Consider the following 228,754-nt stretch of genomic DNA (forward strand, 5'->3'; position numbering starts at 1 on the left):
GTTGCTTCCTGTGGGGAGCTTCTTTGTAACGACACGGCGTTCACAGGGCTGAGTCATGCTTTTTTTGTATGCCTGGTGGAACGGCAGCCTGTCAGTCAGTCTAGCACTTTGGTGTGAAATATTTACACAACTACAGGATGGATTAGTATTATTAACATGGTGAAAAATGTTATACAGTTCCCAGATGATCCTTGGCTGTCACAATATAATACACAATAACACAATAGGGTTGCAGTATTGTCACCTTTGATTTGTTTTGTCCTGATATGAGAGTCATTTGTTCTTATGTGTGTCTTAAACATTCAGAACAAGTAGGCTAATTAGTTTCTCATCTGTTTAAGTGGTGGTCAGCAGTGCATCCACAAAGGTCAGTGCATCTAAAGTCAAAGGTCAGCATTTCAACAAATTTGAACTTTCAGTGCACCCATGCTGCAACTGCTGCAGTGCACCACATAATTACTGTGCTATTCCTTCTCATCCACAGAAATAAAGGTCTTTAATTACACCTGGAGTTTTTGTTTTTATCCCCATTTGTATGATCTGATTTTTTTTGTGCTGTATTGCAGCAGCTACTCGTTTTGTCTCAGCAGAGACACAATCATCTCCGAGGCTTAAAGGTGGTTAATGTTTTATGAATGAACAGGAGGCTTGGGGCAGAATTGTAACATCTTCCTAGAGGCTGTTTCTGTAACTGGGGGATTGTGCTGCAGTTCCAGCTACTGTTAAAATGATGAAAGTCAGTTAATTCTTCTAGATGTCACATGATAAGATCAGAAACACTTCCTCCACCATTTTTCCACTTAACTGTCACAGATATAAATGCCCCCTTTTCCCACCGGCATGGAAAGGCCTCCAAGTCTGGGAATAGCAAGTGAAAACCTGTTCACTGGGTGGTTGTGAGGGTCTGCAGACATTGGAGTGTGACGGCAAAGGTCCTTGTGGACCGTAGAGCCAGATGTCATCTGTCTGGACCCATCACTGTCTAAAGGGAAAGTCCCTGTCTTCACAAAACCATCAAATTATCATGTTGTCATGTGGTATTCTTCCCTGATCACTTTCCTTTCCTCTAACCCTGCTCGCCCTCTCATCATTTTGGCCCCTCCTCTGTCTCTCTGTCTGTCCTCACAGATAAGTAGGCATCCCTCACCTTTCACATAACATCACATGGTAGCAATCAGAGTGGGCTTCGGCAGACAAATTAGGGCAGTTAATGTAGACCGGAGATCAGTGCAGAGGCGGGGAAGTTGGTGCTAAATGCCAACAGATGCCGGTCTGAAGTGGATGGGCCCGGCTGAACGCAGTGTGTTACAGTATAGCCTGGGGTATAAGAAAGAAAGAGGGCCTGAGCCTTGAGGAAAGAGAAGCATTCTTACTGAATTTTGCTCTTTGAGTAAGAAAAGAAGGAAAAGCCGAGAGAAATGTCAACAGCTTTTAAGCTAGAATTGTTATGTGAGACATCTGTGTTCAGTCCTGTGCAATTATATAAGAATTGTTTATGTGTTCCAAAAGAAATGAGTCATATAGATTTTAAATGCTGCTTGCCCCCATGGTTCACCACTGAATTATACATGTTTCATCTAATGTTTGGCTGGGATGTAACTCTGAGTCAATTCGGCATGGATATTCTTCTAATGTTACATTTTCACCAATCGTTCTGTCATCGCTTCCAAAACATGAATGAATGATGATCTGAAATGTATTCAGAATACAGTTTTCGTACAAAAAATGTAAAATGTAAAGTACATTTGGGTTTACTTACATTTAAGATAAAGAGGTGGAGCATCGGTAGAGATGAAGTTCAACGATTTTAGAAGAAAACTATTAATAGAAATCAACTGGGGATTGGGAGACGGCCCCTAGAGGCCACGGAGGGAACTGCAGTACCGAATAGTACCGAATACCTCTGAAAGCCAATGTCCTCCACAACACTAAATGGTTGATCATCCAAAGCCATGTACTTCATTATCTTCTTCGTGATTTGCGTTTGCTTTGGCACTGTCCTTTGCAAACTTTTTCTTTTCAAACACGTCGGCCACGGACAGAGTGGGCGTCTTGTGATCAGCTTTCTTTTTAGCTGCTGCAGCCGTCTCTCTCTCACACTCAGCATGCTGTTGATGGGGTGTTTTGACTTTTAGGTGACAAGTGTAATGTAGTAGTGCTAAGTTGTGGAGGAACCCCCTCTAGATAATTTGACTGAACTTCCATTGCAAACTGCAATTCTGTTATTGCTCTCCTGCACTTTGAAATATCTCCACACCACGGCACCAGGTCACAGCATCACTGTATATTGCGTGATTGTGTCACACGCCACTATTCGGCCTTGCTTTTAATCCACAAAACCGAAGGCCGAATGTTGTTTTTTTTTTGCAATATTCGGCCGAACATATTCGGTTACCAAATATTCGGTGCATCCTTAGCAGATTTGCATTAGATTAATCAGTCAGCCTCACCAGTTGTGAGGTATGGTCCACTTCATTAGATATCTCGGCAACACACGGTCTGTGACTTCATCTGCCCGTCTTAAGTACCCATTAAATATATTTCCTGCAAAAAGGACTTGATCATCAGTGAGATCAGACAATATTTTTGCTGACAAGACTTAAAGGAGGATCAAATTTTACAGACTTGAGACACTCTCTGATTTCTGTATCCTTTTGTTATCCTAAACCAAAGTGCCTGCTCCAGGCCTGATCCGTAAGTATCCTTCTATTAAAACAGAGGACTCTAAGCCAAGCACAACACTACAACACAGTCAGTGTTTTCTTGTGCTTGCGTGGAAGTGAAAGTTCAATAACTTCTCCTTCCCTGAGCCAGGATTGTAATTCTTAAAGCAAGGCTATTAAAATGTGCCGTAATAAGTGAGACAACTCACAAAGAGCTTATGCAAAATTTACCAGTGTAATTTCTATTTGTCCATCTGCACACAATCCGCTTTTTTGTGATCACCTTAATACACAAGCAGCACACACACACACATTCCTCTTATGTTACAGGCTTTGAAGAGGCAGACTCATCCCTATTTTCAACAGTACCCAATCAAACACAAAGCTGAGGGGCGGATTAGGAGCAGGCTTGTGCTGCACAATGTGCCTATCAGGGACCACACTGGTTTTAAATTACCCCCCTGTTCCTCACTCATTTTCAATCACTCACTAGCCCAATAAAGTTTGTTTCTCCAATAAAAAAGACAAAATAAAGAGAACACTGAAGTGCAGTTTTGTGCAACAGCAATTTCCAACAATCCTTGACACTGTCTTGTCTGTTTTAGTAAAATTTTAACGGATGTGATGCGGGCAAAAAAAAACTGAACCGGTTAAAAGTGAGAAGAGGGCATTTACTTTGGAAGGATGACATGTTCCTTTTTTTAAATGAATGGAAAAATAGAAAGATGAAGAGATTGAAGGATGACAGATGTGCGAGCAGAGGTGTGGTCATTGTCACGCATGTTGTCAGTTCCAGAGGGAGCGCGGTGTCTCTTCAGACGACAGCTGGTTTCACTCAGAGAAAAAAAAGAGACATGCTGCAGAGAAAGAGATCAGACCTTCACCACTGAATATTTATGATCTTGGTCCACACAGATTTCTCGCCACATTTTTTGCGGTTTTCAGGGGGGTTAGTACTTGGTGACCCTCGCACACTCACACAGACGAGCATTACATGAGTGTTCAGATACATGCACACACATACACACACACACACACACACGCGCTCCGTGTCTGAGAGGGGGGGAAAATGAAATAAAAAGAGAAATAAGTCACAGAGATCATTAGAATGGAAAGTCGTGAATGTGGTGAAAAGTAAAAGAAGTACATTAGAGAAAGGAGAAGATTAAGGAAACAGACCTACACACACACACACACACGCACAGCGACCCCATGCTGGAAAATACCGTTGTTGAGCTTTGAAGCACAGTGGTAATGAGGCTCCATTTAAAGCCAATGAAGCCGCTTTGGCAGCTTATGAAAGCACGATTGGTAAGCCCCCCTCGCCTGCCGCTGTGTGTGTGTGTTGCTGTGGATGTGTGTCTCAGTCGGATAAGGAGAGGGAGGAAGAATGGACAGTATTTGGCCTGATCTGTAATGCTCTTTTTTTTTTCCTCCAAGCACCCAACCTCTACCAAAACCCTGTAACTTTTCAGAACTCAGTTTATTCTGCAAACACCAGAGCGGTTTCCTCTAAAATAACTTAAAATGTACATTTTGGCAAATTATAGGTAATATTTAATGTAATAAAATCCGTATCTCAACAGTCATTGAGTATGAATCCTAAAAAGACCCTGACCATTTCTACAACAGGATCCATTGTGGAGTACTAAAGGTAGATCAGCACTTTTAGCGGCGTTCCATTGTTCTTTTTCTAGTAGGCAATCAGAAAATGAGTCTTATGCCTGCAGCATTACACAAAGCCTGCAGTCTGTCACTCAATCTCTCAGAGGACCATAAATCTGGATTTTCATTTGGCAATTGAAACTGTTTTGGTGTCATGGGAACTGGACACAAATGGCAGGAGGCCAGGATGTCCAGGATGGATGTGCTTGATGCTGACACACGTGTGTGTGTGTGTCAAGATGTTCTCTGCAACCTCTTTTTTCAAAGCCTTGATAGCAATGCCTGGGGAGAGTGATGATAAATGGTTGCTTTCCTGTAATTTACCTAGAGGAGAATGGATGGAGGAGGCCTGTTTGGTTAAAGGGTGGGGAGATGAGGAGAGAGAGGAGACTGTAGGTGAGCGAGGAGGGAAAAAAGAGAAAGGGAGTAAGGAGTTTCCTGCTTCGGGTCTGACTTGGGATTTGGATTTCCTCTGAGGTGAGGCACACATTGAAGTGTGTGTGTGTGTGTGTGTGTGTGTGCGCACTGCACATTGTTTATTTACAGAGCCGTAGCTCTTGCTGTGTTCATAGTGGAGGTGAGCTGCTCTACCCCAATACTCTCCCCTTCAAACCCCCATCTGTCCCTTGTAAGTGGAAACATACCAGAGCAGTGCCCACTCGATGTGAGCATACTTTCCAATGGGAAACACACACATATCAATTTTATATCATTTCCGTTGTTCGGGCTAATGGCTGCTATTAAAGAGACAGATGATCAACACAACAAATAGTTTATTAACTAATAATTTATTTTTGTACCATTTAGATTAAAAATCAGTGGTTCATTGCCTCAGAGGAAAATGTACAAGGAAGACTTTGATAATATCAGAGGTGAAAAGCAGTTCTGGTCTGAGGGAAGAATCCCTTTGTTCCCCCCAAAGAAAGGTAGGCGGACAATCTTTGTGTGAATGAACCATTATTCCCGGGACATTAATGTAACAGGACATGGTGGGCTGTTGTGTCCATCTTTGGGAAAAGCAAGGGGTCCAACCAGTCACACGTTTTTACTCGATTCACCTCAAAGTCATTTACAACAGGGCAGTTGTTGTCTGGAAATGACATAAAACAAAAAGGAATACGTTCTGTGTATATCTGAACCACATCTTCTGGTCGTGATCACAAAAGCATATGTTCCTGGTTTCTACATCCATATAACATCCATAATCATCTGGTTTGTACATCCATAACTGTTGAGAGTCATCCAGGGCTGAGTGACGCTTTACAAAAGACAACATAAATGCCAGAGGCAGTTCAGTACATATTTACAAAATGCAAATCGAGACTTATGAAGCAAGCAAAATGCGGATGAAGGTAAAACAGGAGGAAATGTGAACGATAGTTGTTTAGATGTTTGCCAAAAAGTCGACCCTCCCTAATGGGAGTTCTCTGCACTTTTCACTTTGTTTGGGAAGGTTAATTAAACACACAAACTTGCACGCATACACCTGTGAATGCTAAATGCTGCAAAAGTCAGGGGGAACAAAGTAAAGGAGTTATATGGCCTCAGTTCCACTGCCAAGCTGCTGGGCTTGTTAATGTAAAACAACGGGGCAGCTCTCCCTATGAGGCTCACTGAATAGCTTTCACAAGAGCTAAAAAAAAAATCAGATTTTTAACCTCTTATACCTCTTACCTCAACATTCAGGGTGAGCACTTAAGAAAAGGAAAATGCAGAGTGTGTAGAGGCAAAGTCTAACCTCTACCTGGTTAACCACGTGATCCTATTTTGGAAAATGAAGGTGTACAGTGGTCTGTTCTGAGTTGTGCAACATACTACGAATTATTGTAATGTCTCAAAGATGGCCATAACCTGTATGCTTTATGCTGAATTCTTGAAGAAAAAAGTATCAATTGCAGACACAACAGCTTTTGTGATGTATATATTGTGGAACTGAACTCCCAAAATGATTCTCCAAAACTCAGCATTCTTTGTTGCCAAATCACATGATTCATTTGGATATATATATATATATATATATAACCTGAAAATATTTATAGTTAACATTTAAAAAAAAAAAAAAAATTTGACCACCATACAAATGTTTTCCAAACTAAGTTCCCACCTGATCCACATGCAGGGCTTGAACTTTGCCTCTATAGAGGTGCAATTTCCCCTCAGTAGTTCATGCTGTTCTTCCATTAGTGTGTTGGGCACTCAAGTAGCCAGACTGGCCTCACAGGCACGTAGTTTGACCGTTCATCATAAATGTGTCATGCCATTCTCATGTTACCAGGCGGTATGGAGGCTAGTGCTGCTGTAACACCACCTGTCTGACAGGCCACTGTGGACAGCCCAACACACAAATAATGGACTGTCTGGTTCTGCATTTTTTGTGAAATTCCATCAGTGGAAATTTTGTCTTGGGCTATCCGTTTTGTTCTTCTCATCATTTTGGTTACAAGTTTGTTTTTGGAATATGATACACAAGCATAAAGATCCACAGTTATTTGAATAACGTCCAATCCACGGCATCGTATTGTGTAAGAGTCCGACTTACAATCTCAGTTCAGTACAGTGCAGTACTAGACATCACAGAGGACCATGGCACCATATTTTTGTGTTGTCATTTGTCTAACACGCTAAACACACAACATGCAGAATGGGTTAGAAAGAGAGTTCAGGGAGGGCGGTGGCTGACACAGACACGAGAGCAGAGGAGAGACACTTTTGGAGGGATGACAAACCAAACATAGCGCTGCAGCCAAAGGAGCGTAACCACCAGCTAGCATGACATGTCTGTAGGCACACTAGCCGCCATGCTAGGATGATGTGCCCCTCAAAACTCTGTGTTTATCTTGTTCTCTATTTAAATAAATTGTAATGTCCTTCACAAAATGAAATAACAGCAAAAGGCAGATAGAAAGCCTTAAAGCAACCAGACTGGTCTCTCTGTTTTTTTTGGTTGTTGTTGTCAATCCTGACTTTCGTGGTCTCTGACTTTCGTGGTCTCTTAATTAAATTTAAAACTGACTGCTCTTATGTGGCGGAGGATGACAGGGTTGTGCGTTTGGGTGGGCAAGTGGTGGAAGATGACAAGGGAAGTTTTTCTTCGGATTTTGATGCTCATATTAGTTTTGTTCTCCCTCTGCTCACTGTATGGGTTTGATGGACCAGCAAAAACCACAAACATGCAAACATAACAACGCACACGAGGAATGAAATATGATCCTCTCATGTCATAATAATACAATCAGTGAAACTTTCCAGCCTCATTCATTTTGTCAAAATATACCGGAGAAAAACACATCTATGTTGTTTGTCCCGCTTGTTTTTTTATCTTTTTCTTTCTTTTTTTTTTTTACTGCATGAAAAAGAACTCAATCTCTTATTTTGGCAAACAAAAGTATGCCGGTCTTCACACACATCTGAAAATGTCCAGACATTTAATGACAAAAAAATTAAACATCTGGAAGGCCAGTACCCAGTAGAAGACATTATCCATAAGCGTGACAAAAAAAGTCTCCTTGCAAATATTGGTATTGTTCTGAAATTCCAGCCATTTGTCCATACTGCTTAATCTTCCTTCCACAAAAAGTGACAAGCAATGAGTCACAATGGTGATGCATGACTTGAGAAACCACTCATGAGAGGGACTAGTGGTGAAGAGGCACAGCCCTGGAGGCCTGTAATGTGACTCATACATGCCAATAGAATTTCTTCCTGCTTAACATGAAACAAAACGATACACCTCAAAAATGGATATGGATGGATGTGAGAACAATCGGCCACAAAAGGAATACAAACTCTGGTATGAGCAGTGGCTTCACGTATGTGTAGATATTCAAGCTTACATGTGCAGTTTGTTCTGTGAGGGCTGTTTGGTGGTGGTGGCAGCAGCAGTGGTGGTGTGACTGAGGTTCGCTGTGGAAAAAAAGTCCCTGCAAAGGGAGCCCTTGTTTCCTCATGGGATTTTTTTTTAAGTTACTCCAAAGACCTGCAGCAAGTAGGCCCATTTCATCAGAGGTTGTCAGGTGGTCCAGCTTGCTGATCAAAGTTGTTTCAATAATGAAACGTGAGGCAGCTTGTCTTGTTGCTGAAATCAGTCAGTTTCTGAAGTGACAAACGCTGTGGAATAAAATCCTCTGAAGTGTGCAGTCTTTTATGGGAGGACTGAAACACAGTGGCAGTGGACGGGGTTGTAGATTACGAGTGGACATTTCCGCTGTCGTCGTCAGGTGAGGGAAGGCGCCTGCTTTTGTCTACACTTCAAACCCTTTTTAATGGTCCCTTTTTAAGGCAAACCAATTGGACAAAAAGACAAAAAGTGGCATTACAAAGACAAAACTTGGAAAATAAAAATAATTATACAATATACACAAAATGTGGTAGGGTACATGCAGTCTTTGTAATTTGCAGTGTTCCCACGATGGAGGAGGAGGCGGATGATTCAGGGGGAGAAGAAGTCAACAGTTCATGAAGGTGTGTGATGGAGGGAGAGGTAGGGACGGACGCTGCTTTCCCATCATGCTTTGCTACACTTCCCCTTCTTCTCTTTGCGCTGGAACTTCCTCAGGCGCCTCGTCCAAACGTCCCTCCACTGGATCACCAGGCTGTTCTTATCAGCCACCAAACCAATGCGCTCCGCTGCCGTACCCGTGGCTCCGCCTCCAGGCCCGACTGCTGGGCCTGTCCCCGTGCCCGTCCCTCCTTCGCTGCCGCCCATCACCAGGAATCGTTTGCTCATCTGGATCTTGGGACATTTGCAGGCAAGGTCCTTCATGTGCACCCACAGGATGTTGTCCCCTCGCTTCAAGGGTTCGCCACGGCTTTTGTACACTGACACCACGCTAACAGAGAACTTGGCCCAATCTCCCACCGTCTCCATGTCCAGGACATTCACCTGGACAGCTGAGAACACATTCACGAGAGAGTCAGTACTTCTAAAACATTTAACAATTCCCACAATCACTGCTTTTCTCTTACCATAATCCTTCTTGCAATATTTCTTCATGTTGATCTTCAAGTTGCCTTTCACTGGTTTACAATAGGACTCACAATCTGCAAAAACAAGGACAACTCCATCACTTCACTTGCACACTCTTGGCACACTGTAGTGCAAAGTTGGTGTGACAAAACACTGTGAACTGTTATGTACTGTGAAACCACCAATAAACACACTGAACAGCCTCAGCATAAATCACCATGTGCTTTTTTTCTGCACATGCAGACACATGGACATGTTACATTGTTTTATATGTGCTCACAAAGATGCATATATAGCCTAAGACTCCAAGAAAAATTGAAGCAGGTTGGATAATGTTGAGCTTGGTTTGATTTTTGTGTGTTAAAATACAACTTCTGATGAATCACACATCAGGCCACTGCAACAGCCAGTACTGAGAGGCAAGTGAAACATACCAGAGGAGTAAAAGTGTTCAGTTTGACATGTTTTCTGGGATCTTGAGAAAAGACAGAGCGCGGTGGAAGCAGGTCATGGTTGGATGGATGTGAACAGGCCTTGGCTGCCAGTGTGACAACTTAGACCACACATTGGACAGATGACCTCCGCTGACCATTCGTAGGTGGGGTTGCCAGTGATGAGGTGTTACTTTTATGATTGTGACAGTTAAAATTGATTTCTTGGCTGACTGACCGATCTCAGATCTCTTCTTCTTGACCGACTCTAAAACGAGCCGTTGTTTGGTTTTTGTGGTCACGTATCCACGAGAGCTGGCTTTTCTGTGCACAGCTTTTGACTAACAGGCTTGTAAAGTTGCCCCTGGATTTCACCGCTCCTTCCTCTGTTCTATGACCCAAAGCATACCTGAAACAACAGTTGAAAATTATTGAATTTATTTGTAGTTTGACAATCTTCACAATGACAGGAAGGTTGGAGATAGGTCCATTCAGATTAAAAAAAGAAGAAAAAAACTCTTCAAAGGCTTAGGAGCACATGCTTGTAATTACTTTCTGTGGTTTGTTTTGTTGAGATGCTGAAATATTGATTTTGTCATTTCAACTTTTAAAGTTTTGTAGGAAAAATCCGTTTTCCATCAGCTGTAAGAGAGAGAGAGCGGAGACGATAAGCAAAATTAGAAGAACTTTCAAGAACAGATGAAAGCGCTCATGTTCGAAAACAATGTCAAGAATCCTGTGTTTTTCAAATAGTGCTCATGGTAACGGCTGCTACTGGAAGCAGACAGAAAAAGACACTGTTGATCATTAGTGCGGCTCTTGTGTACTTGACTGGATGCCACTGGATTTACTGAACTGTCGAATTTTTTTTTTGGATCCACTTATTTCAATTACAAAACTATGAGAAGGACACAAAGTTAAGAAAAACATATGATGGGGTAAAATTGCAGGGAATGCCGTGAAGGTCTTTTTCCAACAGTTGGTTTCGGTGAGGAGGAGAGAGAGGGGGACATGAAAAGCTGACCGTGCTGCTCACTAGGAATGTCAGGGCATGAAACTGAAAAACCACATGCTGGTAACTGGACTGGTATCTGCGGTCAGGCTTCTCATTGCCTTCAAAAGAAAAACCATTCAAGTCATGTTACGTTCCAAGGCAAACTGAATAAAATTGCTGGACATGAAATACCCCAATTAGACACAAAAAGGAGCAAGAAAAAAAGAGAGATTTCAGGGTGTTGCATTGTTCATTTTTTGGGGGAATGATTTGAGGAGGAGGAAGAAACGGGGGACCAAAGAGCCCATAAAAGTGTCTAGTAGGTTTGGCTGTATATCAGAGCGCGGGAGATTTTATTAGCCAGAGAGTGGGCAGAAAAGTAAGGAGAGAGAGAGAGAGAGAGAGAGAGTGCAGATAATAATCCTGAGACAATGATGTTAAAAAAAAAAAAAGATGAGGAACAGACATGTGCAGGTGTGCGCGTTGAAATTTAAATCAGTGATGTTAAATATTGTTGTGTATGGCTTTCATTAGAATGCTCTGTGTGTGTGTGCAGTATACAGTGGTTGTCCTGGCGTTATCAGTGATGAAACACTGGCTGGAGGACAGTGTGTGTGTGGTTTCCTGTGAAAAATCTTACTGCTGGCTGTTCACCTGGAAAAACTCTTGGTGAATCGCCCAATGACCCAGAAGACCAGCCCCCACTAAAAAAAAAAAAAACATGCACAGTTGGCTCCAGGGCTGCCGATGCCCTTTTTCCCTTGAGCCTCTTTCACTGTGCCATGACAAGGACAAATTGCATCCACCGCCCCCTTACACAAAAAGATTTTTTGCGGGCCTCAGGTTTGTGACAGTGGAGCTCGTTCTATGGTAGTTTAGGAAGGAGAAGGATGGGGTGGGGTGGGAGTGGGGGAGTGTTTGGTGGAAGCTGAATCGGAAATCAATGACTGTTGTGTTCTTGGAGCCTGTAGCATTTTCCCAGGGGAAGCAGTAAACAAGCAATGGAAGGCAGGCAGAATGAACAAAGTTGTTCATCAGATGTAATGTCACTGCTTGCATTATGAGTAGAGAATCATGTTTCTGTTATATTTGCAGCACATGCATTGACACATCTCTTTTTATATATATTTTATTTAACTGTACTTTTCTGTGTACTTAGACTGTATGACCTCTGTGTGAATCTTAAGTTTAGCTGGAGCATCAGCCATTATAAACATCTCAAACCCCCTCATCTGTACAGTATTTAACCTTTGAAATGTAAGTCAAGTTACAAATTCATAGTGAGGTTTCTAGAAAAAAATGTTTTTTACAGGAGAAAGGAAATGAAAACAATAAAACTATTACAGTGAAGTATTCATAGCGAGGTGGGGGGGCGTGAGTTTAAGTCATGAGTGATGATATATGTTATAAACCTACTAATGAATCAATGTTTCCAAATCAACACCATCATTCAAATCAAACAGTCGCAGAATGAAAAATAAGGACGAGGTAAATGACCGGAGCCTAAATTGGAGCTTTTGACTGAACAAATTTCCCCCCAGTCACTTGCCAACTCTCCTTTCACGCCTCAGAACTCTCCCTTCCACTATATCTCCCAGCTAAACTGTAACTAATCACCTTTGCTGCCTATCTGCTGGCCTTAGCTTTAAGCTGCTGCTGCTGCTATGCTTTGCACAGCGAGGCTCCACTAACTTCAGGCTAATGGTTGAGGGGGAAAACTGTGCCAAGGACACAGGTTTTTAAGACAATGGAAAAAATCCTACCGTCCCCACTGCGCACGTTCTCTTTGCAGGACCCGCCCTCTATTAATATTTATTCCACACCTTAAAACTCCTGTCCAGAAATATTTAAAAAATATGTTTTTGTTCCTCTCATAAAGCAGTGGTGCTCATGGGCGAGGTGCAGAGAGTGTACACTAACCTGCTGGTTCCTCTGTGCTGCTCACCACAGCTGTGGGGTTGACCACGGGGATTTCTGTAACACACACACAAGAAAGAGAAGTTATTTCACTGGTTAAACGTAAATTCATACCTTTCAAGTCAGTCTGAAGTGACCAAGCTTGTGGGTAGGATGTGTCGGAATTCATTAGAAGGATTGGATGGATTTTGTTAATATTCCCTCAACAACATATTGAGAAAAAGTAGAAAATGTTCTTGCTCATGAAGGTCAATCAGAGAAAACAGCAGAGTTGTCTTACAGTAGATTTGGATTTGGATGTCAACTATGCACATAGAAACATGCAGGGATTCACTGGCAGGAATTCTAGATAAAAACTGACAGACTGACAGACTGACAGCCGTACTTATTGGTGGTGAGAGGGAAGACAGGCTCAAACAAACCATGCATGCCATCGACTAATGTCCTGGTTTCGCCACCATTTTCAAAGAATACACTGAAAGATCCTTCTTGAGCTGGTATAAGTGGAAGGAATAATGGAGGGTCAGAGCAGATGCAATGAAGAGTTCAGTGCATTCAAAGTCAAAACATCTGAGAGGGAAGTTGATTAAAATGGAAAGGTGGCTATGCTAGATTGGTCTCGTCCTCCCCCAAACAGATGCCGGGTTAACACTGTTGTGTAAGCTTCATGCAAGCATGTACAGACAGATGGACAGATGGCAAGGGGGCAATTTTGGTTGGATCATCTTGAGACAGATGCAGCCCTCCCTTGCTGTGCCCGCTGGCTACACTAAAAAGTGCCTTGTGGAATTCCTCCAGGACTTCTCCTTTAATCATATGCAACTTTCCAATACAAATGCTAATGCTAACAACAGGCCCTCCTGCTTTTACCGTAAACAGAATTACTGGAACACCGACTTAGCATCCACCCAGAGGATCTGCTTTTGATTGGATTTGGAGGTTGAGGGTCTGAACCAAGTAAGTAGGAGTGTGTTGGGGGGAAAGGGGAGGGTGTTCTTGGATGGCTGTTTTGCGGCAAAAGAGCAGTTGTCTCTCTAAAATTATGGACACCCTGCCAACAAAAACAAACAAGGGCACAGAGCTTTGTGAAGGCAGGCGCAGCTGCTAGAAGCCACTCTAAGTCGGTGTGCCCCCACGGCCTCATCTTATGAAGATAGACAGATGATGAAAGGATCATTCAGATGTGGGCTGCTGCCATCATACTAATTGGCAGCTTAATGGGCTTGTCTTCTGTCTTGGGTTACACGAGCCTCAGGAGGAGGTAAGATTCTCACCAGGAGGCCATACTGGCAAACGCAGTTGTCATTAACACGATTCGTAATGGATCCAAATGCGCAATGCTTGAACATGCCCACTATTGTTTAAGTAGACGGTTCAGTGGCACTCAAACGAGCGTGTGGTCCGCCATCCATGACCACAGTGGTCTTCTCCTTGTCGCCTATCCGCCATCTGCTCCGGAGCTGCATGTGACAGAAACAACATGGCACCATGTGGTACAGTGTGGCACGATATGCTATTTGAGAGTGTGTGCATGTGTTGTGAGAGTTGCCCCATATTACACATGCCTGCATGTGCCGCACCACTGGCGAAACTCATAACCGACACGGACGCACACACGCACACTTGTCACAGGAAATTAAAAACCTGATGTAGTCGACATCCAAAATACAGCCTACTACACACACTGACAGAAAGTGGAATAACAGAAACCGAGTTCTATCGTCTCTCCACTGAGTCGCACCAAAATCAACACTATACTTCAACTTCTTACCATAGATCGTGTTTCAGTTGAGCCTGACTTTACATCTGGGATCTTGTTTGGCACATGGCTGTTCTCTATGAAATTATCATTGCATTTTCAGTGGCCATGCAAACCCACAGAACACATGTACCATATATATTCATTGCAGGGACTGGGTGTATCTGTCAGACTGCCAGAAAGTCTTGAGGCTACAGAGTAGTGTGCTTTCAATTATGTTCTGTAATCTCCACGCTTTGGCTATGTGCTATGCCTTTTGTCTTATTATATTCTTCACAATGGAGCTTCAGTTTTGTATCTAGTGAGTCACCTTGAAGCTGATAAAATTACCAGAGACGCAATCTGGGTTATTAGTGCCGTATGTTGTAACTGATAGCTGTATGTGTGGGTGTGATTCACTTACTGATGCAGGGGGCCACGGGTGAGCGGCTTTGCTGGTAGCCCTTAGCACAGCGGTTGCAGGTGATGCCGGTGACACCGTCCTTGCAGGGACACTGTCCTGTGGTCTGGTTGCACGTCTTGCCCGCTGCTCCCACAGGGTGGCAGTCACAGGCTGGTGTGGGGGGGGTGGTGTATAGGTGTAAAAGGGTGACACAACAAAGAGGAGACAGAACATAGATTAGAAGCCAATACTTTAAAGTTGTTGCCAAAAATGGCACAGACTAGACATCGACCTATCCTCGGATATGACAAAGTCTCTGCAGGGCACTGGGTTAAATCTTGTAATCTTCTCTCTTTTTTTGCCAGCAGGCAGTGTTTGTGCATCAGGACATTAAGGTCCTCCTCTCTGCTTGTTTCCTCTCTAACTGCTGTGTGCCTGTCTGGTAACACACGCTCTGCTGTTTCATCACTTCCCGAAAGTTCAGTTGATGCCCTGCGAATGCCAACAGCAACAAGCAATGCTACGGTCACCTCACTTTGGCAAGACTTTTATGAGTTTTTTCTGCTTCTAGGTGATTTATTTATTATTCTAAGTCACTCTAACCAACATCGGGTATTTTACTGAAGCCATTTGGCAAAGTTTTACACGAATGTCGGGCAACATCTCTTAAGAGGAGGAGTAGGAAGCGAGTAGGCCCAAAAACAGTCTCTTAACAGCATAAACAGCAGTGATTCTAACCAAACTGTGCACTTAAAAAACAAACAAATCTGTGTCATATAGAAACAATTATGAGACTTTTCATCTATTTGAATAATCCTCTTGTGTGTGACTGATTGTTTTCTGCTGGCCAGAATAAAACAAGTCCATCTAATCTATGAACATGCTGCCAAAAATGAAACAAACCATTAAATCAAGGTGATATTTCAGCTTTTCCCCCTTATTTTTAACACAATGCAAAATGACTCAGGCACACTTACAAGACTGTAACACAATAGCTGTAATTGTCCACGATTATCAAGAAAAGACAAGAAAAAGGACAAAATTACACTTTGGGGGAAAAACCCTGTAACCCAACAGTTTACTACAGAGCTTGCCAGAAAAAGGCAGCTGCTAACATGCCATTGTTTCTTCCCGTCACCTGACAGGACTGTGAATGTGTTTATTTGCGCCTGGGATGTTTTAGCTGCTACAACAAAGGAGAGGACCTTACCACCTGTTGACTGGGCAAAGGGAGCGTTTCAGTGTCTGAAATTGACCCAAGAGTGTTTTTGCGTGTGTGTGTGTCGGGTGGTGGGGTGAGGAGAGATTAACTGCAGCTCAGATCTTACAGAAACACTTTTCTTTCTTTTTCCGACAGGGCGAGCAGTCTACAGGTGTCAGAGTGGCTGCGTTGTGTTTGAAGCTGTGCGCATAAATCTGATGCTTCAGTTTCTGCAAAAATTCCCAGGAAATTCTAAATGAAACTGAAGCTTAAATGACACTTTTTTGAGTTTTGTGATTCTATAAGAATGCAGAGATGCATGTGGCAGGGTTGGGTGCCAGGGGTCAAACCAGTAATGGCAATCAGAGTTTGTTAAATAGTCTTAGATCTGGTATAGTTTGTCACTTTAAACTGATGATCTATAAGGTGTAATTGCTTTCAGATAAATTTGGGGGTTATTTAGCCAGTGAAATGATGCGTCCAAAGCCAATGTGGGACAAACCCATGTCATCTGATCCGTTGGATACGAGTTGTGTGTTGGCCTGTGCTTGCCGAGACATGTAGCGAAGCAAGGCCACTGACAAACCATTGTTTTTCCTCACTGATCACTGAACAGCACAGGCTATCAACCCACTCAGTATAAACAAGATGTGAATAATGTTTGACATTCTCACTTCCCTTCTAAACAGTCATAGACCGTTAAGACTCCAGAGTTTACTGCCGGTGTCCACACAGTTCAGTAAACAACCAGCAATTGCCAGGCCTGAATGGGGCTGTGAGGGGCTAGGATGGAGATGTGGATGTTGGTGGGGAATGGGGGGGGAGGGGGGGGCTCTCCTCCTCAAACAGCTTTTCTGAAGTTTTATGTGCAGGGGCTAGAGCCAGTTAAGAAGCCGTAAAAACGTCCTCAGATGTTGATGACTTTTCAAGCCTGTGTGACTGCAGACGTTACAGTCCCTGCGTTGGGATTTGTAGTCTTTTGACAGGCGTTTGCTCAGTTTAACTAATTTGTGTTACTCAGTGCATGTGGCTGCGAGTGTGTGTGTGCATATGGACCTAAGTGCCGGTGAGGACTGCTTTTTGTCTGCCGGTATTGGCAGCCGCCACATTTGGATAAAATGGTGTTATTTGTACCCTTAACTGGAAATGTGTTATGTGTCTTCTGGCTTGTTCTCTGTGAGAATAAATAAAAAAATAAAAAAAATACAATGTGATTATTTTCCTAGTTAAGATGAACTTTTGAGAGTAATGTTCACAATTTAATAGCATTTAAAATAATAATAATTAGAAGCAGCAAAAGTGGTTTATTAGCCAATATTGCTTTGTAGCCTCATTTTCGATGCTGTTTATCATTGGTCAGCCTGAAAGTCAAAGTTAGACCCACTTTGAACTGTGATGTTAGTACACAAAGAAGAATGTGTGTTTACTTTTCTTCATATGGAGTTTGTACAGACACCTACTCAAAGCCAGTTTGATTAGAAACAGACACGGCCCCTTCCTCCTCCACCCTCATGTCTCCCCTTCGTAAAACACCTGTATTTTATTGTCCATTTCAGACATGACACTTGCCTCCTTCAGCCTTTATCCCACCTCTGACCTCTAACATAACTAGGGCATGTGTAGATCAAAACCATGGATAACACAGAGAGAGATAGACAAAGGTTTTAAATGTGTAGTGAAAAGTCTTGGCACCATTGAGGATGAAAAAAGAGAGCAAATGCTCAGGCAAAGGAAATGACATCTCCTAGAGGGCTGTGGAATTGCTCTGATCAATCATGGAGGCGGCCGGCTCAGGAGAGCCTTTCTGGACGTTAATTCCTGTCACATCTGGAGTCTTTATGAAGGAGAGCGATAAACTGTTTATCACCTCATCACTAGGCTTTGATAGGAACAAATTGTGGTGTCAGGGGGTCTTGCATGTGTGCGAGAGTATTATGCTTCTAGGTACCGCAGGAAATAGAAGATGAGGAAACTATTTGTACAGAGGGACAAACACCTCAGAACTGATCTCTTGTCAGGACTGCAGCAGATCTCTTTCTGTTATTGTTTCGGTGCAGTAACAGGTCAAATGACTTCAGTTTTATGGTATGTGACCAAGTTGCTGTGGAGTTTTTGCCATTACATGATGAATGGCTCGACATCAGTGCAGCTAACATGGGTGAATGTGGCCTGATATCATGCCATTTCTAACCTCCCGGTGTTGGGTTTCAGTTTGGGTCGGCCACAGAGGGAAAACTGAGCAGAAGCCAGTGAGAGATTCTCGCCGTGAAATTTCGACCAAAAGATTTTCACGGCTGTGAGTGCTGGCGGCTAATACTGTTTTTCTATGTTCTGGAAGTGATTCTTTACCTTCATCAGAATCAGCCGGGGTAAAAACGCTGAGATATTTATTTGAATATTTTCCTCAACAACTAGTTCAGGAAACTTGTGTTATTTTTGCAATATATCCAGGATGAAAAATATTCACTGCAAATGTGAAATAATAAAATATATTTTTTTCCCCATGAGAAATGCCTTGGTCAAATGATAATACTATGTGTGGGGAAACATTTGGTGGGATGGCCAGAAAAGCTTCGGGCATAGTATCAACTGGCTTCTCTCTCTCTATGGTATGGCAAATCAGACATGCTGATATTTTTATTTTTTTTTATTGAAATTTACCATGACTGCATATGTTTCCAATCATTGCATGTTACTCCTTTTACACTTCTCAGAAAGGACAGGATTACACAAGTATTAGTAGGGTTAGAATATCTCAATCAGCCTTTGTTTGAACATTTTGTAAACACTGTGCACCGCCTGCTGCCAAAAGAAATGTCAAACTGAGCTTAAAGTAATAAACTCTTAGGTTTTCATATGATTAAATATTCATAAAAGTATTCGAAACGCTATTAATGATTGATGTGACACAAAATTAATGCTCATGAATACTTGTGGCTGGTAATTCCTTCCCAGAAAAAATGGGTTTTATACTCTTATTCTTACAGCAGACCAAAAAAAAAAAGTGGGGATATGGGAGTGGTGGCCTAGAAAAGATGTAGTCAGTCTATGTTCCGTTCAACATTTTTATTTTTGGTTATTCTTTCACCTCTCTTTAGGAGAGGAAGACCCAGGTGGCACCCTTGGCTACAATTTTCTGGATAAATCTCTCACAATCCACCTGGAAAATGGCTGATTGTCCCTTGACTTGTCAATTCTTGTTCTCATCAGTGTCCAAGGAGATTTGAACTCCTTGGTCATTTGTGGTCTTTATTTTTGTGCATGTCATTCGTCAATCTGGGTCTTGTCATATTTTGCATATTGACTCAGCTTGGGGTCGTCTTCTAGTTCAGCAGCTCACTTCATGCTGTAAAAAGAAGCACCACCCTCTAGTGTTGCTCCTCCTTAGACCCTGAGACTGAGGTGCTGTACAAAGGCCGATGTTGTTCAGTTTCTCGAACAGACAGACACGCTTACAATTTTCAGTTACCCAACACAGACAATTGATGCACATACATGCACACTGGAAAAAACTGTATAAGCACTTCTTTCAGCTTCTTGGACTCTTACCTTTGCAGGCCCGCCTGTGAGTGATTGGTCTGGCCATGTCCCTGTAAAAGCCCTCCTTGCAGTAGTGGCAGTGACGTCCTGCAGTGTTGTGACGGCAGTTCATGCAGACGCCTCCACTTCTCCTCCCTGACAGCTTGTACAGCTCCATGTTGAATCGGCAACGGCGGGCGTGCAGGTTGCAGTTACATGCTGCAGAGGGAAAAGGGAACAGTGCTTGTGTTATTGCATAGGCCAGTTGGATACAATGACATTCAAGCATTTCTCCAAGAGTCTTAAGTTCACCAAGGTGAAATGTGCATTGCAGTAAAAAACGTAGTTCTATATCACAGGCAAGCTGAGATAGTTTTTCCAGTAAGGCAGTGTAGTAGTGAGTGTTTTATAATCTACTCTGTGGCTGTGTGCTTGGCTGCTATTCCAGAACTCATCAATCAAAAGTAATATTTGCAGAGCTCATTTTCTCCATTTCATAATTAATGAATTCAGTTTCTCTCAGCCCATTAGTTATTAATCACTGGAAAGAGAGACATTAATTTCATGAATCACTGATGAGCAAAGACTTCTAAGATCTAATAAAAGAAAGGCCAGTACAGATAAAGGAATGGGCTCGAGTTGGCTGTCTTCTAAATGAGGCGAGCAGGATATATGGGAATGTGAAGTGAGGTTATAGCTCTTCGCAGCCCCTCCCAGTTCCACATGAAATCCAACGAGTTCCTTGATGTCTCCTTGGCTCACGATTCTTTCCATTGATTCCCCCACATAAGACCACATCCACCAGCTCTGACATTATTGATAAACTCTGTTCCCTGTCTACATGTGAGGTTTGCATTTGAGTGTTCTAATGAGAAACCTGCCCTTCTTGTTTGGCTAAGAGAGTTTGATCCAGACCCTCTGCTAGTTAAATCAGAGTCAGACCTGGGACCTGAAGACTTGGCCATGTCTTCAAAGTTGACTGTTACGGAGCTCGGTTTCAGTTCAAAGTTATCCGCAGATAAATTGGAAACCGGGTAAACAAGAGCAGAGCTGTTTGACCAAAAATGTCAACAGTTATAGCGAAGGAGGATTATTAGAGGATCACAACAGAAGGTGATATTAATTAAGGTTAGTCAGATGGGAGTATGTTCGAGAAAATAGATTTCACAAACAGTGAATGTTTAGAATAGAATGAGACACAACAATGGGGGGAATAAGTAAAGACAGACAGGCTGCGGGACTGGGGAGCTTTTATGTGTGTGGCTTTTCTGTTCAATGTGGTGTCTGGTGAGGAGGCAGCACAGAAAACTGAAATTGACAACACTGATGGAAATAGTTAGATACATGTCGTGTATTTTCTTATGCATCCGCTCAGATAACATGCAACTGGGATTGGAGTGACCTGTAGTGCCTGAAGAGTAAATATGAAGCTACAGCAAGCAGCAGTGGCTTCAGGCTTCAACTATTCCCACACACACAAGGCTGCAGATACCGTACATGTGTAGTCGTGTTATTATACTGCTTTCTAGTATACTTGTGTGATGAATGAGCAATGTTTCTTTTATGCACAGCGACTCATTTTAAATAAAATTGATACCACAGGTTTTATGTAAGCAGTGTGCAACATGCCTAATATGCATCTCTATCCACACTCACAGGGAAGCCTGGCACCTGATTGGGAAAGAGGCCCAGTTTTCCCTAGTTGCAGACCCTGGAAAAAGGGGGGTGGGGGCACATTCCCAGACTGTTTCCCAGTTCCATCTGGTTATTATGTGGCTCAATTTGTATGGAATCTTGCAGTTAATGAAATACTGTTTTATGTATAAATTCATATCGAGGCAGCACTGTTTGTGTAGACACACTGCCGGATTTCTTTGCAGTGAATTTGTGGAGTGGGGGAGCCAAGGATGAAAATTGACCTTTGACCTAAGAGAATTGTCAAAAGTGGATTTGTAGGCAGTGTTAAGTGCCTAAACTGAAGATTTACTTTTCTTACACTTTGTTCATGTTTTACTTGGAAAAACAATAGACAGCAAATCAATGACACGTTGGCTGTGTAAGTGGTTCAGTCACTCTGCACAAATGTGTGTGTGTGCATCTGAGCGACAAAACAGCCTGTCCAACTTCTTTTAGGGGAAAAGTGACAAAGAACACGCCAGCTTCAGTGAGTGCAGTTGGGGAGGGGAGGGGGATCAAGGTGGGGTGCTGTGATTGTGATCAAGCATCTCAAACATACGCACAGCTGCGAGCACTTGTGTCCATTAACACCTTGTAGCAGAACATGAAAGCGATGGATCACATTTTCTCCCCAGCTGAAGCACCGATGGCCCTCTCATGGCATCCACTCGATTTACTGCTTTTGCAACAAGATCAGCCAACAAAGTCCAGAGTAAGAGAGGATATGTTCAAGTGTGGAGAATTTAAAGAAAGCTCCAGAATTTAACCTTTTAAATGATTTAGCATGTGGAGCTGTGATGGCTGGAAATGGCTTTAACAACAGCCAGACATTTCGTGACGGACGAAGAATGGGAGAATTAGGGTTCTGGCAGAAGGGGCAGTTTTGTATCTGACAGAAAAACATGAATGGAAATTGCTGTGAGGAATGCAAGAAAAATAAAAAAATCAGCCAGCTGAGGTGAAAGAAAAAGTGTGTGCATGATACCTGTGTGTTTCTACGGTGTAGTTAACTTCAGCTCAAAGCTACAACTGCCCAAAGATCCTGGAATGTTTATGGGTTTGTTTTGAAGTGCTTGAGTGCGCACTCACACACATGTTGACACCCCACCTCCGCCTCTGCAAACCCCCCCACCCAAATTAGGCTCAGCGGGGATAACTGAACACTGTTGAAGGCCATTTTTCAATTCATTAATATATCAAAGACTTACTTGTGCTTTGCAGAAACACTAATTCTGATCTGAACAAAATATAGAGAGGAGTTCTGTGGGAGACAAAGGATCTGTGATCCTCAAGTGACTGTAGTTCCTTCGTGGGTGAGCGTCCGATTTCAAGGATGTGTAAAGCTTGTGTTGTCGTGGAAATCACAACAAACACTGCAACATGAGGGGTGCTAAGACACACAAAAATAAGTGAGAGAAGAGGAACAACCTCTTGGAAAATATTAGAGCAGAGGATTGTTTCACCAACTTGTCATCAAACAGAACAGTGCCATCATTTTTGGTGAAATAACTGCTTGAGTCGGCCTCGTCACACTTTGGACAGGAAATGTTTAGTCCCCTCACTCTTCTGTTTCAGCGATCATAACAGGTGCTTCAGCAAATCAATGTGCTTTGAACAGGCTTACAGGCGTATCTGCCATTTGTGCTTTGACAAATTGGTCCTTAAAGACTGCACTCAACAAATAAAATGTAAAATGGTTTGTGTTTGTAGAGTGCACCCCCCCCCTCTCTCTTCTCCTCCATATGTCAGGGATAAATCTAACCTCATTTTTCCTTCAGCTTGCACAAAGCCAAGCCAGTGAGCACAGCCAATTGATTTTGGATGCCTGTGCAAAACCCAAATCCCATGGCTAAAATTGGTCCTTGAAAACTGAAGGGCTCACACCACTACCACCTTTCCCCTCTTGGCCCAGGCCACAGTCCAGACCTGCTGCAGCCCACCCCTCCTTAGGGTGCTCTCTCTCCGCCTGGCCAAACAGGCTCTGCTATATGGGCTCATGCCATCGTGTGTGTGTGTGTTTGGGCTGAGTTCCACCTGGCTGCTCCATCCACCTGCTCAGGGCACAGAGGGGAACACCCGGTTAATTAGCTCCTCATTATAGCCAAGGCGGTGTGTACAGTGTGGGTAAACACGTGCACACCAGAGGCAGCTTAAGGTAGTGACCGCTCACAAATCGATAAAGACCGTGCTAACAGTGGTGAGTCTTAAACTCTGCTTGCTCTGTAGACTCTAATAAAATGTGAACAAGCAGACACAAAGAATTAAAACTCTGAGCAGAGGACTAACAGGAAACTATAACACTGTAGCCCTGCTGTGTGCATTGCATGGACTGTGCTCTACACACAAAAGCTTCTACCTGTTTAGCCACTTTAGTTCTTCCCTTCCCTGCTTCTTCCATACAGACATAACTTTCACATCTAGCTTTGACACCATGCCTCAGCCTTCCCCTCCCTCTGCTGGTTTCTGTGGTTAGCCTCACGCCGTGGGCTTAAGAGCAGGCTCTTGGGAGCCCTTTTGAACTCAGAGTCCCCTTAAAATCCTCTCCCACCCCTCCTGTAAGCTGTCTTCTTTCCCTCTCCCTCCCCTCTCTTACTCTTTTAAGACCATCTCAAATACTTTAAAGCTAAATGTTTTTTTTGCTAGCTTCTTCCTTATAACTCTCCCTCTTCCATACTTTCCTGCATCTCCTCTTTCTGGATGGCATCAGGCAGGGAAAGATTTTAACAAGATTAGGCTGGAGGGTTGCCAGGTTGGGGGGGCCTGGTGTCAGTCGGAGAGCTGAGTCCTTCGCTCCGTTCCCTCTCAATGGTCCACTTCACTTCCCCACATCTAAACATTGTTATCTCTGCCTTTGCCTTCACTTTCTGTCTGTCTCACTTTTTTTCCATATTACCCAGCAGTTAGGGGAAGAAATGGAGGATGTTGTGCAATCAAATTATCATGGAGAATCAGAAAAAAAGGTAGACTGTAACAGATTTACTTTTGCCTTGACTCTTGGCACAAACAGACATGAGGTCCACTCGGGGCAATGCATGAAATGCCTCTGCTGGTTTGGAAATAGAAAGTGACAGATGGAACATACTGTGTAAATTCACCACCTTGGCCAGCGATGGCAGTACAAATGGTGGCTCAAAACCTATTAAAACTCTGTTTAAGAGCATCAATCAGATCCTATGGCAACTTTTATCTGTATATGGTGTCATAATATGTGGTCCTGTGATGTAACATATTTTATTATATTGCATCTTTTTTCTTGAACCATACTTCATATTGAAACATTTGGTTATAATACTTACACTATCTCCGTCTGTCTATTCACAGTCAGTAACAGGCAACAAATCACTTTTATTTCTTATGTAGTGACACATGCATGCACACGATTTCATACACAATGACAGACAAAACCACTGTTTGTTGGAGTGACTGTCACGCACACAGACTGAGTTTTTTAGCTTCAGACTCTCGCTGCCACCAGCAGCCAAAAACCACATATTTTTCTCAGGCAATAGAGCACAAGGGTTTGCAACAGTATAAAAAAGAGGCAAACCGTTCCCAAAACACAAATAACTAAATAACAAGAAATAAGAGACGGATTTCAGCAAAAACAAAAATGAAAAAATAATAAGTTACGGGTAGACAAAGAGTTAATTTTTTTGACAAGAGTCAGTTACACAAGGACAGGAGAGGAAGAGAGCGCCGGCGGGGATGGGCACCTCAGGAGGTGATTGCTACCATCTGTGGAAGAGAGTCCATGTGGGCCTGGGAGAGCAGGGTGGGCACACACTGCATCTCCACCAGTTTGCTTTGGCACTGGGATGAAACGCGACATTGCACTACTAGATTACATGTGGCTCTCACACAGGCACACATGCAGAGAGATGCACACACACATACAAACTTGGCCACAGGCAGATTCAGCCCTTTAACCCAGCTGACTGTTATTTGACACTTCGCTGTCCTTAACATTTGTTTCACCGTGTTCCAGAAAGCCTTTATGGGTGGCTTCATAGAAATTGAAAAGCATCAGTCCCTTGTGGGTTGGCCAAGGACCAAAGTTGCAATTTTGTCAAAAGAAATGAAGGCAAAGGGCAAAGCTGCAGTACAAACCAATCAAACCGACCAAACCCTGCTGTCTTCCTATTCTTGCTTCAGAAATGAGGCTTGTAGGCCTCATGTTTGTTAGCATCCCCAGATCATATAATACTAAAAGCTGTATACGTTTTTGAAAATCACTTAAAACACATCTCAACTCACCATTTTCCACAGTTTTAGGATTTGCACAGCTAAGTTCTCCTGGCTCTAACAATCCTTGGTGAGGCTGGCTTTGTTTTACTCCTACCAAACAAACAAGAACAAAAGCACACAAATCCTGCTCCTTTTCACGCTATGATTTAAAATCTGGTGCCCAAATCTTGCACCCTTACAAACTGTGGTTTCATGTGTGGTGTGTGTGTGTGAGAATGAGGTCATTTTTCAATCATCAGACCTACAAAGTGTCTTCACAAATCTGCTCCACGACTTGAACATGGGCCTGACCTTTGCTTGCCCTTGCTAGGAAACGTGGAAGGGAGGGGGGGATGCTGTGAAAGGATGGAGGCCTGTTTTGAAATTCTAATCAGCATCGAATAACCATCTGCCCCTTGTCAGTGAAGAAAATGAAGAGAGAGAAAAATGAGAGTTTTAGCTTCTGTGGTCTTCAGTTTTTCCAGCTTTGTGCAGATCTGAAAGCTTCATCTGAGCTATGGTCCTGAGCGTGTGTTTCTGGCTGGCCTTATCCTCTGACACATGCATTCACACACATGCTGGATCACATTGCTCTTGCTGAAAAAAACTATCTGTCAATTCTAGCTGTTAGTTTCCAAAAAACAGAGGTCTGAGCCCACCAGCAGCCACAAGCCTCCAGAGAAGGTTCGAGCAGACCTGCGACGAGGCTCAAACTCTGTTTTGCTTCTCCTTCTTCCGTTATAAAGTCACATTTTAATAGCAGACATGATCTAATAGCATCTATTATATAACAGGCAATAACTTTTTCAAAGGCAATAACTAATTTGTGGGATTTCCTTAAGGTGATGACATGGACTGATGTTTAATAAGGGTCCTCGGTGGATACTTATTTGCTCGATTGATTTAATTTCAAAGGAAACTCCCCTTCTTGTACAAAAACAGAGGACCATATCACTCGCTCCCCCTGTGGACTCAGTATGTCAAATTTCCTATTCAAAATATTCGACACCCCACCCAAACGCTGCAGCAGAGCCGGAACACCCAGCTCTGCTACCAACCGCAGCTCACCTGCATTTCTGGCAATTCAGCCCCCTGACCTCTGTAGCTGATGCTATGAATGCATACCACTGTGCCTGGAGCACCGCTGAGGAGCAGACCTGGCTTGGCAGGTCCATTAGGGATGGATGGTGTCTGGCTCTGCGCTAGTAGTGTCCCAGAGCAGTACTCTGGACTTCCTGCAGGTTTAGTACAAATGAGGGAAAGGAAGGGCTGGAGAATAGAACAGCTTGGTGCCGCAGCCAAACAAGGGCCAAGATGGCTGCAGACACAGCCAGGAGCAGGGAGCTACTACAGCACCATAAATTATCATCTACTCGGGATGTCACACTGTCATTGACTCCATAAGAGGCCTCTTCATCTTATACAGTGACTCTGGCAGACTCTATTATGGCATGATATAGTGTCTCACATTTTTAAGTCAACATATAGTATTTACATTAAGGAATCAGCCATGCCAGCAGAAAAGCCAATACTTCATCCCGAACGGTAACCAAATAGCTCTTCTCCATCTGTTTCCTCATTCTGTCCCGTGGCTCAAACACTGGGCAGATAAATCAAAGCTTTTTCCATCATGTCTCCCACAACACAAACAGACGTGCTCCTTTACGAGGCTGCCCTCTCTGACTACTACAGCAAGATTTGTAAACCAATGTCTTGAGGCAGGATTCATAGAGAGGCAGGCGGCAGATGGGCGTGTGTGTGCATGGCTTGTGTCTGGAGACAGTACGCGAGTGCTGCCAAGAGACAGTAATCTTGGTGCGGGGCATGTCAAACATTTAGCGAAACCCACGAACAATCAAACATGCCTGTTAGCGACAGTGTTCTTGTCATGCAGGTTAAGTCAAGACTGAGGGCCAAAATCTTGCAGAATCTAAACAAAGATGCTTAAAGTGGTGAAATCGGCTAACGGGGCAGAGTTTGAAACATTGAACTATTGATGTGGCTCTGCATCTACCCACTCTGAATTCCTCATTACCCACAAACCATCTCCCAGTCAACTTAACTCTGTCAACACTGCACAAAGGATCATGACCTCTCAAACGCTCCCTCCAACCCAAACACTCCTCAGGACCTCATGACGGCTCTCGTGACACCTAAGGGACCCCTCGTCTCTGTAACATGCCACTCTAACATGCTTTCCCAGTCTAAATACTTACACCTCACTGCCACAGTGGCATGCCCTGGGGGCTTGCACCACAGCATCCCCTCCCCTCCCTCCCCCTCCCATGTGTATGCCGTGTCAGAAAGAAAAGCAATCAGAGAAATCAACGAGGGGCGGATGCATTTTAAACAGCCTTTAACAGGCGCTGGAGAGGCTTTTTAAAGGCTCTCCTGCTACTTTACAGATATTTTGGAAGCATTTCTTCCGGAATAAGCTGTAAAGAGACTTTTGGAACATGAAGTTAGGGATAACTGGGACTGACTTTTTTTGGCAAGTCTGGATGTGTGATCAGGTATAGCGTGCAACTAGCAAAGGGCTTTAACTGCCCTGTATCAACACAGGGATTAGATCATGAGAGTTGGCCAGTGCAGCCGGGCTGTTTAGTCCAAAAACTGCATCGAAGTGACATATCAATTCCACAGAGGAGCGGTCTACGGGAAGTGGACGTAACACTTCAGAAACGGCTACAGGACATTTGAAAGAGGGCGTGTGCGAAAAAATATGGGGGCAGAAAACACTGAGGGATTGACAGGATATTGTTACAGAGGGGTTTATATGTGTGTTTGCCTGAGTAAGTGAGGGTGTCAAGGACACTCGAGAAGCCAAAGTAAGGTAGAGTTGGCATTCAGAGCACAGGCCGAGGAAAGGATGGATTTGCTGGCCGATGTAATGCTAAAACAGGCTTGCTCCTCTGGCTCTGTCACTCTCTGTCCCCTTTAAACAGATCTGGCACTGTTCACTGCTAAATGTGATCTGAGGCCAACTCACTGGGCAATTACAACATGTTAGAAAAATATACACTGTTTTTCAATGTTCTACTCCTGCTTTTTTCTCTCCAGTTGTAATTTTATTTCATTATGGGGAAAGGTTAAAACGGGGACAGTGGTTTCTAATATGGTTTTATTTTCCTATGCTAACAAATTTTTATGACAAGCAAAATTGACCTTAACAAAGTTCCACCTCAGTCTATTTATACTAACAGATAAATGCTGTAAAAATTGCCACCAAAGAAAGACATACTTGAGAACAAATCCTGCTTCAAACAGCGACCCTGCATGTATCCCAAACCTCTGTTCAGCCATTAACATGATATATGCTCTACATTTCACACAAATAAATAATATCATAGACACACTTAAGCCAATACAAAGGGAATCCATTTACATTAACAACAATTGCCATAGAAATTGCTATAATTTTTCTTGGCATTCTTTCAGAGCACGTCTGGATGGCTTTTACTGAGCATGTCTTGAGGTTAAAGGCAAATGCTGCCAAATAACATTCTTGGATGTCTTAGCTGTAGCAGCGTGCCAATGAGTCGAGCTGTTGTCATCCACTGTTTAGACTTGCTTGTGCAAAAGAGATTTTTTTTCAAAGACAAGGCCAGAAAGCATTTTTGTTGAGAGCAGTAGCCCTGTTTCCCCGCAGAGGAGCCCTGAGGCTGATGAGAAATGAAGGGGGCGTATGGGCTCATGTTTTGAGAGGCCAAAAAGTTGCCAGCTCAACCACTGTGCGCTACCAGAACTCCTCACCTGTGTAAACACAACCCCATCCGGTATGTTCTGGCAACATTATTAATTACCCATAGGACTGTCAAGCACAGGTCTTCCTAAATTAAATCCCTTTTTTTTAACCATTGACAGAACTTCACATACAACTACGACTTGTCCAATAACACTGCATCTCCATCATCATGAGGAATTTGTGAATTTATTGAGAAAAACAAAAGGAATTGGCAAGATAATTCTGAGTAATATCTATGCTGTATATTCTCGTGCGTACAATCCTATGATTAAGAACAAATCCCGCTGCAATCGTATCACCTCTCAAGTGTTCTACTAAATCCAAGTTATGCAAGTACTGCCAAAAGATATCTACACAGGACAAACTGTTTAAAAGCAAAGATAAAGGGACAGACTTACGCAGACACTCGTTGGCCTCGCGAGCGTTGGCCCTCTGCCACGGCCGGTCGTAGTGAAAGGGCTTGCAGCGGTCACATTCGGGTCCTTCTGTGTTGTGTTTGCAGTCACACACCAGTTTGCCTTCCTTGTCTTTCAAGCAGCGTGAGGCATGACCATTGCATTTACACCTCCCGCCCACCTGGAAGTCTCCCACAGCATAGAAATAAGTTGGCAGTGTTGAAGTCACTGCCATGGGGTCATCGCTGTTGCTTCCAGCCCCGAGTCCCAGCTCCCGAGGTAGCTGGGGCCGGCTGAACACCACACGGATATCGGTCACAGTGACCCAGTCCTGAAGGACTGGGCTGTTGTCAAAGTCTTTACCAGAGGGTCGTCCATCCAGAGTGCTGAAAGCAATGAGTCCTCCAGATAGCGGGTAGAGGTCAGTGTGACCATCTGTGCAAAGAGCCTCCTGCTCGTTCTGCTTGGTGATGGTTGCTTTGTTGGGCCGATTATACATACGGCGGCACTGTGAGGAGTAGAACTGGTAGGGCATCCAGGTTTTGCCATAGTCCATGCTCTTGTATATGGCCAGGGACTCAGGTCGAGGTGAACAGAACTGCAGGCTGACATAGGTGATCTCAAACTTTTTACCCAGTGACAGGGTGAGAGTCACATTGTGTGGAGAGGTGTTTAGATTCTCTGACTGCCAGCAAGTCAGATTGTGAGCTGAGTTTAGGTCGGTGAGGTAGGAAGCAGGATGGGCACGACGAGGGTCAGCTGCATCGCAGATCTGGCATGTGCGCACAGAAGGTCGTTCATCACCCCGCTCCACCACGCTGCAGGAACGAGATGGAGGCCGGCCGCAGACACTGGACACCATCACCTCCTTGCCAAATGCAGCATTGATAAACTCTGGGATGCAGCGACGGGCAGCACCCGTGTCATCATAGCAAGGGTCCAGTGGGGTCTGCTGCCCTGCAAAGGGATTGGTGGCACTATGGGTGGAGGCTGAGCACGCCAGAAGGGACAGGCCCAGCAGGAACCTCCAAGGTCCCCTCATCCTGCTCAAAGGGCCTGTTTTTGAATGTGTGTCTACGCTTATTCAAGGATAAGGTTTTGTGTGTATGGAGCCAAGAGTCTGTAAATTAAGTGTGTATGTGAAGTTGCACTGATGTGTCTGTGTGTGTGACTTTCCCCTGTCTGTGTGTGTGATTGTGAGTCAGTGGAAGGAAAGCTCAGTGACCCTTCACTTCAAGCTGACCAGTCTTTCCTGTAAGAGAGAGAGAAATAAACACAAAGGTCAGAGACAGATTTTTACCATAATAGGATATGAAATAGAAAGTGACATTGCATAAAAAATAATGTTGTCTTCTTCTTAAAACCTAAATAACATTTGCCTTTCTTTTGTACTGTACAATTACAAGTGAATGTTTTCACTGAGTAAAAGCCTGTCAGAGGATCAGACAGTCAGATAGGGGTGTGGGGTGGGGGCAACAGAAAGGATGTGACCATTTAAAGAGAGACATTAATGGCTGCAAGTGACTGCATCCTGAATTTCAATGCCGGCCACTCATTCAGAACTTCAAGTCAAAACTGGACAAGCCTTCTGGTAATGCTTGAGCAGCATGGCAGAAGTCACCCTATAATCCCTGGTGGTACCGCAAAGCAGTGGACCATGTGTGACCCTGGTCAAACCTCAGCTGGGAGAGGTGCTTTTATTTTATATACGAGGACCCTGGCTGTAGTTTAGTGCCGATTTTTTTTTTTTTTTTTTTTAAAGGAATTGTACAGGAAATCAACCGTTGCAGGACTATTGTTGCACATTGCTGACCCTAGAGGAGGCCACATAATATGCATTTACTGAAGCAGAAAATTTACCCAGTGATAGCTGTTTAAGGATTGAGAGCCTATTCAAACCAAATCCTAAATTTGTGGGTCAAGATACATACCCGGATGGCATCATTCATGTGCTCACAGTTAGAAGGCAGGCCTCTTGGTCCCAAAGAGGGAAAGATTGGGGCGCCAAGGGAGAAAAAAAGCCTTGGAGCAAAGAAAGAGATGTATATAGCCTGAGGCCTTGCCTTCCTTAATCCCCCTTTTTACTTCCCTGGGTGTCAAATCTGGAAGAGCCCTATTTCAAAACAGTCAGCTAAGAGGTTGAGAAGGCACCCTAGCCCTCTTTTGTGAGGTATTTATTAAATTACAATGAGTCACACCCAACCCCTCACACTCCCTTCTATTACAGCATCCCTCTTCATCTTGTAGAACAAAGGACTGCCTCTGTATCCACTCCGGTCAAGTGGGGTAGGCAGACAGATGGATTTAAGGCTAGCTGAAAAAGGACAAAAGTTTTGTTCTTTTTCTTGTGTGTAGGTCCAAAGCTTGCAACCTTCAAAAAGGAGCCAAATGGCCTTGTAAATAGGACCTCTCTCTTCTGCGCACAAGTGCTTAAACTAAGGCATTTGGCTTATACTGGAGTGCAGATTAGAAAAACAGAGTGAGGGAATTATACAGATTTCTTTTTGGCCACTACAAGCTAGAAAACGTTAAAGACCTGATAATGAAAATATTATACAAAAAATGCCAGGAAAGATAAGGACGTTAATCAATGACAAGCATCTGAGGATGAGGAGTGGGCATGCAGGCGGGAGTTCATCCACCAAAGCACTTCATCAAAAGACTGGCCATGGTAAAGCTGGCTGGCCTGACACCCGCTGGGGAGGGCATAGAGAGACGGCTGATAGAATTAGCAACTCATTAGCATCCAGACCCAGCTTCCATCAGCAGCATGTTCATCTGAGGAAATAGGCTGTGGGGAGGCTCGGAGAGGGAGAGATAGAAGGGGGGGGGGGGGGGGGGAAAGAAAGAAAAAGAAAAAGAAAGTAAAAATTATGACAGGTGAGAGAAGAAAGGAGATTTGATTGGGAATGTTGTGGGGAGGCAGAAAGAGGAAGATTCTGAAAAATAGTCAGGAAAAGAACTGGCAAACACAGGAGACTAGAAACCAGGACAAACAGGAAGAGTTTGGGTTGGTAAGAAGGGAAAGAGGGACACAAGAGGGGGAGAGAAACAGTGAGGGGCACGACAGTGATAAAGCATAAATGACTCGAGGGAGGGTGAGCGAGGACAGAGATGAATGGGAGCTGTAGGAGAGAGAGAGGGAAAGTGACAGAGATAGAGGGAGGGACATAAAAAATGAGAGAGGCAGCAATGGAGGGAGAAAGAGAGACAGATTAAGGTGGAGGGCTGCATTGGTCTGTGTCTGGACTTTGGATGACTAAATATGGTGCGGTCCATGTGCTGCTGGGCCTGCTGGGAGACTATTCCAGGGTCTGGTGCTGTCAGGCGCGTCTGGCAGACGAGCGTGTAGGTTAAACAGAGAGAGAACAGTGACATGGCTGTTTAATTCCACTCAGTCTGCCGTCTGAAATAGATGCTCGTCCAGCAGCAAGTGCTAACAGTCAATCCGACAACACTACTGCAAAGTTCGAACTGTAAGACTTCTTCCATATCACACTGAAATCTGCCACATGTGAACCAGCTGCACAAAATGTTTTAGCATCTGTTAGCGTTACCAGGATGTCAGCACAGCACAGAGCCTTGCAGGTTGGCCTGTTTCAGCAAAAAAAATAATAAAAAACATAAAATCTCTGCTTTCAGCATCGACAGTGTGTTTAACAAGCCACAAGTTCCCCTCAGTGGGGGAGAAAATTGTCTTTCATTAAATGTGGTTGAAGTAGCAAAAGCTGCAGGCCCATATCTCTGTCTTTGTGAAAAAGACAATGAATAACACACAAAATCTTTTCAGGAAGCTGTGCAGGTGAAGCTTTCAGACAGAAGTGGACATCGCCAGGGTGCACTGGACATCTTGTTTTTTCTATGTACTTATGTTTTTATTTCTGATAATGGCTACAGTTCTGTCAATGTTTGAATTAACAAACTATTACTGCACTCCTTCCAAGTGAATGGCTGCTTGGAGTGCAGCAACAAATACAAAGTGCATTGCTAATTTGTCACTACAACATTCTTCTGTGGATTAATGGCAAGGAAAATGTACTTGTGCTGACATGCTGCAATCTCTGCCGGTCGAGCTACTGCAGTGTGAAATAGTTTGCTCATTAGTAATGTAATGTAATGGACAGTGTGAAAGAATGTAAAAATATAGGGCTTTCAGAGTGGGGGCTTCCCACTAAGCCCTAAGAAGTTGTTCTCTGCCACAACGCTTGGGCCATTTGGCTGGAACACTTTCAGTGGTTTTAATCAACCGGTGACAGCCCAATTAGAGAAGGTGGATGATGAGGGGCAAAAGGAAGGGAAATTAGATTAAAAGGAAGTGACTGAGGAATATAGGGAGCCGCACAGAGAGTCAGAGAGACAGAGAGCGAGAGAGAGGGCGAGGGAGGAAGAGAAGGATGACAGGGTGGTCTGGTGGTTTCAGCGGAGACATTCCAGGGAACGTTTTTTCAGCTTCTCCCTGTCACCGGGAGATCATCCCATGTTGAGTTGTCTTTCTTTCAAGCGTGGGCGCTTCTGTCAGAGTTCACAGATTAGGAAAACAGAAGTCGCTGAGAGGCTTTATTTGGCTTGGGTGTAGCGGAGGGCGCCGGGGGAGGTGAGGAGAGGAGAGGGACAGCTGAGCCACTTTGTATCCCAAGTGGGAGCCTTTCACGCTGTTCTAGAGGGCCGGCTTGGTGGCCGTGCTCAGACTGGGAGTGAATGGAAGGTCTTCTGGGGTTGCCTGTGTCAGATGACGGCAAGCTGTGGTCCAAACTGGTACCCTGCTCTTCCCCCAGCCTCCTGTACGGTAATCCCATGTGGGGTTATTACTGGCTTCCCAGAGGGTTTTTTTAATAGGCCAACCACAGAGTCACCTCCATTCTTATTCAGTATGTTTTCATATTCTTATTAATGCAACAAATCAGGAAGCCCTCAGATTACACATGGCCTGTTGCTTCTCATACGTGTCCTGCATTTTCTCACAATTACTTCATCTTCGTCACCGTTTGTCCCTTTATGTGATAATCACATTTATATATGAGCATAAATAAAACTGATCCTGTATCAACACACTCATTGACTAAGCCTGTCCACATGAATCAACATGACTGACAGGCCTCAGGTAACAGGGGGTCAGATATTAGTGGCTTAAATTCCACTTGATGATGTCCTGTCTCGGCAGCAGTGACGAGGATCCTCCTGTTTGTGTGAGTGGGTGGTGGATGTGGGGGTGAAGGCTATGCTGAGTTCCTCACTGGCATTCATTAGGGACTGAAGAGGAGGAGGAGGGGAAGGAGGAGGGAGGGCTGAGGGCAGGAGGGGGTCAACTCTCACAGCTGAGGGCGTCATTAGCAGGGGGATCACTGACAAATTTTTAAAGCCCACTTATGCTGGCTCAGACACTGTGTGTGTGTGTGTGTGTGTGTGCCTGAACAATTCAATGTGAAAAACAGGGGAAAAGTGGGGAAAGGCCAAAACATGAGTTTGATATGCTCCAGGACCTGTGTGCCATAGACCAAGCAGATGGATCAATAAAACATACAAATTAAATATGTTATACCTTTCCATTTGACAGAAAGAGACACTGCAGGGAGAAAGGCTGAACGCCCAGCGGAGGAATGCAGCAGCTTCTGTGGCCCAGCCCGCATAGCCTGGCCCCGACTCTTGACAGCCGCTCTCTGAATCAACAGAACCTGATCCAGAACCGAACAGAAGGAGAAAGGAGACGGCAGACGGCGCAAGGTGGAATATGAGGTCAGGCTCGTTCTCACAGACGCTGACAGAAGGTTGTGCTAAGCTGCTGTTTAGCACAAAAGTGGAGGTGAAAATGCTGATATGGATAAACTGTGGTGTATTTTTCTGTTAACATGCTCGTCACTGAGGTCAGTATTTTTGGTGAGAAAATTCGGAGCTGTAGGGAGGGGAGAGGACATGAGCAGGCAAAAAGATTTAGTGACTCACCGCACTCAGGGTTATACAAGGTTAATTTGTCACAGAAAAACGGTACAATTATAGATGACTTCATGATTTTCACACACGTCCACTGTGTTTTTGCTGCAACAAGAAACTGTATGCAGTACTTGCAGAGAATTTAAAATTGTAGCAAGAATAATGCTTCTTTTACACGGGACAAATGAACAAATGAACATAACTTTACAACAACCACAACCTGTCAGCCCCGAATAACTACTTAGAAAACACAAATATAGCCAGGAACTTGACTAAAAGGGAAGGATTTGTCCTGAATTCTTAACTGGCAGGATGTTAGAGTTGGAAGTCCAGGCACCGGAATCCAAAAATTTACAGCCACCGATGTCAAGCTGTGATCTGTTTTCAAATACAAGAAATATTTCCCCTACATATGCTGTCAAGATGCGCCTGAGAAAAAGGATGACACCCACAGTCCTACGATGGCAGACAGAGCTAAAGATTCCTTCTCCGAGTTGGATAACAACTGTCGTGCAGCAGACGGAGATAATAAAGTCATACGAGAGACGCTGAGGTCGCGGAGTGCTCTGTTTCCAGCGTGTGTGGGTGGACTGATTGAACATTTCCCATGGACGTGAGCACAGCACAGACCGCAGCTTGAGGGGCAGGTGAGGTGTTCTTGGATATGAGAGGAAGTAGCTCGTTTTAGAGGGATGGAAGGATTTAAGGAGAGGAGAGGTGAACACTCAGGGCCCTTTGAAGGTTGGCTGCGGTAGGCAGAGCCGCGGTTTTCCCAAAAAAAGCCCCCCTAACAGGAAAACAGTCGCTTTTTTTTTCCATTGCACAAGAACAACCTCTACCCCACTGCAGAGAGCAGGGACCTGCTTTGAACTCACAGGGGGAAAAAAAACCCACAAATCATTCTATTAAATGCTTGGAATACTCGCAAGGTTGTGTACATTACACTTAATGTTGTTGATGGATTAAAGTGTGTACTCTAGTATTTATAATTTGTATTCTCATTCACACATGAAGATTGAAGGATTGTGCAGCTTAGGAAGCATCAAACAGCAGTTTTTCCACTCCTTCACATCTATGTTATGGCACTCCAGGTAATCTTGGCCTTAAGGTCAGAGGTCGCAGCATAAAGGCCTGTCCATCGGTTTGACATTTACATGCGGACATATTAGTCCAGCTTTATAGAAGAAGCCTGCTATTTTGACAGTGTGTTGTTTCGCACTGTGTTCTGCACACCTGAGACTTTTGTCTTCTGCATTATGTGACTCTTTGTATCTTTGATAGCCTACTAAGCGGGCACACATGCAGACCTCACACGCACTATCACTCTGCATCTGGAAGAAATGTGTTGCCAGCAAACGTGGGCCTAGCAGGGTGCAGGAAGTGGCAGGATAAAGCATGTGAATCTTTGCCCCTGGATCTTCTTCCCACAGTTACAGACGTCTTGGGTGTCATGCTGACGAATGATGGGTATTTTAACAGAAAAGCTAAGTGCGCACACACACACGCACACCCAATTTGTCACTCCGAGAGAAAACACACAGCCGCTTATGTCAGCAGTACGACAGCATTTTAACTTCATTCTCACCTCCAAAGCGGAGCCGATGAATGCGAGCCTAATGCGGGTGTTCTATCACACCACATTTGTTTCAAGGTCTGACTATAAATGCAAGGTCGTTGATGGCCATAATCCAGGAAGTAAAAGAACAGGAAAAGTCTGTGTGTGAAATTCCACATGGTGTCAGATCGAACATCTGTCGACACTCTTGTGCATTCCCTGTGTAATTATCTGATCTTGACAAACAGCTGTATTATTGAAAGTGATCGTTCAGATCTCTGAGTTCAAGCCTTCAGCAGCAGGATCATGGTGGAGCAGAGCTCATTTTTTTAATCGGCTTGTGTCATTTATTCAGAATGACAAACGCTTGAGTCAAGGAAGGGGATGATGTTACATGCAGCAAAAACAGAAAAGTAGGACCTGACAGAAAGAGAGATCTAGCATTACTTTGCCCCGTCAAGTTGCTGAAGCCACAGAAGAAAAATATATTGGAAGTGTTGACTTTACTCGTTCAGGTGGACGGAGCCAAGAGTCCTGAGGAATCCTGCTTTTCAAGGCAGAAGAAAACGATCTGCTTATGTTACTGCAGCTTTCTCCATCCCTATGCCCCCCCACCTTTCTCTGGGCTTCATAAATACCACACACACGTCCAGGAGTGAATAAGATCTGCACTATGTTGCTTTGGATTAGCTTCCACACATCATGTGCCTTTAGCCGCTCCTGGCTCTGCCTCTCTTACTCTGTTCCTAATGGCAGCAGGGTGTGATGCAATTAAATAATGATGATTAATTTATAAAAACATGGCGAGCAAGGGCAGCGCTCTACACGAGCAGCACTCCACTGCATCACCCATTCAACTTCCAATTCCACATTCTTCCTGACCTCATTGAGCGGCACTGAGGATTCAGAGGCCTTCTTCATGGGACCGATTCCAGTCATTTGCTGAGAGTGAGAAGTAGGTCAAGTGGCTGACACTGTTTCAGGCTGCAATAGGGGCAAACTTTAAGTCTATTGAAGCAGTTAAGATAAGCAATCAGTGTGGGACTCTCGCTTTCACTTCCAGGCTTGTGACTGTTTGAGAGCTGAGGGTGGATGAGCTTAGGGAGGGTGGAGCTCATCATTATTGTCAGGGCCATTGTTTCCTGTCACACCTTGCCAACAATGGGCTAAAATAGTGCCACTTCAATGTTCTCATCATAATTCGCTCCGTATATTTCATAATGTGCTTTTTTTCCCAAACACATATTTGAAAAAAGAAATACACGTGGTGGCAAAAAAGGGAAAATATTATTAGTGGCTCTAGGACACTGGCCGAGGAAGAACAAGCTGCTCCAAGATGCTGGAGAAAAAAAAACCTCTCTGGCTACATCTTGTACCTGGCGTTAAATCCTCAGCTTGAGCTGTTTTGTCGCTTCTTTGCGGCGACCCAGGAGCCAGGTGTAGACCGAGGCGGCTGACACCTGTCTGCTGGTTCGCCGCTCTGATCCAGCGCGCTCCGGTGATTCAGCAACCCAAACACCTACTTACAGTCACTTCGGTCTATAATAAGGTAATGACAGTCATTGGCTTCACTTGAAACAAATGACAGGTAATGGACAGCCCGTCACAGCGAGCGCCGTGAGTCACTTTACTCCTCCTCAAAGGAAAGAAGCGGTGCGTAAAATTGAAAATCTGCGCTCCACATAAAACACACACACACACACGGTGCGCAATAAACGGGCGCGGGAGCGGCAGAATTATAAACTTACCTCAGTGTCAAGTCGTCACTGTCGCTTTTCTAAACGACGTCCCCTAAGAGAGATCCACACCAATTAGCCTTGTGCTTCTTCTTCCGTCTGTCCTCTACAGAAGTGTCTCGGTTTTCTTACGTTCGCCTCCTTAAAATGTTAAAAGGACAAAAAAAGAGACGCGACATAGTCATGAACGTGAAGATAACGAGAGGAGGTAGACCACCGGACCCATCCGCGCCCGAAGCTCACACCAACTGAAAACTGTCCAGTACATCCATATGTAAAGCGAGCCCGAGGTAGGCTACTCCCCATTAAAATCAAACCCAGATTTTCCCAAACCATGTGTGCAAGAGTCAGAACGCACCAGAGGGAGAGAGAGAGGGGGGAGAGAGAGAGAGACACACACACACATACACACAGAGAGAGACGTCTACGTAAAATAAAATAAAATAATGTTAACTTTCACTTTACCTGTAATTTGAACATGAGTAGAATTTAGTTGTGTGGCAAAAAAATAAACATACCCAAACAAAAATAACCCCCAGAACAAACTACCACTTGTTTCGAGATCTCTTTCCTCCTTCAAACAACACAACTGGTCTCACTTTTACAACAAATACCTCCGCCGCTTTACGGACTGGTTGTTACTGTGCTGCCTGCCAAATGCTCCATGGCTCACTGTGTTCACAGGCAGCCATATGGAGGTCGTAATGAGCACACAACGTTGAACCTGTTGAAACAGAGGAGGCTTAGCGGGGCTCCGGGGCCCGCAGAAACAAGAGGCAGATGCAGAATGTTATAATTTATTAATCCCAATAACAGTCCAACACATGCTGGACTTATTAGCGTTCGGCCGAGCGTCAAGGCACTGACAATGCTGATGTTTCGACGAGTTTATTAATATGTAAGAATAAAAGTAGATTCAGATTAAAATGACCTATTTTGGTATTGGTTTGCATCGTAGGGATTGACTCTGTGTGTGTGTGTGTGTAAAGAGAGGCTCGCTTTGGCAGGCAAAATGTGGCTCTGCGCCCCCGGCCATGACAGCATCGCATTAACTCATTAACTGCGTTCATATGGCTTTATACCCCTCTCTTAGTGCCGGTTAAAAATCATGTGGTTTGTCATGATGAGTGCAATTTTATATACAGCCTGTGAAGAGGGTGTGTGCGTAAAGGCGCACTGGAGAGGTCACTGGATTACAGTGACTTCAGAATTACACAGATATGTCACATGTAGTCAATATTATTATATTATTATTATTATTATATTATTTCCTTACATTAAAAAGCCAAAGAATTTCCTGTTGGAACTGCCTCAGCCAATCACATCAAAAGCTACATGTGTTACATATGTAAAAGCAGCCCAGCAGAACCGCGAGGACGGTCTCAATCCACGTCATAATTCCAGTTAATTTATAGGCGACAGCTCGCGTGTTGCTCTGCGTGTTATTGCAGGTGCAGCCTGCCTATATACCGGCAGGTCATTCAAGCACCGCGGCTGATCAAATCCCGCGCACCTCCTGGCTCCGCAGTAAGCTGATCAACATTCCTCTTGTAGAGGCTATTTAGTGTACCATCCACTGGTGGGAACAGCCCCCGGGTCGAGCCGAGTCGAGTCGAGCCGAGCCGGGCCCGGAACCAAAGCTGCGCTTTTGGCATCTTTTATATTCTAATAATTCACCTGAAACAAAGAGCGTTTAAAGACGCATTAAAGACCTCCGGATAATTAAACGCTTCAGGCATTAACCCCAATCCTGTGCACGAGTGCGCGTGCTCGTGACGCCCACAGAGCGACACACCTGCAGCCAATACTAATTACCAATGTCCATGAAAAAAGAATAGATTTAGAAACAGCGGGGTGCCAGCTCTGTCACAACGGAATACATTTTCATCCTAACAAAAACACTTCTTGTCTTTGTACATTTATCTTACTGTTTTCTTGTTTTGTTTTAGTCTTTTATTTGTTGATTATAAATGTTTTTTGTTCATTATAGTCACTGGTGTTCTCAGGCGAATAATCTAAATCAGTTTCAGAACAAACAGTCATTCCAATTTTATTTCTATTTTAATTCCTGATTAGTTCAGACTCTGGATGGACATGCCGTTTTTTGCCATCCAGTGTTTTTGATTAAAATAGCAGAGTTTAAACTGAGCCATTTGAACAAATAAACCAGTAAATAGAGTAAAACGAAAACAGCAGGCCTTGAGAATTTTGATCTGGGAGTTGCTGGAAGTTTAAGTTCCTGAGTAGATTTTACTGCTGTCTGATCTTACTGTTTCTTCCACACTGTGACAGTAGGCTATCTATACGCACTTTCCAATTTTGACGCATCTCTGTAAAATAAGGGGGCCCCACCAAAACAGCCACTAATCTGCGATTATCTCTGTACCTACAAGTAAGTGGTAGAGATTGGACTGCGTCAAAGACAGAATAAAAGAAAACAAGGCTAACAACAGGCAACACACTCACTTGCTGTCAGATGGGATTCAAGCGGGGAGCTCTCCTCGGTCCTTTTAGAGTTGTTGCACTTGGATCAGTGTGTTGATTGTGTCTGCAAAGCAAGCCTCAGTGGTCTGTCTGTTCAAAGCCCCGGGGCTCTCAGCGCTGGGTTCCCTGCGGCGGACACCCTGGAGAAAATGTCAGCCTCCGGCTTTTTCCTCGCTTCATTTTTTGGCATCCCTGCTGTTATAGCGCAAGGAGATGCTTACCTTGTCCAGAGGGGGGGAAACCCCCGTCTGGTTTATAATGGTGACAGGACGCCCTCTTGTGGTGAAACACCTGCACTACGCATTCTGACTTCTTATCTGTGTTCACATGCGCAGTTTATCTCACTGATCAATACATTTACATTTCATTACTTTCCGTTAGCCCCAAAACCCTTGTTGTTCTTGTGCCCATAATAAAAGACCCCATGAGAAGACGTAATCAAGCATGCCTAAGTAATAAGACATGTAGCCTTGTCATAGCAGGAGGAGCACAGGTGTTACTAATAAGATTAATGATGTTTCATGTAGTTGTTCCAGTGAGCCAAAGCACAGTAGAGGAACTGGCACTAAAACACCTAAAAGGAATGCAGCCATCATTAATGTTATTAGTTACACCTGTGAGTCAAAATGTTTGCAGTCAGCTTGAAATAAAATCAAATAGAGTAAAATGACTTCATGTCAGTTAGGAGTTCACTGCAGAGACCTGGTGAGGTCACTCTATCTCCACGTTCAATTATATGGATTTTTACAATGTAGTCGTCAGAAGACAATCAGCATAAGAACGCATTAGCTAATATCATGTAGTGATTATGCCACAGCTGCTATGCCTGCACCAATTGTGATGTGCACTCATTAACAGTGAGCATAAACTTATAAGCAAAGCGTTGTGTCATCTTATTTTTATTTTTTTTACTTATCTACATAAAACTTGAGCTACACTATAGGCAGTGGCATGAACCGAAAAGGCTGCAGATTGACTCAGCTAATGGGACAAGTGATTCAATTAGTGTCACAAGCGGAAACCTGACACTGACACGTCCCACAGTGGATTTAGTTCAACTCACAGTAATGTGATACACACTGCATATTCATATGTCTTTACAGTCAGTGGTAGAGAAGTGGGCCAAACACCAGAGTATGGTGGAACCCAACTGACTGTTAATTAGTTGCTGCTGGCAAAGAGGTGGATGAAGAAGGGTGGGGTGGGACTTTAGAAAATGAGGTCAAGAAAGAGGGGGAAAAAAGAGAGAGGGCACTTTAAAAGACACTGAGGTCTCATGTAAAAATAAACAGCCTGAGCCCCTCTCAACACACCCCCGATTATAACAACAGCCGCCTGGGGAACCCCGCCTGTTTACTTTCGCTCTGCCAACTCATCTTAAGTCAAGACAGCATCTTGGCATTATTGTATACATCCTTCGGCACACTCACTTGCTCAGGGTTCAGCTGCCACTCCACTTCAAACACCCATGGCCTGAGTGGGAACGGAAGAGATATTAATGGGTTTTATAATACCAACATGGCCCCCTCTCTCTCTCTCTCTCTCTGTGTCACACACATTGCTTGGGGTGTGCAGTATCAACATGTCAACATTAAGGAAAGAGAGCTATCAATAGCTCTTCTACCAGTATTATTGTCCCATCCATCATTTTGACATCACACCACTGAAGGTGGTCTCTTCCCAGCTTGCACTGATGACTCAACCGCAGAGAGTTTTTAAACGAGGATACCTTGAGGCCGCAGCTTGGAATCTGCAGTAACCCAATCTGCACTCCTGAAGAATCGGAGGATGTGTGCTGGCCTCAGTGTGTACGTGGGGGGGGGGGGGGGGTTGCTGCTGGCTTGATGTGGGATTATTTTGGGGCTAGCTGCTTACATTTGACAGCAGTGACTGTCAAAGATAACGGTGGGAAACTGGCTTGGTGTTTAGGCGCATGTGTGATTAACCCACAGAGAAAAAGTATTGGTTGGAAGTATATGTGTGTTTTTTTTACATACATACATGCATGCATGTCTGTGCATTAAGGAAGGGGGGTTCATTCAGGTGCCTCTCTGGTGGTATTTAGACCCTTCATTTGTGTGGAATCCAGCATCATTATCCCAAAGTGTTGCCAGCTGGAAGTGCTTGGGAGTTCCCATTTGAACTCTATGTGTGTTCTGTAGATGTGAAAGAGTCAAAACTCTCTAATGAAAGCTCAGATTCTGGTTCTCATTCCCTCCTGATATTCATGAGCAGCGGAATCTGGCACTGTCTTTCTGATTAGCTAATAAATTGTATGGCCACAACAATGCCACCCAAGGCTACAGAGCCGCTTTCTGAATTAGTCGTAATCCAGTGAGCTGGAAGTGGATGATGGTAGAGGTTAGAGTCAGGCACACTGATATAATGGCCTAATAAATCTGCAATCAATTGCAGCAGAGTTTTTAAATGTTTCAGTATTTCCCTCTTGCCTGTCTACACTGATCAGCATCATAGCTGATAATCATTACCAGTTCTGATTGGTTTGTGATCATCCAGTTGAATGGAATCTTACTGTGTAAGTTAACAAATGTGTGCTAGCTTATGTGCTTTATTGCCACATTCACCAGAGCCTTTCCCACCGATGAAGTAGCATAGTGTAAGTTTTTAAATATTCTGGCATTTAGCTGAAATCTCTGCTATGTATATGGCAGCCTTAAACTGGCAGCTCACGACTAGATGCCCAGATACACCATACACTGGGCCAAAGCTGATTGTGGTGTTGTGAGCCAGTGGGCTCTGCAGCCAAAGCCACCAACGAGACTCAGAGTAGTGCCAACGATGCCGGATAAACTGACTGCATGACACTGGCCAACAGCCGACCGTCATTTGGTTGACTAGAGCTCCTACATCCACTGATGCTTTTTTCCGTATTTGATTACTTTACACGCCGAATGCAAGGTTTCCAGACTGTCCAATGATGTCACCCAGACAACTATGTGAACATGAAGGTGACGCAGCCCCCGAGCATGTGAAACCTCAAAAGGTTGGCTTCATAGCTGCTTATCACATATAACCACAGTGTGGTGACACGGATTTACAAGCTATCATTATATACACATAACTGGAAGAGATAACACAGTATTTTCACCACTAGATGACAGTGTTGGTCCAGTTTGGCATGTTTCACCTGCTTTATTGTTTGTTAAGTAGGTGATCAACCTCCAAGGCCACAGATTATCAAAACTGGTCAAACCTGACTTCAGACAGAAAAGCAGCAAACAACAGGTGGCCAGATATATATATATATATCTATATATATATATATATATATATATATATATATATATATATATATATATATATATATATATATATATATATATATATAGATATATATATATATATATAGATATATATATATATATATATAGATATATATATATATATATATATGTGCATGTGTGTAGACTGATGTGTTAAAAGTAAAGGTGAAATTTGTCCTGGTGTGTGTATATATATATATATCGATATTTTCTAAACCAATAGCTCTAAATATAGTTCTCAGTCAGTGTGGTTGATGTTTTCTGTTAGGCTTACGTCTTGAGTATCTATGGGGAAAAAGTATTCTTTGTCAGGCTCAGTGGTCAGCTTTCTGTAGTCATTTCTGTTCACAAAAGAGGTATTTACCTTCAATATGGTTTGCATAAGCTGTAAGCTGTGAGGATAGCTCAGACTGGGTCAGTAATTACAATGCAATTCAAAACCAGACCTCCCATTACTAAAACTTCTTCTTCTCACCAGTTGAATAATATGAAAGGGTCATAATGGATGATATGACTCACACCATTTCTAGGAACTCAAACTTTTTTTTTTGTATTAGTTTTTTTTTCCCAAAGTGGCACAGGAACAGTTTGGGAAATTCACTTGCCAATTGTCCCGCCAATTATCAGTGTATTACATTGTTGTGTTCATTGTGGTCTATTTCAGTGTAACATGAACCATTCCTAAATGAGACTAAATGCTCTCTGATTCAAACAAGTTGGTAGCGGTGTTCCCATGGGGTCGACCCTAGTGCACTTTGAGCTGAAAAGCATCCTATTTGGCTCTCCCTTTACATTCAGATCCTATTGAAAAGTGCATGCAGGCGGGCTTGCAAGAACACACACAGAAACCTGCCCCCTTTGAGTCTAAACCACTATATGTCCATTCCCTAATTGGTGGTTCTTCTTTCAAAGGAGTGATTATGTGTGTATGTGTGTAGAGGCGTCCTCTCTATACGAGGCGTCTCGATTCAGTCCATCTCCAACGCCAGAGGGGACAAAAGAGGCACCCGTTCCTCCTCTCGGGGCAAGGGGCCGTTGACACCAATAAATCCCCCCTTCCACTTCCTCCCCGGTGTGTTGGGGTTATGTCAGGAATGTCCTGGGTCCCATTGTCCCCTGGTGCTCTGTTTTTGGTAACCCATCACCAGGCATTCTCTGCTGCTCACAGTGCCTCCTCCCTCCCCCTTACACACCAACACATATGCACATCCACACCCTGTGGCCTGTGTGTCCCTTGGTCCCTCTCACTCTGAATAGACCACCTCAGCTGAATACGACAGACAGACAGGCGTCAGAACATCAGGTTCAGCAGCCCAAGTCGTGCATGGCGGCCCCGTGGGGAAAATGCAGGCAGTTATTTTCACCTGTTTGGTTCCCTCGTGCTCTTTGTCTAATGGGAGAAAGAAAATAAAACAATGCCCTGAGTGTTTTAGACTCCACTCTTAATGCCTTTTCTGTCCTTTCAGTGGGATCGAGAACACCACCTCCTTTGCCTCTTTAATGGTGATTGTTAAAAGACACATTAATTTGATACTATTAGACACTTCTTGGTGAGGTATATTGTGGTGATTTCTAATTGGTCTAACATGTCCCACGGTGCGGATTACCAGAAAATAGGACTTGATTTGTGAAAATATTTAGGAGGACAGACTCGTTTTTCTCCAAACAACAGCGTATTAGTGGCAATGGAGTTTTTAGCTCAAGACATAAAGAGTCACTTTTCTAATCATGGACCATATGGATATCGGGCACACATGTGTTGTCATATAGTGACATCAACCTTTTTTAAATTGTGACCACTGAGCTTCTTCCTCATTTTGAGAAGAAGGTAGTAGTCTAAAGTGTTGTTCAGGTGAAGAAGCCCAGCAATAATCCTTCATCAGCAGCACTGAATTTCACCTTCCCTGTAGACGTCATTGATTTGTCTGTCTTCGGAGGTCGAGGCTCCTAAGATTTCTATTGCTGGTTACAGAAGATGGAAGATGGAATTATCTGGATCCATGTTTCTCATCAGGTCCATTAAGAATTTTGTCAGTGGCCTGTACAGTGATGATGAGTCTCTTCACTCTCTCACTGTCTCACATTCCCCTATGTTTTCCTGTCCTCATAGAGGTTTGGGTTAATAACACAAAGGCTGATTTTCTGCAATCACCTTAAACACCACACGTTATTGACTTATCTCTTTCTACATTAGGCCAATAACATCTATCAATTCATTGTAATGGTACTGCAGTCTAATGTTTAATTATTATTGATATTTTTCTTATTTTCAATAATAAACAAACAATAATAAACAATAAAAGCCCGCCACACAAATTTCGACATAAAAATGCTGTTGATAACCTTACATTTTAGTAGTAGCCATTTTGTTTATCACTCAAGGGCAAGCTTCCTTAGTAAAAACCATTAATGAGTCAGGGGGAGGAAAGATTAATTGTACACCCTTATTCTTATTTTAATTACAGGGTTCTGCCTTCTTTTCCATGTGTTAAGATTCTGTGTAGAATCAATGAAAAGTGACTAAGACTTTTGTGTCATTCACCCAATTGCAGTGATCATCAATGCATTAATCAGCCCACAGGTTCCTCATCTCATTGGCAAACATGATGTGAGGAAAGAGTCATCTGCCATCACAAAGCCTGCTTTATCCATGGTACACTTCATCATCTCCCTCAGCCGCTTCCTCGCTCACAAACTTGCTCACACATGCTTTACACACATTCATAAATCTTTTTAGTTGCCACACAACCATTCAAGACATCATGTGTCCATTCATTGCATGCATTCATTCATTCTCTCATAGCACACATACTCCCGTCCCCAGGCTTATTTTTAGCTGCATCTCCATTCATTCCGATTACAGACGAGGTACCATCACATTCTGCTTCCTCGTGTCACCTGGCTACATCAGAGCTTGCACAGCACTGCCAAACCCCAAATACCAGAGATTTGATTTGTTGTTCGGTGGAGTGTTTGTGTGTGTGTGTGTTTGGGAGTCAGACGGAGTAGGTGGGTTGTACACATGTTACGAAGTGAGGCGCCATTGCGGCCTAAAAAACTATTAGGCTCTGTAAATACACACTGTGGCGAAAGTAAACATTCTCAGCATGCCATCCAGGCGCACAGAGGGGTACTGGGAGACAGCCACCGGACAGGCTGTGAGGGGGAGGTGTATGTGTTTGTGTGAGTGTGGCTGCGTATATGTGTGTACTCAGGGAGTAACACAGCAATCTGTGAGCTGATAGTAGGTGAAATATGGAAAATATTGATTTAATTGAGACAGGTGTGTGTGTATATAATGTTGCAATCACAAACAAATTGGGCAGTAAACAGGTTAAATATAGTCTACCTATATAGGTCCTCATAATAACCAGGAGCATGAAGTGTTTGTGCGGTGGAGGTGATGTCTAATGATGAGGGGTACTTGTAATGTGAATGTGTTCCTTGTGTTGCTCACCTGAGTGGTAAAAAAACATGTGAAAATGTGACCGGTTATGCAGAGGGACTGTTTTCTGAATTTGAAACAATGGGAGAAAGCACAAGTAACCATGGAAACAGAGCTCAGAATATGCACTATTCCCAGCCGTGAGAGTACTGCACCACCCACAGCTCTATTTTTAGGCCTTACTTTGGGCTCACTATATCTGTTACATCTTACACGAGTTAAACTGAGTAATCACCAAGCATGACTACGGAAATGTGACTCTGACACTGTATGTCTGATTAAAATGGTAGCAGCGTAAGGGCATATATACTGTACAGGGGGAACTTGTGTGAGCTTTTTACTGCTATGTGTGGTACCTTTCTTGGTGAAATGTCGCTGTTATTTTTTTTCTGATGTGCATCATATACTGTACATGTGCAATATAGACCAGAAGAATATAGAATGCAATCTTTTCTCTACCCTTGCCCAGTTAGGACAGTAGGTTTGTTTTTGCATGATTTCACTAAGATTAAAATATAAAAAAAACTCTTTATTTGTCCCACAGTGGGGAAATTGCTTCATAACATTCTTAAAACTTTGGGTAGAGGAGGATTACAACAAGCAGTCCCAGCAGAAAATACACACAAAAAATATGGGAAACTGTGTGCATGGAGGTTGATTTTAAACATGAAAAAACTGCTTTTCCACATGTGACAAATCCCTACAATTAAATGCCAGCCAATGTTGAGAAACTAAGATTTGAGTAATGTAATCCTGTGAATGATGAATGCACTCATGACTCTCTGTGGCATTGCACAGATTACCTACCTGTCTGCTTAATTATCATAAGCACCACTTGTTGGCAGTGACTGGAGTTTGATTACAATCACCTGTTATTCGACCACAGTCACCTGTTGTTTGCCGACCAGAGATGGCCACTGTGTTGATGTAACGGTATGTTATGAATCCTGCGCCTGCTTCTGCTGCTGCTGACTCCAGGTCAGGTTTGTAAGCTCTTGCAGTTGACATCAGACGAGCGGATGATCCTGGATTGGTCTGAGAAGCATATGTGAGCTCACTGAAGACTCTTGACATAGACACACATTTCAGGCAAATGAAAAGGGATTGTAATTCACCGTTTAGATTTTTTTTGTGATTTACAGAGTGACTAATCAATTGAAAACTGAAACTGACCTTGAAAAACACACACTACTCACTTAGAATCATCTCTTGCCTCTTATACAACAAATTCATGACGTCTATTCACACACACACAAGCCTGCAGACACCACAAGCTGGAGCTAGTGTTGAGATGGAATGCCGGGTATCATCTGCGGTGACTCTGTTCATGTGTGTGTGTATGTACATGTGTGTATGTGTGTGTGTGTGTGTGCCTTCCCTCCCCTCAGTGCTCAATCTAATACCCTGTCATCATCAATAACCTCACCAGTGCTGACTCACTGGCTTTTACAACTATGGGGTTTGGGCCTTACTCACAGCCACAGACCCTTGTCTCCATCTCTGTCTGTCAGCCCACTTATACTGTGCACGCGGCAGTGTGGTGTGTGCATGCATGCGATCACACTTCAGCAAAGATGTGTCCACACAGGTACGAATGTGTCTTGTTTGAGTGAAAGCCTTTTACCACCCACAGATCACTCCCAATTGGACCACAATCCATCATAATAATTGACTATCATCAGGAGACACAGACTCATCATCCTCACCACTAAGCATGTCACCCCTCCTCCCCCATCACCCCCCCCCCCCATCCTAATTGTCTCCAGGCCTTTATTTAATTCTCCTTATGTGTGCTTTATAGCAGATGTATATATGAAGCGTTTGTGTGGTTATTGTTGCGCACTTCGTGTGCTGAAGACAAGCTGTGACAAACAATAATGATGCTGAGCCTCTGATGGGGTTAAAGGCCACCAGTGTCTTGACATTTTTACAGACAATGTGTGATGCTCCGCTGATGTTGACGTTGATGTTGATGTTGAGGGAGGCTTTTCGCTCATTTTTCTTCACATAACATGTCAATCAGAGCTCTGCTTATAGCCAGGATTGGAATTTATGATGACATTTTGTGTTTTGTTAATGTAGGTTTCATCAGCTGCGCAAATAGTCACAACAGTTTTGCACGAAGTGAAGACGGGACAGAACATTTGGTAGTTGGGCTGGCATGTTTCCCTGTGTGTGAGAGAAAAACAACCCACAGCGTCCATATTTAACCTACAACCGTATTAGATGCTTCTATATTAACTCTGTATTCAAAAGGTTTCTATTTCTAGTGGGATTAATTTAGTGGGTTTAAAAGTGCAGATGGACTTTAAGCAAATAACCAGGGTTAGAAGAAACCTGAGCTCAAGTAGGCAACAATTTCAGCACAGTGGAGACTAACAAGATTATATAATTAAAAGTGAATATCAGAGAAGAAACATCCCTACTCCTTGTTTTTCCCCCTTTTTTAACCTGGAGATTATAAGGATTAAAGGTGCTGCATGATTACATTCAATATTCGTCATTTTCCTGAGGACCCCCCTGTGAAAGTTCCACCTAGAGGTCCCCGGACCCCACTTTGAGAACCAGCGATCTGACTGGCTGGCAAGGTCTGTTTCTAAAAGGTGCGCACCTAACTGGCTGGAGCCAGGGCGGCGTATTGCCTTTCACACGCTTCTAAAATACTCTCCGGGCAGAGCCTGAAAGGGTTACTGTTTCCCAAAGTGCCTCATTCTGCGCAGTCGAGAGGGGGCGGCTGAGTGGCGCCGTCGAGTCAGAGACGCAGTTTCTAAAAACCCCGAGACATCATCAAGAAAGAAGCTGACAGTAAGGAAAGCAGCCCCCTTCCCCTCCCCTCCTGCTCCCTCTCTTCCTCCTCCGCTGGCATGCTGCCGTTCTTCTCCTCTGCTTACCAAATCCCTTCAGTGGTTCTGTCACAATAACCGGGCGGCAAGTGTCAAATCCAACTCTGCCCGCAGAAAAACACAAATCACTTAAAGGCACACGAGATGCGCTCAGTGGAAATACTACTACACACGCTGCTTTTAGCTTTCAGACGTTTAGTCATAGCTCTGTTGAAGTCGTTGATTATATTTAAAGAATAATATAAACACTATTAAAAAGGCCTACTTAAAGAAAATGACTCCTCGCTTTGATTCCACAGGACTTAATTTCCCTGCGCGTCTCCAGCGCGTTTAATTGGCCATATCTCTTTAACTTGCAGACAGCAGCTCTCCAATTAATAGTCTGCTAACGTCAAAAACAGTTGACCATTGTTTTATGGGCTTTGTGCTCTCTCTCTCTCTCTTCACTCACTCTCTCCCTCTCTCTCTCTCTCTCTCTCTCCAGGGCGGTCAGACTTGAATAGGCGCCGGTCTGCTCCAGTCCAGCTCTATACAAATACCTCAGTGGAACTTGTGTGGAGCTTCCAGAGTAACAGAAACACACACAGACGCTCCAGGCTCACACGTTTACATACGCTCGCCATTTCATCATTTGACACTGTTTGAAATGTCTGAATCATATTTTACCCATTATGTTAACACCTCGGAGCCCTGAAGGGAGCGCGTACACGCGGAGATGAACGCGCACGGCCCCCTCTTCTCTCTCTCTCTGGCTGAGACAAATGAATGCCAGTTCTGTGGAGGCGCTTGAGGTATGTGTTGCGCATTACGCAGCGTAGTAAATCAGCCCTTTCTAAAATCACTGTGACGGCGTGGAGCGTCAGGCAGTCCACACAGATCCACTCAAACTCGCAGTTATAGTAGCTCCACTCCACGTCGGGACCATCTACACTGTAAAAAATATCTTAGATTTTCATGACTTATCACTTGTTTCCAGCCAATGTGTCTGGATCAAATTACCCTGGTATGATGCTTATTTATAGAAATCCTCTTAAGTTTAATTGGAAACAAACGCACTCAGCCACCAGGGCTTGACATGATATATTTTACAGTGCATAGCCCCCCCCCCCCCCCCCGATAGACACTCGTTGTATGCAACATGGCTTGACAGTAACACATGTTGAAAAGATAGACTTTATTGCTAAAACGTGTAACCATAACATGTACACTGATATGTTTTTTCTTTATTTATTTATTTTTTTGTCATTTTTAGAAATATTCAAGTAGACATCTCCCATATTTTTTTTATTCTGGTATACTCTGCTATTCTCTTATGCTCTATACTCACAAATCGTTAAAATAATAAATAAAACGTACAGATTTGTTTATTCCTACAATACTATGTATTCCAAAAAAGCTGAGTTCACGCCTTTATATATATCTTTAACCTCAACTTTTTTTCTTTTTTTTACAATTTAATTATTATTGATATTAATATTATACAAAAAAACTCTAGGCAGCATTGCAGTGAAGTAACAGTCAGCATCAATGTTCAGTTGAAAAAAAAAAGGTTCACCTCTTGGAGAAGTGTAGCATATGCATTCCATCCTCAATGTCTCATAAAAAATATCAAAAAAAAGCTCTTCCTTATGAAGTGCTCGTGTTCCCCCAAAAAGCAACGTTTCAGGGTGGAGAATAAAATATGGTCCAGGTTCAATTAGAAACAAAAATAGCTGCATTTTTTTCTTAAATATGTACAATGTTGGTATTTCACTTAAAATGCTATATAAAAAAATAGATTCGCTATGGTGCCCATCTCTGTAGAGAGTTAACAGTGCAATAGAAACCGTATTTCCAGTCCACTCCCCTCATCGACCACTTCCTCAGCACGAACACTTGCACTCTGAGATGATTGGGTATTGCACCTGTATCCACGTACAGTATTTCTGTCTTAGAAAGCCTTGACAATACCACCGGAGGAAAATCTTGGTGATTGACTTGACGGGTTTGCAAGACATCCCCTCAGGGAAGGAGCAAGAGCGCTCAGAGAAACAGTTTCCCTCCTTGATATAACGTGGCCAGAACCTCACGCCCAAATCCTTCCAGGTGTACACTACAGGGCAGTGCGTATAGGTCCAGAGCCACTGCAGAAATTTCCTGCGGGCTTTCTTGCCCACTTTTATCCGCTTTCCATAGGGGGTCACTGTGAGGTCTATCTTTTTAAACTCGTTAGGTATGGGCCCCAGCTTTACCTCGTTGTCTGGCGCGGTGACGTTCACCGGCGTGGGCAAGGTGATGGACATGAAGGAGGGGTCAAAGTTACTGCCGAGCTTTCTCCTCAGAGTCCTCTCGGCCAAGTCCTGTTCCCGGGGGTCGTACTCCGGGTCGGGGTCCTCTTTCAAATCGGGCACGGGAAGGTGATCACTGGGCGATGGACGGAGGCGAAGGTAATGCTGGGAAACTCCAATGTGAACGCACACCAGCGCGTAAACGAGTAGCGTTTGTGAGAGGCCCATTATTCCTCCTGCGTTGCGCACCGGCTCTTCTCCTGGATAGTATTCAGTTCTTTCCCCACTTACTGTGTTGTCTGCAATGACTTGCCCGGGGCTTCATAAATAGTAGAAGTTCAGTCACCAGCAAGGCGATACTTTTAATAGACCGCGTCGGGTTTGAATGACATGGAGCGGAGTGCTTTGCTTTTTAGGGCTCCTCCAACTTTGCAATTTGCCCGCTGATGCAACTCTGCAGCGTGGAGAGGTGCCCCTGCTTAACAGAAAGTCTAACCAAAAAAAAGCACAAAACAAAATGGGGAAAACTCTATTCAAGCTCTCTGCTGCCTCACCCCGCTCATTGGATTCACTTTGGGTTTCTTTCTGTCGTCATGGTTACCCCGGGGACTCGAAGCCACGACGAACTGTCTACACTGGATGACAGCGGCCGAGGCGAGAGCTGCATGGAATGAAGTGTTTTCTAAAGAGACAGAATAGATCCGGAGCGTCCCGAGAGAGAAGGGCACACAAAAGAGTACTTCACCAAGTTTTAAATGTCACGCGCCAGGCAATGAGGGCTGCCTTGGCCAATGTTATTTTTACGCACGGCTTTTATAAACGTGGTTTCTCTTAACGTCGCCTGACGCTCTCAGGTTTGACAGGGTCCCAGGGCGCACGGTCCATGGACTGAGGAGGGGGGGGGGAAAGTCTATGCAGTCAGCCTCCTGTGGTATTCCAGCTGTCGATATGTGTGCACTTTTCCTGAAAATGTCCAAAATTTAGAGGAGTCGTAGGAAACAATCTCAACTTATTAAATAACAGCCATTTATCTTTCCAGAGGATGTTCCAAATGGCAGAGCAGTTTTATTTTACACAGAAAGTCTCAGCTTATTATATCCCCACAAAACTCTTGGCTGTGCATGAAATAAGAAAAAAAGAAGAAAAAAACGACGAAGAGAAGCTTTGCATGTGAAATGCAAACTGCAGAGAGCCAGTTGTCAGTTCAGAGTTCCTCTCAGTGTGGCATTGCTGAATCCTTTCAGAAAATCTCCAGATCGTAGAGTCGCTGCACGAGGAGACAGTCCATAATCTGGAGCGTTTTATTTTGTATTTTTTTTTCTGCCCGGTCGGTGCAAGCGGTCAATTCCTGAGGGAGCGTCTCTACTCCTTTGATAACTGGTACAGAAGCTCCTACTGAGTCGCTCCTACTTCAGGAGTCTGAGAGACTTGGCGCTGGAGCATTTCTTTGCTTAGGCACACTGTGTGTGAGTGTGTCTGTAGCGAGTGGTGCTCAGTCCCAAGTTAAATATCCCCCTCCGACGGTACAAAGTGTCAGAAGGACCTGCCCACCCCGGCCACTTTCACTATGATTGACAGCCCCCCCCCTCCTCCTCCCCCAGGCTACCCCCCCTCCCCTCACAACGTGGAAAATATCAGCCACAATGACAAGGATCAACTGGGTCCTAAAGGGCCAGTTTTTATCCTGCATTATATGGCGCAATATTACACAACATAAACAATATTATAACGTATGCATTAGGAGTTTTCTTCCCACACACACACACTTTAAATATTATTTCAACAGTTTTCTCCCGCCAGTTCCATCAGCAGAGCATCTGCGATGCACTCACAATATTCAGCTGAAGCGTCTAAGAGTTCATAGGCTCCAACTTTCCCATGAAATTGATGGGAAACGTTTGGTAGCTTGTCTGCGGAAAAGGGGCATCACATTCCACCTTTGTTCATCGGGATTTGGGTCTACACAGGAATTGGCCCGTTGAACTCAGAGGTCACAAAATAGGCGCATAATTAAGGGCTATAAATGGCCACGGATAACTAAGCGGTACCTTTCCCATGCTAAGCAGTCATTATGAGAAAATCAGCAGCCGTGCTGAACGTTTTTCCTTTTGTTTGAACTATGTTTATCCTCCTATAATACAACTTAAACGTTATCTGGGGAAGTTATTGAGTAATTTATTAATGCACAAAGCTTCAATAGTCACTATAATAACGCCAGATTATGTTAATATTCAGGTATAATCCTTTAGAATTTTAATAAAGAAAAAGTCTAGTTTCACAACAATAAATAAATCAACATTATTATGGCCATAATATACAGTAAATTACACCAGCCACAAAGTGTGGTTGCCTTGCACTTCTTCTCTTGGTGTCATTGTGATTGTCTTTTGTAGTGGTCACTAGAGGGCGTTGATCCAGCACGGTGTGGATCCACGGGCTCCCCAGACTCTCTCTCTCTCTCTCTCTCTCTCTCTCTCTCACTGTAGGACTGCTCATGTTTGAAGAAGGAATGTTCACTTATGCACAAGTGAAACTGCTCAAAACCTATGTGATCAAACTTAAAACACAACTCTAGAGTCCATTATGCCAACCTGAATCACAGAAAAATAGACTTGTATCGCAAGAACTGCTGTAATTTTATTGATTAAGAGACTTCATTATCTTGGCTTAACCATATTAACCGCATGGAAAGAGCTACCAGCAGCATCCTAAGAGTATACTGAACTCCAGTATGATTAGGGTGTCTGTGTAGACACGACTCAGTGGGCTGCAGGGACAGTAAGGCTGAGCTGGTCACTGTAGAACTGGCCATCTCCATTGTCCTCCTCTGCAGGTCTTGGGAGAGAGAAACCCCATGCAGGGAAAGACACTTCCCTTCTTCCTATAGTCTCAAGCACTAATGCTCAACTAACCCAGCAATGAGTCGACCCCCATTCCCTGGCTAATTACTGGAGATAAAGACAAGGAGTAGAGAGGGGAGGGGACCGTGAGGAGGGTGATGGTGTGCAAGTTGGGGAAGAGGAGGTGGTGATGAAGATGGTAGGGTTTCCGCAAAGAGGACAGAAGAAGGGTGGGGGCAGCGGTGGTGCCTGATGGCAGTTTGCTGTGGAATGACTAATTAAATAACGACATTAAAGGACCCTGGCTCGCTTTAACGAAGCCCGTCAACCTCTGATGAGCAGGAGAGGGGTGCTGAGCTGGGGGTGGGACTCACCACAGAGGAGAGAGGTGGGACCGGTGCTGAAAATTGGGCTTGTATAACAAGGGGACTTAGCTCTTTGGTTTTGCAGTGATTGTTCACGCTCCCTTAGGTCTCAATAGGGCGCATGTGAGGGTGCGCCAGGGGGGGCAACCCTTAGGCACAGATAGGACCCCCTTCTCCTCTTCTGCTGAATGCAACACACACATACACACATATGCAACACACACACACACACTAACACCCCCACAGCTCTATACAAATGCCTCTACCCAAGGTCCAGACAGGAGCTTATCCAGTGCAGGGGCACAGCAAGGGGCAAGCCTGGCCAGACTGGCTGACTGTGCCCACTGGGGACTGGTAGAATGGCACAGAGGGGTGGATGGAGACGGACAGTTTGGAGAGAAGAGAGGGGAGTAAGCGGAGTAAGAGAAAAAAAGGCAGAGCAGGACAAACAAAACCAACATTTTGTTTCCATTCCATATCTTTTTCTTGCACAATTAAGGCCAGAAGATAAGGATACTTAAGGAATTTGAAGAGACAAGAACTCTGAAATCCCCAAGCCACCCTCCCTTCAAACTGATAGGTATGCCTGGAGCGCATCTTGTAATTAGTTCTCCATCAGAAATCTCTCTGTTGGGTCTTTGGCAGACTGATGGACTTCAGACCCAACCAGAACCTCAACAGTTTTTTGGAACTGTCAACAAAGCAGAAAACATTTCTTTTTGAATATTTAACTTTATATTTCCAGCAGTAACCTTGGGATTGGAACCACAACACATTCATTTGTATGGTTTTGTTGTAATAGCTGTATGAACAAGACCGACTTATTATATGTTTGGATAGATATCTGTTGTCTTGCATGGACCGTGCTACAACAATTCAAAACAGAGAGGCTCACAATTCAAATAAACAGCTTTCCACCAATGCTTGTCAATATTGCATTCCCTTTATTCCCTGCTGCCTTGCCATCTTCTCCAGTCTTACTCCCCTCGTATCCCCCCCCAACCCCCCATATTCAACTCTGTCTCCGAGCCTTAACCCAAAGCAGATGGCTTGGGAAGCATGTCAAAAATCTGTCTCCCGTTAACACTACTTTTGAAGCCCCCCACCTCCCCCTCTACATTTTTTTTTCTCTCCCCTAAAATTCATCATAAAGTTATTTTTTGCGAAATCCCCAGTAAACAGCATCAAAGTGATATTTTTCCCCCCTTTTTTTCCTCTTGGAGAAGAAAAGAAGCTGGCACTCAGCGTATATAGCCTGTCCTTGTTATTGAAAGAGCGCCGTGCCACACTGTTGTTCAATCTGAAGTCAATCTGAGCAGGGCCCCACTTTCTTTGTTTCTATTACGGCATTCCAATCGTGATTGAGAAAATGCTGCTCGATGCCTGATCAAAAGCTGTGATTAATGGTGATCATATCAGAGACAGCTCATTGGCTTTGTGATGTGCTGGTGGGGCTCCCTTTGAACTCGGAGAATGAAGAACGCTAGAAAACATAGCACTGCATGCATAAAGATGGTTCGCTGGCTTTTGCTAGTAGAAACAGTCATGGCACAAGTAACTGCAGAAAACATGAAACTGTTGGTTAGGAAGATTTTGTATTGAATACTTATCATCAATGTAAATCCTGGACATGGGAAATTAAGTCATTGCTAAATGTTCTTGTGTTCTAAAGTAATTTAGTAGAGGTAAAAGTCTTTAAAAGATAAGGGGCAAAGTGGATACAACTAAGTTGTGTTTGTGTTTTGGCCTTGCGGGGTTACTTGGAGTTAGAGATTGTTAGTTTCCGTAAGCCATTCCCCTCTCTTTCTTCATGAATCACAGTTCTTCTGTAATGATGTCTGGCAACTTGTAATTGGGGAGGCGGTTGTAACCTCACAGAATTCCAGGGTGATTACTCGCATTCACATCTTAACAAGAAAAAAAAAAGGATCTCAACTGTCCAAAGCATCACATTATCAGCTTTTTTATTTGTTTCAACCCCTTTTGGAAGGCAGCAAGCGCCCCTTTTTTTCTGCATATCCTCCTCCTGTTGCTCTGCCTTAGTAGATCAGTGAGTGATGAGAGTGGAATTAAATTGATGACCACCTTCCGGAAAACAACAGGAAAAAACTGTGCATTCCAAACGCCAGGAGGGCGTTCCTCCTGGTCTTCCTTATAGCAGGATGACATCATTGGCCTGCTGCCCAATTCCCACCGTTCACAATAGGGTCACTGTTGCCTTCTCCACGGTGGCACAAGAGCCAAGAGAAGAAGTGCGAGAGAGAGAGAGAGAGAGACGGCAAAGCAAATGTTAGGACCTGAAGGCCTGTGCTGAAACTCAGACATCTTCAGACAGTCCTGCTGACCAGCGCTCCACATTCTTTCGGACAGACTTGGCTGGTTGGAGAAGTCAAGCGGTGTTCAAATGGATGAGCGCTGTGATAGTGGAACATACAGTATATCACGATTATTTTGGACAGTTAAGTCATGTGTTTTCACTATTTGTGACTCCTGAAGATTCAATCCGTCATTCTATTTAAATTTCTCATCAGTTTATCAATCACTCTTTGCATGAAACAACTTCCTGTGCTCTTTGTTTATTCAAGAAAAGAAATGGAAAAGTAACTACAATGGAATAAAGACTTCAGACAAAAACATCTGGCTGCTTCAAACTCCACAGTTCCACTTGAAAAGATCAAATTTTAAAACTCAATTGTGTCAAGACAATGTCATTACCCCTTTTATCGCTAACTAAAGAGTAATTTGATGTAAAATGTGACCACATGTCTTTCAGAAGCTCTGTCCAACTTAGGTAAACCCTGACCACAAGTAACTGGCAATCCCGTCATTCTCCCAACCACTAAGCCATTGTGTTGCCACAGGCCATCTTGTCGAAATGAAACAGTTTGCCCGCAGCCACTGACCACAACAGATGTTCCCTTGCCTGACACTCTCCTCAGCATGTGTGTTCTGTTGAGTCTAGAGCCAAGATACTTTCACAGACTGGCACTGCGTAACAAAAACAAAGGGAGGGAAATTCTACGATGGCGTCTTCATCGGCCTGTGACGGGATTCAGAGTGAGGTGGCCCCGTTTAAACCTGGCAGCTTGTTAAACCGCATTAAAAACTGATGTGTCATGGGTGGAATGCAGTCAAATAATCACTGCAGGTTGCACAGACATGATGGACCACATCAGTGTCATGACCTGTACGAGTCGCGCCGCCCCCCCCCCCACGCAATCGAGCATGTCGATAAATGGCAGCGGCGGTGCCCTTTGGCCCTGTGGCATGTTTGTGGAACACGCAGGAGGGTAAGGAGGTGACGGCCTGCCGAGATGCCAGGAGGACTGGGAAGGCTTTGGGAAATATCTCGCCGACGTGTGAGCGTGCAGGGGGTGCCTGGCTGCTTGGGAACCGGACGGAAAAGGACAGAGTCTGACAACAGCCTGAGTGTGCGCTCAGAGAGATAGTTTGTCCAAGGGATGTACCAGATGTTGACTCACACTGGTTTGCTAATCAGGAGCCACAAGCCCCTGGAGCCATGTGTAAATAGGAGCGTCTGCCTTTCTCCTGTCACCCCGGGATATTGGGTTAGAGGGGGGGAGGCGTATGAAAACTGAAGGAGAGTAATGAAGCGACACGAGAAACTGAAGTGGTGTTGTGGTTGAAGAACAGCAGAACAATAAAGCTCCCTTAGACCTCAAGCTCAAACTTCTCATGTCTCAATCAGGGATTCAGGTGTTTTTTTTGTTTTGTTTTTTTTTGAGAAAAGGGAACACCCATTCCCTCCCACCTGTCACTGTAAATATGAACCTCTTCTTTATAGACCACCTGCCATAAATGTTAGGAAGGTGATGTCAAGACTATCAATCAAAAATTGTGTGGATTTTTGTCAGCCATAGAGTTAAAATAGTCAAAATACTGGAAAGCAAGAAAGTATTGAAGCATCCCATCCTCTTCTCACAGTCTGTTTGCATGCTGTTAGTGTGATTAAATTATTCTTACCTAACTAACCAAACTCACTTTTGCAGACCTTTTTCTGACTGCTTGCCTAGATACTGTTACTATGAAGCATGGGGCAGACAACAGATAGCACTCTCCTTACATGGACAGCAGCAGACAGAGGCTGTTAAATCCATTTACACTCCAATAACTTTCACAACTCAGAGGGACCATGGAGGGAGAGAGAGCGAGAGAGAGAGAGAGAGAGCGAGAGAGACGACAAACTGCCTGGCCAAGTAGATCAACAAGGAGCTATTGATACCAAAAGATCTGTGCTGGTGTCAGTCTGAGAGTCAAACAGGAACACAATTGTGGTTTGTGTCAATAGCCTTGTTGACCTTATTTAACCTTGGATTTGGCCACTTTATAGGTCAGACAACAAGTGTGCATTCACAAAGAAAATAAGAAAACGTGTGTTTGTGTGAGGGCACTCTGACTTTTACCGTTGATTCCATAGAAGTGACTTGTTTAGAGCTGCTTGGGCTGTGTCTGTTGGCGCTCTGAAGAAAATCATGGAAGTGGTGAAAAGATCACCTAGGTTAGGAGGTTTAGAAATTAAAACCACTTGGTTAGGGATAGACCATTTTTTGCTGCCTAACTGTGGTCAACAGAAAAAGTGTAAGCAAGTGTTTTTGTGTTGGGAGAGAATGTATTTCAAAGTCTTATGGAAAGTAAGAAGTAAGCTTGTAGACCACTTTCTGCACCAGGTATTGATGTATCACAGGTTACTCCTCTCAGATGTACTTGTAAATGCAATACTGAGATGGTTTAGGTGGGTGATAGACATAAAATGAACATAAAAAACATAAAGAGACACAGAGAGAGAGCGAGACAGGATTCAGGAGCCGGGCACCTTTTGCCGTCTGTCTGTTAACAGTGTGTGCGCATGCATGAGTGTGTGTGTGTGGTGTAATTACAGCCAGGTCCCCGGCATGGAGCCCAGTAGAAGTATCGTCAGTCTGTCTGTGGCATGTGGTGGTGGTGCTGACCTCCTCTCCTCTCCTCTCCTCTCCTCTCCTCTCCTCTCCTCTCACCTCACCTCACACAGGTGACCTTCTTGTATCAATAATTAATCACATGGATTTGTGTGCACTGTTCCTTAGATGCTAACATGTTACTGCTATCTTCATTACACTACATTTGCTGTAACCAGTATCTAATCTAATTGGCTCCAGACACTGTATACCTGCCTGCTGTTTGTCCACTTGATCCAGCTGTCCAGCTCTTATGTCTTCATCAGCTTTACACACTTGGGTACACACATACACACTCACACCCACAGAGCATTATAATGGCTGACATCAATGCATAAGGTTTTAGTCGGACAGGCCTTTAAGTTGAGATGGACATGTGCACAGCACAATGCTGTTTGAATGTGTGCTTATTTATGTGTGAGCATGTTGCTAACAGCGCTCGAGAGTGTGCCTGTACAGTTTTGCAGGCATTTGTTTGTGTATACAGCCTGTGTGTTTAAGTAGTTGCAATCAGCGACTCTGGAATGTCTCAAGAGATTGCAAATCCTAATGATCAACATTGTATTCCTGTGTTACATGTGCTGCGTGCTCAGGGCACATTTACCCAAAGTGGCCCAGACCACCTCTGTTGTGGTGAGACGAGGGTCTCTTTCATGTCAGACGTTCGAAAATTAGATGAAAGTGCTTAAGAATCAAGAGGTATCAGAGCCGAGGTGACATTTCATGAGAAGTAATTTCATCCCTTTGAAAGTTGAATCAAAAAATGTGTTGCTGAGAGATTGAACAATTTGAAACAGGCTTAAAATGTTCATTCTTAGATGCTTTTGTAATGTAAAACAGGCTTAAGTAGAATTCAAATTGTAGGTAAAGCTGACACACTCGGCAAGTGTGAATGCAAGATATTTCAGGTAAACATGCTCTGAATGTGTATGTGTGTGTGTGTGTGTGTGCGCGCCCTATAACCCCCCTTACGTACACACACACACTGCTTCCAGGGGGATTTATTTGACCCCTTATTGCCAGCGGTGAGCCTGTGGTGAAGATGAAAGCATGCCTTCCCAGTGTGGCCCCAGTTTCTATAGCTATGGACACAGACTCACACTGGCCGGGGACAATAGAGGGGCCCTGCCACTCGCCCCTGCCAACGCCCTCTCCTCTCCCCACCCCATCCGTCACCGCAATCATATTTTCAAAACAATAACACAGCCAGGGGGGTGGGTGGGCATGATTGAAGTGTGTGCATGTTTGATCTGTTGGTATGCGAGTGTATGTGTGTGTGTGTGTATGTCCTTTTGTGTGCGTTGTTATTTTTAGGCACGCGTTTGTTATAGCTGAGTGTGAACATGCTCATTTGACTTGTGTCAGAGTGAGTGACCATACATGCAGTTTTATGACAACTGCATGCTTTTGTGTGTGCACAGGCAAGTGTGTGTGTTTAGGTGTGTGTGCTGTGAGCCGGCCTTTGATGGCGTGGCCGGAGCGTGCCTAATGTGACTGCTCGCTGGGGTGGGGTTGAATCCAGGAGAGAGGGGTGGTGGTGGGGTGTTAGCGTTGAGCCTCTTGCCCTCGTACTGTCTACCCTGCCGTGGCCCAAGGCTCCCCCTGCAAACTTGAAAGGACCAAAGGAATCCCCCCTAAACCCCCTGACACCCCCACCCCTTCACCACCACCACCACCATGTTTTCAGAAAGCATGACATCATCCTTTGCACAAAGGGGGCTGGAGCGGGGGTTAATATGGATGGATGTATGTGTGTGTGTGTGTGAGGGTACAAGTCCATCAGTCCCACCATTTGAAAAGAGAAGTTTGTTCTTCCTCTAGTCTCTTCGTGGTTTTGGATTAACATCTAGCAGCCTGGCTCTCTTTCACGCCCCATCTTTAATTTATAGTACCTTACTTTTCACTAAGTTGCACCTGACACACAAAGATGTCAGAGACCAACAGTAGTTAGAGTCAAAATGTCAGAAATTCCTTTTAGAGGTTGAATTCTGAAACTGAACCCATAGTGCCCCTGATCCTTTGCTGCCCTTTTCTTTCTCTCATCTTTGTCATCAGTGTTGGCTTTCTTCATACCCAACCCTCTGGCTACTCTGCATGCAACCAGCTCTGAGTGAAGACCCAAGCTGTTGTTTTCCCCAGGGTGCGGGGACGTTTGGAGCCCTTTCAAACAAATCACACAAGTTCATAACTGTGCAGATGATGACAAATGGTTGACCCCACTATGATACTGGATGAACTGTTTTTTCTCTTTGACCTCCACTAGGAGAAGCCTTCTGTCAAGATGGAACCCTTTTGCATTTGACATGGCCCTGGTTTTTGGGTGACAGAAGGCACTAATGCATGCAAGGTTGAAAAATGTGACCCTGAATCATGTGTAAAACAAACTTTACCAAGACCTATTGATGGCTGCTGGGGAAACTTATATTAGAGTTAGCAAATTCACTGTAGGCCAGAATTGTTTCGTTTAACAATGATTGGTTCATGTGTCTTTGAGCCTTTTGTATGACTTAGTTCAAGGTTATGTAGTCAAATATCAGACTTGATGATCAAATGAATGATGGCAATAAATGAAGTACATAGTGACAATATTTCCTTGTCAGTGCCTTGATTAGAAGGTAGGAATACACATCACTGTGGGCTGTGGAGGCCAAAGGCACAGTCAAAGCCACCAGCATGGCTAATGTCATGGCCACTGACTTGCAACTGCCAATCCTGACACACACACACACACACTTTAGAGTAAAGAAGCAGTCAAGTTAACACACACAGTCTTTCCTCTCTCTGTCTCGTAACACACACACACACACTGCTCTTACAAGTGTTGCTCAGAGGTGAGGGCTCGTCGTCCTTGCCTGTTTAATGGGCCGCCCGTTTGCCAACTGTTCCTTTGAGGGGGCCAGTGCGTCGGGCGTCGGAGCTGGGATTTGGGAGGGAGGGCCGGTGCCGCTGGATCAGACAGATGGAGGGGGGTCCGGCTCCATTCATTTAGCTCTATGAGAACAACAGAGCCCCACTTCAAACAACAAGAACGCAACCTGCTGGCCCCATCGTCTGCGAACAAATACGCAGGCACACACATGCTGCAACACATGCGTGCACACACGTGTGCTTTTATTAGAACTTTCTTAATCTGATTTGATGTGTGTTAAATATAAGATTTAAAGGACACCTGAAGATAAAGTTGTCACTATGTTGCTCGTCTGCCACAACACATATGCACCGCGCACTACACACATATGCACAGGGGGGTGCATAAAAACACAGGCCTCACCCCCATTCCTAGACCTTCTTTCCCTGGGACTCCCTCCTCTACTACCACCCAGCGCCCCCCTCACTGCCTCCCTCCCTGCCTGAATTCACTGGCACTTCCAGAAAGCTCCGAGGCGCCAGCGGAGCGGGGCTCATCTCTTGGGAACAATAAAGCCAGATCTTCATAAAAACTTCAAAAAGGCCTCGCCAAGTGTTTTATAGGTGCTTTAAAGGTTTACGGGCTCTGGGGAGGGAGAGAGAGAGAGAGAGAGAGAGAGTGAGAGAGAGAGAGAGAGCGAGAGAGAGAGAGAGAGAGAGAGAGAAATGAATGATGCAGTAGTGGTCGGCTTCACTTTCTCCACCCAATGCACATATATATACACACACACACACACACACACGCCACCATACACACACATATATGCTGCTGCTAATCCATCAGCAAGTGCCAAGCTGAAATCGGCTAGTGGCAAGCAGGGTGGGGTGGTGGTGAGGAGAATGAAACAGGTGATCAGTTGGGGCAGAAAAGAGCACACGAGCAGAGTGATGTGAGAGGAAAGCAGTTGTTATTAAGGTTGTGTTTTGCTTCATTGCGAAGATCCCCTGTCCAACGAAATCCATGCAATCTAATCAAAGTAAAGAGAGCAAGATATTTGTCTGTATTTGTGTTAGATATCTGGTCAAGGTGCAGACCAACCCTTTGGCCCCTAGTCCTCATCAACTTCAAGAGGTATCAAAAGGTATACAGCAGAATAGGATCCTGAAGTCTGCTCACTTTCAAAACGCACTGGTTGCTGTTTTCCAGGTGAACCAGTTTAGCTGCACACTCGAACTGGAGCAGGCTGCTCACATGCAATTAGCAGTTCCAGGACGGAAGCTTAACAGTATCTGAATCCCACTTTCCTTGCCAGTGGAAGTGCTGATGAAATATCAAATGATTCTCCCCGGATACACAACTTCACTCTGTCGCCATTTGGATGGAGATATTTTTGATGAGTCAAAGCTAAGCGAGCTCCATGTCGAATCTCTTTTATGAGCATGAATAGCCACTATTCAAGGCGTTTTTGGAATGTTTTCTTTATAGGTATTCAGATATATGCCAGGGTTTATATTTAGCTCGGGTCCTCCTGGAGTCAGAAGGTTTAAAATTAGGAGGTGTCAGAATTCCAGTACAATTCTTAAGTTACTGTCAATAAACGTTAAAGGGCTGCTCTTAAAGGCGTAGTGTGTTGGCAAGAATGCGTTGTGGCATGATTTGTGTGCGATAAGCTGCTTGGAGAACGTGTGTGAGAATCTGTATTGATATAGTACAAAAGTGTAAATCTTCTACATGGTATACATGTGCACTTACACATCTATATATCAAGATTCCTGAGTGCGTGCCTCGTATGTGTGTGTGTGTGTGTGTGTGCGTGTTTGTGTGTCCATCTCCACATTAGTGTTTGTAGGATCTGTTGACAGGGAAGCATGCAGCATTTTATTTGCTCAAGGGCTGAAAAAACACATGGCACTAGCAAGGGAGTGCTGTGATATGAGCCTGCTGAAAGCAATCTGGCCGGCCAGAATTCAACCCCGAGATCATGATTCAACTAAACATATTAACACACTTTATGTAAACATAACGGCGCAACACAAAGATTTATGAATGCAAAGGCGAAAACATGGGTTCTGCCGCAGGATGATGCGCTGTTATTAGTTTAAAGTTTTTTAAAAATATCTGCAGCTGCTATATCAAGCCTGCAGGTGTGTAAACAGATATGTGCGTAAACAGGCATATTAAGTGAATCATTTGACTCTTGTTTATTAATCAAGCGTTTCTTTTTTAACTTAGAGCAATGGAATCTGAGAAATATCTCATTGCAGACAGTTTTTCATGACAAATGTTGTTAATTCAGTCCTATTAATCTGTGTAGAGATGACATTATTTGAGCATTTTTGTGGAAATGATATTCAGATTTTTTCCCCATAAGCCGTATAAATGTAGGCATTGCTTTCACAGTGTGACAAGAGATGGACATGAAGGTTGTGAGTGACAGTTTTGTAACACTGACTGAGTTTGTGTTGCTTACACGAAGCCTTTGGTCATCACATTTTTGGCTGACTTCAGTGTTGATGCAGTGTTTACATTGGATATCCCAGCTGGAAACTCACATTTCCAATTAATCCAACTTAATGTGAAAGCACAGTACGTTATGAGGCAGCTTAGGTATTAACAGTTCATTGGGCCATTTTCTCACAGACCTCTATACAAATTCATTTCACAACAAGTGAACTACTGAACAGAAAGAATGCTGGTTTATTTTTCCTTGGGGATGAACAATATGGAATTTTTGCTTCACATTTGTTTTTTCTATTTATGTTCAGAGAACATGTAGCTTTATCTGAAGTGAATTCAAATAGGTAAATAAACCTGTAGTGTTGATGGGATGCCAATGCTGAGCTATTAAGAGCAGACAGCCACAATGCTAACAGTGTCTGGAACTTCAAAAACCTCCACAGTGTAGAGACATGCTCACAGATATACTTACACATCCAATGGGGACACAGTGAGTAATAATCAATGTCAACTTATCTGTCAGTCTTGTTTGCTTATAGCTGATATTGTAATATTAAGGCATATTGTGCATTAATATACTCCCTATATACATGTCTGTGAATTATGCATGTCTCTTTACAGGCGTGAACTCATAACATAATGTTGAGGTAAAGCATCATGTCAAGCATTTTCCTAAACGTCATTGCAACCTGTTACAAAACGTACGGTAAAAACACTCCCTCAACATACGAAAGAGTCACATCATTGTTCAACCCTGCCGAATACAGGGCTGATGTGACCATGCCCCCCACTTAAAGTCTGAGATCCAGTCTGCAGCTGCCCACTATTCACTTTTCATCAACTGGGTGGCAAACAGTGATGAGGTCATTGCAATATAGCATCTGTAGGAACAAGAGCCCTCTATTTGTCACTCTCATTCATATCAGATGAAGGAATGGCTTCTGGGAATGCATCATACGTGTGGATGAAACTCCAAGCTAAAAGAATAAGCCCCAAAGAAAATCTGATCTGCACACACTTGAAATTTAAGCTTGTTATGGTCCTCATGGTAGATAAGGTGTGCCAAAAAAACTATAATTGATCCTAGTGGAATTTTCAGCTTCCGAATTAGGAAAGTGTAGCACAGTTCATCTGTAAAGTGGACAATGTGAAACAGGAAGCGTAAAAAAGGTAATATCACGTAAAAAAGACGCTGTTATTGCTCAGTGGGATGCACATGAAGGTTAGAAAGTTTGTACGCTCGTGTGCCACAGTCCGTTAAAAGTGAAGAAACCCACAAAAACAACCAGGGCTTTCATTTTGTAATATTCATTTATTGTTCAATAAAAATAGATTTAAAAAAAGTGACGTGATGTCTCCTTCATGACTTTGCCTGATGGATCTGCCAACAGCTCCTTGTAAACACAGGCTCTTATTTTTTTGGAGTGGAATGGGAATTTCAACTCCCTTTTCCGTCCAACAAAATCTGTGAGTTCTGTCGCTTCGCTGATCTTTGACCTCTGTAATGCTGAGAGACCCACTTCACATTTTGGGCCGACACAGTACATTCATCCCCTGATCTTGTTTGTCTATTTACAATGCTCTGGCTGTGTGATTGTGTTTTTGCAGATGGCCCTCGTAAAAACAGCTTTAAAGAATGCGAATAAAGAAGACATCTAAGCTCTAACACAGGATTTCCATCAGTAAAACCAATTACAACTTATTACAACATCAGTTTGTCTTAAGACATCTTTATACAGTAGTTACACACATCTTTGAAAGTGTAAGGAAAGTAAACTCTGTAAACACTGTCAGCTCCTCTCGCCAACCTGGAATGCTACAGTATGTGAGGCCAGGTCCACCGACTTCACTCACGGGAACTCTTGCAGACTTTTTCTGGTGCTACATTTGAAAAATGCTTCTGGTCATTACAGAGGTGCAACGTTTCTTAACCATCTGAAAATTGTTGATAGAAAAAAATAAATATGCAGTAGTAAAGGATGCAGCTGGGTTGCAGCTACTGTTGTAGATCATTAGTGGAAGTTTCTGATATAATGGGATTTCAGCAGAAAGTACCTGCATCCACTGATAACCTACATCATCCTGCAGTCATAACACCAATGTAGGGCTAAAAAAAGAGAAAGGTTTCTATTGTTAAGAGGCCCCATTTATTTTGTAGAAAGAATGAAGTTGTTTATTTGAAATACAAAGTTAGTGTAGTAACTTTGTATGAGAGCCTTGTCTTCCACCGCTGCTTTGATAAAAATCTGCCTTCTTTATCTTTACATCAGACAGCCAGTTGTTGAGAAACTTTGGTTAGGTTCTTTAATATTTAACTTATTTTGAAGCAGCTAAAGGGACAGTTTGGGATTGTGTAACTTTACATGGAAATGTTGGGCCTCTTAACAACTTGAGTCATCGTTACACACTAGAATCCCTTTGGGAGACCCTTGCTCTAGACTGAAGGGCACCATTTCCTGATGCATCTGGGAATACCACTGAACCGAACACAACAAAACACTGAACTGGTTAACTTTAAGTACAGCATGACTACAGTACTTTAAACGTACTCGGCACAATTCTGGAAGATTTACATGCTTTTCCCATTAATTAGAAAAACAACACGTAAAAAGTATTGCTTCTTTTTTTTCTGTGTTTTGATTTGAACCAAATTAGCTTGATTTTATTTTGTGTTTCTTCACAAGATGACATGATCATATCAGTCCGCTACACTACGACTGAGTCTACTGTACAGAGGACTTGTTACTGCAAAAGGGAGAAAAAGAGCACCGGAGGGTTAGTGCCAGGTTCTACAAGATGCAGCCTCCACCCTCCTCCTCCTCTTCACTCTCTCTCTCTCTCTCTGATGCTCTCTATTCCTTGCTTGGCAGCTTGCTAACAGAGAGTACAGTGGCCAAGAGCAGTTGAGTGACAGGCTGACGGGCCAAATCATTGGGTCGATTGCGTCCCCAAGCGGAGACGCCAGCCACCTCTGTACTTCTCTCTTCCTTCCTGCCTTCTGGTCCAGGTCCAGAGCCCACATCCTGGGAACATGGGGCCGGACGGCTGCAGCCGACAGCTCTTTGGGAATGACACAATGAGAGAGTTCATAGGAAAAGCCGTGTCCGTGTGTGGCTGGGGAGGTTGGTGATGCTGCCCATGTCATTTTGGCATCGTGCATGGCCTGATGCACTGGCGTGAATCACGCCAGAAGGCAAGAACGGTCTATTAATTTCACATCACAATCCTTAGCCCAATGAACTCTGACAGCACAAAAAACTCTTTTCTCTTTGTTCCACTTAGTTATTGTTCATTTGGTGTCCATATGAGGGTCTCTGATCTTCATAAAAAAACATACAAGAGAACAGATTTCATGGAAACAGATTCTCAGGGTAGCAGTTCAGATAACAGCAGAAAATATGACAACATGTTTTTGCTGCAGTTGACGACGGTATCACCACAGTGAGAGAGAAAAGAGAGTAGAGGTCGTGCACAATGTGACAGTGTAAGTACACAAAACAAGAATCTGCACCTTTTGCTTCTTTGCCCCTCTTACTCCTGGAAGTATCACACTGTGGTGGCCCGGCTGTGTTTGAGTGCTAGTGGTGAATACTCCTTAATGCGGACACACAGTTTTCCCCTCAGCCAGGGGTTTTGGAGCTCCAGGGGACAGAAGTCATCCTGAAGCCACTTTTCTCTGTTGTCCACCACCAGCACGAGGCCAAAGTGCTTTAGTTGTTCTTGACTGTAGTAAACACATTGATCCTGATCATTGCCACCTCCGCTGCTACCCAGCATGCGCCGAGACACAATGTTCATCTCCTGCACCACCAGTTGGACCATCTCCTGTGCCGATGTTCCTGGAGTTACACAAAGCTGAAACACAGGAGGACAAGCAACTTTTAGCATTAGCCTGACAACAAAACAGCATTACTTGAACATCTAAGTACATTAATACCTTAACACTGGTCTCCTTTGGCAGGCCTGTGCGATACTGTGGGTACACTCGCAGTGTTGCATGACAGCTTTTCCTGAGAGCAGCAGGCGATGGTGAGGAGAGTCTCTGGGTGCCGCTGTCTTCTGATAGTGTGCGTGCAGGTGGGAGCAGTGGTAGGCAGCGCTCAGCAGAACAACAGCGGTCCACTGATGAGGGCCTGTGGCATCTTCTCTGCGGTGAAGTGGAAGGTGAAGGGCAGGTAATGTGGTGGGAGTAAGGCTGGTGGTGGCCTGATGTGGTGGAGGGGAACTCTAGACTGCTGGTTCTCACACAGAAGGCCTGTCTCTTCTCTGTGATGTGCAGCAGCTCAATTTGTCTGCTGGGAAGGATGAAGTCACTGTCAAACAGCTCCGGCGCCCGCCGACGCCTTTCCCCTCCGCACCGAACCCCTCCTCCTCCCCCACACCTCTCACTTTCTCTCCCGTGCTGTAGCTCAGAGGCCTGGAGAACATCCGGCGTAGAATCCCTTAGAGCCCCTCCTCCACGTCCAACCCCACTGAGACACATCCCTACTCCTGAGCCGCTGCCATCACTACGCAGGAAACCACGGGGCTCGAGCGGCCCAGAGGAGGAGAGTGGCGAAGGGGGCAATAGGTCAAGCTCCCGTGGACTCTGGGCACGGCTAGAGTCATAGTCGCTGTCAGTGGTGAGGAAGACTTCAGAGGAGCCCTCTTCATCTGATAAACCAGCATAATCTAAAGGAAAGAAATAATTGGTAATTTGAAACAGAACATCCTTTATATAAGTGCAGAAGCAGACATGTGTCAGACCTGAGTGTTTGCGGCAGGGTTCAGGTGAAGGCATGGGGGACGGCATAAAGTCTGGCTGGGAGGAGGTAGAGGGAGGTTTGTCAGGCAGCACTTCCTTGGAAAAGTCAATAATCCAGCTTATAGATATGCCTCCTGTCGGCTGCTTGTAGCGGGCATACTGCAAGGCTTCCATAATCCACCTCGCATCCCGCCACACCTCCTCCATTTGCTGTTGAGCAAGTTAAGATGTCGAAACAATGTGTAAGAAAACATTTCAGCTGTGTCGGCCTTTATTTGTCTATACATGTTATGCTCATACCTGTATGTGTTCCTGGATCTGCTGGTGTTTCTTCTTGGCAGTGAGGAGCTCGGCTTCAGAGAAAGCCTCCCGTAGCGCCTGCTGGGACATAAGGGACTCCAGCTCCAGCAAAGCCGACACCCTGCAGTACTGGCCGATGAAACTGGGGCAATAGGCATTAAAATGGACTGCGGAGGAAAGGAAATACAGTTAGGAAAATGATATACATAATGCTTTGCCAGTACATACAGAAACATATACAGAAACAGCAGTTGGTGTCAAATATTTGTTTTATACGATGTAGTGTGTGATTATGAACTTGAGCTAAAATTTGATATACCGACCCAGTTCAAAGATCTGCAGGGGCAGGGTGAGAAAGCCGGAGCGGGGGGAGTATGGGTTATTCTGACCAGGAGCTGTGCACACTTCATCAGATGGTGGCAGGAGGAGCAGGAAGGACACCTTCTCCCCAAACTCCAAAACTTCCTGGCTGTAGATGCGGAAGTCCTGCAACTAGAAGCACAGAGACAGTTGAGTTTAAGGTCTGGATATCAGTGATACAACTGACACATCCCTGACTTAAAGGTATTTTGAAAACTCAGTGGGAGTCAGCCAGATTTCCACATGCCCCTTTCTCTCGAAGCTCACCCTGAAGCCACGCCTCCAATCACATGGACGGCGCATTACCTGAAGCTGCAGTCTGTGATTTCGGCCATCATGCTTGTACCTCTCTGGTGCGCGCAGAGCAGAAAGAGAGTGACAACCACCCAATACTCCGCGCAGGTCGTCAAGGAGGATTGGCTGATGTTTTTAGCATTTTATAGCTTCATGATTAATATTCTTCGTTTTAATGCGAAAATGCCGAACTAATTGGTTGCTATCGGATTGTAAAGAGAAGTTACACTAATTTAACAAAAAGTGCATCAGAATGAAATCTCCTACCCTACCTTTAAGAGAGACTGAGTCAAAGAAGAAAAGGGGGAATTAACATTTTGAGTTCCTGGTGGAGGCTCTGAGTGTCATAGTATTCCAAAAACAGGCACAGAGCTGAGGAGGATGGGCAGTCTCAGTAGCAGGAAGTGGTCATATCTTTATTTATGTAAATTTTAAGTTAAAACAAAGGCTAAAACTGCTTTTATGCCCTGCAATAAATATGTTTACTTTCCTGTATAGATGGACATTTAAATATAGGAATTCATGCAGGTTTAGTCCCTGTTGGAGTTAGCCCCCAGAGGTTGCAGATGGAACTGCAGTTGTTGACACATGCATGAACTTCAGTACAGAATCTTTTCTATCCACTGTGGCCCCTCAGTCTGCATGTGTTTAGCTGGTTGCACTCACAAACCATAGAAGTTAGATATGGATATTTGAGTGCTAGACCACCATGAATTAAGACAGTTCTACTCATATAACTATGGAGAAACTAGATTTAGAATTCGAAACTCCAAATAGTTAAAGTAAGGAATACAACAACTCAATGGTTTTTATGTAATTAGGGGTTATTTCATATCACCAATACAGTGTGCAGAACAGTAGAGTGAAAGCGTGTAAAGTTTATATTTCCATCTATCCCATCTGGAAAAACATCACATTTAAGGATTTTTAGTTTTACATTTTTTCAATATAATTCAGGCTCATGTAATATTTCATGATACATACAGTAGCAGCAAAATTCTGTATAGTGCCACTGTCTGTCTGTTGAACAGTGGGTGGCAAAAGTCAAATGGACAATGACTGCCATTGTGCTGGAATTCAACCCATGTTCTTTTAGAGAAATGATGTAGAATTAGTGGTCTAACCAGAACTGGCTCAATATCCACTGGAATCATTTTTAAGAGCTTTGCTACTGCCTGACTGAAAACTTGGCTGCGTGCTTGAACTGCTCCCCTGGTACAGTATCAGTCAAAATCAGTCACACTGCACTAAATTCTTCTGATGTAGGCTGAGGTTGAACCAGGTCTCGCTCTGACCTGATTGCCAGGGACATTGATGTGCGCCATCAGGTCCTTGATAGCACTGCGCAGGTCTTGTAGGAGTTGATGGGGAGCGCTCTGTACGTCGCGGTCCATTTCCAGCGATTCATCCAGAGAGCTGAGGGTTTGCAGCCACTGCCACTCCTCTCTGAAAAGAAACAAAAAAATAGTTTTTGGATTCTGGCTCACGATCAAATTTCATTCCACTGCACCACATGACCATCCCACAATAAATGATTCCCACCTGGACACATTATTGTTGTCCCGGATTTTGGTGTGACAGAGGACGTTGGGGAGTTTCTGGGGTACTAGCGCTCGTATCTGCTCCACTGAGGTACACAGTTTCAAGTAGCCCAGGTATAAACCTGGGGACAGAAGCTTCCTGCTACGTCTGTGATACGCCAGCTTCTCCTGGAAACAGCAGGTGGACAAGTAAGAGTAGTTAGGGGTGACTGGATGTGATTTTTTCTCCAGAAGCATTCTCACAGTGAATTGTGTTGTTTTTATGTTTCGCTTTTCAGGCACTTTTGTTTCAAAGGGTTTAAAGTTACTGCACTGCAAAATAGCCCATCAGTGCATTTTTATGTATTTCATCATACAATTTGTTCATAACTGGCCACAAAACAAATATTTCAGTGAACTGTGGTTTCGCCAAAAGGAGTCTCCACCATTGTTTTGGAACCGCAAGGCCAAACCAACATACACTGGAGACAAAACAGTATTGCAACAATGGTATCAGGTTTACTGAGCTATATAGACAAAATCAACTTGTGGTTTAGGTCCAGATTGAGGGTTTTCTGAACAAAAGGAGTCACACAGAAATAGTTATATAACTCTAAATAACAACAGTTAGACCATTAGATGATTATCATCATCACATTGGGGCTGGCAGGAATTTCAAGAGCTGACCTGAAACTTGGCTTTTTAATTAAAAGTCTGTTTAATATGTCCCCTCACGGAGAAGGTGACGAATGGAGGAGCAGCAGAGTCACGATGATTAATGTTTGTCTAAATAAAGAGTGTCTGCACAAGCAGCGCTTGTAATTGGAAGCACATTTCAATTTACAGTCCTATTCTTTCAGCCACATGTTTGGTTTTCTATGAATGAGCGTTTTAAAAACATTACAGCAATTCCAATAAAGAAATGTTTAGGGGCATTTTGTTGTTGACAAAATTTCTTACACTACAAAACCTCCAACAAAAAAAAAAAAAAAAATGCAAAGAATGAGACAGATTGACTGAAAAACCGCTGTTGACAAACCACACTGCCATTCCTAACTGCTGTGGAATCACAATGTCTCCAAAACAAAAACAAAAATAACCAATTTTCCAAAACTGAATTTTTTCTCCATTCAATGTGTGTCTACTCTTGTTGACTCACGTGGAGTGTGATGAGGAGCATGTCCAGGGCTGTGGGCTCTTCGGGGGACGAGATGGACTTACGTTGGAGCTGTAATTTACAAAGCTGTGTCCAGCGTACCCCGTCCAGGTTGGGGCAGGCATTCATGTCCTTTAGTAGCACCAGCAGAGCATTACCATGCTTGTCCTTGATTGGCTCAAAGTACACCTGGCCAAGATCCTGCGTTCCCAGCATCCCCTGTTAAAAGATGATGAAAGATGATAAAAAAATGTGCATTCATTTTTTTTCAGAAGATCTTATTTACCAAAATTTGTAACCCCTGGACTACCTGTAGATGAGAGACAGCCTGCAGCATCTTAAGGCGTGTCTGCAGAGTGCACGAACATGATGACTGGGATGGACTGAGACACTGCTGCAACCAGGAAATCTCCTCCCATAGATAAGACACCTGTTGCACAGATACAATTCACACATTTAAAAATCTTATTAAAACATATTTTTTCCTTTCTGAGCCCTGTCAGTACCTTAGTGAACCAGAGAAAGTCTTGCATGAGAGAGCTGGAGTAGCAATCTTCAACCTCCACAATAGGAATCTGATCCTCTGGTGTCACCAAAACATTATCGTCTCTGTAGAATATGGATGTCAGGTAGAGACCTCTGGGGAAAAAAATAGTGTAGAGAATGTGTAGGTGCTGCTTTTTTGGCTGTAAATTTGTCACATTGCACATAAATGTTCATTTACCTTTTTAAGCTTTTTACAAATTTGCTGGTTGGTTGGAAGAGGTGGCGCAGGCTTTTAGACACTGAGTGCTTCCTGCCTTGTGGTGGCGCTTTGCACTGTTCTGTGTAAAAAGAAAAAAAAGGTCAATTCCATGGCCACAGACAGATTTAAATTACCTAAATGAATATTTTGATGCCCTTGAAGTTTAAAATTAGTGCATTCATTGGTCCAGTTTTCTCACTAAACCAACGTCCTGACCCACACCAGAAATATCTCTCTCAGTGACAGGCCGTTACCTAACTGACAACAAACCTGACACGTCCAACAACATGGTGAGGGTGGAATGTTTTTTGACATTTCAAGCTCTCCAGTCGTGCGGCACCGTTTGACAGTCATGCTGGCCGCCAGCAGCAGACTATGGGCCTAGAGGGAACCACTAGATCTCAAGTCCCAGAGGAGCCCTAACTGTGTATAAATGTGTGTGTGTCTGTGTGTGTTTACCTGCGCACACTATAGCTGCTGGAGCATGGCATGCCTTGAGCTACAGCTATATGCATGGGGTCAAGGAACTGTAGTAATTTGTGTGTGTATGTCTGTATGTGTCTTAACCCTTTGCCACTCACTGACAGGGAGGTCAGTTAAGTCTGTGGGGACATGTTTATTTTTAGTGGGCCAGGAGGGGGTTGGAGGTGAGTGAAGGAGGTGTGTGTGTGTCTATATGTATATGTATATGTATATGTATATATATAAGTGTGTGTGTAGGTGCTTGTTGGTGAGATAACGCACCTCCCAACTCATTAGAAACCCTGAGTCCCAGAACCCTTCACAGATTCCCTCCCCTCCCAGGTGATCTTACTCCAGCCTCAGGCCACTTAAAGTCAATAAATCCCCCATTCAGGGCCCGAAAAGAACTAATTTTCTCTTCAGGTGGACGAGTCGAGGTAGAGTAACAAGAAAAAACAGCAGCCTTCGACCCCTCTCACCTCCCCAAATTTTCTCTCCCCTCGCGGCTCTGTTCAGCCCCAGTCCTCCTGGCCTCAGCCCCTGTTTGACACTGAGTAAGACAGACAAGTCGCGCTGACTGCTGGGGTGCCTGTGTTAGTCAAGGCCTCTTTCACAGTTTAATTAATAGTGTTTGGACAAGAGGGAGAAGGTGGTGTGGGCCATAAGCCGGGCTGCGATGGGGGGTGCGTACATGGTCATGTGGGACAGAGTCAGAGTTGAAAGCATGTTCTTGAACATTTGTGTCTGTTCATGTACATGTGTATCTATGTGTGAGCCTGTCTATCTTTACATGGGTGTATATGTGTGGACAGTAGACAGGACGACTGGCGGGCTGGAAGGGGGGGGGCAGTAGTCAGTGTTAATTTATGCCCTCTCCAGACTCCAGCCTAGAACTTGTCTCTTACAAGAATAACAAACATGACCCCGGGACACGCCACCTTGACTACCGTGCCTGAACTCTCTAGCTCAATCAGTCGCCGTCTGAAGAACGCCTCAATACAGAGTATTATATTGCATCTCTCCCTGTTGCATATATGGTTCGGCCACAGTGGACAATAGTAAGTGGCTGAGTGTGTCTGGGGCATGTGGGTGTGAGAGCAAAAGAGAGACAACTTGTTCAATGCTAAATGCTTTTTGCCATCATGTAAAAGAGTCAGTGTGGACAGGTTTTGACACTTATGGGACCAACTTACAGGCAGCAGTGTTTGGGGATATAAACAGCTAGAGTGTGAGAGAAGCTGATCTGCATTTTGTCACATAGAAAGAGAGAGGTATTCAGCAGAGGAAGGGCTGAGTCATGGAAAGCCTCATAAGGGGGTAGAGGGGGTTGTTGAGACAGATGGGGAGGGTATTATTTTTGAGGTGGCATGCCATCTTAGTGTGCATGGCCCCTGAAGTACTTGTCGTGCCTGAGATTGTAAAGTGTCTGTCAAGGTGAGATGAAACACAGCAATCAGCGAGACGTGTTACACCTGCAAATTGAGCCGTCCATTGCTGTGTTTGTTCAGAATATTTATGAAACATGAACTGGACGGTGGCTAAAAAATACACCTCTGTTTGTGTAAAGTGCCGTAGTGAAAACGACAGCTCAGGTTAATGTTAAGAGGTCGCACTGCTGCACTTTAACTGATACCTGTACTAAAAGCCGGTTAGGGTCAAGTGTATTTGTAGTCATCAAGTTGTTATTTTAAACCCTACTTTAAAATACCTAGAGACACATGCTCGTGTGTGGTTCAATGAGTACAGCAAGTCACTGTCACTACCACATTTAGGAGGCTTGAGTTTCGCTTATGTTGCAATTCAGTCCCTTTAGGTAAACGGGTGAACAAACTGATCAAAAAGTTGCTGATACCGTGGCAGACACAGTGGCGATGAGCTTCCTTTATCTGCCCGAGTAGCTGGTCTAGTGCCTCCTTCTGGCCTCTCTGACGTGGAGGACGGCCATCGATATCCCTCCAACCTGCAGGCAGAAAGAAGATGTCAGAAATATTGCAGCATTGTGTATTTATTTATTTATTATATCTTTAGATTGGCCTTTAGAGTTGCTTATTAAAAGAAAAGTGTCATTGATCCAGACAATGTTTCCATGCTGGTGTTAGCGTATCGATTGCTCAAAAGCAAGTAAGGATTCTAGAACCTGAACCTGTCGGGGGCCTGACCAACCAACACTCATCAAATAAAATGAAGTAAAAATGAAAACAAAACAATATTTTAACATTTTAAAATAAGGTCTATCGTTGCAAATGTTTGTACATTGCCAATTTAATCCCAGACTCACCTGGGGTCCCAAAAAGTCAAGAAGTGAACTGCCCATGCAATGGCATCTGTCAAATTACTGCTGTTCCACGCTCTATCAACCAATCTAATCGCTTGTTGTTGTCAACAAGCAAAACATTAGTGGTCTCCAAAAGACTTTCATTTAAAAAAAAATCTGTAAAGCAATACTTTTATTCCTATTATTAGTTATTGATAATATACTTGACTGTTGTTATGATCGTCCAGGTAAGGTCAGGCTAGTGAGCTCATACTCTGCTTGGGACCCCAAAAATTCCTGGGTTGGCCTTTTTCCCTGAGGTTTCCAGAAGTACGAGTGTGAGGTACATGTGATGCCAAACTTTGCAAACAGGTCTAGTATGTGTACTATAGGAAACAGCACACACCCCAGTGTGTGTGACAGAGCTGGTGCTGCCTGACAGACAGACCCACAGAGCACCGCTGCTACTGGCTGCTCTGCACATATTTGGTTACAGAATGGACGCATACACATGTATACACAGTGTGGTCGCTCCAATTGATTGGATCTAAGACAAAGACTGTCTCAATTTCTTTCTCTCTTTAAATTATCCCTCTTTGTGTCAATGCTTTGTGTTACACTTTCAAAATGATACAATGACACACCCCTCATAGGTGACAGGCTGTCCAGAAAACGATCCTTTAGCACCTTCTTCCTTCGGTGTTAGCACCAGAGGATGTGTCAGCGATAACCCAACCCCCCCTACAGCCATCAACCCCTCTCCAACCCCTCATCACCCCCACCAACTCCCTCTCCTGGAGCCCCCCGGAGGGCGCGTGGGGCTGAAACACGGTGAGCTCTATTCCCGGAAAGGTGCCTGTCCCAACAAGACAAGCGGGCCCTTTAATGGGCATCCACGGCCCGGTATAAGGCCCCCACTGTTGGGGCCGCGCCGCGCGCTACAGCAGAGACATGCAAATATTTCCAGTGGTAGGCCCAAATGGAAAACACAAACACGCAACATCGAAATTAGCTCTGAGAGGGAGGGAGAGAGAGAGGTGGGACAGTAGAAAAAAAAGAGAGGGAAAGCCTAGTTTCTTAAAATGAAGACACACACACACAGAGGCTGAAAAACAGTGTGCTGATGTGGACAAACATGATCATGTGCTCCCCAGATGTGCTGTATGAGTGTGCCAGTATACCCACAAAGTACCTACGTTCACTCTCTTACAGTAGAGACAGATAGATAGATAGAAGGTGAGAGAGAAGGCTAAGCTGCTGGTCAACACCTCAGCTGTTGCACATGACTTCACGGTTAATTTCTTGGCTGAACCCTGGATCATTTCCTTTTGCCAGCCAGGGACTAGACAACATCCTGAGGCTATGGTTACACTCACTGACATCCACAGTGGGTGTCCCAAAACCCACCCTGCCTCCTGACTGAGGACAGTCCAGCTGTCATCCCTCTAATGATGTCAAAGCAACGTCGGCATGACGTTGGAGTAAATGAGAGTGAAGTGATGCAACACTCAGGTCGTTTCATGTGAAGGGAAACTATGACACGAAGACGTCTTGTCTGAAATGGTTTTTGCAGCGGTGTGGATTCAGTGACTCTTGTCAAATAAGTGAAAGATGTGTAAAATTAAGAAATGTGTAAAAAAACAACATCAACACATATTTAGACTTACTGGAAGGTGCACAGCAGGCTGGGGTGGAAGCTACAGGAGGCCCCCAGCCCTTCATGTTGTAGGCTGAAACCTGTACATAGTAATAGGTCCCCTGGAAGGACAGGACACAGTTTGTAGCATTAGAAAAGCAGTAAGTTATTCGCTCTCATCTATAAGCTGTCTGTCTCTGTCTCTCCTTTCTTAGCCAGATCAATCAAACAGCCGCCAACACTTAGTGGCCTTGCCTTGACCCCTGTCTTGTGACAGGAGTGAGCTTTGGCTGGTAGCAGGGGTCTTAAAGGGGGAAGGGGTTTCTCTCGCATAATAACAAACAACCAGTGGAGTGTCCATTTGTCTACATGCCCGCTTAAAAATGCCAAACATAAATCAGGTGGCAGGCTACCAAGCTGCTCTTTTTATCATTTTGGAGGGCTGTCTTGCAACTGTTCCTTTTGAATGGTCGGAGCCAAGACTTTCAACAAATAACAAATAAACTGTGTTTTCCAACTGTGTTTTGAGCCATAAGTCTTTCACAGCCAGCTTTGGGACTGATGACGTCTGTGACTTAATGTGTGAAGTCTGATGTATAGAATAAAGAAGAGTCACTTGGGAGAGACATTCAAAAGTAGCCCCAGCAAATGCTTGATCTTGTGTGTAAATAATATAAGAGGCCTGTGAAAGAGTCTGTACCAAAGCTGGAGAAGCTGCAGCTTAGTGGGTTTTTTGTGTCTTTGTCATTCATAAACTACCGTATCTATGAATGTAGGAGGGAAATAATACATGTGCTTAACCAGGTTTGAGTGAAAATAGTTTGTGGTGTCAGTGAAACATAGACATCATAAGGATATCTGAAACCAAAGACTAACTGTTCAGACACAGTTCAGACTGTCAGTAATGTGTAGGAATTCTAGGACAACTTACAGAAGTGAGTCCAGTGATGTTACACTGTAGTGAAGTGGTTTCATCCACAACCGTCTCACCCAGCAAAGGACTGAACAACGGAGCAGCGCTCCAACTCACTTCAAATACACAAAACAGACTTTTTAAATTATCATAGTGAACAACTTCTGTAACTCATTAGACTAATACAAAATCTCTACTGTTACTCCTCTATTGTAATACTAAGCGCTTTGTTCTAAATGGGGCAGTGGGCTGGGTGTGTCGGCTGACCTTTGTACTTGGTAACCACAGCAGAGTTGACACAGAGAGGTTCCTGGAAGTCAACTTTTAGACTGCTGCTGCTGCTGACAGACAGGCGAACGAGACTGGGAGCATCTGGAGGGTCTGGGTAGAGGAACAGAAACAAAAAAAGATGGCAGACACACACACACACACACAGAGGATATAACACAACATGTTATAGCATATAACATATAGCATTTTACAGTTGCATAGTTTTTCAGATCTGCATCTGTAAGCTACCATTTTCATAACTGTTTGTATTGCGATTTGTGGTTCTATTGATGCTCACACAATATTTAAATGAACAAAATTACATGAGTATGTGGAATTATAAACGTGTTTTTGGATCAAAGTGCAGGTTGATAAAAGAGATGAGTGTCTGCTTTACAAGGGGGGTGGCTGTCTGCTCTGCCACTAAGCATGTCATGAGATGCCTATAAAAAATTAAAGCAGGAACACACACACACACACACATGCATGCCCACATAGACGTGTGCTAGGTGTGGAAGCCATTAACTCAGCCCAGACAGAATGCCAGCAAAGGAAAAAGAGTGCAAAAGATGAAAAGCAAAAATCACTGCTTCCCTGCAGGACCAATCTGAATGTCCATTAGCTCATTAGCATGTGACAACGTAAAGAAGCCTTACTAGCATGCTCAAAGCCTGTCTGCATGCGTCGGAAGAGCCTGAGCCTCCACTCCCAGGCTTTTAGCTGCCTCTCTTGGTCGGATCCTTCCCGCTCGCCGGGGCCCTCGTTCCGCACCTGGGCCTGAAGCTCAAGTACCCGCTGCTCAGCCTCCTGCACCAAGGTGGCCAAATGTACTGCTCGGCCCTCCAGACTCACAACTAAGAACATGAAAAAGAAAAAAAACATATTAATTGAAAGAAAACGTTTCCTTCCTTCCTCTGTCAGGATCTCAGTTAATTAAAATTTTATCAAAAGCTTCAACAGTTGGCTTAAATTCTGCAAATTGCTTTTGCAGGCCAGTCCTTTTTAATGCCTTTGTTTGCCAAAACACTGTGGCAGATTCCTCAATAAACTTCATTTAATGTAACTAACCAGTCTCTCTTGAGGCATGACATCACCTAGAAAATGACAGAGAAAATGGGGCAATGAAAGTGAGAGGGGTGAGAGGGAGGGAGTATTCTTCATATGCGGTTATAAGGGAGCAGAGAATGGTGGGAACATGCATAGGCATCATTTTAAACTGCCATTGTAAAAGTATTTTTCTGCAAAACTGGTGGAAAATTCAGATCTATTTATACAATGCACCACAGCCTCATACGGTCTCTAGAAGAATGTTTTTTTTTTTTCTCAAAGTAGGTAGGGTGTTACTAAAACACACCGCTACGACATGTGACACCCCGTGAAAAAATTCAAACCACGGCCGCGCGGTTACACCGATAGTGACTGCATAGGTCGCTCCAATTGCAAATGCATACGGATGAAGCATAGGACAGGTAATGTAAAGCTGTTGAGGTCACAAAGGACAGTAGCATACTGTACTCCTTCTTTGGTGGCTGGTCATTTCTTGGAGTGTTTGGGCCTGATGTGTGTCTGTGTTTAGTCTGCGCGGTCTGTGTTTGTTCATTGTAGATTCCACTGTTGAGCGTTAGATTCCACTGTTGACAGTAAGTTTAAAGCTCCGTGTCAAAATGTCCATCTGGGTGTTTAATTCTGCGGCTCTCTCTGTGTCTCCTCAGTGGCTGCGACCTTCTCTTTGAATCTGAGTGTCTCCTCTGGGTGTCAGTTTTGTTGTTGTCTTCATCCACTTTGTGTGAATACTATAAGGCAAGACTATGAATGTCAGGGCTATTAATGAAAATACTCGAACTTGGACTGTTGGATGGAAATAATAATAAAAATTAAAATGATAATAATTAATAATAACACACTTCCGGGCTTTCAAACAGGTCTAGATGCTGTCAGCAGTGTGTATATCTGCCTTGATTTGTCCTCATTTCACATCAAGGCTTATGTCTTATTGAGAGCCACAGAGGGATTTCTAACGTCAATATAAACTCGCTTTAGAGAATTTGTTTCATTGTCTTCGTCTGCCCTTGTCTCTCTAGTAACAACACACTGTGAAGTCAAGCATGACAATATCAATAAGCACCAGAATCGATTCCTTTCAAGTACAAGCCTGCAGCATGTGTGATGTCAATTCCCCTCGGATGGAGTTTGATTAAATAAAAAAAAGGCTTTTTTTCTCTCGTTTACACAACTAGAGAGAGAGAGAGAGAGAGCCCAATCAAAGAGAAAACTTGAGTAAACACCACTTTCCATTCAAGTGTTTTCAATTTAATGATACCTTTATAAGTCGTCTGGCTCAGCTCTTGAAAATGTGTGCGCACACGCAAGTGCAAACACAGGCAGCCTAGGAGCCTTGCTGGCGAGTTGTAATCATTAACAGAAGAAGAGAGCGGAGGCTCAACACAGATCACAGACAATGAAAAACACTTACCAAGATGACTAATATTGCATCATGATTACTGCGCTTTCATTTCATTTAATATGTTTTCACTGCCAGCGGAAAAGTGAAAGTGTTGTGGGAGTTTGTTGATGTAGCGTGGATCAAGGAATGGATTTTGTGTCTTCGGGCAACACGTGCAGCACACGTGTAGTCTTTCTTATTTCTAGTAAGTGCAATACTGCTTTCAAAACAGAAACTGTTTTTATTTGTCCCGTTAACATTGACATGATCAGCTTCTCTACTCACAGTGAGGGCTCTCCTTGGCACCGGCTCGCAGCAGAAGCTTGGCCATGGGTACGTTATTGGTCATGATGGCGATATCGAGGGGCAGGAGGCCCTCGCTGTTTGGAGTGTTGAGGTCCAGCTCCTCCAGACTGTACTGGGACAATAGCAGCTGCACCAAGTCCAACTCTTGGTGCTCCACAGCCTCGAACAATGTTTCATTACTCTGAAACTGATACAAAGAACAATTAAAAGGAGGATTCTAACAGATGTTTAGGTGCTGTGGACGATTTGCCAGTGAATGCTGATGATAGCAATACAAACATGATCTATATATTTCCTCTTAGCTTTACAATAGGTATGTGGGTGAATGGTGTCACTGCCTGAGGTTCCAGGACTATCCAAATCTATGTGTTTTCCTTGACTATTTTTAGACTACAATGTTCCTTGGTTTATTATTTTTTCCTTCTCCTTCTCTCTGACTTACTATGGTGGTTTTGCGCAGCCTCTCCTTGTCTCCTCCCCGTCCTGACACCACGCTGTCCTCCAGAGTAGGGGGGTTGGTGCCCACACGGAACTTTCCAGACAAATTGCGGTACAAGCGCCGAGCTGCGCTTGGCGAGGACAGGCTGGCTGACTTGCGAGCTGAGGCTGGCTGGTGGGCCTGGTCCCCTCTCATGGGCTGCGTCATCTTGGCAGAGTCAGCCCTGAAGGAGCAATGGGTGGGAAAGAGATGTGAGCGATAGGTGAGATGTGGAATATGAAATCTGGGCGATCACTTCATCCCAAAAGCGTAATGTCTCTTGCCACAAAGCATAAATATGAACAAATCAGTTAAGATTTGCATAGATAAAACTGGATCTTCTTGAATTGAGTGACAGTTTATCAATGATATTTTCAAGGTGATAAATTGATTGTCTTGACATGACTGGTATGTCTATCACACCGCCTCTCTCCATCCTGCCATGGGAACTATGTAGATGACAGTGTGTTTCAAGGGTGAGTCTGGTACGTGCTGCTCACACACACTCAGCTGCTGAAGGAAATGTCAGCAGGACTCTACAGGCGATGGTGATAGACTCCGTGTCGGGCCCCACCAAACAGAGGCGGTGAGATAAATGAACTCCTTAAGTATGTATTGTCAACAGTCTTTAATTCCTTGTTTGCAACACCTCTCCTCCAATCTTCCCATCCTCCTTTTCAGATTTCTGCCCCTCTCCTTCCTCTTACTCCTGGTCTTTTTTTTAACTCTCTATCTCTAAATCATCTCTTATCGCATGCTCACCCTTTCCTCATTTCCCTCTCTAATGTCAATCTCCTTGGGTTGTTCATCTCTTCAGTGTTTTTGAATGTAAATGTGTGGATAGCCATGGATTGAACAAGAGCACGCAGAGGTTGAGGAAAGCAAATAAAGGCGTTACTTTAGGCCATCATGCCACATGCCAAGAACAGTTTTGTCAAGGTGAGAACATCTGTAGGAAAAATGTTATTTATACTCCGGCTCTGCGATGGACGTGTGAGCCCACATGAGCATGCACACACACACACACACACAAACCCTCCCCTAACACATGCAGTTTGTGCAACAGCTGACAGCGGCGCACATTGTAGACTTTAAAGCAGCTCCGAGCCCCCGCAACAAGGCCTTTTTCACAGGGCCGATACACCTAAAATACCCCACGATCCCCGTCCCTTCCCGCTCCGTCCCATCCATCTCCACTCTATCCCGTAATAGAGGCCTTATTTTAGACATCCTCGTGTTCCCGGCTGGGCCTAACCTATTCCAGGGTTCCAGATAAAGCGCGACAGGTATTTGGAATAATTTTTCCATGGGCCTGGCCCGGAAGATAAAACAAGAGATATATTTGTAATGCGTGTGCCGGTATCCCATTTCAAAGAGAAAGCCCATTGGAATCCGGCCCTAGGCTTATTGTTATTTGCCTGAGATGGAACAGACGACTTTTTTTCTGTCGGCAGGACGGTGCCCCATCACTCTCTGACGACATTAGGGTGTGTGTACGTTCGTGCTTTCAAAGAGAGGCTGCATCCTGCAAATGAGACTGGGATGTCATTTCTCAATGACAATCAAACCTTTACACCTAAAACTGTTTATTCATCCTGTAAAATACTATTTACAGCCCATTCAGTCAATTGATGATGCATGCAAATCCATGAGGGTGCTGCTTTTACTACAAAAAAATGCACAAATAACCACATTTGAACTCACTTGAACTTAAACAAACACAGACAGTATATTGCACAGAATTTCCTAGGGTTTTACCAGTTTTGGGAAGCAGGAAGCAGTTGTTCTGGGAAACAAAAAATCTCTACAGAAAATCCTGGCTCCAAGCTTGGCCCTTGATCAGACCCACATCAAATACACCCACGCCTGCTACAATTGGCCCCACAAACAGTCAACACCCCCAAGTTGCAAGCACACGTAGTCACAACATCCGCTTTATTAGCTAGATCATGATTTTTGCGAAAGTCAGTGAGTCAGATGTAAACAAACAGAAGCACGCAAACAGTGTCTAGACACTTAGGGTTTGACTAAAAGTCAAAATGGGAAAGACCTATGATTTAAACAAATGTTAAATAATTGTTGGTTCCTGTGTTGCACAGATGGGAAAAGTTTCTGGGATTTTCTGGCATGCCTCAAGTAATCATGACAGCAGCCCATAACGGTGAAGAGTAGAGCGACCTCAGTGCAGCTCTGCAAGCTGGCAGCAGAGAGGAAAATCCAGTTTACACACATCTACTTCCAAATTCAAATGTGTGCATTTTGAGCAGGCCATTCAATTCATGCAGACCCCAATAGCCTGTGTTAAAACTATTTGCTTTAAAGCATATGATTGTGTAAAAGACTCTAGTGTACTGCTGCCCCAAAAGCCAAAATCATCACTTTCTTTTGTTTTCCTTTCTAACTTAACACCTCCTTAACATCCTCCTCTCCGTCTCCATCCAGAACACCCCCCCTCCCGCTCTTGCCTCTACTTCACCTCAACCCTGACTCCATCCTCCTAGCCCAGTCTTTCCCAGGGTCTCTTAAGTCAGCCATGTGCTGACAGGACCCCCCAACTTATTTCCAAACTTCTCACTATGGCGAGTCTACCGCGACGAGGACACATAAATCTCCACTGTATGTTAGTGCGCGTGTCTAATCGTGTTTATTACATGCGGGGACATGTGACCATTCATATTAGTTGACATGTATTACATCAGTTGGCTGCATAGATGAAGTTCCACAGAATAAACAGAGAAGTGGAGGTATGGACAGAGAGGGAGAGACACACACAAAAAAGGCAAAGAGCGGCACCAGAGGGACAGTGCTCAGTGAAAACAGTGTGGTGGGGGGGTCAGAGAGGTAGACAGTGAGAAGAGAAAGTCACACACACTCACATGCACACAGACACACACACACACAGAGTACGCTGGCTGCTCTAAATGTGGCTTGTAGAAGGAAATTCTGAAATCTGAGTCTTGGCACCAGACAGGCTGGAGGCAGCCAGGCTGCTGGATGCACACAGGGAGAGAGAGAGAGAGAGAGAGAGGAGTGGGTTTGGTTCAGGAGGGAGGGAGATGGTTGGGGGGGGGCAGTATTGCTAGAATTGCTTTGACTCTTATCAGCTTCTAGGCAACATGAGGCCACACTAACACTATGACCTGCAGAGTCCCATAGAGTGACCATAGGTCAGTATGGCAACATAACATGCGATGTGTATACTCACATGTTAAAGCACAGAGATCACATAATGCTATAGCCACAATATGATGACTCCTAAAACTCTGTTGGGTCATATGGATTAGATTTTACTGGGAGATGTGTGCATCACGGCATTAATGTGTTACAAAAAGACTCTTTCAAATTAATTCCCAGAGCATCTACACAGACAGATTATCCTGCCAGATGTGCATTTCTAAATTGCTGCACTGGCCTGTATGTAATGTACCTGATGAGAGAGGTTGTGGAGTTCAAATAAGAGATTTTTGATACCAAACAGCTTAATAGGTGCAGAAAAAACATTACACATACTGCTGCATTACAGGCAGCAGACCATAAAACTGATATCAAACAGGATAAAGCCATGGATTGTGTTTGTTTACGCCGGATTTACACCATCCAGACGATAGTTTCCACTGCTGTGTCATCAAGTTCCTCGTTTTGATAAGCTGGGAGTGCTGAAGTGGAACTCTGTATATCACTGTTTTCCTGATATGTATTTGTTGTTGTTAGCTCTAAGTGAGTCAGACTATTCTCTTGTGACCTCTGTTGTGTGTGTGTGGCTGTTGCAACCAAGTCTCAAACTACATCAATACTCAATGTGTCATTTTGAGACATATGGATATGAGTATATAGTTTAAAAACGCTGGAGCTGTGTGAAAGACTGTAGAACCTCTTGCAAATTATGGCACAGACCCTCATGTTTGTGTACTGACTGGGTTTTATCAGTCACTTTAGTTGGAGAGTTTAGGATGGAGTCTGGACAAGGCGACGCCTTTTTTGGCTGCAAATGTATTGTGGGTCCAGCCTGGTCGACAGTACTAAAGTCTGTACTGCTGACTGGGTGTCTGCTGATACAGTTAAAACATGAAATCTTCTCAGGTATTCTGCTGTAAAGCATAAGCTGCATGCATGTTTGGGGACCCACTGAGGACACCACCAGGTATATACAATACCATCCTGCTCATGCTGCCCTATACACTGTCCTTTTTTAAGTCTCTTCTTTTATCTTGTCCTCTTTTTCTCACTTTCTCTTCTCTCCCTTGGGAGAATGGTAGAGAAAGAGTGGGCGTTTCGCTGTATGTTTAACCTTTGAAGTGTGCCTGCTGTGCCGAGCAAGGCCTGCCACCTGTTGGCTCTGTGTGTGTGCATGTGTTGTGTGTGCATGCAGAGGTAAATCTCTCTAATTTTGATGAGCAGAGACAACAGTGGGGTCACCATGGGGATGGGGTGGCGGGCAGCGGCCGGCGTTCTCAGGAGGGAGGGGGTGCTTCTAAGGTGGGATCATACACACACACACAGACACACACACATATACACACAGACACACACACAACCCCTCACAAACATACACACAACCCCTCCTCTGTCACAGGCTTGGTGACACCATGTCTCCCACGGCGATCGTGGGTCCAGCCTGGGTGGCTCCAGGCCTTCTGTGTGTCTCTCAGTATGTATGTGTGTGTCACACCAATGGGGTCTCTGCCTGGGCCACCATATGCCACCCACCCAGCCAGGGAGGAGAGAGGGGTGGGGGCGACCCCTGGCCACTGAAGCCACCAGTTGGCTCATTCTCTCAGTCACACGCCGGCCGGGCGCCATGTTTAAAGTCCCACGGCTATTTATCTGGGATAGGGATATCAGGAGGTGGTTGGATGGGCGGGTGGGGGAGACTATTCTTCTTACTGTGATAGATGCGTTGTAAAGAAGATAACATGCATGCTCTCCAACATATGCATGCTCCAGAATGGGTGAACAGAGAGAGGGCAAAGGGTGACAGATTCCTCTCACAGCAGTGTGTGTGTGTGTGAATCTACATTATGAAATTAGCATTATTGTGTGGAGGGACTGATGGGAGCCATCACCACAGGAGTGGAGAATGGATGAATAACACCCACGTTGTGGAGCTGGAGGTGGACAGGTGGAGGTGGGACATACCATTTGGACAAGGAAGGGCTGATGTTAAAAATCAATCATGATTTTTTTTTTGGTCAGGTGGGTACAGCTCCTCCTGCATAGTGCCACTCTAACCCTCATGACCTACTGACTGTCTGTCTCTGCACACTCATGCACAAACAGAAACTTAGATACACCACATTGAGTGGATTTTCTTTCCTCCCACACTCTTTATTTTGTAACTTCTCCCTATCCTCTTTCTTTCCAGCTCTATAGTCCAGTTTCCTTCTGTCTCTTTCCATCATCTTCCCAATCTGTCTTTTCATCTACTTCAGTCTCAATCAATCAAACTTGTTTCTGGGTCTCCTTCTCTTCTTACCTATTTCAGTCTTCTCTGACATCCACCCCCCTCAACCCCAACTTCTCTCTTTCAGTCTGCCTCTTTCCCACTGCCCCTCCATCCCCAGCTCAGCGGCCCCCCCTCGTCTCTCTGTGTCTGTGTGCTGAGTTGAGGTTTGGAGTGGAAACCAGAGTATCAAGTCAGAGACACACAGGACAAGAGGGAGCCAGCCTCATAAATCTCCTTTAGTGCAGCCCACAGCATCCCAAAAACACTATGTGTGTATGTGTGTGTGTGTGTGTACATACGTATGCGTGATTGCATGCATTTGTGTGTGCGCAGGCATGTCTGAGGTGTTCATTTGTGTTTATATTTGATACAACCTGTATGCAGGTTTATTGCAGTCTTGTGTTAGTGTGTGTGTGTGTGTGTGTGTGTAAAATCATGTAAGAGAGAATATCCCAGGACTTTTCCAAAAACAGAGAGGTTAGCAGAAATTCTGCCTCCCTCATGTGGACTGGAATCTGTAGTCTCTCATCTCGCCAGCAACTCAACAAATGAATTTTACAGTCCAAGAAGCAGTGTGGATAAACAGTTTTGTTCTGAGGAAAATGTTGCACGTATTCTTCAGAGCCAGTAAAAAAAAAAAAAGTAAAATCATGTCTCAGTGTAGATGTATGAGTGCTGCTGAAATGGAGACAGATGGAATTAGTAGCCAGGAAAACAAAGATTACATTTATATCACTGTCGATTGGAGCTGGAGCCGATAAACACCAGTGACTACTGAGGAGTTATTTGACCCTGAAATGAATGCAGATTGTACCTATTCCCACCAAAGACCAAAGCCAGATGTTAGTGGGTCTAAGAGGGTTTCATATTCGTGTTGGCTCAAAAAGTAAAACTGCACTAAAACTGAGACCTATGGGACATTTTTGTACATTTTCAATAAGGCAATAAAAATATTTTACTGCAGTAACATTCTAACAGAAGCAGAAACTTAAACATGTTCTGATCAGAATATCTAAAAACATTTATAACCCTTCTCATTTGCCCACTTCTTTTGAACTGACAGCTCTCAGCCAAAGAAGAAAGAAGAAAACATTTGAAGAGAATAAAAAAAAGAAAAAGTGGGGAATATTAAATAAAATTAGAACCAAATGAGGCAAGTGCCACGCTGTCCAAAACCACTTTACACCCAGTCCTCCAGAGCATTATCCTTCTTTTTCCACTAAGACTTTGGTGATTTCTGTGTTCTTTTTTTATTCCCTTTGTGCACAGTTCATAAGGATTAGCACTTGGTAACCCCCATTCCCCCCATACAGTGCTAAGTATTACAATGTGTGTTAGCTCATGTATATGTGTGAGCATGAATATCGAGGAGAAAATCAGACATGCAGACATGCGTTTTTTTGCTACTCCGCTAGTGCGTGTTTGTGTTAATTTGCCAACAGGGCAGGCTAGTTTCCCTTCCATCAAAGTTAAGACGTCATCCTGAGAGCGCTGTCAGCTTGGGGTTATCCCTGAAGACAGGGTGGCACCAGGCTGAGCAGAGGGCCTTCAGGGGATGGAGAGGATTTAAGCTCTCCAGTGCATACTGCATAACCGCACACATTACCATCAAACACCCACCGGTGTCGTACCAAGTGCAGTCTTTCCATTTTCTACTTTTATTTGTGAGGCGGATTTGGTTGGTTGAGCGGAGTTCTGAATGCTGTGTTGATGTTTAAGTACTTATGTATAGAGTTTCCTCTCCAGGAGTATATTGAGATTAAAAACTGCTTGGCAGACATACGTGGCTGCTTTTCTATTGTGCTCATGGGGTTTTGGCGATGGCCTGGGGCTGGATTTCAGTCACCATGTGAGGATATGAAAATAAAGACTTATTTGCTGGCCCTGTGTTGGAACCAAACCAGTGTCCCTTTAGAACCCCAGGTTTGCCTCTTGAATGCTACTAGATGTGTCCAGTATCCATGTCATGCACATAAAGCATATACAAGGGGTGACTTATGCAGAAAGTTAGACCATGTCTGCCACTATGCACCATCCATTACTATATGTTGTAATGCCACTGATGGTTCCCTGAAAAGAAACCATCAGCAATCTTAAGAGGTTCCCTCCTGTTTTCCCTTTAGCACTCCTTGAAACCCCTTACTCTCCCCCTCCTTCCACTCTTTTCCTCACCCATATCCCTAGAGCCCATTTACTATGATTACCAATAACAATAACACCGCCATTATCTTTTATTATCGCATTTTCCCAAGGCTCTGCCAGCCTTCACAGACTTTGATAAAGCTACAAAACGGCTCCTGTTTCAAGCTTGTATATGGGCTCCCTTGGCTCAGAATTTCCTTAATAGTCACAGTTTGTTTGGGTATCTGACTTGAATCGACATAAATGGCAATGGTCCACTAAATAGATAGTAAAGTGTTAAGCCACCTGAGACTGCCTTACAGCGAAGGGGCTGCTGGTTGGTTTCCAGCTTGGTATTTTATAGTCCTCTAGTCTCACTTTACACTTTAAAGTTTCAATTTAAAGAGCGAAAGGAGGGGGCAGATAAACATAATGAAACCTTCATTTAAAAATGGTGGACAATTTCCACATTTCACTTCAGACATTGCAGTGTTTTCTTTAGCTGTTTTATAGTGTCTGCAGAAGATTCATCAGCTACTTGTTTGCAGCTGATTTTTACTATAATTTCTCAACATTTGATACAAACAAATTAGGTAGAGTTTTAATGAAACAAAAACCTTTCCTGTTTCATTGTATATTATCATGGAGATTTTATAACTCTAAGCTCACCTGGACAACATACAGTAGAATTTCCCTTTAAAATCATAGATTTAGTTGCTGCCTCGCAATTGGAAACATTAGTTACACAGATTACAGGAAGTGCTTTAAATGTTGAAGAATTTCAAATATGCAACTGACTAAGGGGATGTTTTCAATTGTAGCTGTTAGCACACGTGTTTCCCTTCTGACCGCGTCCATGACGATGTGCATTCCAGAGGAGTTGTTTCCTGGTCTTGTCAAAGCCTGGACCGAACTTCCTTTACCTCCCGGTAGCATGACTCAACTCTCAACCTTGAAGCTCTCCTACTGGGGTCCCTTATTTATTATGTCACAAAAGGCCAGTTACACTCGTGCAACGGTGGCTCAGGCCAGAGAAAGTCCCCCCCCCTATCCTACTCATAAATGAGCATGTCCAATCTGCCCACTGTGTTTCATTAAAACCAGACCACATCAATCAGGGCCTGAACTTTAAAGGCCAGGTCCCCTCTCCAGCAACATGGGAGAAAAACATGGAGCTGTTAAAAACTAAAGGACCTCACACTGCACATACACTCTCAGTGCTCATACACTTAACACCACATTTCTGCTGGCAGACCACACATCGCAGTGTCAGTCCTAGACCACACAGTTGGTCTCATAAGACCAACAAAAGACCTCGTAAGACCTCACACCGGGTCCTAGCACGATTCGATAGGACCTCTGAGAATCACACACCTGTAACTCCAAAAACCGCAAAATAACTCTGTTGAATAGCTACTGTAGTCCCTGTACAACAATTAGAAACCTAAAAAAGCATTTATAACTGACTGGAGTTTTTTTTAACTTGATAAAATTAAGTGCAAAGGAAGTACAAGATCCTCTTAAACCTGGGCCAAAGTTCCCAACAGAGAGAGAGGTGTGACGAAGGAGCCAAGAATACATAGCAGGAAGCTCAAGGGGGGGATGCCAGATGGGCGTTCTGCAGGATCAATGGATAGATAAATGAGTGAAGGCCAGGAAACAAGAGGGGAGACTGGGAAGGATTCCCATGGGTGGGGACGGGAAGGCAGCCTCACGATGGAAAGCTTTCAAACTCCTTTCATCGGCTGCCTGAAGACTGGAGCTTTACAAGAGCAAGATGAGCCGGCGCCACTGGAGCTGCTTGGCGCTCCTCAACGAAACCCAGACTCAGAGACAAAACAGTACCCTATCACCACTCTGATCCCGCCCCAAACACCAGGCCCACCCAATCCTCATCGGACCCAAGAAGCCTTGACTTTGTAAACAGACACATTGGAGCAAGGCTCATCTGTAAATTATCTCTGCTCTAACTGTTAGCCTTTGATCAATTAGTCATCAGGAGCAACACTGACTAAAATGATGAGAGGGTCTGTGCTCTTACCAGTCCACACTAAGAGATCGTCTCCTATACGTTGGAGGCCTATCCGAGGAAGTCTTCTCTGCTTTGGCTGGACGTTCTTTGAGGGAGAGACGATGGGTAAATTTGGAGATTCCTGACTCTGACCTGGAGGAACACAACAAGAACAGACTCTTTTACACAAAATAAATAATTGCACATTGATTGGATAAAATGGTTTAAAGAAACTTTTTGTCTTACAACATCTTGTGGAAGGCCATTTGTTTTAAACACAAATCATGACCTTTCTCAGCACATCCTCATGAAAAATGCTGCATTTGGTTGTGGATTCATCTGCCTGATCAACAATCATGGTTATGTTTCTGTTTAACAGAACTTGTGATAGTTTTGCCCAACATCATCTGAACATGGAAATAATAAAGCTGCAAAAGTCTGAAAGGAGATGGTTGGAGGATGATGGATGGGTATCTAAAGTGGTTCAAGTCCCCTGACACAGAGTTGCTTTCTTTTTTCCACCTGTTGTTAAGTTATATTTTTAATCGTGATTGGATATGTCTTAGAAAATGACTGGTTAAGGTCAGGCATTCAAAACAGGGTCAGGGGTTGCAAATGAAGCAAAGTAAAGTGACAGTTTGTGAAGGGACATGAAGCCCCGCTAGGTCTGAACGTTGCTGTGGAACACGAATACCTTAGTAATATGATTCAAACTTAACTCAGTTTTGCTGAAATCCCACTACTCGATGAATATGCAGTCAGTGAAGTTGACAAACAGTGAAACAATGCTTCAGTTTCCCGGTGGAAACATTAGGTTTCAGGGAAAGCCGCATGCTTCCTGCCTAATTTTCTTCAAATCTTTTTCACAGGAAAAAAAAATGTGGAGTCACACACATTTTAATCTCCTCTACTGGGCTGCCAGTGTCCCAGTTCAACTTTTTGCTCAAAATTAAAAACAGGAAATGTAATATTTCTTTCATTCCAGCTAGGGACACATTTGATGAGACTCAGCATTGCAATATTGCTGTGGTAACTTTGGGGACTAATCAAAATGTAATAATATTCTCTATTAAAGGGCCAAGCTTGGAGAGGCACAATTTAAAAAAACAGACACAATAAGCAGAGTTTTATATAAATTTAGACAAAAAGAAAACAAAATGTGAATACTTTAAAGGTAAGTCAAAGCTTTGCGAGACACAAACACTTTTTTCTCATAATGACGCCCAAGCATTGTAAGAAATTCTTCCCTCTTCCTAATCTCACACACATGCTGTTTCCATTTTATTATGAAATGGTAAAACATCCCTAATAATGACTCATGCATACTCACACACATACATAGATCTCCTCTAAAGCGGAGCCAAAAAGCGTTTTAGTCTCCATGGCGATCTCTGTTGGAGACAAACTACAGGAATGGTTCGTACAGATGAATGGGGCGCTCCCTGCCACTCAAACACAGGACTTGTATCTGCCTTCGCTGTCGCTGCCTTTTGTGAGACGCTGCAGAAATAACAGTTCACATAAGGCTTCGATAAAACTGGATTTATGAAATTGTACACAATAGTTCTTGCAGTGACATGGATGAATGACAGCATGATGTTTCAGCCGGTCACGCCTAATTAAATTGGCATCGAGTCACATGTGCGTTTTTTTGGCATTCTGATGCAGAAGTCAGACTAAACCTTGAATAAGTAACTTATATGTTTTTCCTCCAGAAGACTGAAAGAGGACAGAAGGTCTGAGATTGTCCTGTCATGTAAAATGGTTCTATGGAAGATCGGATTGGAGAGAATGATTACTCACTACTAAAAAGATGAAAATCGATCATGGCCTGTAAATTTCCCTGTAGAGATGAATAAACCACTGCTATGACCTTTTGAATTAAGATTCTTTAAAGTTGCATGCTAAGTGCTAACACCTTTTCCCCCAATTTTTTTCAGTGAGATTGAATTATCGCCAAATTTTTCTCTGTCTAAACAGTGCCTATCCTAGACAGGCAGCATGAATACATATTTTACAAAAAGCAGTTCTATTTATACACAATTGGGAAGCGATTCTTCGGATGGAATGAAGTCCTGAAAAATATTCTCTGATGCTCAAGAAGATGTTTCTCTCCAGACCAGCTGTTTCCCTGTGCCATAAGCGCATGAGTTCTCATTCAAAATGACCTCATGCTATGGCTTATCTAGTAGAACAATCCACAGTCCTACAGTCTGCGTTCCCACTCCTACACCCTCAACTACTGTTTCCTGACCCAGTGCCAACATCTCTAAAGAGCTGGTTGACCTCGAAGACAAAGAGGCATATTTTCCTGTATGAATCACTCAAATGGGGTGTGGGATTTTAGTCAGATGGCAGAGAAACCTCTAATTGATGGTATTAAGCAAGGCTGGGCCTCTTCTTCAAGGGCTTTTAATTAAATTAGCACCACTGCCCTGTGCAAACAAGCTACTGCCAATAACTGATGTCCATTTACATAAACTATAGACTTCATTGGCCTGAACAATTAAGATGCATGAACATGCATGAGGAATGATTGGTTTGGATTCATCGTCGATGAATCGGTTTGGCCCGTGAGAGTTCCTTGAAAAACTTCAAACAGACTTTTGGATCAAACACATGACACGACATGACCGTAGGATAAGAACGTCAATGCTATGAAAACACACAGGATCATGACTTCAAAGACACGGGGGGCCAGTGGACACAGAAGAGGACTCAGGGAATCCCTTTGAGGGGTTTAGAAGGAAACTGCACATGCGGAGCAGGTGGGTCTCAGCGGAGGCGGATCTGCTGGCAACTGGCTGCCCCTTGGCTCCATGAGAGCCTCAACTCTGGCTCCACCCCATGCAGCTGTCCCTGATAACATCATCACAGCAGGCACACTGTGATGATGCAATCCCCTTAGAGGCCCGCGCAGGATATCCCGGTCGATTATCCTCTCATCAGACTTATATTTTCTCTTTCATTTTTTTCCCTGGTGTTGATTACAGTTTGAGAAATCAATGATTTGATTAATTGCTGTTTATTCTAGTAATGAGGCAAGAGAAGGAAGTATCAAATCAGATATGACAGTGGAGCAATGTGATCCTACCAGTGCAGATAAAGGAGGGAACTGGTGCAAAAAAAAAAAAATCCCACATTTACAACTGCAATGTTGTTGTAAATGTACCTGTCAGCACACACCTCTGCTGCTTTCCCTTCCTCCCAGTGAGCACAGACAAAGGCCATTAAGTCATTTCAGTCTGCATGTAGAATGCGGATCACTCACTGAGCAAAGCTGCACAGCACGTGTGCACTGACAGAAGGCCTGCAGAGAAAGCTTTCTTTTATTTTCTTTGACTTTGAGTGGATACAAGAATACAATGTAAAATATTGCATTAATACACCATTTCACTATCTTACATTACATATCTATTTTTGTTATTTTATTTGATTCTGTTTTACTCTGTTCCAGTTTTGCCTAAGAAAGCCTACACTTGGCTAAAATCAGTCTCTTAGTAAAGCTGTCAAGTCATAGGTCCAGACTGAAATATCTCAACAATTGTTTGATGGATTGCCATGAGATTTTACAGAGACATTTGCGGTCTGGAGATGATGAAGCCTGCAGACTTTCGGTGATCCCCCGTCTTTTCTCCTAGCATCACCATTAAGTTGACTTTTTTTTTTTAGTGAAATGTTTCAGCAACTATTAAACGGATTGCAGTAAAATTTAGTCCAGATACCCATGGTGCCCGGCGGATGAATCCTAATAACCTCTGCGGTCCCCCACTCCAGGGAAATATCTGAAGATTAGATCGACTGGCATTAGTTTTAGTACAGGCACTCTGAAACGCTGTGTTCTAAGGTTGACATTTGTGGTCTTGAAATTGTTTCAACAACTAATGAATGGATTACTTTATTACTGGAAGCCTACTCGCCATTCATTGGTCTTAGCAGGCACAACCCACCTCAGACGGTGCAGTATTGCTGGTGAGGGACACAACAAATGCATTTCATTGGACACAAAATCTGTGTGCAGGATTAGTCATCAATCAGTGCAGTAAATTATGTATTTAGACATACTTATTTTAAAGTAAGAAATGACAAGCTAGCACTTTTAGGGTTTAGCTAGTTTCATATCCTATCCATTAACAGGGTGGATGTGGTGTTACTGCATCCAGCCACCAGGGGGCAGCGCTATGTATAAGGGGTGTGTTGTATTTGTGCTCTTCCCACAGGCATGTGAACTGCTAGCATTGAGTTGACACTTGAGATATTTCTGAATGATGCGAAAAAAAACATAGATTAAAAAAATAGTGTATTTTTAGTATTTTATCACACTGTCTTTGCTTCCGCATTTGACACAGCCATGGACTGTAAGATACGATAACCACTCCTAATATCTCTCTGCTCTTTGAAAGCCTCCCTCCAATGTGACTTAGATTATGATCTTTCCAGCATTAGTAACTTTCCCCAATCCTGTGGCACAAGAGTGCTTTTGTCAGCTCTGAATGGCTTGTGCGATGATACGGAGTAAACATACACACCTTCAACGCTTACACACACACACACACACACGTAGTGTCACTGCATCGGATTGCTTTCTCGCAAACAACTCACCTATAATGTCACTATCCACTCTCTGCTCTGTTACCATGGCAGCTATTAACTGTTCAGAGGTATTCATGTGCAGAGGCTACTCTAAAGAACGGATTGTTCTTGCTCGCAGTACACAAAGCTTTTGGCGGCGCACTTTGACCCCGCTCATAGCCTCAGTAACCCACTATTTGGGAGAGAGTTAAGACCGTGTGGAATTCTACCAGAAAACAGTGCAGCTCAACGAGTCAGTGGTGGATGACACAGTTTTTCACTAACTACTAAATTGTTAAGTCTTGTCTTGCAAGATCTTTAAAATGTTATTTATCAAATTAATAAATGACAAAAAAATTAGAAATCGTGAAAATTGCATTTTAACAGTTGCCTGGATTATTGAAAACACAGACAAACATGCTGTGCATAGCTTCTCAAGTCATACAGAGGGTTTTGTGTGAGTTTATAAGGGGATCTCACTGAAACCAGCTGAATGCTGTGTGCATTAAACAATCTATGTGGTCTGTCTGAGGCTTAGGCTGCTCTTAACCACAGATCTTATGTCAGATTACTAAGGCACAGACACTATAGTAAATCATGAGTAGGGTAGACAAATACCTGACCCTATTTCAGCAATTATGGGCAATGGCTGCCTACCTAAAACAACTATTTTGGAAAAGAGAGAAAACAAAGCAATAGGAGTTCTTTCATCTCTGTCTCCTGCTATGTCTTCTCATCCCTACCAGTGGAATACTAAATACACCAGAAAGAATGTAGGCTCCAGCCCATATAACAGATACATGCAGGGGGAAAAAAAGGATGCAAATGTTGGTACTGTGAGTGCATATGCCGGGCACAGTTTAATTCATGAACATACTCCTCAATGTGTTTCATTAGGCAAACAAAAAGGCTTTCAGTGGTCCAATCATAAAAGAGTGCAGCCAAGCTATGAACATTGCTAATTAAAATCTGCTCAAAGAAAGCCTTGTTTTCCACTCGCCATCTCTATCCAAACCCATGTCTGTGTGTACGTCTCTCTACATGGAATAGGCCTGCTTTTATTTCACTTGGACTGAGGTCCCACCAATAAAACATGCCGATATTTCTTTGAGCTAACAAGCTTCTCCTTCGGTTGTGATACAGTTACATTATCTGAGTGGCTGTAGCCGTTGGTAGCGTTAGCTGTGAGGGTCAATTAAGAAGAAGCAATAACACAGCTGCTGGTTGTATAATACCTGTTGCACTCCTATGGCTTCTTATTGTAAATAATGCTTAGAAATCCTAAAACTAAAAAGTTAAGACAGAGTTGTTGCTGTTATTAGATGGGATGGATAATTGTTCCAGCATGCATATGGGTCCAAAGAAGAAGGGAGCCATTTAACAGCCAGTTTATTGCCTTGACAAATAAATCTTAACAATAACTGCCTCAATTTCAAGTGCTAATGATCTAATCATACTGCTACGTGCCAAAGGAAGGGACTCTGTTATCATCCTACACGCGTCTTCTCATATGTTACCCAACCACCCACTATGGTAAACAGATATATTTCCATCTCAGCTTCATTCCCTCTGTGCCTTCATGTGCATGTCTCTGAGTCACACTCATCGTTTCATCTTTTTTTTTTCTTTTTCTTCTTCAGCTGTCTCTCTTTTATTACTTTGCTTTCTCTTTCTGCTGTTTTCCACAGAGTCGGCACATACAGAATTTGTCAGGGAGACAAAAATGAGGGAGGAATTCACTTTGGTTGGCTCCCTGTGGTGTCGGGTTTGATACCATTCCCCCTGTGTCCCCCTCTGTGTTTGATGTGTGGCATAAGGCTGACTCAACACAGTGAGATATACCAATGATGGATTTGCATTCAAATTAATCTTGAATTGAGCTGACAAGCACGTGAAATCCAGCAAATTATTAGAGTCTCTAGCTGGAGTACCGATGCCACTGAGAGAGGAGGGGCAAAGCAAACAGTACCACAGTTTTCTCTTTCCACTCGCTTTTTTTTTTTTTTTTGGTTTGGTGGAATGAGATCAGTGAGATAATGTCGAGTGTCATTTGAAGGAAAGTAATGTGGTGTATAGCTATCACGTGGTAACACCCAAATGAGTGTTTGGCAGTTTGTATAGTGCCCACTGACGTTAGCATCAGAGCACCAGCTCCAATCTAGGAAACACACGCACCAATGCAAAAATGTATAAATCTCACTGCACCTGTAAGTCTTGTCAGTGGTGTCAGAAATCTACAATGACTTGACAACAGCAACCAATCACCACACAGCTTCACATGACATCGTAACCCACTAATAATTCTGCACCCAATCTTAACTTATCCACACAATCTCCATATAAAACTCCATATAAGACTCCAGCTGGCCGCCTCTAGGACACAGAAAAGCTGATAAAACTTTGTGGAGCCTGGATCTTAACCCCCTGTAGTACATTTAGTCCTGCAGCATGGCTGCTGGTCTGCAAAGGTTCATGCCTCACTAACACTAGTTAAGTGGTGAATAAAAGGAAAAGTGTGAATATGAGAGTCTGCATGTTCTCCAGAATATATCTCTTTACAAATTACCGCAAATGTGCAATTATTCAAGTGAATAATACAGTGAGGATCTGTGTGCCAGGCTTAGTTTTAAATTGAGGATTTTAGAGGCCTGGCCTGATGGAGATGGACACCCTTATTGGTATTATATTTATGGCCTTGAAACAGACACACATGCTCAGGGCACCCTGCTTTTCCCTCATCCAGCCACAATTGAGCACGGCGTCGAGATTCCAATCAGGGTTGAGCCAGCAGACTGAAGGGATTATTTATGCTGGAAAGGATGAGGAAACCTCGAGGAGGGAGAGAGACGTGTGTAGCCCTTCTATACTTGTGAGAACCAAAGGTCTATCTCAAAGATAAAAACTTGAGGAAAGTTCTCATTTTTCCAGTCGACATTTAAACAATATTGGCAAATTTTGGCAGCATGAGTCAAGGAGCATTCTAAACATTCCTCTTTTTTTTTTGTTTTTACTACAACTTGTGCCACACTCTGCAGGCAGATTAACATTAGATTACCTCTGTGCACACTGACATGCTGTTTCAGTATATCTTCAGCGTAATTACTTCCACCTTTCTTTCTGGTGGGAAAACGTGAATTCAACAAGTCTCTCTTAAGCGACCTTAAAATTGTGATTTGCGGTTGAAATGCTGAGTTGGCTTATACACACTAAATGCAGTTTAATCCTGAAATCATGTTTGTAATTGTACGCCAGCAAACTATGAGGATCCAAAGTTGTTGAGATGTTTTTGGGAAAGCTGATCAGATTTTGATGTGTGTGGTTTTAAACTGCAGGGAGAGGTTTGGTAAAGAAGTTGTTGTGCAACATGATAGAAAGAAATTTTCCCTGAGAACTCCCATTGCTAATGTGGTTGTGAGGATGTTTGTATGCTGTGCCGTTGTGTGTGTGTATCTGCATACTTTTGTATTAAAAGTCAGAATGGAAAAGGCTTTGCTTCATAGAAGAGAGATGTTCAAGCACTCAAATTAAGCTGTCTTTCTTCAGTGTTTCTGTCTGAAGATACTCACAGATACTCACTACACACACACACACTCCACACAAAAACAATGTCTGTCTCTGCCTGCTCAGTTTTTTGGCATGGCTGCTTGCTCTTGGGAAGTTCTCAAACAACCCAACATCACTACAGCCAAAGCCACATCAAATAAACACACACACAGATAGTTGAATATATTTTACTATCATGCCCGCTTTATGTTATGAGACAGCGCTGGATAAACAGTACAGCTACAAACACACACTTTGCTTTTTTGAAAATATGTGTGCACACAAACGGGATCCACTGCAGCAGCAGTCCCCTCAGGCTTGCTGAGTTAGCTCCTTCTCCTACCACCATTACCACTGTATTGTAAATACTCCTCAGCATGTATTTACGCTGGGATTTCAGAACCTTGGAAAAAAAAAAGGTTGGAACAAATAAAGGAATGTGTTACACACCGGTCAGATAGTGGGAACCCTCAGTCTTATTATCTTTGTGCTTAAATTTGTCTTGGATTGTACATTCGGGGGGGGGGGGGGGGAGCTACAGTGATCCTTCCTGTATCTGAAGTCACTCACCTACACAACACACACCTACGTCACCACACATATGAGAACAATTACACGGTCTACTCCTGTGAATAAATTAGTCTAATCAAATTCTCTCTTGCTTGACATCTGTACCTAAATCCCTCTATCCATGAAAGAATGCATTCAGCAGCTTCCATGACGCCTGCCGTAACCCATCCCGCCATTATTCCCTCCATTCCTCCATCCCGCCATTAATCCCTCCATCCCTCCTTTAGAACAGTTAAATGTGCACGCGAACGTTTTTGTAAATTTCTATACATGTAGAAAATAATCAAATCATTATGATTTTAAAGCTTTAAAAATCAAAAGTAAGCCAGATACACATCCATACTGGAAACTACTCCCCTCCACCCCCCTTACATTGTGGCAAAAACGCTCCATGCCTCTGACTTAGTGGAGGAAGATATCAAAATAGATGTAATGTGAAACCTTTTGGTACATCTGGTAATAAGCTTTGCAGAAGCATTCTGGACCACTTGTAAAAGATCCAGCGATTACCCGCTAAAGCCTGTAAAAAGAAAGTTGAATGGATCCAAGCAGAATGTAATAAAGGCATGAATGATCTTCTTTATAGCAGCAGACTTTCATTGATAAGAAGCAGAGGAAATCAAACACTAGCCTGGACTGGATAGTGTTTACACTATCTGCATCTTTGATCCATCTTTGAAGTAATCGTATCAAATTATTATTCGACATTATGAGGCTAAGTTTGACTGAGAACAGCATACGTGATATACTGACTGTGAAAACAGAAAAGCAGACTGAAAGCAGAGGAAGTGATTGTTAATGCTGATGTGATATTAAAGAGCATGCACTCAACGGGTAAACAAATGCATCGTTGCCTGTTTGTTTCCTTAGGTTAATAATAAGTTTAAGATGAAAATCATGCACTTAAATGTGTGTGCACACTGTGTGTTTATGTATATGCTCATGCCACTGAATCAAACAGAATATTGAACAGACCCATTTCAGTCATTTTCGGGATGAAACCCGTTACTTGACATGCCATGATGGCTCCGCTGATGACACATATGCTCGTCTCCTGGCAACAGATGTCTCAGACTTCTGGCACAGTAAGTGCTCGTTGTGCCAGCAAAGTCTGTACATGATCCATTGTAGCATATAACAACAACAACAACAACAAAAGTACACATTTTATCCATCCACCCCGACAGCAATTGAGACTCACATTTGGGAAACATTTTCAGTCAAACACGTAAACCAAAGAGTCAGAGAGGGTTCTGTGATTGGGCCTGATTACTCCCTCTTTATTTTGTGTTAAAGTTCCAAATAAAATGCAGCTGGGTATCTTGAGGACATCACACACACACACACACAAATCTCCCGCAGGTACACACACTTTTCTGTGTTTCATCGGGAAAAGCCTGTTGCTATGAAACCATGTGAACACAGACAGTTCAGATGTACAGCTCAAAGCTGAGACTGCCTGTCAAAAATAAATAATCAATGGCTTCAAAGAGCCTGTTTATGTCAGCTTAAATGTACTGAAGAAAAAAAAAACACAGGTTGCACTCAAAGCTTTGAAAGGAAGCCAACTAATAAACAAAAATGGATTTTATCAGTCCAACAAGGACCTTTCAGATACACAGAGATAAAGAATAGCAACTCGGCCACCAGAAAAAAAAACACCACTTAGAGACAGATAGGGGAAAAAATATGCCATGAACATAATGATGGGTTGCTAGGAAACTAAAGCATATAGCCGATTTTTGTTGATAGAAGTTCCTGTCCCATCATCACAGTGAGAAAGTGTCTCAAATGCAGAGTTCTAATGATTCAATGATTGTTTCTTACTTATTATTGGACCTTACAGACAAGTGGTATATTTTTATGATGGAATATATGGAACTTGTGGTCCATATTGAATAAATGTTACCATTAAACACCAAAGTGTGCAAATTTGATGGTAGCATCTTAAATCGGACCGGATCACAAACCATCACGATGTACGTGCTGCGGTCAGAGGCACGGCCCAGGAACCTAGTTTTTTTTTCAGGATCTTACAGAAATGATTTCAGTGTGTGACTATTTATTTCAATTTTGATCCCACGCTGAAAATCGTAATGACAGATGACAGTATTATTGTTATGGAATGGATTATGGGTCAGGCTTAGGCAGACTTAACTGGCGCCTCAACGCACATGAATCAGGACAAATTCTTCAAACTAGTGAAAATGGAGCTGCCTAACATTCTTGTTTGACCACACAAGGGATTGACACATAATCAGCTTCTAACCGTGTGCTTGTGAGTGCATGATGGCTCTCTCCCATATCCTGCATTCATTTGGAGTGCCAGATAAACATGTAATGTATTGTATTTTTACACGGACCTGTCAAAACTCAGCATAAGTATTGTTTTATTTCATCCAATTACCCTTTGAAATTTAACACCAAAATAAAGAACAAATTGGAGGAATATAAGAATGGGCAGGTGAGCAGATGGGACTTACTTTTTGTTCTGATTCTCCTTTCGGTCAGCAGAGCCCAGACTCTGGAAACAAGTGAAGAAAAACAGACATTAGAATTCCTCATGTAAACACCCATCCATATATATATATATATATGAAGAAGGAAACTCAACAATCCTGCAGACATCCTGCTTTTCCCAGTTGGGGTGATCAACAGTTAATATATGTCTCAATACCCTTAGGGCAACACCAATCAAATCATCAGTGACATCATCAATCACACAGAAAAAGTGAATCCAGAAAAAGAATAAAGGGAGAGACACATTTATAATCTATTTTACTGATGATGACATCAGCTCAGTCCAAGTGCAAAACTAATACTTCCTGCCAGCTCTGCTCGACAGGGTGCCCAACACCACCGGCAGCACCAACCTATTAGACACACACTCACACAAAGACACACACACAGGTGCAGACACACATATAGTATTGTATCCCCTGCTGTCCACATCTTCCGGAGCTGTGTAACACTCAGAGGTGACACATGCTGAGATGAACTGTGCACACAAAGCACACACACACACACGTGGCCTTAGGCTAAAGACATCTTTTGACTAAAACTGTGTTCCTAGTTGGAAATAACACAAATCCATGCCATTAAAAGCGTCTAATAATACCTAAGGTGAAACTGAACCCCTTAGTGTGAGAGCCTGTCAATCATCCTGTAGCCCAGTGTAACCCTTACTTACCAGGAAGTCTGATACAGAACTGAAGTAAATGTTAAATGAAGGCTGCAATGTTCAATTAAGGCTTAATAAATGTAAATGGACTGCAATTAGGATCATGACCACGGTTAGAAGACCTGCACTGACCTTCTCAAATATACATTTACTTCATTAAGTCATGATTTCTCTAATACTTGACTCATACCATTAGCTAATACCAAAGACAATTTATATGTATTATTCATAATTGGAAATCATTTAAGGATACATTTTAATTTTAAGTGTCGGATAATACATTGATTTTTCTCTTTGAATCTCAAACTGAACATCAGAGAGATCAGGTGTGTGTGTGTGCTTTTATGTGAGCATCACAGTGACATTTTGACTCCGCTCACATTTTAAATGTGTGTGTGCTTTTATCTGTGTAGTGCATTGACATTTTGACTTTCCTGTGCATATACTGTATGTATACATACAAGTTTCATCCTCCTGGTGGGGACAGGATGTGGCATATAGAGCGACTAACCTTTCACCTCCCCCAGGTAGCAGAAGCACTCACACCTGACAACTACCAGAGCGTTAACATCTCAGTCACTTATTTAAATGACAGCAGAGAGCATATGGGTGATCATTATCTGGCTTTTTTGTAGGATGTATTTCTGTACAGTAGATGAGATCATTAAGACAACAGATATACAGAGACCATATGAAAGGGATTGCATGGGTGTGATTGTAATAAACAAAAAGGAATCAATCATTGCGTTTGTCTTTCAGTAAGTCACCAGATTGCAGCTTTAGCCACAAGTTAGCATCTTCCTAAGTGTGTGTGGAAGCAGGTGTTTGAGCACATACCTTTACAGAAGCTGCCAAAAATATCCCTCACAGCTGTGGAAGCACAGACAGTATTTTCTGTTTCTTTGCTAAAAGCCTCAAAAAGATAATCCCCTTTAAATGTGTTTTTTTAAAGCCAGAAAAAAGTACAGTAGACATAAAGCATCATATCTGAGGAACACCTTCACTTTGCATCTGTTAATTCCAACGTACACATACCTGTCGAGTCCAACCTAGTAAACCCAGTCGGAGGACGTTACTCCACTCTCCCTTGTCTTGGAAAAAAAAAAAATCCAAAGTCCTCTCTGTGGTGACTCTAATTGCTGTTCACCTGTTCTACTTCAACTCTCCAGCTCTGTTTCCCTCCCTCTCCCTGCAACTCTCTGGATTTTTCCTCTCCTTCTGCTTAAAGCTGTTGGTCACACGGAGGTTTGCGAAGCTTGCTCCAACGGTGGCTGCTACTGCCACTGACTTGTTGTACTTTAATTGTAGTTGCTAGGCGATAAGCTTCTCCAATTCTGCACACAGAGTGAAGGGAAGAACGGGAGGGGAGGGGGGAGGGGGGAGTGATAGAATAGGTGGTGGGGGAGTTGGAGGAAATGCTCATTATAGACAGTAAAGGGGAAGGGGTGTGTGTGTGTGTGTGTGTGTGGGGGGGGGGGTTACAGGAGAGAACAGATATGGATGGATGAAGGAGACTTCCTTGTTGTACCTTCAGGATCACCTTGGGCAACCTGACACATTTAAGCCACAGCAACGGGAGGAGGATTTGCAATAAATGCTTAACAATGGCATTTAGAGAATTCCTTTACATGCGTTTCCGAAGATCTTTTGTTCGGTTGACTTTTTCATTCAGCTCATTAAATGTAGAAAAAAAACAGTTACGCTTTGAAGGACAACTCAGAGTTTGCAGAAAATAAACAATCAACTAATTATCTTATATATGTTTTTGTGTGCCGTTTTCTAAAGCTAACAAATAGCTAAACTTGTTTTCATTATGTAAAGACACCAAGAGCTAGTCTTGAAAGCAGCTGGAGGTATACAAGATTACAAGAGCATGAGATCCCAACGCAATCCATCTTGCAGCACTACAGCAAGCTACAGAGAGGAACTACAAGTACTTAGTAAGGACAAGGTTTGATTGGTTAAAGTTATTCATAGATAGACAGTTTATGTAATCAAATGTTTACTAAGGCACGTTTTCAGATGTAGTGTAAAACAGAAACCTCCAGGTTGTAAGCATCTTCATATCTGCTTTACGGATGGACAATTCAATGTGGCTGTCTCTAGGGACTGACTTGCCTCTAGTGGCCACTTGAGGTAGTGCAAAACATATACATCACGAAACACATTTGAAAGTTAAGAGCAAATCAACAAGTACTGCCATCTACACTGGCTGCACAAGACACAACAGACCCAGTGGTGGAGTAACAGATTATGACTATGACCCACATAACAACTGAGGTGTAGACAATATCTTACAGCAACGGGCAAGTCTTTTATATCTGTTGTATGTCAATATAAATCAGTTCAGTAATACATTATTAATGTACGTAGTGACCTTTAATTAATGTGGGAGAGAGAGAGTTTCTGTGTGTCTATGTAAGAAATACAGTATGTGCATGTGTATGGTGTATTATGAGTCACTGTGCTTTTCAGTGTCTGTGGGCACAGACTAATCTCTGCCACCTCATTGTTCAGAGAGTGAGTACACAGTGGTATAGGGAACATTAGTCATAGCTGGTAGAAATGTCAAACATATTGGCAGTGTTCTTAAAGTCTACACAGGAGGAAATATTCTTTTTTTATCACCTTATTTCTACTTATGTCCATCCATCTATACCTCCACCCACCTCTGCTTACTTAAGAAAAAAACAATCCACCTGCCAATTTTAGGGACTGAAACTGGAAGAGATGCGAGAACCCAGCTTGCAGCACTGAGAGGCAGCAGCAGGTTGTCCAAACACCTGCCAGTCAAGAAGAAGCTTTACTAAAAATATCTCACACAGCAAGAGTCCATCAATTACACACACACAGCCTGACAAATAAACTCAATTCACATACATGCACATCTGCACATGCACACACATATTGCTCGAAGGCCTCTCAGTGGGTTCCTTTTGGCCTTTTAGTGTATCCTTTACCATGTGGGCTCCTGAGAGAAGAGTGTGACAGCTGGCTGAAGGATGCACCGTATGCACCAGCAAGCCCCCTAACAAAGGCGATTAATAAATCTGCTACTTAGAATTTACAGCGACACCTTGACTGTTTATAGTTAACAATTCTGCCCTGCAAGCAATATACAATGTTTTCTGTTGATGGAACATTAAACCAAATCACATCTGTCTACAAAAAAATGAGTAGGTGTGTTTTAGATTTAAATGAAGGTTTGGTAAACCAACACTAACAGACGTGAGGATGATGGAGGATGCGAACAGCGTGTTCTTTTTTCTTTTTTGAGCTAATCCATTTTCCACTGTGGTGTTAGGCAGAATTAATAGGGCTTATAAAAAACTCAGACACTTTTAAGGCACAAAAAAGAAGAAAAGAAAACAGATGACAAGGGCCATGGGTAGCAGGGGTACACACACACACACACACACACACACACATACATTATTAGTAACAAATGGACAGAATAGCATGAAGATGAATGGAGGCAGGTTGTTCAACAGGTACACTGTGCAGGTGGGCAGGTGTATTGAAAGACTTTGAATACTTCTGTCTACTTTTTAATGACATACACGTTGTGTCATGCTTTTTGATTTCTGTGACCAATCAAAACATGTCAGCAGCTCTGTGTGATGAGAGAGTGACAGGGTGGTTCTTCTCCCCCCCTCTGCATCACTGTCTCCACTTTTACAATGTCATTATTTGTATAGGATTCCCCCTCCCAACTCTTGTGGTCTTGGGACCAAAGGGACCAAACATGGCTCATAAATCAACACAGCAGAGACTATGGATATTTACCCATAAATCACTGCGGCGGAGCCACCTACAATCAAACTAATGGGGCTGGAAGACGTGCTGTCATCCAAGCCATGATGTCACCAAGCCCGAGCCTGTGGGTGTTGATGCTGGTGGTCGGCCTCTGGTTCTGCATATATATTTGTGTGAGTGTGTGTGTGTATGGGGGGGGGGGGTGCCTGCATATGTGGCTGCTGGTCTCTAGCGATGTGCGTGTGTGAATGTGCGTGTATGTGTAAGGGGGGGTCTGAGTATGTGGTGGTAGGTCTACAGTTCTGCTTGTGTAAGTGTCTGTGGTGAGTGTATGTGGGAGGCAGGACGTCTGTTTATATGGGTTTGTGTGTACTGGGGTTGCCAGTGTGTGTGTGTCTGCTAGTATATACTTTCATCATGTCTGTGCATTAATGTACACATTGATCTATACACACACTGGATATCTTACACCGGGCACACACAGACAGACAGACACTTGCACAAACACACACACTGGTCTTGTGGTTATTGCTGGCTTACAATGGGTGTGGGATTCCTTAGAGAAAATCTAAACAAGTCGAGTGGTTAGCACGGGTCTGCCACGTTTCCACACAATGGTGCTCATTGACATAAATAACTGGGGACTTTGTGAAATGGGACACCCATTAACTTCTCCTCCACAGATAATTGCCCATTAGATCTTGGAAGAGAGCTGGATTGAGAAATAACTCAAGTCTGACGCTAAATGCAACTTGTAATAATAAAAAAGTCACATTGTGAAAGGGGGCCTGGAATCCGTTAAGATGGGTTGGCTTTTTGTACTATCATCCAGCCAAGCACTTGGATTATCAACAAAGAAAACGATGGCTTGTTGTAGGAGCTCTGCAGTCTGCGCCTTGTGCTTTGAACATGGAAAAGTTGATGACAACAAGGGGAAAAAGCAACAAAGAAAAAGAGAACTGCAAATTAGAAAATAACATGAAAGGCAGGAATAAATTATTGTGGAATAAAACAGAAAATGTAGAAGTCAAGTTTGGTAAGGAAATTAAAGTAGAAAATATGAATAACACAGGGCTATTTGTTGTTGTTTGAGTTAATTTGTTTGAGTTAATAAAACCCCTGCAAGGGATCCGTTCCTAACGTCAGTAATGACGTGCACCATTCACTTATAGACACCAGCAACAACAGGCTTCACCTCAGATGAATCAGAAGACATAGTTTTGTTGTCATGTCCGCATATTCTCTATAAATTGATGTGCCCTTGTCAGCACTTCACTTCCACTTACTGTCATCTGCCTCACTCTGTGCGCCTGTGTGTGTGTCACAACAACGTGAGGACAAATGATCCAGAGTACATGACTCATTTACAAAATCAAATGCCTCCTGCCTACGCCCCTCGCGGCGCTACCGCACACGATACTGAAATACGGGATGAGTCAGATTGGATGCAAAATATGATGACGATAATTATCAGCATAAATCAACTTTAACAGCCCTCCTTGTTTCTTACATTGACATAATGAATATAAAGTTAAAGGAGTGCATTAATGTTACTATTAGCAGATGTTTGTTGTTGTTGCTCAAACATTATCCACCTGACATGCGTACTTTCACATGTACATACAGTATACTCACTCCACTTACACATACCAATGGCCATGGCTCTATTTATTTCCCCTCATTAGTTTTAAATGGTCCATCCAGACGTTACTGTGGCCCGTGCTTTTAATCACTGGAGAGAACTAGGCCCAGCGCTAGCTTTGACCTCTTTGATGTCCCCCATTCAGTCTGTCAACAAACCTAGCATGCTGCTGTGTTTCCTTCCTTTCCCTTTCTACTGCTGCAGCCCACTCTGCTGCACTTTGCAAAGTGCTTTTCTGATTTCTGAGTCACACATCTATCAAAATAATGTAAGAAGTGTTGAGATTTTTTTTTTAATCACTGGGACTTTATGAAAATTACAGAGATATTTGAAAATGATTTAGGTGCCGAAATGACTGTGGCAGTGCACGCTCCTGTTATATTATCCTTTATAAATGGTGACATAAAACGTCTTGATGCCACTATATCAATATTATTTCTATATCTTCTGAACAGCAATGATGTCATTTTGCTGCTCTTAATTATTAGAATCAGGCAGTTTGACAAATGAGCTGGATCATGCTCAGTTTGAAATAATCCTTCTCTTGACAACCCCCAGTTAACAGAGATCTGTGGCCTGTGCGTGACAGCTAGTGATTCTTTAATGATGATATTTTCACACTCAAGGATCCAGGGCTTAATTTATAATTATGTGTTAAATAGATGTTTTTTTAAATAAAATGTAAAAGCAAAATAAGTGTCGAGTTATATAATGGCCCCACCAGTGTTACAAAACTAGCAGTGTGTTTGTGTTTGACGTGATAGCGGGGGGTCGAGCCACATGTCTAGCCACTAACAAGACATGTTAAGGAGAAAAATAAGCCTTTTGATATGAATGACATCATCACAGCATGACCTGTTTTTAATTTCTGACTGGAGGTTTTCAACACACACAGTTAGCGAGGATAGCACTTCATTGTGGTGGGTGGATGACTGGACTTGTGCCTCATTTGGTTAGAAGCAAAACGTCGTAATAAAGAGGAGCAACTGATGACTAATGGGAAATTATAGTCGGAAAACAGCGCTGAAAATAGGTAACAATTCATTTCAATTTAGCTTGTCGTCACCACATGTATTTCAAATTTTAGAAATTTGGGGTTAAAAAGCAGGTACAATGTACACTTAGGTGGTACAAGTCAGTGTGTGTGTATGTGTTCTCTCCTGAAAGTGATGTATTCCATTTTAATACAGCATATTTGTTTTGGAGCATGATATGTATTTGGTCATGAGACATTAATAGAGTAGAAAACATGTTGAAAAATGAGCTCGCTGACGTGTGTGTTTGAGCACACTGTATGAGTATGTGTGGCTCTACGAGTGAATGTGTGTGTGTGTGTGTGTGTGTGACTTGAGGCCCATGCTGTCACTCAGCCCAGCTCACAGGGTGGTCCAAACACTGAGCCCTCTTTACTCAGTAACACACACACACACACACACAAGCACATGCACACAAACAAACAAACACTCACTGGTGTACATGTAATGACATACGTAACAAAGTATACATAAATATATGGCCATATATATGACCATAATGAAGCAATCAAATAACCTCAGCGCTTCCCCTCTTCCTGTCCCAAACCGTACACCTAAATATACTGCCACAGAGTCCATCATCGCACAGCGGCAGAAACGGGGAGTGCAGAGGAAAGGAATGACGATACACAGCAACCCTTTCATGCTCCACATTTCTTGTGGCAAAAGGTTGCACTGGAAGGATGCTAAGTTTGACAGCAGTCTGTATTAGCCAGTAAGTGACTGTCATTTGGCAGTCTTTTGGTAAGTCGTTGAGGCAAATCTGCAGGACTGACTTAGTGGTGAGAGAGGAGGAAGTCTGCTGGCCTGTCCTGCCAAAATTTCACTCTGTTAATTTAGAATCTGCAAAAAAAAGCTCAATAAAAGCAGAACACCCACTCACTTCCTGATAATATTAAAGGAAACCTCTGAATGTGTGTCAGTGGAAGAAATCTAATGCAAAATCTTGACCCATTTTTAAAAAAAGAAAAATATCACACATGACTTTAGGCTGTTTTTTTATGTTAAAATAGATTTAGCAAGGATGGGACACCAAAAATTGTAAGAGACTGTGCCCACAAGAATGTGATGGGGGGCTGTTATCAGGAAAAAGTCAGGGATGTGAAGTGGAAAAGGATGATGAAAGGTAGTTCTAGTGTGGACATATAACCAGAACGTGATAGCATTATCAATCAAAAGAAAAACTTTGATCAGGCTATTTTATTGCAATAAAGGATGTTCAAACGTATAATGTTCCTTTCATAACACTTGATTGTGGCTTGATTTTTCAAATCTGTTCTTCCAAAAGACAACATGCCGCAATGTGTGCTCGCAAGTGATTTATTTGGGCTATTAGCGCTGATGTATCTGGATTAGCTCCACTTTCGTCTTCCAGGTGAAGGGGGGAGGGGGAAATGAGTCATTAATATTTGCACCACGCTACAGTTCTCTTGCAGCATCACAGCTTGCACAGCAGGAAGTAAAAAGGCTCCCTCCCCTTTCCCGCTATTAGACATTCACTGAACAAATACTGCAAATGAGCCCCGCTTCCCCCACAAAATGGTAATAAGCCATAATTGCCTTTAATCTGAATACATTATTTCTAAGAGGGTCCTGTTGCTTTTGTGTGCAATCATAGTGGAGCTTGAGGACTAAAATATATAATAAGAAATTGGTCGGATTTTGGGATGACTCATGAATTAAATTTTGTATGTTGCATAACACAAACTCACTGTACATACAATTAGTGTACATGTTTCTTAATTGTAAATAAAAGGCCTGCAAAATGCACACTGTGACATCAGGAGGTGAACACTTGGTATTCTGAGATTTAAGGTGAAAACTGAGGAGCCACTACTGACAGAGGAGAGATCATTTATATTCCTGTTTCATCAAACCTCTTGCTATTACTCTATGACTTAACTGGTAATGTCATTTAGCCTGTTTGCTGTTTGGCTGAGTATGTTCCCCTCACTTCATTCTGTCACTCCTTTTCTCTAGAGTTAGAGGCGCCATTGTGTGCTTGTGGCCTATTTATGATGAACACTGATTCACCAATTGAGGTTTGTCTTGCTTGTGCAGGGAGCAGGAGAAATATGAATGAATTTGCTCCAGTCCTCCACTTTTTATCTTTTATTTCCCAACTCTCCCAACATCGTTCCTCCTCTCTACATGCTGCCTCGGCTACTTCCAGTCACACTTTTCCAGTGGTGTGTGTGTATGTGTGTGTGTGTATTTGTGCAAAGCTGGATGGGCGGCCAACACTGGCCAGAGGCTCATTTTTGTGGCATGGCCAGTGTGTATCCTGACGGCTTGCAGGCGTCTCGGGGGCCAGCTCCTCCTTCTAGCTCCATTCCCTCAAACCCAAGCCTGTCCAGAGAGGGTTCGCAACCAGCCATTGGCTAGTCATTTCTACGATCACCAGTACAAAAAGCAGTGCTTAGTTTAAAGCATTTATTAAAAATGACAGGGTGGATTTGTGAGTCCTGTTAGGAGGGGGATGAGAAAAAAAACTGGGGGAGGGAAGATCCTGTATCCACAAACTGGAAAGAACATTGAGAGTGGGTTTCACGGCTGGGTTGGCAATGGGAAGTTTTGGACTAACATGTAATGGTATCTCTCTAAAGGTTAAAAATGTCTGCCTGTCTGTCTTCCTCCTTGGCTGCTGATGGTCATATTCTGTATCTATCATGTACAAAGCCTCCAGTTGCCATAGAGACTTGCAATGTTGCCTATTCTGGGACACTGGTTTATTATTTTTATGAAAAGAATAAACCAGCTGGAACTGTCAAACATGCTGAATCAGGACAGAAATCTATATAAATCCCTACCACGGAAGAAAATGTGTAAAACGCTGAGGTCTAAATTCAAAATACAAACACAAGTTATTAATATCCATAACATGTTTCATTAAAGGTGGCTGCCAGGGAGTGGACCGGAAGAGCTGAGATCCATGTCAATAGTTCATGAGGCAAACAAATAAAATAGCACATGGTTTTCAGGAAAGTTCAAGGGTTCAGGACATAGTGAATAGTGAATGGTAGGGGGAGGTATTTGATTTCTTGCTGACACAAGAGGAAAAAGTTGGGGGTTGATGAGCGAGAACATGAGTTAGAGAGAGACAGGGCATGGAGACAGCAGCATCCTCTGCTTCACACCTCATCTTTCTCACAGTATTTAGTTTGTTTACAAGCAGGAGTCAGTGACAGGTTCATTCCTACCGATGCCAGGTAGGAGGCAGCCAGGCTAGACTCTGAAGCCCCACACAGGCCAGCATAACCAACAGTCTGGGATTTCCATGTCTCCTCCTCCACTGACTTCAAACCTTTCTTCTTCCTCTTTGCTGTCTCATTCTCCAGCCCCCCCTTTCCTTTCTGTTTTTGGCATGCCTTCATCTCTCCAAGGGGCTACAGTAACCGTGAAAGAGCAGGACCCACACTGGAGGCCTCTCCATCTCTCCCCCTCTCCCTTCCGTCTAATCGTTTCTGCAGTTTGTGCTGTTTTGGCGTTAGTGTCCGGATGCTGATACCCAAGACAGCAAACCTGACCCCTGCTGACTCCACACTGCCACACACTCCCCAGAAACAACCCCCCCCTACCCTACAGTTAGCCTCAACAACCATCTCCCTCCCAAGCCTGGTGTACCCCCACCCTATTCCCCTCACAACCCCCTTTTTTCCACCTGCTAGCCTCTAGTTTTTTACAGTGTTTGTGCGTACTGAGACATCCGTGAATGGCTCGCTATTCTGGGCATGTGGAACATGGCATCAATGCCGGATAGTGTCCACGAGATTTCCCCTATGTGCACCCGACTACCGTACCATGCTCACTATCCCCTGCTAAAGCATTTAAGCAGGCTGGCTCAGGTGTCTTGCCCAGTAGCAGTCACTGAGTCTGGAGAACATTTTGCTTTGTCACAAAAGGCCAGAACCTTTTTAAGCACTGGCATCTGGTGGTTGGCGCGAGTGATCCAGGGATGGTCTGATGAGACAAGCAAGACTGCATCTTCGTCCACTGCCAGAAAGTGAAATATTTTGCCAAACAACACATCTTCCTTCTCTGCAAACAAATAGGTTGAGAGAGCAACAGAAAAAAAGACTCATACCAAATATGGGGGCCTAAAATATTCTGTGTTTCCCCATAACATGCCTTTCAATCCTTTGAATGAAGAAATACCACAGTCGCTGCAGAGCTACAGCTCTTGTAAATAATCCGAGTCTGGGCGCCACCTCAGAATCCCAGCCTGGTTCCTGGCCTGGTGGGTGCCATGTCAGTTCAGGAGGAGGAGTTTGAGAGCAAGAGCAAGGTGAGGAAAATGAGGGGAGGAGGGAGAGGGGTATCCAAGCCTGCTCTTGCATCATCACTACTTATCACTACCACTACTGAAGACTGCCTGGGTTGGTGTGCAAGGTACACACATAAAGGTTAGGGAACTAGAACAAGTACTCCTTTCTCTTTTACCTGCTCTATTATAACTATTATAAGCGTTGACCTTGTTGTTCACCTACAGATGCATTGCTACAGGAATGTCGCACGAAATGCATTTGCAAAAAAATTAGAAAAGTACAAAAGCTCTAACAAACATGATCAGTGCATTCAAATTAAACATCTTTAACCACTTTAATTAGCTCCATCTTCTTCTTTGCCTTTTTCGGCACTGTACCAGGCATCTTAGCATGGCACCTGTAGATTGCTCTGTGGTACCATTCCTAGGTCAATTTGTGGACATGTGTGGAACCATAAATAAAATACTAATAGAGAAAATAGCTTCATAGTGCTGCTAGAAGTCAAAAACACCACGAGAACTCTTGAGGTTTGGTGCAAATGAAAGAATTCCAGGAGACTGACTACAATGTCTGGGAGTTTTTTTTCCTATTACATGGGATGTGAGGACTTTCAGATCTGGTCCATGACTTCCAAAACAAAGAATGTTTATGGGTTAGACATGGGTCTAGCGGAGTGTGACTATGGAAAACAGGTCCTGGTTTAAACAGGCCTGGCATAATGGAAAGAGAGAGGGAGCACGAGAGCCATGCAGCAAAGGGAAGAAAAGGGATGAGTGACACAGAAGAAGAGAAGCAGCAACACTAAGATTATGTTGCTGGAAGACAGTCAGACTGTACTTTACACTACTGCTCTAAGGCTTCAGTTTGCAAATGTACGGCACACTTGAACTCAATGACACATGCTCTTATCACAGTGGATGTGACACATAAACATACACACTGCCTTCTACCTCCCATCGCATGCAGCTTGAGGAATGAGACTGCAATGACAACTGTGTATAAGTGCTCTGCATTCCACGGGGCTTGCAGCAGCAATCGGAAAGGCCAGACAAATACAGTACATAACACAGGGGTGGGGGGACGGCTAAATGAGCTCTGCGCTTCAAAGGCCAGAAAAGCTAAACTTGACCTACCCCTTGGCCCCAACATGAACACAGCTGCACGGTATTCTGATTCAAACTAAAAAGTACAACATTTTATAAACTCCATATTTGTAAACTAAATAATTCAACATTTGAAGTATTTTACCATAACAGATGTGAACTACCAAATCTACTGAAGCAAAATATGAGAAATATACAGGCAGTATATAGGCCCAAATAAAGGTCTGTTGAGCAAGCCGCTCAGGTGCGTCACTTGAGATACATTTACGGCAGTATCACTGACCGCATATAAAGATGGACCGGTGGGCTGCTATGCAAAAAGAGAAGCCAAAATACACCAGCCCACATGACACAGACCTTAAACTTAACAGACAGACAACCTGTCGCCGAGCGCTGAATGACCTGAGAACGAAAGGTAAACACAAACGAGCCAGAGTGAGCACACCCAGCACCTTTTTCTCTGCAGGCACCTATCATCCAGGTCTATCATGATTGGCCCGTGGACCTGCTTGGCACTGCCACTCTCCCCTACACCACATCCAAAATTCATACTGAGCAGGAATGAGCCGAAAACTGAAGTCAGTTCCATCTTCTGGCAGCTACCAAGGATAAGTAGGTGGATTTGATGAACGCTTTCACTTTAGATCATCTTTTTTTTATGCATCCTGGTAATCCAGTTAATTGTATTAAGCACAAAATTAAGTAAATAGTAACTACATCAAGGTTATACATTGTTGTATCTGTGAATGCATCCTCTATTTGCAAAGAAATAGAGAGCAATTCACCTTTCAAGTGTAATAAGTGGATGCTTAATATTAATATGTATATCATTTTGTGGATTGCTTTAATTACGGTAGTGCAGCACTGCAGCAGCAGTGGTGAGCTGGTCACAGCAGTTTGTCAGCCTCTAGTGGTTACCTGTAAAACCACAACCTCAATAACACACTATTAAAAAACACTGCTGCACTGGAAATGGGCAGTCGGTGAGCCCCAATGACACTAATACACACGACTTTGTTAATATGTTTCTTTTTCTGTAATCAATTAACAGAATGCTCGCTCAGGTTTTTGAAGTTGTCAGAAGTGTCAGGCTTCATGCACCATGAAAGGCTGAAATAGTGGGTTTCTGTTGCCTTTCACACTGTTTAATACATCAGCTCCCATTCATTAAGCATTCATCTTTCACACTCATCCCTCCTTCTGTTTCATACTTCTGTGTCATTGTCCCCGGTGGGTTAGTGTCTCGAAGTTCCATCTGTCAGCACCATCCGGGGGTGGGGGGGGGGGGGGGTGACAGAGCGGATGAGGCCCAGGGGAGAGACATCAAACGTGGGATGCTGGCCTTGGTCCCCCCCCCCCCCCCACCACCACCACCCACCCTCACCCCAACCCTTCATCCCATCTCTATTTGAGTTGCTGGCCTCTCCATCTGTCTGCGCATGATTTGGAGCTGGCTGTCGCAGGACAGAAAGAAAGACCCTCCATCAATGACAAATGACAATCTCAGAATAAACACACACAAGCGAGGGAGGGGAGGAGAAAAAGAGCTGAATCACTCTTTCATCATCCATCAGCCTCTGTTGGTCTTCTCATTAACCTCTGGTCCCTGCCCCTGACTCTCTTCTGGTGCATGTCACTCATTTTCCTTCTTTTCACTCATTCTCCCACTTTTGTAATAATATAAGGCAATTTGTCCTTTTGCAACAGGACTGAGAATTTTAACACATTTTTATGGATCTGTGCCTGTTTACAACAGCGCAACGTGCATGCATTTAAAAGCTACAGACACAAATACTACCAGCAGAACAAATTATGAGTGCATACCAAAAGTACGCCGACTCACACTCTACTCTAGCTCTCAGCACCAGCTAAAACCTGCAGCCAACATGCCGAGCCCCCCTGATCCCAGCGCCGGCTCAACCAAACATACACATGACAGATGCCTCCTCTGCTGCAGCGCAGGCATTCAGAGCATCTCCTCCGACACCAAAGGCATATTCCTTTTATAACCAGCAGGGATTAGGGCCCACTGGAGGAAGCTAGCATGTGCACCGGCCTTAGGCGGCTTGCAGATAAAAAAGCATCTCAAATTGAATCAATAACCACCAGCCGCCAACTAATCCTGGCTAGCCCCCATAAACACCACTACAGCAGTTCCCCCACAAACCCCTGCCAATGCCTTAGTCCAGCTCCACCACACCCAAGCTCCAGACCCCTTCATCTTTTTATAACTGCACCCCAGGGCCATGCAGGGGTGCTCAGGTGAGGGCTTTCAGGCAGTGGCAGGGTGAGCTGTATAAGGGGATGAAGGGGTACACTCATTCACCCAGGTAATCCATCAGCAGACAGGCCAGCTTTGGACTGCACGGCGACTGGCAGTCGGAGAAAAGAGGACAGCTGATGTGGGTCGAGCCCTTCCACATCACGCCAGACGGGATAAAGAGATATAAGCTCCCCCATGCTCACTTCTCCCCCTTGTGCCCCCAACCATAGACCCATGCCATCCCAAAGCTTTCATCTTCTAACCCAGTGGGTGCTAAAGCAAACTTTCCACTTTGGCTCTCCTGGGTCTGGGTATTGTGGAATAGCAGAGAGACCTGTTCTCTCAAAGACAGGGTGTCACACCCCTTGCCTGATGGATTCAGACAAGGGGTGTGGTGGATTCAGAGACCAGTGTCAGCTTAGCAGCATCAATAGGAGGCATGAGGATCCATCCTACGTGATGACTGTATAAAACCCACATCGCATGCTGCTGATTCACAGTGCTCTTGAGGAAGAGTTTGGATATTACAGTTGACACGGCTAGGATAGGTTAGCAGAGTATTACGAAGTCTTGTAATAAAGCACTGCAAACCAACAGTCCCTAATGCCATTTCTTGGTGTGTGTAAAGTGAAGACAGATATGAAAACATCAACAACAACTTTTTTTCAGCATAATCAAGTTGTCATCTGGTTTCAAGGCTTCACGAAAATACCACACAGCTGTCTTCTGTCTCTTCTCTAAATGAATATCATTTTCCTTCTTTAAATTTTTAGGTTCGGATAGAAGATGCAAGCTGAGATGAGGATCAAGCCGTGGAGTGGTGGGATTTCCAAGCTGTCAGGAAAACTGAGCAAATCCTATCCCCAGGCCACTGGCTCCACACAGGAATGTGAGTCGTCCACTTTAATTGTGCTTTTCTCCCTATCCACATCTCGCAAAATCAAATTTCCCTTTTCCCACTTGTGGATTCCCTCAAGAGCTTGAACATCTTTTAAATACAAATCAAGGCCACATATAAAAGTCACAGTGAGCTTAAAAAAAGGAGGCTTCGACGGTTAGATAACAGAAAGCTTCAAAGTCAAAAGGACTCTAAGAGACAGCCGGACAGTAAATCAGGGAGACACTTCAAAGTAAGCTATGAAGACAGCCATGTAGATAGATGAATGGCAGAGCAAAGAGTCAGAGGATCATGGAACAATTTACGACAGCAGACAAAAACAAACAAATATTGCCATGAAAGAACAAAACTGACAAACAATAATCTTTGTAAACAAAGCAGACAAAATATGACCAATGGTCTCACACATACACACAGCTGTTGTTAGCAGCCAGCCAGGCAGGCTGTCAGAAAGGCAGACAGACAAATAGACTGAGAGATTGCCATGTGAAAGACAAAGGAGGGTACAGTAGTGGGTAGCAGCAGCCAAGGGAGACTTCATTAGTGAGGTCAGTGCCCCAGGGTACTTAGTGTAACACTGGAGGCCTATGCACCCGCCCCCCCCCCGGCCCTATGCCGAGGTGGATATTGCATCTTTGTGATAACATCTCCCTACATAGGAGGGGGCCCCAGCATCACAGTATAAAGACCCCTGTTTTCGGCAAGTTTGAAATAAAGCTTTGTTCCCCCAAGGCCTTGGTCCCCTCCACCCCCCACCACCACCACCTTCTCCTCCTACTCTTTCCTCTTGGGTGGGCCAGAGACTTTCCAAAAAACTGAGCAACTTGTGTCTAGGGATAGACCCCCCTCACCACCATCATCACCACCACCACCGCCACCACCCCTCTTCTGCACATATACACAAACACGCAAAAACACACTCACACATGCACGTATACAAGCACGTGCACACTTACACACACATATCTTCCACCACCCTCAAACCCCTGATCCAGACAGTGGCGTCCCCTGGCTTTTGGCCACGTCTGTGTGGAGCAGTCGGTAAGAGAGGTGGAGATCCTAGGCTGCAGGGGGAACAGCTCCAGGAGGGGCCTTGGTGGGCTCATCTCACCCCAGGGAGAGTCAGGGGCCCACAGAGGTGTGTGTGTGTGTGTGTGCCTGTATGTGAAGGCCTGAGGGGGTCTAGTCCTGGTCAAAGGTGCCTGGCTGCCTGGGCACTCCAGGGAGCTCCAGAGACAGGCAACCTTTACATGGAGCCTTCCTCAGTACAGATATCCACAGTCAGTTACATACAGTTTACTGTAAAAGCTCTGACCACTCATCAATAGCCACACTCAGACACGCAGACAATAATAGCAACATTCATGAATCAGCACATTAATTTTTATCAACAAATACACAGACTAACAAATCACAAAGTGAAAGTCAGAGAAGGAGGATGTATGTTAATTTGTCCATTCCTGACACGTGAAGTGTTTGACAAGGTCTTACTGTAGGATGGACAGTATAAATATCCCTGTTGTGATGCTGAGATGGGTTGCCAGGTAGGAAAGACATGCACACCGCCCATTTATACCCACTTCAGCTGGTGGATTTATAGGACCCTTAAAACGGATCAATCATTTTCCACTCCCAGGTCTCTACACCTCTCATCCACTCTCTCTTCACCTTCCTTTTTGATTCTACAGTCACTGTGCATATGCAGAAGGGGTCGGCAGGGTTGTGTTAGTGCATTTTGCGTGTAATGCAGCTGTGTGTGTGTGCACATACATGTAGCACTGATTGCGCGTGTGTGTATGAGCACAGCAGCATGTGCTTAGTGGCTCAGTCAACTACCAACACGGGGTGCTTTTCATGTTCATTATCACTTGTTTTATAGTGGAATATTTAAGTCAGGGGGCCTTGGCATGGCTACGGCTATAGTTAGAGAACAAAGGAAAGCGCTGGGGGTGTCAGGAGGGTGTGGCATGCCGGAGCACAGCATAGAGCTTTTCAGTAAGTGTTGCACCCCACACTTCATGGAAAGCCAGGGGGGCTGGCCAGGCCAGCCGTGCAGGCAGACGGAGCTAAATTCAACTCATTCCCGTATTAATGGGAGCTTATGTGCCATTCCACCTCACTGAAGAGGGCATTAGCCAGAGCCAGACAGCCAGGATACACCTCAAAATATCTCCTCTCTCTGGCCTACTCTGTCTCTCTTGCATTGTGTATTTTTTTTTGTCTACATGTGTTTGGCAGTACAGCTGGTTAAGGCTGTAGTGTTTTGTGTCATTGTAGGTCTACAATGTAAAACCAATATAAAGCTGTGTCACATTGGATCAGTTTCACTTATAATAACTTGATTGATCACCAATTACAACAAGCTCATTGCTAGTTTGGACCTGTGTGACATTTTTTTTGTCTGCAATGCCCTTTACAATAACTAAGCTCAGATAGGAATGTCACTCTGCTGATTTGCGCCTTCTACTGTATGTGGCACATTGGATTGTTATAATATGACTATTATATGTATGTGCTTATGAAAGCGGAGGATCTGTCTCAGTAGAGCAGAGCCCTTTCTGCTAAATCTAACAAACTGATGGCTATAAGCAGTCAAAAAACTATAGTGTCTTCTACTGCTAAAAAAGACACTGTAGTTTTTGACCGTACATAATCATATCACATAAAGTTTTACAGTAGAGTGACGTAAGAGTCCCGGCACATATAACCTGGGGCAGCAAGTAAAGGATGCCCTAAATGATTTCTGTAAGAGTTAAGATAAAAGAGAATGGTAAAACAAAGGAAACTAATCATCAATCCATAAAACATGTCGTGGACAGTCAATACGACCAAAACTTCACCTTCTTGTCCACAACGTTTAGAAGCGTATTGTTCTATTTTAGACTTTAGCAGATTCCTATGTATCCTAAAGATTTGGCACAGGTTGGTGTGTCTACGTGTGTGTTCAAAGTAATACAATATGCACATGGAAAGACATTCATCGTGTAACAGGGCATTTTGTGCATGTGTGTGTGTGTGTGTGTGTGCTATGCTATGGAGTGAGCTGAAGAGTTATTAGTTGGCAGGGATAATTGGACTCTATGTAGGTGGCATGACCCAGCTGTCTGCAGCAGGAAGGCCCAGAGCTGAGCGTGACCTCAACTGCTGACCTTACAAATGCAATACAGTGACCTTTGACCCTCCCCACATTAAAGAGACAGTGTTGTCTTTCTGCAGTCAGCCAGCAAATTAGAGTGCGAGGGGCCAACGACTCTTCTCCCATTCTGTTTGTTCAGACTGGTGTTGCATCCTGTTGTATTGTCATTAAATTGCAACAAGGAATATGACTGGGGTTGCTTGTGATTGTGCTTGTCATTTTTAACATTCCTTTTCATAACTGTCCTTGTCTACTATTATATAGTAAAATGCTGTAATGTAGGAATTTTTAATATGGAATGGAATCACTACTAAAATCAGTATGTGTCAAAAGTGCATGGAGAATGCAGAAGAAATGTTAAACAAAAAAACCAAAACAATGTTATTTAGTGTTACACACAAAAAACCATGAGTGTTTCTCAAGGACCAAACTAAGTGTGGCATCAACAACTTTGATTCCACTGCCAGTCTCAGCAGTGCTTGCACACACACACACACACAGGAGGATACACTTACGAAGTGTATGAACATCTTGCATTTATGGTACAGTCTGTCAGGATATCACCACTTGTTCCTCTGTTCATCAGTCACCAAGAGGGCAGGTAGGCCTCTCTTGGGGGCCATTAGAGGAAAGATATCTGTCAAGATGGAAGCAGTGCACCCTTAGGCCGCCACTGAACGACAAGTGTGTCTCTTTTGCCTGCCCTCCTGTATCACAATGCTGCTGCTGAGTGACTGGAAAGCCCTAATGGACGCAGGTATCTGCTGTTACTCTGATGTTTTGTAAAAGCCCTCGGCAAAGAAAAAAATAAAGGGAGTGTATGTGTGCAGGTTTAATGTAACGTATATGAAGGAACTCCTTTGATGGGGTCTTATTCATTGGTGTAAAGAAAACTATAAGGACTAATAAGGACATGTGTAGGTGCCTCTGTGTGTGTGTGTTTGTGCATGTCCAACATAGTGTAGATGTGTGTTAGGTCATTAGTACAAGTTTAAAGGCTCTGCATCCCCGCTGAAATCTGCAATAAACCAGAGAACTCAAAAAAGGGGTGGTGTGTGTGTGTGTGTGTGTTCACCACTCAATAACATTGAGTGGTGAAGTGTCTTGTGAAGAGTGAAGAGTTTAAAAATCGAGGCAACTAATTATGCACAAAAATCAATAGAAAACATAATTTCCACTCAGAAAGAACTAAGTTGTCCTACAGTGTCTCACATGAACACTCACATGGACCACCCTGATTCAGCCCACCCCATCTTTCATTTCACAACCCAAATCCTTCTTTCCTCTTCTCTTCATCCTCTCCATATCCTCCCTCATCCTCATGCTCCTCTCTTTCTCGCATGGCATTTTCTCCTCTCATTCACTCACCACCACCACCTCCTCCTCCTCCTCTGCCTGTTGTCTTTTCTTGTTTACCACTCTCATCCACCTGGCCTCTTGACCTGCATGCTGTCTGCAGACTCAATCAGCTATTGCCTAGCAACCCAACAGCATATCGACCACAATATTAAATTAATGTTTTCTCATTTCCACATTTGGATTACATGACATGAGTGTTTTCAAGGTTGATCTTAAGATTACATTACACTGGTTGCACCATTCTGATTCACCTAAAGGGGATGGACCAGGCCTATACTCAAAAATCTTACAATATTGGTGCTGAGAGACCGTGATAAATCTGCTGTTGGTCTGATCGCCTCAAAAGTTTTACAGAAGTCTGCATCATGAAGAGCTGGTGTAAAGTGTGGACAAAGTGAGCAGAGGTCATGAGGATAATAGAGGAAAAGTTGGCAGAGAAATAAAAAAGGTAAGCACAAAAATAAAGTGAGATGAGGTGGTGGAAATGAAAAGACATTGAGGGATTGAAGAATTGACAGATTAAAGATGGCTCGGCTCTATTGTTTCAGGCTAATTTCATGGGATCAAACCAAAGCACAGCTCCAGACACAGACGGAGCGGCAGCAATCTGCTGGGAAATCTCCCCTCTAATTGGCCCCATGGAAAAAGGCCACTGCCTGCACACTGCAACGTGCTCGCGGTTGCCTTACCTCCCTGCATAACCGCCTGTTGGAGCAGCTATAGGCCTGCCAATCAATCACTACATTGACAGCTCGCTGTGGCTAACAAGAAGGCACACTGGGCTAACAGTAAGTGATTATTTTATGTTGCTGCTGGAACACTGTGTGTCATTTTTAAATAGAAAACGCAAGCAATAAACAGGGCTTTCACTGTCAATCTGTCAGCTATTCTGAAGGATGAAAACACTGCCAGACTTCAGGACAAGGAGTGAACAGTTGACAGGGATTGACTGTGTGTGTTTGTGCATTTGTGTGTGTGTACGTGTGCGACAACATGGGAGAGTGAGAGGATTTGTTTTGAAATGCTTTATATTGAAAGAGCGCAGCAGCTGAAGTAGGAGAGAACAGACAACTCCATACAATGGGTTTACAAGTGTCTTTGTCCAACTTCCACCTGCCCATCTATACATCAGAGGTTGTCATTGCTGTGCCCTCTGTCAGCCGCATTCTATGTGATGAGGCAATGGCTGAAGAATCTGCAAGGATTGTAGCAAACGGTGGTTTATATACCTGTAAATGTGCGTTCAGACAGTATTTTTAGTGTATGGGTGAGAAAAACAAACACTGTCTCACAACCAAGAACCCGCCATCGCCTCATTCTGCCACATCAACCCAGAGCTGTCCAGTCCAAACGACAGCAGAAGGAGGTGAAAATTCACCACAGGGAAAAGTTAAATGACAAGCTGACATACAGACAGCCTGCTCAGGCCCGATAGCATGGCCGCAGTCCTGTTTTGGATGACTCATTGTTTCCATAGCCTTTCATATGCTCTGAATTTGGAAGAGACAAAGGACAAAACCGTCCTTCCTAACAGTTCTTTAGCAGACACCCTTTCTTCTTCAGCATCCTCCTGTTTGGACAACAGTTGTTGGTATGTGCAAGACACCTGGTTGTGGTTGTGTGCATCTTGATACATGTTGGTGTTGCAATAACTTATCCTCTATCAATGAGGAAATATAAAAATAGAAAAGTTTTGATCAGATCTGTCAAATGCAGCAGTTATACTACATGCACAGTCCTCCCACATATTTTCTCAGCTCACTGAAGCTGTGTCTTGTTACTATTTTGGCAGCAGGCTCATTTTTGCCTGGTATCAGTACCTACCTTGTTAATAGTGAGGCTCAGGTAGCTCTGTTATCAGATCACAAAAAACTCTTCCAGTCTGCCTGACATACATTTCATTGCCACATGTCACTTATCTGTCTATGCCAAGAGGATGCTGTATATGTGGGATCAAATCTTAGGCTATTCAACGTATAATAATAGTACAAAAAAAAACATACATGGCTTCTGTCTTATTTGAAAGAGAGATGAGCAGCTGAAGTAAAAAGCAGGACAAGGAGCTTGCTACAGCCAATAAGAAGGAGCTTTCCAAGTATACCTCAGTGTGCATGTGAATGTGTGTGTAATGATGCGTGTGTCCCTGGTGACAGGCACTCTTAGTGACTTACAGTACGTGTATGTGTGTGTTATGAGAGTACATGGGAGATGGGAGGAGAGGAGAAGGAGGGGTAAGCCCTTCTAAATATGCATCTTAATGGCCGCTCTGTTCCCACCATTCACACCAAGTGATGGAGAGAGTGAAGCAGGGGATGATGAGGAGAAGTGGTGCTGTTTTCAAGTAGGGCCGCCGAGACGGGAAGGGGGGGCAGAAAAGACAGAATGGTGTAAGCAAACGTCAACAAGAGACAAGCTAAGTGAGGAGCCGTCATACCTGACTCCTTCAACCGTGGCCCCATTTCATAGTGAGACATACACACACAGGCCTCAGCACCAGTACAGGAGCAGAGTGGAGAACTAGCCTCCTCAGGCAGTAGCTGTTTGTCGCTAAATGAAGGCCGGCATTCTTTGGTTTCCCAGGGAGCTGGGTGCCTGCCAGTCCCCCGGCCACTGAGTGCCATTTTATTAAGAACAAAATGGAGCCCCTATGAAAGGAGCCCAGCACTGAGCCTGCACAGGTCTCACTGAGCTGAGCCCCGGCATAAACAAACACCACCTTAAAGAGACAGGCTTGTAGAAAATAAGGGACGGCAGGGCCCCCTCAAGAGCCCTCTAAGAGAGATACAAACAAGCCAGGGAGGGGCAGCAGCCATTGTTGGTGATCAGGAATCAGGAAATTGTGTCAGCAGTACTAGTGTTTTCTCAAGATGACACTGTGTGGTACACCTGCTTTTTAATGCCAGTGATGTGGGAGCAATAAGGTCACACAAACAGATCAAAAAGTTTTGTTCATGTTTACTGTGTAAGACAGTTTCTGTCCTGCACAACAGTCTTGGTAGTTTATATCAAACAAACAAAAAATAATAGTCTGAGTGGTTTGAGCTACATTAACTCAGATAACCACAGAAATGATCTCAGAAAAAGTCAGAAGTCAACACATTGGGTTCCACTCCTGTCAGCCATAAACAGAAATGTGAGGCTGCAGTGGGAACAGGCTCACCAAAACTGCTGCTACGGTCAGAATTTGGCATCAACAACATGAATCCATGGACTCAGCCTACCTTGTGTCAATATATACTTACACGCAGGTATTGCACCTATACTGTTGACACAAGGCACGTTGGCTCCTGGATTTACACTGATGCTAAAGAAGATGCTTGGTAAAATAATGCCATGAATAGTTTTTATTTACTCCTAAACTGCCGTGAACGTTTGTATGAACGTCCCTAAAAATCAAACAAGGCTGGTCTTTTTCTGTAAGATATCCATCTCTTCTTCCTCCTCCTCCTTCTCCTCTGATCCTGTCTCATTTCATGATACACACCATATTTCATTCGCAGAGGTTTTGGACTCTCTTTAGAGGAGATATTTGTTTGAGATTAGTATACAAATGTTCTGTATATGTGTGGTGCCAAATGTCAAATTCACTGTGTAACCAGGAGGGGTCAGTAGCAGAGTTTCTGCTGAGGCTCACTGTCAATGTATATGTGTGTGTGTGAGAGAGAGAAAATCTCTGGCTTGTGGATACAAGCACACAAGAGTATGTGTTTTTTTATACAATGTGTGCATAGATATATGTCTGTGTCTCTGATGTCCTGTCAGTTAGATAAGCTCTGCTCTTACTGTGTGATCTTAAGATGATAACACACACATACACACATACACACACTCACACACCAGCAGCCAGCTGACATCCATCTAAAATAACCGAAACCATTTACAGTTCTGATTGTAAATGATGCTATATGAATAATATTCAGTCTTGAGTCTAAAATAACACGGTTATTCCCTCCTGAGTTCACTAGCTAAGATCTGGCCTGGTTTAGTAAATTACAGAAGCAGACAGTAGGTAAAAACTTGAGCATTGAAGACTTAAAAAAAATGAAAATGAAATGCTGAAACATTTTGATATCTTTGCTAAAAGAAATCACAGGTAACCATTGACTGATGTAAGATGCTTCCCAGCATCTTTGTAGTTTCCCGCACTGATACCAAAATAAAGTGCAGTGCAACAGATAAAAGCACAGGTGGAAAGGCTGAAGTTGATCGTTGTAAGTTGTCTCAGCTGGGCAGCACCGGAGCATCAAAAAACTACTCTGATACAAAATAACACATACAGTAGGCGGCGGGTTATTTTGAGGCTCACAGACATGAGGCAGTGGTGCTGCTACTGAAGTTGTGTATTATATTGTGGATTTTTTTTATTTTACTGGATGACAGAACTTATTTATTTACTGAAACAAGACAATCATACAATAAAGGGAATATATTTTTCTTATAATTGTGGTTAGAGCAATGCTTCCACAAGTTAAAAAAATGTTGATGCTTCTTTAATAAATATTTAAAATATAAAACATTATCTGCATTTATTTATTTTAATGCTAAAAAAGAATGATGTGCTCACATGTAATAATTTCCAATGAAACATGTGTTCCCAGGAAGCTGCCTATCAGTGCGCCCCTTCTTTTTTGCTCTTTTCTCAATCACAGACACACGATAAAAACACACACACAAAGTATGATGGGACCAAAGCCAACATCTGTCTTTGATATTATTTAACTAACCGCTTATTGTGGGAGCCCACCAGCACCACGGATGGCGTCTAGCGCTGTGTGTGTGTGTTAATCTATGAGTGCGCTTCGGCGTCCGCTCAGACACTTTGGCAGGCCGCCGTTATGTTGTTACCATCGTTCCAGCATTGAGCTGTATGCTTGTGTGTGTGTGTGTGTGCGTTTGTTCAGTATGTGTGTCTGCATTTCTGAGAATGTGACTGCATACCAGTGCGCAACGTGTGTTTCCACAGACATGTGAGAACAGTGTGAGTGTGTGCGGTGGCTATCCCCCCCCCCTACACAGTGAAAGCCGCAGCCTCAAACCACATCAGAGAGTGTGTGGGAGACAGAATGACAAGGCCAGGAACCAGCCAGCGTCTGCCTGTAGCCACACACAGACACGCACATATTCATACTTACACATTTGTCACACTTACCCATCTACCTATTGACACATACTGTCCCGTGTGCTCTCTCTCTCTCACTCTCCTTAACACACACAAATTTAACACCAACCATCATTACACCACAAGTCCCGTCCAGCGGTCACCATTTAGGCCAAGGATGCCGTATGCAGCAGAGATGTTTGTGTTTGCATACTTTCTCACAGACAGACATTGACGAAGGACAGAGCGCAAAATAGGCTTTCTGCATTGGATTGGTTTTAGTATTTTGACGTGGCGGAACTGTCACTCACTGGTGTGTGTGTGTGTGGTATAAATAAAAATATTTGAATTATTTCCACCTTGCTGGGGACAGAAATAAATGGTACACAAGCAATAAATAGGCTAACAAAAGCACTGAAAACAGACAGACATGCGTACAGCAAACACAGATACATACACACAGAGAAAACATGCAGTCATTCATATTAATGAATGATCTGATTAGCATATATTGGCAGAACAGAGATGGGTGTGATTGTCTTACAAACACAAACACACTGCTATTGCCAGCCAAAGGCCATTCATGCAATTTCTCACGCTGACACACACACACACACACACTGACAAAGACACAGCGCAAGTGTAGGTCATCCATGGGTGAGTGAAAGCTAGAAGCAGTGTTTTTCCTTGCGGTGGACACACATCAATTTCAAGGAAATTGCTCGCCCCATTATTGGAAAGTGTTACCGGAATGTCAATTAAGGGGGAAGTTTTTAACCTCGCACCACACAAATAAACAGTGCACCCCACTCCCCCTTATTAAAGGCGGTGTCAGCGCAGACAGAGAGTCTGGACGGGGTAGAGGGGAGGGAAGGATGAAGGGTGAGAGAGAGGCAGGGATGGAGGAAGGGAGGCCCGGGGAAAGGGAGAAGAGGAGACAGGAGATTTGGTGCTCTCAAAAGAAATGCTTTTGGCCCCTCTTTTGTAGCCGGAGGGCCCTAGACCCTGAGAACCACACAAACGCTGGGTTCTGGCCCTGGCTCAGGCCTACTTTAGGTTAACCTCAACAGGCAGGGATCTGTTTGACAGCTGGTTGGATCCTGTAGGTGCAACTGCAGCGGACCGATTAGGGGAAGGTCAATGGAGAGTGGGGCAGTGCGTGGAGAAAGAGGAGGCCACAGAGATAGAGGCAGGACAGCAGGGCAGATGGCAATGAGAAGTGAGAGATGTAAGTGTGGTACATATGATGAGTGTGGAGAAGAAGATTGTTTTGAATGGATGTGATGTAGATAAAGGGGGAAATAGTTTGTTTTGTATAGAAATACTTTAAAAAATGAAGTACAGTAAAAAAACATAGAGAAACAGCTGACCTTTAAAGATAACCTCAAACAGGAGATGCTATGAAACCAAGAGAGACTGAGAACAGAAAGATCTATCAGACAGAAATATGGGAGTGTCGAACAAAGCTCTCTGATGACCTATTTAGACTTTACCATCCTCTGTTTTCTGTCAGTGTGCAGCTGCAGGGAGCCACGTTTAGATTGGGGTCAGGAGAACAACAATATCACACAGAACCAGGACGGTCTCACAACTGGTCCAGGCCCCACAGCCACACCTGACCTGAACAATCCAGAAGGCATACCAGCAAATAATGATCCTAAATATGAACAGAGGGGGCGACAAAGATTTGAGAATGATAATAAATAAATAATAGGAGCAGCAGCGGATCTGAGAGCAGCCATCAGGTACCCTCTGCAGATGCTTTATTGAACAGAGCCTCCAAATCTGGTTGGAGTGTGCTCAGATGGCTCCAGGGGGTCTAAGTCTTGCAAGCTCATAGGCATGTGAAATGCCTTCACATAGCCAGTGTGTGGGCCTCTGTTTGGAAAAGGGCTTGCCAAGAGCCCCATCACCATAACAGACGAACAGCTGCTGAGAGGCTGCGTGTTCCATATAGCTTGCTAGAACACAGACGATGCCATTTCTCCTCCTGCTCTGGATGGAAAAGGTACTAAAGGGAGTGACACATCCTGTTGTAATAATAAACAAGCTAAATTATGTTTTACCATCCACTAAGTGCAACTACAAACAACGTACCTAAATGTCAAGCTGAATTAAGAAGAAATGCAAAATACTGCACAGTACTAGATGGTTTCCATTTGCTGTCATAGTGCAGCAATACATATGCAGTGTACTCAGCATTGGAGGTGTTGGAAGAGCATACAGTATTCTGTGATGCTTAAACTTCTGACTAAGACCATAAATGGGGTCCTGAGTGATCGATGGGGGTGATCACCTGACCCTGTAGCCATAGAAATCAAGATCCTACTGGAGGATCAAGGCAAGAGTAGACTAGATGTCCAAGTAAGTCCCATGCAGCCTCTAACAGGGTGAAAGCACTTGAAGAGCTAGCAGTACAGAGTGTAATTCCACTGCCCCCAGAACATCCTGTGGTTAAGAAGTCTGATTTCTTACTTGAAACAGTCAACATGGAGAATTTAAGTGGGCACATAGGACAAGAAAAAAGACCAACAGCAGAGGAAAGAAAAAGAAAAGAGAGGAGAGATTATTATACATCATCATTAGTGAACTACTGACTCCGCGTAATCCTCTGCAAGAGCTCCCATGTCAATAAAAAACAACTCCAGTCCTGACGACATGAAGGGAGAAAAGATGTGAAAAGTGAAGAGAAAGGGAGGGTGATGGAGAGCGAGCGATGAGGAGAAAATTCAGATTCTACATAGTTAATGAACACCATTTCACTGGTTACCATCAGCAACCAAAGTGGCTGCAGAAAACATTCCCATGCCATTCTTGGTCTGTTTTGGGTGAGTGTGTGTGTCAAAGAGAGGTCTGACTGAACAAGCACATTCAAATGAGCTGTTATTTTTTTTGTTCCTGTTTTTTTTGCTAAATAATCAGAGTGTGGTTCTCAACTTTAGCCAAACTTCTATCCATCAAACTCTTTCAGAAACACAGGGAGGAACAGACACAGAGTGGGAGGGGATGACTACAAATGGTGATGAATCATGTGCGATGATGTGTGAAGTGGAGTAAGAGCATTTGAGTGTGTACAAAACTGTAACCAATCTAACCATAAATGCGTCTTTTTCAGCCAGACCATTAGAGTTGCGCACTTTTCTGAGCCGGACTTTGACTGTGAACTTAAACTATCTTTCAGCGTTGTCTTTGGTGTATTAACTTAACTCTGGCCGTGGATGAAGTTAATGAAAAATGATGTGTTGAAATCAGTTTACATCAAGAGACACTCCACAAAATCCCATTTTGGTGTGGTTGCCTTTGTTTGTTTATACACATTAATCATTTTTACTGAATTATTCATCCATCTTACATCTGTGTTACAGAAAAGATGGAAGCTGCCATGCACAAAGGCACTTACAGTATGCTGAGCCACCATTTCACAGCCTTGATTGTCCGGTGTGGTGTTCATGCACAGGAATGCTGAGCAAACAAAAACACCACTGTTTTATTTTCACAAAGTAGCCAAGGGTCTGGCTTCTCTCTCCTGTTATTTTTTTTCTTCTTCCTTCGCCTGCTTCTGTGCATTCCAATAAAAGTCTCCATAGATAATGAATGTTAGTAAGCTGTCTGCAGCCGAACCTTGGCTCCGATGGCAGTTATGACTGTCCGCTGTGGTGTCTGTGTGTGTTAGTCATCTCAGGATGAATGAGTCACCAGAGAGAAACCTCAAGCACCACCCAGGTAACAGTTCACACACACATTCTCACAGCAGTGAGATGCAAACAGCCAGAGAATGTAAGGCAGGACAATGTGGTTGTGTGGCATCATGCTGCCACCATGTGGCCAGTAGAGGAATGAGCAGAAAAGGCAGGCAGATGCAAAAATACACTAATGAGTGACTAATAAAAATCCAAAAATGGTATTCCAGACCCAAGTGAGTGTGATATAAATCTTTGTCATAAAAGTGCCCACATACCCACTTTTAGATGATTAGACATCCTTTCCGAACAGTGTGGGTATGTGAAACCTTTGGTTTTTACATCAATATTTTTATTTTATGTGCGTTATTGTGTAAGTTCCTAACATAACATGAACAGATGACTAAGACAGAGAAAACTGCTGTGTGGGTTAGCTAATCTCAAAAATAATCTTCTCTTATCTTAATAACTCAGACATCTAGTCTACAGGTGGTTATTGGTAGAAATCAGAGATAAATGTAAGAATAAGCACAACAATTCCTGGAATTCACTGGCCATGGCGGAAAATATATAAACCCGACCGGTGCTCAGACAGAAGAGTATGAACTGAGAAGTGTAACTGAGCCTCACTTTATCAGCACTGACAGAGAACATTATTTCCTCCCTTCAGTTACAGTTACCAGTTACAACTGGTTGATGTTTTAAATTGGCAATTTGGGATTAAAAGAGCGCTCAAATCAAAAAAGAAAATTCACTACAGACTAGAGCTCATCTCTTCATCAGCCAGACAGCTGTGCAGTAAACCAGTGTGCAAAGCAAGAAGTACAATCATTAACAGTACAAAGTATGAGCAAAATGCCTCTCTGTGGTGGCTACAGCGCTTGAAATGTAAACTTTCTTGTCACTAATACTGCTTCAATTGTGGCAAGTCAGCTGGGATGCATATTTTATTCAGCAAACTTGGCACATGTTGAGTTCATTAAGATAATTAGGAGAGATTACCCAAGTGACCATAGCATTATTCAATGCCAGAACAGCTACTGGTCCAGTCATTAAGGAGGACGTAACAGACAGATACAGAATGAGGAAGAATTAGAGGGAAACAAAAGTGGGTAGACATAAATAAAGATCCTAAAAGGATGATATCAGAATGAGGAAGACTACTTGGAGAAGTTCCCATCACCGTGCCTTCCCTTGACTCCACATGGGCCATGCCATCAGACTAATTACCCCAGTAATTACTGTGCTAATGCTGCAAGGGCCTCCAGGCTGCACTTTTCTTTCCTATTTCGATCGAGGCCACTGGAAGTTAGTCAGCTAGAGGGAATAGAGAAGCACTCAAACTGCTGCCAGTGCGCTGTTGCAACATCTGTCATCCCTGTCCTTTCAGGCGACATGTCCAAGTGTGTATTTGTTGATGTGTACAGAGGAGAGGGAGAAAAAAATGACATTTTCATGCTGACCTCCTAGACAGAGACCCTCAGCTGGTAATATACTGGGGTGTCACTATCAACAACCACTTCACCTTTTAAAAACTGTAATCAGATAATGAAGTGGCTGTGCACATTGTGGTCCTCAACCACACCCCCTACACACGTGTACACTGATTTCTGTAAGAATATTAATTTCTGTTAAACCTCCATTCATAAGATTGACATGTATTATATATTTTTAGGCATGAATGCTACTCTTAAAGCTACATCCTGTAAGAAATAATATTAAATCAACTGTACATACAGCTTTAGGCCACTGGATTAATGAGTCTTGCTATTTGACACTCCCATATAAAACTGTACATACTGTCCATTCACCTGACGCACCAGATGGTTCTGTGTTAACAAACCATCTGGAGTGTGTGTCAGGTGAGTCCTTGGAAAGGGGGCAGACACTGGATGAACCATCTGTCCATCACCTTCCATCAAGGGCTAACTTCAACCAAACAGATCGGCTCTCAGTTCTGTTGTCATCAGAGATTATTTTCAAAACGACGAACACGTCTTCATCATCCACCATCATGGCTATCAGCTAAACACCCTATTACATTAAAATTGCTCCATTTGTCTATCTAGGCTATTTCACTGTAGTTCATTGTGTTCAAGAATCCGACTGTGACTTATACATCAAATAAAAACACATCCTGCCTCCAAATCTGGTTAAACTGGTGGGAAATAAACATCTAAACTGCCCTCATGCATTCAATTCCCATCATACCTAAGAAAGGTCGATTTTCACAAGGACTCAATATATTCCTGGAGTCATTGCAGGTACCGTGTGAACAGATGGCCATGCTGGATGTATCCCATATAAATCTAAAAGAAATTCCCCACAGTCCCTACCTCAGATGAATGTTTTCTCTTTGTCTGATTTATGATCACATCAGGTGGTAGATAGGACAGTGAGTACTGTATCACTGTGTAGCTCTTCATTAATACCTTTTTTTTCATGTGTGTGCTTATGAATGATTATGTGTGAGCACACCCTGTGCCTGTTTCCTGACAGCATAAATGATTCCAAACAGAGACGGAGCTTAGCCACAGGGAACAGTGTCATTTTTCTTAAACCAAACCAGACAACCCACAAGCCTTTTGACCAAAGCAACATACTGAATATAATTTTCCTTATTGGCCAATCTAGGTACCAATGAGTTTCCTGCCAGTGCAGCACAAGGAGTCCCGCGTGTGTGTGAGTATGTATCTATGTATGCCATTTGTCTGAAATGTGTCTTGCGGTGTTTCCTGTGGGTTTCCAACAAATCCGGAAATTATGACAAACAAGTTATTTGCATTCCCTGTTTTATGGAGCAAACTGACTCCCCTTGTTTCATTTAATAGAGAAACTCTGTGAGTCATCGGAGGATGTGTCAGATAAAAGTGCCGCAAATGAGCACAAACAAAGCATTATGTAGCCACAGCCGCTCAATCAACTGAAATGATACAGTCTGTACTTTGATTATTATGTGGTTAGTCAGCCACTCAGCTCTGAGTGCATTTGCACATCAGATACACTCATTCATAAACAGAACACACAGAGATGCACACGGATACATGTTTACATCAGCAGCACGACAAGAGGTTAAATTATAGTTGATGAAAACAATAACCATTAAATGTATTTTGTTTGTTGAGGCACAACGCTATTATCATCTAAAACTAGAATGAATGGTCTGCCTCTGTCAGCCAGGGGAGGTCCACACACATCCACATCCACATACATGATGAGCTAAATTACAGCCAAGGTCACAGTGACCGTGACCTTTGACCACCCAAATTCCATCCTTAAATCCAAAGCAAAGAATTGTGCACTTAAGAACGGAACAGAGTAGAAAACACGGTGCCTCCATGAGATTTGTACAGGCGACCTGTCACATCCCACAGCCTACATTAAAAAAAGGTTTCTCCTTCATGTAAAATTTCACTTCAAAGAGCATGAAGGTGACTTTAAGATGTCAACCCGATGTAGTTTCAGAGCAGGTGATGCAATCGCACGACAAAATCAGGCTGTTCTGCCCCGCAGACAACGCTGCTGGTGTCAAGTGCCAAATCAGTCTACTGTCTGGAGGTGCCTAACATATGACACATCCATACACACACACACAAACACACAGGTAGACATGATTATTGTCGAGATACAGGAGGTGAGAAAATGCAAATCTATATATGAAAAAAGGCTCATAATGCTGCTCCTGTTATATGAATAAATTACAGCTTTCACTGCAATTTAACCTAAGATGCACTCTAAAATGTTATTATGCTGCTGGTTCAGGAGAAATGTGACAGAAGATCACGGCGTGTGGCAGAGATGGAGTGATTCTGTTACAGTAGATAATTAAGGGCACAGGGTTACATTCATACTCCCTGTGTCTCTCTCTCTTTACTTTAACACACTTATATTCTGTCACTCACAATGTGTCCACACACACGATGTTCAAACTCTCACTCTGGGACACATATGTCCATCTTTCAAATATTACCAGCTCCCAGTGGTGCGATAAACATGTGGATTTAACCTAATCCACCTCAGTGTGTATCTTAATATACAGATTAAATCGAACTTCAGCGTGACAGGGCTGCTCCATCCTGATATTAAGGCACTGTTGCTCTACTGTGTCACCATCAACCTCCACAGTCAAACACCAAACACCGCAGCACAAGCGGCTCAAGCTGCAAGTCGTTTTTCTCACTGTAATTTTCATGAAGCAAGCAGGTGCTCTGAGGAGGATATAAGTGTTGAGCAACATTGCACCGCTATAAATGTATTCTTCTTTACACCCATGACAAATGTGTCGGTGTTGCTGAGCGGAGACAAAGAACAGGGAAAAAAGCAGCGAGGCAGAGAAGACAGGAAGCATAAATGAATGGAAGACATAAAAAAACAATCTTGCTGTGAAAATGAATGCATTGACTTTCTTCCAAGTTTTAAAATAAGGCATCCTCTTAGAGGTGGAGATAAAGTGAAAGGGGAAGTGTTTAAACCTGAAGACAGCTGCCTTACATAAACCTGTTTTTTGAGGGTCTTATTATGTTCTTGTTTTAGGTTTTCATTTTTTTTATCTAGCAGGGAGGCTTACAGGAGCTGCACAACAAGACAGTTTGAACAAACTTAATGTATTATTGTATTGCCTAAGAATGAATGTATGGTTATGTTTTTGAAATTTTGCTACCATAAGTCATTTTTGAGCCTCTATTGTCGTGTACCATTACAAGACATGGAATGAGCTCTCACCCCAAAACACGCGCGGCAGGTCATCAGGTCTAGAGCTGTTCCCATTTCGAGTGTGACAAAAGCTTGGACAATGTTCAGTGAAGGATCCGGAAGCCAGGTTCAAAAGGTAAAAAAGACTTGTGCCCGAAGATTGGATTTAACAACATCAAAAGGAAACTGCACTCAGCAATCAGAGAAGTCATCAGGCTTTAATTGCCTTTTAACAGAGCACTCATCATGTGCAGCACTATACTAAAGAGAAAACATACACCTTAAATTCTCCCACCAGACTGTCCCCCTGCCTATGCCGGTGTCCTGTTGCACCTGTGACACCGGAGAATCAATTACAAAGCTGAGGCTGGTAATGAGGTCTCCAATTACCTGATCCAGTGTCCAAAGGGACAATATACACGTCTTCAATCTTTAATGCACATTTGCCAAGCCTGCTGCCCGTGCCCCTAAAGATCCAATGCAACACCAAACCCACCGAAATAAACCTAAATGCTTTCATTAGCATGGAAGACAATTACAAGGGGTTGGTTTAAAGCCAGAAGTAAACCTGGGATTTCCAAAGTTGACAGCTTGAATGATTTGAATTGACTATAATCTGGAATGAAAACACACCTCTGTATTTCAGTAGTATATAACACAATTTGCACATTTTCTGGCTCTCTTGAATACAACCTCTAGATGTTTAAGTCACTTTGCTTTACTAATATTACCAAAATAAACAAAAACAAAAGCTACATTTAGGTACTTAGCAAGCTTATGCATTAAAAAAGTATGCATGCAAATATGCAAGTATTACAGTAAGATATATAAATATATCATTTTTTACCACTAAATATTTTTCTTTAGCCCTTCTGCGAGTTATCATACTATATACTATACATACTATACTATAATATCTAATGACAGAGCTGCAAGCAGCGATGATCAACTCAAAGTGCAATGACTTAAAGATAAGAGGGAAAGTCAGTGTGAGTGTCAGACATGAAGTACAGAGACAGAAAGATGGAGTCAAGCTGTGTTCATTTGAGAGCTGCTGTGAATGCCTGCATGCCGGCACACTCACTGTAAGAAAACTTAAGTCGCGCTCGACAGAATGGCCATATGTACTGTGACAGGCTCTGACGGAAAATCTTCAAACTACCACCCACCCGACAGATTTGCAGTGTCGGCGTCTGAGTTGTCTTCAACCAGAAAGGGGACGACCATAAAGGAGTTTATAATAAGACAAAAAGCTGATGTTTTCCCCTCCACTACATGGAGTGCTTTGTCAGGTCTTTTCCATTGCAGGAGAAAGAAAACAAAACATCAACACAAACAGAAGTAGCCTGCATTTTTTACACTGCCACATCAGATAGTTGCGCTTCTGCACAGCTCTCCTTTTAAGTGTGTGTGTGTGTGTGTGCATACACATCAGAAATCACTCCTATGGTTTTGGCATGTGCGAGAAAAACTAATTGAGGAATCAAACTTACAAACTTTCTCTTCAACTTGCCCTTCCCGCCACGACCTGGCTTTCCCTCGACTGCAGTCCCTGAGCCAAAGTTAGAGCCCATGTCCAGGTGGTCATCTGCCGACACACTCTTCCTCAGGTAGGCAGCTCGTGCCCGGAAGTGGGAAAAAGGCGACTGGGATCGAGGGCGGACCTCAGTGCAGCCACTCTGCTCAGTCTCATCGTCACCTTCCATGTCATCCTCCAACCGCCACAGCTCCCCTGGATGGGGAAGGAACATAAATTGACAAATAGGTGCATAAAGAGTGAAGGAAGCATCTAAAAGCAAGGCAGACTGGACAGCACAATTATAGAAAATTCAATGTGGCCTGTCATCTAGTGATTGTTTCCATTAATATTATTTCCTGTTAATTATGCCTCTGCTTTACAACCACAATGTTGTTCTGCCTGCCTCCTTATAACAACTTGATTATGATTTGATACCCAGGGCTACTGTGAAATGAAAGGAAAGGAAAGTAGCAGATTTACAGCGACAGTGGTGTTTTACTTCTGTTCAGACATGATGGCTGAGCTCTTACAGTTGCACAACAGAGATGGATGAGTGCTGTCAAAATGGGGCGCAGCTGCACTAATCACGGTCCACTTCAATCACTCTGCATTTGATGCACGTCAGGCGTCTTGTCAGTGCCCAACGCCTGACTTACCAGCACTCATAAAACGCTCACCGGCCTTTCAGGTACTTACAGAACCTGATGTGTGCCAGATAAGCTACATTGACTCTGTCCATCAAGATATTCACAGCAAAAAAATAGCTGAAGGCTCAATCAGTTTTCTATTCAACAATAATATACTGAAGCTTGTTGAAGTGTAAGTACAGTTATTAGAGGATGAACACATTTTATTGTTTTCCAGGAATTTCATTTCATGAGGAATTATCTCATCATTATTAAAAGATTTCAGCAGCAGGTCTTTTGGCAGTGCGCGCTTTAGCGTGAGCCTGTGAATGAGCTGCAGAGTGTGAAATATTACAGTATCAGTTCCACTGTCTGAGCAGCAGCCAAAATGCATCTGGGCTTCCAAAGCCGAGCCGCATAATACTGCAACAAAATGACTAGGGAGTCACTCCCAGTGTAAGCCCTGAGGCGTACTTGTCATTAATATGGGATGTTGCTTAAGTCTGTGAATAAGTGTGGCTGGGTTATTAAACAACTTGGAGAGAAAAAAAAAGAAAAGTTGTCCACCCCCTAGAGGGATAAAGAGGTAAAGTGAGGCAGCATCATGGTCAATGACAGTGGTTGCTAGGCAACAAAGAGGCACATTAGACTGAACTCTGCCTCAATTTGATATTTGCAACGGAGCAGCAGCCGGTCAGGGGAAATCAGGCAGAGAGGCAGGCAGAAACATACCATCAGATAGTTAGCGTAAAAGGACATAAAATGAAAGCACTTGTCCTGAATCAGCCAATCACAGACAAAGCTATTAAGACAGTGGCTGTATTAGATTACAGCACAGAGTATTAACTGGATGCTCCACTGCCAAAGTGGGTTTATTGACAGAAAATCTCACAGTTCAAACAAAAGGCAGATAAACGTATGAAAAGAGAGACACAATCTCTCACTGGCTGTGTCCTAACCGAAGGGTGGAATTGTAGGCACATCTCCATGAACAGAATCACAGATCAGACCACCATCCGTCCGTTAGTGGGATTCCAAGATAACACTGATGAAACAGGGTCAAAGGTCACCATGATCACACATATGCAGCATGTAAAGAAATACATAACATGCGTTTACATGACTCCAGAGGGTCATATTAATCACCTTAAAAATCTGCCTCCTGCTGCTTTTTTATCATAGTGAGGATGGGCCTGGCCCTTTCTATAGAGGCTGCATACATTATCAGGGTGCAGACAGCTTTGATTAAAATGTGAACTGGCATTGACAGCAATCAGGAGTCAGCAAAAGAAGAGTGCCAGAAAGAAAGCATTAAGGAAGGAGAGGCCAAAAATCTGTTCTTGCAACATCAGCATCTTTAGCCTTAACACTGAGAAGATCAATATGATCTGCACAGTTACTGCAGGTAAACATCGAATACAGTGAATATTTCTGAGTATGAAGTAATTATTATTTATTTAACTTGCATTGATTTTAAAGTTCTTACTTCCTGTGTTGCTGCCTGTGAATCCAGTGGGACCTGGGTTAACCTCAAGAGGAAGAATTGCCCTTTAGTTTAGTACGATCTTTCCTCTCTGATCTAGGCTGCGTCTTTTATTTACTTCTTTTCTGTCAAATGTTACGCAGAGAACTGAAGCTGTGCAAGTTTCTCTTGTATTAAATACGGATCAGCATTTTTCTCTCCCTTATCCTCACCTAAATCCCTGTTCACCTGTTGGTGGTGGCTTCAGCAGTGACAGACTTTTGACTGTGCATATGGGCGAGAAGATCTCTGGTTCTGTAACTGTTGAGCGCAGATGTGTTGGCTGTTGGCTGGTTCCGGGCTAGAGGGAAGAGTACTTTACAAATGACCCACTTTGTTAAAGTGTCAGAGCAGTTAGATGCAGTGTTAACTGATGTTTAACTACCCACTGGAAATTATAAATTCATTAGACGACAGAGAATTTAGGTTGCACCACACAGATTTTAAAATCTGTTTATTCTATTTCTATAGACAAACTTGTGGTTTTCTTTCATGTAAAACCTTCAACATCAATGTTTTCTTCCTTTAAATTTTTTTTTTTGTCCTTAAGATGAAAGCTTATCTCTGTCAGCGGGCCACTGTTCCAGGATTCTTCATGACAGTTTCCTCTCTCAGGTGTTTGATTTATAACCAAGAGGGGAAACAGAGACAGAGAGAGGACATATCTCTCTTGTCCATGTTATACCACTGAGACAGCTAGCTGCCACACGCTCTCACTCAGGTGAGCAAATATCAAAGCAAAGCAGGTGTAGAAGTTTGAAAGGAAAAAAGAGAATTAGGTCATGTTTGACATATCCAAGAAGGCTTTAGTTTAAGCTCTACTGCCCTTTACCCTCGTCAGCACAAGATGCTTCCCTTACAATCGAAGCATTTTTCATTTACAGTTCAAGATGCTGACAAGCTACAAAATGGAAGGACACAGACAAATCTTTTGCATTTGAAAGAACTTTGCCAAAATTTCATCTAAAATAATATAACAGAATAATAGAATAGATGAAAGAATTACTCAAAATCAATTCTATAAAGTCACCACTGAAAAAAAACACTTTTTGTCTTTACCTGCAGGTGGAAGAGTGCAGGCCTTCGATTGGCTGGTGGTAGTAGGAGGGTTCTTCCTGCGTGGAGGACTTCCACCAATCAGATCAGAGTGGTGGACTCTAGAGACGGTTGGAGACTGGGGAATGCTGGGAAGAGTACGGGACTTAGCCAGGAGAGGTCTCTGCAGCTTCCTTTCCAGTGACCTGTTCATACAGCAAAAAATAAAAAAACAATTATCACTGAGCATTTCACTATGTGGTCTTTATTTGGCCATTTGTTATTACAACCAATCCATACACAGTAGAAATGACAATAGGAGCCTGTTTTTTTATCTACCTATCTTATAGGAATATAATATCTATGGTATCACAAACACACATTTTGACACATAATGGTTCACAAAGCATAGTGCTGATGAAAAGCTTTAACACTAGTGAAATTACTACCACAGCATAACTGAGCTGGAGGTCTTCCAGAACAATAGATTCATGTAATAACACTCTCCAATGAAACACACTTGGTGACAAGATACTTAAACATGATCAATACTACCACCAGAAAATGATGAACTGCCAAACTTGAGACTTCAAAACTGTCCTCTACAAACCAATGAATACTGTCACAGTCACCTCTTTGCAGCAAATTAGATTCTTGGGATGTGTGTGCATGGAAGTTTTTTTTTTCTACAACCAGTGGAAGAAAATACCTGCTGTGAAAGACAACTAAATGACATATTATTATTACAACAAATGTGTTCATGTGTTCAAATAGTTGAGACTCAGGTATAAGAGAACAGAAATAAGACCTTCCAAACAATAGTGAGTCATCCTCCACTATCACCAGCTCCGATCAGCTTAATGTGATCAGATTCAATAAAATGCAGCAAGCGTCTCAGACATCAGTCAGCCTTGTACACATGGATCACATCTGACTTGAGTGACAAGTTTAGGTACTGAACACATGATCCCTGGAAGAGAATCAGTCGAGGACATGAACAAGGACATGAGTTTTCTCAGGCTGATGTGTCCTGACATTTGCAGACAGACTTTATCCTACGATTTAAACTGATAAACTGATTTATTCTGATGTTGTTTATATTTATTCTATAAAATATATATAGAAGGCGACTGCTAGTGATTTTTGCTGTTTTGTTTTTGATGCTGTTTCATGTTAACATATATCACTTATTATTTTATCAAAATCAAGCTGGTGTAAGCCAGGTGCACAGAAAAGAGGATCATATCTACTCTAATAATTGAATCCTGTATAGCTCCAATGCTGCAGCATCATTCACTTCATGTACATTATGTTTTTACTCTCTCTTTTTTTTTTACATATTATTTTTAAACCACTGCAAGTGCTCTTGAGTGAAACTCTCAGTGTTTGAGTGGAATACTTCAGTTCCCTCCTGGATGTCTGGCTCAGGATGTATTTCCAGGCTTGAAGCTATTTCACACTTGGGATCTATCAGGTAAACTGACAGCAGGTCGCAAGTCAGCACATCTACAGTTTCGAGAGGCAAAGCTCTGATATGTGCTGCCCGCTGACAGCTATTAAACTACAACTTGATAGAGCAGGTGGGCGTTGAAGTTGTGAATATTTGACCTGGGATCAGAGACGTGATTCAAAGCGGCCTGAAGGGCTGATGGTGAATAATGCTTTTATGTTGACTCCATGTAGGCAAGGCCACACATACACACAGACATACACACTTTGATAGTAATGAAAAGCGGCAGGTTTCTCACTCCTCAGCAATACATACTGACTCGCATGAGAGAAGTATTTGCCCGAAGCACACATAGACGTACGCAATTCTCGCAGCTGGCGGAAGATTAAATAACTCAGGGACCACTGGTATACACACAGTAACATACATGAACAAACACAGTTGTTGGCCTCCCACCAGTACACATCATGATGAAAACACAATGGGTTGAACAGCTGGACTAGGTCAGTCTGACAATTTGGGCTTCACTCATCCAACAAACCTGTTGCTAAGCGACTCGAAGAGGAGAGGAGAGGAGAGGAGAGGAGAGGAGAGGAGAGGAGAGAGGAGTCTATATTTCAACATGGACAATGTTTTTCCCAGAGTTGACATCCAGTGAGCCACACGTTTTCTGTTGCCATATCTCTTAAATTGCAGTCAGGAGAAAACAAGAAATAAAAATGCATGAATGAGATTTTTTTTTTTTAAGAATGACAAACAATGGGATACCTAGGAGGAAAATGATGTTTTAGATGCTGGTGTGAAAGTGCTGTATGAAAATACACTGTGTGTTCATCGCATGCCAAACCACTCACACTCTCTGCATAGGCACTCATCCTCTGTTTCTTTTCTTTGCCCGACCAACAATGAGGGGAAGACTTGGAAGGCCGGACTTCTCTGTCTCGCTGCAGGCTAAAACACACTTTGCTCCCACTTCCACAGAAACATACTTTGGTGCAACAGATTAGTGACCTATTTTAATGCTAAAAATAACACATGCAACCTCTTCTCATGTATTAAATATGCTACTATATCTAAACCGCTCAATCAAAATTAACATTACAGCATCAGTAGCTGGATGGAAGTTTTTTTTTATGGTGAATGCAGATAGAACTGTCTATGGTGCTGAATCACCTTGTAACACAGCACACACACACCCTCCTTTTTACTCACATGCCCGCAGAGGTTTCATGTAACTATATTTGGTACAAGAGGAGGGAAGGTCTATGATTAAATCATTTTAAGGTTCAGCACTGAAACAATTCACACTCATTAGATCTATATATCTTTTTTATGTTTAACTGGCACAAATTAATAATGAATGTGGTTCATTCATAAACCAAATGTGCTGCTCTGCATGGCCACATTCATTAGAAGTCTGTATTTAAATGTGTGTTTTGGGTGTGAATTATTTCTTATCACTTCCTTGCATTTGTTTTCTCATTTTCACATCTTCTTCCCACACATTACCAGCTTCACTGAGGGATTTTTTGGGGTATGTAAAAAAAGTAATCAACATATAAAATCAGTCATTGAGAGCAGCATCTGTATGCTGATGAGGGGTGGGAGTGGGGGGGATTCAGCAGGGTGGAAAAAGTGGGATAGACTCCACAAGACCACAGGGCAATGTGGACAGATTAATCGCTGTCTTCATCTTTCAGTCATTCGGTATCGACATCAGTTGAGAACTCAATGAACCAAATAAATTGAAGCCGCTTAAGTAACATACTGGCCGCCTTGTCCCCATTCATTACGGCTACATGGAAGCTATTGCCTACCTACTGAATAAGACTGCTGAAACTACATTTCCTGTCTTTCAGCAAGGGAATTTTCATTTGCCTTGAAGTACTGAATTTGAATGCCCAATCAGTGGGGATAAAGAAAGACATTGCACAAAAAAGAGCAGATCTACAAGTATCACCTTTGACCTTTTTGAGCTTTAACAAAGAAATAATGCATTACCAACTCTGTATTACCTGACTCTTAAATGTGTGGGTCAGAAGTGCTGCAAAGGTCATGTGGATGGATGATAGAAAATTGGGGTTGTGCATCATGTGGTGCCATTGACCTCCAGTTTTTAGTATGGTCACTATCTGGCAAAAGATTCAGTCCAAAACTGTCCCATGAGCTGTTTTTATAGACAGATTCTACACCTAAAAATAAAGACTGTAAATATGAAAGTAGTTATGTCATACTGTTGAAAGGTTATTAAGGATTGGAGGTGGAATTGTGTTGTTTTATTGTAGCGAAGTGAAGGTTAATATCAGCTCAAGTTATAAGTATATATATCTCAATGAAATCTGGAAGGAGGACAACCAATGTCAGCAGGGATGCTGTGCAGCAGGAGCTCTTGACAATACTGGAATGATAGAGATTGATGATTACCGAGGCAATGAGCTCAATTTTCAGTCATTTACTGTGACCGGGACAGTGACCGATAACAGTCTCTGCTGCAGTCACTCGTTCTCTACATCTAACACATCCATGGATCATGATAAAACATATTTCTCTCTAATGACTGTGGACACTGTTTTTCCCCACTAAATTGCACCTTCTCCTATTCAATTAGGAGCCAAAGCAGAGAGGGGCTCAGCTGTAGCTAACCCCTCTGGCTTTTCCTCTGTGGTTGTCAGCGAGAACAGGCTTTAAGAGCAGGGCAATACTGGGAAAGCAAGAAAGTTAGAAGACAGGGAGAGATGGAGGGGCGTAAGAAGGGGGGTGGGTTGTGAGAAAAGAGACAGTGAGTAGGAGGGACAGAGACAAAGAGACTGTGGGGATGAGAGTGATGCCATATTTGTAATGGTAGTGAATCTGATGGCTTTTTTTTAAAAAACAGATAAATATATATAAATATACCAGATGTCCACCCACATTAACACTCATCGTGTGAGGAAACGGTATGAGGTTTGACGGATGTAATATCAGAATGTAGAGTATAGTGGCAGTGTGGTGGGAGTGTTTTTTATTTATTTATTTTTTGAACACTCACGTTCTGATTTGCATTTTTATTCTGGTTACATAATTTAACATCCACTCCAAGATTCATTTATTTAGAAAGACGCAGTGAGAGAGAGAAAAAAAAGAGGACACCATACTCTAAATTTAGTCTTAAAGTTTTTGGTTTTCTCTTCTTTTCTTTTCTCAGGGGTCTCACTTTAAGAGCAAGCAAGCAACATTCTAAACTCAGGATGCTAATTACTGTTCTTGTGGTTAGATCTTATTAAAGCCACATAAATTAAGTTTGCAGCTTCTGCACGACACATGAGAATTGCACATTATTATTACCAAGACCATTCCTTCATATTTGCATGAAATAGAGATTTGCAGTTTGTGCTGACTGTAAGGTGATATGGGAGATTAAATGTTACACGCACACCTATAATAATTTCAATCTGGATATTAGAATTCTTAATGTGGAAAAGATGAATGCACAACTGGAATAATGCCACTGGAAAGCTCCCCGCCTAATGCGTGTGATGCAGGATGTGCATCAAAAACACTCCTTCTTTTTCCTCCCTTTCTATTTCTATCTATACCAAAGACTTCTTCTTGAACTGTGCATCAGTGGGGAAAATCTATATTAGCTTCCACCATGCCTGACAGCAGACATCCACTGCACCTCCGCACTTATGTAACACACTGCTTGCTCACACATGCTTGCATACACACAGGTACACAAACACCTGTAAGGCAGACAGCCCTGTCTGTGTGCAGACCAGCATTCAAAGTAGTTTTTTCCCCTTCTCTGATGTATTTGTTATAATCTAATGATGACATATTTAGTGACAAATTTTGATAAACAGAGAGATGCAAGTGTGTGACAACATGTACACATGGCCATTCTGTTACACAAATACATCTATACAGTAACCAGTAAACTATACATCCAGGCATACCTGTGCTCAGATACACACAAATAAACAGACACATGAGTTACCTGGCCTCTGCCACAGTGCAGCAGTAACTGCCACTGCGCCGTGAGCTTCTGCCCACCCGCAGCTCCTCTCGAGACTTACGCCGATTAAAGTAATCTGTGAGTTTCCCAAAACTCGCCATCTTCTCTCTTTCTCTCCGTCCACCTCTTCTTCTTTGGCTTTATTCACCGTTTATCCGTATAGAGAAGATTGATTCTGGTTCTGTTCTGCAAAAGCTCCTTGGCACACACGACTTCCTGACTTACAGTGTCTGTGCACTTCTACCTGGATTCAGTGGCACGGCTCGGCATCAGCTGCAGGTCCGACTCTCCCTGCGCTCCCTCATCCCCTGTTTTTTTTTTTTTTGCACAGCAGTTAATGTGCAGAGGAACGAGCCAAAGCCCGCTCTGCCTTTCTCTGCCTCTCTCCCCCCTCTTTCGACCGCTTGCTACTGCGCACAGAGCACATACACTGACTCTCAAAATAGTAACGTTTGTAACTGCCTACCAATCCACACAGCGGGAGCAGTTCCTCCCCCCCTCCACTCTCACCCCCAGTGGAGAGCAGACAAGAAGGAGGAGAGGGAGAGAGCGAGGGTGGCTCAGTGTCTTCTTGTGTGCTGGAGGAAGCGGAGCTTGTTGGAGAATATGAGCTGCTATGATGTTTGTACCTATAAGCCCACCCCCACTCGCTCTCTCTTCTCTCTCCTCTCTCTCTCACCCTCTCTTCCTCTCTCAGACGCATGCATTCTTTCACTCTTGGTAAGAACAAACACAACCTACGATCAAACCAGGAGAGCAGGCGACAATTGAGCCTTGTGTCTGACTCTTTCTCCATCCCCTCTTAGCATATACACCTGCTCCACCATCATAACTTTGCCCACTTTTATGCCCATGCATGCACTAATTACTACAAGATGTATGGCAGAATCACAGGCTTAATACATATGATCCAAATGAAAAGGATGGCGAGAGTGAGAAAAGGACATAGGAGGAGGGAAAAGGAGAAGTAGGAGGTAAAGGAGGTATAGAAGGAGGGCTTTTAGTGAAGTGCTCATTAGTGAGTGAGTACGTGTGTGTGTGTGTGTGTGTGTGTGTGTGTGTGTGTGTGTGTGTGTGTGTGTGTGTGTCTCCCTCCCACACATCCAGACAGCTACATACAGGCAGACCTCTGTCTATTCACAGTCTCGCCATCACTGTGTTTTTTTATTTTCCTTTAAAAACAGGTTTTGTTTTTCTCTTTTTCTCCACGTCCGCTGTCAAAACCTCTCCATTCACTTCTCCATCCCCTCTAGCTTTCTGCCTCATTTCATGCATCTGCTGCCACATGCCTCCCTTTTATACATCTCATCCCCCCCCTCTCTTCCTCTGTCTTTGTTTTCCCAAGGTATTCATTTGAACAATAATCTCAAAATGCATTGATCATGTAAAGTAATTGGTCGGCTAAGCAAACCTCACAGATCACAATCAATGAAGCCATTCAATAAATACGATGCGTTTTAACAAGCGGAACAGAAAGTCAGCAATTACACAGATTTTTTTTTCCGGCTCAAAATGATGTTATTGTGAATCTGCTGATTAGCTTTCTGTAGGTTGATTAATTGTTACGGCCACAAACAATTTTCCAAAGCACAAGTTTCTAGCAGTGGCTGATTATTATGGGGTCGCTGTGCAGATGTTTAAATTCAAGCAAACACTGTTCAAATGAAAGAGAACACAATCTAACTGCAAGCTCTCTGTGGACTATCAAGTGAGCAAGAGAAGCAGCAACAACTGACATTATTTACTGTATATTCCTGGCCAGGACCTGCATGCAATTTGTCTCTGACACCGACAGGTGTAGAGGTTGCAAAGCATGAACAGTGGAGCATTCTGTGAGAAGAGCAGCTAGGAAAACACCCAAATACATTTAGTAAAACCACCGATTAAATACTCTGCTGTGTTGAGTTATCGGTATCCGCCCATTGAGCTATGAAAGACACTGCTGTACCTAGTATATCAATCAAGACAAAGCACCGCCAGACAAAACACTATCTATTTCTTGCATTAAATCTGATTAAGTGCACCACAGGATTTAAATCAGTAAAGAAATTTGTTTCAGTATCACAGTGCAGACAGACAGACACACAGAGACACTGTCTATGTGCCAGTTTGTCTCTTTAGGTGAGTAAGTGTGTCCCCGCGCTGCAGTTAATGTTGTGTGAAAGGTGTGGAATGTGTCTGTTTTGCAGGTTCCTGTGCTAAAGGGTTCAGCGTATCGATCGACCTCTCGTCTCCCTCTTTCTCTATCAGAATTCTCTTCATTCCCTCTGCCTCGCTGTCATGATTTGCACTTCTGCGACTGCCCATTGATCTGAGAAGCAGCAGGGTCTGACTATATTGCCCAGCAGGCATAGTAATATTTTGAGTCCAAGTCTCTGGGTAGAGAGAAAAGAGAGAGAGAGAGAGAATACTGAAAAACTGAGATAGACTAATTAGGTGAACATAGTGCAATATTAATGAGTCTTAAACCCTCTGCATTTTACATCTTTGCTGATGCTAGAAATGGACTTTTCTTTGAGCTGTTCTGTCACTTTATATAAAAAGCATTTCATTGAATGTTTTTTTATGCCACTCCTTGGATAAGAAAACAATACTAGGGATGCACAATATTGTTGCTAAGCTATCTGTATTGGCAGCTGTATTGGCCTTAAAATAAATAATATAATATCAGCCATCAGATGAAGATGAAGATACCTGCAGATAGGCTGGCACTGGCTAATATTCACCATCAATAATAATAACATTACATCAGTGTATGTCCATGTGCATGTGTGGTGTGTTAATGTAAACGTGCAAAGAAATTTTTTATTCTGCAGAGAGAAAAGCATTGATGTCTTGGAGACAGAGAGGAGGAGTTCAAAGGACTTTGATAGACAGTGATCTTGACAAAAAAAAAGGGATTGAACACCAAGCCTCTGAAGGGAACTCACCACCACAGTAAGGGAGAGCTGAGCTCAGACTATTGATAGCTTTCATCTGCATTTGGCTCTAAAATGCTTTTGGCCGATGAATAAATCATATACTGCTATTTCTTTTTTTTTATTTAGGGCTATTTTCATTCAAACACAAGAACATGCTGGCAACATCCATTTGGGAACACAATGTAAAAGCTCTTTCCAGCGAGCTAAAATAGAGACGAGGTCATCCAGAAATTTGAATTATAAATTAAAATAGACTATTATTCATGACTTGTTTATTATGACAGACAATCATTTTTTTACAATATTTATCATTGAAGAAAAACCGTGTGACCATGTTCCTCCCTTCTTAAGTCACATGTCTTGATTCAACAGAGCCTTATTGTTGTAATCATGGTTCATGCTGCAAGCACAAAACAAACTTTTAAACCACACATAATCATGGTTTTAAAATCAATCTGTGTTTATGGTGCTTGCACTTAAGAGTGATTATGTATATTCACAGAGTACACTGTGGAACATACATCAATCCTCTCTGTGGAGTTATTTGACAGGACAGAAATAACCATGTAGGTAGTGAGAGACAGCTTAAGAAAGCTACTTCCTGTAATTACTGTGGCAGCACTCAGCGGCCTTCCCTACTGGGTCCAGTCAGACAGGACCATTCAAAACACACACACACACACACAGAGAGAAGCTAAGTTATTCACAGTAAAATGAACACCATCATTTTGGAGCACACCAGAAGAATCATTGATATGCTCATGGAATGATAAGCGCTCTGCACTGAAAGACACACACACACACACACATATATACAACAGGCTGAGGATGAACACTGCCACTGTCTTTATGAGTCATCAGTACAGGGCCCTGCGAAGCAGCCCCAGGATAATGTCTGTCTCTCCCTCTGTGTGCGGATGTGTGAGTGTGTTCGGTGACGTCCCCACCCTCCACTTTCACTGTGAAAAAGTCATCACCCCTTTTTCCTTTCTCCTGCCTTTAATCATTTCTTCCATGAGCTCTCAGCTGTCTATGTCTGTCTTTTTTATATGTCTGTTCCTCTTTGTTCATAATCCTCTAACAATCCAGTATCACTACTCATTTAAAAATTGCATACAGTAATTCAGAAAGGTTAGATTAATGATGCACAGCTGCTTGATTCAACACCTAATTCAATCTGGCAGTAAAATTATAGGTTACATCTTAGGATCACATTTGTGTTTAAAACATTTGGCTTCCAAAGTTCACTTAACCTCAGGAAATGAAAGCCAATTAAACTAATGCAGGTGTGCTAAAAGCTGCAGTTCCACAAATGTCCACTTGAGGCTGCCTCAAGCAAGTGAATACAGCTTCACTCTTTATGAATAAACTGCATTCCCATATAGTTAATTAAATTCAATATGCATTCAAATTATGCATATTCAAGTGGCAGAGCTGTCTCTCCAGGTATCACCCACCTGCCTCAGCCCCTCTCATCCCTCCACCTATCCCCACATGGGGGGATAGTCGATGCCAGTTAGTTCAGTTATGATCCATTCTCTTTGTATATTTAGCAGTTTGGCATTTCAGTTGAGGTTCACAGAGAATTCATAATAATAATTGACAAGTATCTGTGTGTGTGTGTGTGTGTGTGTGGTTCTCGTACATTGTGTATACAGCCTAATGAGTGATCAGAGAGAAACAAACAACAGCTGGGTACCACCTAATTCATATCCCCCACTGACATATTATGTGTTTGTCAAGAGATACATAAACTCTGCCTCACATTGAGACTTTAAGACCCCAATCTTAAATTGCATTTTCTTCAACTTTTACATTTTGGCTTCGCCAGAAGGGTCTGAATACTGTTAATGATTCTCTTCTTTCTGGGGAAATAGCCTCAGGGAGGAAATACAGAAAGCCTTGTTTTAGATGTGAGAGGTTCAAAAAGGTCATTCCCCGAGGCTGTTAAGCTCTTGAGCAGTAGAGCACAATATTTATGCAATAGCTTGTTCGACAGTCTGCTCATATTATGGTTTCATCAGTGTGTGGCGTGTTATCATGTCCTTGCTGTTGCATTGTGATCTCACCAATGCAGTGAAATTAATTTGGCTCCACTGACTGATCTTTACAAGGACTAAATGTGCCTTTTGAGTGCACTCCCACACTGACACAATGCCACAGAAAAGCAAGAACACTAATGTTCCGCCATACTTTTCGGATGTATCCATTTTCTGAGATAAAATGGAAGCAAAACATTATTCTAGCTTTTCAAAATTGTTAATGTGTAATGTGTAATGTGTAGGCTCTCAGACATCCTTTAATTCTGAAGATTTCTGGTCCTGAGAGTTAGTCTGAATAAAAGATGAAGCCAGGTAACATCCTTTCCAGGATGCAGCATCTTGATGTTAAAACCACATAATTAGACACTGAAATGAGAAGGTGAGAGGGACTGTGAGGTGAAGTTGAGGATCTCTCCCCACCAAGGTGGCTTCCCACCTAATCCCCAGTGATTAGGAAGCCAATCAATTCTTCTTGGGGCGTATTCACTGAGGTTTTAAGGTGAGGATTACACACACACAGAGGCTTTATAGCACCAAACTATAGTGTAGTGGGTAGAAAAGTCTTACCAAGATCAAGCAACTGTATCAACAAGCATTCTTAGCTTTCATTGGGTTTCAGTCAATACTCTTCTGAAACACTAGAGGGCAACTATTCACTAAATAAAAATCTTTCTTATTTCCTCTTTCTTTCACTCAACTGATTCAGTTTCACGCTGTGACTTAATATGTCTGCTGCTGTCTTTGTTGTTATCACACACTTCCGGCATCCTCCCACACACACACACACCCTGTTTTGATGGACATTGACCACTGATTCTGTTTTTGCTCATGTCTGATGTCCAGCTGACCACCCTCCATGATTCATTATGCGGCAGTTCAGTTAGACTTGAACAGCGCTGTGTGTCATTCATCATTGTCGTCATTGTCTGCAGAGTGATTAGGCTGTCGCTGCTGTATATATTTGTATGTGTGTGTGTGTGTGGAGTGTTCAGTGTGAGATGAGTGCTCCTCCAGTGGTGGTTGCAAAACCACAAACTCAATCAGAATCCAGCCCCTCCGCGGATGAGTGAACTGTGTTTTGTAACAAAGCTCTGCTTCGTCTGACGCTTGTTACACAAATACACACATCAGAAAGATGTAAAAAGAAAAACATGGCAGAAAGCCATGATGACGACAAAAGGGATCATGGGTGTATTAGACTGTACGCGTGTGCATATGTGATTGTTTGTGCAAGGGTTTGACAGTGTGCTGAGAATCATGTCTATCTGAAGACACAGCCATAAGACCTTCCAGCTATGTTGTTCACACAGTGTCGGAAAATCAGACACTCACACAGGAAAGAGAGAGCGTGCGGCCGTTCCCTGAGCGGCAGCGATAATCTGTCTTCTCAACCAAAATGCATAGAGCAGACTTCCACTCAGCATGAATGCGTAATGATGAGAGCAACATAAACAGGCACCACAAGGACTCAGTTGTGACATGGATCAAACAATTGCCAGCCACAGCGAAAACAAGCCTGCTGATCTGACGTCAATGCCATTAGGCCTAACAAATCCCAAACCTGTAGCCTGACCAGGAGCCGCTTTGTCAATGACTTCATTCACACTGAGCCTGCGTGAAGAGGGATGGGAGGTAGTATAAAGTGTCTCTGACAACTGGAACACCCATGAATCATCTTTAAAAAACAATCCACATAAAGCGCTGCAGTGTAAAGTATCACAGCTTGTTTGTGCATCTCAGCATTTTCTCTGTGTGTCACAGCTCGGCCCCAAATGACCCAATTAGGGTCGCTGTAGACCTTCTAACTGTGACAAATACTACTTACTTAGCTCAGCAGAGGGAAGATTCCTAAATCCACTCCTTATCTGCTTACTTGACACTGATGCACATAGAGCAAAGCAATATTATTATTACAGGATGTACTGTATGTTCTGCAGAAATTCACATTCAACAAACCATCCTCACCATTCAGTCGCCCCTTATCACCATTTGTTTAAAGGTTTAATTTGTCACCTGCCTGCAGCGTGACAGCTGTCTAACATCAGCCTCCAGTTGCCTTGAAATACTGATATCCTGCATGCAGGCCCCTAATAGAGTGTGAGCATTAAACCTTCAAATAGCTTAGACCTCAATTCCTTCACACACTGATTTCTTTATCAGATTGCTGCCAGCTTACACCCGGCAGAAGTAATTCAATCCCTAAAAAAAGGAGGTGGTAAATTTACTCTGGCCAGTTGTTCCAGACAAATGATTCTTCTAATGCACACAGGGACACTGAGGGAAGTTAATGAGCTATTAAAAGGTTGGAAACACTGCAGTGTTATCTGCTATCAGGACACTTTTAAACGTTAGAGAAGGAACATGAACGATTTTTCAGAGGTGATTTTCAGGATATTTTTCATCAGATGCTACACAGTCTCTATTTTTGCCACGTTTTTAAGAATATTATTACACAAATATCAGGAGATGACTGATACATGATCGAAACCATTCATATTTATAGAAATAAACCAGGAAGGTGTATAAAAATGAAGATTGCCAGCTCATTGTATAAGAAGAAATTCCAAGATTATGGATTTTTGACATTAACATCCCCCATACAATAATATGTATTTATATTAAATACATTAATTAATTTTTAGTGCCCTCCAAAGAATGTTTAATACCTGTAAACACTAATAAAAACAACATTTATAAGTTTATGAAACAAACACGACATATATGTTGCGAAACAGCACATATGAAAATGCTGCTGTGAACATTAATCTTTCAGAAGAGGCCCACTGTGACAACACCTGCGTGTAAGTGTCAAACCCTGACAGCCTGTGTGTCATGGGATATTAAACAGTGCAATCTAATATATTGAACCATGCTTCCCTCGGGAACATTTCTCATAAGTTTATCGTCAGCAAATGAGGCTCTTAGAACTTCGACAGAGAAAATGTTATGAGGCATCAAAATGAAAGCCGTTATCGCCCCCCCACACACAAACCTAGATATCTGAAATATAGAATAGTATTAGACTGATGTAAAGATACATTAAATCAAGACACAAACAGCTCTAGGTTTGTAATAAGAAGGAACTTTTGTGCTGTTATGTCACTGTGAACTCAACTCTTTATATTAAATACTAAGGCTTGTGTCGCCCTCTACTGGCTGAGTACCTCAATCTAATTTAACACAAATACAAACTGTCCTCATTATCATGCTTGGCCTTATCTTGCCGAGGCTGTGTCAACAGTGCGGTAATTGGAATGTGTCAAGCAATTACTGATTCTGCTTTTGGACTTATCTGAAAAAGACAAACTATATTACAACTAGGATGATTATTATAAATAATGCTGTGTGTGTGGACTCAACAAGAGAAAGGACAAATACATATGCAAACACACACACAAAATAAGTGTGTGTGTGTGTGTAACATCAGAGGACTTTGTCTAACAAGTACAAGCATGTGTGTCTGTGTGTGTGGGGGGGAGGGCTGCATTTATAGCCCCTTTGCCTGTTGCTGTGACTCAGACCAGTGAGTCACAGGCCAGAGAGGAGAGAGAATTTGCGCAAGTCGGGAGCCCCTTTCTGTCACTCTTCAGTTTGGCACGGTGCAACGGCAGGTCAGTGACGTAAACCAAATCAGTAAGAGAAAGCTAGTCACGTTGGCACTGAGAGAAAGGACTCAGAGGAAGGTGATTCAACAATCACCTGATGTGTCACAGTACAATACGAGACAGGGGGTGGGCCAGAACTGATACACTGTAAATGAATGGTTCCAGTTGACAGGTTTGGGGTGTAACGAGTAGGAGGGGAAAGCATGTAGGCACGCGTCCCTATCTAGGCATAGTCACAGGTATGAATTATACATGCTGGTGAAAGGTACGTATAATGAAATGCCAAGGAGTGTGTGAGTCACACACATTCTTCAATGCACAGCCACACACACACACAGAAAGCCAGCACTTACTGTACTGTAAAGCCCAGAAACAACAATGCCAGTCCTGTTCCAGCTATCTGCAGAATGTGCTGAGAAGAAGGGAAGAGGACATGTAACCGAGCCAAAAAGATACAACTCCCAGGGCTCTTATCACACTCTGCCCAGCAGCACTGACAAAGAGGGGAAGGGATGCATGCGCAAAGGACAGGAAGTTACAATGTGGTGACAGTGAAGTGACACAGGATTTGAAAGACTAGATAGATAGATAGATAGATAGATAGATAGATAGATAGATAGATAGATAGATAGATAGATAGATAGAAAGATAGATAGATAGATAGATAGATAGATAGATAGATAGATAGATAGATAGATAGATAGATAGATAGATAGATAGATAGATAGATAGATAGATAGATATTGCCCTCTGACAGTGCTTTCTGTTCTGCTCTATGCCATCATTGCCATTTTTTCCAACTTTGTGCTGACTCACTCCTTACAGAGACATAGCTGTAGGCATGTTTGTGTTTGTGTGCTGCTCCCAAGCTTCTTCATGATTGTATATGTGGGTTCCGTTGTATTCCCGGCCTGTCTTCATTTCACTGGCCCTTGTGTATCTAACCCTCACCTAGCCGAATCTCCACTCATCAAACCAAACAGCAACCTTCCGCATACTGTATGATGACGGTTCGTTAAAAATAGAAAATAACAAGGTTTGCCTGGGCATGTTGAGCTATAAACGTTCAAGCATCTCATCAACCTGTCCTACTAAATACCCAGAGGTTGGAGGAACATGAAGCATCTGCTCAATGTCATCCAAAAGAAAAGTCCATCAAATTCAAGAGACAGTAAAATCAAACAGTCAACAGGATGTTCACGCTCCTCACCTCAGCTGGCTTTAACTACACAAGCTTAAATCAGAGAAAATTGCTTTTCAAAAACTGCAAGGTAGAATAAAGTGCAAGCCATATCCGAAAGATTCAGTGAGGTGAAATAATCTTCCATCTCTCAGGTAAATTGCTTCCACAGTCCTAGTGCCACACAAACAGATGGAGCATGGGCAACAACAGTTCCAGGAAGCACCAAAATAGAGACAGGATGTTCATATAGTAACATGTTAACAAACTGTGTAAAAGCAGCTGTGAAATAAGATAAATAAAGATAGAATCTCTTACTCTATGAGCTGGTCCATTCCAGCGCCCTGGGGCTCCCCAGGTCTGGGTTGGTAGTCCTCCTCTTACACTGTGCTCCACTCTTTTGACCTGGGAACAAACACATAATGTGTTATCCTGACAGCTGCAAGGATAAACTGTACAAACGTGAGGAAACTGATGAATAAGCACATGTGGTCGTTTGAAAACTGTGGTTTGGTGGATGTTTCCAGAAACACAGAGATCATTCAGAGGTTTTTTTTTTTCGTCCGACACCCTTTCTTTGTCTCTTTGAAGACCTCTGAACCCCTCTCAGATCACAAGGTGTTCAGTTTCAAAGTTGTCTTCATACTGTGTGATTTATGACAGAAACAGAGCTGAGCCATGCTTCTCCTCTTTTTTTTCTGGATCCCATCTGCCTCCCTAAACATGCTAAGACTTTGGATGTGTGTTGAATGCAAATGAATAATCAGGATCATCAAGTCTTCTCATCAGAACATTCTTGTATTATTCACACTGCAAGAAGACAGCTTAGAATGTCTTGATCTGTCTGACCACAATCCACTCAAAGAATGTTTTGAGTGTGTCTGTAACCCATAGCTAATGTGGCTATTTACACCATGACTCTTAAACATAGTTATCTTTGGTAGTCTATTCTAACCTGTTCTTGAGGGGGCTGCTCTACTGCATAGACTGAATAGCCTTTGTGCTATGAGTCTCACCCCTCTGCAAAAATAAACTAAATTAATTTAATGTCAATCAATTAATTGAGTAATTGCTACCAGTCTACAGAGATATGTTCCATCATTATTTTTTTTAAGTCTTCCTCACACACATCGAAGGCTAATTACATTCAAACATTCAATTATACATTCTGCACACCAATAACACTGACCCATTTCTCACTCAAGGAAACACACCATGAATCTAATTAATATTATTCATGTTAATGTGAAGTAATTATGCAGAGCTGCAGCACCTGGATAAACTGCATATGGGTGGTAGCACCTGTCGCCCCAAGCCCGTATGTTAATTAAGCAGAACATCTGGCGAGAAGGAAAACATGCCGTCTATTTGAACCGACGGGGAGCTCCCTTGATCCAAAGTGTTGGATGTTTCAGAAGGTGAACTTCACTTAAATTTAGGATGCGCATATCTCGCTGTGCCAAGATCTGATCCAGTTGAAATTGATGAGCAGCCAAACCCAGCTTTCACTGATCTGACAGAAGAAATCCTGGCAAAGCCAAGACAGCGGATGTTGGCAACAAGTGCTGCAAGGTCAAGAGGTGCAAATTAACTTACCTTACATGCTCCTGCATTTACCTTATTATACTTACACTCACTGATATCACCAAAGGAGGATGTGTTAAATGACCTGCGCTGACAGTTTATTAATCCGTTACAGTAAACATATTCTTCTATACTTTGATTTACTGATGTACTTACACAGAATTTACCAACTGAGCTGAATTCCAATTACTATGCCCTGGAAATGACTTCTAAGACTGTAATACAAAAACAATACATACACTAAAACCCTCCACTGAGCATAAATGTCCTTGGACTGGGTTTAATCCTTGTCTGGGAACCCAGCTGATACAGTTTTTGTAACAGTCTCATAGAATGGCAATGTTTGGCCAACAGAGTGACATTCAGACAAAGAGACTTATACCAGCAGCTTGCAGCTAACAAGGCCAATAATACATCAAACAGCAGGAAGTGCACAACAGAGGAAAGCATTATTAACTCGTTAGCATCTCAGCTTTATTATTATAATACTCTAGTTCTATCAACATCTCCACGAAAGTATCTTTAGCAGTGGCTACATTTTAGCCACCAAAACAAACTTCTGCTACCTTGCTACTTTCATGTGTGTGTGTGTGTGTGTGTGTGTAGTACTCTCTTTTCTTTAATGAAAATTATAATACTGAAAAACACTTAATTATTCATTCCTCTTTTTAAGCGTCTCTCTGTGCATATCTGTCCCTTCTTTTCCCTCACCAGTCATCCACTTTCTTCTACCTAGTCATGCATACTAATCTGCACTGTAACTTGGAGCAGTGGCCAGCCGCTGCCTGCCTGTTCCATCAAACATGCATAAGAAACAGATGTATCTTTGATGTAGACTTGTTCATGTTGCCCCATGTGCATTAGTGTGTCAATGCGTGGCTGTGTGTTTATATGTCTTTGTCAGCGTGCTCCCAGGCCCTGCGGGTGGAAGCCGTGGCTAGAGGAAATGCGGCTGCATGCCCTGACACAGAGGGAGAAGAGGGAGGCCTGCCGTAGACCCTCAGAGGGATTAATAATCAATTCAGTAATACGTCATTTCAGGTGATTGGTGTCTCTTTTGTGAGTCTAATGCACAGATATTGGTTTTGTCTTGCTTTGGAAGACAATATTACTATCATAAAAAGTCTTGTGTGTATGTCTGACTTCAGATGTGCAAAATAGACTATATGGTAATGGATTTTTTTTCCATTTTTGTGTATATTTGTGGCACTGAACTGCTTAGAAGTAACTGTACAAAATAAGAGATTGCACAGGATATACATACCTATTACCATGTAAGTATCACATTTCTATATCTTAATTTCTTTCTAAAAAAATAATTGGTCATTTAATGGTCATTTTAAAGAAGAAATATTGGTTTTATATCGGCAGTCAAAAAAATACCTTTTGATGGATACTTTACAATATTTTCTCACATTTTCCAGACAAAACAAATAATACAAAGAAATCCAGAAAAAAGTTTGGTCTCCTGGTGTTTTCAGTTAAAGAAAAGATAAATTGTGAGGTATTATAGTCCTTTTAACATATATTGCTGAAGGTTTAAAGACTCAAATAGTCTGATATTCTGATATTTTTGCTGGCTTTGCATTTAATCACAAGCACTATGGCACTGGTCCATGAGACTGTCATCTTTCAGCACCTGGAGTTGTGAAAACTTCCCTTGCACAAGAGTGTAAACATGTACAATCATGAGTCATCACAGAGCAGAGCTTATCCTGCTTGTCATTAGCTTCATTCATGCCCTTCTGATGTGCTGTGGGATGTGTGTGTGTGTGTGTGTGTGTGTTAGCCGTCACATAAATAAAGGCTTGGCCTCACATGAGTCCGTGACCCTGTAAAGTAACCCTGACCCCATCTACACTAACATTGCCCTATTAGGTGACACAGTATTATTTGTTTTCTGTCCTTCATGCAACTGTTGCCCCCCTCCATTCATCCACCTACACACTCACACACACATCTTTTTCCTTTTCCCCTAAGACAATTGTGTTGCTCACTCTCTATTGTGGAAGCCAGGCATTTCCACATGTGTGCCGGCCATAAAAAAAAGCAAAGAGCCCACTAAAAGCATCCCTTTCCTGACTAGCAGGGTCACAATTTGTCTCATATAAACACAGGACACACCTTAGTCCAACAGTTTTCACATATCCTTCTGACCCCCCCATGCCTGTCAGAGTTCTCCTCTTTCCACTGACACCTAGGCTACCATAAGAGCTGCCTCCAAAAAAAGAATAACATAACAGCCACTTGTGGGTTTTATTTTAGACTTTCTGGTGAACTTTTCCTTGTCAGACACAGTCTTAGAGCAGAGTTAAGCACAGACGCTGCTGTCTTTTGTGTCCACCAACGTGCCTCACGCAGGGTTTCCCTAGCATTGTCATGACAACAGTGTGTACGCACAGACCCTGGCCTTTGAAAACAATACAGCTGGCAGAAATAGAAGTTTTAGCCGCTTCTAAAAAGTTAGAGAAAAAAACAGATCAGGTCGCTGAAAAAAAAGAAAGCGAAGAGCGAAGAGAGAGAAGAGAGTAGCGAAGAACAAGTGTACGCAGAGACAAGAAAGAAGTGTACAAAGATGCATTCATACCTTGTTGGCGAAGAATGTCTTTTACGCGTATTCCTGAATCGCGATGGGGACTGTCCACCGTCTACTGCCTACTTATTTTTTTGTTTTTCTCATTAAAAAGAATACATTTGTACCCCTGTTACAAGCTTTTACATGTTTTCTGTAAGTACTGAGATCCTAAGCACCACACGGCATGTGAGAAACAAACGTCCAACTTTCCCCGCCCAGACTCATTCTCAACTCTTCTGCCTGCTTCTATCAAAGGATGCTTTGCTCCGCCTCACTCAGCCATGAAGATAAATCACTGATCCAAGGAAATCCGAATGTCTCCTAACAAGTGGTTGGAACAAGTATTCAGAATCCTTGACTTATACTGCGATTCATGTACAAATGTAAAATTAGTACTTTACGATAAAACATCATTCTGAAAAGCCTTATTATTATGTACAACTGACAACAGAATAATTATACTTTTATATATAGAGAGTTGGCTATAAAGAAGCATACAACTTCAACAGCAAGGCAGCCTATTTTCTCCCCATATGATTCCCATCCTATTACATTGGCTTTATTTGTTAACCCCTATTACAATACTGTAAATTTGCATGCAATCATTCAAACATTAGATTCCACAGTGTTTTGATATCAGATAGATGATTATCTTAATAAGACTTTAATTGGGTTTTTTTATGGACTTTATGATTCTGCCATTTCATTATCCAACCGGCTGATATTGGTCTAATCCTTTGAACTTACCCAGTTCAAACAACCCGGCTGACACCGGCATTAACAGAAGTAATCCAGAGTCACTGAATGTTTCACATTCTATTCTTTATCCTATACGGAAATTTATTTTTCAAACAAAACAAAAGATAAATAATAAAGTCTTTGAATTTGAATTATAACGTTAAGTTTCCCAGGAGTCAAAAATGAATTAACATTGAAAATAAGATTGGATTATTTGTTTGTTTTTATTGGAGAACTCAAAGGAATGGGAACAAAAATGTCTCAAGAAGCATCGATGTTACTACAGTCAAACAATATACAACATGGCCTGAAAACAGGTCACACAATTATGACTATTAAATGTAACTTAGCCTATAAAGGTAACGTAAAGAAGCTGAATTTGCCAATTATGATGATTTGATCACATGATGATTTGATCATGTGATCTCCGATAGCTGGTGTACGCGTATATAACAGTGCAACTTAGCCTCGACAGTGCGGGAATCATAATTAAACGTTTCAACCATATATCACCATGCAATACCACAGCCTGAATTTGGTTACAATTTACTGACACTAGATGGCAGTAGAGTGCCACGCTCTGACAGTCGCCTCGACACAGAAAGGACATTCTATCTAAAGACGCGAAGCAAAATACTTTATTGTAAATATAACTCAAATATCTGCACGATATAATTTAAGAAAATCTCCAACTATCGTTTTTTTATCTTGAATTTTAAGCGGAACGGTAATATTTGTCGTTTGTGTTTGTCAATGGTGACGAGACTGATACCCGGATATCCTTGTTGAAACGTCAGAGTTGCAAATGGGAAATGGAGTCTTTCCTATTCATATTCCCGTATAGATTATACGTAGGTTTGCTCGCGTTGTCTCGGGACCGATAAGTCATCAGTACGTATTTGCCGTACGCGCGCTCTCTGCTCTTTAGTGATTCCCCTTCCTTCCTGGGCTGTTTGAGGTAAACCTACGCGGTCGCATCAGTGCTGTTAATACCTTACGGAGTGAAAATAAACTGCACTGTAACGACACCACCAGACACCAATGTCTGAAGTATGCGGCGACAGCGGAGAGTGCGAAGCTAACGCCGGGGGACGACCAGAGTACAACCCGGGAGGAACTTGCCGTTTCCATGGCTGTGAAAAGTTAACGCAGAGACGACAGGAAAAACAGGAATAATTCCCTTTCAGCCGACTAGAGGTAAGAATAACCAGTTTGTGAGTGGGTTTCACGGAGTGCACGACGTCCTGGCATCGTCGAAATGTCACAAGCAGAGCGTCTTTGTTTACAAGGTTCCCCCCGGCGTCCTCGTCTCTGTGGGGTTGTCCAGAGTTTTCATTTGGCCAACCTACAGCTAATGTTAATGATAGTGACTGGTCTACCGTCGGTACGTAAATAGATTGATTATGTGACATGTCTTGTGTGATTATTTAAGTAACATGAGGCGTTTATTTCACTCTCTCTGTCTCACTGCCCAGAACAACGTGGAAATTCTCGTTTAACCTGTCTGTTTAGGGGAGTTTTGATAGGTCATGGGGTAATCCAGACACTGACTTTACTGTTGTGATGATGTGTGACATGATGCTTTAGCTTCTAGCTGAAGATTTGATTTCAAAATAGCATGTGTCTGAAGGTAGGCTTGTATTACCCAATATAACCAGTTGTGTCCTTCTTTGAGCATGCCCACTAGGGAGAAGGGGGGTAAAAAAGCCTGTGACAGTCAGGACATGTTTGGTTGTGTAGAAATGACAACTTACAATGTAGCGTGAAATCAGCTCACATCCTCCCTTTCCCCCTTCTTCCACCAGTGACTCCCTGGAGAATAGAAATGAAATCCAATCTCTCGCTCTCTCTGGCACTGACTGTGTCAGCTGCTGTATCTGTGGGTGCTGACTCGCAGAGGGACAGGTGGTTGTTGGACAGGTGCACCCTTAACAAAAGAGTTGTAGTCTCCTGACATTGGGTTTCTTCTCCTTGATTGCACAGTAGGGATGTTTATGCCATCAATCTGTGGATTTCACTTTGTTTATGAGAACTCTGACTCCAAATCTAATGAAACAGCACAAACAAGAATACAGGTTTGTGTCTAGCTTTCTATATAACACATATATCCATGACAGCTTCAGTAATGCATTCTGCTACTGTGGAAATACGTCAGGTTGCATCAGCAACCAAGCCACATAGCCCACTATAGGCTGTATTGTTACTGGAATTGTAAGTGGAGCTGTGCATGCAGATCACACCCTTGAAGCCACTGTTAAGTCACAGCCAGTCTGCCTGAGTGGCATCATGGCAAATGTTTAAGCCAGTACTCCAATAGATGCACTGAAGAATTGTGGTTTGATGTCCTGTGCACTTATTTTGCTGGTGTGCTTTGAATTTATGGATAGACTCAGAGCAGGAATGAGGTCAGCAAAGTTATATGAAGTGGAAGAGTAGAGAGGGAAAGTTTGAAGGCTTATCTCAGTAATGTGCAGGGACAGTTAAGCAATGATGAGTGTTGCAGTCACCACTGTCTTTTATTTAACCCTTCACTACCTTCTCTGGCAATGACCAATACAGACAGGGTTAGTTTTTTTATATACTGAATAATTGGTACTATGCAGTAGCCTATTGTTTATTTCCCACAGTGTGTTGACCTTGAATGAGCATGCCTCATTGTGGCTGTTTCCGATTCTGAGTTCCTATTCACATTAATGAGAGAGACCTCTACAGCTCAGGTTCTATTGAGGTTTTATTTAAATCTCTTGAACGCAGCCTTCAAGCTTTTCTATGCTCGTCAGGCCAATGCGCCTGCGCTCTGCTGACACTCCAGTAATCCGCTGGAGGAGATTGCATCCTCGTACACTGCTGCTCAGGCTATCAGTGAGGGAGAATTAAAAGATGGAGAAATCCATATAACGGGAGACTGGTACAATATGAATCTATAATAGGACCATAACGGAGCCAGAAGTACAGGCGTTCTGAGATGGAGCAGCTTTCCAATGTGAGCAAGCCTACAACCAAGGCGGCAGCGGGACCGGCGCGAGGATGTCTCCTCATGTAAGACAACAAGGCTCAGCGGCTACATCCAAAACGCTGGGAATATGAACGCCAGGAGGAATGGAGCCGGCGGAAGATGTTGAAATTTGCGATTAAGTGGATGAAATGTCTTCGGCTGGTTACGCGTTTCCTTAGCCTCCACATCCCCTCCTGCTTAATATCGTCTCCCCTGGCCTCTGTGCCGCTGCGTGGAAGCGGACACCTCTCCAAACAAGTAACGCTTTGCGGTACTGTTAACAGGCTAAATCGAAAAGCCGTACGCTCTCTCACCGATTCATTATCATGCAACATTCACTGAACCCGAGGAGCTAAACTGCAGTTTTAAGTCCATGTGATCCACAGAAACACTAGATGATCCCCGTGCCAAGACTTCTGCCTCTGGGTTTTACAAACTATCCATCGGAACACATACAAATGTGGATTCTCCGTCTTGACAGTTCCACCGCGATGGGACTTCATTCAGCTGCTGCGCCTGCACAGACTTGCTATGACGAGACGAGTACACACAAATCCAAGCGCAAGTTAATGAACTAGACCGACCGGCCTCGTCGGTGGGATCAGACAGAAATTAAGCCGTGTCTCTCAGACAGCGGAAACTGGGATCATCTCCCGTCCTCGCGCTGGCAGAGCAAAGCAGCCTGAAACGGAACATTCCTCTCGAGTATTTTGTTGGATATAACTCAGAACTTGAAGCTGAGTTGTGAGCATTTTTTTTCATGTTGAAAGAACCTCTAAAACTCAACCATTGAACGCATCCTTGTGTCAGGGTTTTACTTCAGGTTCAATCCAAGTGAGCTTTCATTTGAAAATCCCAAATTCAGAAGTGATGTAATCTCTGAAGTAGCTCTTACTAACCATTTCAGGCATGTTTTTATCCAGTGGGAGAAATGCAGCTGGGGTGTTTCGCTCTTAAACCTCCTCAACAGCTGTTAGTCAGACTGGATGTCTGAAAGAGGAGACTTCGATATTAGCATACTTGTAGTTTTGCCAGTACCCCTCCCAAGAAATGCAGTGCATTGATTTCTTTCAGTGCTTGTGTTGTAAATAACTCTGTGGATATATTTTGTTTGCAAGATTTGCAAGTTTTTGTGAAGTCCAGGATGTGTTTTTCTTTTTGTCCCTGCTGCTGTAAATGTTAAAGGACAGTGAACGCATATATGTGGACAACTTTCTCTTGTTTTTGCTGATGTGCAAAAGAAACAGGAACCGGGCATGAGCCTGCACTGGCTGGGGAGATTTGTCAGGAGGAATGCGCAAGGAATTATGAGCGGCACTATGGAGTACATAGTGCAGAGTGTTACAAGCTTAAAGCCTGGAAGAGAGAGAGTTAAAAGGTTTCGCTTTGAGGAAACATTTTGCCCTCTTTGGAATCTACGTTCCACACCTCAGATTTGAATTGAAAAATTATCCCCCCCTGGCTGTGGGATATCCTCCCAGATCTGCATACTTGGCCACTTTCAAGATTGGAGCACCGTTTGATTCGTCTTTGATTCCCTGTTGCTGTGTTTTTCTCTTTATTCAAGCCCCCTCAGCGTTCTTTTGCAAGACGTAATTATTCCTACCTGAAGCAGAAAGTTGTCAGTAGGAAGTTTACAAAAACATACAATACAATAAACAGACCCTATTTCCTGAAGCAGTGTGCCTGGTTTGCTGCAACAGGGGAATTCTTTGACACCTTTTTTGCTTTAAGGGGGGGAAAACAAACAAGCATTCAGAGACCAATTTTCCATCTCTGTGGTGATGGGGAGCTCAGCCTCATCTCTCGCTGCAGAGACTGAGTCGGACCATGGCTTCCGCAGTACCCCTTACTCGTCGTCACCCCCTGTGGGCTGGCTCAGAAACAGCCACAGCAGCCCGGTCTGGGGCACCACCTTTATCACACGGCAGCAGCAGCATCCATTGCCTCATCGAGAGCGCAGGTAAGAGCCAGCACTGTGTAACCAGCCAGGTGACAACACATCTTTCAGTTGAGTGAACTTGGGCCAGGACTGTTCTGGCTCAGACTGTTATTGGTGAAACTACAGGTTCAATTACACACAACTGCTGTCATTTAAAGCCACATGTAAGCAAGACGGGCTTTATGTGTACTTCAGTGTGAGGGTGACATTTTTGTTGTTGTAAAGTGACACTGTTTAATAGACACTTTTCTCTTTAGTCTTTTTGAATGCTTACAGAGTACAGTAACCTCACGGCTATGGATCAAATCCACTGTTTCATCAAAGCTTATCTAATCAAAGCCTGCATTTTGATGTTTTTCTATGATGCACCCAAAATCTGGCTAAGCTGGATTTGTAAAACAAAATCCCACCTCTTCCTTGCTCAGCTGTACAGTATGTGCTACAGTTTAGGCAATGCAGAGTGGATTGCCTGGGCAGATAGAGTGACCTGACCTCCGTGTGTCCTGACGAAAACCAGCCCAAGGGTAATTAGAATATGAGTTTTTGCTGTCATGCTTTTTTATGACTAAGCATTGATTTGGGTTTTTACATTTTGCAGAAAGGCTACATTTTGTACAAATAAATCTTAATAACGGTGGTTACATGCACATATAAATACTCAACCCTGCTGTTTTCTTTTTTACACATCTGAGCTAGGCTCACCATTAGTTTTGTTATTTTCTGTTGCTTGGTTAGGATGAGGCAACAAAAACAGTGCAGTATTTAGGTATAAACACATCCATGTATTGTTTGAAACACCGAAAGCTCCATTTGAGCGTGATTGGGACAGAAATTACACTCCGTACATTTGTGAATTTGTGATGTGAACCAAAATGCATTTTGCACATTTTTTGTGAGTCTGTGCTTAGTGGTATATAACCTTGTTGGAATTTTTTCTGAATCATTTTTAGGGCCCGAGCACCGAATGGTGCAAGAGCCCTATTGAAACCCTTAGGATTATTATTTTTTTTTTTTTTTTTTTTTTTTTTTTTTTTTTTTTTTTTTTTTTTTTTTCCCCTCCGAGATCGCATTTTTGGAGGCCTTAACATGCCCAAAAACTCACCAAACTTGGTAGAAAAATTCATTCGCCCGAAAAATTTTGAAATTTGCTGACTTTTGAAATGCACATATAAAAATGGCTCTATAGCGCCCCCAACGCGTAGCCCCTCTGGCCGGTTTGACACAGGATTATGAAAATTGGCACACATATGTATCACCTCAAGGCGCACAAAAAAGTCTCTTGGACCCCCCCTCCAAACCTAACAGGAAGTCCGCCATTTGAAGGTTTGTGGCCATTTTTGGCGATGTGTGACCCTGCTGCCAAACTTTTCACGCCTCGCATACTTCAACGGATTGAGCTGAAATTCGCCGTGTCCACTCAGGACACCATAGGGAATAGACGCATTCCAAAACTCTTACAAAAGTCTTACGGTGTGGCCGGGGCGTGGCCTCAAAGTTTGACCATTTCTGAGGACACAGAAAGTCTCTATAACTTCTTCGTTTTCTGTCCGATCTGTACGAAATGTCACATGTATGATCAGAGTCTGACCCTAAACACATCTATACAACAATATTGAGGCTTTGACAGAGCGCCACCTACTGGCTACACAAAATGTTGTGTTTTCATAGGTTTTTCTGCCTGCCCCCCTGGCCTGTTTTGAGTAGGGTCATGAAAATTGGTACACATGAGTATCACCCCAAGATGCACAAAAAAGTCTCTTGGACCCCCCCTCCAAACCCAACAGGAAGTCCGCAATTATGAAATTTCTGTTAATTTTTGGCGATTTGTGACCCTCCTACAAAACTTTTCACGCCTCGCATACTTCATCCAAATGAGCTAAAACTCACTGTGTCCACTCAGGACACCATAGGGAATAGACGCATTCAAAAACTCTTACAAAAGTCTGACGGTGTGGCGGGGGCGTGGCCTCAAAGTTGACCGTTCGCCATTACAAAGGAACTCACTGTATTTATTGCCCTAATGCGTAGCCCCGCTGGCCAGTTTGACACAGGATCATGAGAATTAGCACACATGTGTATCACCCCAAGACGCACAAAAAAGTCTCTTGGACCCCCCCTCCAAACCCAACAGGAAGTCCGCCATTTTGACTTTTGTGGCCATTTTGTGCCTATTTGTGACCCTGCTTCAAAACTTTTCACGACTCACATACTTCTTGCAATTGAGCTGAAATTCACTGTGTCCACTCAGGACACCATAGGGAATAGACGCATTCCAAAACTCTTTCAAAAGTATTACTGTGTGGCGGGGGAGTGGCCTCAAAGTTGACCGTTCGCCATTACAAAGGAACTCGCTGTGTTTTATGCAGTACTACCCATATACTTTATGCAATGTGGACAAAATCTTACAGTACTGCCATGGAGCCGAGTCTAAACAGATATATATGCTAATAGGATGATACGGTCATAGCGCCACCTACTGGTAGCAGGAAAGTTTGGTTGTAAACATGTGTTTGTTGTATATCTGTGGAAATGAGAGGAGGAGAGCATAGCACAGGAGAGTATAGGAGACGAGAGCATAGGAGAGAAGACTGCGATGACCCCGCAGATCGCAAGGTGCGCGAGGGCCCGCAATGCTGCTTGCAGCTTTAATTTGTTTTGTTTTTGAAGAACAAACTTTTTTTTTATTGAATTGCAGTGTAACTGAGCAAGCTTTGTGTCTAACAGAACAAATTATTTGTGGAGGAGCTCTTTCCATCGACTGCTCTTCTCAGTATTGACTGCATGACAAAGATGTATTCGGTCACTGTATCTACAAGACTGCAATGTGCTGCAATAATACATTGTCCCAGTCATTGCTTTCTGAATCACTGGCAGGCTAGTGAAAGGCAACCATTTGTAAGAGGCTTTGAATATGCAGCTCATCTAGCAATTTTGACTGACTTACTTCCAAAGGATGATCTTCTCCACTGCCCTCACTGAAATGTATTCTACATGTATTTCCAGTTTTCCTTCAGTTTTTTTGGGTCATGTCTCCCTGAACGAGAACAGGCAGTTGATATTGACTGCCTGTAGTGTATTGAAGTTGTTGCTGAGTCACTTAGGGCATCATGGTCTGGTTGTTAGTTATTGATTTTCAGAGAGCCCGATCACATTTCCCCACAATGGATGTCATTATTTATTCAGCATCAGTCTCCAGTTGGGCTTTCATCTTTCTTGATTCCTGCCCACTGCTGTCAGTGCTCTCCTTGCAGTTGCTCTACATTTAACAGTTAAAGCTGTCATGGCTTCCGCTGCACTAGAATTTGAAAAATATAGACAGCTTTACCCACTGCACCACAAACCATAACTCAGTTCATGAATGAAACTTAGGGGAAGCTCATAATGCTACAGCTACTGTGCATTTGTTGCATCAGGCAGTCAACTATGTTGTATATGCATCGCTGTAGCAAAAGTTATCAGTTATCAGACTACACCATCTCTTAGCTGAACACATCAACACATTGACATTACGGTCCAGTTCTATCTACTGCTGGAAGGACTAGAGGGACTGTGACATACATGCATATCCTTACAAAAGACATTTTAGACAGACAGAGCAGTAGCACTTGCAAAATGCCCTCGGGTCCACCCCCACTGATCACGCACATACTCACTCACAGTTTATGCACATATATGCACTGCTGTCTGAGCCTAACAATGTTAGGCAAGCTTTGCTGAGCGGTGACAGAGCATGAAATATAGAAACAACAGAACACTATGAGCCCAGCTTAACTTCAGCATTCTCATACAGTTTGTTCTCTCTTATATTGTCCTATAAAGCATTTTCTTTCCCTTGTTATTGTTTCCTTGGAGACTGCATGAACAGTCTTGTCCTTGGTTAGTTTCAATTTGTTTTCATCCAGCAGTGATCCATTGACTTTGGGGGGTGCTTGTGTGCCCTGAATCCCTACCTTTAACTGTGGATGTTTAGTTGTGATAATAACCCTTTCAGCAGACAAGGGTGTGCGACAGGAGTGTTGTTGTGTAAGCTGCATTGTTTTGTAACTTTGGAATCTAAATCCTGTCTCTGTTTTATTAATAATATGCTAATACTGTCAAGTCAACATTCCAACTGTGTTTTATTTTCTTCCAGCGACACACAGCTGTGTGTTGTTAACGGACTTCAGAGTCTTGAGGCCTTAAAGTCGGCGTTTGCTCTCTCCAGAGTCTATCCCAGCGTCTCTACTATCGCAGCATGATGGATGATGGCGTTTATCATAGCTCCGTTCCACTGGCTCTCCTCCATTTAATTGGATTAAAACGGGTCCACTTGGGCTCAACAAGCATGGTCACTGGCTGTGTTCATGTCTGAATTATTTCAGGCTTTCCACCTTGCTCTTTTCTGCTTGATGAAGACAGGGCCACATCAGGACAGTCCCCAATCCTACAGAGTAGATTTAGCCATGCAGGCTTTGTCTCACAGTGTGGCTTTCTGTAGTAAACACGCACTGATGCACTGCAAAAAAAGAAAAGACAAAATTAGCCTGTCGGCACTGCAACTGACATGATTTCAGATTTCCCCAATCTTGTTGCCATGGAAATCTGTAGCATATGCTCAGTAACCTAATTTCATTGGGTCCCAGATAAGACCACACAGGGTAACCTAGCAGTGTGTCATATAGAAAGAAAAATGAGACGGTGACTAACACCTGGAGAAGTATAGAAACCTTTGGTAGATATTGAGTGATGTTAGGTAGGCACCAGTGAGACTGAGCATCTTCATGACAAGTGTTTTTTACTGGTTTACCCTCAAAATATGTGTCTTAGTAGCAGGAGGTAAAGCTCTGCTTTGCTGTCAGTTTGAGAAGCTCCTTACTCAGTCTCAGCTGTGTGCCTGCCCTCCAGGTTTGAGCTTCAGATTAGCCATGCCCCTGCCATCTCCTCCCATTTGTCCTCTCAGATTCGGGAGCTTCCTGGCTGCTTCCTGTGTGCCCTTGCTTTTGCCACTGATGTCTGCTGAAACCCAGTCAGACAGTTTCCTCTGTTTAAAGATTCAAATGTCTGAAGCTGTCTCCATCGCTGACAGATCCACCCGTCAAAAATGAGCACTGGTCGTGAAATATTCACTGAGGGCACAGCTAGAGGTCAGAGGCTGCTGTTATTGTTTCTTTTTCTGTTCTCACCATGTGATCAGCATTTGCCTTCTTTGTATCTTCAGTCTCTTATTCAGGACAAATAATAAGAGCTCAGGGTTATGAGGCCTTATGTAAGAACAATGACACGACTCAAAAGTTTCCATGGATGACATTTTTCTGACAACACTGGTAACTCTTACACAGCATGACCCTTGTTTCTGTATGTCCTCAAGTGATGTTCCATTTTCATAACAGTGGAATATTTGTTCAGTTTTTAAAATTGCTCTTATAGCGTCAGCAATGCTTATTGGTGGAATTTCTCTGCCGTAGGGTCATTTTTCAAAAGAGCTTTTGTGTCTTTGTACCATCATCAACATGTTGCGTTTCCATATTCTGGCTTGTCTTTTTCTTAAGGTGTCCCGCTCAGTCGGTTTATTAAACCTATCCCATTATCTTTATATTGTCTCAAGCTATAAAGACTTCATTTTCACCAATCCTTTGTACCACGTCATCAAGTTTCAGTGTGTCCTTATCTGCTGCCAAGTACATATGGTACTCACTTCAGATAAGCAGCAGCGAGTGACTCATCCCTCAGTGTTTATTGTAACGCATGAATTCTAAAGTTGATTAATGACTCATGTTCATGCCACAACATATTACCTGTCAGGTTAAACAAAAAAGGCCCTTACAGTTGCTAGCAAAGTCTCTGACACTGACTCCAAAGACAGGGTGGAATGGATGGCAGGAGAAAATTATTTTTTTAAGTGAAAAAGTTACTCTGATCTTGTCAGCAATAAAAATCCTTCAGTGAAGTGAGGAAACAAAAGTTTTTCCAAGTAAGACTTCCATAGACAGACTGCATTCATTATTAAAGCATAAAACAAGTTCTCAGCCAGTTTTCTCAAGTGTGGTGGATGATGTAAAAGTGCTGATCTTATTCCTGTCACAGAGTTTTCTGGGTGTGTTCAGAGGCAGCCGAGTGTTTCAACATTCATTATAGTTTTTATAGCTCATCTGATCCAGCTGCACCTCGGCCACTGTGATAAGTCGTGATTTTATTTATATATTTTTTTCTAAAAATCTCAAATCTCTAAAAATACCAAGAATTACCATTCAGTTGTCATCATCCTTTTGTCTTTCAATGGTGTTTGCATGGAAGAAGTATACAAATATAAGTAGAAGCAGAAATGGCAGCAGATTGGAAATCCTGGGTAATGCCCTGGAAGCTGGTAGTTACGACAAGCCTTCTTTGTATTAATCTGACAGCATCTGAATATCACATTCATGTCTGAATGAGCAGCCTGATCACTTTGCTGTAAAAGAACTCCTGATGGACTCTTATAGGTTGGAACTAGTAACGTTTACATATTACTTTCAAGAGAGTCACATTAATAGGTGTGCACATACAAGATTACAACCAAGAATCAAGTGAGACTTCTAAGTATCTGTGCAGGCTGTTGGCTGTCATGGACAGAGACTTTAATGAAGGAGAGGCTGTTTGAATCCAAGAGCAGGGGGAAGATGAGGACAGAGCAGGTTCACAGGCAGCACTAACAATGTGGAAGGAGCAGCAGGGTTGACACAGAGTGCAACAAACACGTACTGTCATAAATGGACACCTTTAAAATTGACCACAAGACCAGTTCACTTCAATGGAGTGTGTTTGTGTGGGCACTGCATATGGAGTCTGACTTATAAAGTGAGTCCAAAACCAATCTAGTCCAAATAATAATCGATCACCAATCAATCAATAATTGGTTCTCGTTCTGAAGAAATTCAAATATTCCTGGAGAATCTTTCCATAACTCAAACTGCATCCTTCAGCTGCATGTCTAGTGGCATATCCATGACCATCTAAATTTGTCTTGAATTGTTAAAATAAAAACATTGGAGTTTGATTTTTTAAGAGTTTCCACATTGACAATAATAGTTAAGCAAATGCCCTATCATGAACTTTTAGCCAGCCAAGATTTGAATGCATGGTGTTTATATTGGTCCTATATGAACAATTTAATGCCACATGGGCAGCCTTATTCTGCATTAGCTGGAGTTTATTTAAATCTTTTCTTTTTGCATTTGACCATACTGTCTGACAATAGTCAATATGAGAAATAATTAAATTTAAATTTTGTTACTATAAAAGTAAATAATACAGATCATTGCTATACCATACAAACAAAATATGTGTAGTACAGTTCAGCTTCAAAACTCGATACAATATATTTTCTTTCAGCATTTTTTGCTTTGCAAATCAGTTGCTATGATTCAGCTCTGCATGTCAGAGAGACATGTAAAATGTACTGACAGGCTTGACCCAGTACTTTATGGGTTACATTATTAACTAACGGCACCACCACTCCCTCAACTGAGGCATGTTCATGTCAGCCATTTTGCTCATTTGTACAGTAAAACCTAACCCTTTAGCTTGTAGCTAATATGCCTTTATTTGTGCTGTAGGCAGCTTTTAGCAGAAGCTCAAATATGTATTGTAGGTGCAGACCTGATAAGAAATATAATTTAATAGTTGTCATGGGCAGGGAGAATGTGTATAGTAAACAGTATGTTTAGTTTTAAGTGATTTACTGCAGTTGTTTGTGTTTATAGCCAAAGGAAAAATCTATAAAGCACAGCTAGTCACAAGAGAAACTGTCACAGAGAGCCTTTGTGACAATGACTGACAGGCCATCTGTCATAATAGCTCTGAAGTGCTGACTGTTTTATATTTTAGCTCAGTTTAATGTCACTGTTCATTAGACTGAAGGTAGACATTTTAGAGTGATGGCAAAAAATACCTGTGCAGCACAGAACATCTGACATAAATAATACTAATGACAAATGCAGCAGTTTAGCCTTTTTGCCAATGAAAAAGCCCCTACTCACACCCTGATGCCATCTAGTTTGTGGTCATGTTTGTTTTTGTGTTGAATGATTATCAGAAGCAGTCTGCCCCTGTTGGCCAAGGAAGGCACCGCAGTTTTTCCCTCAGGCTCTGGGCTCTGGGCCCTGGGCCAACCTTGGAAAGGCAGTGCTAATGACTGTCGCACAAAGGCCAAATGTCTCACTGTGAGGCAGGGAGAAACTGGCAAGATTCAGCTCAGTTGATCTTGCTACAGAGTTCAGTATGTAAAGTGAAGCCAAGTAGAGAGCCATAGGTGGCCATCAGGTTTTTTGTAGAATTTCTTAAAGCCTCTCTGACTTATCTTGTGTCCAGAGCTGTGTACAGACCACACCTCTCGACAGAGATAGTGTAGCTGTAAATGTGCCTTTTCCATGATATCACAGGATGGGTAATTTTCAATTTTCACTTGTATAGCTTGGAACTTATTTGAAAAATTGGCCAAGCGTCATTGTCTCTTAGTGAATTTAGCCTGGGAGCAGATAGTCAAAGTGCAGCAGGATGCATTGAACGGCTCTAAAATATAGGGTTTTTCTATATAGGTATATAGGTATTTCTCTCTCTCTCTCTCTCTCTCTCTTTTTCGCTCATCACTGTACGCTACTGGCTACTCGCCCAGGTCTGCGACACTGAGGAACTAAGGAGCTGAAGTGGGCACTTTTATAGAAGCTCCACTGAACACAGGACCAAGGACAAAAGGGTTGTGTGTGTGTCCCTATGTGTTTGTGCGCAGTCCTGGGAGTGAGTGGAGCTTGTACACAGGAACATCCTTCTAAGCAGGATCCAGGGATCACAGGCTATAGTGGTCATCCTCTGCTGCAGACATGTAATTCACATACAACCGTGCGTGCCTTCAGAATGTGCCCTGTCAATTGAACCATCGTGTTTTACTTACATTTGATAATTATACTTGTTACAGATAATAATTAATCGAGATATTAAAAAAAGTCCTTGAGGCTGATCACTTTAATAAAAAGCTCCTTCAACGTGTGCTGCCGACAGAAACATAATGAATTTGCAATCCCTGAGCTCCAGCAGGAACCAGATCACTTGCTTTGACAGAGTCTTCATGTGGCTGACACTATCATGACTTTGCTCTCTTGCTGGAGATGAAAGAGCCCTGACAGTTATGAAAATGGCTACAGGGCAGAACCTGTCATCAAACATGAGGTGTTGACACTTGCTGTGTGACTTGTTGTCGTTGTCGTCATTGCTGTTTGCGGCCCTCAGATAGGCAGGCCTATGGAGAGCCAAACACAGTGTGAACATGTGCCATCAAAGCTAGCATGGGGCTGCCACTTAATTCAGCTTTACTGCTGAGGGCATGGGAAATTGTGTTGTCGTATCAGGGACACAACACAGGTTGTTTGGGGATAGATAAACTTTTTGAGTATGCAGAAAATATGTTAAGACAAACAGTTCTGGTGATTAAATGGCCAGTAACATAATGTTGCATTGCTACCAGGAGGACATGGCAGAAAGTGCTGTGAGATGAAACACTTGAATAAAAACAAAGCGTGCTTGTGTATCTTCACAGAAATTGTTTCCCCTGTTTTGCTTATTGTTGTCTTTGGAAAGCAGAGTTTCCTTCTCACTCAGGGGGGGCTGTTTTGTGTAGGAGTGCTGATTTCAGCTTAGCAGAATGAATGCAGTGCTAATGGCTCCTGACATAAAGCAGTGGGACCTCACCCTGCGGCTGAGGACACACGCAAACTGCACAAATGTAGGTAGACAATGGACTAAGCAGCTATGCCATATCTACAGATAAATATAGCAACATGCCTGTACACAGCCCAGCAGCAAGGACCCTTTCACTCAAAGACGACCATAGAGGCACATTTTTATGCTTTCTTGCTGTCACTTTTCCTCTTTACCTCAGGGAGGAGGTTGACGAGAGGAAAGGACAGTATGATTGGAGTAATATATTATCTGTATATTGAGGTTCCCATGGGTTCTGAGGATTTGAAAAGGATTTAATGAAGTTGAACTGAAACCAGTTTGCCGGTTAGGATATATGCTGCTGCAGCAGAGAGGGGGTGGTCCTAAAGGCTGTCCAACCAGCACTCACCCTATACATCAGTGGCATTAAAATGTCTCATGATAGATTGTTTTCCTCCATGCCCTATGTCAAAACAACAAAGGATTATCAGAATATTTTTATAGAAGAGAGTCCACAGGTTAGAAAACAGCCCTAAATCTTTGTCTAACCACAGTAAATAGAAGAGGTAAATATATGACCTAGACCTACAAGCTCTGGTCAATTTGTGGGCAACATGTTTTCCTCCTGGGATCAATGTGAAAAGCACTACAGCATCCTTGCTCTTAGCACCTTACCCTCCTAAAATTCCCACGTGTTTGGTGTTCACACATGAGCAGCCTGAGTGACAGTGACATTTATGGACTTGTCCAGACAGCAACCATGTCCATCCCTTGGGGGTCTATCCCCTTCCACAGCAGGAAATATCCCACTGTGCCTCTTCCCTTTGAAAGGCCCACCATCAATAAGTCAGATTGACTGAGCAGCAGGCACACAGAATGAACTGTACATACAAATCAATCCACAATAACAGACTGCTTTAGGTTTTTCATTTTTCAGTTATCAATGGAGGAGCTAGACTAAGGGGATGAATTTCTCCCTGTTACACTGTTTACACAGTTAAATTCCTATTAAATATATTGATACTAGCTGACTTTAAATTGCTTTAACTTCAGTAGCATGAAGGACTTGCCATTAAAATAGTCCTAAGTGCTGCAGGAATTAATACACCCATCATTTTTGATAGAAACATAGAGATACTACTGATACTGAGATACTGTGATAGAAAAGAGGTGCTAATATGATGTGAAGAGATCCTTGTGTTTTTTCTCATTCTAATAAGTGTCAGTCAGGGGAATTCTGCCTCGTCTTTTCTTCTCTAGCTCCTCCTTTCTATGTGCTGTCTCTCTGGCTCTAATCAGGTGGCCATTGTGTATGGATTTACTGCCCTCACTGCCCCCAGGAGGGAGATTTGATTTTTCTCCTGCACTGCCTAATCTTTTCCTCTCACACTCTCTATTTTTCTTCTCTAATTCTCTCTGTCTCTGCCTCTCTTGCGGTCTCAGAGATGTTTTGCTGTTCTCTCTTCCTTTGGATAATCACCATTAGTTTCCTGGAAGCAGACTGTTTTTTTCATAATTTGTCTTTGTCTGTTCCTGTCATTTCTCCCTCCTTTCTGCATCAACACTGTCTAAAATAGCAGAAGTTGTGTACTTATGCATCTATTTTTTTCTTAAGTACTTACAATTTATGACTAACTCATGTGTTTTCTGAGTTTGTTCTGACTTGCTTTCTTTTTTTTTTCTAGCCACTCTCACTCTCCTGGGTCCATGGCAGCAGCGGTGCGAGGCAGCGAGTGGTCATGTGGACGCTGCACCTTCTTAAATGCCGGCGCAGCACCTCGCTGTTCCATCTGCGAGGCGCCACGCCAGAAACCTGACCTTAACCAGATCCTGCGACTGAGCAGCACTGAGGAGCATCGCTGGGCCTGCCCTAGGTGTACGCTCAACAATCCACAGGGATCTGGAGCCTGCTCCGTTTGTGGCTTTGGTCCATCGCCTGCCACTCACACCCCTCCTACTACCACCATAGCTGCCACTGCCAACGGCCTCCCGCCTGCTCCCAAGGAGCCTCCAACACCTACCCTCACCCCCACAGTTCTGCTTGAGCCCCATGGACAGCATTTAGTAAAGGAGGAGGTGGTACGTAGGTCTGAGAGCAATGGAGAGATTGGTGGTTTAGAGGGGCAGCACTCTGGCTGGGCCTGCCCCCGGTGCACACTCCACAACACCCCGGTGGCAGTGTCATGCTCAGCCTGTGGTGGACCCAGAAAACTGTCTTTGCCTAAAATTCCCCCAGAGGCTCTTGTGGTACCTGAGGTACGCACACCCGTTCTGGGGTTTCCTGTTCACACAGCTGGATCAGCCCCACTACTCATTGACCTAACAGATGACTCTCCCCCAGCTCCTCCCTGTGATCCTCAAGAGCCTCCCCATGTGTCTTCACAGTCCCTCTCCTCCCCTTTTACTTCTTTCTCCTCCCTTCAGAACAATCCAGTGCCCCGCAGCAGGAGGGAAGTCCCCCCTCCAGGGCGCCCACCAAACCCAGGCACCAACACTCCTAGCCCTACTTCCCCTTCAACGGCCAGTGTGCCACTGCAGCCAGGCCCACAGCGGCCAGCCAAGCCCAAACATGCCCAACCCCAGGAACCTTCATACCCCAGCAAGCGCCTCAGCATATTGGAAGAGGAAGAAGACTCCCAGCACCACCCTCTGACTCCCCATCTCCCTGTTACTTCCTCAGCAGTCCCCACCTGGAAGTGCCCTAGCTGCTCCCTGCCCAACCCAGGAGGCTCATCTAAGTGTGAGGCTTGCCGATCATCACGGGCTGGTGCTGACCTCATTGACCTGGTAGGCTGTGAGACGGTACGATTTACCCCAGCCAGTCCCTCTAGCCCGGACTTTAGCACTTGGGCGTGCTCCAAGTGCACACTTCGCAACCCCACAGGTGCACCCAAGTGCTCAGCTTGTGGTTCTTCCAAACTGCATGGCTTTCAGGAGCAGCAGGCTCCCCTACCCCGCTGCTGTACACACTGTGGCCTATCATCATGCTCCTGCACACCATCTTCCTCTTCATCCTCCTCAGGTCATAAAACACGAAAACAGGCTCGGGGCTTTCCCTCCTCTTCTTCCTCTGCTGTTGCCTCTTCTGGTTCCTCTTCTTCCTCATCGAGCCTTCAGGAGAAGGTAGGACAGTGGAGCTGCCCAGCATGTACGCTGCTCAATGACATCAAGGCCAAGAACTGTGCGGCATGTCACACGCCCCAGCAGTACCTCAGCCTACGTAAGGTAGTTAAACCTCTGAAGAGGAGGGAGAGCATGCATGTAGAAGCCCGTCGACGAAATGATGAGGGCGAGGCCAAGGAGCTATGGGAGAACATAGTCAGCTTCTGCAGAGAAGTAAGTGAAACCCTCTCATAAAATAAAAAAACTTTTAACTAAACTTTTAAAGGTTGAACAAGCAAAGCCCTATACATGGAGTTTTTTTTATCAGCAGACAATTTACTGGTAGCTTTTTTCTTTCTGTTTTCCCCCTATTTTTGCTTGCTGGTAATTCTCCTGACTTCTTGTTTCAGTGTGTAATGCGTGGAGGCTTCACATTGCTTTTCAGTGCACAGTTCCTTCATTGTAATTCCTCTTTTTTGTTTTGATACTGGTATTGTTCCCACTCCCTCAGTCTCTCTAATTTCTGAGAAATGCCAATAGGCTTTGTTATTGTCTCTCTTCGCACTTACTATGTTAGCTGAGTTTTTAAACCACCGACGGGTGAATCTTGGCCGCGTAAATGAGCTGCAGATGCAGTGTGTCTGATTTTTGCATCACAAATTTGCATTCTGCTCTCAGTCACAATGAAGTCACTTGACAAAATTACATGAACTTTTTTTGATTAGACCCTGATACTGTTTCTTGTTGACTGACATAACTCTGCTTTAAGGAAGATAGCGCTCTACTAAATGAAATACCTTTCACTGTGTAATCACAAACCTTTCTGGTAGAGGCAAATAGCAAAAAGTTGATGTGTATGTCATAAATGTCCAAATATAATTATAATTTTGTAATTAAGGACATCTGTTACATGATGATGCATCATCACCTGGTCTTGCATTTAATGTTCAAAGATCAGTTGTGTAGTTTACAGCTCCCAATTGTGATTCAGATGTGTTGCCTGTTACGTCGTCACAAGCTCACTTCATCTCTGTGGCGCAAAATCTTTGATAAGCCTGTATTATGTTGTCATGGATACACTACACAGAAGCTGTCAGAAGGGTTCATTTAAAACGATTTAGCAACTATGCTAATGACAAAAAAAACTAAAAAAGGTGGCATTTAAAAATTCATTGTGTATTTGATAATAATTTAATATTCCCCTGATTTATTTGGGCGTCTAATGCGTACCCACTTACTCCACCAGGATGGCACCCATGTTTACAATAGCATGAAGTGAGCTTTAGAATACATTATTAATGCCTTCTTTGAAAGTCACAAGGCTCACTGCTGAGAACGTGGGAGGGAAGCTGGCTCGACAGGAAGGAAGGATATCGGAGATCCCCCATCCCCACCTTCTCCTCCTCTTTTCCTAATTTAAGCTCGTCATTAAAGCTGCTCTTTCCTTTATCATCGTTCTTTTTCTCATCAGAAATTTTAGGTCTGCACTCTTGAAAGTACTTTCCCCTTCTTCGTCTGCTTATTTATCCCGTCTCCGTCCATCACATCTATCCCTACATTCTCATCCTGTTTTTTTTCCTCCTCACTGCTTATACCTCAAAATATACTTTCCCCCTTGCCACCCACTACACCCCTCCATCCCGATCCCACCCTCTCCACACGACTGCACTCAATTCTCCAGTGTAGCCGTCAATGTGAGGCTCTGTGTGTGTATGTGGTAAGGTGAACACAGGGCTGGCCTATTTTTAGCAGCACAGCTAGAGAGGAGAGGAGTAGGAATGATCTGCTTCCCTATAGTAAATGTAATCACCAACAGCATCAGCTGCTGCATCTCAGGTTTCAGGAGCCAAAGAGATGAATAGGGGGTAAATTGGTAAACAGACTTTTCCTAGTCTTTCTAATCCATCTCTGTCAAGGCATTAACACTTGGCAAGCACCAAAACACTAGTGGTAAAAGTTTAATAATGATAAAAGCTTTTGGTTTACTCTGTAAGGAGATGTGCATGCTGCCAGTCTGACTACAAGATGTTTCAGACTGCATGATTTTCTTTCTAGACTTGCCAGGATTAGGCAGACGTTTTTGCTAGTGACAGAGCTGGAGTCCTGGTGTAACTAATATTATTCTCTCTTCACCTGAGCGTGGTTTGCTTCTTCTCTGCTTTACATGCCTAATGTCTGTCCCCCAGAGCGTGTCCGCTTACTGACTGTGACAAATAAGTAAATGCTACTAACAGCCATCAGGTTGACTTGTTAACTGTGTACACAGCATGGCTTGAACAAGTTTCTTTGTTCCCTTTCCATATTACCCTCTGGGGGGAACAATAAAAAATATGTTACATGGCAACGGATTGCTTTATTTTCCTGCTTTTCATCACTCCTTGTCCTACTTGTTGCTCTTTTTTTCTTTATTTTGTTTGCATGTTGGGTTGTGAGTTCAGACTGCCCGCAGTGACAGGTTTTCACCGCCTGTGACAGCATCGTACGTGCCAGGCTGTTCTTGGACGCTTTTGTTTTGGATATAATAACTGTGCTGCTGTGAAATTCATCTCTATAGCTCCATGTCACCACATTTTAAGGAGATCAATAGGTTCTCTGTAAGATGTAGATATTTAGCTGCAAGCTTACTATCCTCAGGAAAAAAAAATTGTATGGCTGCCAATTTTGTGTAGTCTGGGAGATGACGGGAAGACAGCAGGTTTCCCTTGCTCAGCACTGAATTGGCTGATTGCAGTCCTGGGTTTGCATGCTGGCATGTGCCCAGGGATAGAATCAGAGACAGCAGGAACAAGTTCACTCAATGAGGACAGTCAGATAGGCTTATGCTGGTAGAACTCACAACAGCAGAATGACAGCAACAAGGGAACTGCTGTATATGTGGTTATAATTCATCATTTTGACACAACAATTTATACTAAATTTAACATTTAAATGTATTATGTCAATTCAAGAACTAGTCGATGAAACTGTCATCATATTAAGAAGTTTAATGTTGAAGTTTGGCTCTGGCTGTTGCAGTTTGTACATAATGAGACTCTCTAAGCCCTTGTTACTAATCACAGTCTGGTGTTTGTCACTTCTCTGTAGTCTTGTCACTATATTCAGCAAGTTGCACTAGCTAAAATGTGTCCAAGGCAAAGCTTTACTCTCCCCCTACTAAGATGACCCCTTAGCCTTCCGAATAAAAGCCAGAACAAGGGTCATACATAAGCTGGTGAACTACAGTATCTGTAAGCCATGCAGAGACCTCTGGGTGGTAAAGCAGCATTGAAATGATTTTGTCTGGTAGCTAATGCTGCATCAAGGCTACAGAATTGGATTGTGGAGGATGGTTGCTGATCAATTCGCTTCACTTCGAGCTGCCAGTGGGGTGCCTAAAGTACATCCCACTCCCTGCCTCCCCACACAACTGGTCAAGCCCATTTCTGACACCGCAAACAGGAAACTGGATATGGTTTGGCGTGTATGGCTGTTTGCCCTCTCAGGTTTGTACAGCAGAGTTTTAGATGGTCAGATAGTATGTCAGATTGGGTGTCTTGATCTGATAATGTATCCATGTAGTGCAGGTGCTCTGTATAGTAGAGGGCCAGCTACATTTCGGAGTGTTAAAATACAGTTTGTCATTTAAAGTGGTCTGTGCTCTGCAGGGAATGTGTCAGAAAGGGAACAGCTTAAAATTATTTTTTGTCTGGCTAGACAAGTACATGGTGCCACAGTAAGTTCTCCATCAAACGTACTTTGCCTTTAGAAAAGCTTTATTTTTAAATGCTTTCATCAGCTCCTTTGGGCACAATTTAAAAATTGATTGGAGTTTTTAGAGAAGATGTTGTCTCCTAACACCCACAAGTTTCTTGAATCCATTATAAATGAAAGTCATGGTGATAATATTTGAAGAGGTTCCCTAGTCGTACCACTTATCTGCTTTTTACTTTTCCTCTTCTAACCTCCGCTGTCTCTCTCTCTCTTTGTTGTCCTTGTTCAGAACTCTGTGAACTTTGTAGATGACAGTTTCCCCCCGGGACCTCGCTCTGTGGGCTTTCCTGAGGGTGACAGTGTCCAGCAGCGAATCAAAAAGTGGCTACGGCCCCACGAGATCAACTGCAGCAACTTCAAAGACCGAGGCGTCAAGTGGTCTGTCTTCCGCACACCGAGGCCCTCTGACATCCTGCAAGGACTCCTTGGAAACTGCTGGTGAGCTCTCACAACTACACATGGGACAGTAATCAGTTTAGATGACCTCTAACAATTTAGGGACAAATACAAAAAGCTTCCCTAATAAGTGCTTTGACCCAGGATGAAATAGAATTGCCAAAGATCCCCAAGGCAAAAAGAAATATTCCATTCTGTTTAGTCTCTGTGAAAGGTCAGAAGAATATAAAGCAGACAACAGATAACACTTCTGTCTGTGGATTTTGTCTCATATGTTGAACGCTGCAGCCTGAAGCTAACAGACAGAGATGGAGACTGTGGCAGAAAGGCAGTGACTCAGTAAGTGCAGAGAGTGAAAGCACGAAACTAAAAAATTGGTAGGCAGGATAAAAACATTAAATGAAAAAGCGAGCAGTTGCTGTTGGACAGATGTATAGATAGACCTGACAGGGAGATTATTCACCGAAATGTGGGTCTGGACACATGTTTTATCTCTCTGCCCTTGTTCTGTGTGTCCTTTGGGGTGTGTGCAACCATCAACCATCGTCCAGCACACACACAACAAAAAACAGTCACTCACAAAGTTGTCCCAATACAACTTTTCGCTTCATCACCAGACACACAGCTTATCAAAAATAACCCTCCCCAGAGCCAAATCCTCTCACTCACAACAGGATGTAACCCAAATTCTTCCTCATTGGCTTCATCTATCTCTCTCTTATACACACACACACACACACACACTGCACACACTGCACACACTGTCCTAATAAACCAGCAAACACGGCAGCCCGTTCTAGCCAGCCAATGACAGCAGAGGAAAGTAGTGCCAGTCACCTTTGTCCTTGAGTATGGCTGCAATACAAGCTGACATCAGAGTCACATTACAACACAGCTAATTCGATTGTTATTGGAATGTTACAGTACGATTGGTATTTCATCAGCAGCTGAATGAGCTAATCAGCCTTTTTTTATGCTGCCACTTGGAATATAGCTTTAATAATACACCACACACAAGTGTTTCAGTCTTTAAACTGCTGCTGCTGCACTAACACACTGCTGGGTGGACTGAAACTCCTTTTATCCGTACATATTGTGACAGTTCTGCTAGGGGCCAATGTAGATACTCAGTTTGGTAAATTTTGGCTATGTCGGTAATAAGGGGATCAAAGTGGTATTATGTGCGAAATCAGCAGCGAGTCAGCAGCACGCAAAGACAAATATTTTTAGCTCATTTTTGTAGCCATTTCATTAGTATTATATGAACTCCTTTTTACATTTTCAGGAGCTCTAAAGTTGACTTTAAAATACATTCCTTTTAAGTTGGATCCTTGTGTCCCTAGCTGTATTCCTCTTGTGTAAAGAATTAGCATTTTTAGATGTATTAAGATTTTTGATTAACTAATTCCTCTTGCACGCTAATTAGGGGGAGCAAGTCCGTTTGTCATTGCTGAAGGGTGAATTCGCAGTAATGGGGAGGTAACCAGGAGGCATAGAAGCTTGACTCATAGAATGTGATTGATTTTCAATGAAGGCAAATTATGTAAAAAGAAAATGTTTTATAACTGCTTGAGGTACCTTGGATGTTTTAATTCTACATCTACAATTTAATGGCTCCCTGTCATTCTTGCTCTTTTGTTCCTCTGTGAGTGTGTCAAGCCTGTGTGTCTTTTTGACTACAGTGGGCGTCCATTCAGCCATCTGCTTGTCCGTCACAATCAGCTTATGTATTTCCTACCCCATTTGTTTCACTGCCTTATTTGCCTTTTCCCCGCTTCGCTTTGTGTCACATCCTCTCACTCTGCCATCCGTCCATTCCGATTTGATGTTTTATTTTCCGGGTCATTGAATTTTATCTCTCTCCAGGTTTCTGAGCGCGCTGGCAGTGTTGGCGGAGCGTCCAGAGCTGGTGGAGAGGGTGATGATCACCAGGACTATTTGCCAGGAGGGGGCCTACCAGGTTCGGTTATGTAAAGATGGGACGTGGACGACGGTGCTGGTGGACGACATGTTGCCCTGCGATGATTATGGCTACCTCCTCTTTTCCCAGGTCAGAAGAATGTATAGAATCTGGAAAATGGATGCAATAACCCTGCAAACAATAATAGAGGCAATTTTAATAGAGGTCGGTCATCAGGTGGTCTTAGGGTCTTGGGGTTAGGACAGGCAAGTTCCTCCACATTATACTGGGAAGGTGAATTTGTTGTCCTTTATAGTACCCTGTTATAACAGGAAGCGGCTAATACTGCAACAATGAGTCAATGAATAGAAGTTTACTTTGCAACTGTTAGTCTGGAAACGATCAATAACGCAAACAGTTATCAGTTGCAGATCTAGTATACTGCCTATACTTCTGCTACTTATCAAGGTCTTTATAAAGATAGCGTTTTACTGTGCCAAATATGCCCATAAATCTATTTTTCTTTTGTCAATGTTGGGATCCCATTGATGTCTTACATACTTTTTTGTTGTATGGCAGAGAATCTGGTATTTAGGTGCGTTCAAAATGTAGCATTAACCATGCCTTCTTAAAGTCTTGAACCCTGCAAAAACTCAGAATAATAACCTATTAATGAGTTCATGTTAGTTAATTATGTAGCTTTTATGACAAAGTACGTCTCACAGGACCCAAAAGAGGAGCAATGTGTAATTAATCAACATTTACAGAGAGAAACAAAGCATTGTATTATGCAACACACAAAGCACACAGCAGTAAAAAAAACAGGTGTACCAGACATAATGTAAAAACAGCATACTTTTATCTACACCTTATCTTGTCGAACCTTCGTGGCACCAACACCCTTGTTTTCTCAAAAGACAAATAGAATAGTTGCTGGGTAGGCTAGGTCAAAGAGAATTCCATCAAAAGGACTCGGCATGCAAGAAATGCTGTAACAGCAGTGTGTGTGTTAATTCTCAGATAAGAAACAATTGTTATCAGAATGTCATGTTCAGAAACAGTTAAACATCTGAGTCATGGCCAGCAGGTTGAGAGCCAGGTTTAAAATAACATCCTGTTACGAATGTATCTCTCACTGAGTTATGCTTATGTTTCCTCCCCCCCTCTTCCTCATCATTCCAGGCTCAGAGGAAGCAGTTATGGGTGGCGCTGATTGAAAAGGCTTTGGCCAAACTCCATGGTTCCTACTTTGCCCTGCAGGCAGGGCGTGCCATTGAAGGCCTGGCCACGCTCACTGGTGCTCCCTGTGACTCCCTCATGCTCCAGGTCAGCTCCACCAACCCCCGAGAGGAGCCCATTGATACAGACCTCATCTGGGCCAAGATGCTCAGCTCCAAAGAGGCTGGGTAAGAGAGCAAGCACAGGGTGGAGTTACCCCACGTACACAGCAAACATCTCATTTGAGAAGACTCTGTAATCACAGCTACAAACAGTAAGGTGATACAAAGCATGTAAAGGTGCTTAGTGCCAATTTACAGCATGTGTCCATAACAATCGAGGGCAGGGAGTCAGCACTTTGATACGTGAGCTTTCAACACAGCATGAGATGAGTAGCAAAACTCTAGAGGGCAAATCATCATCTGTGGCCAAACTACAAGTCCACCTGCCAGAAGCATTATGTAATATATTAAAGATACCAGAAAAACATTTGTGGGAAAATTATAATGAAATTTCTGTAACTGTGTTACCAAACTAAAGATCGCTTACCTGTTAGGTTTCTGATGGGCGCGTCTTGTGGTGGAGGAAATATGAAGGTAGATGATGCTGTGTATGAGTCTTTGGGTCTGAGGCCTCGACATGCATATTCCATCTTAGACGTACGGGATGTCCAGGGCTACAGGTAAGAATGGACTCTTTTACATCATCTGTAAGTTGCTGTTTTATTCTGTTTTTTTAAACATAAAAGGAAATTCAATGGTTATAAATTTCTACACTTTGACTAGAGCTACACTGAAAATGTGTCTCAAGATTAGGTTCAGCTCGACAGATGTGTCTTTTGTCAGTGACTTCATGCCTGTTGAGAACAGGTGCACACCCGTTCACTTCAGATAGCTTTGTGAGCGCACACCGAGGGTTCGTCAATCCTACCTGTAAGAGGAAGTCAAGAGCGGCCAAAAATCTGAGATGTAATTTGCTCAAGAGACACTTTAATTTACAGCCATAAAGCAATCGGAGTGGAAGATTGGGCCTCAGTGCTTGATCTAAAATGAGCTCTGAGTCCTCCTGCTCGGAGCTCCAGGAGATGAGAAGCAGCTCAGAAACAGGGACCAACTTGCACTTTTTGCACTTCCCAATATGGTTTTCCATTATGCCTCCTAAGTTTTTCACTGTATGGAAGAGGCAGTAAAAGGAAATGAGTTGTTAAAATGCAGGCAATCAAGCATAAACTGAGCAATATGAGTATGCAGAGGTGGACATGCTGCATTGACAGAAAGCTGCTGTCACTTTAATTTGCTCCTCTCACCGCTCTCACTCTCTCTCCCTGTTGTCCAGGTTGCTGCGGCTACGTAACCCGTGGGGTCGCTTCTCGTGGAATGGCAGCTGGTCAGACGAGTGGACAGACTGGCCACAGCATCTCCGCCATGAGCTGATGGCTCATGGCAGCAGTGAGGGGGTCTTCTGGATGGAGTACACTGACTTTATAAAGTAAGAAAAATGAGTTTATTTCTTAAATCTGTCACCTAGATTGGGTTAACTTCATAAATCTCTTCTCCTCAGTCATTCCCAATTAATATTTCTGCCTCCTAGTGGCGCATAGGTGTCATTGCTGAGATGTTTACTCTGTCTGTGGCCCAAACATATTGCTGTATGAAATGCAAAATGCATGACTTCTTAAGAGTATTTACACCATAAAGGACTAGCTGTGTTGAATAGCAGGTGTCAAATCTTTTGTCAAGAGATATTTTAAAATATCCTTTTATTTGTGCCATAATGTACTCATATAATATGCTAAACGAAATGTAATAATCTCATGCTACTCTAGCTTTTGCTGACCATCTGGTATTGACACCACATAGAGTGGTTTTTGTTGTTGTTTCTGTAGATGATCATGCACTGGTTTCCATATGGAATTGTGTACCGTATTTGTGTGTGTGGTTGCTGTGGTAGCCAGAGATTTGGCAGGCATGGCTTAGACTTGTCATGACTCTCTGTCTCATATTAGATTAATCCTTTTGTTCTGACATACACACTATTAAGCATTGACTAGCGTTTTTCTGGTTTTTCAGTGTGTTTTTCTGCGTACCTCTTTTATTGAATTGCCATTTTCATAGGCCAGTGGCCTTGCAGCAGTCAGTAAACACTGCTGCACGTACCAGCCTGATTGAAAACAAAACTGAAAGCAATCTGAGGGAGTTGTAGCCTTTGGCTTTCCTATAACAACAGCTGAAAAACGAGATAAAAAATGTTGTGCAAAGACAGCTGAAATTCTCTAGATTATTCATTACCTGCAAGAATGGACCACTATTACCTAGAGAACCATCTGATCAATGGGAGGAGTTCGCCTGGATAGCAGGTTCCCATATGTGTGCTGTCTATTATACGTATCCCTTCTTCCTAACAAACTAAGAGTCCAACATGGCTGTCCTCCTGAACAGCTCAGATACGGAAAAATATGTTCAGCCTAGAGGAGAGTCCCATCTGTCTTCTAGCTGTTTATTGTTTTCCCCTGACAGACAAATAATCTCTCGGCTTCGCACTATATGACAAAACTGCAATCTCCCATCACTTGTTTTAGTGCGACAAAAGAAAAAGTGAGGAAATTACAAGGCCTTATATCATCTTATCAAGTGAACAAATAGGACCGAGAACACTAAACATGGGCACACTGAAAACAAACACTAGGAAACTACAGGTTCCATCAGCAGATGTGATTGTCTGTTGTGATCAAAAGCAGCTGTAAAATTCTGCCTCTTCTTCTTCTCTCATCTTCCTTATTGTCAAGAAGACAAAAGTAAGATGTTGTCAGGGTGAGGTTAGGAAGTGATGAAATGTTGGAAAAACAGACTGAAAGTGCTGAAGAAAATGTCTCTCAGGGGGCTTTTTCTTTGAAGGAAGAGGTCTGATATGTTAGCAAGGTAAATTGTGTTTGTACAGCAGCACCCTCAGAGGCTATGCTAATGTTTCTTGTAATGCATACAAATGGACTTGGCTCATGATAGGGTGAGATCTGCCGGTCACACTGCTGTTCTCTTTAGATGGGTGGGTTCATATGTGGGTCTGGAAACCTTTCACAAACACATAGGCTCTTCCTGTCAGTGCTATATATATGGACTAAAAAGTCTGCCTGCTTTTTATTGTCCTCCCTAAGGTACTTTGACTCAGTGGACATCTGCAAGATCCACTCAGACTGGCAGGAGGTGAGGCTACAAGGCTGCTTTCCCAGCAAAGCCAGCGGGCCGGTCACGGTCACAGCTCTCACTGTGCTGGAGAGGACAGCTCTGGAATTTGCTCTCTTCCAAGAGGGAAGCAGGTAGGCTGTCATTAGGATTTCTCAGCCCGCACACACTCCTTCTTTCCTACTCATTATTATCTCTAAATTCTTTTCTCTTTTTTTTGTTTTCAATCCACCCTCCAGGCGCTCTGACACAGCAGACAGCCACCTGCTGGACTTGTGCATCATGGTGTTCCGTGCCTCCTTTGGAAGTGGAAACAAGCTAACTCTGGGCCGTCTGTTAGCCCACAGCAAGCGGGCGGTGAAGAAATTTGTTGGCTGTGATGTCATGCTGGAGCCGGGAGAATACGCCGTCGTCTGCTGCGCCTTCAACCACTGGCAGATGAATGTCAGTGGAACGGGAGGTCCGCCCACTCCCAGTAGGTGTACAGATGCTATGGCTACCAGAAGCTCTTTGTCTCTTTTTATATTATATTGTCACATTCTCACCTCTTCTTTTTTTCTCAGTCTCAAGCCCCACAAGTGGAGCAGCACGGCGGCCCAGCCAGGACTTTCCTGGATACATACTGGCCATCTACAGCTCTAGGCAGGTGATGGTAGAGCAGGTGGAAGCAACCGCCACCACGCTGGCCGACGCCATCATTCTGCTTACAGAAAACAAGGGAGAAAGACACGAGGTGAGACACACTCACTGCACATTGTTACAGATATTAAGCAACTGCCCAGTCATGGATAGTCCACTTGTTGTTGGTTGCATTGGCTGTTTGTTCAGGGTTGTAGTCGTCCTGGTTGATGAGGTTTAATGGCTGAATCTGAGCACACAGCTCACTCCGATGTACCACTGCATTCATCTATTAACAGTGAAATCATCAATAAATGCCAGTGTGCCAGTTCCATTGGCAGACTGCTCCACCATGTTTGAGAAATAAGGGGGTGTTTTGTGCTGCCCTTTTTTTTCTCCGCATGTTTTCATCCATTTGGTTTGATTAGTGGATCCCTGATATTTTCACAATAGAAAACTATTTGCAATGTTGTATTTTTCTCTACATAATCCAAAGTAACAGGATATATATTTTGACAGTTAAAAGAGATACAGTATATCTCAGAGACAGGCATTTGTATTTTAATGTAAACTAACTTAAACTGAATCATCCAATATTATATTTTTAATAGAATGGTCTAAAGCACAGACCCAAAAAAATATACATTATAACTCATGAACATGAAGATGGAGAATCTTTGCAACTCTTGGAGCCTCTTGGAGATAACACTTTAGATTTTCTGAATCCTATTCTGCACATTATCTCTCACACACACATGCATACACATACACACAGCCACTTAAATCCAAGGAAACAATTTATTCTGGCTCTTCTGAACAGCGATTTCCTGAAAGTACTGTCATGTTGGCTTGTATGGGAGAGCTAGGATAGAGCTTTTAACACACTTGAGATCATCTTTGTTAAATGATTCAGCTCTCCAGGAAGTCATTGTTTTCAATAAGTATGCTGAGCATTTTGAAGCACCTGCACAAGCAGTAGTCTTTTAACAGTGTGGTTATATAAAGGATTCTCAGGTATACATAAATAATTCCAACCAGTGAAAAGGCATTTTGTGAGCATATACATGTGTTGCAGATATTTTAAAATATGATATGGTGTCTTTAGAGCTAAATCTCTCCTTTTTTCCTGGAAAGAAGTAAATATACACATGAAGAGTAATAATTTCCACAACAAGATAGACTGGAAAAATGATCTGACATCATGTGAAGTAAGTGTCCTCTGCATGTATTTTCTGCTCTTACATCTCTTTTTTTTGCATTTGTGCTCCCAGGGCCGCGAGGGCATGACATGCTACTACCTGACCCACGGCTGGGCAGGGCTCATTGTGGTGGTGGAAAACCGCCACCCCAAGTACTACCTCCACGTCTCCTGCGACTGCACTGACAGCTTCAATGTGGTGTCCACACGCGGCAGCCTCAAAACCATTGACAGTGTTCCACCCTTACACAGGTACACACACCCCTCTTCTCACTTTGTTTTAACCTTGGTAGGAACCTGAAAAGATAACAAGAAAATAGATTAAATGCTGCGGGTACATTCAGTTCAGGTGCGACAAACATCCACCACAAATAAACACGTAAAAAAAACAGTGATCCCCACAGGATTAGTGCTCTATATTTCTTAATAATCTACCTCAGGCTGATCCCAGCACAGTTAATAGCAGCCTTTGTTTTCTGTTGGTCCCTGTTGGACTCTGCACTCTATTACAGGCAGAATCAGGCATGCTGTAGCTGTTTTCACATCATTAGGTTTCTCTGAATTTAGTTTCTTTGGATGAATGTTTCAGTTGTTAATTTGGCACATTACAGCCCTCATTAATGTAAATCTAGGACCTTAGCACTTTAAAGTTAAAGCCCACTTAATGGGAAGCTGTAAAATGTCACCATGCATGAAAACCATGTCTTTTATTTTCACTGTCCTTCTCTAACAAGAACATTGTGTCACATTGCTTGATGAAAATATATTCTCTTGGTTGCTATTATACAGTCAGCTCATAGGTGAAAGCATCAAGCAGCTCTGCTTGTATTCAAGAGGTGTTTGTATCCTATTCATATTAATTAAGGTGTGAATAACACCACTAAAGGCAGTAAGGGTTTATTTTTCCACTGTATTTTCTCAAGCATTTCATTGAATTTATAACTGATGTTGAAAAGCCTAATACTTTTCAGGTGGTCTTTGCTTTATTAATATTCTCTGTCTCCCCCTGCAGGCAGGTGCTGGTGGTGCTTTCTCAGCTGGAGGGAAACGCTGGCTTCTCCATCACCCACCGCCTGGCTCACCGCAAGGCTGCCCAGGCCTCCCTGGGAGACTGGACACCCACCAAGGCTACTCACAGCCCCCAGCTCACCCCTGACATTGATGGCCTGCACCGGCCCAGGCCTCTATGACCACCGCCCACTTTGTCCCATACGCACAGACACTAATCCAATGAACTGTCAGACCACTGGAAAAATCAGGCAGCAGTAGGCGAGTGATGTGTGGAGCCCTCAAGCATGGAGAAAGATGCAGTTTTTTTTGGGATATACACCTGAATGTAAAGAGTACCCGGGCAGCATGTTTTTGCTCCCCTTCTAGTGCTCCATAAATGCTGAAGATTTCTTCAGGCCCACACACCCCCTCTGTCCCCTGCCAAGTGGATGTGCCATGTCAGGATAAAATGAGGGAATGTGGGCCTTGTGAAATGACAATAATAATTTACCCAAGGATCCAGTTCACTTGAAATTCTGGATGTTTTTGGTAGCTGGTAGAAAGCGCTGTATGAAACAGATGTCAACCCTCGGTTTCATATGCTTAAAGACAACCCTGCTTCAGAAAAAAGCCAGGGTGAAGTGCTGAAACTACTGAGCCGGCCCACAGTCTATGAGCCAATCACCCGATCAGACATTTCCCCTGCCCTCCACGTCGTCGTCAAAGACAGCTTACAAAGTGGGACACCTCTGTGGGAGTTTATCTCACCCATCCTCAGTAGGGTACTTTATGAGCCAAACCCAACTCATTTTTTATTTGAGACTTTTATACACAGCCCTTGTTACAGTCATGTCCATATTTGTGTTTTTGTAGAAAAAGCCATCATCCATACCGTCTGTCCTCCTTTCTCCATCATCTCCACAGTGCTGTCCAGCACGCTCTCTAGCTCAGGACCAAACCCATGATGTGTTGGACTCAAGTTGATGTTGTGGCAGGTGTCCAATTCCTAGAAAGTTGGATTAGCATTATTTCTCTCTGTTGTCTCTATTGTTTGTGGTGTAGGAGGTGCCACATTTGTTGTGCCCTGTAGTGCTTTCCGTTTGATACAGACATATAATTTTGGCTTTCTCCCTCCAGAAAAAAGCGAAACATTATACCTCCTTTCTCATACTTACTTTATTTTGTTTTCTTGCCACTGAAGGCAAATTCTAATCAGTGTGCGAATTTATCTGATGACTTTGCAGTTGTTTCTGATGAAGCCATGTAATAGATGAGATGATATCCAGGCCAAGATCTCCTGTTCAATGCATTGGTCATTGTTTACAGTCTGTCTTGCAACAACTTGGGAGATCAATTGATATTGTGACAAGCAGACAGGTTACAAGAAGCTAGCAGTCACCATACAATGAATCAGTGGTATTTTCTCCATGGATTATAATCCAATATAACAAAGAGTCTGGTACTAAACCATTTTTCTCTGCATACTTTCATAATCTAATCTAAAGTCTCTTAGTACAGATTATTAACTTCACAGTTGTCCCCTCAGGCACTATAATTCGGTACTGAAGGTCAGTGTGTTCAGTTTGCCGGTATGTTGATTACACTTCAGTGTACTTAGGGAGTACTAGAGGAGCTGGTGGCTGTTTGAATAGTCGCTTTGCCCAGGGGGAGCTCTTAAGAGGAGCTGCTGAGTTTACTTTTAGGGGGTCAGGGACCACTTTTGTTTGCTTGGGTGCAACAAGCGTCTAGCCCATCCTCCCACAAGAATACACTGACAGCATATTAGCGACGACGCAGAGTCCTCATGAAATAACAAAATACTGCTTTGTCAGACTCAGTGCACACATAACAAGAGAGAGAAGAGACCCCGAAGACACGTTGTGACACAGAAAATAGTTCTCTTAGAGTCTGTGTTGTTTCAAAAGATGGGTTTGCCTACAGCTGTTTTATGTAAGTCCTTGTTCAGGGATTGTTCGTTCCAATTTCTCCAGTGTCAAAGCCATTACTTCTGATTCTCTAAGGATCTGTCAGTGCTTGCCATGGCAACATGGATGTTTCATCAGACAGAGAGGGTAAAGATTAATGCGGTACTATAGTAACAGGATAAAGTGGGAGTCAAGTAAATGTTGATGTCTTACTCATATGTAGTGAAATTGGACAAAAACTTGAAAGCAAATGAGCTGATCTCATTGTCCTTTTTTTGTCAGCATTGATATTAGATGGCAGCATTGTGTCCCAGTGCTTTCAGTGGGAGGTCGTGCTTCAGGACAGCATTGTACTGGGTCTTTAAGGAAACCTGTTGTCAGCTGACTTAACTGTAAATATGTTTTCCAAAGAAACATCACGTGTATTGAACTCCGTCTGTTTGCCCTGTGTGAGTGTGTGTGGTCACAGCCAAGAAGCTGCGAAATCAGTGTCTAATTTATTTGTACAAGTGATTTGCAGGCCTGTTTTCATCTTCTTCCTCCTTTTTTTATGAATAACTGTTGAATACTGAGCTGATGAGTGACAGATAAAGGAATATGATCATTTGTGGCTTTAGTTTGAGCCCAGAGGGATTAGCTTGACAAGAACTGCACTGAAACACCTGCGAAGATGAGACACCTGAAAATTAAGTGTCACTGCTGGATCACGTTACATTTACATGAGATTATTATTTTTCTTTTCTACTATGTTGTTCTGTCATGATTGTCATTTTGGCTCTTGCTGATGTCCTAATGAACCAAGAGTCCTCCTTTTCAGTTAGTTGTGTTGTTGGCTCTTCTGTGCTTTAGGGGCGCCCCCTGCTGCCAGAGAAGAGATGGTCATAGACAGACCAAGCAACATGGTCTCTTTCTCTTCTCTGCCTTTGTCCTGTTCTCTCCCTCTTGTAAATTGTACAGACTGCAAACTAAAGTCACACAAAAAAAATGAAATGACACTTTTAAAACTTGTAAAAAATTAAAGTATAATAGTAGTATTGATTTAAAAAAACGTAACCTAATGCTGAAAAAATGACGAATGTGATATATATTTTATTGATCTTTTTTGGGGGGGTTATGAGTATATGTGTACAAAAATATGTATGTTCATTTTCAATCTCAGGTTCCAATGGACCAAATAAATTTTTTTAAATTATAACAGCACTGGTCATTATTGTTAATATGCCTTTTTCCTCCCCTTTGGGCATTGCATAGGTTGGATAGGCATGATTGTTCTCTCTAAGAAGTAAGAGGAAGTTTTGCACTGTAGATTTTTAAAAAACATATACGACTAATGAAAGGATGGTTTATTTACATATTAAACATTCATTTACTAGACTTTCATTGATTTCACAGATCTGCTTTCTGCTTCTCCTCTGCTCTTCATTTCCGGCCCTGTGATGTACCTCTTCTCATCTCCATTTCCTGCTGAGTGAAGAATATTTTCTTCTGATGTATATGGTTCTCTGGTACACACAACAAAATCCCTCCACCCGTGAGTTCCTGATCTGTGTCTGCACCACACCCCTCCCTTCTTTCTAAAAATGTACTTATGCCCTGGTTCCCACTTTCCTCCATAACAGACCCCCCCCCCCCCCCCCCGCCTCCTCTCCCCAGCCCATCCCACTCAGTCTTTCCTTCCTAACCTCAGATGACAGGAGGAGCAGCAGTCTTCAGCCCACCCTCTTCCCTGAAGTTTGACAGACCCCAGCAGACACAGCAAGAAGGCTCCATAAGGTGGAGCATAAGGAGCTGTCAATCACCTTCATTTTTCCTGTACAAAGAAAACTTTGGAATCATCTAGAAAGTGCTCTGCTCTTCAGGAACCAAACAGGTATGGCCCTGAAAATGTATCTCAGTGTCAAGACATCTTCTCATTAGTTGGTTGTGCGTGGCAAAGAAGCATGGAAGTGTGAGAATGCTGTGACTAGTTAGTCAGTGGAAAGACTGTGGATTCTGAAAAACCAAAGGGGCTATAGTCAGCATAGAAATCTATGGGACATCTATTCACTTTGCTTGGTGTTAAAAGGTACAGAGTTCATTAAAACAATAGAGGAGAAACTTTTTTTTAAGTCTAAAACTTGGAAGCGGTGTGTTGTTATGTGTGATAAAGTGAAGCAGTTGTATTAAGGAACTCAAATGAATCATGGCCTGGGTAAATACTTTTTACAGTTTGGTAATAATGTGAGTAAATGTGCAGCATGTCTTCCACCAAGTCTTCACAAATCTAAAGAAAGATCTATGGAGCTATATGAGCCACAGAGACATGCCACCACCAGATGATCAAATTTCCTCTCCCCTCTTATTTTCCCTCATGTCAAAGCCAAGCAGATAAATCATGTGGCATGTAAGCAAGTGTGTGTGTATGTATGTATGTCTGTCATGGAGACTTAGGATTTCTGTCATGGGCAGAGACACAATGATGCACCTTGAAGAACATGCCTAATGGAGCTTCTGCTTGTCTGAGATTTGTGTGATCCTCTTGTGGTGAGCTTTGCTGTCATCAGGGCCCCATAGTGGGACAGACAGAGGTGCCTTTTAAAGCATAAAGGCAGTCCTGATCTTTAGGCTGCTATTTCAAATATGTTCAGAAGAGGTACCTCTGTCTGTGTTGAGATTAACGTCTTGTATAATAGGAATTTTGGTTTTCCATATCTGTAAAATAATGACCGTACTTTGTGCATTTGAGTGTTATTATTATTTTTCAATTTTTTAATGTGTGATCTTCTATAGTGGAAAGCAAAGGTCACAGCATGGCAGCCCAGATCCCAGCCCTCCCGCAGTCCTACGCTCCAGCCACTGACAGTGTCTTTTCTGACCAGTCTGGCTTTTACTCTCTGGACTCAAATGTCCCTGGACTGTCCAAAGTGATTCTCAACAAGCTCAACATGAAAGACTATGGAGAATACAGGTAAGAAGTACTTTCACAAACTTATAGCAGCTACAGATAAAACTAATCTTGTGAGATGATTAATGTCAGATGCTGCTTAGGGCCGCTCTCGAGGGAAACGCTAAAGCCATCTCATTCCGCAACTACAAGGAGATGTTCCAGAAGATGGAGGAAACCTTCAAGTTCTGCACCGGCTGCAACAAACTCCCAGCGCATCTAGCTGAGGGCCAGACATTGAAACGCTGCGTGAAGTGAGTGCAAAGCCATAAGTGAAGAGGGATACTTAGAGAGATCACAAAGAGTGTTTACTGTTGATTGACTCCCATTGTGTGTGATTTACATTATCCTAGCATTAACACTGATTAACATTAATCATTGTGGACAATTAGAATATTTTAAGGAACTGAAAACCATACACACCTCTGTCATCGCATAGGCACGATATTGTTTTGATGCTGCTGTGCAATAGCTGTCATGTGTGAAGCATTACCAGCAGCGGAATGATAAGCCACCAATGTGCAGACAGACACTACATCGGTGGACAATGGCCAGTGGCAAATATAGCTAAGTCCCCTGACTGTGATTCATCTCTCTGCAATTCTGCAGCTTATTAAGAGCAGCTCAATGGACTTCATACTGTTAGAGCATCACAGAGTGTATTTTAAGGAGCATTTTGAGAATATTGTGTCTCATTGTCTTTGTTCCTCATTTTTCTCCTGGCACTCTGCTTCTCTTTCTATCGCTGATACCCACACACTTCTTGTTGTGAGTGTGTTCCCTTGAAATCCTCAGCTGCCATTAACTTTAACAGCAGGCACATAAGGAACAGAGATGCTTACACAATAAAAAAAGAACTTTTTTGCTAAAAGTAGCATATAGACACTCCAACTGCTGACCTCCTCACTCTCATTCACATTGCTCTTCTTATTCTCTGCAGTACTATTTAATTCTAATTCTGTAACTCAAGGGCACATCTGTTTTCCTACTTTGTTTTGACTGACTTTGTCACACTTGTAAGCCTCTTTTGGAGGATTAGTAAGCACAAAGTGCACCATGACAGAACATGGAGGTTGATAAATAATTTTATGTAAAATCGGGGTGCAGGGTAGAGTAATATAATATCCCAACATGCCAACTGCTGCAGGCTGTCAGACCTCTCATCCAATACATTACCTCATCACCTAAAATGTTTAACAGCATGTCCATTCAAACAGGTCAAATAGCAGTAATAAATTCCAGCTTCTGCCTTCTGGCATGAGCCTGTCGCTGAATGAGAAGGTCAAAATGTTGGAGGCACTGGAGACATATTTTTCCGGTTACCAACATCCTCTTAGAGAGGATCCTAGGAGCCTAAATAACAAAGGGGACCTAGCAAAGCACATGCTGAACTTTGAACCAAGACTCAGCTCTTTTGTCTTTAATGAAGGGGTAAAGATTGAAATTGTTGTGTTGTGCTGCTGGTTCATTTTCATGCCTTTCGCACTATTGTGTTTTACTTTTTTCTGTTGTTCTCTAACAGGTGCTTGAATGTGTACTACTGCACAAAGGACTGTCAGAAAAAGGACTGGCCTCAGCATAAAAAGGTCTGCAAGACTTTGCGCCTGGTTGCCATTGACAGACTAGTGGAGTGGCTGATGTTTACTGGTGAGGAATTAAAAAAGCATTGCAGTGGAACTTTAAATTCGTTAGTTGTTCTTTGAGCTAACAAAACACAGTAATGAAATGACAGGGATGAAATGCCAGACAGACGAAAAAGTCAAAGAAATCCTTCCGCCCTGGTATCACTCACTGTTCTGTTCTACCGCCCTTACAGGCGATCTTCCATTCTCCACTGAGAAGTGGTCCAAGTCAGCATCTGAGGTGAAGAACTGGGATGACTGGCTTCCCATGCAGGGAGACCTCATGCAACGCCTGGATACCATCTTGTCTGGTGCCAACATGGCAAACCTTTGGAAAAACGTCAGCAGGCAGCAACCAGATGACGCTGACCTGCGACAGTCCTTATGGCGGGTTCAGAGCGAGTTCCTCTCTCGAGTTCTCACCGTTGGGATGGCCATCCAACGTTTTAGCCTGAACCCATATGCCAAACCCCTCACGATTCACCTAGTAGGAGCCTCACACAATGAGACAATGGGAGCCAGGCTGACTGACTTTGACGAGCTGAACCACATTTTTCCTGGACACCAGGGCATAGAAGTAGTGATGGTGGGACCAGAAGTGGTGGACGGCCCTATCATGAGGCCTCCCCTCAGAGCATTTGGCCCTAGGCAGAGAGTCTACATCAGTGGCTCCAAGGCCCTCTACCACCAGTTCTGGGAGAATCAGGTGGAGAAAGAGGAAGCAGCCAAGCCTGACCTGGTGATTGGATTTCATCCTGGTATGTGCTCAAAACTACCTGCCAAACATAAGCAAACAGAATGTGATAGCCGTATTAAAACCTCAAGAGAGGCCTGAACTCTAATGACCATAATGATCACTTTGGCTATGAATAGAAACAGCTTAGCTTAAGTGGTCAGCTGCCTCAGAGAAGCAGTGACTTGTCTTCCTTTATATTCATCTGACAATTACCTCTTTCAGAGAACAGAGAAAGTAGGAGATTTGTAACTCACTGGATCAGGCCCATTCATTAGCACCAGGCTTTTATTGGGGATTTGGGTGATTAATGGTAGCAGCTGGGAAAGAGTTTGGCGTGCAATTGCTGGACTCAGCATAATGTCAGCAAGTTGCCCTTTTTGGAAAGGGAGCCTCCCCCACTGCCACACACTCCCTTTAGGTGCAAAATGACTCATTTTAAGCGGTCTCAGCACTAGCAATAATCTGACTTGATCTTATTTAACATTTTTTGTCTGGATATATTAAATACAACACCAAGGGCAACCACAAATAGCAGGTTAGAGTGAAAGTGATGACACCTGTCCATCCCTTTGTCCATGCTCACAAACCAGCACCTCATTAAAGTGGCTATACTAAAACCCTACAACTCCTAAGCTCAGGTACTAAATCTATTCTTTCACCCTTTAACCTGCAAATCATCAGTAAAGCCCCGACCCGAATGTACCCATAACCCCCTGACTCCATTATCGCTGCAGGCTCCATGGAGCTAAATATACAGGGATCAGTCATCCTGAGAGCAAACTGCCTGAGAGCCTGGCTGCACATTATACTGCAAAGCTGGCAGAGCGCTGCATTATGACAGTGTTTAGGCGATAGGGGAGCAGAGAGCATGACGAAAGAAATAAGAAAGAGAGAGAGTGAGAGAGAGAGAGTATTTGTTTATATTACTATATGAGAAGGGAGAGAGGGGATGATGTCAGCTTTCATAGGAGAAGATTGATGTGGGTTTTGCAAAGTCATCCATATACAGATAGACAGCATAACTCATAAGCACAACATCCAGATTGCTTTTAGTTACATGAGATGAATTTTACACCTCGACACAAAGTGTATTATCAATACACTTGCAACAACAGCATTATCCACCATATGGCTTAAATTCACACTGGTGGGTGATTATCCTTGTCATTAACAGCCAGACCATAGCTTCTCTTTGTCACCTTATCTCCTGGATGTCTGAACCTCTAAACACTTACTCCCCGTTGAATGCTTTATCATGAGGAGCAATATAACCTCTGGGATGTTCATATCTTGATTTTATGCATTATTCAAATCAAAATCCCCTCTTCCTGTAGTTTGAGTTCCCTGGGAAGACGTGGCAGGCAGCGGATAACATAGCATCTGTGTGCTAGTATCACCAGCCTTAAAAACCTCAAAGCCGCTTCCCAATGCACAATACACACCAGTGTGTGCAGTATGGTGCACACACTGGTGTGTATTGTGCGTTGGGAAATGGTATTTAATGAATTCATACATGCACACTTATTTTTCATGTTATTGATTAGTGTAAGAAGATTCTCTGTAGCTTGCCCGGTTTTGTCTCACTCAAGGACACTTCAGCTGGATGGATTTACAGTATTTGTTGCCATGTTAGCTTGAACCACAGTAATCTGGCTGAAGGGCAAACTTTTCAACACACTACACTCAACAGCTATAAAAAAAAAACCACACACATACAGATATAAACCAGGGAAAAGTGACATCTGTCAGTTAATATGCTGCAGGATTATGTGGCCCAACCTTCCTTTAGCTCTGCTGTGCTGTGTCTGTGTGTGACTGAGAATGTCATAAAAATTTCAGCTGGCATAGTGTGAGTTAAGTTCCAGCTCACTCAGGTCAAACTGAAGTTCTTAAATGAGGTCCGATTGTTTTATAGTAACACTACCTTTGTCATATTGACTGATAATTAAGCATCGCCAGAAGGAATTATATTCTAGCTAACAAGGAAAAGACACAGCCAGCTGGAGTCTAATCATTTGTAATCTGTTTGATCTGCCTGTCACTGGGGGAAAAGGACTTTTTCCTCTGTCGGCCAGTAGACTGGAATGGGGGAGTGCAAGAACTTTTTGGTGTCAGTATCACTCAGCTGACTCATGACGAGGGTAGAGTTTTTAGAAGCTAAAGATCCTCACATTTCCCACAGGAGCTGCCAAACAGACAGAGGCTGAATTTGCATGGAAACACACTACAGCTGCTGCTTGTGTACACTGGCAATAGTTTTGTTAACTTGTTGAGCTACACAGGATCTTGTTATAATTGTAATAATATGAGGCATTATTGACAAGATGATCCCTGTGCTCCCTCACTTTATGCATACATTACTAATACAAAGCATGTGTCCTTTTTTAAACCAGGTTTCCATGCTAACCAGGGTCTGGTTGAAGGTTGGCTCCCCACCCTTTTGCTGCTCAGAGACTACAACATCCCTTCTTTCTTCACTTTGTTCAAGTAAGTTCCATCTTGTTTCATATTTTATAGCAGAGATAATAATATCCAATGTCCTAAGAGAAAGAGTTAACATCTTTGTGCTCATTTTCTATACCATCTGCTGACTCCTCCACAAAGACATTTTTAATATAGAATGACCTCCTCTATGGCAGTGTCTTGGTCTCCCATGTATCTGGTCTACCCACTCCTCACCTTACTGACCCTCATCAACATAGTCCTTCATCATGATTGGCCCAAGACCAGATCTTCTCCTTTTTATTTCCCCTTGTGGCAAAGAACAGCTTCCTTTTTGTGCAAAGGCCAAGTTAAAGAAAAGATTAGTTTCTTGTGCTGCAGGCACTCTCATCCAACCCCACCCCCACCTCCACCCCCTTCAGAGTGTTACTCAGCAAAGTTAGATGTTGTCCTCCTCTGTTGATGCTGTTCCTCAGGAATATCTCCTTTTTTTATCTCTTCTTCCCTTCGCAGTGAGTTGGAGCTAAAGTACTCGCTGCAGATCCTCCTCGACCTGGAGGTGCACGTAAGGGATAGTGGACCCAATCCCTTTACTTCACAGAAACCTGAGCAGGTCCAAGCCTGTCCAAACAAACCCCCGGTGTACTGCAATTCTCATTATGTCTGCTTTCAAGGACTGCTGCCTCAAGAAGACATGGAGGAGACATGTGCAGACAGCTAACAGTCCTTCAGTAAGACATTTGGGGGAATTTTATGAGATAAATGGCCACATGAGAATGGATGCAATCTTACTTTTGTTATTTCTGGCATTTCATTGTGAAAATTGGACATTCACAGTACCAAACACAATCATTTGTGTTCTAATGGTATCAATTAACAATGCAGATTGCAGAATTCACTCAAAAAGCTTGTTTCAATGGACGATGGCACCAGCGGGGCACAATCATTTCTGATGCCCTGAAGTGACACTGTTGTTGGATATAATGGGTCATTGTTGTACTAACATAATGAGACCAAAATTAGTGCCGTCATCATTTGATGGCTTCCTGTGATTTGTTCAACAGCAACACCAATCCCAGAATCTCACAGCAGCTGCATGAAATCAGATCATATGCATACTAATGTAGCACACAGTGTCTGGAGTTCATTTAAGGATTTAGTGTTAGCACTGTTCAGTGGATTTTGTTTAATTATCATAATAATAAAAGCTGTTGAGTGTTATAAAATACAATACATGGGCATTCATAGTGTTGTTTTTTGAGAGTTTGGTTTTCTCCGAATCATTGTGTGTCCCCTGTCAGGCATTATTGTTTCAGACCCTGAATAATAAAGCATTCTCATTAACCTTAATGTATGTTGGGAGAAATCATAGAATGCAACTGCACAACATTCCTTAGGGTTCATTGATGTTGTTATGGTGAAACAGCTTTAACGGTGTGACACTGACCTCTTCTGGATACATGTGGCAAAAGCACAGTAGCACAGAATTTTGGTTAAATCCCTCAGAGTGTTTAGCAGTGAAATCAGCAGATAATTATTTTTTTAAAGATATATGTTACTAATTGAAAAAAAATAATGTATTTTATTTCACAATAATTGCTTGTTTTATAGAGAATGTTTGCCATAAATGCCTCCTCTTTTATTGTTCATTGTGTTTTGGGAGTTATTTTAGTTTTGTTGTGAAGTCTTGTGGACTCCGGAAAGGTCTGGATTTGTCAGAGCTTTCTAGAAGCCAAAGTACAGGGGGCTATATCTGGCACAGCAGACCCCCACAGGCTGCAGGAGCTCACATATCAAACCAGAGGAGCAGCAGGAAGCAGCTGAACAGCGCCTGGTGTTAGACTTATGTATTTTTATCAATTAAAATGACAGAAAGTCAGAGGTAAGTGGAACACGTTTTCCCTAGTTTAGTTTGAAACACTCTTCTAAATGCTCATCTAAAAACAATGTCTGTGACTCTGACCTTGTGATTGTTAACAATGGTGGTGTGACATTTTTTCAATGTCATTTTGAGATGCAACCACGGCCTGATTTTGTTTGTGGGTTCCCCACTTCCGTTTATTTTCAGCTTCAAGATCCTGGTGTCATTTTTTTTGCAAGTCTTTCATACACCAGCAAATGGTCAAGTCTAAAAATAGAAATGCTGTCTAAGATCCCATGTGGCCCAGTGCTGGGGAGTGTACAGAGACACCGTTTTTAGTTTAAGTTGTGTATTTTGGACATTTAAAGGACAACAGTTCAAAATACTGTCTGGTTGGTTTTAGTAATTGTTTATATAATAATTAATGTTTCCAGGTCTGTTCCGGAGACCAAGGCAAAATCCATGGCCTTCCGGTCCCCAAAAGAGATGTTTGAAAAGATGGAAGAATCCTTTAAAATCTGTGCTCATTGTGAGAAACAGGCCAATCAGCTTTCAAACCCACAGAACCTGAAGCGTTGTGCAAGGTAAATCTCATCCAGTAAGCCTGTCCTACCAACATCATTATATCAGTGCTATGAACTCTTTCTGTCCTTTCTTTGCTAGATGCCTGAATGCCTACTACTGCTGTAAGGATTGTCAGAAGGAGGACTGGCCTAAACACAAGAAGTTCTGCTCACAGCTGCGACTAGCTGCCATTGACAGAGTTGTGGAATGGCTTGTGTTCAAAGGTAACATCCTAAATCCAAAAGAAAGAACTGTGTCTACTTCTATAATAATCTTATTTATTTATCCTCTTCTATGATCAGGAGAGCTTCCGTTCCCTACAGAAAAGTGGTCCAAGCCTCAGTCAGAGGTGAAGGGTTGGGATGACTGGCTCTCCATGCAGGGAGCTCTCACAGCACACCTTGAGCCCATCATGAATGGAGAAGCCATAAAGGACCTGTGGACCAATGCTGGCCGGCCGCGACCCGATGATGAAGACCTGAAGCAGTCGCTTTGGAGAGTTTGCAGCGAGTTCTTCTCCAGGCCACTTACAATAGCCTGGGGGATTCGACTGTTTGGTCTCAATCCTTATACCAAACCTCTCACCATTCACCTGGTGGGAGCAGGCCCCAGTGAGACGCTGGCAGCCAGACTGACAGACTACGACGAGCTGAACAACATGTTCCCAGGACACCAGGGCATTGAGATTGTCATGGTGGGACCTGAGCTTGTTGACGGCCCCATCCTGAGGCCGCCTCTCAGAGCGTTTGGCCCCAGGCAAAGGGTCTACATTAGTGCCTACAAGGGCCTGTACCATGAGTTCTGGGAGGAACTGGTGGAGACAGAGGAAGCAGCCAAACCAGACCTTGTGGTTGGATTTAATCCTGGTAGGTACATGTAACCTTATGTTTATCACATCATCATGACACTGCGAAGAAAATTCTAAACTGTTTTTGCTGACTCCACATGTGAAGGGTTTGATGCCAGTCAAGGCCTGGACCAGGGTTGGCTTCCCACACTTCTGCTTCTCAGGGACTATGAGATTCCTTCTCTCTTCACAGCTCTCAAGTGAGTGTTCTGGAACAACATCCATGGACACTAGTACACACAGTAGTAACCACATGAAATATAACAGCCATTTCTGACAGCAGCATGTTTGATTGTCTCATAATCTTTTCCTCTGTACACAGTGAGACAGAAATGACCTACTCCCTGCAAATCCTGTTGGAGCTTGAGATGGACATGAAGGGAAGTGGAGCCAACCCCTTTGCCTCACTGAAACCAGAGGTTGTGGGCTCGGGTCCCAACAAGCCTGCTGTCTTCTGCAACTCCCATTACTTCTGCTTTCAGGGACTGCTGGAGACAGTGGAGTTTGAAGAAGAACCAGAGGAAGCCTGACAAAGATAATACTGCTGAGCCCCCCCCACACACACACACACACGCACATGCACAGACACAAACTTGTTTTTTGCATTTATATTTATGTATTTCTTATTATGTAATTACATGAAGATGCTTTAATTGCTTTAAAAAGTGTTTCAATACTTGTACATATATGAGAACATGATATTTGCATTTGGTATCTCAGTTTTATGGCCTGTCACAGTTGGGAGATTTGAATATATTGTCTCCAAACTATTATGTATGCAGAAAGGCAATAAACTTTGTAGTAATACTCAAGCAACCTTGAACAAAAAAATGTAAAATACCAATGTGGAATGTGGTCAAATACACTAATAAATAACACTAATCTTTTTCAGAGCATCGCTTTTATATTCTGGCCTCTTGTATGTGTCTGTTGCTGACAGATTCCAGGAAACATAGGTTTCCATTTCTCTGTAATCTCATTTTCAAGTGCACATAATGCAAGTTACATGAATTTATATTCATTGAGAATGTAATTTGGGGTTCATATTTCAAATCTGCTCAAAACAGCACAATGGATACTCATCATAATCACACACCAGTTTATGTGCGCTTAAAGTTACAGATACCGAGCAGGGTAAAAATAAGATCCAGTGTGAAAAGAATAAGATTCACATAGGTAAAAAACGCAACCATAAACTCAATGGCCCATATGCAAAAGCTGGGTGGGCAATCACTCGGACGAGGATTGTTTTTGAACATGAAAATGGGCCACATGATAGCAGTAAACACATACAGCATCACAGAGATCACCAGAAATATAAACACAAACCTGTCCAGATTAAAGGGCAAACAGGTCTTCAGCTTTTTGAGGATGTTAGTGGCTATGATCAGAGGGAGGAGAGGAAACGGTATGATGTACGCTATAACACACACGATCAGGGCTGGTTTGTCTCTGTAACCAGTCAGTGATATGAAAATCATGCAGCTCACAAAAGCCTCCATCACCTTCCAGAATCCAGGAAGAGCAGCCAGGTAGCTCCCCTTCTTCTTGTCCATGAATTTGTCCTTTAGCACTTCAAGTGTGTAGAGCAAGGCAGTCAAGGAAGCAAAAATTGTCACGATCCAGCCGTACAGGCATTTGAGGCAGGCGTAGAAGTTGCCATAAGTAATAGCAACGCTGACCGTCATGAGAGTAGAGGACATGGCCATTCCTGTGGCGAAGTCCCCCCAGTCCATGCAAAACATATTGAGTATGATGTCAAGCTTGAACATCTCTATAATGGTGATAATGAGGGTCATGATGGGGCAGAAGGCCCATGTGAACATAGCATAGTTCCAGTAGGTATGGCTGCTCCCTCCTCTGAAGGCAGCCAGGACAAAGGTGACCAGAGAGAGCAGGATCTGAGCCATGTGCAGTCCCCCTCGTCCAGATAACAGAGTAGAGGGACTAAACACTGCCTTTGACAGGGTTTCCTTAATATCATCGATGATCCCCATTTCTATAAATGAGCTGGGGGGCAGTTGAAATACTTTCTCTGTATGAAGTGTGTCCAAGAATCTGCAGACGTGAACCTGCTCTGTGGCTCCTCCTTTTATTGCCTTCATGGTTTGCATAATATTCCCTGTATAGTCTGATAAATGGATACATTTGCACTGCAGCAGACATAAGAACATGAAATGCCTCGGTCTGAAGGCATGACTCAGAAGCCAGTACTGTCACATAAAAAAAAGTTTTAAAGGATTGTGTGGTTTGTCTGTGTTGCCCTGTGATGGACTGGTGACCTGTCCAGGGTGTACCCTGCCTCTTACCCGTAGATAGCTGGGATAGGCTCCAGCCCCCCGTGACCCTGCACTGCAGGACAAAGCAGGTTCAGATAATGAATGATGGATGTATTTGGTACTATTGGCTATATTTGATATTCTGTTCAAAACGAAACTGTGCAGATACTAATGCTTATACTTGAATGTAACCTTAATAATATATAAAATAATATAATAATACATATTGTCTGAACATTTAGGTAATTACACAAAGTGGAAATTGGGATAACACGAGCGTCAACTCGGAAAATAAGCATACGTTTCTGCACGGACACAATTGCGTGTAACACTGAATCAATTTTGTCGTTTTTATTCACTCACTCGCTTAATTAAGCAAATGTCTTGATTTAAAAAAACCTAACTGGTCACATGTTGTTGTCAAAACGTAAGTTTATCTGTCTTTCTCCTGGCAGAAATTTGGGTCCGTTGCGGTAACACTTGTTTTCGGGGAAGGTAAACAGAGAGCACCACAGGAAGTTGTTGTCAGTAGTAGCACCATCAGTAGCAGCATTTAGAAATGTGTCTTTACGTTTTTGCCTTTTAAATTGCAGACTTTTAAAAATAACTCTGGAGGAAGCTGTTGCGTTGTTGGAACTATATTTAGTTGTAATGATAATTTCATTTTCCTGGGCTATTTATTTTATATTTGTGTCGAAGCCACTGTTTGGGAAAAATTAGCTAACCTAAGCGTTAGCAATGGGTCGATGACACAGGCTGCACGAGAAAAGTTTGACTGGACAACACCATCAAGCTTGTAGTTCTGGTGAAGGGGTGATATGGATTTCTCCAAATTTCTGGACGATGATTTTGATGTGAAGGACTGGGTGAACGGCGCCTTCAAAGTGGTGCAGAAGGACGCGCCAGGGAAGGCAGATACACACGCAGCCACACTCGTCATGAAACTGCAGCTGTTCATTCAGGAAGTCAACAATGCTATCGAGGGTCAGTAGTCTAAATCAACTAATATCCCCTTAATATGTTCATATATGACCAGTACATGCTAGCTAGCTCTAGCTCAGTGCAGGTACAGCTTGCTAATGCTAAGTTAGGTGTTGCACTGTGCACATTTTCACGTACTGTCCATTATTATGAAATGCTATGTTGATTAACGCATTCTGAATTATCAAATGCCATATAAAGTATTAGATAAAGTAAGTTAAACTGTCCTTGTTCTTAGTAATGACGCAGCTATTTTTGATTGTATACCATTATTCAGAGAGCAGTAACCAAGCCCTTCAAAATATGCCTCGAGTATTGCGGGATGTTGAGGCTTTAAAACAGGAGGCTTCCTTCCTAAAGGAACAGATGGTCCTGGTCAAAGAGGACATCAAGAAGTTTGAGCAAGACACTGTTCAGTCTATGCAGGTATGCGAGCAGCTGATGATAAAAATCTCTGGGAATATTACTTTGTCTTTTGGTGTATAATGTGTGTATTATATTCATCAGGTCCTTGTGGAGATAGATCAGGTAAAGGGTCGAATGCAGCTGGCTGCTGAAGCGCTACAGGAGGCAGACAAATGGAGTACACTCAGTGCAGACATCGAGGAGACCTTCAAAACACAGGTACATAAAAAAAGGTAAAAAAAAAGGTATATAAAAGGGTAGTCAATACAGAATATCACTTGTTATTTTCCTGTCTGGCTTGTTGCTCAGTGGTAATCAAACCTCTGTAACTCTGTAAAGTAACTATTCACAAGCTCCTGGTGTCAAATAATTTTTATTTTGTTTAATAGAAAAAGAATTGCTGATACAAATACATTGCAATTAATGTACTTTACATCCTAATATATTTTGTCTAGACTTCTAAATCTTTTGTTTTTCTTTTACAGGATTTTGCCGTCATTTCTTCCAAGCTGACCAGCATGCAAAACAGCCTGGCCATGCTGGTGGACACACCAGACTATTCAGAAAAGTGTGTCCACCTGGAGGCTCTGAAAAACAGACTAGAGGCCATGGCCAGCCCACAAATAGTAGCAACCTTTAATTCCATGTCTATAGGTAAGACACCATAGGAAAGTGTGTCGTTCACCACTTTATTCCATACTCCATGTCTTTGTTTATTGTTGTTTGCTTTCAATGTACACCAAGCATACTCTCTTTAACGTTTCCTTTCTCTGCAGACCAAGCCAAGCTGTTTGTTAAAGTATTCACAGAGATAGATAGAATGCCCCAGCTTCTTGCATACTACTACAAGTGTCACAAGGTAGGTGCTACATGCCTGGCCTTAGTCATTAAAAACTATTTCAAAATTCATAACCTTCATTTTTTTTGTTCCCAGGGCCAGTTATTGACCATATGGCAGGATCTCTCTCAGAGTGAGCTTAGTCTGAATCAGCAGCTGTCTGAATATTATGACACCTTGCTCTCCTCTTGGCATTCTCAGCTCCAGTGGAGCAGCCAGGTAATGGGCACTACACTACCAGGATAGACACCTAATCGGTCATACATCTTTGAGTCTAATCCCCTATCTGAAATGACTTCAGGTAGGGGTGTGCGATTTGACGATAAATGATCGTGAAGGATTTGAACGTATCGGCGATCTACCAGAACGGACAGATCGTTTTATCGTCCATAGAGCACCTTCTATTAATTGCAGTTCTATGTTCGCGCAGACGCATGAGTTTTTTTCACTCGTCCAACTCTCAGTGCGCCTAATGTGAACACGACCAACCAATGACAGCCTCCCTGTTAGGAAGCTACGGCTGAAAACGAAAAGAGAACAGAGGAACTGGTCCCTAAAACGAACTCCACCTTTATGTTCGGTACTGTTTCTGCCGGCAGCAGCGGCGCGTCTTCTAAGCCTGTGTGTGTGTGCGCGCAACGTGTGTCGCAGTGGAAGGGCCACGTGTATTATAATGCTACAAGCACGTACGCGCCCACCTCTCTGAACATTACCAGCTCGTTATATTCAGGTTCGCTGCTGTTGTGCCGTCAGCAGCTCTTCTACACCTGTATGTGTGTGTGTGTGCACAGTGGGAGGGCCACATGCGAACATCAGATGTAGACAGAGGCAACAGCTAATGACGTCACCAAAATAATAACGCAGGCATTTGATGAAGAGGCTCCATATGAGGACTCTATTAAACGGGGGACAGAGGTGACAGCAGCAGCTCCGTTTTTCCTTAGATATGATTCCATTAAAGTTTGATCATGTGTTCTAAATACTGTATTTATTGTTTAACCTTAGGAGGCACACTTCAGTCTGTTTAAATGACTGTTGAATAATACTTTACAGAACTACATTAGTCTTCTTTTTAACCTATTTGTAATAAAACTTTATTTTGTTCTGTAATTGTTATTTAAATTTTCATGTGTATTGAAAACTAATACTGAGTGCATGTTATCAGAGTTGTTGTTTGCCTTTAAAATCTACTGATAGTTTTTGAGAGGTGACAGAGTAGGCTACCTGAAGTCATTTACACAGAAACATGCAAATTAGTGTCAATGTAAAAACAAATCGTGATAAAATCGAGATCGTGATTTTATCATTAAAGAATCGTGATATAAAATTTTTGCCATATCGCCCACCCCTAACTTCAGGTATTCAAGAACCCCTATGAAATAGTGACGGTGCTGCTGATCCAGACCCTGGGGGCCATGGTCCCTTCCATTCCTGTTTGTTTGAGCTCTGCCATGGAGCGGGCCGCCCAAGAGCAGCGTCTGGACACTTTGCTGGAACTCTATCAAACCACCTCTACGTTTGGACACAGCCTAGAGGCTGCTATGCTGCCACATATGGGTCTGTATAGAGACATAAGGCATGGCTGCAAGTACCGAATAATCTAAGTTCTTAAGTTTTGTCTGTTTTCTCCTCAGGCGATAATAATCTGCTGAAGGTGAATGAGCTGGTCTGTGCACTGTATGATCCCTACAAATCTTACCAACTACAGTATGGAGTGCTGGAAGAAGCTCACCTCCTCATCCAGATCAGCGCTATACCTTTGGTTAGACACCTCAGACTCAAGATTATTATTACATGACATAATCTGTGTCTTGCCACTTTACCTATGCCATATTCTGTCTTCTTTCTAGGAGCATGGGGAGGTAATTGATTGTGTAGAAGAATTGAGCCACTCTGTAGGCAAGTTGTTTGGCCTGGCTACTGCTGCAGTGGACCGCTGTGTCAAACTGTCAGATGGATTGGCTGTGTGTGGCCTCCTCAAAGCTCTCAAAGCCCTCTTCACCAAGTAAAGATTTTCAACTCATAATTTTAATTTGAAGGAACACATTTTTAATACGTATAGGTTGATTTATGTTGCCAGCTTTGATGTTCTGCTCATTTTAGGTATGTGTCGGACTTCTCCACAACACTCCAGTCAATCAAAAAGAAGTGTAAACTTGAAGATGTGCCAAGTTCATCTGTTTTCCAGGAAGATTGGACAGCCTTTCAGAACTCAGTCAGGTTAATGTTTAGTTTTTTAATTTTCAGATTTAATTAAACTGCAAATTATTTACATGCTTCTGTGGATTTACTGTTTGCCTTTTTTTACAGGATAATTGCCACATGTGGAGAGCTGCTTAGACAGTGTGGGGCCTTTGAGCAACAACTGTCAAACAAGTGAGAAAAATGTTTACAGTGGATGTCACATTATTATTTTTACTTGAAAGCGTGTGTGAGCACACTGTCAGGGAGGTTTAGTCTAAACCAAATGCATGCATTCTTTGTGTTCAATCATTGCCATAGGATCCTGGGCACAGCAGGTAAGTACTTGTCAGAGTCGTACAGCCCACGCAGTCTGGCGGGCATCCAGGAGGCCAGTTCCGCAGAGAGAAAGAGCACCACCAAGAACCCTTGGCAGGAATACAACTACCTTCAGAGGGGAAATGTGGCTGAATATAACAACCTGATGGAAGTCCTCTACTCATTAAAGGTATAACACAGGTCCTGGTGTCACATTATGAGGGCTGCAGATGCTTTTTAAAGAAAGTTGTTATAACTGGTTTATCAAAGGCCCTGTGCCGCTGTTCTGATGTTTCTCTTTCACTATGTCTTGCAGGAGAAGGGCACAGGTAACTCCAGCTTGTTAGCTGAGCCCAGAGCAGCTCTGACCAGACTCAATCAGCAGGCCAACCAGCTGGCATTTGACTCTGTCTTCCTGCAGATCAAACACCAGCTCTGCCTCATCTCCAAGATGGAGGTGATTGCGTGTCAAGTTTCTACTTTATTTAATTTTAAATACAGTTTGAGTGCTGAGAGCTTTTTGATTGACTTTGTGCATGTGCATTTGAGTATTGGATGTGCTGTAACTGGTTTGTGGTTCTTGTCTGTATTAAGAGTCAAGAGGCCCCTGGTTTTGGAGAGAGCTACACCGAGGACCTGCCTACCTTCAGCCTGTCACCACAAGAATACATTACAAATGTTAGTGAGATTTTAACTGTGCAGATCAGGCCTGTGTGTAAAAGTTGAGCTGTACTCTTTGATCTTATTCACAACTAAAAGAGGGGCAGTGGATGTGACACTGCTGATGTATTATGACTTTGTTTTCCCCATATAGATAGGGCAGTACCTGATGTCTCTGCCACTCCACTTGGAGCCTTTTGTGTCGCAGGAGGACCCAGCATTAGACATGGCTTTACATGCTGGGAAGCTGCCTTTCCCTCCTGAGCAAGGTTTGCTGATAGATCATTCCTGATTATCCTCTTTCCTTTTTCTCTCACATGATAGTTGTCGGATTTCTTTTATGACTTTTGTTGTTTTACTGCTCTACACATCCTCTATCATTGTCATCACTAACTCTTGTTCTCTCCGTACTTCCTTCTGTCTCAGGTGACGACCTTCCAGAGCTGGAAAACACAGCAGACTATTGGTTGGGCTCCATTGCTCGGGCAACCATGCAGACCTACTGTGATGCCATTTTGCTCATCCCACAGCTGAGCACCCATTCAACTAAACAGCTGGCTACAGATATTGGTATCATACCATAATAACAAAATACAACTGGACAAACATCATATTTAATCATTGCAAGCTCATACATAAGTTAACATGTATGAAATCATTCCATTCCTGTTTCTGCTCCACAGATTATCTGAGCAATGTGATGGACGCCCTGGGCCTGCAGCCCTCACGCACCCTTCAACACATCGTCACGCTTCTGAGGGCGAAACCAGAAGACTACCGACAGACTTCCAAACTGCTCCCCCGTCGACTGGCTGCCACCATTGCTGCACTCCGCTGCATTGACTACTAACAGCAAAAGAGAAGGACTCTAGGTAGAGACTCTAAGAGCAGCACTTGAGACTTCAAACTGAGGGATGACATTAATAGAAAGTTACATAGTACACTTCCTTGAATCTCACATCTTACATGGGGATGCAGCATCTTCAGTGGTGTCTGTTAGTTGTATGGATTGAAATCAGGGTGATTATGAGCTTTTTTTTCATGATTAATGTTGACCTACGTTTGGCTCCAAACGGCTGCTGTTGATGCCTTCCAGTCAGGCCAAAAGTTGAATGTGACTTGATTTTTATTTAATGCATTTATAAGGTTGATAGGGGCTGTGTTAAAGCATTTAAAAACCTATATGACCAATATATATCACAAGTGTCACGCTAATAAAATCTTGGCTACTATATTATAATAAGGTAATATATCTAATATGATTTGTTGATTTTTAAAAAAAAAAAAAAAAACTGAGCTGCAAATTCAGTTTGAAAGTGGGGAGAAGGTGGTCTAAGAGAAGTCTAAGAGAAGGTGCTGTAGTAGGGGCTAAAATAAGCTTGGGAAAAATCTGTGTATAAAACATTGACATAAACATGGAAATATGGTCTGTTTTTATTTGCTGTTTTTATTAAGATAATTTTTATTCACTCGGTTATTATAGTTTATTAAATGTGTGATTTTGTTTTCGCTGCAGATGGCTTCATAGTCCCATAGCGTTTGAATGCCTTTATTGGCTGTCCTATGTTGTTGACTAATGTATTCGCACCTTCAAGTCATGAAAATTGTCTGTCACAGTCAAGTATCAGGGGAAGACAAAAAAAATGAAGGATTTCACTGGGCCACACAGGTAAGACTCCTGACTGAGGAGGATGACACAAATGCACAAATTTGCCAAAATTCTTAAAATCTTGGGTCGTTAAAAAAAAAGTTCTCTGTTAAATGTAGAGATTAAGATTTTGCTGCAGTACATATTTTACATACATTTAGAATCGGTTTTTAATGATTGTCTGTGACATAACGCACATAATGAGGCATTGATAATAATAATAATTGGGTTATTATCCTGCTACGTCTCTTGCGACCCACCCTAAAAATAAATCTGAGACTATTTTTATTGTGCCTAAATTATGTGATGTCCAGTTATATTTTGCCGTTGCTCGCTGATTGGCTGTTATTGCTGTCCATGCTGTCCAGAAACGGAGATGGAGCATCATTCAGCATCACATGCTGCTGTACCTGCTCTCCTCCAACATGGACCAGTGTTTGTCCCTGACGTCAGCCGTTACCGCCCTGCCTGCCTGCCTGCCTGCCTGCAGTATCGGTTCCCACAAATGATGATGATGATGGAGACGAGAGAAGCGGCCTCGCCATGAATAGCGACCGGAGGCGGAATTAAAGCGCGCGGAGAAAGGGGACAAGTGTTGGAACAACTTTCGGATGGGGATACCGAAACGTCCACCTTTATTATCTGGCACAGGAAGAGATGCCCCACAGCAGCCAAACGAGGGGGAGCGGCGGGCTGTGTCGCTCCGGTCGGGGGGTTCCTCAGTTTGGCAGGGCTCCTGCGAGCGCACCCTCTGTGGAGGCGATTTAGGGAAGACGTCCACCGGGTAAACATCTTCAACCCGTCTAATTTGAACGACAGCGCGGATTGTTGTGCCTGGAGGTGAATAAATAGCCACCTTTAATAGGGTGGAGCTGCGGTTCCTTTAATAAATTATGAGGAATTCCGCTCAGTCTAATTGTGAACATTTGATGTTTATGTCTAACACGCTTTCAACCTCAGCGCCTTGTTTTTGCCTCTGAACAATGACCCAGGTGATGTTATGTCACCGGACCACTGCTAGAGATGATGGTGGCCGTCGGCCGGTGCGGGACTACCCCAGGCATTCATGTAAAGCGCCCTGATAGAGGCTCTCCATGGAGGTTATTTATGCAATCCGACGCAGTGTTGCAAGTGGGCTGATCTGAAGCTGCTGTCTGTGTATGGTATGATCCCCAGAACTGCCAGGCCTTTCTGTTTCTGTGAAATATGCCCAGGCCTTGCGTAAAACATAAAAATGAGGGAGCTGCCTGTGCACAGGGATGAGGAGATACTCTGAAAAAGAGTAGGGGCCCTCTTTGGAATTAAAAGCCGGGAAAAGCCATTAGACCGACCATGTCGAAAGTTGTCAGTAACAAGGAGAAGAAATCCTTCAGCAAAAAGCTGTTCCGGAGGAGCTCGGTGCGCTCCGTGGGGAGCTTTATGAACAGAGTTCTCCGGACTCTGTCGACTCTTTCTCATTTTGGCACCGAGGAGCAGGCCGCCGAGGATGAGAAGGACGATGCAACTTTGATCCCAAACACCACAGGGGGCTCACTCCCATCCGACGACAGCGACTGTGGGGGCTTCCCCTTCGGAGACAAGGTGCCGGGTGTCGCCGGACTTAAGAACCACGGGAACACCTGCTTCATGAACGCTATCTTGCAGTGCCTGAGCAACACGGAGCTGTTCGCCGAGTACCTGGCTTTGGAGCAGTTTAAAGTAGCTGAGACGACCAGCAACAACGACATCAAGGCCAAGTCTAACGGAGTGCTGGGGCAGAAGAAGGTGGCCAGCCAGCAGCAGCAACAACAACAGCAGCAGGACCCGGGGGAAGTGACCGAGCAGCTGTCCGGTCTGGTTCGGGCCCTGTGGACCTTTGAGTACACACCTCAGCACAGCAGAGACTTCAAGGTAGGCTGTGCGTCATATGGGTCTCACATGGGGCCAAAAGACACGTGCAGTGACTACACAAAGGTCCAGTTTAAAGTTTTGATCCTGTATTTGGTGCTTCATTCAAATAGCTAATAAATTGAATAATAGTTGCTGCAGAACCTGTTTTATTTGCATTATTTTGCTGTAGTGTTGTGGAGAAAGTCCAAACTGTGAGAATGTGAGATGCTTCCTGACTTGCTGCCTGTGTGGCACAGCTTGTTGGATGTGTAGTGCTGTCCATGGTGCTGAAGAACAGTTTGTTATTGTGTTTTATGTTTTTTTTTTTGGACAATCATGCAGCAGTTTGTGGGCTGTATAGTGCACGGTATTATGACGCCTTTTCAAAGAAGCCCCTTTTCACAGGACCCTGACCTCTGTTAGTCTAGTTTGAAATAACTCTGGAGGTCATCCTTGCTTTTAATCCAATGCAAATCTTTAGTTTGATTCCTGTTTTTAAGTTAGTTTCTACATGTGTTTAGGGATCAGACTGCATCATGGTTATGTTAGTGTAATTTAAACAGCCTTTTTTTATATAGTAAAAAATAAATTATAATCAAACTAGCAAAGTTAGTATTCATAGTTTAACACTTCTTAGTCTGCTTTAGCCATTCAACTGAGTCTTGAGTCCTGCACCTGATCTGTAATAAAACTGTTTTTTGTTTTTTTCCCCCCTCTTTTATTTGGGCTGTTTGATTGTCTGCCCATGCAGCCTTTGTTCCGGCCTTGTCTGGTTTTTCATCATTTCATCTCAGCACTGTAAAGTTTGCCTGTCACAATCACAAAGAGACACTTTGTGTGTGTGTGTGTTTTTCCCTTTTTGATAACCTATTTTTCAATAGCTGAAAGTTTGAACAGGGTCATTCAGGACATTCTTTATTTTTTGACAGCGTTACTATTTTTGTCCATTTTTCTACTTTGGTTTCCTGCCAGAGTACAAACAGTCAGATTGGATATAGATTGTTCTCATCAGAGTGAGAGGCACTGAGTACGTTTAACTGGATAGGAAAGTAAAGTGCAATCACTTTAAACTTGTATATATCTTATACTAACATGGATTGTTGTTATGGTAACATGTGAAATATCATTTCTGACATGTTTGGGAGCAGTATTCATGTCTCTTTAAAAAAGCTGGTTTCTGACATATATTAATTGTTTCCCCCCAATTTTAGCTCAAAATACAGAACAGACAATTAATTATAGCTTTCCTGGTTTCCAGTAGTTTTACTTGTTGGGGCTGCTGACCCAACCACTTTCAGAAAGAGGTTTGTGCTGCTGTTCCAAATGCCAGGACAGCAAAGGGGGAAAAAAAGTAAAAGTAAACATAACATTTAAATCAGCTGAAGGAGGGGTTTATCCCCTTATGACATCATAAGGGGATGTAAATCAGAGTAGCTTAGTCACATTGTTTCCTATTCAATTTCTAGTGTTTGGACACATAATTGTGGTGGAAAATATTGAAAAGTGCATTTTGCATTGTCCCATTTACACGATTCGTGTGCATTACTGCTCAGCATGCACATGTGTCAGCTTGGCGATTCTTGTCTCAGACCACAATCTGAACCTAAACCGGGAGCACTTAAAGATCATTAGGGAGACATCCGTAATAATAAGTCAGGGGAATCCATTTTCTCCCTGAAGCAGTCGGTCTGAGGACTATGTTGATGTTTTACACCATCCAAACTGCCTAAGAGGATGCTCCACACAAAATCTCATAGAATTTTAGACTATGAGAGACATTTGTGAAATTTAATTTGTGATTGATGGAAGTAATCCACACAACAGGGTATGTCATAATAGGAGGAAATGTTAGTTGTAGCATAGAACATAGCTAATTGGCAATTGTTTTGGTTTTGGACACAGACCTTTTGCAGCACCTGTACCTCTGTGCAAAACACTTCTCTATGTCCTCTGGTATAAGAGTTACAGGGCATCCTATTTTTGTCAAGGTGTGCTTTTTCCAAAGAGATAATTAATCATTATCTAGCTATGTATCACCAGCAGAAGTTTGCTTAAAGACAACCTTTGCGGTCAAGAAGGGAGGCTTTCTCTTTGTTTGTGCCACATTGTGCACAAAATGCTGAGGCTGCCTTTGTAAGAATGAAGAGGGCTGTCCCAAAGGAGAGGGTGTAAAGGCACACAGTGCTCCGTCCCCTTATATCTTTGACCTTGTATGACATGTGATAGCCAGTGAGTGAGTGGAGATGACTTCACAGCTGCCAGCCAGGTTGGCTCATTAGAGTACACACTGTTGTCGTCTCCAGCTTCGGCCTGTGTCCTTGCCTTCAAAAGCATCTCTGCCACAGCTTAGTTGACCTTTAGCAATGTACTGATCATCCCGGTCAAACATAATGAATATTTTATGAGGAAATAAAGATGAAAACAGAAGTGGACTCACTGCCCCATAGATCCATCTCAGTTTTTACTGCTGTACACTAAAAATCGCTTCATTTATATTGTTGCAGAATGTGGTGTCAAAGAGCGCCCTTCAGTTTAGAGGAACCTCTCAGCACGACGCCCAGGAATTCCTCCTCTGGCTGCTTGACAGAGTGCATGAAGACCTCAACCAGATTGTCCACCCGGACATCAGACCACCCAGGAAGGTAAACAACAACAACAACAACAACCATCTGTATTGTAATTAACACCATAATATTGTCCTGTAGATTCTTGGCCATGTATGATGTTTCAATCAGCCTGATTATTCCTTAAGTTGATTCCTGTTCAATCCTTTGGCCTCTTTCTTTAAAATCTGCCACCTGTGTTCTGCTCTCGGAGCTGCTCTGTTTTGAACTGCACATTGTTTCATACATATAATGTGGATGTTACTATAATCTGCTGCCTTTTATTATGCATTTTTGTTTAAAAATGTTCAGCCTCCAGTAGAAGAAGAACCTGTTCCGGAAGGATCTCCACTACCAGCACCTGGTTCTTTTGTACAGGAGCTGTTTCAGGCACAATACAGGTGAAATTCCTAATTCTAATAGTAACACATCAGGTTTCAGTAGAACTTTTAGTGTTGATATACAAATAACACAACATTTCTGGGTAGTAAACAGCATACAGTATGCTGTATCTTCGACATGAATCCAAGCTACTTTGTATTATTCTCCTCATATCTCTGTGTAGGTCCTCTCTGACTTGCCCTAACTGCCAGAAACAGAGCAACACCTTTGATCCTTTCCTCTGCATCTCACTGCCAATCCCAGTACCTCACACACGGTAAGGTGACTGTTATGAATAAGACAATAGATAGCAATGCTCCTGTGTCCAAAAATGCACTGAGAATCTAACATTCAAAGGCGTGTCAAGTCAGCATACTGTAGACAAACAGTATGAAAGATGTGACAGGAGAAAGCTAAAATTAGAAGATGCTGTCTGTCTTTGAATCGTCAGTCCAGCTGCCGTTATGAAACATCCAATTAATCTGTGTTGCAGGCCTCTGTATGTGACAGTGGTGTACCAAGGAAAGTGCTCCCACTGTATGAGAGTTGGGGTGGCCGTGCCTCTCTCTGGCACCGTGTCCAGGTTGAGACAAGCCGTGGCCCAAGAGACAAAAATCCCTGCTCAACAGGTGCTGCATCATTTAAGACTTCTTCTCTTTAGGTCCATTAATGTTATTGTCAGTGTTGTGTGGAAGGAAATTTGGATGGTCATTGATTTAAACTAGCAGAGAATTTCATATTTTGTTTCATCCCTTTCTCTGTTCAGATTGTCCTCACTGAGATGTACTACGACGGATTTCATCGCTCTTTTTGTGATGATGACGATGACCTTGAGATCATTCAGGAGAGCGACTCCATCTTTGCCTTCGAGACACCTGAGCTATTCAGACCAGAGCAGATCCGCTCCAAGCGTGGCGGTACAACATCCTGTTTATCCCTCTGAAATTAGTTTAGCCCTCTGTCTTCCTACAGCAGGAGATTAGATTAGAAATGGAATAATATTAAGGGAGGACATATTGTTTTTTCTATTTCTGGTAGCTCCTACACACGCTGACCATGATGATGGATTAATTATATATTTTGTGTGTTAATTTCAGGAAGCCCGCATGCAAATCTCAATCAAAACAACTTGAAGTATGCCACAGACAATAACAGGATACCCACACAAATACAAGAGCCCACAACACCACCGCCGAGTCCCAATAAAAACAGTGAACAGGCAGAGAAGATTGTCCTGCTGGTCTGTAACAGAGCCTGCGCTGGACAGCAAGGACGCAGGTACTTTTTTGAACAATAATGTGTATTAATTTTATTACAGATATGTTAAAAACATTATTTTTCTGCAGGTTTGGTAATCCATTTATTCTCTACCTGGAGCGCACAGTGACATGGGACATCCTTCAGAAAGAGATCTTAGAGAAGATGAGGCATCTTTTGCGTCCTGGAGTCTTTGTGCAGGTACATGCTCTTTAATCTTACACTTAACCTAAATTTTAAAAATTTCTCAATTAATTTCTATCATGTCTTATCCTTGATGGTGTGTAGGTAGGGCCCTTCACTTTGCGTGTGGTGGGAGTGGTTGGAATCACATATCTCTTGCCTCAGGAGGAGCAGCCACTCTGCCATCCCTCTGTGGAGAGGTAATGCCACTTCACACCACTAGGGAGCAGTGTTAGTTCACTTGAACCAACATTATATAAAATCCTGCTGTGTGTTCAGCTCACTTGAAGGTGATTGAGGAGCTCTTTGGTGGTATTGATGTTCAAATATCTCTTAAGATGTATAATAAGCTTATAGATTTTCTTGTAAGAGGATGGTCACCTCTGTGGTTGTTGCATGGATTCTTTTTAAATTAAAAGAATGAGAAAAAAAGGTGCTACTGCTGCTACTTAAATAACTCACACTTCTTCATATCAAAGTTTGGCACAGTATATTGTTTGTAGATCTTGTATTGTAGCTGCAACAAGTAGATATTCAAAAAGTAATATTTTATGCTATTATACTTCTACTCATGAATATTTTTGATTAATTGAGACAATTATTTGTTTCCCTTTTTTTATTTTAATAAGGGCATTCAAGTCCTGTGGTCCCGGAGGGCCACCTCATGTCAAAATTGTTGTTGAATGGGACAAAGAGACGAAAGACTAGTAAGTGAGAGACTTAAATACACACACTTCTGTAAAATTCTCATTAAAATATTATCAAAGTGCTATTTTCTGTATGTTTACATGAAAATAGTAAGGTATGGAGGGTGCTCTCATTCTCTGATTGGCCAATGGGCTAAAGCAGACACGGGTTAGACACAATTCTAACAAAATGACTCCACTTTGATTGAATGGGGAATTTAAGCTCAAGACAGATGTGTGTGATGTATGTTTCTGAATCTTTTGAAGTTCTGTGTGATCCCCGTGTGACTTTGTGCTGTGTCACGCCCACAGTCTGTTCAAAAGAACTGAGGACGAGTACATCCCAGACGCCGAGAGTGTGCGTCAAGTGAAGGAGCAGCATCTGCAGCCTCAGACCTGTTCACTCGCCCAGTGTTTTCAGCTCTACACTAAAGAGGAACAGGTCAGCCACAGCTGATATCGGCCAATAAATATTTAGACTTATGAATCCTCAACCTATAATTCTGAGTACTTGTTCTTGATTTTTATTTATTTATTTATTTGAATTACTTCCAGCTTGCTCCTGATGATGCGTGGCGGTGTCCCCACTGTAAACAGCTTCAGCAGGGCAGCATCAAACTCAGTCTGTGGACCCTGCCAGACATCCTCATACTTCACCTGAAACGCTTTAGACAGGTATGGAAGTCGCTATAGGGTGTTTACATCTTTTTATCATACTTCATAAATAAAAATAAATTAAAATACCATAAATATGTTCAGGATGCGGATCGACGAATGAAGATGCAGAACATGGTGAAGTTCCCGCTCACCGGCATGGACATGGCACCCCACATTGTAAAGAGAAGCCAGAGCAGCTGGAGCCTTCCGTCTCACTGGTCACCATGGAGACGACCTTATGGGATGGGCCGTGACCCAGAGGACTACCTTTATGACCTGTATGCAGTGTGTAACCATCATGGGACCATGCAGGGAGGACATTACACAGGTAAGAGTGCTGCATACACAACAGGTGACAGGTCTTTGGAGTTTTAACAGATTTTTCCTTCTAGCAAAGCTTGATCATATTTCATTTTGCTGTGCCTTGTAGCTCACTGTAAGAACTCCATTGATGGACAGTGGTATTGCTTTGACGATAGCGATGTTCATCCCATGTCTGAGGATGAGGTCTGTAAGCAGACTGCTTACATTTTGTTCTATCAGAGACGTGCAACAATCCCATCTTGGTCTGCAAACAGTTCAGTTGGAGGTAATTTGTTATGATGCAATCTTGTGCAATGTTTAAATATGCTGTATTAAATAAAATATAAACATGTACGACCACTGATTGTTTGCCCCCTAGGCTCTACCAGCTCCTCTTTGTGTGAGCACTGGATTAGTCGGCTGATAGGAAGCCGTCCTCCCAGCCAAGCCTCATCTGGTTCCTCCAGACGCACCTCACTGGCTTCTCTCTCGGAGTCCGCCGAGTTTGCTGGTGAACGGAGCGAGGACGATGGTGAAAAACACACGTTTTCTTTGGCTTATTGCTCTTGATGAGGTCATTTTTGTTAAAGAATCTGTATATCTTTTTGGCACACAGGTTTTTCAAATCGACCAGCAGTGAGAGGCATGCAAAGGCAAACGTTTTCCTCAAGATCTTCCATTGCTAGTCCGCTCGTGCTGAGTGAGAATGGCACTAAACCATCCTGGTCCCACTCTGCTAAGCTCCAACTCCGTTCCAACTCTCCCTCACGCTTCTCCCTGGAGTCCCACTCCTCTTCCCCGACACTGGAGAGGATAGGAGAAGTGGTTGATAACAAGCTGTCAGCCTCATGCTTCACTGGGTCACCTAAGCCAGCCAAGCTGTCAGGGGGCAAGTCGGCCCTTGCTGCTTTGGATAGTAATGCCGGCAGTAAGCGGCTAATAGAGCAGGTGCACTCTAAGGCTGTGGCACAGGCAGAGCAGAGGAGCTCCATTCAGGCAGCTGATAACAACAATGTAGTTCCTGCTGCTGAACAGATCAGTCCTCGACACGGGGTCACTGCTAAAGAGCCGAAAATGAGAAATGGTGCTGCAGATGGTGCTGGTGTGAAAAGGACCTCGGCCAAGACTGGGGTAGAAAGTGAAAGGAGTCCAAAGAAGCGTACTGCCACCTCCTCAACCTCATCCAGCTCTCTCTCTCCTGCATCTCCAGCCATCGACAAGTCACCGTCTCGAACGCAGTCCAAGAGTTCAGCATTAGCATCAAATCCCAAGGAAAAAGGCGACGGAGCAGCTAAAAATAGTAAGAGTGCTTCCTCAAGAACAGCGACCCCTTCCAAGAAAGGGTCATCACAAACCCCTGAGGTATTACATCCTGACTCTGCCCAGCAGAGGAAGAGCGGTTCTCCAGGATCACAGAGCTCACACCCGCAGAGGAAGACATCACCCAGAGCAGGAGGTGAGAAAAGCTCCGCCTCAGGAAGGACTAGAGCAGGCGACAGGAGCACTAGCCGCGAATCCTCACGGACCAATTCGGTCTCTGAGAGGAAAGTTAACCACGGAGGTCCTCCCTCTAGGTTGAATGCTGCCAATCGAGCTGAAGGCAGGCCAGGCAGGGTTGCAGAAAACAGGGCACCAGGCCGGAGCTCCAGTAGTAGCTCTTCCATGACTAGTCTCCGATCCTCGAGTGTAGGCGTGTCCTCTGTAAGCACAGGTCCACCGTCAAGAGAACTCCGAAGGAACAGTAAGGCAGATGACAAAGGTTTGTCCTTCTTTAAAACGGCTCTGAGGCCCAAAGAGACTCGGAAACCGAGTGATGGTGGGAAAGCAGGGGTGGGAGAAACTAAAGGAAGTCCAGAGGATGGCAGCGGGGATGCTAAAGATGGGGCCCCACACGGAGCGAGCAAAAAAGCCCAGAATGTGGCTTCAGAGGCTCAGACTAATGCGACCACAGCCAAAGAGAAGGAATCCTCTAAAACATCAGCTTCAACTAAACATTCACTGCTGTCCTCCACTAAATCTAAGCTCTCTGGGGCAGAAGCAACCGCCCAGTCTTCTGCCAGTGCAAAGGAGCCTTCAAAGAAAGAGCCTGCCAAAAAAACACTACAGTCAAGGAAAATTCCCATCAATTCTACACAAACTAGCCAGAAAGCCAAGTGATGCTATTTTCGAGGGCCTGAAAACAATGTCTCATGTGCAGCTCTGAGGTGTTTTTAACCATCGAACAAGACCCGAGTGTCAGACAGACACTTTAAAGCACCTGTAGCTTTTCAGTGGTCACTGAATACCAGCTGCCATATTGGACACTCAAATGTCCACATTGTTAAATAGCTATTTAGGAATGGATTTTAAAAACAAAGCACTTTGTATGGATTGCATTGATTTTGAGGAATATTATACTGTATTGTAAATACGCATGGAGATGTATTGAAATTATTGCCTTGTTCTGTCTGTAGCATTGTTGGGAAAAGGACATCATAGGAGGAAGCGTAAAAATAAATGTCACTTTGCACAAGAACGGAAAGAGGAGATACATCAAACACGGACTATTCAGTCACCAAAGGAAGTTTACTGGCAATTTTTAACATGCTGATGCAGTGAATTATTTTCAAAGAAATCTTTATGTACTGCTCTCCTCCAATATTGAGAGCCATATGTCAACAACAAACATCAGTGCCTCAGATAATCATAGAGAAGTATTTAATCTAAATTGTATAACTGCAGGTGTTGGTAAATTTATAATTCAATTTTAATATTTATTAAGCACCGAAAAAATGTTATTTCAAGTAAAACACAGTTACGCCTATTTAACCTGAAATGCTGTTTACATTATGCTCTTTGATGTAATAATTCTGCAACAGCCTTTAAGAAGAAGTGTTTTTTTTTCTCGGTCCAGCTAAAATTAAGATTTTCACCGAGAGGCTAAGGGAGAAGTGCAGGAAAGGAATGAAGCATGTGCTGTTGGTGTTAAAATGTCTGGAGACCTTGTTTGTCGTGTTTTATTTACCAGTAATAACCTGTTAGTCCTCAGACAAAGATCCCCCCCAACCACCACCCTCCTCCACCTCCCACCGACTCTTACCCTCCAGCTGCTGATGCCAATACTTAACCACGGTGCTCCATGCTCCTCATGGGGGTCAGCCTCTTCAGACTGCCAGACATCTCCAAACATTCCTCTCAGATAAACACAGGGTTATTGTAAAAAAAAAAAAGAGAACACACAAAATGATGCATTCAAAGACAGCTGGGATTGCCTTCATTTGAACACCAGTACATATTATAGACATTTATGATGTGTTTGAGTCAGCTCGTCCTCTGTCTTCACGTGTGACATCCCAGCTTATGCACATTTTTAGCTTCGTATTAACAGAGTAGATCAAACACAGAGCGCACTGACTGAGAAATCACCACTTTTGAAGTATATGACAGTTGTTGCATGATAAATTGCTTATGCATGCACTTAACTATGCAAGCAGATTCTTGCTAATGCCCACACTGGTATGTAGAAATGCTACTCTTGGATGTGTATTTATTTCTACCTGTAAATTATTATATTTTTTTCTCCATAATGCCAGCGTCACAGAGCATGTCGAGGCATCCTTTATTAAAGCTTCGTTTGCACATTTCTTCAAAGTTCTATACATTTTGTATGGATGATAAGTATTGCTCATTCGCCCTCTCAAAGTAAATCAGCTCACTCAAATTAATGTTTCCTGTACTGTAATTATTTCTCACATTTTCTCCTCACAGATCCACTTCCTATTTACAATTTGTGTTTGCTTTTTTTTAAATGTATTGCTTTGAATATTTTAATTCATTTCCTAGCAATGACATAAGCCCACAGATAGAAGAGTTTATTAAAAGACCCAATGGATGAGTCTACACACAAAACAATGAATAATGTTATTCTAACCGGAGTGGAACAACATAACATCATTTCTTAGTTTTATATTTAAAATGTTACATTAAAAATTCTATTAAATACATATTTAGTGTTTTAATGACATTTTACACTGCATTGCCCAATGTTAGAAGGCTGTGAATAAA

General features: G+C 43.0%; 10 protein-coding genes across 12 annotated transcripts; 5 read left to right on the plus strand and 5 right to left on the minus strand.

Moving 5' to 3' along the window:
- Positions 1–5,084: 5,084 nt before the first annotated feature.
- On the minus strand, positions 5,085–41,421 carry ntn2 (netrin 2). 3 transcript variants are annotated; one of them, XM_028431703.1, is made up of 8 exons: positions 41,224–41,421; positions 38,770–38,898; positions 29,542–30,790; positions 19,528–19,716; positions 14,799–14,948; positions 12,640–12,693; positions 9,294–9,368; positions 5,085–9,218 (listed from the first exon to the last, which is right to left on the minus strand). In XM_028431703.1, the coding sequence occupies exons 3-8, from the start codon at positions 30,578–30,580 to the stop codon at positions 8,833–8,835; spliced, it is 1,893 nt and encodes a 630-aa protein (XP_028287504.1). In that variant the 5' UTR covers positions 30,581–30,790; positions 38,770–38,898; positions 41,224–41,421; the 3' UTR covers positions 5,085–8,832. The 3 variants fall into 3 exon arrangements, with proteins under 3 accessions (XP_028287504.1, XP_028287503.1, XP_028287505.1); XM_028431702.1 differs by lacking the exon at positions 41,224–41,421 and adding an exon at positions 39,223–39,349; XM_028431704.1 differs by lacking the exon at positions 38,770–38,898.
- A 10,642-nt stretch (positions 41,422–52,063) lies between these two features.
- Positions 52,064–54,545, minus strand: nog2 (noggin 2). The gene has a single exon (XM_028431039.1). The coding sequence runs from the start codon at positions 53,306–53,308 to the stop codon at positions 52,676–52,678; it is 633 nt and encodes a 210-aa protein (XP_028286840.1). The 5' UTR covers positions 53,309–54,545; the 3' UTR covers positions 52,064–52,675.
- Positions 54,546–71,892: 17,347 nt separating this feature from the next.
- ankfn1b (ankyrin repeat and fibronectin type III domain containing 1b) lies at positions 71,893–105,207 on the minus strand. Its single transcript, XM_028431385.1, has 16 exons — positions 105,170–105,207; positions 94,032–94,154; positions 84,391–84,610; positions 83,928–84,135; positions 81,856–82,053; positions 81,197–81,310; positions 80,948–81,045; positions 80,048–80,138; positions 77,979–78,086; positions 75,644–75,743; positions 75,426–75,558; positions 75,230–75,349; positions 74,923–75,138; positions 73,786–73,952; positions 73,539–73,689; positions 71,893–72,081 (listed from the first exon to the last, which is right to left on the minus strand). The coding sequence occupies exons 3-16, from the start codon at positions 84,592–84,594 to the stop codon at positions 71,893–71,895; spliced, it is 2,097 nt and encodes a 698-aa protein (XP_028287186.1). The 5' UTR covers positions 84,595–84,610; positions 94,032–94,154; positions 105,170–105,207.
- A 10,079-nt stretch (positions 105,208–115,286) lies between these two features.
- Positions 115,287–163,026, minus strand: LOC114451635 (uncharacterized). Its single transcript, XM_028430405.1, has 6 exons — positions 162,859–163,026; positions 159,006–159,092; positions 143,520–143,701; positions 140,287–140,525; positions 115,500–115,685; positions 115,287–115,343 (listed from the first exon to the last, which is right to left on the minus strand). Exons 2-6 carry the CDS (start codon positions 159,020–159,022, stop codon positions 115,287–115,289), a joined length of 681 nt encoding a protein of 226 aa, XP_028286206.1. The 5' UTR covers positions 159,023–159,092; positions 162,859–163,026.
- A 1,458-nt stretch (positions 163,027–164,484) lies between these two features.
- Positions 164,485–197,661, plus strand: capn15 (calpain 15). The gene is made up of 12 exons (XM_028430833.1): positions 164,485–164,781; positions 179,876–181,526; positions 185,272–185,480; positions 187,305–187,488; positions 188,521–188,744; positions 189,113–189,238; positions 189,892–190,044; positions 191,708–191,869; positions 191,975–192,210; positions 192,299–192,468; positions 193,625–193,803; positions 194,564–197,661. Exons 2-12 carry the CDS (start codon positions 179,898–179,900, stop codon positions 194,739–194,741), a joined length of 3,450 nt encoding a protein of 1,149 aa, XP_028286634.1. The 5' UTR covers positions 164,485–164,781; positions 179,876–179,897; the 3' UTR covers positions 194,742–197,661.
- A 477-nt stretch (positions 197,662–198,138) lies between these two features.
- Positions 198,139–205,420, plus strand: LOC114452161 (putative protein MSS51 homolog, mitochondrial). The gene is made up of 7 exons (XM_028431317.1): positions 198,139–198,336; positions 199,236–199,413; positions 199,494–199,643; positions 200,912–201,036; positions 201,206–201,769; positions 204,141–204,234; positions 204,703–205,420. Exons 2-7 carry the CDS (start codon positions 199,256–199,258, stop codon positions 204,908–204,910), a joined length of 1,299 nt encoding a protein of 432 aa, XP_028287118.1. The 5' UTR covers positions 198,139–198,336; positions 199,236–199,255; the 3' UTR covers positions 204,911–205,420.
- Positions 205,421–205,959: 539 nt separating this feature from the next.
- On the plus strand, positions 205,960–208,034 carry LOC114452324 (putative protein MSS51 homolog, mitochondrial). Its single transcript, XM_028431578.1, has 6 exons — positions 205,960–206,071; positions 206,485–206,634; positions 206,714–206,838; positions 206,917–207,480; positions 207,568–207,661; positions 207,784–208,034. The coding sequence occupies exons 1-6, from the start codon at positions 206,055–206,057 to the stop codon at positions 207,989–207,991; spliced, it is 1,158 nt and encodes a 385-aa protein (XP_028287379.1). The 5' UTR covers positions 205,960–206,054; the 3' UTR covers positions 207,992–208,034.
- A 527-nt stretch (positions 208,035–208,561) lies between these two features.
- On the minus strand, positions 208,562–209,458 carry LOC114452597 (myeloid-associated differentiation marker-like protein 2). The gene has a single exon (XM_028431983.1). The coding sequence runs from the start codon at positions 209,456–209,458 to the stop codon at positions 208,562–208,564; it is 897 nt and encodes a 298-aa protein (XP_028287784.1).
- A 799-nt stretch (positions 209,459–210,257) lies between these two features.
- Positions 210,258–216,485, plus strand: cog7 (component of oligomeric golgi complex 7). Its single transcript, XM_028432065.1, has 17 exons — positions 210,258–210,724; positions 210,999–211,147; positions 211,229–211,345; positions 211,612–211,780; positions 211,903–211,985; positions 212,061–212,183; positions 213,323–213,521; positions 213,599–213,726; positions 213,815–213,969; positions 214,068–214,184; positions 214,275–214,340; positions 214,467–214,653; positions 214,780–214,920; positions 215,058–215,141; positions 215,278–215,392; positions 215,550–215,693; positions 215,807–216,485. The coding sequence occupies exons 1-17, from the start codon at positions 210,559–210,561 to the stop codon at positions 215,971–215,973; spliced, it is 2,310 nt and encodes a 769-aa protein (XP_028287866.1). The 5' UTR covers positions 210,258–210,558; the 3' UTR covers positions 215,974–216,485.
- Positions 216,486–217,679: 1,194 nt separating this feature from the next.
- On the plus strand, positions 217,680–228,241 carry LOC114451824 (ubiquitin carboxyl-terminal hydrolase 31-like). Its single transcript, XM_028430740.1, has 16 exons — positions 217,680–218,661; positions 221,145–221,282; positions 221,556–221,644; positions 221,809–221,901; positions 222,118–222,253; positions 222,391–222,541; positions 222,722–222,902; positions 222,971–223,082; positions 223,170–223,264; positions 223,694–223,771; positions 224,063–224,192; positions 224,306–224,425; positions 224,510–224,735; positions 224,838–224,996; positions 225,090–225,242; positions 225,327–228,241. The coding sequence occupies exons 1-16, from the start codon at positions 218,104–218,106 to the stop codon at positions 226,865–226,867; spliced, it is 3,960 nt and encodes a 1,319-aa protein (XP_028286541.1). The 5' UTR covers positions 217,680–218,103; the 3' UTR covers positions 226,868–228,241.
- Positions 228,242–228,754: the final 513 nt, after the last annotated feature.

The sequence above is a fragment of the Parambassis ranga genome, chromosome 19 (genome assembly GCF_900634625.1).
Source record: "Parambassis ranga chromosome 19, fParRan2.1, whole genome shotgun sequence".
NCBI classification, from domain to species: domain Eukaryota; kingdom Metazoa; phylum Chordata; class Actinopteri; family Ambassidae; genus Parambassis; species Parambassis ranga.

What these genes read in the sequence shown, in the direction of transcription:
- ntn2 (XM_028431704.1), bottom strand. Translation starts at nt 30,580, where the DNA reads ATGAGGGGACCTTGGAGGTTCCTGCTGGGCCTGTCCCTTCTGGCGTGC. An exon ending in CGAGGCCAACGAGTGTCTGC is followed by an intron (nt 19,717 to 29,541) that starts GTAAGTCTGTCC and finishes TTCCCTCTGCAG; the next exon opens with CATGTAACTGCAACCTGCAC. An exon ending in CAGCACAGAGGAACCAGCAG is followed by an intron (nt 9,369 to 12,639) that starts GTTAGTGTACAC and finishes TTGTTTTTGCAG; the next exon opens with ATTGTGAGTCCTATTGTAAA.
- nog2 (XM_028431039.1), bottom strand. Translation starts at nt 53,308, where the DNA reads ATGGGCCTCTCACAAACGCTACTCGTTTACGCGCTGGTGTGCGTTCAC.
- cog7 (XM_028432065.1), top strand. Translation starts at nt 210,559, where the DNA reads ATGGATTTCTCCAAATTTCTGGACGATGATTTTGATGTGAAGGACTGG. An exon ending in CTTTAATTCCATGTCTATAG is followed by an intron (nt 211,781 to 211,902) that starts GTAAGACACCAT and finishes CTTTCTCTGCAG; the next exon opens with ACCAAGCCAAGCTGTTTGTT. An exon ending in GAGCAACAACTGTCAAACAA is followed by an intron (nt 214,341 to 214,466) that starts GTGAGAAAAATG and finishes TCATTGCCATAG; the next exon opens with GATCCTGGGCACAGCAGGTA.
- LOC114452161 (XM_028431317.1), top strand. Translation starts at nt 199,256, where the DNA reads ATGGCAGCCCAGATCCCAGCCCTCCCGCAGTCCTACGCTCCAGCCACT. An exon ending in AAAGACTATGGAGAATACAG is followed by an intron (nt 199,414 to 199,493) that starts GTAAGAAGTACT and finishes GATGCTGCTTAG; the next exon opens with GGCCGCTCTCGAGGGAAACG. An exon ending in ACATTGAAACGCTGCGTGAA is followed by an intron (nt 199,644 to 200,911) that starts GTGAGTGCAAAG and finishes GTTCTCTAACAG; the next exon opens with GTGCTTGAATGTGTACTACT.
- LOC114451824 (XM_028430740.1), top strand. Translation starts at nt 218,104, where the DNA reads ATGTCGAAAGTTGTCAGTAACAAGGAGAAGAAATCCTTCAGCAAAAAG. An exon ending in GATCCGCTCCAAGCGTGGCG is followed by an intron (nt 222,542 to 222,721) that starts GTACAACATCCT and finishes TGTTAATTTCAG; the next exon opens with GAAGCCCGCATGCAAATCTC. An exon ending in TCTACACTAAAGAGGAACAG is followed by an intron (nt 224,193 to 224,305) that starts GTCAGCCACAGC and finishes AATTACTTCCAG; the next exon opens with CTTGCTCCTGATGATGCGTG.
- LOC114452324 (XM_028431578.1), top strand. An exon ending in AACCTGAAGCGTTGTGCAAG is followed by an intron (nt 206,635 to 206,713) that starts GTAAATCTCATC and finishes TTTCTTTGCTAG; the next exon opens with ATGCCTGAATGCCTACTACT. An exon ending in TGTGGTTGGATTTAATCCTG is followed by an intron (nt 207,481 to 207,567) that starts GTAGGTACATGT and finishes CCACATGTGAAG; the next exon opens with GGTTTGATGCCAGTCAAGGC.
- LOC114451635 (XM_028430405.1), bottom strand. An exon ending in CTGCACTCTTCCACCTGCAG is followed by an intron (nt 140,526 to 143,519) that starts GTAAAGACAAAA and finishes TTCCCCATCCAG; the next exon opens with GGGAGCTGTGGCGGTTGGAG. An exon ending in GCAAGTTGAAGAGAAAGTTT is followed by an intron (nt 115,686 to 140,286) that starts GTAAGTTTGATT and finishes CGGTTACTGTAG; the next exon opens with CCCCTTGGAGAGATGAAGGC.
- capn15 (XM_028430833.1), top strand. Translation starts at nt 179,898, where the DNA reads ATGGCAGCAGCGGTGCGAGGCAGCGAGTGGTCATGTGGACGCTGCACC. An exon ending in GAGTACACTGACTTTATAAA is followed by an intron (nt 190,045 to 191,707) that starts GTAAGAAAAATG and finishes GTCCTCCCTAAG; the next exon opens with GTACTTTGACTCAGTGGACA. An exon ending in CTCTTCCAAGAGGGAAGCAG is followed by an intron (nt 191,870 to 191,974) that starts GTAGGCTGTCAT and finishes TCCACCCTCCAG; the next exon opens with GCGCTCTGACACAGCAGACA.
- LOC114452597 (XM_028431983.1), bottom strand. Translation starts at nt 209,458, where the DNA reads ATGGGGATCATCGATGATATTAAGGAAACCCTGTCAAAGGCAGTGTTT.
- ankfn1b (XM_028431385.1), bottom strand. Translation starts at nt 84,594, where the DNA reads ATGACGCAGCCCATGAGAGGGGACCAGGCCCACCAGCCAGCCTCAGCT. An exon ending in AGCCTGCTGTGCACCTTCCA is followed by an intron (nt 78,087 to 80,047) that starts GTAAGTCTAAAT and finishes TTCTGCCTGCAG; the next exon opens with GTTGGAGGGATATCGATGGC. An exon ending in TCGCCACTGTGTCTGCCACG is followed by an intron (nt 75,744 to 77,978) that starts GTATCAGCAACT and finishes CTTTTTACACAG; the next exon opens with AACAGTGCAAAGCGCCACCA.